The sequence below is a fragment of the Eumetopias jubatus genome, unplaced genomic scaffold (assembly GCF_037043125.1).
Source record: "Eumetopias jubatus isolate StellerSeaLion01/CBP00866 unplaced genomic scaffold, mEumJub1_p1.0 scaffold_10, whole genome shotgun sequence".
In the NCBI taxonomy this organism is placed as follows: Eukaryota; Metazoa; Chordata; class Mammalia; order Carnivora; family Otariidae; genus Eumetopias; species Eumetopias jubatus.
Window position 1 is genome coordinate 75,862,452 of NW_028274816.1, and position 238,981 is coordinate 76,101,432.

Sequence of the window (238,981 nt, forward strand, 5' to 3'; positions counted from 1 at the left end):
ATAGCAGTACGATTCAGAGATTGGTGTCTTAATGGTAAAAACAACCCAACTGTCCATCAACGGATGAAGGCACAAAGAAAATGTGATTGATCCCTACAATGGAATGTCATTCAACACCAAGAATGAAGCACTGATATTGGCCACAACGTGGATGATCCCAGAAAACCCTATGCTAAGTGAAAGAAGCCCGTCATGAAAGATCACATGCTCTATAATTCCCTTTATATGAAATGTCCAGAATGGGCAAATCTGTGGAGACAGACAGATATTACTGGCTACCAGGGGTTGGCAAGAGGAGGAAAGTGGGGGTGACTGCCCTTGGGGACAGATTTTCTTTGGGGGATAAAAACCTTCTAGGGCACCTGGGTGGCTCGGTTGGGTGCCTGCCTTCGGCTCAGGTCATGATCCCAGAGTCCCACATCGGGCTCCCTGCTCAGCAGGGAGTCTGCTTCTCCCTCTGACCCTACCCCCTCTCATGTGCTCTCTCTCTCTCATTCTCTCTCTCAAATAAATAAATAAATAAAATCTTTAAAAAAATACCCTAAATTTAGATGGTGGTGATGGCCACTCACCTCTGTAAATAGACTAAAATTCATTGGATTGTACACTTTAAATGGGTGGATTTGATGGTATATAATGATATCTCAATAAATCTGTTTTTTTAGGGGCACCTGGCTGGCTCAGTTGGTAGAGCACGCGACTCTGGATCTTGGGGTTGTGAGTTCGAGCCCCACGTTGGGGGTAGAGATTACTTAAAAAATAAAATCTTTTTTTTAAATCTGTTTTTTAAAATAGACTAGTAAAAAAACAAAAACAAAAACCTCTCATTTACCAGCTCCAGCTTCAACACTTATTAACTTGAAGCCAGTTTCTTTTCACCTACACCCCCACATGCTCTCCCCTCCCCATATTATTTTGACGCAGATCCCAGACACCTTTAATGCAGAATCTAAAATAGGAAAGTCCTGTGGTGTGGTCATCGGCCGCATGGTTCCTGGCTGTGTGATACCTGTGCGGGGTTCTCCAGCCTTCTTGGACATGTTGCAAATGGCACAGTACCCTGGAGGAAATCTCTTTCTGCTTAAACTTTTCGGCAACTAAGAACCTCAACTGTTGTATCCACAACGGACATTGACCTCTGGTGCATACTCATCCACAGGAGTTCTCATGGAGCTGTGGGTATCTGGGTATCTGAAAAATAGTGTTAGAGATTCTCCCATTTTTTTAAAGATCTTATCTATTTATTTGACATAGAGAGAGAGAGAAAACACAAGTAGGCAGAGGGAGAGAGAGAAGCAGACTCCCCGCTGAGTGGGGAGCCCGATGCGGGGCTCGATCCCAGGACCCTGGGATCATGACCCGAGCCGAAGGCAGATGCTTAACTGATGGAGCCACACAGGCACCCCAGACTCTCCCATCCTTAATGAAAACCTCCCAGGAAGCCCAGAAGCCTTCTGGAGACCAACTGTCAATTTAAATCTGTCCTAGGTAAATATGGATTACAGGAGGAGGCATTCCTTCCCAGGGGAGATCCCAGTGGTAACGAATTAATAAGGTTGACCATGGTTCTCTACTATCTTGGATTCTGAGTCTGATTCCCAAAGGAGAAATGCCTCCTTCCCCGAAAGTTCCTGGGCGGAAACATCCTTCCCCTGACCTTGGGAGTGGGGTCTTGTCATATCTTCTACAATTTGGACTCACCCGCCAGTTCCTCCTTGTACTAAGAGTATGCTAGGTAGGCTCTGGTTAACTTCTCCACTCAACCAGGTTTCTCAGGTAGAACAGGATCCATGGTCTTCACAAAGTCTTGGTCTCAGACCCCAAAGGGTTTGTGTTCAATTCCTGATTCCGACTCTTGTTCACTGCATGACATTTAGCAATATACTTGACCTTTCTGAAGCTCTGTGGCTTCATCTGTGAAATGGGAAAAATAACTCCTATCATTTATTCACTTATCTGGGTTGGGAAGATGGCATGAAGGTAGCTTTATAAGGCACCCACCGCAATGCCGGGCCTGAAATGGCCATGGGACCACTGCCTGCCACCCTTTATTAGTAAATGTGAAACTGGTTTAGATCTCATCTTCTCCACCAGAGATTAGGCTTTTTAAATTGCTGTTGTTTTGATTTTAAGAATTGGACGCAATTTCCCTTCCTAAATATATTACCTTTATATAATAATAACAATAATAAACATTTATTGTTTGCTCTTCAGCAGATACTATACGGGGGTGGGGGGCTTCTAGCATCTCATCTCATTTTCTCAGCCTTACCGTGGGTTAAGTATCATCTTAGAGAAGAGGAAACTCAGGTTTGAGGTCAATTAACTCGCCCAAAGTCCCACAACTGACAAATGGCTGGGCTGGGGCTCTAAGCCCACCTGCCTGGTTCCAGAACCTTCCCCGTGCTGCTTCCCCATCCACTCTGAGCTCTGCCACTACACTGTCCCATTCAAGGGCCCTTCCTAAAAAAGGTTCACTGCTCCCACCTTCAAGCTCTGGACTCACCAGGATCTGGGATCAATCTTTATCAGGGAGACAGTGTGTAAGAGGCTTCCTGGCTCAGAGTGACATTGCCAAGTTTTAAGATTTTTCCCACTGTCTTGACTTATCTCTGCAGCCTGGGCTGCTTGAGCAGGGAGACTTTCAGGGTCCGGGGCATCCTTTCTTACTTGATGCAACACCTGACTCCCCCAGCTGCCTGATTTCGCGGCACCCTCCTGCGTCTGGCCCATGGCATTGCCCTCGTGACAGGTCCCCAGCTGCTGGCCTGATGGCCGAGCATCTACCCTACCTAGACCATCTACGGCCCAACTGTCGTGACCCCTCTGTTCCCTGATTTTAGCTTGCCCACTGCAGTAGGCAGCTTCCAAATTGGTTCCTAAAGAGCCTGCTTCCCGGTACCCACCCAGGGAACAGAGCCTGGCAAAGGTGATGGGAAGTCACTCCTGAGATTAGGTCACAAAGGATGTGACTTCTGTCCTGCTCACATAGTACCTCTCCCTTTCTTCCTCCCGCCCTTTCCTTCTCCCTGTCCCTCTCTGAGGAAGGAAGCCTCCCTGTTCCAAGCTGCCCCGTGGAAGGGTCCATGAAGCAAGGAACCACAGGGGGCCTCCCGACGGTAACCATCAAGGAACTGAGGTCCTTGGTCCAATAGCCTATAAAGAACTCACTCCTGCCAGGGATCAATGAATGAGCTTGGAAACCATCCTTCCCCACCTGAGCCTCAGCTGACTCCAGCCCGGGCCAACATCTCGGTTAAAGCCTGTCGGATGCCCTGAGCCGGAGGACCACACAGCTACGCCCTGCCGGGACTCCTCACCCACAGAAACTAAAAGGTAATGTGTGTCTTGAGTCGCTTAGTTTCAGAGGAATCGTTATGGAGCAACAGGTGCCTGGTAGAACCACGGCCTTATGCACGCCTTCATCTGTGCCTTAAGGTACCAGCACCAGGCGAAAGGGCTCTAATCCCAGAAAAGATTTCCGGGTCTTACAGGAAGGTGCATTAGCTCATAGCCAAGGACGATTATACCTCCAGTCAGTGGAAAATGGACTTCTTCTTTTAGGAAGTACATTCTCAACGGGGGCGATTCTGTGAAAGTCGGGTCTTGGGAGCTGGAAGACTCTCACCCTTTTTTTATGTATCAAGTGCAGGGATATATAATGCCTGTGATAGTAACATTTCATGGGTCGGGGAGGGGGTAATGGAAAAAGGTTAAGAAAACCCTGATTTAGGATGACGCCTCCGGCTGCCCCGTGAGGGTGGGGGTGGGGTGTGCTGAGGGAGGAACGGAATGGAGAAGTATTTAGCAACCAGGGTGGGAGATGAGGGGGAACCCCAGAAGCCCAGAAGCTGGGGGCCTGCCCCTCCCCAGGGCACCTGCACGTCCCCTGACAGGGAACTTAGTGCTCGGTTCTTAGTTTCCTTTTTACCTGTTGGAAATCCGTAGAGGGCACGGGCTGAGCAGGCACAGTGCCTGGCACAGGACAGGAAATCAAAGGGCAGCCGTTGTCCGCAGCTCTGGTGTGCCAGGAGCTTGCTTTTCTCCTCCAGATCGTTTTGGGAAGGAGCTTCCCTCCCCTCCTCGCTGTTCTGCTCCCGGACGGGGGGTCAGGCAGAGTCAGATCCGGCGCTGCACCCAGAACCTTCAGTCCCTGTGACTGCACCCCGTTCCTTGTGCCAAGCGAGATTCTCTCCCCAAGGCCCCAGTGGCCCCCTAGCATGACATCCCCCTCTCTGGAGATAATGTCTTGATCCTCCATGTAAAGGGATGGGTGACAAGCAAGAGCTCAAAGGTGAGCTGAGCATCCTCTGGCACTTGGGATGATGGCTGGTACACAGTAAGTGCTCAATAGATGGTACTTCCATCCAGTAACGGGTCCCATCACGGTAGGCATTCTGACATACATTACAGTGGAGGTCCGGTGTATCTCTCAACCCTAAATCATTCTTCTCCCCCTTCTCCCTTTCTGTTAGAAGTAGCTTCTCATGTTAGCTTTTGGGAGTACTGGATATTCCTTTCCCCGGGTGGCCACCCAGCAAGAGATAGCCATGGCCCAGATCTGGCCCATGAGATATAAAAGGAAATCTGTGGGAGGTATCTGAGAAATGTTTCCTTCTTGGTAAGAGAGATGTTTGAAAAGATTCCTCTCTGTTCGTGTTTTGGTGCTCTGGTGTGAAGACAAGATGCATGGAGCTGGGGCAGCCATCTTGCCACCATGAGAGAAGAGTCCCACAGGCAGCAGAGACTGGGACTCCAGTGCCTTGATATTAGTGATCCCTGACACATGGATCCCACCCTGGAGCCAAGCCACCTCTTGCCTTTCATTAACTCAAATAATTCAATTTCTTTCATTTTAAAGCTACTATAGATCTCTCACTTTCTGTCACTTACAACCAGAAGTATCTTAAATGTCTTAAAAGTAGCTTAAGTAATATCACAAGCTAAAGATTCCTTATAGGGTCACCTGGCTGGCTCAATCTGTGGAGCGTGGGACTGTTGATTTTGGGGTCATGAGTTCAAGCCCCAAATTGGGTGCAGAGCTTACTTACAGAAACAAAGAAACAAACAGAGAAAGAATCCTTGCAAAATAGCAGACCCCATTTCACAGGGGAAGAAGCTGAAAGCAACGTGGCAGGCGTTATGAAGATATATTCCCTATTTTAATCCTCATAAAAGCTCCGTGGGGCAGGTTTTAGCTCTATTTTCAGATTTCTTCACAAGTTTAGAAGGTTAAAGAACAGGTTCCACACAATTAAATGGGGGAGGTGGGACTTGAACCCAGGTCTCTCAAATCTAGATCCAACATCCTTCCCAGTGTTCTTTGATGCCACTGTTCAGCACCAGGATCCTTCTGGAAACATCTCCACGCCGCCAACGTTGAGTCAGTAAAAATGCAATAACCCTAATTCAGGTCATGTCAACCTGAACATAATTATGTTCATCGCTTAGAAAGTGCATTTACGAATGAAACATTAGCCACAATAAAAAAGAGTTGTGGCGACAGCTGGATGAAATTCACAGTCCTAAGACCCGTGTGCCAATGTATATTTCTGTCTGTAGGCTCTCGGAGAATTTATATTCCCGATCTGCACTTCAATTGGTAATTGCCCAGCGTCTGTTCTTTTTAAATCTTTATTATTTTTTATTCTCTCCCAGATGTTGAGTTGAGCTGCCGTGATTTCGGGACTTCAGCGAGAGGTCCAGCTGCTGGGTTTGGGAAGTGTCCATGTTTTGTTTCTTTTCAGCCCTTCAACTTGAATTTATGATGAGGTTTTGATGAATGGTACCCTTCTCCCAGCCCTGCTCCCTTTACATATGTCTGTGTCTGCAATATCTTTGGTCTAATTATGCGGATGTGTCTCTTGGTAGAAAATTTATGTGATGCCTGTTGCCAGGAACCAGGAGCCGGGACCAGGGATTTGTGGTCTAAACAGCCTTGACTCTACTCTCTGCAGTATATCCCAAGTGAAGTTGGGGAGTCCAGGCAGCTCGTTAATTTAGGGCCCCAGCCGGTTGAGGGTTTGGGCACGTGTCAGCCCCGCAGGGAATTGCAGACACAGCATGGGAATCAAGGATTTTGGGGGGGCAATCAAAATTAGGGGAAAGGGGGTGAGGATGGGAACATATGGGATGGGGAAGATGAGATGCGTGGGTGGGGGTATTCACTATGTTCACCTAGATATGAACTTACCTGCTGGTACTGTCTAATAAACGTGGTTAATTCACTCATTTCTTGGCTTTCCAAGTAGATTTTAAGTTCCTTAAAGTCAGTAGCTATTCTAGTAGTCTGTTGCCATGTAACAAGTCACCCCGGTATTCGGTGGCTTAAAGTAACAGTCGTCATCTAATCATCACTCAGTTTCTGGGAGCCTTGGGCTCAATCTAAACCAGTACCACACCGGCAAGGGATGCTCGGACATGATGGGCCAGGCAGACACCCCCTCACCTGGGGTTCCCTCGTGTGGGACCACGGCCATGGCCAGCACCTGGGGCAGTAAGGGAGGCTCCTAGGGTGCAGAATTTAAGGAGCGCCCCCCACCCGAAGCCACACCCACACTTGCACAACCGTGAGAGTAACACCTCCTGAAAGCTTGGGCCCCAACCCCAGTCCTGTGTCAGATGGATGTGTCGCCACTTCCTGATTGGGACAGGCACCCCCAGTAAAGGCTTCTGGCTCAAAGAAGCTCTGGAGAGAGCCATGTGTGAGCTGGGAACAGGCTAGCTGGGAGGAGGGAAGATGTCGTCTAAGAGAATAAAGAGAAGAGTGTATAGAAAACCCCAGAGAGAGAGAGAGAGAGACAGAGAGAGAGAGAGAGCCTGGCTCATTAGCAGGGCTGAGTGATGATGAACAATCCTCAGTCACTCTGGGGTCTGGCATTGGTTCTGTGCACAGCTGGTATTCTTCTGAGTCCTGCTTTGTGACCTCCTGGGAATTGCAGAAACCTGGGCTACCCACCAAGATCTGGGGGAAAGGGGTTAACCCCTCTGTGGAAAAGTTGAGGGAGACCCATCAGCTCCAGTAGATGACAGCTTAGACTTACAGTCGACCGGGGTTGCAACCAGGAATCCTCCGCCCCGGGTGGGAGCAGAAAACCGGGAGAAATTGAGGGGGGCGGGAGAGAAGATGCTTTTGTACATCCTTGGAGGGTTTCATGCTCCGTTCCACCAAGCCGCCTTCCTTCTCCTGGGCTAACACTAGTCCGATTCACCTCCTGCCTGAATTAGAATAGCCTCCTGCTTCTGCCCCCAGCCCTGCAGATGACCCAGCACCCAGGATGCTAGTCGAACGTAAACAGGTCCTGTTCCTCGCCTCCTTAAAACCCTGCGGTGGCTTCGTACCTACTGCGAGCAAAATCCTGTGTCCTCCAAGTGCCCTGGAAGCCTTGCGTGGTACGACCTCCCCTGTCCACCCCACTCCATGCATCATAACTGATTTTAGGAGGCAGCTATCTCTCCTCCCCCACGCGACACCCGCAGCTCCAAGAGGGCAGGGATGTTTGCTAGTTTGGTAAACAGCCCTGACCAGCGCAGGAGCGCTAGCTGCATGCTGCCAGACCTTCCGATGTTTCCAGAGAAATCACATATCTGGGTCTTGAACGCCGCATCTGATGTGTTCAGTATCGGCACGTAATAAAATGGCCCTTTCCCGTGGTGCTGGCCACGAGAGCCACGCGTCTCTACTTTATGGTCTCTGGCCTCGTGTGTGAGGGGCCGTGGCCAGGTTTGGAAAGCAGGCTCAAGGATGGATGCAGGTGGTTGTGGAGGAAGGGACGCGGCAGCCCCTCGAGGCCCTTGACCGCGTGCTTGGCAATGGCCACTAGGGGGAGCTCACGGCTCCTTCCCCTCCCATCACACCTGGTGGTTCTCCACCCCTGGGGAGGGACCGCAGGGGTGGTCCCCAAGGGAGATACACCTGCTGTGATAAGCAAAGTGGTCCACGGCACCGGGCTCTTGAGATTTCTCCTGGAAATTCTCTCAAGCCCTTCCTGTACTGGCATTTTTCTGGTTCCACTGGTTGAATTCCTGCCTCTCAAACCAAAGGTGCCCAGATACACCTGGGCAGTGTCCACCTGCAAGAGCCAGGCAGGAGCAGAGCCAGGTGAGGGATGGAAGGAAGACACGGGGAGGCCTAAGTTGAAATTATGACCAGAAGCTTCGGCTTACACACTGGGGAGCTTGGGTACCTGCCTGTTGTCCTTCGGTCTGGTAATCACCAACCACCTCACGGGGGAGGTGGTATCGCCATTTTCGTAGACGAGGTCAAGACACCGGAGAAGTGACGAACCCAAGGCTACACAGCGGTGAGTGATGGGGTTTGATTCGAAGTCATGGCTAGTGCCAGAGGCCATATTCTGTCCACCCCACAGCTCTGCCCTCAAGGAAGGTAAGGGACCTTTATAGTTACTGAGTCCGTCCCCCCACTGGACTTGAGAGCCTTTTGTTTTTAATATTCTAAGACCGAAAATAAATGTGTTTTATTTAATTGTTGCTTATTATACACACGAGGGTCAGTTTAGGGAACATCTACGAAAAATTTTGAGGCAAATTCTATATGCCGCCTGCATAATTTATAGGAAGATTAATTACCAGTTATCATAGTAAATATAAGTCATGTTCATTTTAAGCTTCTTTTTTTCCTGATTTAATGTTTTGCGACCTTTTTTTCTTGATTTTAACTGTTGGTCACCAGTGAAAGTTCCTGTGACTCAAACCGGCAAGGTGTCCCTCCCCTCATGTTTCTGACCAGCTCTGCTTAGCGCTTTGTTCTGGAACCTGTGACCCCCAGCCTCTGTATGACCTCATCCTCTTGAGAAGTGCTGCTCTGTGTTTGACGAAAGCTCTCCTCTCTTTTCTTTTTTTTTTTAAGATTTTATTTATTTATTTGACACACAGAGAGAGATAGCGAGAGAGAGAGGGAGAGAGCACAAGCAGGGGGAGCGGCAGGCAGAGGGAGAAGCAGGCTTCCTGCATGGGCAGGGAGCCCGATGTGGGGCTCGATCTCAGGACCCTGGGATCATGACCTGAGCTGAAGGCAGCAGTTTAACCAACTGAGCCACCCAGGCGCCCCTCTTCTCTTTTCTAACAATGCATTTTTTACATAAAAGGCCCCCAATGGGGCGCCTGGGTGGTTCAGTGGGTTAAGTGTCTGTCTCGGGCTCAGGTCATGATCTCAGGGTCCTGGGATGGAGCCCCGAGCAGGGAATCCGCTTCTCCCTCTGCCCCTTCCCCTACTTGTGTGCATTCTCTCTCACGCTCTCACAAATAAATAAATAAAATCTTTAAAAAAAAAAGGGACCCCCATTTAGGGAGAAGACCCTGCATTGGGATTTGAACCCAGTTTACTAGGAAGCAGGAGTTAAGCATGAACACGATGGGGATTCGTTGTCGTGGATCTGAGCCAGCATCTCTCCCTCAGCCTAGTGAGGCCCCCAGGAGAGCAGTGTCCAAGAAAGGCTGTCAGGCCACACCTTGGGGCTATGCTTTGAACCAGCTTCCTGCCAAGGCTGTAAGGGTTTTGCTCCAAGAAAGGGCTGACCGGACCTGGGCTTCCTCTTCCTGCCAGCAGCCGATCGATCGGCGTGCCTCTCCCCGAGAGCTTTCTGGCTCCTTTGGTCTGCTCTTGACTGCTTGGCCAAAGGAGACATCACTTGCTGGTGCAAACTAGAGTCAGAGGGATCACAGGCCAGTGCAGATGCGCGGGTGGGCGGTGGGCAGGGGGGTGGGGAGCAGGCGGAGCGGATCAAAGCTGCTGGGGATATAGTCCCCCTTCTCTATCCGCGCCGTGGGCACACTTGAACTTGCTGAATTACATGAGTTGAGCTGATAAACCCTCCTTGCAGAAAGGCTCCCAAGAGAAAGCGCTTGCTGTGAATGCACTAATCAGATTGAGCATGAAGTTGTTAAGGCACCTTTCCCTGAAATGTGATAATCCCGTTTCCAGTTTACTGATTATGCAATAAGAAAACGTCTTCGTTAATTTCGTAAGGAAAGCACCTTATCAGCCTACTTACAGGTCTTGTGCTTCCCTGTGAAATCGTGAATAATACCACTTCCCTTTAATAAATGGAACCCATAAGAAAATCAAGAATAATTACTTTGGGGGCGCCTGGGTGGCTCAGTCATTAAGCGTCTGCCTTTGGCTCAGGTCGTGATCCCAGGGTCCTGGGATTGAGCCCTGCATCGGGCTCCCTGCTCAACGGGAGGCCTGCTTCTCCCTCTCCCACTCCCTCTACTTGTGTTTCCTCTCTTTCTGTCAAAAAAAATAAAATAAAATCTTAAAAAAAAAGAATAATTACTTTGTTTATTAACATTCAATGATTAATGTTTCAAAAGCAATTTAAATAGATACAGCGCAAATCTGAGATGGGGCCCCACGGTAGTGATCTGCATGGAGTTAAAACAAGGCTCATTTGAACCTGGGCAATTTAAATTTCGTGTCTTCTAAGGTGGCTGCCTGTCAGCGGTTTATGCACCAGGGAATCAAACCGTAACCAAGAGTCTCTGGTTATGGTGAATGAATGGGTCCAGGGTCACTCCCAAGTATGTCTTCCGCAAAGGCCTGGAGATAATTGTCCTTCCCTCTCCTCCAGTATATCTTTGGTGAGGAGAAGGTGGGAGCAGAGGGCAAAATCCATTCCACAACAGGGGGTGGTGGCCTCAAGGGTATGAATTCAGCCAGTTATGAGTCTGACTTCCTAACCTGCTCTGTGCTCTCCAAACTTCCCGTGCCCACCGTGATAGGCTGAATAAATCGTCCCCTTCTCCAAAGACAGCCACATCCTAATCATTCCTGGGACTTATGAATATGTTACCTGGTTTGGCCAAAAACAAACAAAGAAACAAGCAAAAAATTGCAGATGTGGGCACCTGGGTGGCTCAGGTCATGATCCCAGGGTCCTGGGATGGAGTCCTGCATTGGGCTCCCTGCTCAGCGGGAAGTCTGCTTCTCCCTCTCCCTCCACCCCTCTCCCCTGCTCGTGCTCTCTCTCCCTTTCTCTCGAATAAATAAATAGAATCTTTAAAAAAAAATGCAGACACGATTCAATTAAGGATTTTGAGGCGGGCAGATCACCCCGGAATGATCTGGGTGGCCCCTAAATGCTATCGCACGTGTCCTCATAAAAGGGAGGCAGAGGAAGATTCTACTATACACAGAGGAGGAGGAAGAAGCCACGTGACCAGAGGGGCACGGATTGGAATGATGTGACCACGAGCCGAGGCAGAGTAACAGCCCCCAAACAGGCGGGAAGATGCAAGCCACGCATTCTCCCCTACAGCCTTTGGAGAAAGCACAGCCCTGCCAACACTTGATTTCAGCCCCGCAAAACTGATTTCGGACTTCTGGCCTCCACCGCTGTAAGAGAATAAAATATGCCTGGCTGGAAGTCGAGCTTGTCATAATTTGTCAATAGCAGCCACAGGAAACTGCCAGAGTCCTGCCCCCCCTCACCCCCCCCCCCCCCGCCCTTCGTGACTCTTTCCAGGTCTGCATACCAATTCCGGAAACTGTTTGCTGACATTTTTCTTTAAATCAATCCTGAGCTAACCGAGTTATTTACCCTCACCTGGTGCCAGCAACGATATTCGTGAAATCCCATGTTCGAGACCCGTCAACATATTCAACTTCGCCTCACTGTAAATGCTCATATCCCCGCGTCCTCTACAATTATCTAATGAACCACGAGGCCCCCAGCGGAAGTGACCCCCACGTTGTGAAACACTGACCCAGCTCCACGCAGCTTGGGAGGCCTCCATCGTGCAGCTGGGCTTTCAAAACTGCTTTGTTAAGTTCAAATTTCACTTGAAAACTATCAGGGGAAAAAAAAAAAAAGGAAAGAATCAGCCCCTTTAAAAATAGAAGCCATTTCTCCTGCACATTTTCACAGAGCCAGATTTTAAAATGCAGAATTTAGCAGAATCTGAAATCGTCGTGGTGGAGTTTACTGACATATAGATAAGGAGCCTTAAAGGGGAAGGAGGGAGCCATGGAGTGTGCTAGCAGGGAGCTGGATCTGGTGGCAGAATCTAGCTAAGAGCCTGAACCAGGATATTGGTGCTGTCTGCATTTTGCTCTCTCTCTCTGCCTCAGGACCGAGGGCCACATAGGTTAAGGAGGGTTTGCTGTACAAGGGAGGGTGCAAGGATTTTTGAGGCTGAGAGTTGGAGAGGTGGTAGAATTGATAAATCCCCCCACCTGGAGAAGAATATGCCTCAAGCAGGGGGATGGGCAAAGCAGCAGACTTTCATCTCAAAAGTTGGACCTCGAAAAATGGGCACAGCGGGGGCGACCTCCAGCTGCAAGAGGAGAGTCAGGCTCGTCCTGCTTAAGCCTGGGAGTAGATACTACCAAGCAAAGGGTACCGACAGTTAAACTCTGAAAGGGGCCAGTCCTGGATCTAGGCTTCTTTACCCCTGTTTGTTTAAGCATTATTTGGTCCTAAGGCATTGTGCATGTGGGCAGAGCTTCCAACACATCTGATGGGGAAAAAAAAAAAAAACCCAATAAATGAATAGATTCTCTCTTTTATTTTTTTTTAAGATTTTATTTATTCATTCGAGAGAGAGAGAGAGAGAGAGAGAGATCATAGAGGCAGAGGGAGAGGGAGAAACAGACTTGCCGCTGGGGCTCGATCTCAGGAGCCCCAGGACCACGACCTGAGCCAAAGGCAGACGCTCAACCGACTGAGCCACCCAGGTGGCCCCAGATTCTCTCTTTTAGTATATATGTTGTTTGTGCTGCTGAGAAAGTATTCTGAAAACAGAATGCGACTTTTTTTAATTCCGAACGGTCTATAGCTTGGATCCCGAGCCTGTGATGGGAGGGTCCACCAGCCAAGCCTGGGGAAAACCAAGCCTCTGACCTCACCTCAGTCAGTGGCCACATGGACCCCCTTTACCTCTGTACCTCGGCGATCTGATTGGGCAGCATCACCCCAAGGCCCCAGGAGGACCTCTCTCCCTGCGGTCAGTGCAATGCTGGCCTGGGGCTGGTGGAATGCTGTGATTTTGACCTGCCCAGCATCACCTCTCTTTTTCTGGTTCCAGTATCCAAGACCTCCCTTTGGTAAAACTTATTCAGTACTGTTGTGCAGAGCTGAGCCAGACCCCTTAGTTTCTAGGGGTGGCCATACATCACAGATTAAGTCAATCAGCATATCCCATCTCCCTGGCCACAGTAAACATTCAAGGGAGGGGTCAGAGAGAGAGAGAGAGAGAGAGAGGGAGGGAGAGTCAGGCTCCCAGATTTATTTCAAATGCTGGAAGAAAGACTCTCCACTTTGGTGCTGCGGGGTGCCAGGGTAATGAGAGAGCTTTCTCTCATTAAGAGTAAAGCTGACACAGAGTTATATCAAATCCAAAGAAAGCGGAATGAAGATAGAGAGAGGTCACAATGTTGTTTGAGACCCTGGATCCAGCTGTGCCTGAAGCTTCATACCACTGCACCCTTCATTTATATGAATCAATATATTATTCTTGTTTTCTTTTTTCTCCCATTTTTTTAAAGTTGGATTTTCTGTTACTTACATTTGAAAGTATTCTGATAAATGAAGGCCGAGGCACAAGCCGCACCTTTGGAGGAATAGTGCATGTACTTCTTCTAGAGAGGCATATTACAATAAGGTGTATCTGCCTGTTTTGGCTGGGGCATGGCCAGACTCTCCGAGTTCAGCCTGGATGGTGGTCTCCACTTGCCCCATTTGCTGGGTTCCCTCGTGTAGGGATTAATCTGCACCACCACATGCGGCAGTCCCATGACTCAGAAAGGGTTTTCTCCTTGTTGTAAGCCAGCCTCCAGCATGGCCTCCAATGATCTTCACCTCCTGCTATTCACACACTTTTAAAGACCCTCCCAGCCCCGTGCAGGGCTGACTGTGTAACCAAGAAGATGTTGTGAAGACCAAAGCTAGGTCATTAAAGATACTGCAGCCCTGCCTTACTGGTTCGTGGACACCTCTCTCTCTGGGGGGAAGCCAGCTGCCATGTCAGGGGGACACCCAAGCACCCCATGCTGAAGAACGGAGGCGTCGAGCCTCCACAGGGCTCACCAGCCGCGTGAGGGAGCCACCTCGGAAGCAGGTCCTCCAGCCCGAGTCAAGCCTTCAGGTGAATCAGGTCCTGCTGACGCTTTGCCTGCAGCCCCAGGAGACAGCCCCAAGCCAGGAGCATCCAATGCACCTGCTCCTGAATTCCTGACCGGCAGACCCTGTGAGGTCTTACTTGGTGTTGGTTCAAGTTGCTACATTTTGCGATCATCTGTTTCCATGACAATGGGTCACTCACACACTCTGCTTCCTCAGTCTTCTCTCCACGCCCCCCTCCCCACCCCCTCCCCAGCTCTTTCCATTTCTTCCTCCTGGCTACCTTCCCTGATTTCTTTATCTGGCTACCCACCCCTGCTCCCCGCAGCCTTCATCTCATCCCCTTTCTTCAACTGCTGTTTTCTCTCTCGAAGAATCTCCCTTTGGCGTGGTCCCCACACTTCCTATCCTTGCCCCCGGTCTGGACCCTCCTCTTCCACCCGGAGAAATGGCCCCTTCTCCTTCACGCGTCCCCAACCCCTTTCCTCTTGACGAACATCACGACAACAATGACTGTTGATCATCCTTGCTGGAAGGGAGGCGATTTCTTTATGTCTTCCAGCAGATGGGGAAATTTGGGGGTTTGTTTGGGGCTGTTGTTCTTGCCCTCACCCCATCTCCCCCGAAGCACAGAGGGGGAAAATCTCCCACATCCCGCTCCTGTGGAGAAGTCCAGGCAGCCGGGGAAGCCTGGGTGAATGCTGATTTTTCACAGGGCTCTTGCAGTGGCAAAAGGGGGCTGGGGAGCTACCATCGTCATGGCAACACGCTCCCTGGTGGGTCCTGGGCTGCACTCCCAGGCTGGGGAAGTGGCTCCCAAGTGTGTGTCCGTCCTGCAGTGGGCCTCGGAAGGCAAGGCTGCCTGGGAAACAGACGGGGCTGAGGCAGCAGGCCCTCGCAGGTGTCCCACCCCCAGAGGCACACAGCCAGCTGGGCAAAGCCAGCGAGTCCGGACTCGGGAATGTGGTGAACTTGACCCAGGACCTACCCAGAGCCACCTGCCTGGTCGGCTCTTTGCCCTCCCCTTGCACTATTTTTGCTCCCTGAGGAGGTGGTCCGTTTCGGGCTACAGGTGACTCCTGCCTTTGAAAATGAAGGTCTGCCAACTCTATCATGCACGGTTCACCGTGTCGGTGGTTCCCAAACTTGGCTGTACCCGGGCATCTTTAAAAGAAGCTTGTTGGGGCGCCTAGGTGGCTCAGTCATTAAGCGTCTGCCTTCGGCTCAGGTCATGATCCCAGGGTCCTGGGATCGAGCCCCGCATCGGGCTCCCTGCTCGGCAGGGAGTCTGCTTCTCCCTCTCCCACTCCCCCTGCTTGTGTTCCCTCTCTCGCTGTGTCTCTCTCTGTCAAATAAATAAAATCTTTAAAAAAATTAAAAAATTAAAAAAAATAAGAGAAGCTTATTGCCTGGCTCCCACCACGTATGGAGTACAATCTGGCCATCGGGATTTTTTTTTTTTTTAAATTTCCAGGTGATTCTAATGGGTAACAAAGGGTAGGAAACATTATCCTCAGCCGGGTCTGTGCATGAGAACCTCCCAGAACTCCTCAGCCTGAATCTCTCCGAGTTGGTCCCTAAGCCTCTGAACTTGTCACAAGCTCCCAGTGATGCTGGTGAGCCACTAATGCAGCATGACCATAATGCTTGTGGAATGCAGGAGGCTTGGGGTGAAGTAGAGACCTCCAAACACCTTGCTTTACCTGTTGCTGGTGGGTCTGGATGGGAGGATGCCTACCTTGAATCTATGGACTTAAAGCTGGTATGTGTAGAGACCGGAAACAATCTGGTGTGATTTTTTTGTGGCTCAGTCTGATACCCACTCACTAGGAGACAGCTGGCTCTGGGCTCAGATACTTTTTATTTTCTGGAGTCTTTTTTAGTGATTCTTCGGGATCTCTATCCCGCCATTGTCAAGCCGGCGCTCTTCCTGCTGTTAAGATACCCTGTTCCACATACTGTAAACTGAATGACTAGATTAAAAAACCTTGCTTGTTAGAATTATCTGAAGACCGTAAATAAATAAAATTTAAAAAAAAGGGGGGGCGCCTGGGTGGCTCAGTCGGTTAAGCGTCTGCCTTCGGCTCAGGTCATGATCTCAGGGTCCTGGGATCGAGCCCCGCATTGGGCTCCCTGCTCTGCGGGGAGTCTGCTTCTCCCTCTCCCTCTGCCTGCCTCTCTGCCTACTTGTGCTTTCTATCTCTCTGTCAAATAAATAAGTAAAATCTTTTAAAAAAATAGAATTATTTGGAGACCGTGAGTGAGTAGGCTCTACAGAGGTTCTGAGGACTTTCGTTAAGAGCCAGGTGCACCGAGGAGGCCTACGCTTCCTGTTTTATTCTGGAAAATGTCAAGCCTCTAAAAAGTAGGGAAAGTAGAATAACGAACCCCCATTGTTGATGTAGCCCGATTTCGATGATTAACAACATCGAGTGCGTTTCTTGCCCTGCCTGTTTCAAAACTCCTTTTGCCTAGTTCTCGCTGAAATTTGGATTCCTGGAGGATCTGGGTCTTGGGCTCTGGGAGAGCAGAGATTGCTGCATCATTACCATCAACCTCGAAGAACCAGAGATGACCCCCTGCCCCCTGCCCTTTTGCTTCCCAGAGGTCACTCAAGGTGTTTGCCAGCAAAGGGCAGCTTTGAAGGGCAGTTTGCTGGAAGGTTCTCTCGTGAAGCACGTTCTGCCCAGTCTCCAGGCTGCCCCCATGGGTCCCCGCGGAGTCCTTCATGCATCTCAGGCTCTGACCTTCAGGTGACCATGAGAAGCGCTTAGAAAAGCCTCCTTTGCTTGATTGGGAGATCGAGCTGGGGAAGTCAAGGGGAATGTAAGCCTGTGTTCGGTTTCCTCACTGATGTTCTGGAAGGCTCCGGCAGGAATTTTTACTAGTCTGGAGAGTAAATAGGCATTCCTTCTACCTCCTGATGATACCAGGCCTGGACGTTTCCGGAGATCACTCTCTGGCTTTAGAAATGGAGTCCCTTCCATTCTGCACCCAGCCCCGTGCACGTTGGTAGAGCTGGACCCTCGAGCAGGAACATCCCCCAGCTGGCCTCCTGTGACGGCTCCTTCCCACGGTCTCATGAAACAGGTGTCACCACCTCTCCTGTGCAGTCAAGAAGATTCTACAGATGGAGGTCTCGAGAGGTGAAGCCACTTGTCCTGGGCGTGTAATTAGTAAGCAAAAATTTGGGACTCGGACGAGCCTAATAATTGGAGCCTTCCTTAATAAATGGAGAGCTAATTATAGTCATCGAAGAGACTGTTCCTTGTCTGTTGTGATTAATTCCGAATTTATTTTTAGTCTTCAGAAGAATAGAGACTCGTGCTGGGCCTTTGTTCTGAGAAAGAAACGTGCGGACTCCTGACAGTCCTCCTGGGCCAGCGACTCCTGTGAGTTTTTGCAAAGCTCAAGGGTCTCCAGGGATTGGGGTCGACCGGAGCGCCTTTGAAAGGAACACTCTAGAACGACTCTTGCACTTTGTTAAGAGGGCGTGCTGTCGCTGTCGGGAGGGGGGTGGTGGTGGAAGAAATTGGGGTCTGTCCCGGGCTTGCCTTTGGGGTAAGAAAAGCAGGCTGGGATACCGTTTAAAAGGTAGCCCAAGCTTTAGATATGTTAATGAAGTCATCAAACTGGAGGTGGGTCCCGGCCCGTCAGACTTTCTCTTCAATGGGGCTTTGCATCTCTCTGCCAGGCTCCTCCTCGGTGGTTATTTTGTTGTTACTCCCGAAGGGGAGGTTCTTTTCCATAATTCCTTGCTTCCTCCAGGAGTGGGAGGGAATGGGGCAGAAAGTTCTTTTGCCTCCCACCCGCCAAGACCCGTAAAAAGATGGACTTCTGTTTCCGAATGTGATTGTGGGTCCCGCACGGTGTCCTTAATGTCTTTTCCCTCTCTCCTTCCCCCCCGGCTTCTTTTTGCAAATGAAGCCCCCAGCTTTCTTGGGGAAGCACGGTGGCGGGGTGGGGGAGTGGGGGTGGGGCTCCGAGCACGTGGGAGGGGGAGGGGGAGGGGGCCTCGGCTGGGAGAAAGATGGGCCTGCTTGTCTCTCCCCCCCACCCTCTCTCTTCCAGCCCCGGTCCTTTTCTTACTCCGTGTCCCCTGTCTCTCTTCCCCACAAATTGTTTCCTACCCGTGTTTATCTATTTATGTGCTCTGCCTCCCACGTTCCGCCGGCGCCTGGCCCTCTCCCGCCCCACCCCTGCCATCCTTCCGAATGGCCAATAGGACACAACTGTGAACCCTTCTTGCTTCTAAATGACGAGGTTCTCTGATGGTACAGGTGACACCTGGAAATGTATGACCACCGTGGTGTTTAAGGACGGTCTGCCCTAGCAGGGTGTCTCTCCCACATACAGGCTGAGGACTCTAGCAGGATAATCTGGGGGGTTGTTAAAAACCCTGGGTTTCCTGAGTCCCATCCCTGACCCACCGGATCAGAATCTCTGGGGGTGAGGCTCAGGAGTAGACATCGTTTTCTGACAAGGTCCTCAAGTGATTCTTAGACGCGATGTCAAAAACCAAAGTCTGCATACTGAATAAAACAAAGCAGAAAGATGAGTTTATTGTAGTGTTTCTGACCGTAAGCTAGGGAGCTCAGGGCTATAGGAGCAATGTGTTCAGAGTTGCTCACGGACTGAGGGATTTTTAGGGGTAAATGCACAAGCTGTTTGGTTTTTTCCAGCTGATCGGTTGCCTGGGAGTCTTCTTTCTTGTTTGGGTGAGGGGAGCAAGGACCCCCAGAGATGGTGTGAACAGACTTGGCATTCCGGGATTGGCTGGCGTTCCAAGCAGAGGTGTGAATCCCTGTAAGGTCAGGTTAAGTTTCTTTTACGTGCCTACATTGACCGTTTCCATTTCATCCCTGACAGAAGTGACTCCATTTTAGTTTGGTTCTACAGCACTGAAGTTTCCAAATCTGTGGCTGGACCTGTCTCAGATTCCAGATTGCGAGAACTGGGGAGAAGATGAACAGATCTTGCAGGCCCAGCGCCAGGTTCCTCTCAGGCTCCAGGAGGAGAACTGGACCCAGTTACTTTCTCCAAAGTCAGGATTCCAAAAAGGCTTATTTCCAGTACACTAAATTTCTTTTCCAGTCCACTGTCTGTCTTCTTGAAGCTGACTCTCACGATCCCTGATTCCAGGATGTACTCAAAACATCCACTATGGTACAGGAAGACAATATATATGAGTCTCTGCTCGGACATAACGTAGATCTTAATGTAACCCTTTTAACATTTTAATTTTGTGTATTATAATATACCTATCTGTTTAGTGGTTCACGTATTTAATTTATAAGTAATAGAAATACATATATTTGGGAGTTTTACTGATGAAGCTCTATACCCAAAGAAGTCTGGAAAGTAGCACTCTAGAATCTAGCATCTAGATTATACGTTCTTTGAGGTCAGGGACTATAATATTTTCTTTTCTTCTTATTTATTTACTTTTTTTAAGTAAGCTCTGCATCCAGAGTAGGGCTTGAATTCAGGACCCCAAGATCAAGAGTCACACGCTCTACTGACTGAGCCAGCCAGGCGCCCCTTATCCACTCTACTGTTGACGGACTTTGGGCAGTTTTCAGCTTCGGGCTATTATGCATATTGCTGCTACGAACATTGTGTACGTCTCTCGGTGAACATATGAACACATCTCAGGTGGACATATACCTACAAGGGGACTTGATGAGTCATAGAGGATGCTATGAATCAGCTTTGCTGAGTATCTCATTTTCCAGCGGGCTCCGGCCAGCAGTGTAGGAGTTTGCTGGGTCCTCCTCAGTGTGTGGCATTTTCTCTTTTGTTTTGATAGTTACCGTACATTTTGTAAATTTCTATTTTTATTTATAAATACAACCATACTTATTACATTTTCTATTTTGTTTTTATATCTACATATATTTTTAAAGATTTTATTTATTTATTTGACAGAGAGAGACACCGCGAGAGAGGGAACACAAGCAGGGGGAGTGGGAGAGGGAGAAGCAGGCTTCCCGCCGAGCAGGGAGCCCGACGCGGGGCTCGATCCCAGGACCCTGGGATCACGACCTGAGCCGAAGGCAGATGCCTAACGACTGAGCCGCCCAGGCGCCCCTTGTTTTTATATTTTCATGGGTGTATATTGCGACCTCCTTAGGATTTTGCTTTGCTTTTCTTGATGATGAACAAGGTCGAGCACCTTTTGAGGTGTTGTTAGTATTGGCCTTTCGGGGATCTTTTTTGTGAAATGTCTGTTCAAGTCTTTTGCCTTTTTTTTTTTTTTCCTAAGGAGTCACCCATATTTTTCCTACTGACCTACAGGGATTCGTTATTTATACGGCTATGTTTGTCTCTATAGCCCCAAGCCCAGCACATTGTCCATCTCCCAGTCTTAACAGTTCTGTTGTTGAGGTTGCTGTTGAACGAATGAGCACGGAAAAGGAGGCAGGGCACCCTTGACGAATGAATGAGGCCTTTATAGATCCTTGTTTACATTTGGTTCATGTAACAGCTTTATTGAGGTATAATTTACATACCAAAGCCTTTCCTTGTTTTAAGCGTGCAATTCAATGATTTCCCGAGTTGTGCAACCATTACCACAATTAAATTTTAGAGCATTGTCCACATCCCAAAAAGAAACCTCGGGACCATTTACTTATTCCCTATTCCTACCCCCAACCCCGGGGCAACCGCTAATCTATTTACCGTCTCTTATAGATTTGCTTTTTCTGAGATTTTCTTCTAAATGCAATCGTACAATATGTAACTTTTTTTTAAATTAATTAATTTATTTTTGGTAATCTCTACACCCAACGTGGGGCTTGAACTCACGACCTGAGATCAAGCGCGGCATGCTCTTCTGACTGAGCCAGCCAGGTGCCCCACAATATGTAGCCTTTTTGTATCTGGCTTTTTTCACTTTGTGTAATGTCTTTGTGGTTCCTGCATGTTGTAGCCTGTGTCAGGACTGCGGTCCTTTCTTGGCTGAGTGAATATTCCATTGTATGGGGGCGCCTGGGTGGCTCAGTTGGTGAAGCGTCTGCCTTCGGCTCAGGTCATGATCTCAGGGTCCTGGGATCGAGTCCCGCATTGGGCTCCCTGCTCAGCGGGGAGTCTGCCTCTCCCTCTCCCTCTCCCCCTCCACCCTGCTCATGCTCTCACTCTCAAATAAATAAATACAATCTTAAAATAAAAAGAATATTCTACTGTATGGGTCTACCACGTCTTGTCAATCTATTCATCAATTGATGGATAGTTGCGTTATTTCCACTTTTTGGCTATTCTAAATAGTGAATACCGCAAGTTTTTGTGTGGCTGTTTGTTTTCATTTCTCTTAGGTAGATACCTAGGAGGGAATTGCTGGGGTCATATGGCAAATTTGTGTTTAACTTAATTTAAGAAATGGAAACCCTGATATTTATTTCTCTGCCATCCATAGGCTGATGATGGAAAGGCATCGAAGACTGTCTTGGATAGAAAAGAAATCCCTGCCAGCCCATAGTTATCAAATAAATGCACAGTGTCGAGAGAGAGCTAAGAAAGAGAGACTAAAGCCTGCTTTTAGGAGTTTATAGTCTAATCCAGATGTTCTAACACATGTGTTTATGGGAGTAACTTGGCAATATGGGAAATCTGAAAATGAGCAGGGGTTCAAACCTGCTCATATTGCAAAATGAATTCAGGAAGTACCAAATGCCTACTTTTTTTTTTTTTTTGCAAGACTCAGTGTTGGTCTTTAAGAGGGGAAGATGCAAATTAAAACAAACGTACTTTCCCTCCCGAGTTACTAAGAGACTACTCAGTAAAATAAGACTTAGTTTCAAAGAAGTAAATAAGTATCTATTTAGTATACTAAATAAGTAAAGATTTCAAATAGAATTTTAAGATAGTAATAGAAGATCGGGGAGGGACCCCTGGGTGGCTCAGTCGGGTAAGTCAGTCATGACTTCGGCTCAGGTCATGATCCCGGGGTCCTGGGATTGAGTCCCGCATCGGGCTCCCTGCTTAGCAGGGAGCTGGCTCCTCCCTCTGCCTGCCACTCCCCCTGCTTGTGCTTGCGCTCTCTTTCTCTCTGACAAATAAATAAAATCTTTAAAAAAAAAAAAGATCAGGGGAGGAGGAAGGCAAGGGAGAGGGGTAATAGATGAGAGAGAAACTCATCTTCCCTTCACGATCTCGTGAGAAAACGGAAACCCAGAGTGTGTTTCTTTAACATTTACGGCATCCCAAAGATAAAAGTTCCCACTTATTATTGCCTTGGAAATCTTAGTGCGAAAAAAGTGTTAGATAATAAACAACCAGGACCATTGGACTAGATCGATAATAACTGCTAATATTTGAGTACTTAATATGCCAGGTATTGGCATAGTTTACATTTTTACTTATTTAATCCTCTTAAAAACAATGATATAGACACTACTACCATCTTCTAATGGTGAGGAAAATGAAGCTCAGAGAGGTTGAGTTAGTTGCCCAAGGGCACACAGCTGGAAAGTGGCAGAGTTGAGGTTTGAGTACAGGGAGGCCAGAGAGGACACACTGAGCTACTAACTGCGTTTAACCATCTCAAGTCCCGTATTCCAGCTACTGGATTCTGGTGTTGTCCAAGTTACTTCATGAATAAGAGATCAGGGACAGCAGTTCCCCTGACTGCTAGGCCAGTCAATTCTGTCCAGACTGACCTTAGGTATCGACCAGAGAGCCATTATCAGTCTTGGTGCTGCAGAATCATCTGGGGCAGGTCACTTGGAGCTGGAGTGTTTGGGATGCCCTGTACGCTGAGATTTCTCAAAAGCCAAACTGGGTCACAGGTGGCTAACAGGCACCATGGCAAATTTGGAGTTGCAAGAAGGCTCTGGACTGGCTGTCCTCAATTGAGTTGGGCCTTATCATCAGGTATGACACCTGGGGTCAGTCTGCTAACAGTCACATATCCTTCCCGATACAAGGACTTTGAGGCCCTTGTCACTGATTAGGTCAGTTACTTTTAGTGACTGATTCCTATGTCAATTTTTTTATTTTAAGATTTTATTTATTTGACAGAGAGAGACACAGCGAGAGAGGGAACACAAGCAGGGGGAGTGGGAGAGGGAGAAGCGCAGGGAGCCCGATGCGGGGCTCGGTCCCAGGACCCTGGGATCACGACCTGAGCTGAAGGCCGAAGCCCAACGACTGAGCCACCCAGGCGCCCCCCTATATCAAGTTTTGCAGCTCTGCTTTAAGCCACGCCCCGTGGTGATGAGTGGCCCAGAGTTTGTTTCCCCCTGTTTCTAGCCAAGCAAGGGTTTGTGCATTTGCAATCGATGGGCTATTATAAGCAATCTGCATTTGTCAGCTCGCCCGTGGCTGGAGGCCAGGCTGAGGCGGTTCAAGGTGAAACGGCTTAAATGCAGACTGTGGCTCAAGGTGGATTTTCCAAAGCTTGGGTGGGCCTGGGCACGAGCATCTAAAAAGTTACTCAGGTGATTCCTATGTGCAGCCAGGATTGAAAACCACTGGAAGAACTTAAGGCTCTTGTAGCCCAGCCCACCCTTAAGGCAAGATCTTAAGGCTCTTGTAGCCCACCCAGCCTGACCGATTTTGTAAGGGGGGTATCCAGGCAAACACCATGAGAGATGAGGCTAGGGGAGGTATTGTTGAGTCTGAAGGGCACAGGCTGAGAAATCGGTACTTAATTTAATAGGCAACGGGGAGCCAAGGAAGATTACTGAGCAGGATCTAAAGGGAGGCCATTTGAAGCATGCAGAGGGATTAAAGGGTCCAGTTTTTACAGCTTAGGAAATAGACTTTAAGTTTTCCTTTAGAGTAGGCTAACGAAGACATCCACTTTCTTTTACTTCTAAAGCCTCGGTTCAAGGTCGTTTCTTCCGCATCCAGGTCCTCTGGTTCCTGGAGAGCAGGCACCTGTCCAGATGATCTTTGCAGGTACCTGGCTCATGGCATGGAAGGTGTGGTAGCCTCCCACGGTCGGTTTGTTGACTGAGTAAATGAGTGCAGACCTCTAGAGACTGGCCGGCCTGGACTGCAGGAGGACTGGTACGCTGGGGGCCGGCCTCCCCTTTGCATGCAAAGCGGTGGGGGCTGTTCCTCTCACCTCCCCCCCCCCCCGCCCCCTTCCTCCATTTATCCTCATCGGCCTGCTCCCAACTCCGTCTCCTCCCCGCTCGGTCCCTCCAGTGTAACGCACAGCCACCCGGACTCCCGGCTCTGGCGCCAGGCTTCAAACCTGTCCTTCACCCATTGTTCAGTTTCCGGTGAGTCAAGTTCAACCTCAGGTTCAACCCCGACAGTGGCGGCCACAGACACATTCCCTCGCAGGCACCCCGGAGGAGGCGCCCGCCGCCCGCTGGCCGCCACCAGACCCACAAAGCCGGCACAGAAGGGCGTTTCTGTTCCAGCGGCTTTCGGAGGCGGGGGTGCGAGCGCCGAGACCCCTCCCCAAGCGACCTGCCCCCTCGGCGAGGGAGCGCCCAGCCCTCGGCGGGCGTGGCCGCCCTGGTCCAGCCCCCGCCCCGCCCCCTCGCCTCCGCGCGAGTCCCCGCTCGGCCACCCGGCCGCCAGCCCCTCTCCGCGGACGCCCGGCCGCTCCCTCGCCGCCGAGCCGGGCCCCCGGCGATGCTCGGGATCCCGCCTCCCCCGGGAGCTGCGCATTTCCGCGCGCCCGGGCGGCCCCGGCTCCGGCCGGCCCTCGCGGCCGCAGCCCGCGCTTCGCGTCCCCGGGAAGTTGTCTCCGGAGCCCGCGGCGCCTGGGTCTCCTCCCCCTGAGCCCCGCCCCCCCCACCCCCCCCCCCGCCCAGAGCTGGATCTGCGAGCTGCCCGGCCCGGGGGCGTCGCCGCTTGCTCCGCGAAGCCTGCGAGTCTTCGCTGCCCCGCGCGGAGCGCGCGTCCCCCGCCTGGCCGGGGACCCCCCGCGCACCCCCGAGACGGCGCGCGCCCAGAGCGCGGGAGCCCGGAGCGCCGGGCGCCTGGGACCCCGCGGAGCCGCTGCCCAGCCCGCGGGGCTCGGCAGGGATGCAGGCTGCACTGTGAGCCCGGGCGCCAAGGCCATGTCCGGCGCCCGCTGCCGGACCCTGTACCCGTTCTCCGGGGAGCGGCACGGCCAGGGGCTGCGCTTCGCCGCGGGCGAGCTGATCACGCTGCTGCAGGTCCCGGACGGCGGCTGGTGGGAAGGCGAGAAGGACGACGGGCTCCGCGGCTGGTTCCCGGCGAGCTACGTGCAGTTGCTGGAGGTAAGGGGCGAGGGCCGGGAGACCCGGGGCCGCGCTGCTCGGCGCGCCCGCGTACCTGTTGCCCGCACCGGGGATGCCGGAGCCGCCCCTGTCCGAGGGGCGCCGCGGGGACGGCGGGGGACAGCCGCTGCGCGCCCGACCCTGCGGGCGGCGGAGGCAGCGGGCGCCCCTCCGGGCTGGGCAGCGCGGGGATCGCCCCCGGAGCGCGCGTCCCCCCCCCCCCCCCCCCGCCCCGTGCCGGGCCTCCCGAGCACATCGTGGCCGCCCCGAGGAACGAGAACTTGTTGCCTGTGTGAGTTCTGGAGCCCGCGGGCGGGCGGGTGGGCGCGCTTCAGGCGGTGGCAGGGGCCGGCCGAGGGCTGCGGAGTCCGGCGGTCTAGGGAAGACGCGCCGAGGATCGGGGTCGGAAAAAAAAGTGGCATCGATCTGGCCCCGGAGCCCGGAGCCTGCCGACCCGGTGGACGGTCGTGCTGCCCCGGGTCAGGCTGCCTGGCCGCCTCGGAGCCGCCCACTTGCTGGTCAGCTGAGTCTGGCTGGCCACCAGCCCGAGACGCCCGCCGGATCCAGGGGTGCCGCAGCGCCCCTCCCCTGCTCCAGCTTCCCCAGGCTAAGGTCCAGAGCCTGAGAGTGGCCTGTTCCTGGGGTTCTGGCCTGCCCCCAGGACTGCGCAGGACCTGCTGAGCCAAGTCGGCTGGCTGTTTATTGTCTGGGTGACAGTTGGGAGGCCTCCCTGTCCTCTAATCGCTGAGCTCATGGTCACAGCCGGAGTGGGCTCCGAAGTTTCAAAAGTCCGGTGGGGGCGGGGGAGGGCGAAGGAGTGACCTCGTAGGACATCCCCTTTCGTAAAAAACTGCCCAACCCCAGGATCGTTGTACAGACTTCAATGGGCGGTTTACCCGCAATTGTGTTAAATATATATCAAACATTCTGCAGAAACACCTCCCAGATCACCGAGGCTGAATTTATTTATAATTTGACCCCTGACCTACTTCACAAAGAACAGAGTAGCAAGTTTCGAGAGAAATTGCTGGGTGGGACTCAAAGAAAAAAAAAAAAGAAAGAAAAAAAATGATGGATGGATGGGGCTGAGTGATTATGGGTGAGTTTGCAGAGAAATATCCTTTGGAAGTAGTACCAGAATGAGAGCCTGGCCTCCAAGAGGTACAAAATCCCCCCTAAATGGGTTAGTAGCATTTGAGCAAAATTTAGGCTGCAAAAGATTTCGTGGCCTGGCGGAAGAGTAGGTTCCAGAACCCTCGTGGTTCTGTGTTTTGAGAAACACGCGAGTGTCGGACGGGCTCAGGTGTGTCCCTCAGCTTCCCAGGTTCCTTTCCCGGGATTCAGATGTGCAAGAAAGCAAGTGTATCGCTTCTTAGGAAGACCTGCAGCCTCCCGGTTTCTGACTCAGGAGCCCTGGGAGAGACTCCTGTTGCAGAGTCTCTGGTGGCCACACTTTTTCCAGGAAATCCTGATGTGGAAATTTGGCAGTTGGATGTCTGTCCGGTGAGGAGCATCCCTGGCTGGACGCAGCCAGCTGTGTTTTGGGCGGGGGCGAGGCTGGTGGGTTCTAGGCTGTGTTCGCAAGAGCGGACCGGCTCTGCTTTTTCCTCTGGGAAAGCGAGGGTGAACCAGACCCAGGAGACAACAAGCAGAGTGATCCTCTGGGACAGTCTTGGGTAGATCAGTCACCGGCCTGTGGCGCGTACAAGCTTAGGAAATCTTTGGTGCTTAGGAAGGGGCTTTCAGACCAACTCCCAAAGGTGACGTGCTCCCGAAGGGCCCATCTGTGGGAGCCCTACCACTGGGAGGGTCTTCCATTTCTTGAGCACCTACTAGGCGCCGCGTCCCCTGACAGCTCTGTGAAGGGGAAGGCACCATCCCCGTTTCTCAGGCAGGCATGAGAACTGAAGGCATGTGCCCCAGGGGTAATGCTTGCATATTGGCTCAGCGGCTCAGATGGCTGCACGTTACCCTCTGTGACTGCATCTGTTTTAAATACGGCAACGTGGGCTCAAGTGCTAAAAGGCAAGTGAGGGAAAGGTCTGGATCTTTGTGGGGAAGGGCCGGTGCGGCCCTCCAGGTCAGCGAGCTGGTGACAGCATCCCTAAGGGGAGGCTGCACACGGGGGCCACGTTGAAAGCCCTGCTCCTTCCCACCTGCAGCATCTCTCCTGCTGACCCTGAAGGTTGCTTTCACAGGGAGGCTGCTGGCTTTCCCGAGGGTGGAGGCCGGCCTGGGCCTGAGCCCTGGGACTTTTCAGAGGCAGGATCGGGAGATCGGAGATCAGGCCCTCTGTGTCTGGGAACCTCGTCGGTGAGCAGGCTGGACCCGCAGGCTGAGGGCCAGAAAATAGGTGGGTGGAGTCCCTTGGAATGGGGTGAGTCCTCAAAGCCAGACTGGGTCAGGCGACAATGCAGAGCTCCCAAGGGAGTCGCGGGTGGTGGGCTGGCCAGTTTATGAAATCGGGAGTTTGGAGAAGCAGCGGCCGGGTGTTCATCAAGGCTGGAAGTTGGTGCAGCACCCAGGAGGCTGAGCAAGGGGCCTGGATGTGGACAAGCTCATGGTTTGTTGGCCAGCAGGTGCCTGGCCCTGAGCCTGCTGGGGGCGTGGAGATCAGAAGGCCAGGGGAGCAGTTGGGGAGACAGGTCCCGACAGAATGGACGGCACCAGCCTCCTGGGGGAGGAGTGCGATGGTGGGGGGCACAGCTGGGTGCTGCGGACCTTTGGCTCCTTGGTGGAAAGAGTGATACCCAGAAGCCCCATCTTGGCGGAAGGGTACTACCGGTCGAGAGCAGGGTATGCAAAATGGACACTCCCCGAGAATTTCTTTTTGTTCGTGTGAAGAAAGGGGAACTGAGAGGCCTTGGCTTTGCCAGAAGCGTACCTCAAGGAGAGGAGCTGGGAGCTAACTCTTGACAGGGTTGAGAGATCTGCCTTGGAGGCCAGCCAACCCCCAGGGAGGGACCGGCTTGGGGAGATTCTGGTTCTGGCTACCCGGGGCGGGGGGGAATCTCTTGGGTCAGTCCTCCAAGGAGATGGTAGAAGGGTACAGCATATCTTTGGCTTCCAGAAAGCGGCCTCCCGGAAACTGTGAGCCCAAGGGGGAGAAGGGGGGTGGGACCCTGGTGTGGCTGCAAGGGTCTGGGCTCCTCAGGGGATGGTGGAGCTTCCCAGAGGAGGAGAGCAGCACCAGGAGGAGGGAACCCCATGGCTGGGCAGGTCCGATGACCTGCTCTTAACCTTGAATGGAGAAAAGAAATTCGGGACCTGGAAGATACTGGAAGGCATCCGCAGAAACGCCCCGGAACTTTTGGGAAATAATAACTCTGGGGGTAAATAGCATTGGAATGCAAACACAGCAGAGCTTTCCTTGACTGAGGTGCTGTTCTTAGGAGCCACCATCTGGCTGTGGGGTGTAGAGCTCAGAGGCGCTAACAGTGGGACCCTGTTTGCCAGCAGAACCAAGAGGCTGCAGGGGGTCACCCTTGAACCCGGTCTCCTTCTCTCCACCTTCTGTTCTCCCATTTTGGGGTCACGTGATGTGCTGCCAGAACCTTCAAGGTGTGGCTGTGAGAGAGAGTTGCGGAGCTGGGGAGCTGGGCTGGGCTGTGGATAATTGAGGAACGATGGTTCATCTATTCCTGTGGAACGGGCCACCCCAAGACTTCATGTTGCAAAACACCCATTTACTATTACCTCACACGTCGCTGCGGGTCGACGGGGCTCTGCTGGGTGGTTCTTCTGTGGGTCTGTCTCGGCGGCTGTCATGCATTTGCAGTCAGATGGTGGAGGGGGCTGGGGTCCCCGAGGCAGAGCTGGCCTGGAACTCCAAAATGGTGTCTTCACTCCCATGTCTGGTGCCTTGGTGTTCTTCCAAGGGGGCCTTTCTCTCTGCATGGCGTCTTATCCTCCAGGGCCCTTCCACATGGCCTTCCTCTTTAGCAGGGAGTTCGAGACTTTCCACAGTGGCTGGCTTCCAGGAACGCAAAGTGCAAATTGCCAGGCCTCCTTAAGGCTTGGGCTCAGAATCGGCACATCCCTTCTGGCCCATTTTATTGGCAAAGTGAGTCACAAGACCAGTCGGGATTCTGTGTGGGAGGGAGGTGCCTACAGGTGTGGATACAGGTGTGGATACAGGTGCATTGCGGGCCCTTTTGCAGAAGGGCAGGGAGAACACATCTGGCACAGCGATCCATTAGAGAGGAAACAGTGCTACCCCAGACTGACGAGAGAGAGAGAGAGAGAGAGAGAGAGAGAGAGAGCGAGCGCCCCCAGAGGGAGGTAAAGTGCAGGGGACTTGGCTCTTGTTCTGCTAGAAAATTCTCCTTTGCCATCCTCAGAGGAGGTTCTCTCTCTCTTTTCTTAAGATGCCAGGGATTTCTTCATAAAGGCCACCTGATCAATGTTGCAGCCGAATTTGAAACCAGATTTTCCTGTCCCTAAAGCCTGGGTCTGTCCACTGGGCCATTGGCATGGCAGGCCAGCCTTTTTGGGTGGGTGGGGGGGGGGCACTTTGGTGCTGGTGATTAATAGACACAGTGTATCCGAGCTGCCTGACACCTAGTAGCTGTTTGCTATGTTGCCCAAATTGATTTTAATCCCGGACCTTTCAGTTCTGGAACTTGAGAATTATCTAAGGTGGTGTGACCTTGTCCCTCACAGCAGGATTTTTTTTTAAGGCAGTTTTCAGCTCTGTTCACAAAGCCGTGATGAGGGAGGGCTGGGGGTGCCCAGAGGATGTGACCGTGACCCAAGGGACCCAACAGGCTTTCTGCCATCGCCACTAAGTCATTGTGCCCTTTGATTTGGGGGCTGCGGTCCCCAACAGCTCCTGCTGTTTGAAAATCTGCCTTCAGCTCACCCTTCTGCCCGCCTCCACTCGGGAGAGCCTCCCCCTCTCGGCTGCTGTGCCCGTCTCTGGTCAAGTGGCCACCCCCCAGGACTTCAAAGCGGCGGGCAGGGCTTACGGATTCTGTGGATTCAGGGCATCTTCACAAAAGTTCCCTTAGCAACAAGTCGGCAGGAATCCCTGACATGTGTTCACCACCACGTGAATCCCTGCTGCCCATTACCACCTACAAACGTGAATGAGATGCTGACCTTCCTGGGCTCTCCCAGCCTGGGAAAAAAGCCAGCTTTCATCCGACGGTCTGATTGACCTCATCGGAGAGCACAGGTGCCGGGGCCCCACTTGCCCCCGAGGAAGGAGAGGGTTGGTAGACCAGGAAGCCCTGTACCCCTGTGTGGCTGCTTCGGGGGACGTGGTTCTCAGCAGTTGGCTCCCTGATTACTCGTGGTGGCGAGGCAGCTTACGACAGGATTTCTAACAGAATGCCAGGACTGATCTGCACCCCCCCGCCTTGTACTTAATTGCAAAATTAGTATATTCCTCTCTTCCTGCAGTGGTGAGACTTGCGGGGTGGTGTTGACACCTGTGGAGGGAAGTAGAAACGGTGGCCGGTGGGGCATCTGGCTTGTGCTTTGCTGGGATCAGAGCACGTGGTGATCGCGTGGAGGGGCTAAGTGCAACAGGGGTATGGACTTGTGAGGGGTTTTTGTGGGTTCCTGAGGACTAACTGCCTCCTCCCTGCACGCTTTGTGTCTCCCCTGCCTACCATCTGATAAAAAAAAAGTATTTTTTTTTTTTTAGATTTTATTTATTTATTTGACAGAGAGAGAGAGAACAAGCAAGGGGAGCTACAGAGGGAGAGGGAGAAGCAGGCTCCCCACGGAGCAGGGAGCCTGATACGGGACTCGAACCAGGACCCTGAGATCAAGACCTGAGCTGAAGGCAGACGCTTCACCGACTGAGCCTCCCAGGTGCCCCTAACCTTCTCTTCGGTTCATTCAGTTAGCGAGGCTTGTCTGCTCTCCCTTAGAAACATTTCTCAGAGACTTCTCCTTCTTCACTTGCGCTGGCGTCCTTTTTCCGTCAAGGGCTAGGAAACATTTTCGGTTTTGTGGGCCAAGAGGCAAAGTGGAGTTAGAGCTGCGTTGCTGGGATTTGCCGAGTGCCAGAGGCAGTGAGAAGCCATGAAAGTGCCCCATATGGGCTCTGTCACAGCTACTCAGCTCTGCCGTTGGAGTGTGAAGCCGCCATAGATGATCTGAGAACCAATGGGTGTGTTGAGTTCCAATAAAACTTTATTTATAGATACCGAGATTTGACTTTGTTACAGTTTTCCTGGGCCCTAGCGGTGTTCTTCTTTGGCTTTGTTTTCAACCCTTTAAAGATGTAAAAGGCATCCTTAGCTTATGGGGGCTATATGTAGTTTAGAAGTTCAGAAGTCGATCACTCATTCATTCAACAAACCCTGAGTGTCTAGGATGGGCTATGAGCTCTTTGGTTAAGTGCTGAGGGGGAGATAGTGACAGACACGGAAGAGAAGCTTACCCTTAGCTGGGGAGAGGGTACATTAGAAAAAATAATTTTTAAGTACTCTGGGGCCAATAAAACAGGGGACTGTGGTGGAGTGGGGTGTGGGGTGCAGGAGGGGGTTTGATAAGACCGTCACGGAAGCTTCTCTGAGGAGGTGATACCTGAGCAGAGATCTGGATGATGCAGAGCCATGTGAGTATCTGGGGAGAAGTGATTTGAGGCAGAGGGTACCATGAATGCAAATAACCCTCCAGGGGAGTATATGTGTGATGTACTTGCAGGAACCAGAATATTCTAGAAAGCAGTGAGCAGGGGCAAGAGAGGTGGAGATGTGACAGAGAGGCAGGATATCTGGATATTTATTCTTGTACCCACCGCCCTCCTTACTAGATATACATATATTTATACATAAAACTTTATTTTTCTATAAGAGTCTATAACATTCTGCACAGTAGAAGAAATGTACTGTGAAATAATTTGGGATTTCTTGCCCTTTCCCCCAGGTTTGCATTTCTGGGGTATCAACACTCCCACCCTGGCTGACTTCAAGCTTCTAAAGGTTTTTAAAAATAGAGCCCATTTGACATATGACCTTGTGTAAGGTTAAGGCGTTCAACATGCTAATCTGATTCATTTCTATATGGCAACATGATTGCCCTCGTAGAGATGTGTTGCGGCACATTGCATAATTATATATCCCTTCTTTTTCGTAGTTGGTGGAGAGTTCTCCAAGTGCCGCAGAAAGCCCGTGGTTTGATGGCAGGGGAGGGCACGCTCTGATTCGTTTCGGAAAGCTCATCTGGGCTGTGGTGTGGAGACTGGCCGTGGCAGGAAGGTGGCAGTGGAGATGGTGAGAAGTGGGTGGATCTGGAGTATATTGTGCAGGTCGAGTCAAAAGCACTTCCTGGTGGGATGACTTGGTGGGGGGGGCTCCCCTCTTGCAGGTTGGTGGTGATACCATTTTCCTGCTGTCTTCTCCTTATCTGTGAATCATCCGTCCATTCTGCCACCAGAGACCTCTTCCTTAAAAACAAGAGGCAAAGGCAAATACAAATCAGGAAAAAGTTAATATCCTTAATGCAGAACGTGCTCTTATAAATTAAGAAAACAAAAACAAAGGATCGCATCCATATGAGAATGGGCAAAGACTTTGGGTGGCCACTTGATAATAAATGATAGGCAAAGTCATCAGCGTATTCAGTCTCCCTAGTAATCAAAGAATGGGAGTCCATACTCAACATGGGGCTCAAACTCATGATCCCGCGATCAAGAGTTGCATGCTCTTCCAGCTGGACCACCCAGGTGCCCCGAAGAGTGGCACATTTTTAAAAAGATACTTGCTTTAATGAAAACTGTCAAAATTAAAAAAGAATGAGCATTGGCAAGGAATGGTATAGGAAAATTGTCCTAGGCTCCCTGGAGGGTGTGTTGTTTTTTTTTTGTTTAAAGATTTTATTTATTTATTTGTCAGAGGGAGAGAGCACAAGAAGGGAGAGCGGCAGGCAGAGGGAGAAGCAGGCTCCCCGCTGAACAAGGAGCCTGATGTGGGACTCAATCCCCGGACCCCAGGATCATGACCTGAGCCGAAGGCAGATGCCCAACCGACTGAGCCACCCAGGCGTCCCTCCCTGGAGGGTAATTGGGCAATATACTTTAAAAGCCTTTACAATATTCATGCCCTCTGGTCTAGCACTTCCATTTCTAGAAATTTGGGCTCAGGAAGCATCTGATAGGCAAGCTGTGGGTGCCAGGAATCCCGCGGCAGCACCGTTTCTAATACTCGAGCATAATTTGGCCACAACATTTCCAACCAGGACGAACTGGTTAAAATAAGGCTCACTTGGCTTCACACGATGTCAGATAGGCAGAAGGGGCTCAATAACTATGTTGAAGCTGGATTTAAAAAAATAAAGAATTTGGTCAATGATGCTAAATGATTCGTGGAGTTAGCATACTTCATATCTCGCCTTATGACAAGGCAAAAAGAGATGGTGTGTCCAGGAGTGAATTGCTTTTTAAAAGCAGGGACTGTGTGTACCATGCATTCTGTAAGTATCCTTTTGTGGTGAGAACAGGTTGAAGGAATACTTGCTGGCTCAGGGCCACATTCTTTTAAATATTCTCAGTGATAGCAAATCTTTGTCTTTTGGGGGAGGAGGGGTGGTTTTGATTTCTTTTCTTTTCTTTCTTTTTTTTTTTTTTTTGGAAACAGCCAAAATTCATTTGGAGCCAAGTCTGGTATATCTGTATGTGTGACTGTCTGTCTATCACCTTGTTGCAAAGAGGATTTAAAGCAGCTTACCAAAAAGCATACAGCACAATAAGATGAAAGCATAAATATACAAGGCAATCTGGAAAGGAGAAAATAAGGGAATTGGCAGAGTGAAGTCTGAAGAGCAAAGAGGGTCGTTGAATTAGGTGATGCTATTCGGGGTTTTTGAGAAGTCCTACCCACTGGTAGGGATGCATCTGAGCGTTTCTCAATGGGGAGTCGCAGAAGTGTTCTGAGAAAAATGTGGGCATCGTGGGCTATGTGCTGTATCAGTCAGGATGGGTTAGGATATGCTTCTGTGACAAACAACCCTCTGCTCTTGGTGAGTCAGACAACCTAGGTTTGCTTCTTTCCTAGGCTGCACGTCTGTTGCAAGTTGGTTTGGGGCCATGAGGCCCCCCCCAGGATCCAGGATGAAGGAGCCACCACTGTCTGGAATCTTGCTGGTGATCATGTCAAACAGCATCTGGTCCCTAAAGCTTCTGCCCAGAAGCGACATATGATACTTGTGCTCATACTTCATTGACCAAAGCACACCTAATGTGGTAGGTCGCCATCCTGCCACGTGCTCAGGAGGAAAGGAGCAAGCTGAATATATGTGGACATGCTCTCATTTGGGGAGGATGTCCTAGTTTCTACACTATCTCAGGCTCAGTATTTTTTGTATTCCTCAAGACTGAATCCAGTGCTTCTAGAGCAAGGTTCTCAAAATGCATTCCCTGGGTCTTGTTGGTTGCAGATCCTGGCTCCGTAGGCCTGCGAGGGGGCCCGAGGTGCTGCGTATCTGACAAGCTCCCACAGCCACAGGGTCTTCATCACATTGCAGACCTTATCAGGTCGCCCTAGCTCCTCAGAGCCAGGATGAACTCTTACTGTTCTTGCAAAGCTGCTGTCGCCTTTTCCAAGCTATCCTGCCATCTAGCACTCTGCTGGGCACAGGAATAGATACTTTATACCTATGCGTTTTGGACAAATGCAATCATTTCCCGACCCCCAGACTTCCTATGATTTCTTTTTTCTTTGTAGTCAATACATCTGTCACAGTTTCTGGTTCACCAAAACCTAAACATTTATATTTGAGCACCTACTATGTGTCAGCTGTCCACAGGGCTCCGTGAGCTACAGCCGAGCCAGGGAGCTGAGGTTAGTGGGTCCTCTTTGGGGAGACCTTAGGGATGTGCTCTCCCCTGCAGGGTGACTCTGACAGGTGACCTAAGAGAGTTAAGCCTCCCACTTGTTCTGTTGGAATGAAAACCCTTCTGGGTGTTTCGCATCCATGGGTCTGTCTCCCATGCCTTAATCCCTCCTCCCTTCTCGTTCGCTTGTCAAATGCACAGAGAACTCCAGGATTAGTCAACAACAGCAACAAAAAACTAATTAGGTTGTAAAAACTCTTTAGAGATGATATTTTAAAAACTCTACAGCAACGAGCCCTTGTCCTAATTTCATCATGACAGAGGATCCTTATTTTAGCAGCGGCTCAGGGAGGAATGTCACTGAGCCCATTTGTTTTTGATTCTTAATGTAATTTAGAAATAGAAAGAGGAAGTTTGAGTCTACTGTTCTCATTTAGCAAAAGAAAAAATAAATTTGTTTTTGATAAATAGCTGTAAGCCTTTGTTGTGCTCAGAGTGAAAAATAAAACTAAGTTGCGTTGTTGATCACCAAGGACACACTCAACATGGGATCCCGCTAATCTGATACTCCAGTCTCATATTTTCACGTATTTATTTATTTTTAGAGATTTTTATTTTTTTAAGCCATTTTGACAGCCAGCGTGGGGCTCGAACTCACAGCCCCGAGATCAAGAGTCGTGCGTGTTCCACTGACTGAGCCAGCCAGGAGCCTCCTCGTATTTTCATATTATAAAGGAGGGTCTGAGTACCTAGAGCTTGTCTTCTGATGTCAGCACATGCTTAGAACCTACCTGTACGACGTCATTTCTGATTCAGTAGGTCTGGGGTCAGGCCTCCAAAGCTAGCATTTTCTAACTAGCTCCCAAGTGATGATGGTGGTTTTGGTGTTGTGGGCCACAATGTGAGTAGCAAAGCATTTTTTTTTTTTAAAGAGTTTATTTATTTGAGAGAGAGAGCACACAAGCAGGGGAGGGAGAGGGAGAAGCAGACTCCCTGACACACAGGGCTCGATCCCAGGACCCTGAGATCACGACCTGAGCCGAAGGTAGATGCTCAACCGACTGAGCCACCCCGGTGTCCCGAGTCGCAAAGCATTTGGGTCACCTAAGGGGTCTTTAAGTTTGCCTGTAAGCGGTGATGAAATCCTGGAATTAGATTGGATTTTGTTTACCTTTGTAAAAGTTTTCTTCTTTTAGTGGATTGTAGGCTGCCCCGGGGTACTAGAAAGAACACAGGCTTGGGAAGGAGACCCGCTCTTTGAGTCTATGTAATCTGAGGACAGAGAGGGAGGTGGTAAAAAGGTGTGATGGGGAGGGTGCTAGCCAGCGTTCCTGTTTGCCCAGAGGGGTCCCTCCATCACACGGTGGAGGGGGCGCCTGGGAACGCTCTGCTGGGACCAGGGCCAGGAGCTGGCTACGGAGGAGGAAAGGCTGGGGAACACTGTGGTGAGTGACATCTCGCAGGGGTGTGGCCTCCCGGTCTTGAAGCAGTGTATCCGTTCCCAGGGGGTGCTGGATGCCTGGTGCGGTTTGGTTTGTGGGCTAGTTAGAAAATGTGTGCCCTGCAGCTACCCCCCAGGTGGACCTCCCAGATCACGTTCCAGGGCCTGGGGTAGGAGCGCAGGGCACCCCCCCTCACCATGGGGGCCCTGCAGAATGCCGGGCAAGAGTGCGGCAGCCCTGGGTTCAAGTCCTGGCTCAGCCCTTGCTGCCTGTGAGACCCCCAGGCAAGCCGCAGGAGCTTTTTCAATCTTGTGGGGGGGCTCCTGTGGGGGTCCAGGAGAGCCTGGGGGAGCCCTGGCACCTCGTATACACTCTGTAAATGGAGTTGACATCCCATGACCTCTGGGCATCATGCCAAGTTGAATGCCGCCTGTTACCTGGGGCTCCTCCTGGGGCCGTAGCCGGGTGGGAGAAGCCTTTTCCCGTGGGCCCCCCGGAGGTCATAGTGCAAGACTGGTTGAAGGAAGTACTGTGGTCAAGGCCTTTGGGCCGCGGGCCCCTGGCGTCTTATTAAATGCAGATTCGCTTTCAGAAGGCCTAGGATGGAGCCTGAGGTTCTGCCTTAGTCACAGGCCCGCAGGAGGAGGCTGCTGCTGCTAGTCTTGGGCACACGCTTTGAGTAGCAAGTCTGTCGAGCCCTTTTTTCGGAAGCGGGGGAGTTTCAGGACACAGGTCCTACGCGTGCAAGCAAGTAAGCCTGTAGCCGAGGGCCATTTGGAGTTGATTTGAAAACCACCTCCTGATGGTTGATGCTGCTGAGGCTGGGCTAATTAGTGGGAATTGCTTCTTGCCTGGGTCTGATGGGTCTCTGGCCGCCGGACGCACAACCCCCTGCCCCCCAAGAGGCCCTTCTTGCAATGTGGGAAAGGCGAATGCAAGAGCTTTTGTAGGTTTCTCATTGCCTTTACGATATAATAGGCCTTAGCTTTGTTTACAAGGTCACTCAGGACTGGCCTTGGCGGTGTTTTTAACCTTTTCTTCCCATGGCGGAATGCTACCACTTAATTCTGGGATGCAACCTTGCTTCCTTTTTTGCTGTGTCCTCGTGCAGGCCGGCAGCCTCCCTACGGTGGGAGCAAGTAACTCCCGAGTACATGAAGTAGGATTGTCACCTTGTATATGAAGGGCAACAAACTTTTATTATTTCCTGCTGGAGAGAGGAAACAGGTGTTGAGGAAATTAACCTCCCTCCAGGCTGATTTGATTCTTGGGGCGCTCCTAGAATCCCAGACTGGGAGTGCCCCCTCAGTTAGTAGTATGTTGGGAGGCAATCCGGTGTCACGCTGTTCAGGGCTGAACAGACCTGGGTTTGGGCGCCTTGATTACCTGACCTTGGACCTCAGTTTCCCTATCTTTGAAATGGGGTTATGAGCATCGTTGCAAGTTAGAACCATCTCCTTTGGCGTAAATGCTACGCAGGTGGCGTGGTGTCCAGACTCCGTATGCTCTGGTGGCCGCCACTGTTTCTCGCTTCCCATCCATCACCCAGAGTGCTGGTCATTACTATTTGCTTTTTCCTAGTGCAAGGAACCTCTTGGTCACATTTCTGGTGGTGACCTTGTCTTTCTGGCTGTGACCTTGTCTTTCTGGCTTTTGGTCACTGTCACTTAACTCATTTTATTAAAAAAATTTATTTTATTTTTTTAAAATTTTTTCTTAAAGATTTTATTTATTTATTTGACAGAGAGAGACACAGCGAGAGAGGGAACACAAGCAGGGGGAGTGGGAGAGGGAGAAGCAGGCTCCCCGCTGAGCAAGGAGCCGGATGCAGGGCTCGATCCCAGGACCCCGGGACCATGACCCGAGCCGAAGGCAGACGCCTAACCATCTGAGCCACCCAGGCCCCCTCCCCCCATTTTTTTTTTTTAATTTATTTATTTGAGAGAGGGAGAGAGAGAAGCAGACTCTCCGCTGAGCAGGGAGCCCGTTGCAGGGCTCGATCCCAGGACCCTGGGATCGTGACCTGAGCCGAAGGCAGACCCTTAACTGTCTGAGCCACCCAGGCGCCCACGGCTGAGTTTATCTCTTAGCTCCTCCAAGTCCCTTTTTGCTAGGCCTAGCATCACCAAAGCTGTGCTTTCCTGAGGAATCGTGACCCTTGTAGGGAAGGATCTTCAGCTTTGTCATGGTGTGTATTTAGGTCACAGACTTAAACAAAAATTCTTATTTTGAAATGTCTTCTAAATCCCCTCCCATGAGGACCCTCCCCGGGTATGGTAAACCTTCCATGGATGTGACCAGGATTGGACTCATACCTACAGGGTCGTAATTAAGGGGAGTCTCATCCTGGAGCATGTGCCAGATTAACCAGTCTGTAAATATGGAAGATTGCATTAACAGGCCCCCTGAGACCTCGCCCCGACTGGGCGGGTTCCTTCCCAGAGTACGGGTAAGTGCCCTCCTCTGGATATGTTTAAAGTCGATGTGTTTTGTGACATGGCAGAGGGGACATGGATTCCTTCTTTCGGCTAGCCAGCTGCAAGGTTTGAGCACTGTTGGGCGTTCCTTGAAGAGGCAGAAGATGACCGCTGTGGTGGGAAACTGCTGTGCCCAGTTCCCGTCTGCCCTGGGCCTAGAATCTGACCCTTCAAGGTGGCCCTTTTGGGACTTTGTGCTCATCCTTGGTCTCTGGGGAACAGAGGAAAAGGCTTCCCTCTGGGCTTGTAGCAGCCCACCCAGGGGAGAGAGAGGGCAGAGTCTTCCTGTGTCTGACCCCCTGCTTTGAAAAGAGGGGGCGATCTTTGGTCTTTAGGACAAAAAAAATATAGCGGTATCCGCTTGGCACTCTGGCCTGATGATGAATGCGTGCTGATTGGGAGTTTGGGATCAGAGCGATGGTGAGCTGGGGTTTGCGGGTGCTCAGGCAGAGAGGAGGCTAGGAGACCTGGTCTGTGTGTGGCCCCAAGGAACCCAGTGGTGGGGGTGGCAGCAGAGATCCTGGTAAAGTTCGGAATTGCAGATGGACCTCCTCGCCCTCGCCCAGGAGAAAGGCGCCAGAATGAGAACAGAGCCAGGTTGCTTCCTCATTCCGTGTGTATTTGGTGGGTGGGGAGCCCAGCCCGCGGGGAGGTGTCAGATATGGGGCTTGACCAAAGCATGGCCAGGCACTCCGGCGGGCCTGGAGAGGCTGCTGTGGCCCGAGTCCTTTGCCCTTGGGCCCGGACCATGGCCCGACAAGACAGCTATGCTCGAGCGTGAATGGGAGGCAGGGGAGCCAGACCTTGTCTGAAAGTCCGTTTCCCAGACCTGGGTTCACTGGTGCTGGCTCCTGGAGGTCTGTATGCCAGGGCTACTGTTCTGGCCATATACCCCCTCAGTGGACTCCATCACTCCCCTTCCTCTTTGGGCGACTCCTCCAGGAAGCCCTCCGGGGTTCTGTGGGACTCCGTTGGAAAAGCCCAGTGTTTTGTGCCGCCAAACGCTCACGTTCCCCTCTGCCCAGCAGCGTTGCTCTAGAGGGTGCTAAACTCAAGTGCAGCTCTGGTTTGATTCCCAGGGGCTTATCGGGGGCCGGTTGGGGTGCTTTGTTGCTCTAGGTGGCTGGTCTGCTTTATTCTTAGTCTTGGGGAAATGATTTCCCTGGGAAGCAAGAGAACGTGTAAATTATGCTTCACTGCAAATCATCGAGACTATATATATATATATATATACATTCAGCCACAGCTGCAAGTCTTGCAAATGAGGACCGATGTGAGATGTGGGGGAGCTGGAGAGGGTTGCCGAGTGGACGCGCGCCACGGGCGTGATTGATAATCACGGAGTCACCTGTCTTTGGGTTTCTCCTGGTTTCTGGGGGGAGGGAGGAGAGGAAGTCGTTCTTGGAGGGGTGGGCGTTCTGGGAGATGAGAAGGTTGGGAGGGAAGCGGTCTGGAGGTGCTGGAACTCCCCCTGGGGCTGTGGCAAGGTTTCCACAAACCGGATCCTTAGTAAATATTTCTGAGCCGGGAAACCCCAGGGCTAGTGTTTGCACGCTCGCACGGCCATCCGTGATGTCCTCGGAAGCCCGAGTGCTGCCGAAGCCCCTCCATCGGCTCCCCATTGCCCCGAGTGCCAAGGCGCCCCGCAGACGGCACCTGATCTCCCTCCCCGGCCTCTTCGTTTGCGCTCCGGGCACGCACCCCTTTGCGCCTGCACCTTTGCAGAGCTGCTGCCTCTGGCCGGAGTCCCTTTGCTCCCAGGCCCGCCCGCGGCTTGAGCATCTTCATCCAGGCCCAGGACAGGGTGGTCATCCTTCCTCTGGCTTCCATGGGGCACGCTGCCCCGCCCTTCACTTACCACATCGGGTCGCACTCCCTTGCCCTCACTGCACCCTGAGCTTCTCTGGGGCAGGACAGTCACTGGATAAGTCTCTGTAACCTCTCCAGCCTGGCGCGGTGCTTGGCCTCGTTGAGGTCTGGCCCAGTAAGTGTTGGATGGCTGGATGCCTGGACAGGTGTCTGAAGAGGATGAAGAGGGAGCTTACCTTAGAGGACTGGGCGCATCTTGCTCTGATTTTGGCTCGTGGCTTAAGCAGTGTTTCTCCAAAAAGGTGTGAATGGCTTTGTCACGAGGTGAGGTTTGGGGTCATGGAAGGCCAAGGTTGGAAGGGCGGGGAGGGTAGCCAGGTGGGCTCAGAATGCTAAACGTCGTAGTAAGGCCTCCGGGTCCTGGCGAACAAGGCATTTTGTTTTTCAAGAGTGAAGGATGGAAGATGAGAAGATGTCCCATGAGCTGGTCTTCTCCCCGCCGCCCCATCCTGCTTAGCTGCGGGGACAGCTGGGTGTAGCCAAGGGGTCCGTGGACAGCCGTCAGGAGCCCTGGAGTCTAATTGGAGGACCCCCTCCCTCCCACGCCTCTTGGCTCTTTGACCTTGCAAGATTCATCTAAAATCTCTGACCAGCTTCTTCATCGATCTGTAGGCGTGGCGATACCCATCCTGCTGGCTCTTAGGTTGCTCGGAAGGGTTTTCCAAGGTGACCGTGGATGTGACCGTGGGAAGACACGGGGGGACGGCCGCCAAGGAGAGAGCCCTCAGGAGAACCCAGCCTTGCCCACACCTCGATCGCCCACTTCTGGCCTCAGAACCGGGATTTCTCTTGTTTACGCCCCTCCTCCTGTGGCCTTTCCTGATCGGAGTCCTGCAGGACATTTCACCTGGATTTGGGTAGGAGACTTCTTTTTTTTTTTTTTTTTTTTTAAAGATTTTATTTTATTTATTTGAGAGAGAGAGAGAGAGCAAGCAGGAGTGGGGCGGGGGTGGCAGGCAGAGGGAGAAGCAGACTCCCCGCTGAGCAGGGAGCCCGATGCGGGGCTCCATCCCAGGACCCTGGGATCATGACCTGAGCCGAAGGCAGACGCTTCACCGACTGAGCCACCCAGGCGCCCCTGGGTAGGAGACATCTTTACGTGGTTCTTTGTGGGATCAAAACCTTGCAGTGACCGGGGGCACTGGGCTTGGCCCGTTTTTCTCCTTCCATATGTCCCTAGTGGGCACACTGTATGTCCCACAATCGCGTGTGTCCTTCATTGGCACGTGAGCCCCACGAGGATGGAGCTGCGTGTCCAGTTTCTTCACGCAGGGTCCCCACGACTGAGCGCAAGTAAAGGCCTATCTAAGCATGGGTTCGTGTCTCCTGGAAGAATTCTCTCAGAAACGGTGGCGTGAAGTTACATTCCTTACTCTGGCCTTAAGTCCAGAATTTTTAATTAAAATAGCTGGTTTTCTGCAGGCAGGTCTCTGCTTAGAGCTCACGCCCTGTGGGGACGAGCTGGTGTTTCTACAGACCGTGTTCCATCTACTCTCTTACTTCCCCTTAGCCACCCCATGGGATTAGCTTACGTGAAAGTCAGAGAAGAAAGCTTCATTTATTCGTTTCTGTTCGCACTCGGTGGACTGAGCCACCGACGACATCCATCTGCCCACGAGGTCGTGGCCAAGCCTCCGGAGGGTTAACTCAGAGAGGCCAGGGGTTTGATCTCTGCGGTGACAGGGGCTGGCCCAGAGTTGGGGACTCAGTCCTATTTGAGGAATGAATGATTCCGTCATTACACAGCACGGAGAAGTAAGTGCTGAGCGTTTCCTGGTGCGTCAGCCCCTACCTTGATGTGCTGTCCTTCTGCCTGCTGCTGTTTTCCTCCCCAGGCTGCCGCGGGTTCCGTCTCTGTCGGCAGCCCCTGATGAAGGCATCCTGTTACCGGTTCCCTATGAGAGGAGAGGCCTTCTTTATCCAGTGGACCCCTGCTCGCCTGACACGCAGAGGGTCCCCGATTTGGGGAAACTCTTTTCTTGCCTAAGGACCTTTGGCTCCTTCCCATTTCTCTTCCTCTGTATCCAATTTTCTCCTGGTTTTTCTCTCTGTCCCCTCCCGTCTTAAGATTTGTGGTAAAGCTCCCATAATAAGACTTAGCAGGGTGACACGCTCAAGTACGCAGCTCGGTGATGTTTAGTACGCGCGCGGTGTTGGGTGATCCGGTTACAGAGCAGTTTCAAACCCCTCCTCCTCCCCAGAAGGGCACCGCAGACCCAAGAAACAGTGCCGCCCCATTCCACTTTCTCCACTGTCCTCCCCCAGCCCCTGCCAGCCACCGATCTGTGCCTGTGGATTTGACTGTTCTGGGCATTTCATGTCCACCGGAGTCCCCCAGCATGTGGCCTTTCGTGTCTGGTTTCTTTCACTCGCTGTAGCGCGTGTCCGGGCTTCGCGCCTTCTTGGGGCTGAGGACCGTCGTGCTGTAGGCACACACCAAGTCTGCGGGCCCCGTTGGCAGCCGGCGGACGTCGGGTTGGCTCCATGTACTTCTCCTGCTTCTCTAGCTCTGTGTCCAAATGCAGACTCGAGTCTGGTGCCGGGGTGCACAGATCGCTGGCCGTGTTTGTTTGGAAAGCAGGTTCACGGTCCATTTCTCCCTCCACGTGTGCTTGGTGTTCATCCAGCCTCGGTTTGCTCATCCATGAAATGGGCATAAAAGCCTTTGCCCTCCTGACTCCGCCCTGCGGGCTGTTCTGGGCGACTGCAGCCTCGAGTGTGAGTGTGAGTCGCTCACCAGCCGCACGTGTCAAGTGGTGGTTCTTCCATTCCTCATTTTTCCTTTGATTTTTCTCACTTTCTCCTCTGCTTCCTTTTCCCCCTCCATTCCTGAATGGCTGCCTTTGAATCTTCTTTCCCTGGCTTCTGCCGTCCTGTCTCTTTAGCTGGGCTGGGGGACACTGCACCAACGGGGTGAGAATGCGTGCATCCTTGCGGAGGCTCTGCGTCGGGCTTGGAATTAGACGAGTTGGAATTCGTTGGCACAGCTTTGAGGCCTTTTGCAGGCCAGGAAGTAGCCAGATTGATGGATACTTGGGCAGATATTAGAATCCAAATAAGCAGACCCAAGGGACACTTGGAGGAAAGTGGCAGATGGAGGCATCTTTTCTGGGTAGGTTGCCTCACCAGGGCTAAATCTTCGGCAGTGGCGGTGGGGGGGGAGGTGCGCGTCGTCCCAGCTGAAGCAGAAACTTCTTGAAGGCAAGAGAGCAACGGCTGAGTTCTGTTTCTCCCGCTTTGTGCTTGCTCGAGGCGCCCTTCCTAGTGTTCCGGACATGTGTGATCACAACTTTGCTTGCTTCGTCTGCTAGTGGCTACAGAGGGCTTTTGGGTAACGTGTCTCATTTATCTTCTCAACAGCCTGGCCAGGTGGAGTCCGCTTCTCACCATAAGCAAACTGAAGGCTCAGAGAGGTTAAGGCACTTGCTCAGGATGCACAGCCAGCCAGAGTTGTGGCCGAGCTCTCTGCTTGGAAACCAGCTCCTCCCACTGCCTCCCTCGTCCCTCGCAGGGGGTTTACAGCAGATAAAATCCATGTGGCGGCACTTCTTTGGGGAGATGGGAAATGCATGCTTGCGCGGTTGGACCTCCTTCATCTTGGCGATTTTTGCTTTTTCACGTCTTAGAATGTTCAAGTCCAGGAACTGTATCGAAGTTGCAGGTGGCCTTCACGATGACTCATTCGGTATGGATTCCTCTTTTCACAGCCAACTTCAGAGAAGCTTTAAGGAAAACTGACTTCCTGCTAAGTTGGTGTGTTCCTCATTTGCTACCAGAGGGTCTGATAGAAGGAACTCTTGTCGTTCGTGGTGACAGGCGCGGAGCCAGCTCAGAACGCTGTTGCCGCTTGGGCTCGGGGCTCTGGGTCACTGCCGCAGCTCTGTGTTGGACGGAGTCACTGAAAAGTCTGGCTCCGACTGGGTCTGGCGGGAGGGGTTGGGGGGGTGTCGGAGGGAGCGAGCCCGGGGAAAGCTTGCCCGGAGGAAATTCAGTCAAGATGTTCAGTTTAGCACCTCTGGTTTTCTTCCAGATCAGAAGAGGAAAAGATTCTGACTTAAGTTTTAGGGTTGCCATGAATGGAGCTCAGAGATGGACCGAGCCTGGGTGCTTTGTGGCTCGCGTGGACTTCCGGAGAGAAAGACGGGTGCCTGGCGGGTAGGAGAGGCTCTTGCCCTTGGCTGGACCCTCAGCAAATCGCTGAGCTTTGGAAACCTATGACACGAGTGGTATTTGCTGGCTCAGCCACGGAAAGTGCCCACTAGCCTTTGAGCTGTTCAGGGACCTATGGTGGCATTTTGTGTGTATGTGTTGGGGGGGAGGCGGGGAGGGAAGTGGTATTTTTTAAGCCTGGAGACTTCTCTGAGGTGAGAGAATTGCTGGGCATTCGCTAGAAGGTTAAAAGGGTGCCTTCCCAAAGCAGAACCCTTTGGCATGTTAACAAGATGAGGAGTTCGTTCAGTGAAAGAAAGCTGAGCCCCTGCAGTGTGCACCCTCCAAAGCCAGAGATCCAGTAGCGGATAGAGTTCACCTTCTACCATGAGGCTACAGAGAGTAAACGAGACTATGTAAGCTGGGTGGCGATTAAAGAGATTTGTCATTTTAAATGGGATGGGCAGGGGAGGACATCTGGGCAAAGCCCGGGAAGATAGGAAGAAACAAGTGTGTGTGGATTTCTGGGGCAAGAGCATTCTAGCCAGAAGGTAGAAGGCAGAGCAAGTGCAAAGGCCCTGTGGCCTGGGCAAACCTGGAGTCCAGGAACAGCAATGAGGTCAGGGTGGCTGGGGAAAAGTGAGTGTGGGTGGGGGGTGGGGAGTGTTGGGGGTGGTGGGAGGAGCCAAGGCAGGAGGACCTTGGAGACTTTTCCTCCACACGCTAGGAGAGTCATCGCAGGGGCCACTGAACAGAGGATTGATGTACCTGACTCAGCACTTCCAGGGATCACTCTGGTTTGCTACGAAGGGATTGGGGGTGATGGCGCCTGGGTGGCTCAGCTGATGAAGCATCTGCCTTTGGCTCAGGTCATGATCCCGGGGTCCTGGGATCGAGCCCTGTGTCTGGCTCCCTGCTCAGGGGGGAGTCTGCTTCTCCCTCTCCCTCTGCCCCTCCCCCCAGCTCCTGTTCTCTCTCGCTCTCAAGCTCGCTGTCGAATAAATAAAAAAAATCTCAAAAAAAGTTAAAAACAACAAATGGGAAAGTGAGGATCGGAAGGTGCGGAAGGTGTGGGTTTTGGGAAGGATATCCAGAGTTTGTTTGGGCATGCAAAGTTTGAGATTCTTCTATCTACTCAAGGAATGATACTGAGTAGGTATTTGGAAAGGTGAGGCTTGAGTCCAGGGAAGTGGGCTGCAGGTATAACTTTGAACTCATCATGGTGATTGGTGTTGGTCTTCAGGCTGCCATATTGGATGAGATCACCTAGGAAGTGGGGTGGGTAGAGAAGAGAAGAGGGCCAGGGATGGGGCCCAGAGGCACCCCGAAGGGGGGTGAGGGGAAAACCAGCTGCAACAGAGACGGTTCAGCCACGAGGTAGGAGGGAAACAGGAGACCAGAACATTCTCATTGGGATCTGAGAAGGCAGCTCACAGTCACTGGGACGTGGGAGCTCTGGAGGCTTAGACACTAGGCACGACGCCCCCAGCAATATAAGGTTTGCAGCCTCAGGGGGATTTGAATTTTCTCCTGCTGTCTGCATCCTTTCAGTACAGATGCAAACACATCAGCGTGGCCCACGTCCATGTTTGCATTTCTGCATGAAGTCCATGTTTGCGTTTCTGCATAATCCCACCCAGGCCTCAGGGGCAGTCCCATCCACAGATAGTTTGGGGCAGGAGATATGGCCTCACTGTCTCATGTGGTGCCGGGAGGCGGGGGGGGGGGAATCTCTTAAATTATTAACTTTTAATCACATAAATAACGTATGAATTAAACAACACATCTGCCATGGGGAGGATGTTGGTTCTTGGACAAAATATCCTAGCTCTGACCAGTGATGGCTGGTGGCCCTCCAGAGGGTCACAATACACAAACAGATCAGCGATTTATCTGTGGTATTAAATTTTCCCGGTGGTCGGGGAGGCATGAGGAAAGCTGAGTCTTCAGAGGCTTCTCAGAGAGTGCTGTCCTGAAAAAAATGTTGAGAAGCCAGAATTAGACTGACCCTTGTTGCCCACCTCCCAAGCCCCTTGTGAAAATATATCCTAAGGATTTGTGGGTTTAATTCTTTTTTTTTTTTAAAGATTTATTTATTTATTTTGAGAGAGTGAGAATGAGAGAGAGAGAGAGCACATGAGAGGGGGTAGGGTTAGAGGGAGAAGCAGGCTCTCCGCCGAGCAGGGAGCCCGATGCGGGACTCGATCCCAGGACTCCAGGATCATGACCTGAGCCGAAGGCAGTCGCTTAACCCACTGAGCCACCCAGGCGCCCTGTGGGTTTAATTCTTCATTGGAATAAATAACAAGAATGTTGTTATTTTAAAAAGATTTAAAGAGAGAGAGTGAGCACGAGCTGGGGGTGGGGCTGAGGGAGAGGGGAGAGAATCTCAAGCAGGCTCCCTGCTGAACGTGGAGCCCTGTGTGGGGCTCGATGCCAGGACCCTGAGATCATGACCTGAGCTGAAATCAAGAGTCAGGTGCTTAGCCGACTGAGCCACCCCGGCGCCCAAATAATGTATTTTTTAAAATTTATTTAATTAATTTATTTTTTCTCCCTGGCTTTGATCAGGTCTTTATTCAAAATTAGCTGTCCAATATAATGTATTTTTTTTAAAGATCTTTATTTTTAAGTCATCTCTATGTGCAACGTGGGGCTCGAACCCACAACCCCAAGATCAAGAGTCGCATGCTCCTCTGAGCCAGCCAGGTGCCCCCCCCAACAATGTATCATGTCTCAGTTTCTTTACTCAGTAACGTATCTTGAAGATAATTTCTTGTTAGCACATGTCCATCTGTGTTTACTTGTAGAAGCCATGTGCTCTCCTGTAGTATGGATTTAACATAGTGCATTTTGTATTTTATATCGATGGATAGAGGATTTCTAAGGTTTTCTTTTGCTCCCCTGCCCCCGTCCTTTGTTGCAATTAAAGATGCCATGTAGTAGTTGTTTTTGCGTACGTGTGTGTGGTGTGTGTGTGGTGTGTGTGTGTGTGTGTGTGTGTGTGAGATGACTGTTTCTCGAGGGTCTCGGCGGGAGGGGGCTCTCTGGGTGATGGGGCCAGTGGTCCGCTGAACAGGCTGCAGTCTTAGAAGTGGGAGATGGGGAGCGGGTCGGCTGGGCGCCCAGCCCGCTTCAGGCTCTGTGACAGGCCCTCGGGCACCTTGTCTCCTTAATCTTTATGACAGCCACAGGGCAGGAGTGTGTTCTATGCTTTACTCTAGCTATGCAGAAGTTGGAGTTTAAAAGTGGTGGAATGACACATGGAAGGCACGCAGCAGGTGGTTGAAGAGGGAGGACGTGGGCCCGGGTCTCTGTCCACGGGGTGCGACCCGGGTCTCTGTCCATGGGGCACGGGGTGGTGAGTGTGAATGATCTTGAGGGTCCTTCCCAACCAACTGAGCCCCAGGGCAGCTGCCGGTCTGAACTCAGGGATGGAGCTCATGGTGAGCCGACTCCTGGCTTTATCCACAGGCTAGTCTTCTTTTATTCAGGGAAGGGTTCCTTATTTTTCGAATATTAGAGTGCATGAAGTTGCTTTTGTTATCCTGTGCTTTCACTCATGAGGCAGAATGGGCAATAATTTTCTTAAAAAAAAAATCAGTTCGTTGTGTATTAAGTAAAAAAGCAAGCTGGAAAACACGCACAATAAAACTTTGAATTTGTGTAAAAATAGATGTGAGTGTGTGCGCCCGTGTGTGCCTCTAAAGGAAGGTCTGAAGGAGCGTGCATTGGAATGCTGATAGGGTAGATCTTGCTGAGTGAAGGGGTTATGGGTGCGTGTAGTTGCTTTTCTGAGCTTTCTGCAGTTAGCCCCTCTCCTCGCTTTCCTTTAGATAACACGTATGAGTATCGTAATTGGAGAAACAAAATACATTGTAAAAGAGAAGCATCAATAAATACTTCATTCAAATGTAAAAGGAAGCACCCTTGTGTTCATTGCAGAATTATTCATAGTAGCCAAGATGTGGAAACAACCTAAGTGCTCGTCAGTGGATAAAGAGGTTGTGATTTATATATATTATAAATGTATACATTTATGTATGTATATAAATATATAAATTTTATATATAAACACACAATGGAATGCTATTTAGCTGTGAGAAAGAAGGAAATCCTGCCATTTGCAACAACATGGATGTCTTTTTTAAAAAAAGATTTTATTTATTTAGTTGAGAGGGAGGGAGCATGAGCTGAGGGAGAGGCAGACTCCCCACTGAGCAGGGGACCCGATGCAGGATTCGATCCCAGGACCCTGGGATCGTGACCTGAGCCAAAGGCAGACGCCCAACCCACTGAGCCACCCAGGCGCCCCTCCTCCTCTGTTGTAGAAGCAAGAGGAAGTCATGGTGCATCTATAGGAAGGGTGAGCTCCACTCGTCTGAGGGCAGCCTCCTCCCAAGAGAAGGACCAGTCTGGGCCAGGCTTGTAAACTTGGCTGCACCTTGGGAAGCGTAACTGGACGTGGGTGCCCAGGCTGTACCCAGGATGGACATCAGACCAGGTGAAGCTCCTCAGAGGCTTCCAATGAGCAGCTGAGGGTGAGAAGCTGAGAAATTAAGGGGTGGGGGAGCAGATGGGTGGTGGTGCTAGGGCACTGTTAATGACATCCATTATGTCCCAAGAATTTTCTTTGCACCAGACCAGGGACTGTGAGAACGCTTTACCCTCATTCTATAATTTAACCCATATAGGCTGTGAGATGAGTGCTTTTCTTTTTCTTTTTTTTAATTTTTTTTAAAGATTTTATTTATTAGAGAGAGAGAGAGAGCACAAGCAGGGGGAATGGCAGGCAGAGGGAGAGGGAGAAGCAGGCTCCTGGCTGAGCAGGGAGCCTGACGCGGGGCTCCATCCCAGGACCCCGAGATCATGACCCGAGCCGGAGGCAGACACTTAACCCACTGAGCCACCCAGGCGCCCCGAGATGAGTGCCTTTCATTTGCTCACTGGGCAGATGAGGAGTGAAGCATCCTGCCCGAGGGCACCTGGCTGGCAAGTGTGGGACTGTGATTTTAACAGGAACTCACAGCCTCAGTGTAAACAGTGGGGACAAGGGGGAGGTAGCGGGATGGGGGGCGGTTTGCTGAGAGGGTGGGAATGCCAAGGATCTCAGGGAGCCCGGGGCTAGGCACCGCCTAGCTAACGTGGGCTGGACGGATTGAGGAGGTGTGAGACACAGAGTGATAAAGAACAATAGTCAGCAGGTGCTAAAATGTGTGAGAAAGCTCTTCTTCCTTTCAGCTTTGTGCCAGTATGTGTCTTGCTCTCTAAAGCATTTTTTTTAAAAAGATTTTATTTATTTGTCAGAGTGAGAGAGAGAACACAAGCAGGGGGGAACGGCAGGCAGAGGGAGAAGCAGACTCCCAGCTGAGCAGGGAGCCCGATGCGGGGCTCGATCCCAGGACCCTGGGATCATGACCTGAGCCGAAGGCAGACGCTTAACTGACTGAGCCACCCAGGCATCTCTCTACAGCATTTTTATAGCTAGATATTATTTCTTTACACCTTGTTCTGATGTTTTCCTATCTAAAACATTTTTACTAGATGAATAACCTAGGCTCTTCTCTTACTACAAGTGGTGGATTCATACAAAAACACGGGTTGATGTGTGTCGCTCTGTTTTCCCTCACATTACACTCAGCTGCAAAAGCATCGTGACAGAAGGTCAGCAATATAAAAAATACGAATTTTTAAAAAAAATGACCCATGGAGGGGCACCTGGGTGGCTCAGGCGTTGGGTGTCTGCCTTCGGCTCGGGTTGTGATCCCAGGGTCCTGGGATCGAGCCCCGCGTCGGGCTCCCTGCTCGGCAGGAAGCCTGCTTCTCCCTCTCCCACTCCCCCTGCTTGTGTTCCCTCTCTCGCTGTGTCTCTCTCTGTCAAATAAATAAAAAGAAATCTTAAAAAAAAAATTAAAAAAAAAATGACCCATGGAAGAAACTGGGCCTTTGGCAATTCCTTGAGTTTTTTTTTTCCCCTTCTTCTTCTTCTTTTTCCTTAAAAAATCAGACGATATGAGCTCCCCCAGAGAGCTTGTCAAGAGTGAGCATGATGGGGGCCCCAGGGTTCTTGAAGGATAAATGAAGTTCTTCGGATACATTCAAGAAGTGACAGCCAGAAACGGTTCACACCATTCATAAAATATGCAACTCCCTACTAGAGAGAGAGAGAGAGAAAGAGAGGATTCATGGGAATTTTTCCCCCCTCTGAAATAAGTCCACCAGCGCTCCGAACACAGGCTATGTGATTCTAACGCTGGGCAGCTCCTACTTGCTCAGGCCTGACTGCTAGAGCCAGGATGGTCCCAAGCCAAGTCCCTGCAGTCAGTTGCACCCCCAGAGGAGCCCAGCCTGTGCTTGGGGATGGTCGCACCTTCAGAGCAAGAGCTCCTGGAAGCATCCCGTGAGGATGCTGGGAAGGCGTTTTAGGAGGCAGATTGGCAAATTTGACATTTTGTCTTTGGCGTCTTCGTTTCTTGCTGGATGTTTCTGGTGGGGACTGGAGGGCATAGTTGATGTACGTGTACTACGTAATCACGGAGTGGGATGACGGAGATCTGTCCAGATGCACTGTTGGGCGGTCAGCTGAAATGTGTGGAATGTGAGCTTTCAGGAAGCTCAAGGTCAAAGTCTGCGACCTTCCTTCCCGGTGATATGGCGGCATTCTGTTGTAATGCAGAAGTTAGGGGACCGGTAAAGAAACCTACTGTGGTAGATGTCTGATGTCTGTTGTCTCTTACTCTCCTTGTTCAGGTAGTAACCCCTCGGTTTTTCTGCAGAGGACCGAAGGTGCAGTGGATTCATAGACTGTGAACGGTTTGGTCGGAGCTGGTGGTACCCCTGAACTCATGCACACATGCCCCAGGCTTGACCTCACCCCCTCCCCGCCATCCGTGCCCTGGCCGCCGTGATTCAGGAACAGTCACGTGACTGCTGCTGGTCCCCCTCCCTGGGACCTTTTGCTGTACATTAGGGAAAGACATGCTGCTCCCCCCTACCCCGACATTGTTAAGCTAGTAGGGTTATAAACTTGGAGCTGCCATGACTGCTTTTGCTAATACTTGGGGAGTGCCTGAGAATGAAGGTAGCATAAAAGAAAGCAGAACTGAGATAATGTTGTTTGAGCACCTAGATCCATCGGTACCTGAAGGCAGTACACTCCTGAGCTCCCAAGTTATGTAGGCCTGTAGGCCAGTAAATACTGCCATTCTTCTATTGTGTGTGTGTGTGTGTGTGTGTGTCTAAAATAGTTTGGTTCTGGGGCACCTGGGTGGCTCAGTCACTTAAGTGTCTGCCTTCTGCTCAGGTCATGCTCCCAGGGATGGAGCCCGCTCAGCGGGGGACCCCCTCTCGCTGCCCTTCCCCCTGTCTCTCTTCTTCTCAAATAAATAAATAAAATCTTAAAAAAAAAACCGTTTAAACAACAATTTGGTTCAGGTTCTGGGGCTTATAACCCCTTGGGTCCTGTCTAAAACAACTACATCATAAACTTTCCACATCGTGGGGTGAATACCATATTGTGAACACTGATGGGCTTTGCCCGGTGGCAAGGATGGACCCATGATGTGCAGTGGAGAAAACACTAGAGAAGCTGGGGTTCACAGGTTCTGGGTTGTCTTTGCCCTCACTAGCTGGGTAACTTGGGTGAGTAGCTCTTAACTTTGCTGAGGCACAGTTCCCAACATCTGCAAAATGGGGCAGTCAGTCAGTTGGTCTTTGAGGTGTCTTTCAGCTCTCTGTATAATCCTGTAACTGTTTTACTTCGTGTCTGTTTTATTTTTTATTCTTTTTTTTTTGAGAGAGAGAGTGCATGAGTGGGGTTGGGGCACAGAGGAAGAGAACCTCAGGCAGCCTCCGTGCTCTGTGCTCCGTGCGGAGCCTGATGCAGGACTTGATCTCACGACCCTGAGATCATGACCTGAGCCTAAATCGAGAGTCGGGCTCTGAACCGACTGAACCACCCAGGTTGCCCCTTAAGGTCTGTTTTAAACAGACAGTGGGTTGCCAAAGAGGAGGTGGGAGGGGGGCAAAATGAGTGAAGGCGGGAGGTGGGAGATACAGGCTTCCATGTATGGAATGAATAAGCCACAGAAGTAAAAGGCACGGGGTAAAGAATACAGTGATACCAGAACATTGATGTAAGGTTGTAATGAGACATACAGGACAAAAAGTAACTACACTCGGGGCAAACATAGTATAATGTATAAACTTATCAAATCACTGAGTCATACTCCTGAAGCTAACGTAGCCTTGTGTGTCAACTATATTTAAAAAAAAAAAGAAAAATGATTCTTAAACCTTGCTCCTGGCAAAAAATAAACAAACAAATAAAAGGACAATTGAAATAAGTTAAAAAAAAACGCCAAAGCAAACCAGTAAAGAATATCCCCAAACTCCAGAACTCTACAGATTGCTGGAAGATCGATTCTTAATTTTTACCGTTTATAGTAATTCCAGTATAGTTAACCTTACAGTGTTAGAGGAGTTTCAGGGGTACAACAGTGACTCAGCATTTATACATCACCCCATGATCCTTTTTTTTTTAAACATGAACTTTGACTTTATTTATTTATTTATTTTTAAGAGAGAGAGGGGAGGGGCAGAGGGTGGGGGAGAATCTTAAGCAGACCGCACGCCCAACGCGGAGCCCGACGATGTGGGGCTTGATCCCACGGCCCCGAGATCATGACCTAAGCTGAAATCAGGGGTCGGATGCTTAACTGACTGAGCCACCCAGGCGCCCCTTGCCCTGTGATTTTAATTTGCATCTTCCTGGTAACCAATGATGCTGAGCATTCGTTTAATATGCTTCTTGGCCCTTTGGGTTTCCTGTCTTTGTAACCTGTCTAAGGATGACATTTAAAATTTTGGGGTGGGGTGGGATGAGGGAAAGGGTCCAGTTGATTGGTGGGGGGACCCAAGAGTGTATTCCTGTGACAATATTACTCCAGGGTGCCTGCCATTAATTGGGGACGTGCACTCACAGCCTGAGAGGGCTTTCCAACAAGGAGGTGCTGTTTTGTCTAGAAGCGCATCGGCAAACTGGGGAGTGCAAGTGAACTTTTGAAGCCTGTTGCTTGCAGCCTTATCTTTTCATCATTGTCACTGAGGACTCAGCACCATTAGCAGATTTATCGGGAGATCTGGCCAGCCCCTGCCAGAAGGCGCGTGACTCCGAGCTCGAGCTCCGGGAGTTCCCCTCAGACTCGTCCTCTTATTGAGGAGCGAGGGGGCCCGAGCAAGGGTGGACGTTCCCAGGGCGGGTGACACATGGATCTTTGAAACGTGACTTCCCTGGTCAGTTACAAGGTTGGTGGGTCTTGAATTTCAGGGCTTTAGGCCCCATCCCCAGCATCTCTGGCGCCGGCGGAGATCTAGCCCTGTGGGGTTGCAAACTGCGAGGATTTCCTCCTCCTCCTTCCCTGGGGTCCTCTCTGTCTCATGCTGTGACCAGGCATGTGTGGCCTTGTCAGGAAGAATGGGCTCGAGGGGAGGCTTGGGGGGGACAGGGTCGCCCATGGCTGCATTGATCTTTCTGTTTCTTATCAGTTGTCATTTTGGGAGGGAGCTACTGGGTAGGGGGAGGCGGTCCCCACGATGCGAGCCGCTGGGCCTCCCAAAGAGCCTATTGGCCAGTGGTGGTTGTGTCTGATCCATAAGGGTCCGGAGGGGAAAGAAACCATTGCCGAGGTGGCTGGGGATTTAAAGAGGGACTGGTTGCAGAGGTGTGGGCGGGATGGGGAAATGGGGAAGCAGGCCTTGGGGGACAAAATACAGAAATGTATTTAGGTTCAAATGAAGAGACAGAGGGAAGCTTTAGAATAATGCTCTGCACAGAGGAACCAGACAACCATTAATATGATTGTTATTTAAAAAATACCCATTGCTCGCGGCCCCAGTTAAACCAGCATGCCTTGGAGGTAGGGCGTAGACATTAGCATATTTTTAAAGCTCACCGGCTGTTTCTAGTGTGTAGTTAAGAGTGGAGAACCACTGCTTTATGGCTCAACCTTCAGTCTCTCTGACACTGGAAAGGACTTAGTGGAGCAGTTTTGGGGTGGGGGGGCGGAATGGAGAGAAGACAGTACCACCAGGGCAGAGAAAATGGGAGGGAAGCCATGATCCAAATTGATTGTTAAGATAGCTGTGGGAAACGAGCCAAGGACATTGGCTTGAGTTCCCTTCTATTTGGAGACTGGCCATTTGTCACAGAGACCGCTATTTGAAAGTTACCGTTTGCACATTAGTATGAATAAGTTTATTAGGACCTGTGCATTCTCATTCAGGCAGAGTTGGACGAGAGCCTGAGGACATGGGTATCTGGGAAGGAAAGGTGTTGTGGGGAGGGGAGTGGAGGGAGAAGAAACCGTTTTATTTCAGTGTTTTGTTTCATCATCTTGATGAGTCAGTGGCTCAGTAGGGCTTTGGGAGTAGTGGGTCGCATGAAGCATCATGTGGGTTCTAGGTGTGTGTTCCTGTGAGCAGCCCAGGGTGGGTTGACGGTGGCTCTACCTTTTATGAAATGTTTCTCCAGGGTGGGTTTTCCTAGAGCAGTGCACTGAGCATCTCTTTTCAACTGTAACGAGGATGTTTTCTAGCCATGTTTTCTAGCCGGCTTGGAGTAGCTCTGAGAGGCAGCCTAATACAGTCATTAAGAACAGGGAACCGAGGGGCTCAGACTGGTTTTGAAATCCGTGCTTGGTCCCTCTCCCCTGCAGCAAGCAACTCACACCTCTCAATGCCTTAGTTGCCTCATCTATAAAATGGGCATAATAATGGGACTTACTTCATGGCATTGTTGGAAGAATTGAAGGAGTTAACACAGGTAAATCATCTAGAACCATGGTTCATGGGCTTTCTTTGTCTTCCTTATAAAACATTATGTGCTCCTTATTTAAAAAAAAATGTTATGTATGTATGTAAGTTGTATGTCCAGTTGTCTTGCAAGGCCTGCCTCTAGGAAGTCCAGCAGGTCAACCAGCTCTTCGAGCCTCTGCTTCCACCGTTGGAGACTTCTGTGAGGCACCTGTTGTATACCGCCCCCAATTGGCAGTTGTAAAGCGTCTTATTTGCTAAGACAGAGAGGTCCTTGAAGGCAGAGATCAAATCTCTCTCTTCTGTGATTCCAGCAATCTTGTACGCTGTGCGGTGAAGTATGAGGCACCAAGGGATGGGGAATGGACCCCAGTTCCTATCTTGGCTGCAGGTCCTTGAATGAGTCACTCCCGTCTGGGTGGGCCTTATTTCATCATATGTAAAATGAAGCTGGTAATCCTGGGAGCTGTAAGGGTTAAGAGATAAGTGTATATGGAATCAATTCTTCACTTGGAAGTGAAGAAGATATTCTAGAAACTCAGGGTACCATTGTTAATCCTCCCACAGTCCGCCAGAATGCCTTAGCCAGTGCCGAGCACATAATAATGAGGGATCGTCGCTGCCTTCCAGGAGGGAAGGGAAAAGGGGCCAGGACTTTAAATTGCAAGTGGCAGAAATCCAATTCACAAGTTTCAGCCAAAAGAAGAGGCGGCGGGGCGGGGGGGGGGGGGCGGAGGGAGGTTAATTTACGAGCTCATATTTCGGGGTGGAGTTCAGGGATGACTGGCTCCCGGGGCTCACATAATGTGCACAGGGCACCATCTCTCACCTCTAATTGGCTCTCCTCTGCAAGTGGACTCTCCCCAATTATGAGACAACTAGTAACTTCCTCCCAGATTAGCAACCTACCTTGGGGGGATCCCCCCCAAAATGAGAGGGTATCTTACGTAGTAGGCACATCAAAAAAAAAAAAAAAGCTACAGCATTTCACTTTAGAAAACAATCAACTCCCCCCAAAGAAACCCCATACCCATGAATAGTCACCCCCATTCTCCCTCCCGTACCCCCAGGGACCACGAAGCTACTACTGTCCGTTGCTATGGATTTACATTCTGGGCATTTTTTATAAATGCAATCCCACCCTGTGCGGCCTTTTGTGCTTGGCTGCTTTCACTTAGCTCTCTTGTCTCCAAGGGTTCATCTGTGGGAGAGCATCCATTGGTACTCCGTTCCTTCTTAGGGCTGAATAATGTTTTATTGTGTGGATGGAACACATTTTAGTTACCATTCATCAGTGGATGGCCATTTGGGTTGTTTTCATTTTTGATTATGATGAATAATGCTGCTGTGAATGTGTACAGGTGTTTCTGTGGACATGCTTTCATTTTGGTGACTCTGTGCTTCACTCTTTGAGGAACTGCCAAACGTGCTAGCTCTTTAATCCCTTATTCCTTTTTTTTTGTTTGTTTAAGATTTATTTATTTGGGAGAGAGTGAGAGAGCATGAGTGGGTGGAGGGACTGAGGGAGAGGCTCCCAAGCGGACTCCCTGCTGAGTGCGGAGCGTACCACGGGGCTCGATCTCAGGACCCTGAGATCATGGCCTGAGCCGAGATCGAGAGTTGGATGCCTAATCGACTGACTGAGCCACCCAGGCGCCTCTAACCCATAATTCTTAAATGTCATTTATGGAAGCTGCAAAACTATACCTTTGTGTCTTCGTTCTTTGGCTGCCGTATCCTAAAATCCCACCAGATGGGATATGGTATGCCCTCAAAAATGGACCCTCTTCTCTCGAACCTTCTGGAGCAGGAAGTTAGCTTGTGGGCTCGTCCAGGCCTCCTGAGGGATGCAGTGCCCTGAGGGAGACCCCCACCCCCCTCCACGGTGATGCTTGACCAGCAGTAAAGGGTCATCAGAGAGGATAGGAGTGAAGCGTCCAGGTTAACTGAAACCAGCAAAGCCACCCCTGTCCCCAACACCAAAACGCAATAAAAAAATTAGTAAACACAAAAACCAAATGATTTTGATTCTCTTTCCCAAGCTCCCCAGTCAAAAACGCCTGTTGTAGGTAATAATCAAGGTTTCATGAGCTCCTGGGCGAAGAGTGATGGGCCCTCACGGCACCTCTGTGAGCTTGGACGGGCACTTTACCCCTTCCGTAATCCTGATTTTATGGCCAAGGACACGGGAGCCTTGGGATTTGTGATTTGCTCCAGTTAGGAAGTGGCCGTTAGCTCAGGACAGATCAAGCATTCAGATCTTTTAACTCGGGAGTTCCGTCCTGTTTTGTTATGAGCTCTTGGCCGTGTTCATTTTAAAATCTAGATAAAGCTACTCTGATTTTTTTTTTTTTAAGGATCACATTAGAGAGTTTGAGCTTGGTTTTGGGATGCTTTGATAAACTCGCAGTTGGATCTTTGGCACGAGAGAAGAATGGCCGTGTGTACAAACACAATTATCCAATATATTTTCAGAAGTCTGTTATTCTGTGTTTGTGCAGATGAGGTTTCATACCCTGCTTGGCTGGTCTTAGAGTCTCACTTTGGGCTGTAAGAGGAAATACAAGGACGTTCCGGTTACTTTTAAATAGCTAGTAAATTCCAAACTGGTGGATAGCCTCGGCTGTGTGATCGAAAATCATTCACAGAAACTTTTGGGATGTTTTCTTCTGTTGGAGTGTTTTTAAAAACCAACTTATTTGAGGTTCTCTGAGAGTTTTTGCAAGTTCGGGGAAGCAGCTGTGTATTTATACTTCACTGGGATTAAACACATGGACACCTACATCTCTCCTCCACCGAGAAAATACACCCAAACCCCAGGGCTGTGGCTTTGCCTGGAAGTATGAAAACAACTATTTATTCATAAGCCAAAACCCAGACGCATCCACCCAGTGGATCTTGTGCAAGTCTGATGAACTGTCCTGATGAAAATACTCTAACATGTTTTCAAGTGAATTGGGTAGGTATGGATATGTTTTTTGGCTTCCTCCGTGCTTATGGAAATTCTTGACTTAATAGGTAAATCTCGGTTTAGCACGCTCAGAGGAGCATGGATTCTGGAAGAGCTAAAGTCCTAAAATAAGGACATTTTATTGTCTTGCTGCAGGAAAACGAGCGCTCTTTTGAGCCGTTGCCCCTCGGCGGTGATGCGTCCAGACTGTTCTATACTGAGGTGATAAGTTTCCAGCCACGGTGCATTGAAGCCCATCGGGCCTCAGAGGCACCTGGAGGGCCTGGGAATCCTCATTTCTGGCACATTCCCAGTGACGCTGGTCTGTGGCCCCCCTCTTTGAGGAGCAAGGCTCTGGAGAATTCACTCCCAGTCTCTTGAGAGGGTTTTTGCTTTGTAAAGAAAGACAGGAAGATCTGTCCCAGTTCTGAAGACGTCCCTGAGGTCCCTTCCGTGATGAATGCCTGCTGCTTCAAAGGGCCTGGGGCTCACGCTCTGGACCCTTCCCAGGAAGACCCCTGGCTTTGAACCAGCAGGGGCAAGTTCTCATCATCGAGATGGTTCTTCTTGCTCTCCCACAGAGATAGAATAATGTGCCTCTCCTCTAAACTGAGCCCCAGGACTTTGCTCTGAGATTTACACCTCTTTGAAAGTGAGGAGATAGCTCTCATTTCTGGGGGGGGGGGCGGGGAGGGTCTCAGAAGGCATGGCCAGGCGTTGCCTCTGGCTGCCAGTCCTGACCCAGCCCCTCCATCTGCTCAGCAAAGGTTGGGGGGGGGGATGCTGTCCATGGCAGGAACAGAGGACCCACAGATGCCCCTCTTCCCCAAGCCAGGAAGATCAGGCCACAATTGGGTTGACATGCCCAGGTGGGAACTGGAGGCCGAGGGCTCTGCTCAGCCTCAGTGCTGACACAGCCCGAGGCCCTTGGGTTCTTGCAAGCCTCTTCTGCCTCCTCCCTTAACTCACTTTATTAGCAGAGGCTCTTACATGCTGCCTGGACCTTCCTGGGCGCCTTTCACTTAGACTAACCTGAGCATGACTTGCTCCGGAGGAGTATGAGGGGGTGGTGGGACTCTTGTTCTTCGCACACAGCCTTCCCAGTGCTTCTTCGATACACAGGCTTCCCAGTGCTTCTTCGATGCACAGGCTTCCCAGTGCTTCTTCGATGCACAGAGCTGGTTTCTTTCTGTCGGCTGCCCACCTGAGCATTCCTTACCACTTCCTGTCCCCGTGCCCTTGGCAGACAGCCCCAGACACCAGCGTGAGTGCAGCCCTGAGCTGAGCGAGGTGCAGCGCCAGTGATGGGCTGTGGGTTTCCTTTCGGTGGTCCACCCTCTGTCTGGGGGATCCGGCTTTTCTTGCAATGTCTCGGTGGAAAATGGCCCAGCCGTGCTCCTTAACGCCCATGATCTTTGGTACCAATTGGCTTCTGTTGTGTACTTTTCCCCCTTCCTCACCCAACTGGCTGTGTCCGTTATGGGGTTTGGTTTCTAGAAGGTTCTGGTCAGGAGGCAGGCAGGAGCGAGCCATCTGGCCGCTCATGTCTGCCCATTCTCTTCTCGCTTCAAGAAAGACCGTATTTTTTCTTAGAAATTTAACACCCATTGCTGTACGTTTACACATTGATTTCCAGATCCTTTCTTATGTGGAATGAGGGGTTCGGCAGAGGTGGGCTGGCTGCTTTGGACCCATCTCCCAACTTGGCATGCTGTTCACTCTGGTCTGATGGACCCAGGCCCCCGGACGCGCATCCTGTGCTTGATCATGCTGTGATCAGAGTCCACCCCCCCACCAACCCGGGGCTGGTTCCCGGGGCGTGGCCCCTAAGACGCGGGGGTCCTCTGTCCTCCTGGGCTCTTTTCGGTGGGCTCCTTGGCCACTGTGGGCAGGACACACTCCTGGCTCTGTTTTAGGAACAGCGAGGAGCGCAGGTGGACAGAGCGGCAGATTTCTCAGCTTCAGACAGGATGCCTAGACGGGACCCGTCACCCCCGCGTCCCCCGTCCCTTGTTTTGTCATTGGTGCTCCAGGAGTCTCCTGAGATCATGGGTCAGGAGGGTGCGGGTCTGCGTCCTCCGTGCTGCTGGGGTGTGGACCTCCTCAGCCCCGGGCCAGGTCAGGGTCGGGATGGGGCTGGCCCTGCCTGAGCCCCCGCTCCGTGGGCGCCTTTTCCCCTCCAGACTCAGCAGCTTGACCTGGGACACTGTGTCCACGGCGCCCGGCCAGAACAAAGTAGCACAGACTGGGGGGTCTTCCACAAGACCCTTATTTCTTCTCCCTTCTGGAGGTTGGAAGTTCAAGGTCAAAGTGTCGGCAGGGCTGATGTCACCTGAGGCTTCTCTCCTTGGCCCAAAAGTGACCGCCTTCTCCTGTGTCTTCCCCTCCGTGCCCCGGGGGTCCTCAGCTCCTCTTCTCGTGAGGACACCAGTCCTATTGAATGAAGTCTCCACTCTGATGACTTCATCTTGACTTAATTACCTCTTGACAATTTATTTATTTATTTGAGAGACAGCAAGAGAATGTGGGGCAGGGAGGGGCAGAGGGAGAGAATCTCAGGCGGACTCTGTGCTGAGCGTGGAGCCCGATGCGAGGCTCGATCCCACAACCCTGAGACCACGACCTGAGCCGAAATCAAGAGTCAGATGCTCAACCAACGGAGCCACCCAGGCGTGCCGACTTAATCCCCTTTATAAAGGCCTGCCTCCAAATAGGGTCCCATCCTGAGGTCCTGGGGGTTAGGACTTTCACATACACGAACTTTGTGGGGTTCACAGTTCAGGTCCTGTTACATACTCCATTTGTTCATCTGCACCTGTGCTTGCATCCAGAACTGTAGGGCTTGATCAAGTTTGCGTGGGATTTTAGAAAATTGTAAAATTTATACATGTTTGGAACGCACGGGGCGGGGGGGGGTGCCTCTGGAAATCGTTTTCTGTAGGAATTACGATTGCTTCAGCGTTTTTATTTTATGTTAGGTTTTCTCGTTTCAACCTTTAAAAATACATAGCTAAGGGGCGCCTGGGTGGCTCAGCCATTGGGGCGTCTGCCTTCGGCTCGGGTGGGGATCCCGGGGTCCTGGGATCGAGCCCCGCATCGGGCTCCCTGCTCCGCGGGAAGCCTGCTTCTCCCTCTCCCCCTCCCCCTGCTTGTGTTCCCTCTCTCGCTGTCTCTCTCTCTGTGTGTCAGATAAATAAATACAATCTTTAAAAAATAAATAAAATAAACAAATAAAAATACATAGTTAACTTGCTGTGTACTTACTATGTAGTCTGTTTTACTGACTTCATTGTATGCGTGTGTTTCTTCCGATGATTTGAAAGGGTTACAACCTGCTTTTAGTTCTAGTAGTTGTCTTGGCGACTCCTGTATGACTTTATAATATGCTCCGTCCCTGGTTCTTTGGGTATACTTGCTCACCTACCACTGTGAGCTGTGAAAAAATTACTCTGAAGAGTGATAATCTTAACAAAAATAATGAATGTTTATTATACCGTATTTAAAACAATTAAAAGAAATTTGTCTCTACAGCCCTGTGTTGGGAGGAATTTATCATATCCATTTTAAAGGGGAGGGATTCACAGAGAGCCTGCCCAAGGCCACTTGGGATAGTACCTTTTTTTTTTTTTAAGATTTTATTTATTTATTTGACAGAGACAGCGAGAGAGGGAACACAAGCAGGGGGAGTGGGAGAGGGAGAAGCAGGCTTCCCGCCGAGCAGGGAGCCCGATGCAGGGCTCGATCCCAGGACCCTGGGACCATGACCTGAGCCGAAGGCAGACGCTTAACGACTGAGCCACCCAGGCGCCCCTTTAAGGAGAGTTTTTAAGGGGAATTGGTCTTTTTTTTTTTTTAAGATTTTATTTATTTATTTGACAGAGAGAGACATAGCGAGAGAGGGAACACAAGCAGGGGGAGTGGGAGAGGGAGAGGCAGGCTTCCCCGCCGAGCAGGGAGCCCGATGCGGGGCTCGATCCCAGGACCCTGAGATCATGACCTGAGCCGAAGGCAGACGCTTAATGACTGAGCCACCCAGGCGCCCTGGGGAATTGGTCTTAGGCTGTTGTCTCCACATCCGATGCTGGAGCTCGAAGCCCACAGGGCAGGCAGAGTGAGGAAGGGAGGATCATGAGCCGGAGACCAGCGGGAATGGATTAAAGTTGCCTCTGACCTTGGTGGTACGGGTGTCCTGAAGAAGCCAAGGCCCTTGGTCACGGAGTGAGCCGCACACACTTGGCCCCTGAGTCAGAGAAGCCGGAGGAGCGTCTGGGGCAGGTCAGCCACAGCATGCGTGAGCTACTTTTGCCCTCCAGAATCCTCCAGAATCTTCCTATGGTGCACCCTGACCCAGAACATTCGAGAAAATGTGCTCTGGCAACTGACGTTCAGTCTGGGCAGGCTGACACCTTAGAAGTCCATCACACTGCCAGGAGGTGGGAAGAGAGCAGCCTGGGGCGTCAGAATGACCTAAATTTAAGGAAACTGATCTGTGCCTCTTCCGTGAAGGGGGGGAATAATGATGCCAATACCCTCTCTGTGGAGGGTTATTAACGGATGCCAAGGGCCCCACTTTGCTTCTGGATGGAGGGTAAGAAATCTCAGACTTCTGTAGTTCTTGACGCTACCCAGGAGCATAATATCTCCAGATAATTAAGTCTCACTTTATCTCCTCAATAAATGGCTTCTCGTGTAGTCCCTGCATCAAGTTCATTCCCAGGAAGTTGATCTTCCTTCTTGTTATTGTGAATAAAATTTAATTATGTTTTAAAATTGGTTATTGATGATCTATGGTTCCAGAAGGATGTTAATAGTCATGTTCCATCTTTAATGGGAATCCCTCTGGGGTTTCCTCCTAGCTCTGATACTGGCTGTTGGTTTTAGATAGCATGGGTATTTTCTATTTTGCATTTTAATATCCTTTTTATGGGTGTTTTTCTGTGTCCTTATGGGGAGTCTAAGACGAAGCTGGTCCTAATACCAAAGAGAGGTATTTTTGAAGCTACAAATAGATGTGGGATTTTATCAAAGGATGCGTTGCCAGCATCTCTCCAGATGATCATGTATAGTTTCAATTTAAAAATAATATGATTACCAATATTAATAGTTTTCCTAGCAGGACAGAGTGTTGACATCAGAGGCAACTTGGTAGAAAGAGCATAGGATGCAGTGTCTGGAAATGTGGATTCTAGTGCTAGCTTGTTTTTTTTTTTTTTTAAGATTTTATTTATTTATTAGAGAGAGAGAGAGCACAAGCAGGGGGAGCAGCAGAGGGAGAGGGAGGAGAAGGCTCCCCACTGAGCAGGGAGCCCGATGTGGGGCTCAATCACAGGACCGTGGGATCATGACCTGAGACGAAGGCAGACGCTTAACCGACTAAGCCACCCAGGCGCCCCTAGCTTGGTTTTTGATTATGAATTTGACCTTGGACAAGGCAGTATGTTTCATTTCCCCCTTAATAGTGTCCCACACCTCTGTTTTCTTACCTGTAAAATGGGCATAGTTATGCTTTCCTTTCCTACCACTGAGTTGGAAGGATAACAATGAATCTGTAGTCCCTTCCCCACATTGATTTAAATGCTTTCCCATCTCTAAAAGAACCATGAGAAAAGTGTAAAAATCGTGATCGCATGGACCACCGTCAACCAACAATTCGTTTTGCATTCACTCATTCGGCCAACAAATATTAATTGAGCAACTGCAGCGTGCTAGGAATTGTTCCAGACACTGGGAACACAGCAGTGAACAAAGTAGACCAATTCCCTGCACAGTAGAGCTTACATTCCAACAAACAGACAAACACTGGAAAGGTCGATAAAGCAGGGAGAGGGAGGGAGTGTGAGGAAGGGTCTGGGGAGGCTTACTTGTAAGTGGGGCGGTCAGAGAAGACCTCACTGAAATGACGTTTGAGCAGAGGAGGGAATGAGCCGGATAGAGGTCTGGGGGAAGGCTGTTCTGTGCAGAGGGATGGCATGTGCAAAGGCCTTGAGGTACAACAGGAATGCCAACGCAGCTTGCATTGGGTGAGCAGGCAGGAGGGGAGGGAAAGTTTGAGGTCTGAGAGGTTGAGGAGGGTCAGGTCATGCAGGACCTCTTTTTCCATCCTAAATCGATCACTCTGGCTGCCTGTGGAGAGTGGATAGAAGCTGGTGATGGGTGGAGACAGGCCGAACCGAGGGCATGGTGGTCCAGTCGGAGATGATAGCAGGATATATGGTGGGAAGTATCGGATATGGGGTCCAGTTTGAAGAAGGGGCTGGTGGAGTGTGCTGATGAGTTGCACGTCTCCTGTAGGAACAGCTACTTGGCTCTTCCTGCCAGAAGAAAATGTGTCTGCCACCCTCATGATAGTTTGGGGCGCTGAGTTGGGGGAAACTGAGGACTCCCAGCATGTCTCCACACCGATGGCTGGGTTTGGATGTCCGCGGGAGAAATTCCGCTCTGGGGCCCGGCCAGGAACGCAGGCCCCACAGAGGGGCAGCTCCCCTCATGCCCCCTGTCCCCGAGGGTCATCGAGCCCTGCACCACCCCCTTAAGAGTCGGTGTTAGTCACGGAATACTTGGCCATGGGTGATACCGTGATTCATTAATAAAAGACAGACAACATTTGGGAGGCATTTGCTTTAATTCAGGGCGTCTCGTCCTCCCTCAGACAGCCCTTTGTGTTCTCATGAGGTGGGACCCACCCACGTGCTCCGGGTGTGTGTGTGTGGTGGGGGGGGCGCAAGTTGCTCATTTATACCCTTGTGCTCTCAACTACTCCAACTCGGATCTGGAAAAAGTCTCTTCTCTCCCTCTTCGGGCTTCGGGTCTTCCCTGCTGTTTCCTGCTACTCTTCTTCCCTTGGATCGAATGCTGAAAATCTAGTTCCTTCCCGGAGCTTCTTTGGCATCTGGCTCCGAGCAGTGCAGATTCCCCACTGGGGCTGGTGGGCATCCCGTCACCATGCTTCCCCCTTCCCCCCACCCCTGCAGCTCTGAGGCCTGCCTGCTTGCAGAGCACAGAGCTCAGAAGGTGGTAGCAGAGCTTGTGGGTGCAAAGGAGAGAAAAAGGCGAGATTGTTTCCTCCACGTGAAGACAGGAAAGCACACGTTAAAAATAACACTAACCAGCGGAATCAGGAGCACAAACAAGCGTAAGCCAAGAGGGCGTGATGGGGTGCTCATAACTACCGCCTCGCCTGCCTTTAGTAGTCCAGGAGAAATCTCTCTGGCTGGCTCAGGGTCTGGGGAGCCTTCCCTTTGGGGAGCCAATCTGAGTAATGGGCAGAGGTTTAAAGTTGGAGCAGTCTGGAAGGCGAGTTTTATTTTTCATTTATTTTTTTTAAAGATTTTATTTATTTATTTATTTGACAGAGAGACACAGTGAGAGAGGGAACACAGGCAGGGGGAGTGGGAGAGGGAGAAGCAGGCTTTCCGCAGAGCAGGGAGCCCGATGTGTGGGACTCCATCCCAGGACCTCAAGATTATGACCTGAGCCGAAGGCAGAGGCTTACTTGACTGAGCCACCCAGGCATCCCTGCCATTTCCCCCCCTTTTAAAAAATTTTTTAACAGTCGTTAAGCGTCTGCCTTTGGCTCAGGTCATGATCCCAGGGTCCTGGGATCGAGCCCCGCATCGGGCTCCCTGCTCCGCGGGAAGCCTGCTTCTCCCTCTCTCTCCCTCTGCTTGTGTTCCTGCTCTTGCTATCTCTTTCTCTGTCAAATAAATAAATAAAATCTTTAAAAAATTTTTTTTAATTTATTTTTATTTTTTAAAGATTTTGCCACCCCCCCTTTTAAAGAGACTTTAAAGATCCAATCCCCTTTGGGCCACCTGGCTGGCTCTTGACCTCAGGGGGTTGTGAGTTGGAGCCCCATGTTGGGTGTAGAGGTGACTTAAAAGTAAAAAATCTTAAAAAAAAAAAACCCAAAAATTTAAATAGCTTTTAAATAATTTTGGGTTGCCCGAGTGATGTTCCTTGGAATGCGATGCCGGGTGGAGTCCGGGCCACGGCTCCGTGGACAGCCTTTGATGACAGGTGGCCATCGTCCGCGTGTGTCCTCGTACGTGTGTATGTGTGCAGAGGGGCTGGGGTTGAAGGTCACGGACTCGGTGGCTGGGTTCTACGGCAACTATGCTTATTAACCTTTGGAGGAACTTTGAGATTTTCCAAAGCTGCTGGCCGCTTTACAACCCCATCTGTGTGAGGGTCTAATTCCTCTGCATCCTTGACAACATTTGCTAGTATCGGTCTTTCCGATCATGGCTATTATCATGGGTGTGACGTGCGACTTCATTGCGGTTTTGATTTGCATTTTCCTGCGTTTTCCTGGAGGCTAATGGTATTAAACATCTCTTCAAGTGCTTACTGGCTTCCTGGGTCTTGGGAGAAAGGTCTTGTCAAAAACCTGTGCCCGTTTTTCGGCAACCGAGTTAAATTACCGATGTCGTTTCATTTTACTGGGTTTGTAAGTGTTCTTTATATATTCCAGATAAAAGTCCCTTATCAGATAGACAATTGGCAGAAATGTCCTTCTGTTCTCTGGGGGTTCTCTTTTCACTTTCTTTATGGTCTCCTTTGAAGCACAAAAGTTTTTAACTTGCGTGATGTCGACTTTATTTTTTATTTCCTTCTCTTGCATGTGGCTTCTGTTGTTATACCTGAGAAACTGGCTAAGTTGAGGTCGTGAAGATTTACACCTGTTTTCTCCTAAGAGTCTTATAGGTTGGGCTCTTACATTTAGGACTTAGACCTGCCTCGCGGTAACGTTTGTAAATGGTGTGAGAAAGGGGTCCGGCTTCATCCTTTCGCTTGTGGCTCTCCTGTTCCAGCACCCCTTTGTTAAAAAGGCTGTCCTCTCTCCATGTTAGGCCTTGGCGCTTTTGCCATCAGGGTTTAACTATGCTATTTATTTTAAGTCTCTGGGTGGGGAAGCGTCTACTGACCCGCAGGGAGAAAGCAAATCAATCAAGGATCACTTACGTTTAAAAAAAAACAAAAATGCTTTTGTTTGGAATTCTAAACAAGATTTCGATGGAAACCTTCACTGGAAATGAAAATCGGCAACAGACAATGCGGTTGAATAGATAGAAGTCAGGAAACACGGAGTTTTATGAAACTGGCCCAGTTGGCGGGGGTGGGGTGGGGGGGGCACTTGGCCACAGCCAGCTCTGGAATTCGATGGTGTGTGGATTGAAAACCAGAGCTGATTGCATCAAGTGTGGGAGCCCAGGCTGCAGGGCTGGGAGCATGGGGAGCCCCGTGTCCCACCCCAGCCCACCCTCCCCCAATGCCTCCTTAGCTCCAGGAGGTCAGTCCCGGGACAGCTGGGCACGGGGAGCAGCAGGCTGTGGGATGCCAGTTCTTCTTTGGCCTTGATTCAGGAAGGGGATTAGGGAATTATTTCTTCTAGAAGCCTCCACCGCAGAACGGAATCCTGGAGCGCCGAGGCCTCTGCCTCCCACACGTGGGTTGGGCGGCCCCGGAACTGTGGGTGTGGGCCGGGAGGATGCACGCACGGCCTCCTTGTGATCCAGGGCCCCAGCCCCGGGCAAGGCCGTGTGCTGGGGTCCCCAGGCCTGGCCCGGCTCCCAGGAAACTGGACCCGCATCTCCCCGCCACCCCCACCCCGGCCAGCCCTGCTCCTCCTGGGCGTCCACCCCAGCTGAACCCCCGAGAGCAGAGGATTAGCTCAGTCCCAGATGTTTAGATCCCTAACTCAGCGTTTGCATGAGATTTGTCGAGAGCCTTTGTGCTCCCCAAGGTGGTCCAGGAGTTGGCTCAGATCTTGGTGTGGTTCTCGTGTCAAATCAGCATTTTTGGGAAGAGGCTTGGGGGTTCCAGGATTTACTCGGAGCTTTTTGCCCTGGGTTCCACTGAACCCGGGTTGGAACCTGCCCAGTCTTGGGGGGCTTAGGGTTGGTGGAGACGGTGGCCCTCTTCTTAGAGGGGAATCCAATCAGGACTTTGGGGGAATTCTCCACCCTGGTTCAGGTTAGTGCTTTTCAAAATCAAGTTCTCAAGTTGTAGCCTCCAGCCCTGAGTCTGTCCCTCTGTGAGTGCCCAGTTGAAATGCTTTCAGGGAAGCTGGGTGGGGCTGGTGGTGGTGAGGGTTCTGGAACCAAGGAAGAGTGAGCATTCCCTGCAGTATTACAGACCCAGGTCTCTTCCAGAGCCTGGAGCCAGCTAGCAAAAGCCCCAGCCCCTGGCCGGCCACCCCCAGGTGGTCTGGCTTCACACTACAGACTGCAGCAGGGGGAGGACCAGGCAGTGACCCCCTGGAACCCAGGAGTCCCCCTGATGGAAGCTGGAGCCGGGTCCAAGGAGGGGCTTGGGGGGGGGGTCCTGCTGCCTCCCCCCCAGGGCTCCCCGAGTCACTGTTGATGAGTTAATTTCAGCATTCAGAGTGAGGCCGGTACCCACAATCTCAGCATGTTGGATCATCTCAGATGGTGGTGATGGGTTCTGATGTCAGTGGCCACGTAGGATTCCCTGAGATCCCAGGAATTACGTGCCATTGGAAATCGTAGGGAATCTTCCAATCGTAGGGAATCGTAGGGAATCAGCCAATCAGCCAATCGTAGGGAATCCTGGCCCAGCTGGAAATCCCAAATCTCCCCATCTTAAAATGTCGGTATTGATTCAAATAGAAAGCAACAGCAGACCACACAGTGCGCTGGCCAAAACCTACCAACAGCCTCCTTGTAATCCTTCTCTCTGCACGGGCAATGGGGTGCTAGGGACAGGTGGTGACTCACCCAAGGTCGCCAATCCAGTAAGTAGCCTGCGCTCACACCCTGGTTTCTAGACTCCCAGGCTCCGGGTCTGTGTCCAGTCAACCTTACCAGTACCCTCCCGTCAAGCAAGGTGAAGGAAGATCATTCAGCTTAGTAAGGGGCCGAGCTGGGATTTGAACCCAGGACTGGCTGGCTCTGTCCATCCGTCCTGGTGTTACTGGGGTGAGAACTGGGCTCTGCTCGATTCTGGAGCATATTTTCTTTCCCAAGCGCCACACCGGGATTGGCTCCTACCCCTCGAAACCCAGACCTGTTGCTTGACCAGTGAGCAGCCTTCCCCGAATTCTGGGGACTTTTCCAGAGTAGGAGGAGATCGTGAGGGCACACGTGTGTGCGTGTGCACATGAATTCTGTCCCTTTTCCTCACACCCATTCATCATTCCTGGTGTTGTCCCTGGAGCTCTGAGGAGTTCCCCAGAAGGAGGAGTCGGAGCAGATGCTTTTCCCGGTTGGAGAAGCAACCCCCGCTTAGCAAGAAGCACCCACCTAACCCGTGCCCTCCCTGAGCCACCGGCTCGGTCGCCGCTGGTGAGTTGGCATCTCCAGGCTCAGCCTGCACTGTGGGGTCCCCTGCGGATTGGGGGGGGCGCCCTGGGAATTTGAGTCAGAACCACAGATTGGCGGCACCCTCAGCGGGCAGATCTGGGGAGCTCCCGGAGCGCACCTTGTCCGGCTCCCCATGGCTCCATGATGGGGGTCCAGTGTGTGTATGTGTGTGTGTGCGCAAGGGTTGGGGGCAGGGGGGCAGGAAGTGTTCATAAATGAAGCAGGGTGGTGGGGCTTCTCAAAGATTCACTAGCTCAATATTTTCTGGATGTTTTCATCGTCCTTTAAGGCTGACCCAGAGGAGGGCTGTTAAACAGGACTTAGCCTGACTTCTCCAGTGGCTCTTACCCTCCACGACCCCTTGACCCTCTACCCTGGCCTCCTTCCCGGCACCACCCCGATGCCACCCCATCACTCTCATACCATTCCCTCCTCCTTTTGTTCTACTGGAAAGAGGACCGTCTTCTCTCCCTCTCTTTAGTTATGTAATCCCTTAATAGTTGTACAACCTGGTTTCTTTCTTTACGCTTAAAATCGACTGAATATCTTTCTGTGTCACTATGTGTTATGTAAAGCATTCTTTTTGGTGTTTGCTATTAGTTCCTTGTTTGGATGAACTGTTTATTATTTATAATCCCCCAGTGATGGACACTGAGGTTGCTTCCTTTTTTTTTTTTTTTTTCTTTTTTGGCTATTAAAATCCCTGGCGCTGACCATCCTCATGGTGACATCTCCTCACGCTGAGATTGATTTGCTCTTTGGAAAGGTTGTACGGATTCACAGCGCTTGGAATGACTAATGCTCCATTTGTTGGCCAAGACTGGGGTGGGCAGGCCTACATAGAGCTCCCCCCCACTTTTTTTAGAGAGAGGAAAACATGAAAAGAGAACACGTAGTGACAGATTCTACCAGTGCCCTTATGGGTCACATTCTTCCCAACGCCTCGCTCCTGCATGTCCTTCCCTGTCCCGTGAACACTGAGTCGGGGGCTGCTATCATGGAAAGAGTGTGCTGGCTTGGAGGCCCAGGTGCCCACCTTGGTTCCTCAGGGGCCTTAGGAAAAGCTCTTGTCTTGGTGCATCTGTTTTCTCATCTTTACCATGGGAATAATCATACTTGTGTCACATCCTTGGCACGTGGCGTGTGAGGAGTAAATATTTATTTATTTATTTATTAAAGATTTTATTTATTTATTAGAGAGCGAGCGAGAGAGAAACAGCATGAGAGGGGAGAGAGTCAGAGCGAGAAGCAGGCTCCCCACTGAGCCGGGAGCCCGATGCGGGACTCAATCCCAGGACCCCGGGATCATGACCTGAGCCGAAGGCAGTCGCTCAACCAACTGAGCCACCCAGGCGCCCTAAATATTTATTTTAAGACCTCTTGCAGTGATTCTGGCTGCCGTAGCTTCTCTTCTGGCCCCCTGCGCCCCCCCCAGAATTCCCTGTTACCCCCACTTGTCATTGAACCCACCACAGAGGGCTTTCATACCGGCAGACTCAAGAGATGCGTGACTTGGATCTTTGGGTATACTGTGGCGACCCAGGTGCTCATGTGGGTCGTTCCTCCGCCCTCGGACGTCTAGAAGTGTTGGATGAATGAATGTCGGGGTCGCGTGGGCCCCTTGTGGGGCAGTATTCCCAGTGCAGATGGTACCGGGGGAGGCAGGTGCGGGGGGGGGGGTGCGTATTTGTCGCACGGCCCTGTGCCTGTGTGTGGGGTGCAGAGCGTACCTGGGCTCCTTCCTTCGGCATTTGGTAGGGAGCTGTGTCATGCAGGCTGCATTTCCTCGAGGTCCCGTCTTGTGGGTCTCACCTGGGAGCCGGGGGTGCGGCCTGTGGCCTGCGGTGTGAGTGAGGGCCAGTGTGCGGTCCGGTTCCTCGCCCCCCGCCGGCCTGGCCTCTCCTCGTTGGAAGCTGTGCAAGGCCCCGCCACGAGGGGCTGGTCGGAGCCGGGAGCCGTGTGGGGAGCCCTCTGGGGCACAGTGACGGCTCTGTTTCCTCCTCTGCCTCGCCAGCGGCCCCCATTCACGGCAAGGAGAGTCACGCATTCCCCCTTGAGATAAGAATAGAGCCCGACTGTGCCCCAGGACAGAGTCCAGCTTCTTCTGCCGGCCCTGCGAGGCCTGGCAAGGGCTCCCAGATGGTACTGGCATGAGTGGGCCCTGGCTGCCTGCCCCGCCGGCCCCTTGTGCATTGTGCGGCTGGGACACTGGGTGCAGTGTGCATGCGTGCCTGCCCGGCGCCCCCCAGGCCCCCGGAGACCGCTGTCTCCAGGCTCTGCTCAGGGAGGCATAGAGCCCTGGCCGGGAGGGTGGGGAGGAGAGTGGGCTGGGTGTTGCTGGCGGCCGCCTGGCAACTCCACGGCCTCCTTCTGCAAGCCCAAGGTAGAGGAGACAGGAAACAGCAGGGGCCACCGATGGTGTGTGATGAACGGGGTGCCTGGACTGGACCAGGCACTCTTAACCCGGCACGGGGCCAGGGGTGTTCCTGGGCTCTCCTTGTGACCACGTGGGCTGATCCCTGGGGTCGTTCTCAGCCTTCAGATGCAGAGGGCAGGGCTTCTCAAAGCGTGGTCCCTGGAACCCGCCACAGGAGCTGCAGTACCCCCTGGGAGCTTGCTGGACATGCACGTCCTCAGGCCCCACCCTGGACCTGCTCAGGCAGAAACTGGCAGCGGGGCCTGGAAATCTGGGTTTGACCCCTTCTCCAGGGGGGGTTCTGATGCACGCAGGTGTTCCAGCACCACGGCTCTAATAAGTGGGTTTTTTGCAAACAGGTTTCAGTGCTCTGCCCGGTCCGTCCGGGGACTCTGGTGAGTGCCGAGGGCCGTGACCTCCTGCTGGGCACACGTTTCCACCGAAAGGCATTCAGACCAAGAGATCTGAAAATATTTGTTTGAAGATGGCGTCTCCCATTCAACCTAAAAAAACCCAAAAAACTAAAAAACTTCCAACTTGCACATTTTCACATGTTCCAGTTGATTCTGCAGCTGGGTGAGGTCACGTTGTGGGGTTTTTGGGTGAAAACACCGAGCCGTGTGTCCATCAGTAACTGGTTGGTGCAGTGGAGGTGTGATAGGATGCCAGGGTTTTCCACCGCTAGCCGAGGGCTTTCCAGGAAGTGTGCAGGCGGCCGTGAGGCCAGTGGGGCCAGGCTGCCCCTTCTGCTGGGGTGGGGGGGAGCTCCTGGCCGGATCTGAGAAAACAGGCATGTTGCCGAGTCTTTGAATAGGGCTGCGCACGTACACGCAAGTGTTTGGGGAAGGTGCCTCGGTATCTGGGTCTGTCTCAACCTGCAAGGGTTCCTGAAAGTCGTTGGCTTGGGCACCAGCTGTTCTTCCAGGAAGAAAGCGTTAGAAGGGCATGTCTCCCGGGGCAGGGCAGGATGCACAGACACAGTGGCTGGACCGTCGGTGAGGCTTTCGGGGTTTCCGCGGCACGGTCCCCTGGGTGGGTGGGGAGAGCGGTGGCACCTCTGTTTGCAGACCAGAAAATGCAGTCCTCTCGGGGGATTCTGATCACACCTCCCGCCCCCCTTGTGTCAGGGGCCCTGCCCCCTCCCCAGGCCTCCCCGGAAGAACCAGTCTCAGTCAGTGGCTTCTGAGACGTGGTTGGACAGAACGGGGTGCAGAAGCATGGGGCAGAGGGTGACAGCGAGGAGCAAGGATGCAGTCTCAGGAGCACCCGATTAGATCTCCAGGATCTCCTTACTTGTGCTCAACCATATCCTCTCAACCGGTAAGCGGGCCCGTGGCCTCTCAGGTGGGTAGCACGTTTCCAGACGGATCTGCCGATTCAGAAATCTGTAGTAATAATCGACAGCGTTTATAGAGCATGCACTTTTAGGCACCGTGCTAAACAGTGTGCCTTTCTTCATTAACTCATTTGATCCTCACAACACACACACACACACACACGAGGGGTGACCAGGCCCATTTTACAGATGGGAAGGCTGGCAGGATTTGTACCCGGACCATCTCTCCCCAGAACCTACAACGGAAGCCGTTGATTGCTTCACCTGTACCCCTTCCGCATCCCCACCCCATAGAGGGGAGTGGGAACCCCTCAGCCCCTCCACTTCCCCGATCCTAAACATAGCTGCACACCCAGTTTAGCAGCTAGGTGTCCCCAGTTTGGGGTCCCAGCAGGCCTTTGCTTTCATGGAGCAGCTGTGAAGGGGAGCAAATGATGAGGAGGGACTGGCGGCGGGGGGCAGGGTGGTATGGGGCAGGGGAGGTGCCTGGGGCCGCCTTCTCTTCGCACCTCGTTCCCCCGCCCCCAGCTGCCGACTCTGGTCCATGTGCTTTTGGGATCTTTCGCTGGCCACCTGGGGATTGAGTCCTGGTTTTGCCGAACCATTTGGGGGATATTCAGTTGTGGGACAGGAAGGAAAAGCCGTGATGTTCCAGCTTTTCAAATCCTCACAACTCTGGGGGGTGATGAGACCCAAAGAGTTTAGGGCAAGGCAGAGGGAGGTGGACGGCGGCCGGAGCAGCTCCTGGTGGCTGTCTCTTCCACTGGAGCCTGGGGCCAGCCCCAGGCCAGCTGGCTCGCAGCTGGATGCATCGTGGGAGGAGATGGGAGGGTCCACAGGCCAAGGCACTGTCAGAGATGTATGCCCGGAGTCAGCCTTGACTTCCCTCCAAACAGGAGAAGCCTGGGTGCTCCGCTCACTTGCATTGCCCCGGTGGTTGGCGCTGCCGGTAAGAGTTCCAAGTTGGGGTCAGAGGCATGAGGACCCTAGGTGGGACCTCCCCTCCTGCCCATCCTTTGCCGCCAGGCTGCCGTGGCCCCAGAAGTGAGCACAGCGTGGCAAGAGCCGTCACCCCGCCTACCAGAGGTGCTCGGATCAGAGGAGATGGTAGCCTGCAGGGCCCCCTCAGTCCTGGGGTGGGCACTGCCCCCGGAGCTGTCGCGACCAGTGAGCTGAGGAGGCCCTAAAACCAGTGGATGCTTTGGGACGGCAGCTGGGCCAGCTGCAAGGACATTCTGTGGGAGGCTTCCAAGAGTCGTGGTTTCTAGTGCTGAGAAGAGCGCAGTTTTCGCTAACCCGGGTCAGGGTGGTTGTGGTGGTGATGGCGGAAGGGGCGGGAGGTGGGAGGAAGGAAGCCGACTAGGGGCCCTGACCAAGAACTGGGCACTCTTGGCAGGGTCCCCCGGGGCTGTCCTCCACCCAGCAGGCTTCACGTTCCGTGACACGATGGGCGCGCTCGCAGGAATCCCATGAGACGACTTTCTGCTCCTTCGCGCCCTTCCGGAATGAGTTGTCTTAACGTCGACCCCCTGAATAAAATGCATGCTTTGTGGGAGCAGCGTGCCTGGGGGCAGGCCTGCGGTGAGCTCCAGGAACTGCTGGGTGAACTGGTGAGGGGCAGAAGGAAGAAAGGGTGCAGAAGAGCTGGAAGGATCTTCCACCTCGAACATCTCGCACTGTTGAAAATTGCCACCCACCCTGCAGCCTACCCCAAACTCCTGGCTCCCCTTTTACCTTGCTCTGTCTCCTTGTCCCCGTGTCACGTTCTCTATAGTTTACTAATCTCTTGTTTTGATTCTCTGCCCCCCCCGCCCCCCATGCTGGAATGAACACTCAGTGAAGGCAGAGGTGTTGTTTTCCTTCCTTTTTTCCCCTTCTCTTTTGTTCACTGATGTGCCCCAAGTGTCCAGAAACAGCACCTGCTCGCTAAGCATTTGTCAGATGAATTGAATGGGTGGAAAGGCCCGGAAAGCGCTTGCCTAGTGTCCAGTGGGAGGGGGAGAGCCGCGTCCCCGGGGAGGTGCCCACACCGTCTGGCCGCCTGCCCTGGGCCCTGCTCTCTGTCCTCGGGTTGTGCGGGTTCCCCGGAGGAGGACCACGCCGCCGGCTCTGAGTTGCAAGAGCCTTCCCGAATCCCCCTGCGGATGGATGATCAGAGCCCCAGGGGCTGACCAGGTAGTGAGTGAGAGGAGCCGGGTCGCTGCTCAGGATTTTGGAGCCTGTTAGGACCGCATTCCTGAATCCCGCTCACCCCCTCCCTGCCCTGCAACTCCGTTCCCGCCCTGTGGGCCGTGGGAAGTGGAAAATGCCGGGTTGAGCAATTGAGGGTGAAGGCGAAATCCCTGTTTACTCAGCCTCTGTCATCTTGCCTTGCAACTAGTTCCCGGCTCACCAGCTTAATCCAGGGTAGTCGTGGCCGCCTCCACACCCTGGGCGCTTCCCATTCCTCGCGGGGTCACGTCCAGACCCGATTCCCAGCCCAGACCTCCAGCTGTGTCCCCTGGCGGAAGCCTGCAGCTCTGGGAGCAGCAAGCCCGCTTCCAGGCTCTGCTCTCGGCCTCCCGCCGCCAAGGCCCGGTCTCCAGACATCACACCTGGTCCTTCCTCCAGGTCCGGGCCCCCTGCAGCCTTTCCGTGTCCTTCCAGCTGCGTAGGTTGCAGCCCTCAAAGGCTTCGACTCTGCGTTGTCCCCCCTCCCCCCCGCCCCTTTTCCCACGTTCAGTTTGCCAGGTAAGCGTGTGGGCTCCTCCTTCCAAATAGATTCTTAGAAAATGCAGCCCCTTCTCGCCACCCCTACCGTCATCCTCTTGGTGAGCCGAAGCCACCGTCCTTGGGCCCCTGGACTCTTGGGGTCACCGCCTGGCCGCTCTGCCAGGGTCCCGTCTGTTCTTAACTGACAAGCCCGATTGTGTCCCACGGCTCCCCGGCACGTGGTGATGGGAGTAGAGCAGAGGCAGCTACCACGGTGGCCGGCAGGGCGCCACGCGACCCCCAGCCTCATCCCGCTCCCCCCTCCCCTGCAGACCTTCTAGGCATGCTTCCTTGTGAGGGCCTTTGCAGCCCACGCGGGTCCCCCAGAGATGTCCAAGCCCAGAGCCCCGGGCTGGGTGCCCACACGGCAGTCTGGTTTTGCAGGTGCAGTGAAGTTAAGGCTGTTGGGATGAGGAGGGGGTCCTGGCTTATGGGGGGGGAGGGGCCCAGCATGGTGACAGGGGTCCTTTATATAAGAGGCAGAAGGCTGCGTCCGGAGGAGACTGGACACCAGAAGCAGGAGGTTAGGTGATGCGAGGAAGGGGCCTCACGCCAAGGGACGACACGGCAGGCTCTGGAAGCTGAGCCACGCGAGGGATCCGTTCTCTCGCGGGGTCTCTGGAAGGGGTCAGCCCTGCTAACACCTCGGCACCAGACCCGCGAGACCCCTTCGGGCTTCTGACCTCCAGAACCCTGAGACCCTAAATCTGTGCTGGCTTGAACCCCTGGTTCGGGGTAATTTGGGACTGCAGCCCCCTCCGGGAAAGGAGTCCGCCAGTTACCCTCAGCATCTTCTCACTCTGCCATGCCCGCTGTGTTTCCTGCTCTCCTTCTTTTTCCCCATCGCTTACCACCTTCCAGCAAATCCAGGCCTCCTGCCCGTGTGCGGGGCTTCTCGTGGCTTGGGTGTCTGCCCTCGTGAGAACGCGGGTCCCGTGAGGACGCGGGATTTTGTTCTGGGACCGGTGCGTCCCAGCACCTGAGACGGTGTCTGGTCTATGAGAGGTGCTCAGGAAGTCATTTGTCGGGTGGGTGAGTGGATGATGTTCCCGGGTCTGGAATGCCCTATTCTACCCTGTCGTCTAATAAGGCCATTCCCGGGTCCCCTCCTCACGAGGCCTCCCCCCCAATCAGGGCTTTTCTGTTGGTTGCTCTTACTGGGCGTCCCGTGGCTGCAGGTGGCCCGGCCGTTTGCCCTGCTCTCTGGGGGAGACCAGGACTAAAACTTTCTTTTAGACTTTTTTTTTAAAGATTTTATTTATTTATTTGACAGAGACACAGCGAGAGAGGGAACACAAGGAGGGGAGTGGGAGAGGGAGAAGCTGGCTCCCCGCCGAGCAGGGAGCCCGATGCGGGGCTCGATCCCAGGACCCTGGGATCATGACCCGAGCCGAAGGCAGGCGCTTAACGACTGAGCCACCCAGGCGTCCAGATTTTTTTTTTTTAATTTAAAGGAGAGAGAGGGAGAGAGAGCATGAGTGGGGGTGGGGAGGGGCAGAGGGAGAGGGAGAAGCAGACTCCTTGCTGAGCAGAGAGCCCAGGGTGGGGCTCGATCCCAGGACCCTGGGATCAGGACCTGAGCCAAAGGCAGATGCATCACCGACGGAGCCACCCGGGCGCCCCCAAAGCGTATGGTGCACGGTTGGGAGGAGCCACGGAGGACAAGGGGCGGCGCGCTCCCGGCGAGGGTGGTTTCCCCAGGAAGCAGCCTCCGGGCCCGTAGGGGGTGACCAGCTGGCTGTTCGGGGAATACTCCTTCCCGCTGTCTTCTCTGGGGAGGACACGTTTTTGAAACACGTCCTGTGTTGGGGAGGGAGGTGATATTTGGCCCCCCTCTCCCCAGACTGTTGATGAAGTGTTCTTAAGCTAGAAACCCACAGCTGTGTTTTAGCACCGCTTCCCCCCCGCCCCCCGCACCCCGCCCCGTCCCACTGGGGGCTCCCCTCCCTGCTGCCTCCTCCCTCCCCGGTCCTCCCCCTGCTGGCTGGTGACTCACTCCGCCCTCGTCCAACAGCAACAGGCTCCCGCTCTCTGAGAAGGGCCGTTTTCCTCCGTGCCACGAGCTCCCCTCCTGATTTATGTCTTTTCATTTGGGCTAATGCTTTCCACATTTAGGTCTGAAGATCAGTGCGTGGCTCATGGCTGCAGCCGCTGAAACCCCAGTGCCCAGCTTGGGTCTGGCACCGAGAGGACAGGCAGCTGGCCAGACAGCCCTCCAGCCAGCCAGGGCCCCCCCTCTGCTCCCCCGCCAGCCTCCCTGCCTCCAAGGGGGAGGCAGAGGGAGGGCGCAGCCTCCACTCCAGGCTTGCCTGGGATGCGTTCTCATGCCTGGTTTTCCCCGTGGAGGGCACACATCTTGGGGGCGTGTAGAGACATAATTGCTCCGAGCCTGGTCGCTTAACACTGAAGAAGCCACGCTGTTCGGAAGTGAGAGGCCCGAGTCATCGGGTGTGGAAAAACGTTATCTTTGTGGTTTTAAAAGCCATCTCATGACACTGTGTGTGTGTGTGGTTTCTTCTTCTTCTTTTTAGAACAATAATATTACCTTTGTTGCTATGGTGTTGTTGTGGGGGTGGCTAATTGGACCCAGACCTGATGCAGCCTGGTGTCTGGTGTCCATAGTGATTATCAGACGGCAGCTGTGGGACTTCTTTTATTTTCTTCCCTGGATTGAGGGGCTGGCGGGGGCAGCGTTGGGCGGTGGCTGTGGGCACCCAGCCCTATCGGGGTCCCTAGGATGTGGCGGCACCCTGGTTGGAAGTGGGACCCTGAAGCCTGGATGGAGGCAGGGAGAGGACACCCCTGGTTGGTCATTTCCAAGGGTGGAGCACAGCCCCGATCTGCCGAGGGCCTGGAGTTTGGGCACCTCCTCGGAGGCCCTGGCCCACAGTGGAGGGGGTGCCCGCTACAGGGAGAGAGGGAACGGAGGTGCCTGTGTGGTACCGTGGGCCCACTCACCTGGCAGGTGCAGAAGGGTGTGTCGGGGTGCATTTTAAACTTTCTGTGGCGTCTACACACCAGAAAGCGTATCTGCCCTTGTGAATTTGATGCTTATCGAATATAGATCAGGTCTGCTCTTTGAAAGGGACTAGAGAATCTGAAGTCCAAACCTGGCCTCCTTCCCACACCTGAGCTCTGCCTGTCGCTTCTCTTCCCCAGAGGCAAACACATTACCAGTTTCCCTCGGGTCCTTCTAGAAACCGTGCAGGTATCTACAAACATGTACTAGCCTGTGCTTTCCCCCACGCAGGGGCTAGCCCCCCGCCCCCTGTACTTGGCACCTTGCTGTTCTTGCTGTGGGTTTTAAAACTGATAACCTCTGTCTTGGAGTTTAGCCAATAGAAAGGGTCCCCGTTCTCTTTCATGCCTTCCTGAACTTGTTCCACTGACGGGCATGTGGATTGCTTCTAGGCTTTTCCTGTTACCTTTACCGGCTGTGGATTGCCTTGGTGTGTCCATCATGCTGCATGTGGATGAGTATCTCTGAAGGATGAATTCCTGAGGTTGAAAGGCTGGAACAAATCAGATAAGCATCTATAATTTTTTTTTTGAGATTTATTTATTAGAGAGAGACAGAGAGCAGGGGGAGGGGCAGAGGGAGAGGGAGAGAGAATCCCAAGCAGACTCCCTGCTGAATGTGGAGCCTGATGTGGGACTTGATCCCATGACCCTGAGATCATGACCTGAGCCGAAATCAAGAGTCAGCTGCTTCACCGACTGCACCACCCAGGTGCCCCCCAGTGTCTGTAATTTTGATGGAAAGTGCCAGATTGCCTCCAAGGGGCAGCTCTGGCTCCCCTCCCCACCCCCGCCTACCAGCAATGTCTAGGAGTGCCCATGTCCCACAGCCTTGCCAGCCCAGGCGTTTTCAAATTTTAAAGATTTCTGTGCAGAGGAATTTTGTGTCTGCTTTCTGTCGATTTCCTCTCCCCGTCTGTTCCCCCGCGCGGTCGCTCTGGCGGGCATGTGAGTGCCTGGGGTTCTCCAGCCTCCCAAGGGCACAGGGAGCAGACCCTCTGCCCTGCAGAGCCTTCTGAGCAGTCGTCTAACACCTCTGCAGGCTGGCGGCTTGCTTTACAAGCTCTCGGGTCTCAAGGGAGGCCTGCCTTCCCCATCTGAATTTTCTGTTCTTGATAACATCACCAGAATCCATTTCTGAGCTGCTCCCCTTGTCTCCCTCTGTTTCTTCCTCTCTAATCTCCGCCTTCCCCCACCTCACCCCTGCATGAGGCAGTTGCCTCACCCTGCTACTTCTTCTTCCTACTTTCCAAAGATAGAGTCTTTGTAATGGGCAGGCAGACCCTGGCTGGGCCAGAAATCTCTAGGCAATGTCTTAAGACACATGCTCAAGAGGGAATTCTGGGGTAGAACGGGGTGCACTGGCTTCATTTTTCTCTCTCTGGGTTTTTCTAGACAGGGGTGAAGCTGGAGCCAAGCATGCTTGGAGAGATGGTCCACGCCAGCACAGTCCAGTAGAACTTTCTATAGTGACGGAAGTGTTCTGTGTTTATGCCACGAAGGACAGTAGCCACCAACACGGGGCACTTGAGATATGGCGAATATCACTGAGGACCTGGGTCTTCAGTTTTATTTTTATTTTTTTAAAGATTTTATTATTTATTTGAGCGCGGGAGAGAGGATGAGCAGAGACAAGGAACAGAGGCAGAGAGAGAAGCAGGCTCCCCGCTGAGCATGGAGCCCGACATGGGACTCGATCCCAGGACCCTGGGATCATGACCTGAGCTGAAGGCAGACGCTGAACCGACTGCGCCACCCAGGTGTCCCTGGAAATGAGTCTTTTAAAGCTAAAATTAAGGTGTCAGGGGCTGGTTCCTTCTGGAGGCTCTGGGAGTCTTTCCTTTTCTGTATTCCAGAGGCTCCTTCCTTGGCTCACATAGTGTTGCCTTTTCTCCTTGACTCTGACCTCACATGGCGTTTTCCCTCTTTGCTGTTCCTGTCTCCCTCTTAGAAAGACCCTTGTGATTGTATTTGGGGCCCACCCGGACAACCCAGCATGACCTCCCCGTCTCAGAATCCTTGACTTCATCACACCCGCCAAGTCCCTATAGTCATAGGAGGTTTCTACTTGCGGGCTGCCAGGATCAGGAAGCACCTGTTTGGGGGACCATCTTCAGTCTGTCACAGGCACTCACTTGTTTCAAGACTCGAAAGAGCAAGTTTGTGTGAGAGGAGGGGGTATGCCCTGAGTCGGTCCCCTCCCAGACGTTCTGAACCGGGGGGAAAGGGCAGAGCTCATGCAACCGTGTTGTAGGTCTGAGGTTCTAAAAAGCGGTGGGTCTCGAATTTGGTGGGTCCCCAAGTCACCTGGGAAATGTGGGGAAAGGACAGAGGCCCAAACCCTGTCCCACCTCCATGAGCCTGGCTCTGTGTGTTCTTACGAACTTTCCAGGCGACTCTGATCCTTGGCGAAGTCTGGAAACCGTGGCCCTTAGGAGTAAATTCCCAGGGATTACCTGTGTGCATGCCTGTGGGAGGTAGAACCTCTTGTCGTCTGTGAGCAGCGTGAGCAAGGCTGCAGACAGGAAGTGCAGGAGAAGCCCAGAGGAGGGGCCGCCGTCTGGATGAGGGGTGTGCCTCACCTGGAAGGCAAGAGAAGGTGTGGCTTCAAGAAGCAGAGACGGGGCTCCAAACGGAGGGAAGGGCCTTACCAGCCACATTGAGGTAGGAACGAGGAGGCTCCCTTTGGGGACACTGAGGCCATTTGGGGCCAGAAGGGGCAGGGGCAGGGAACTGATTGGACAAAGGGAATCCTCAGAAGGTGAGCCTGCCGGTATTTGCGGGGTTGACCGGAGGGCAGAGGCAGGGCTCTGTTTGTGGGGCCATCAGGGGTGGAGTGGATGAAGGCCCGGCCTGGGTGGTGGCAGGAAAAATAGAGACGTGATAATTTCAAGATGGAGTGTTCAAGGAGGGCCTCTCTGAGGAGGTGACGTTTAAGCCAATGTCTAGACCTGCCATGGGAAGAGCTGGGGGGAAAGGCATGGGTGATGGCCAGGGCCAAGGCCACAAGGGAAGGCCGAACCTGCCCTGTCCAAGGAGCCTATTGATCAGCATGGTCCGCAGAGCTTTCTGCAGAGATGGGAATGGAATTGGACATTTCGTTTTCGTTTTAGCCGATTTAAATTTAACTTTCAGTAGCCACGTTGAAGCTGGTGCCTTCTGTACCAAACAGCACGGAGCGAAAGGTCTGTGTGGCCGGTGCAAATCAGGTAAGGCAAGGGGGAGACAAGGTAGACTTTCTTGCTCCGTGAATTAGGCTCAGTAGTCTGGATTTCTCTTTTCTAACGTAGTGGAAAGCCTTTGGGTGGTTTTACCGAAAGGCTGACCTAAGGTGATTAATGTTGTATAAGTTCACTCCGGCTGCCACTTTGTAGAGTGAATTGTAGAGGGTAAGGGTGGACCAGGAGACCAGCGGGGTCCTTGTAACGAGACCAGGAGCGCTGCTGGTACCTTGGGAACAGGGTGGTGGCCATGGACACAGCCATGGATGGATTCCGGAAAACTTTCGGAGGTAGATCCAACAGGAGCGGACAGGGAGGGGATGGGGAAGATGGCAGAAATAAAAAAAAAATTTTTTTTAAAGATTTTATATTTATTTATGTATTTGAGAGAGAGAGAGAGAGAATGAGCAGGGGGAGAGGGACAAGCAGGCTTCCCGCCGAGCAGGGAGCCCGACTCGGGGCTCGATCCCAGGACCCCGGGATCATGACCTGAGCCGAAGGCAGATGCCTAACTGACTGAGCCCCCCAGGCGCCCCAAGATGGGAGAATTTGGTGATCCTTGACTTTGTGCTTAAGGAGCAGGACGGAGCCTCCAAAAGGAGGCCTGGAGAGCAGGTTTTGTGTTAGTTTGCTTTGTCTTTGGAAGTGAAGAATTGGGTTGTTTTGGGGGGTTTGTTAGAGATTTCTCCTGAGGATCCCTGGAGAGACGGCAAGTAGCCAGGGGGGCGTGGGGAAAGGTTGGGGCTAGAGATAAGAATTTGGGGTCATCAGGGAATTGAGGGTGTGTAATGCTGTGGGACAGGGTCAGGCCGCTGAAGAGAGTGAGTATATAAAGAAGAGAGGAAAGGGCAGGAGCTTGCTGCCCCATTTAAGATTGAGCATAGGCAGAAGATCCAGAAAGACGACTTGAGCCACGTGAGATGCCATGGAAGCCAAGACAAGTCATGGTTTCCAGAAGGAGGAAATGTGGTACACTGCTGATGGGCTGAAGACTCGAGAATGTTCCGAGGTAAGCAGCATGATGGTTCTGGGTGGCATTGGGAGAGCGGGCTCAGTGGAGTGAGTAGGAGAGCCTAGGAGCTAAGAAAGTAGAGCTCACGACCACGAGTAACTCTTCCGGTAAAAATATTTGCTGTGACGAGAAGCAGAGGAATCGGCAGGGCTTGAAGGAGTGGGGTCAAAGGATATATTTCTCTCTCTCTCTCTCTTTCTCTTTTTAAAGCTAGGTGTTATGTGCTGCGAGGTAGGAAGCAGGTCGTTTGCCTTTGCTAGGAGGAGGGCCTTTCAGTCACCGTGGTGGGAGAGAAGGCTTTGAACGTGGGCGCTGCAGTGTGGAGGATGGAATTTGGGCCGTGGGTTGATGAACAGTTACTGTCAGATCGCTCCTGACTTTCTCAGTGATGTGTGAGGCAAGACCATTATCTGAGTTGTTCTGAAGTTGGAAAACGGACTTTAGCAGAGTTGCTACATGGCTTGAACTGTGCTTCTCGAAACGGGAATGTGCGAATGAATCACTGGGGATTTGTTACGATGTGGATTCGTTGTGGAGCTCTGATGAGCTCCCAGGTTGTGTTGGTGTTGCTGTCCTTGGAACCCGCTTTGAGTAGCAAGATTCCACAGCGCTAATGTGTCCAGGAGATGCCTAGATTATTAGCCCACGGAGCTTATGGTTAGGGCACATTAGAATCACCAGGGGAGCTTTTAAAAAACAGGGTGCCCTGGGAATCTACACGACATCACTTAATTCGGGGTTTTTTGTTGAGTCCCTAGTTGAGATTCCTGGCCATCCATTTAAAGTAGATCTTCTCAATGTTAGAATGATCTGGGGAATTAAAAAAAAAACAAAACACCAAGACCAAAAACCCAAAAAACAGGGCCTGGGTATTTTGATTTTGATTGAGCTTCTGAATTAAGTGGTGTCATGTAGATTCCCAGGGCACCCTGTTTTTTAAAAGCTCCCCTGGTGATTCTAATGTTGATCTGCACTTGAGCAACAGTGATCTAATATAGCAGGTCAAGGGGATGACCATGGGAGTAGGTGGCCATGGAGGGGGTGGAAGGGAGGATGCCTCTAGGATGTGTGGGCTCTTGTCCATATAAACAATTTGAATCACCCCAAGTCAGCACGCCAAAGGTGTCTCATCTTCCATAGTCGTACAAAAGAATGACCGTGTCAGCCAGCAGGAGCAATGTGCTCACCAGGCTCGCCTTCTGGAATCTTCATAGGATTCTGGGATGCCTCCTCAGGACATCTGGTCTACCTTATGTGTGGGCTTCATTGGTTGGGGGACCCATTTGGGTCTGGGGAGGGAGTTGTTCAGATGGTCCTGCCAGTCCCTACTGGTCCTAGACCCCTCAGACAGTTTCAGAGAAGGCACTCAAACTGAGGGGTCCTCCTGAGCCATGCAACCCGGTCAAGAGCAAAGCTGGTTGAAAAACTGAGAGCCCAACTTGTACGATGAATCGTCTCATCCAGTTGCCCAAAGTGATGACAGGAATCACGATAGAAGCCAGGGACCGGCACATCTCTTCATGTGGCAAAGAACTCATGCCTCCCCAGCCAGCAAGGGCCCGAGGTCTGCCAACAGCCACGTGATCAAACTTGGAAGCAGATTCTCTGCCAGTTGAGCGTTGGGGTGACTCTAGTCGCGGTGGGTACCGTGATCGTGGCCTCGTGAGAAACCCTGAGTGAGGCCCAGGGTTTGGACCCAGAACTCTGACCCCCCAGAAACCAAGATGGCAAATGTTTGTTGTTGGAAGCCGTTTTTGGACGAGTCTGTTACGCAGCTGTAGATAACTAACAGAAGGGGCCCAGGCCACGTCTCCAGAAGGCTCCATCCCTTGGCTTTACATTCCTCTCTGCTGGCTCCATTTTCTACCTTCGCAACCTCCTCAGAAGGATTCTAACTCTTGGTGATTCTTTTTTTTTTTTTTTTTAAGATTTTATTTATTTATTTATAAGAGACAGAGAGAGACAGGCAGAGGGAGAAGCAGGCTCTCCGCTGAGCAGGGAGCCCGATGCGGGACTCGATCCCAGGACCCTGGGATCATGACCTGAGCCGAAGGCAGACGCTTAATGACTGAGCCACCAGGCGCCTGCACACTCTTGGTGATTCTTAAAAAGAATAAAAATAAGAAAGAAGAAGAAAGAAATCCAGCGAGTGGGCAGCTTTCGAACGGAGGATGGGGTGGCGTGGTGGGGAGGTGGCGTCAACCCCATCCCCGCCGTGTGGGCTGACAAAGGAACGAGTGGGACCCAGAGGAAAGCCAAGAGCCAGTTGCTTTCAGAGGAAAGAGAAGGCAAATCTATCCAAAACGATCATTGGCAGGATGTGGATGGAAGTCATGAGATCCTTGGTGTGAGCCTGGGTGGGATTTGGGAACCCGGCTCCAGCTCTGAGCCAGGGAGGGAATCCAAATGGTTAGCATCACAGAAATCAATGGAAAAGCCTCGGGGCGTGAAGGCCAAGGCTTTGAGGAGACCAGGGGGAATGAGGGCTAAGGGGAGGCCCATGCAGAGCGGAGTCCCAGGTTTTTCCCGTGTGCCCGAGCATGCGTGCCTGCATCTGAGCAGAGAAGGTAAGGCAGGAACACGCAAGCCGAGAGGGACCGTTCTTTTGAGCAGTCTGGTGGCGAGGTGTCGATCACGTGCGCTCGTAGGAGACAGGGTTGCTGGCCGGGCTAGACGGACGATGAAGACCTCGATTCAACTATCTGCCAAACCTGCGTAATTCCAGCCAATCTTTTAACCAGAAATTTCCATGGCCTCCTTCCGGGCCTTTACAACTCTCTCAACAAGGAGGTGAATAGATGGATCTCAGCCCCCTCCTGTCTCCTTTTCGTTTCCTTTCTGGGTGTCCTATATAGGCGCTAAGGAGCCAGCCCTAGTAAGCTGAGCGTGTTCCTTAGGCCCAGCAGGAGACAAGAGAAAAGCCTTGGTCCTTCGCTGTCCCCGTCATTGTGTTTCTCAATGTGAAATGGAGGTGGACGGTCTCCAGTGAGTCTGGGACGAAGTGAGCGAATCATGCTCTCAGGCTGGGGGTTTACATTAGGTTTGCGAGTGCCCAGCCTGGGGAGGAGGACCGGGCACAGGCCCCCGTACGCCATTGGCATGGCTTGGCTGGTGCCAAGCGGCGAATCTCGCAGAAGTCACAGACACAAAGCTCTCTTTAAAATGCAGCGTTGTGCGCGTGGGCATGTTTGCACGGTGGCGACGGGCTCTGCCCTGGTGGGATCAGTCTTTCCCACTGTGTTGGGTGGCCCCGATGAGATGGGCACACGGGGTGTTAGAGGGCCCAGCCACGCGCCTGGCCGCCGATGCCCGCGTTTCTGGTGGAAACCTCGCAGGGCTGTGCGGAACCTGCTCTCCGTAGGAGTCGCCAGCTCCCGCTGCATTTCCCATGACTCACACAGCGATGCTGGAAGGGCCCCGGAGACTCATTTCACAAGCGGAAGGAAATGCCTAGAGAAGGTCATGGGCGCACCGTGTGGACAGGTGCGCACCTGGGACCCATCTCTCGCCTCCGCGCCCGTGGCCACGGCTCTGTCCCTCAGCTAACCTTGTTTGATCTTTTGTATTCAGGAGGAGGGGAGTGCCAGGCATGGGGGGCTCCCAGAGCCTTGAGCTGCGCCCTGTGCCTCCTCGAACACCGCCGTATTCTCTGTAGCCTCTTCCTCCACTCGCCTGGACTCTGGGACCAGAAGGCCCGGCCCACTTTAGGCAAACACCCGCTTCCTTTCTGCTTGGGGTCTGGGCCACCTGGTCGCCCTGTCCTCCCATTAGGTCCATTCTGTGCGGTGAGCTCAGGTAATGTCTGAGCCCAAAAGTCACTGCAGGGCAGCATGGGAGAGGGGGCAGCGTAAAGGGCAGCCCTACCTGCCTGGGGCGGAGGGGGAGTGGTGGTTTTCGCGTCCGCCGAGGAGGCCCCTCCTGCCTTCATGGCCAGGATGAAGGTGGGGCGGTCCCTGTGCGTCTCTCTTCTCTGGGTCCCTTCTCCTTCCCGCAGCTCTGGCTGCCGGCCCCCCCCCCCCCCGCCCCGGAGGAGCTCCCCAGGGAGGAGAGGGTGGCACTGTGCACATCCTGATACAGGGGATGGGGACACCCCAGTGTCTCACAGGCAGAAGGAAGTGGGTTCCAACGCACATCTTTACCCGGCCTTCCTTTCTGACCCCAGTGAGAGCTGACGTTGCCCCATGTGGGCCTGCTGGGCCCGCCTGCAAAGGCCTGGAGCCCGTGTGAGTTTTTACAGTTCTGAGGTCATGGGTTTACAAAAACTTGCAAAACAGAGCAGCCTGGAAGGGGAGGGAGCCCATGGAGCTCAGGGGAGGCCATGGCTTGGTGTTTGCACCCGGGCCCCTTGAGATCTTTGTACCCGCTTTGCCTGCCTTCCATGCCCAGCGCGTTCTGGGTGTCCCAGGGAGCGGGGCCTGTGGAAGGTCGAGACGCGCCAGGGACGCTCCCGAGTGTGTGAGCGCCCTGAGATGGGAGAGTGTTCCCTCTGCTCTGCTCTCCTCCTCCCATTCTGTGCAGGAAGCATTTATTGAGCAGCTCCTGGGCAAGATGCAGAGATGACAGTGGGTGGCCCTCGGCGTCAGCTTCCAGTCCTGGGGGGGGGGGCGGGGTTTGGGGGAGGCCAGCTGTAAGCAGGCCTCTGCAGTAAACATGTGCAGAACATCGCAGGGGCTCAGAACAGGGCGAAGAGGACCTCACTGTGAAAGGAGGTGCAGGATTCCCAGAGGCCAGGGAAGGAAGGGCAACTCAGGCCCAGGGATCAGCATAAGCAAAGGCACAGAGGTTCCGGGGGGGGGCGCCAGGCCCAGGGGCCAGCCTAAGCAAAGGCACAGAGGTTCCACGGGGGTGCTCGGGAATCCGATGAGGGAACTTGCTTTAGTAGTGTTTGTTTTGTTTCGGTTTAGAAGGTGTTCGGCCTGGCCTGGCGGAGGGATGGGAGAGCGAGTCGTGTGGCCTTTCAGAGCCAGATACTGTGGCCAGGGAAGGGGATGTACTAAGTGGCTGGTTCGTGGGCCCTTGCCCTGGGTCTGGGGGTGGGTCGTGTTGCCCACCCCTGAGAATGGAGAGGTGTGGCTCCCCATGGGAAAAATGGGGTGTTAGCACTGAAAGAAGGAAACCAGGGGATAGAGAGTTGACGCACTTTCACCACTGGTTCCCCAGGACGTTAAAGAGCCTGGAAGGACTTGTGGGTTTTATTCTGCGCACCACGCAGGGCCTGCCACAGGTGGTTTTGAGTAGATGGACGATGTCCTGGCAAACGGAAGAGGGACAGTGGGGGGGAGGAAGTTCGGAGAGATCCTCGTGATGGAACAGACCAGACTTGGGAAGCCCCTTCCTTGCCCTTCTCCCAGATGTGGTGGTTTCCTTCTCCTGTTCCCTTCCTCTACTCGCCAGCCCTTCACGACACCTGGGGGGTGGCAAGTGAGCTGGAAACGAAACCCCAGGGGTTGCTTCTTAGGGACTTGGTTCCAAGCGAGGGTTAAAATAAACAAGCTGTGTGAAACTCCCGGTCTTTCGAGACCACATCGGAAGTGACGGAGTGTGGGGAATTTGATCAATAGAAACGTTGGAAGAGGTCCGATCTGGGGTTTGGGCTTCTGGGGGGCTAGGAATGGATCCATCCCTCCATACCTATGTATACATAGATGGGAAGGCGGTGGTTTGGGAGTGGAATTTGGTTTTGGACCTGTTGCATTTGAGACATCAGTGGCCTGTGTCTTGGAGGATGAATGTGGTTTAGCCCGTGAATTGGGGCCTGGGACAGGATTGGGGAGTGATCCGCAAGGATGCAGATGAGGGACTGCAAAAGGCTGATCTTGGAGTCACTGCCTTAGTTTGGTGCTTAGCTGCCCGCGGACTAGGGGCCATGTTCTCCTTGGTGTTGTGGACCACCTTCTAAACCTAGAGAGAAAGCCAACAAAGAGTGGTCCTGGATTTGCAGGCTGGGGTGATGATCTCCCATGCTCCTCATTTTGTGGGTTAAGGATGTTTTCCCCTTTCCCTGTGGAGGCAGAGAATAGAGCAGTGGGGCCACAAGCCAATGGATGCCTGTAGCATCGCCATCTTTCTCCATTACCTCCACCTTCGGCCACGGCAAGAACCTACCTGGTCTCCTCCACCAGGAAGTCTGGAAGAGGCAAGGAATGATTATCCCCTAGGACCTGCAGAGTGAGTGCAGGGCTTTGACTCTGCGAAACTGATTTCTGATTCTGGCTTCCAGAATTGTAATACAAAACAAAACAAAACAGGGCGCCTGGGTGGCTCAGTTGGTTAGGCGGCTGCCTTCGGCTCAGGTCATGATCCTGGAGTCCCAGGATCGAGTCCCGCATCGGGCTCCCTGCTCAGTGGGGAGTCTGCTTCTCCCTCTGACCTTCTTCCCTCTCATGCTCTCTCTCTACCATTCTCTCTCTCTCTCAATAAATAAATAAAAATCTTTAAAAAAAAAACAAAAAAACAAAAAACAAAACAAAACAAAGAACAACGTGTGTAGATTGGAGCGACCAAGGTTGTGGTTATTCGTTACAGCAGCTGAAGGAGACGAATACGTGAGCCTATGTCAAAGGCAACACTTGGGTGTCAGGATGCCTCCTGGGAAAAGAGTTTCCCTGGTTAAGTAACTTTGAACTTCGAACACACGGACATTGATTGATTCTTGCACCACGTTTTTGTTGAGCACGTGTTGCAGGGATATTGTTAACAAAGGCCCTGCCCTCACTGCTTAGATTCTCCTGGGGAGGGCTGCCTGGCTAACTCAGTCGGTGAATCGTCTGCCTTTGGCTCAGGTCACTATCCTTGGAGCCCCACGTTGGGTTCCCTGCTTAGCGGGGAGTCTGCTTCTCCCTCTGCCCCTGCCCCTCCCCTGCTCCAGCTCTCTCTCTCACACACTCTCTCTCTCTCAAATAAATAAATAAAATCTTAGAAAGAACAAGATTCTCCCGGGAAAAGTAGACAGTAAACTAATTATATGATGTGATACTGAGCTAATCAGGTCCTATCTGACAGTCCAGACTATCCCACAGAGCAGAGGGCTGCAGGAGGTGCTATTTCTGTTGGGGTTGACGGGGAGGGTCTGTGGTCCCTAATATTTAAACAGACCCGGATAAAATGAAGGCACAAGCCTGTGGCTGTATCTGAGGAATGAATGTTCCGGGGGGAGGGAAAGTCCGCGTATGCGGGCCAAGAGGTGGGCACGCGCTTGGCCCCTCCACTTTGTTTGGAATGGAGGGAGGGAGAGACAGGGCGGCCGTTCAGGCCACTGTGGACATGGGCTTTTACGCTGAGGGAGATGGGGATCCCCTGGAGAGATTTGAAGCAGGTTGTGATTTTTTTTTTTCTAATTGAGATAAAATTCACCCAACATAAAATGAGCCATTTTAAGGTGTATAATTCACTGGCATTTAGCACATTGGCGATAAACATTGTCATCGCCCCTAAAGGAGACCTCCTTGTACCTGTGCAATAGCCCCTGCCTACCCCCTGGCGATCGCCAGTCTGCTCTTGGTCTCTGCGGATCATCTGTTGTGACACGATTGTGGAGAGTTGCTCTGGCTCCTGGATGGGGAGGTGGTGGCCGCCATAGAAACCAGGAGACCAGGTAGGTTCTTGCTGTGGCCGAAGGTGGAGGTAATGGAGAAAGATGGCGAGTAAGGATCTGGATTCAGGATGCATTGCATCATTGCAGTAAGGCCTCTGAGAAGACTTGGCTTCATGCCCATTTGACGGTGGAGACCCCCCCCCTTTTAAGGAGTGTTCTAGAATACATGACGATGATGGTGCAGGAAGAATATTGGTTTCAGAATTCTGGAGAACCGAGTGCTGAGGTCCCCACCTCCTGCTCCTGACCTCAAGTCCTTTCACTTCTGGGCGCCCCACATCTTCATCCCAAACCTGGGGATGTCCATTTAGCTTCAAGATTCCACAAATCCGTGACTTTGTGCCTGAGGGGATATCGCTGTCATTTGTGAAAAGGCTCCCGCCTCTGGGGAAAGGGGGCATCCTCTTCATGGCAGCCCACCTGGGTTTCTCCCCAACCCCCCAGGCTCCGAAAGCCAGGGGGAGGAGGCTGTATACAAGGCTCACATGATCTAGGTGGGACGTGGACTTAGTTTTTAGGCAAACCGAATTTCCACAAAAGTTAGGTGACTCGAGGGCGTCAGGTGTCGGAAGCCTGCATCATTGCCCTCCTCCGAGACTTCAGCGTCTCTGTCGGTGGGGAGGTGTGTCGCCAGAGATCTGTTCTTAAGAATCTGGAAGTTTGCGCAAGATTGACTTTCGTGTATGAACGGGAGTGAACTCAAGGTGATCCCCATCACAGCACGCCCCGCCCTGCATTGCACTCTGTGTGTGCTTCCCTCCGTGCTGTAAACTCAAAAGCCTTGGTTTCAACATGCATGGGATTGAAAACAAATGAAATAGGCACCCAAGGGCTGAGCACCCAGGGCAGCCCTCAGGAGGACAAAACTGATACCTGGGGATGGCTTCTTAGGGACTTGGTTCAAACCAGGAGTTAAAATTAACAGCCCCATGAAAGTCATGGTCCTTGGGGCGCCTGGGTGGCTCAGTCGGTAAAGCAGCTGCCTTCAGCTCAGGTCATGATCCCAGGGTCCTGGGATCGAGTCCTGCGTCGGGTTCCCGGCTCAGCGGGGAGCCTGCTTCTCCCTCTCCCTCTGCTGCTCCCCCTGCTTGTGCTCTCTCTCTCAAACAAATAAATAAAATCTTAAAAAAAAAAAAAAGGTCATGATCTTTAAAAACTTTTTTTCCCTCTTCTCTTTCCATAAACCCATGGGAGCACTTTCTTTTGGTGTGCAGGCACGAACTGTGGTACTTCCCCTGAGCTGGCGGCTTTTTTTAAGGACACCGAGGACCATTTAGCCAAATGCATCCCCCGCTTGCACTGGCTGCAAAGCTCTGCCAAATTTGGGGCCCACCTCGTGTGCTGGAAGATTGGACTAAAGGCCCCTGACTTCTCCCAGACTTTTTTTTTTTTTAAGATTTCTCTCTTTTTCCCCCCTTTTATTGAAGTATAATTGACATATACAATGTGACAACAGTTTCCGGTGTACAACATAGTGATTCAGCAACTCTATACGTTACGTTGTGCTCACCCCAAGCATGGCTACCCACCCCCCTCCCTGGTCAGCGCTGTTAGAACACATTGGACTGTGTTGCCGGTGGTGTTCCTTTCATCCCTGCATCCCTGGGACTTGTTCACTCCGTAACTGGAAGGCTAGACCTCCCACTGCCCTTCACTTTACTTTTCCTGCCCCGTTTTCACTTAATTTGCCAGCCTGGGTGTCCGATCCGGAAAGGTGTAGTTCAGGGACTGTGACTGATTGTCTTCTCTGGTCCTGATGGTCCCTTCCCAGAGAAGCTTCGTTTGGGGTTCCCTGCGTCCTGCCAGCCAGTCCCTGCTCCGGCACGGAATATCCTTTCTCTGGGTTTGGTGCCTCGCACCCCCCCTCACCCCCCCAACATGGGAAGAAGCCGCTGCCCAAGGAGGGCATGGCAGCTTGCCCTGTGTCATTAAGGATGATCGATTTCTCCGGCGGAGACCCTGGCACGTGAAGGTTTACCGTGCGTCCGTTCGGGTCACAGGCTGAACTTGTAAAACAGTGCTGTGCAAATTGGTGCCGCGTGGAGCCTCCCTCTCGCTGGGCATGCCCATGTCCTGGGACGCAGCCAGTGGCCGAGGCACCTGATGCCTTCTTCCTTCCCTCCTTCCACATGGTTCAGCGAAGCTTTGTTGAATGTCTTCAGTGTACAAGGCGGGTCTGGGGGGCTGTGGGCAGTGTAGACACCCAGCGTGGACACTTGGCCGTCTGCGTCCCAGAAGCTTACAAGCTCGCTGCCCAGCTGGGCAGACACGGGCCACATTCCAGCACAATCTGACGGGGTGGTGGTGATGAGGTCCCCTGAAATAGCGTCCTGGTTCAGTTCCTCGTCAGCACTCCCGTCCTCGGGCAGAGGGCTGCCTGCTGAGCAGACATGGGGCAGTCTGTGTACCCAGCCCTCCTGGGGACGCCCGCCGAGCTCACTCTGCCACCCGCGCAGGTGGGACATCCCTCTACTGTGGACTCTCCTTCGATGGATTTTTCCCTTTTGGGTTTTCCCTGTGCACACCCGAACCTCGTGACTGACTCTTGAGAAACTAAGTGGGAACTGCGGCTTTTCTGTTTGCCGAGACGGGGAAAAAACTGTTTCGTGTAACCACTGGGTTTTACGGAACCTTCGCGGGGTACCTACCGGTGTCCCGCGGAGGGCCTTTGTTGGACCAACAGCATCAGCCGGTAGCTTCTGAGCCAATTACGGGTTTCCATGGTGGTGTGCTGCTCCTCGTGCTGGGAACTTCTTGGTGTCCGCGTCATGCCCCTCACTGCCCTGTCCCCTTTTCTCTGTTGCGGTCACTCAGCTGGGCCGTGATGCGTTCCCTGGAACGAGTGGCTACGCAGCATCTTCCAAAGGCTGTTTCTCACTCTCTCTGGACGTGTGTGTGACGGGACCCAGCGCAGCCTGGGAGGATGCCTGGTCCACACCGCAGGATCTCCCAGGATCATTCCTTCCGCGTGCCACCCTTCGGGATCTCTCAACGAGCTCGGGTCTGAAATCAGCAGTTCTTGTTGATTTCAACCGCTAAATGCAGCTCCAGTGGATCCCTTTGCCCGTCCTGTTTCGTTCCCTGCCCTTGGCTTTCACTCACACTCTGTGACCAGCCCCTGTGTTGGTGGAGGCAGGGGGGCCCCCGGGATGAACCCAGCTCCCTTTCGATGGTTTGGTCAGCAGGGACCGTGCCAGGTATGACGAATGGTGTGCAGAAACGAAGCAGACGCGCTCGCGGCTCCCAGAGCCTCAGAGGGACCCCCGAAGACCACGTTTATCTCCCGGATGCGATCAGCACCAGAGCGTGCGAACATTCTAGGCCGATTAGCTAATGACTTTGGACTGGGCGAGTGCGAGTGCCGAAAATGTGACTCACCCAGAGGCAGGTACGGACGGCAGTGGGCATGCTCCGTTGCCATGGGAACGGGAGCACGGATTCATGTCAAAGCAGGAGGAATTCACTTCCACTCCCCTGGGACGAGGATGTTTCTGCTCTCCCCCAGGCTGCGGTGTGCTCCCCGCCCCCCCAATCCACTGTCGCTCCCTCCTGGTGGGCGTCCTGGCCCCCCTCGCTGCCCTGTAGGTGCAGCCACCCTCCATCCAGTCACACCTCCGAAGCCTCCTCAGAAGTCCCGGTGACTGAGCTCTATGGGAGGAGAAGCAGAAATCTGAATGCTTTCTCGGGGCGCGGCCATGTGACAAGGTGACAAGAGCTGGGCTTTATAGTTGGACAGATTTGGCTCGAGTTTCTGCTGTCACTCAGGAGCTCTGTAACCTGGGGAAAATATTTTTCCTCCTCTTCAGTGTCCTCAGAGTTAAACTGGGGCCGGCCCTACTTCACCGGACTGCACAAGGACGAGAGGAAAGCGTATCCCAGTGCTTGGCGTATCGCTCAGTGAGCAATCGCTCACTTTTCCTTCTATCTCCCGACAGCCCGGGGGGCTCGGGATCGACCCTGAGGATCCTGTGAGGTCGGCTAGGAGGCTGACACTCCCAGGGATGCTCATCCAGAATGCAGAACTCTCCAGGCTGTGGACCCTAGCGTCCACCTTGTGCCAGTTGGGTGTTGTGTCACAAACACCGGAGACTGATTCTGGCTGATGTCAGCAAAGTGGAATTCACTGCAGAGATACCGAAGCTCACAGAAGGGGGCAGGAGGCTGGGGAAAGCCGAAAACAGACAGAAACCCAGGTGCTCAGGTGTGTGAGGCCCGGAGGTAGGGCTCACAAGGGGACAGTCTTACAGCAAAGATAGTGTGCTCAGGTTTGCTTAATTGTGACGGATGAAGTCCACCCATCTCCCAGAGTGTCCGCCGAGAGCATCTGGAGGCGAGCATGGGTCACACGCACCTTTTGTCCTGTGAAAGACCCCTTTAGATTTCTGGTGGCAGAGCTGGTCCCAGGATGAATGGTCTCATAGAGAAAGTGCCTGATGGGAGAGAGAGAATTCCCTAAATGGAATGGGGTGCTGTCAAGCAGGGTAGAGGACACCGGGTAGCTTTAGCAACAGATGCCTGTCGCAAGGCTCTTGGACAAAGCTCTTTGGGCTTCTTTCCTGAAGATGAGAGATTTGAATTGCATGATCTCAGTGGAGTTTGCTCCTTCCTTCCTTCCTTCCTTCCTTCCTTCCTTCCTTCCTTCCTCCCTCCCTCACTCCCTCCCTCTCTCTGTTTCTCTTTTTTTTTTTTAAGATTTATTTTTAGAGAGAAAGAGCGAGCACAAGCTGGAGGCAGAGGGAGAGAGAATGTCAAGCAGATTCCCCGCTGAGCACAGGGCCCGATGTGGGGCTCGATCTCACAACCCCAACATCACGGCCTGAGCCGAAACCAAGAGTCGGATGCTCAACTGACTGAGCCACCCAGGCACACCACCCCCTCCTCCCCGCATCTTTGTAAATTCATTTTCCTGAACTATCCTTTGCTGTAAAGTAAAATTCATTCGTTTCATGTGTGCAGGTCAGTGACTTGACCAATGTAAACACCCACCTAACCACCACTCTCATCAGAGCATAGGGCATGTTTCCAGAATGTTCTCCCTTGCCCATTTGCAGTCAGTTTCTCTCCTGTCCTCCCTCATCTCCTCAGGTCACCTCGGATTTCTATCCTGTAGATCAGTTTTGCCCTATTCCGGGATTTCATACAAGCGGATCATGTGTTCTGGAATCTGGCCTCTTTTGTACAGGGTAATATCTGAGATTTACCCGTATTGTTGTATCAATAGTTCGTTCCTTTTGATTGCCTGGTAGAATTCCATTAGTTGAATATGCCATAATTTGCTTCTCCATTTGTCAACTGGTGGGCATTTGTGGCATTTCCAGTGTTGAGCGGTCATGGATAATTCTGCCGTGAACATTTGTGTACGAGTGTTTCAGACGGTTTTCATTCCTCCTGCGTGAATACCTAGGCATGAAGTTGCTGGATCACAGGGTGAGCGTATGTGTGATTTTCTAAGATGTGGCAAAACTATGACTTCCATGCCTTGTGCTTTTTAGGTCTTATTTAAGAAAAACGTTTCATGTGCCGAAGTCCTCAAGGGGTCCAAACGGTTTTCTACAAGTTTTAAAGTTTTGTGTTTGACGTTGAGATCTTTGATGCATCTGTAATTTCTTTGTCCCATTTGCTCTAAGGTAGGGACACATTTGCACTCACGACCCTGCGATCAGGAGTCTCGTACAATATGGACTGAGCCAGCCAGGCACCCCTATACTGTCATTTCTTATCTCCTCCCCAACTCCCTGTCCACTCCCCAATTCCAAATAGTACACATTGCCTTTTGTACTTCTTCTTATAGGAGATTAGACCTGGCCCTTCTACCGCCACTGTACCCCACCCCCTGTCCCCACGTGCACACGTAACCTCTTTCCTTACCCCCCAAATGGTGATACCACGATGTTTGGTTATATCAGAGTCTGCTGTTTACATTAGTATGCCTGCAGAGATTAATTAGAGCTGAACTCCTTCTCAGTGTCGCTTTGATGGGACACTTTTTTATTTTCCCTAGTTAATCAAGGAAATTCAGATAAATAAAAAACAATCATCTTTTCATTGGCTTGGTGTTCTCGGTCTCTTGGGCCAGTTCTTCCCCCAGATTCTTCACCAGAACTGTAAAGTTCCCCGAATACTGTCAACACCATTGGGAGAAACCTCGTAGGTCTGCCTGGTCACCAGGGATAGGTGATGAGTCTGTTGGCTCTGGTTTTGGTCTATTGCTCTTCAGGTCGATGTCACCTGTCATCCTGGGCTGTTCCTTCACCATCATCCCATTACTTCTTCTTGCTTCTCTTCTGCTTTTGAGGTCTCCCGTTTTCCTCGTTCTGGGTTTTCTCCCTTGCTCTCCTCCAGTAGCTTGCTGGAAGAGAAGTGGGTCTGATCTTCAACCCACAGTATGTAAACATTTGCTTAACTTGCCCTATTTTCAGAATGACTCGTCACCCTGCCCGTAGGTGTCCCCGAGTCCAGGAGCTCTGAGCTCATTTCCCTTGAGAATCTTGACATTTCCTGCCCCGGGCAGTCTGCGGAGTCACTTGGCGACCAAGCGTGGGGAGGGATCTAGGGAGTTCTGTCCCTCTCCCTCCTTTTAATATTTCCACCTCATCGATACCTTGTGCCCATGAGTCTTCCTGGGTCTTTTTGAGGCTCTGCATTATAAATTGGTTTGTTTCTTGTTGATGCCTCCCTCCCAAGGCAATAAAGTTTTCGGTTTTCTCCTCTAGGCTAAGTCATGATCATTCATCTGCTTGTATTCCGTTGTCCAAAATGTTGTAGTTGTGTGTCACTGATTGTCAACTCTTACTTCCTTTTTTTTTTTCTCGGTGGCTTTGTCCCTTTTCTTTTTTCCCGTTTTTAGTGGGATTTCAGGAAAGCGTGGGGGATAAACTGCCTGTTTTTGTCCGCCATGTTAACCGTAAGTTTTGTATTGCATGATCATTGCTAATATGTAGGAATACCGTTTGTTTTTATGAATAGATCTTCAGTGGTCTTTTTAAAAAAATTTTTTTATTGTTATGTTAATCACCATACATTACATCATTAGTTTTGGATGTAGTGTTCCATGAGTCATTGTTTGTGCATAACACCCAGTGCTCCATGCAGAACGTGCCCTCTTTAATACCCATCACCAGGCTAACCCATCCCCCCACCTGCCTCCCCTCTGGAACCCCCAGTTTGTTTTTCAGAGTCCATCGTCTCTCATGGTTCGTCTCCCCCTCTGATTTACCCCCCTTCATTCCTCCCCTCCTGCTATCTTCTTCTTCTTTTTTTTTCTTAACATATATTGCATTATTTGTTTCAGAGGTACAGGTCTGTGATTCAACAGTCTTGCACAATTCACAGCGCTCGCCATAGCACATACCCTCCCCAATGTCTGTCACCCAGCCACCCCATCCCTCCCACCCCCCGACCCCTCCAGCAACCCTCAGTTTGTTTCCTGAGATTAAGAATTCCTCATATCAGTGAGGTCATATGATACATGTCTTTCTCTGATGGACTTATTTCACTCAGCATAACACCCTCCAGTTCCATCCACGTCGTTGCAAATGGCAAAGATCTTCAGTGGTCTTAATTAGTTCAGAGAGTTTTTAGAATTTCTTAGATTTTCGTGGTAGACAATGAAATGGTATGAGGGTGTCAGCAGTTTCTTACTTGGCAACCCTTATATTTTTTTCTTTCTTTTTATTGCCTTACTGTGTTGTGGGATCTTCAGTAAAGTGTCGAAAAGAAGCAGTGGTGGTAATTAGCCTTGTCTTGCTCCTGACTTTAAAGGAAAAGCTCCCAGTATGTTCCATTAAACATGAGATTTATTCTAATTTTGGATAGGTAAAATTTATCAGACAGAAAATTTCCTTTCTGGTCCTAGTTTGTAAGGAGTTTTAATGGTCAGGTGCTTTTTCTGCATCTAGATTATCGCACTTTTTTTCTTACAATCTTTTAATGTGATGAGTTTAACTAATGAGTTTTCCAGTGTTTTAATATTCTTCCTTTCTCAGGATTTAGTAATGTTTATTGAGGATTTTTACAGTTATGCCCTGTGAGGTTAGGAGGTAGGCTTTTAATTAATTCTTACATTATTTTTCTTTGAAGGTTGGTACGCAGTAGTATAAAAGGAACTGAGTGTTTTTCTCTCTGTACTTTTTGGAAGAGAGCATAGAAGACAAATGTTGTCCTTTCTTTCAAGGGTTGCCAAAACTTATCAGTAGAACCACATAGACCTGCTGTAGCTTTTTAAGGTAGATTTTAGACCGCTGGATCAGTTCCTTTGAAGGTTATAGATCTATTCAGGGTTTCTATTTCTTCTTGAGTCAATTTGGAATTTGTCATTTTTCTGAAAAACAATCAGTGGCGGGAGATAGGAAATGACCAGTCCGCTCCAAGACTTGTGGGAAGATAACATCTTCAGCGATTCATGCTACCAGCACCTGGGAGGTGGGAGGGGGGATATCAAAGTGAATGCTTCCCAGGGTTTTGTATCATTCAGGAGGAAAAGAGAGCTATTGATCGTCTTTATGCTTGGAGTCGGGAATACATGTTAAAAATGTCAGTGCAACCACCTAAGTCACCTAAGTAGTGTAAATAGATTATAAATGCCAAGTTTCCAGGGGCGGGAGGGAGCTTAAAGAGAATGCAGTCAACCTGAGAGAAAGCCAGACAGAAGGAAGCAGAAAGAGCAAAGACAAAAGTCTGGTAAAGAGAAAGCATGTGATGCCTGTCTGCTCTTTCTCTCTCTCTCTCTCTCTCTCTCTCTCTCTCTCTCTCTCTCTCTCTGGAGGCAGACTTTTCCCAGGACCAGGCTGGGTCACTCATCTGCGTATTCTCAGTGCCTGATATACAGTAGGTGTCCAGTAAACGTTTGGATGAGCATGACCAACAAATAAATACGTGAACAGGTGGAGGTAGAGCTTGTAAATAGAACTACTCTAGCGGCTTCTGTGGCCCCAGGGAGACATCTTAATCTGCACTTGGCCTTGCTTGATCCAGGTGTTAGGGACTGAGGAAGGAACTGCAGCCTTGGATTTGATGGGGGTGGGGCGGGGGGGGGCGTAGAAAAGTCAGTGTGGGTTGTCCAGACTGAAAGCAGCAATAAATTCCTCGGCTGTGGAGCTGTTACATGCTTGGTCTGGACGAGGGTGACCTGTAGGCTGCAAACAGTGCTTCTCAAGTATTAACACACTCATGGTTCCCCGGGAGGACACTTGTTATGGTGCACATTCTGATGCAGGAGGTCTGGGGAGGGGCCGGGACGCTGCATTTCTGACAAGCTCCATGGACCGTGCTTTGGAGCAAGGCTTCAGGCTGGTACCCACGCTGAGGCTTTCCCTGGATGCTTGGGGACAACACGGTGGCCCGGTGCTCGGAGCATAGGCTCAAATGGAAACCGCTCTAACTTCTGGGGCTGTTTGAAAGAGAAGGCTCCAAGCCCTCGCTGGCCCGGGAGGGGTGCCCCTGGGCCTCCACGTGTGCGTGGGGGATGGGGCCCGACTCCAGCTGGGCCCGGGGCCCGGGGCCCGGGGCCCCGGGCGGAAGGAGTTTGCCGACCTCCCTGTGCAGTGAGCACACTTGTGCTCATTTTCCGGTTTCTCAGGCTGAGCCACATGGCTTGTTCAGACACGTCGCATCCTGGGAAGCTCTTGTCTCTGTGATTCACATGTCACTTGTCACCATTCTCCGGCACCTGCACGCTTTATCTGTGCAATCAAAATCCCATTTCCTTGCCTCATTCCTGCGAGGCTGCTCCTTGCTGTCACTCTCATCCCCAGGTAGGGAGGGCCTCCTCTTGGGTTCCTGTTGAGCTGGCTGCCTTGGGCAAGACAGGCAGCCTCGCTCCTGACTCTCAGAATCCCCATATGGGCTGGAGACAGTGATGTCCCGACACCCACTTTTTCCCTTCCTTTTCGATCTCCCTGTGTTTAGGGAAATGGCACCAAACCAGTGGGCAATGCCCCAGATTGCAGCTAAGCCACTAATGCATTGATCCTGGGGCTAGACAGAGCACAGGCGCCAGCCCAGGCTCAGGTCTCTTTCCCCGCTGTCCTCATCACGTCTCAGAAGGGGTGCAGACAAGCTGTCCGTTCTCTGCATATCGACTCCTGTGCATCGGAGTCTGGGAGGCTTGTGGACAGAACGATCTTCCAACAGTAAGTGACGGAACCTGGGGTTTCTATGGGTGTGGTCTTGCTTCAGGGTTTTTTTTTTTTTTTAAGATTTTATTTATTTATTTGAGAGAGAGATAGAGAGAGCCAGAGAGCACAAGCAGGGGGAGCAACAGAGGGAGAGGGAGAGAAGCAGACTCCCCGCTGAGCAGGGAGCCCGATGCGGGACTCAATCCCAGGACCCTGGGATCATGACCTGAGCCGAAGGCAGGTGCTTCACCAACTGAGCCACCCAGGCGCCCCTGGCCTCTGGGTTTTACAGAAAGCATATTTTTAAGCCAGAGGAACCTCTGACACAGCGGGATAATATGAAACTGGGATGCCTTCAGGTCTGTCCCGAGCCCCTGGGCAGGGGAAGCCTGCCCGTGTGCTGTCTTGGACCTCGGCAAGCTTTGTCCTTTTGCTTTTCCTAGGATGGGCAGAGGTGTTGCAGCCCGAAGGGATGGGGCTCATCACCCCTGGCTTGGCTGCTGTGACGTGGACTGTGGGTAAAGCAGGGGGCCGCCGGTGGGGGTCTGCATGCCAGCTTTGGTGTATGGGGCCCCAGCCTTCCCTTTTCTCTGCACCTCGGCTGAATAAGCTGTCTGCCCGAGGCAGGTGCGGATGCCAGAGCAGCCCTGTTAAGTCAGCTGCACGTTAGGATCACCCCCAGCAAGCTTGAAAGATAGCCATCTCCAGGTCTCTCCGCTAGGGAGCTGTTGGAGGGGTCGAGGGACTTCTGGGCATCAGGGCGATTTTAAAGCTTCCAGAGGATTCTCACGGGCAGCCGTGGTTGAAAGCCACCTCCGCAGAGGATGGCGGAGAAGGCAGCCACGGTTCTCGTGATCCTATCAGATGCAACTTTGGTAGGTCCTTCCAGATTTTTCGGGACACGATTGAAATCTTAATTTTTTTCATGGGAAACTTCCGGGTTTTATAGGTAGGCTCCTGGTCTCCAACACGTACTCTGAGGGGCTGGGCTCCACCTGTCTGTCCCTTGGCTGCGCGCGTGGCCGAGTACGCGTGCTTCTCACACCCTGTGTCTGCGGGGTTTTCTGTTCTTGTTCTTGGCCCCACGCTCAATAAGAATAACGCTACCCCGTGCACACCTGTGTGATGCTGTTCTCTGTTCTTCGGTGCCCTCTGGCTTGCTGCCTGGGAACACTGCACCGATGGCCCCCGCAGGGGACCCCCTGACTGGCTGAGTGACTCTGTGGTTGGGTCGGACCGGAGGGTGGTGAGGTGTCCGGTGGGGATGGGGAAGTGGGAATTCCGAGTCTAGTCCCCGTGTTAGAGAAATGGCACGTCTTGTACATTCTTCTCCCACTTCCCATGAGGGAGCCTCTGCCCCTCCCTCCCCAGCAGCCTCTTGATTTGGGAATCGGGCCAGAGGGATGGCCTTTTCGCTGGTATTCTCTCTCTCTGGGATCAGGCCCGAAGCCTGGCCAGCTGGGTGCAGCCTGTGGAAGGCAGAGACTGGGAATTGAGGACGGAGCAAGGAGCCAGGCTGGGAGCAGAAGGGGCAGCTGATCTGGGCTGGTGTCTGGGAGTGTGACTCTTGGGGTGGAGGGAGCTGTGCCCTTTATGTCCTCATTACCTGGTGTTTCCTAACTGACCTTAATGAATCTGCACCTGTCTAGAAATCAGCCTCTGAGAACGCCCGGGTCATCTTGTCTACCACCGGAGAGACTGTCTTGGGGGCCACCAGCGTTAGGGGAATGTCTGGGCTTTGAGGGAGTCCTGTGTCGCTGCAGTGTTCCGCGACACAGGTCTGCAAACCTCAGCGGAAAGCTTCCGAGTATGGTTTTGGTCACCGTGTTTCCCTAGAGCTGCCGGCCCTGCGTTGTGCATGTGTCCTGACACAGCGTTTCCATGGGGCTGACTCTCAGGTTGCGGTCAGAGCAGGCGGGGACTGTCTCCCTGCCGCTCCATTCTCTTTGGGGTGGTCTAGGGCCAGGGCCGGGTCTCCCTGACAACCTTTGGCTGACCAGACTCCTTCTCTTCTCTGTAATAAACTCTCCCTTGGCCTCGCTCTCATAGGGACACTTGGGATTGGGGTCCCTGGGGGGCTCAGTCGGTGAAGCGTCTGCCTTTGGCTTGGGTCATGATCCCAGGGTCCTAGAATTGAGCCCCGCGTCGGGCTCCTTGCTCAGCAGGGAGCCTGCTTCTCCCTCTCCTGCTGCGCGCGCCACCCCCCCCCCCCGCCCCGGCTTGTGCTCTTGTTTTCTCTCTGGCAAATAAATTAATTAATTAAAAAAAAAAAGGACTCTTGGGATTACATTTAGGGCCTGCCTGGATAATCCAGGATCACCTCCTCATTTCAGAATCCTTTTCTGTGAAGACCCCCCTTTTTCCAGATAACAGAACGGTCACGTCTGGCTGTGGTTCCTAAGACTGGCAGGACCCTCCTTGGGAGCCCACGTGGTTTCTAGGCCACCGGCTCGGCCACGGCATGGTTGGAAATGCCAATGCACGCCACTGAGGTTCGCCTTGTGCCCCAGCCTCGGCCACAAGGATCCCAAGCGTGACCACCAGACTCACAGCCCCCACCCCACCCCAGGACACAGAGAAGCTGACCCCGGAGGCCCCAGAAGGTGGAGATGGAGTGAGAGGGCCGAGATGTCACACTAGCAACAGCTACCATCGGCCCCTTGTCCTTGAAAATCCCATTATCTGAACATCTTTGAACTTTTGCTGGCATTTACGTGACTCATGTGGATCTGGTGAAAGCTGTGTTTGAGAAATGAGAAAGGAAGTGAGGATGAGCACCCCCGCGAGAGTGGGGCTCTCTCTGGCATTGTCTTGGGAGGGAGGTGACTCACTGGGGTCTGAGCAACACAGGGTCTGCTGTGGCTACAGGACCAAAAAAAAAAAAAAAAGCCCTTCTTCTGTCCCCTGGCTGCCCCTCGGAAGCGGGAGCCCTGGGCTGGGTGTCCTTTAGGAGGCGTTTGGCCAGTCCTGGTGCTGCCATTTATGAGCTGTAAATGCCTGCACACATCTGGGGCACGCGGCTGACCATTTGAAACTCGGTTTCCTCCCCTGTGAAGTGGGTGTAATTCTAGAACCCACCTCGCAGGGTGGGAGTGAAGAGTGAGTGGATACACGTCTGGAAACCGACGAGAACAGTCAGGCCCGTGCTGGGTGTCACACGTAAGTGTTTCCTGCTGTGGTTGCAATGATCTGAAAGCAGAGATGATTTAAGGTCACCTGTCCCCCTCGTTGGCATGGGTGTTAAATGACATAGCGCACGTCCATGCTTAGAGTGGGGCCTTCCCGTTCTCCCCGCGTTGGATTCAAGCTCCCTGTGGGCAAGGCCTTCTGTGTCCCCGGTCTCGAAGGGTGTGTGGCTCATTGTAAACGTGCAGTGAGCATTTGCCGGATGGACGATGAAATAAGTCCGCGTGCTCTGCAGGTGGCTTCTTTTTTTTTTTAAAATTTTTTATTGTTACATTAATCACCATACATTACATCATTAGTTTTTGATGTAATGTTTTACATTTGATGTAGTGTTCCATGATTCATTGTTTGTGCATAACACCCAGTGCTCCGTGCAGTACGTGCCCTCTTTAATACCCATCACCAGGCTAACCCATCCCCCCACCCCCTCCCCTCTAGAACCCTCAGTTTGTTTTTCAGAGTCCATCGTCTCTCATGGTTCTTCTCCCCCTCAGACTTACTCCCCTTCATTCTTCCCCTCCTGCTATCTTCTTCTTCTTCTTTTTTTTTTTCTTAACATATATTCTGCAGGTGGCTTCTTGAGGCCGGTGGCCCCAGGCCCCAGAGTATCTCAGGCATCAGATTGTCAGGCTTCCTGAGACCATTGCTTCCCTGCTTTGGGGCAGATACATGGCTTTGGCAGAGAATGCTGGACTGTTGCAGCAGAGGACTTAAATAACCACTTTGCTGTGTCAAGCAGAGAATAGAATCGCAGGGGCTCGCCTGGGGTACGGGGCACAGGGAATGCAGGTGGGGTGACACATAATCACGCCAGATGCCACCGGACCTCTGCTCATCATTTTGATGGGGGTGGGAGGGAGTGGGGACTCCTTTTGTCAGAGTGACGTGGAAGTGGAGTAAGGAGGCCCTGTCTACCTGTCCCTTCAGGGGAATCCCCAGGAAACCACTACGGAGTCACCCCCTGGGAAACCCAGCCAGCAGATGGTACCTCGGGGTGATGCGGAGGTTGCCCTTGCTCTGGGGGACCAACCTCAGGGGAAGGGGGGCCAATCCCCTGCTGTCGGCAGGGCTGGGCAGGGCCTCCTTAGCAGCCCTTCCCGTCTTCCCCTTCTCCAGGCTCCCCGGCTGCTCTAGGCTTCACCCCAAGAGCTCAGGACTGCCCAAAACGGAGGTCTGCAGGGTCTTGGGGAATTCTCATCAGCTCGTGGTGGCTCACTTCCCCCCGGGGAAGGGAAGAGCCTGGATGGGGACCTGAGCGGCCACGCTGGCTTGCTGGCTCAGCGATTTCTGAGACCTGAAAGCAACCCAACAGCAAAGCAGAATTAGTCATGTTATTTGAAGTTATTCACATAAAGAGATTTATTAATTTTTTTTTATCGAACGATAAGCGACGTGCAGCATTACGCGTCGGGCATACAGCATAACGCTCTGATATTTTTACATGTCACGGAACGATCCCTGCAATAGATCTAGTCACCGTCTGTCATCATACGAAGTTATCACGGTATTAGTGACTGTGTTCCCTAGGCCGTCCTTTACATCCCCCTGACTTATCTATTTTATAACTGGAAGTTTGTACCTGTTAATCCTCTTCGCGTAAAGAGATTCAGATGATCTGTGCCCACTGCGTTTATGTGCCTTCCGGAAGCAAGATGCACGTCGTTACGTGTTTTTAAAGTCTTGTGTATATGTTCTGTATATCAAACGAGAAGCATTTGAGGATGACTCTGGGTTAGAGGATCCACGTGAAAGCATTTAATAGGATGGTAAAAAACATTCCTCCTTAATTGTGGGTCACAGCTTCTTTCTACAGTTGACCTCTCTGTGGGAAATGGACTTGAGTCAGGGTCACTGGGACCAACCGAAGTCTGGTCAGCATTAGGCTGTACAGGGGTCTCTCAACCTTGGTACGACTGACATTTGGGGCTGGGTCATTCTTTGTTGCGGGCGAGTGGTGTGTGGCATCATCGGAGTTTAATGGCATCCCTGCCCTCTGCTTATCAGATGCTGGGAGCTCCCTGTGGTGGGCATAATCATGACCACCCCAACCCCCAGCCCCATACACACACATCCAAGATATCCCCGTCTTGGTCCCTGCAGCCCATGAGTGTGTGCGGTGATGTGGCAAGAGAGTTGGCATTGCCGATCAGATGACTGTGAGATGGGGAAATTATCCTGCATTATCCATACGGGCCCAGTATAACCAGAAGGGGCCGCGTGGAGAGAACTGGACAGACCATCGCTGGCTTTGAAGGTGGAGGAAGGGGGCCGGCCACAAGGGAGTGCAGGCTGCCTCTAGGAGCTGACAAAGACAAGGGAACAGATTCTTCCCTGGCACCTCCACAAGGAGCACAGCTCCGCTACCACCTTGGTTTTAGCCCACTGAGACCCATTACGGAGCCCTAGAACTCTTCAGGTGATACCTCTGTGTTGCGTCAAGCCACCAAGTTTTTGGTTACTTGTTACAGCAGCAGGAGGGGACTGAGACATCGCCCACCGCTCCCACCCCCATGGTGGCCACTAGGAAATGTCTCTGGAATTGCCTCTGGTTCTGAAACATGGGCTCTGTGGAGCGCCATATTGTTGCCCCCAGAAGCCGTGAGAGGAGTGGGTTTCTGTGTTGTGCAATGGGAATGAGGCTGGGCGTGAGTATGCCCAGCCCAGCAGGGTTGGCTCGGGGAGGAACCGGTGGTATAAAAGGGGGTGGGTGCCACAGCCCCTCCCTGAGGCTCCTGGAGCTGTGAGTCTCTCCTTAATGGCGTAGTGTTCCTGTTAGTGCTTGTGCGTATTTGGACAGGACTCGAAGAGAAGCTGAGCTATCTTCAGCTACACCATAAAAGAGAATATAAAAACTCCATAAAACACTGAAATGTGAGCCGAAGCAGCATCGCTCGCGGAGGCCTCGGCTTGGAGGGCCAGCACACTGGGCGCCCTTGGCACCATTTGTGGGAGTCGTGGGCGGGGAGGAGAGGCCGGGGAGCCCAGCCCATGCTGGGGGCCACCAAGCCCGGGCTCTGGGCCAAATACGCAGCCCCCTGGACCCAGCCCTGATGCTGTGATTCTGTTTATTTTGCTGAATGTGACATTCCTATCGTTCTGTGATTTCTTCCCTGTGATCTGTCATCTGTGTGCCTTTGGAACCGGAAACCAAGCCAGGTGGCTCTGAAGTTGTTGTTCTGGGGTAAGTAGGGAGTCGTGCTTGTCCAGGGTTCGTTGGGACAAGCACGAGGTGCCCTTTGATTTGAGATGCGCTCCAGGAGTTGAGCGGGAAGCGGACTGGCTGGCGAGGTGGGTTCCGGTCCTGGCCCGGGAGCTGGGCCGGGTCAGAAAGGAGGGATGGATCCGAGCAGCCGTGGGCCCCTCCCTGGTCCTCAGTTTGTGGCGACCACTCTTCCCCCCACTGTCACGGTCGAAACAACAGTTGGTTCCATGTTTTACCTGCTGCTTGCTGCTTCAGGTGCTCAGACGGAGCTGTGGCCCGGGACTTCTCGCAGGTGCCTGGGGACAGACCAGAAGCAGAAGTCAGAAGAGAAATAAATAAAAAAGAGGAAGGGTCCAGCAAAAAGTAGGATATGGAGAAAGACACGGTCTCTTTCCATAGTGTTTTGAAATTGAAGGGACATGGGCCAGACCATTCCGTGATGGGCTGGATCCAACCCATAGATGGAGGCTGGTGGTTCCCAAATTTCAGGGTGCGCCACAGTCACTGTCCAGGCGGCCTTGTTAAAACACACTGCGGGGCCCCACCCCCAGAGTTTCTGGTTCGGGAGGGCTAGGTTGAGACCCACGGGTTTGTACTTTCCAACAAATTCCCCGGTGTGGCTGAGGCAGCTGGCCCAAGGTTGAGAACATGGGCCTAGGACAAGAAGAGGGTCTTTGTAATGAAAAATGGTACTGATAATGAACGGTTCTCAGAACTCTACAGTTTATGCATGGGGACCCCGTGTTTGATCCAAACACTGCTGTGACGAGACTGTGCCATCCTCTGATTGTTTTTCCCCCAAGGTGAAAAATTATTTTTTTTCAAGATTGTATTTATTTATTTGAGAGAGAGAGAGAGCGTGCACATGCGTGCGCGAGGGGGGGTGGGGAGGGAGGGGAGAGGCAGAGGGAGAAGCAGACTCCCCGCTGAGCAGGGAGCCCGATGTGGGACTCGATCCCAGGACCCTGAGATCATGACCTGAGCCGAAGGCAGACGCTTAACTGACAGAGCCACCCAGGCGCCCCCAAATGGACTTTTTGGGGGTGTATAGTTGTACATATATATAGTCGTGTGGCCTCAACCAGGATATAGAATAATTCCGTCACCCCAAGAGCCTCCCTCATGCTCCTCCTCTGCTCTCACACCTTCCCCCGCCCCCCATGAGCCATCCATCCCTATAGTGGTGTCCTTTTGAGCACGCCATGTAAATACGATCGTATGGTATGTAACCTTTGGAGCCTGGCTTCCACACCTGTGAGATGCTCCAAGTCACTACAGTGACTTCGTTGGATCCATAGTTGGCTCCTTTGTTTTGGGAGTCTTGACCACCCCCACCCCCCATGGATGTACCGTGGTTTGCCCTGCATCCCCTGTGGATGGTCTTTGATTGCTTCCAGTGTGGGGTTATGGTGAGTACAGCTGCTATGCACATTCGTGCCTAAGACTTTGTGTGGACGTTTTTTTCCCGTTCTCTCTGGTACATACCTGGGAGACGGACGGTTGGCTCGTATGGTGAGTGTATATGTCCACTTTCTAGGAAACCACCAGGCTGCTCTCCAGAGGGGCTGCTCCGTTTTGCATTCCCACAGCAGTGTACGGGATTTCCAGGGGCTCTGCGCCCTCGCGGACACTTGGGGTTGGCATTCTTTTTATTAAGTTTCATCCTTCTAGATCAGGGCTGATTTTAAAATGTGTGAATAAATCGCAGAAAGGCTCGGAGTTGTCCAAAGCCCCCCAGCCTCTTGGTGGCTCCTTGGATCCAGACCTTTCGCCTCGAAGGCTGGGAACATTCTGGGTGGTGGCTGTGTTGATCAGGAGCTCGGAAGCTGGAGCTGGAGCTTCGGAGTGTGAATGGAGCTCAAGCAACATCCCGGGCCCGCGTGGCCGAGTAAGGCGCATGCCCAGGGACTAGGGAAACAAGAAGAAAGCAGAACAAAGAGGTGACCCAGAAGGAAAGACACACATCCTAGCATCACAGAGGTGGAAGGCACTAGGCTGCCTCTCCGTCCCTTAGCCCCCCGCCCCCCCACCTCTTATTTTTAGGCTGAGGCTCAGGCAAAGCCGCCGGCCAGATGTACTCACTGTGTCTCTTGACTCCATGCCACGAGCCACCTTTGTTTCCAGAAGCATCCTCGGTGATAGCAAATTGAGGTACCTGCTCAAGATCAACATACTCCCTCGGTGCCTTGGCCTTGGGGCCGCTTCAGGCGGGAGTTGGCTTTAGGAAGGGGCTCATGCGGGGGGGGGCCGGGGGGGGCGGCTGTGGTCATAGCTGCAACCAGAGCCAGTGACTTAATGGGAAGGAGGGAGGTTCACTGAGGGGAGGGTCCTTTCTCCGGAGGCCGTCCCTCCCACCCTCCAGGGGACCAGGCGGACTGCCCTGGAAGGCTGTGGACATGCTTTCCCGATTGCAGAATACTTCTCTTTCATTTTGAATATCATTTGTTTGGTTGCTACGGCAACGCCAAGTCTCTATTTTAATGCTAACCTGCGTGGCTGCAACTTTCTATATATAAGTGCTGCTTTGCACAGTGAATTAGCTGATGCCATGGAAAGCAGCGGATGTAGAGACAGTGGCAGAAAATGACCAGCGTGGCAGCTTTGCAAGAGGAGGGACTGCAGGGCTGAGGTGAGTCAGGGCCCTGGGCAGGTGCTCGAAGCTCACTGGAGCCCAGCAAGAGCCAGGTGGCCGGCCGGCTGGGGGCCGGGGGGGACCTGCCCTGAGGGCCTCTGTGGGCAGGTGCCTGGCTCTGTGATGGAGGGACCCAGGCTGATGCTTCTGTTTGCCCACCTGCCTGCCCTCTGCATTCCATCACTGAGTCCGGGTCGCATGGGGACCCCAAGGCTTGGGAAAGCGCAAGCCACTTGGGCAGGGGGAGGGGGCTATCTGAGGTGGTGAGCTCAATGGGAAACGAGTTTTTCTGGCTGCCTTCAACTTATGCTCTCTTCTGAATCTTCACCTCTTCTGTTTTGCTTTTTTCTTAATTCCTGAGTGTGGCCATGCCTTCTCAAGGCCACAGGGTTCCAAATGGTACAGGTAGAGTACTCAGGAAAAGCCTAGAAGGGGCTTTCGGGAATCAGCAGGGTCCGCTCCCTCAGGCTCTGGGTGAGGGACAAGCCCAGAGAGGTGCTGTGTTCTGCTAGATGTCACACAGCCGGTCAGGGACAGAGTGGGACAGCAACCAGATCCACGGGCATCTTCTCACTGGGACACCTGTGCCTTGTGAGGGCGCCTGCTGTCGGGTCAGGGCGGCCCTGGCTGTACATACCAGAGCTATGGGGGCTGTAGAGAGGGAGGCACAAGTTGGGGGGTAGATAACAAACACAGGATTATGTAACAGCATCTGAAGCCACTTAAGGCTTTTGGGAAGTGCATGCAAGTGGGAGTCTGCGAAACTCAGATTCGTGTGGATTCAGCCCCTTCCCGTGCAACAGTTGTGTTCGCTTCTCTCGATTTCCCCGCCTGAGCACGGGGTGCACAGAATCTCCTTTCTTCCCCAGCTCTGTTGCGGTAAGTCAGTGTCACGGCCCGTGTGAACCTGTTGGGGTCTGTGTTCGGGCCCTGAGTGGGATGTGATGCATCTGTGCACAGAGCAGTTTGGAAACCACACAGCTCCTTCTCCCCCCGGGGCAGGGAAGGGGGATGCCGCCAGGAGCAGCGTTCTCCAAAGATTGGGCTTTGTGGCGTGAAGCAAAATGCAGTGCAATTTTATCATGATTAGAAAGTCTCACTCAGGGCTTCCTCTTCTTTGAACATCAAGCATTCGACAGAGATTTTAAGTGCACTGGATCCAGAGACTTGGACCCTTTTTTTTTTGAAAAGAGAAGACCCGAGGATGCTAAGCACCTGTGAGTGGTACACAGTCCTCGGAGGCTGGGAGAAGCGGGAGCATTTATCTCTGCCTGGGTGGGTCCAGAAAAGCGAAGCGAAGGAAACCTTTATAGGAATTTCTGATGCAGAGGGGGGTCAAGGAGAGGACCCTCATAAAAGGAGGTCGGGACGAGGTAAAGCAGGGTTTCTTGGAACCATGAGTCTCGAGCCACGCAGTGTATATGATCAGTGTCAATCAGCCTAAAAGGTCAAATGGGAAAAGCTCAGCGTGCATTGCATGCCATAGGGTACACATTGTGACACGAAATCTGTGCTGCGCGTGTGTGTCCGCTGGGTCGTGAAGTAAAATGGGCTCTGACTTCGAAAGACAGAGTTGGGCGAACTGCTGGCTTTGGGTGGTTCCCTGAGTGAGCCAGAATTTTCTCCTGCAGAGAGATGGCTGTGGATCTCCTTTTCAGGGAAAAGCCGGAAGGAGAAAGGAGGGCTTCTCAGGGGGAGCCCTGTGAAAGCATCATTTCGAGACGCTGATGCGGTGCTGTGTGCATTGAGGAAGGGACGGCAGGACAGTTGGGAAGTGTGAGTTCTGGGGACCGGGAGGTGGCTACCCTTCTTCCCAGGGTCTGAGGTCAGGAGGAGAGCCCCCCGTAGGCAGATTGAGAAGGACACTGTGATTCTTGCAGCGACTGCCCTGATCACCCTGCATTTGTCCCAGCGGCCCCAGAATACACATTCCCAGGCTCCAGAGCCCTTTGGGTTTGGGTTGTGCACTCCTCCCATGAGCACAGGTCCAGCCTTCCTTCCCACCAGGCACTCACTCTGGTGTAAGGGTGCTGGCTTCCAGCCACTTGGTCTTGCTACCCCAAGGGAAGCTCTGCTCACGGGGGCAACCGCATCATGTTGTCTTTGGACGCATGGATGCACGTCTGTCCTTCCCAAGGCTGCTGTGCCTGGCTTGCTCGCTCAGTTCTCAAATCTCTGATCTTCTATAAGATTGCTCAGTGCACGGCTTTGCCACTGACCACCTTCTCTGCGCCGCTCCCCAGCTGGTGGGGTGTGCCTCACTCCTTAGGCTGTTTTGCTTCTTCATGCATCTCCTCCCCTTCCAAACCTTCTGATCAGCTGATGGGGTGCCGCTTTCCCATCAACAGAGTAGGACGGCCTTTCAGAGTCCCTCGTACCCCAGAAATCTTGTCCTGTGCTTCCCTTCCAAGGAAGGTGAGACCCAAGCCGGGGCGCCTAGCTCTGGGGCAAGAGGAAGTTGGCCACACATTTGCAGCCCTTAGAATCCCTGGACACTGGAGTTCAGCTGCACCCCACCGCACCCAGCAGGTGGTGGTGGTGGTAAGAGGTCTCCGCGAAGGGATGGTTAGCATAGGGTGGCAGCAACTAATTCATACTCTTAGTCTAGGATGGTGGTATTCAATTCTTTAAAAACCAGGGAGCCCTCTCTCGAAACAACTGCTTATGCAGATACCCAGCAATTTCTCGAGGAGCTGCACACTGGTGGCCACCAGGCAGAATCGAGTTCAGGACCGTGGGAGGTTTTGTTGTCGTTTTCGCCCATGGTTTCATTTTAAAATTGTTGAGTCGGTTTGCCAACATCTAAAAATCATCAGATTTCACATTAGAAATTAAGATACCCAGTGTCTCTTGCAAAAAAAACAAACAAAAAAAATGAGTAACTTTCGTGACGCCAAGCTTTGGCATCCTGCATGGCAACAACACGCTGATGCCGAGGGGTAGGTTTTCCAGTTTGCCGTATCCCCCACCCATCTCTGCTGTTCACCAGCCCGGAGACCAATAATGGAACAGTGGCCATCATTCCTTTTTTTACATTGGGGTAAAATTGGTATATAACATTCATAAGTGTCGGTGTGCAGCGTTGTACTTCAAATCTGTCTGTGCTACAAAGTGATCACCCCCAAAAGTCTATGCCTCACCGGACAACTCACCCCTCCACCCATTTTGCCCCTACCCCCGCCAAGCCCCCTTCCCCTCTGGTCAACATCACTGGGTCTTCTGTATCTGTGATTGCACATATGAGTGAAATCATGTGGTATTTGTCTTTCTTCTTCTGCCTTATTCCAATTAGCCTGATACTTCTCTAGATCTGTCTATTAGTTCTGCTCTGTTCTTTATTATTTCTTTCCTTCTGCTAACTTTAGGCTTCATTTGTTCTTCTTTTTCTCGTTCCTTTAGGCGGAACGTTAGATTGCGATTTTTCTTGTTTATTGGGTATGCCTGGATCACTATGAATTTTCCTCTTAGGACTGCTTTTGCTGCATCCCATGGATTTTGTTACATTGTGTTTCTGTTTTGTTTGTTTGTTTGTTTGTTTTGGTCTTTAGGCATTATTTGATTTCTTCATTTCTCCGATGACCCACTGGTCATGCAGAGGCATGTTGTTTCATTTCCCCATGTTTTTGTAGTTTTTCCAGTTTTCTCCTTGTAATTGATTTTTGGTTTCATACCATTGTGGTCGGATAGGATGCTTGATAGGATTTCCGTCGTCTTGAATTTTTTGTTTTGTGGCCTAACATTTGATCTCTCCTGGAATATGTTCCATGTGCACTTGAGAAGAATGTGTGCTCTGTTGCCTTTGGATGGAATGTTCTGCATATCTGCGGCTCAGAGCATGGATAGAGGGCCTACACCTGGTACTGTCATGTTGCATCCTTTGAAGACCAAGAGGGGAGGAAAGACGGGGATCCTTGGCCAAAGAAAAGGAGTTGAGGGTTTCACCTCACATCACTCCTGGCAGGGTCCCATGCATGCTTCGAGGGCTGGAGGAGTATTTCTGTTTGTGGGATCCCAGCACATCCTAAGAATCCCTTTTTATCCAGCCATCAGCTATTCAGCACTTCTGTCTGTGGGTCTTACCAGTGCAATAGTAGTGAGCAAACCCCTGTGCCTTTGAATGTCCTAGAGAGAAAGATAGTCACTGGGCTCTCTTCTTATGGGAGAAGGGTTGTGTGACCCTGGCAGACAAGGCCAGTGGATTGAAGGATGTCAAGAGAGATCAGGTTGGCTGCTCAAGCATATCAGAGGTAACTATGCATTCATGGGCTGGGAGTCCTTGGGTGAAAATAATATACCAGTTCTTTAAAAAGTATGGGTAAGAGCCAACCACATGTGTACATTTCACATCAAGCATTGGTCGCTCAGACTGGTTTCGTCATAGATGATCACCTCTGGCCTCTATCCACTTTCTCTCTGGCTAAAAAACTTCAGTTACGTTTTTGGACAATTTAGGTGACAGAGAGAGTGAGTCTTTCCTGAATGTATTTGCTTGGAGGGCCCTAGGCCCATGAGAGGCTTGTTTCGAGACCCAGCCAAGCTACTGATGACCCTTCCCCAAGCCTGCCTGGTTCATTTGTGATTTGGGGACCCCTGACAGGATTTCAATATGGAAGTAGGCTCCACGCCCTTCGTGGAGCCCAGTGCGGGGCTTGAACTCATGACCCTGAGATCAAAACCTGAGCTGAGATCAAAGGTTGGACACTTAACCACCTGAGCCACCCAGGCGCCTCTGCCTCTACCTTTTTGTCTCCTGCTCTTCCTGTACCCCTCACATAGGTGGCCAGGTGACCCCAGAAAGATAAGACCCCCACTTTCTAGGGGGGACTGACAAATCCTACTGAGAGACTTGGGGGGATCTCCATCGATTCCCCATATGTTCATTGGGTGTGTTTTCTGTGTCTGGGGAAACATTTGAGGGGGACACTGTGCTTGCTCTTGGGGAGTGAGGACCACTCATCGTAGGCCACGCAAACGAGCAGTCATGAAAGTAGGAGTGGACCAGCTCACGTGGGAGGGAAGGTAGGACTGCATCTCCCAGGGGAGAGTGAGAAGCGAGGCGCCAGGCCCACCAGACAAAGCAAGGCGGGCCCCCATCCCAGCTGGAGCTTTGCATGCAGGCCAAACCTTCATGCTGCCTCTGCTTCTTCGTGTGGATGGACAGGGGGCGCTGCCAGCATGCACGGAAAGCTACTCACAGTGACTCAGTTTGTGGGGCTCAGTCAGTATCTCTCTCGGGTGTCATTGCACCCCGGCTGCTGGTCAGGGCTCTGTTCTGTGGGGCTCTTTGTCTTAGCACGTCACTTCCCTCCTCTGGCTCCTTTCCCTCCAGTTAGCACGCGAGGCCTCCCGCTGCAGTCAGCCACCACCTTCTACCGCAGAGAGCTGGTAGTTAGGGGCTTGGCCGGTCTTGGCCTCACTTACCGTAACTTCTCCCTGGAGTATTTGCCCTTGGAGAGAGGATTCGTGGCACCGCAGAGGAGCCTCGAGTGTTTTGGGGGTGGCCTGCATTGAGGGGGGTGGAATTGCATTGTTCTTGGAGCCAGGACACCGGGGTCAGACTGGTTCTGTGTCTTGTGAGTCGTTAAGACCTTGGGGACGACCCCCATTTTTACTCGATTATGGAAGGAAAATAAGAATACTTCTCTCCAGCGTTCTCATGAGGGTCAACTAGGCTACGAGATGTAAAAGTGGCCCCTGCAGACATGGCGGGTGCTGGGCTTCCTGGGTTTTACTGTTCCCTTCCAATGGGCCTCTAAACCCTAATCTTGTCCGCCGAGCATAAGAATCCCATTTCACCTGCTGTTCCTCGCAACACCTTTGATGAGCTTGGTCTGTGTCAGGAACGGTAGAAGGTGTCCATCGGCACAGATGAGCCCCGGCTGTTGGGAAAACCCAGTGGGTGCCATGGGAGTGACTCAGCACCGTGACCTGAGTTGTTGATGGCTTTTCCCAAGGGTTACTCAGTGACTTAACAAGGATGGGAAGGTATGGGGAAAGTTAACATGTATGGAATTGCTCCCATTGGTTTTGGCCCTCAGATCTTTGCAAGAGTTCTGTGAAGGAGATGGTGGTATTTCCATTTTTGCATGCAGGAAAGAGAAAAGATGAGTTTCAAAAGAGGTTGAAGTGACTTGCCTGAGGTTACATGGCTGGAAAGCCGCGGAAGGCATACTTGAACTTCCTCTGTGCCTGGCTGAAGGTTAGAAGCTGGGGTTGGGGGCAAGCCAGTGGATGCCTGTGGCTGGTTTCTGGGGGTAGTGTCTGCTATTTATCCTTTCCCACAGCCCCAACACATCCACGCGCACCTTGTTTTGGGAATCCCTGTTGCGGAGTGGGGGTTGTGGTTTCTAGAAGTTTCTGGAATCTTGCAGACCTCCTCATTGGAATGGGGCTTTGCATTTCAGGGGGTGGAAAAAGGCCAAAGAGGGTTTGCCAAAGGGAGAATCAAGTGCGTTTATTCACTCCCCTTCACTCCCCTTGTGTGCACAGATGTTTCCTCTCTGGGCCCCGTCCCTACATGGGGCGGCGGGGGGAGGGGGCTCACTGGCCACAAACGGATGGGAAATGGCTGGTGTTTGAGCAGAGAGCTGGACTCCTTGGAGGTCGGCTCGCACAGAGTAGTGTTGGTGTCAGCTTGGGGGCCGTCTTACGTGGGGCTTTGGCTCTTGCCGCGCTGTGTGACCAGAACTAGTCCTTTAGTCATGCCAGCAACATCAGTACCAAGATTTAGGGCGGCCAGAGAGCAAGAAGGAGGGGGCTCTGGGCTGGGCTGGGGGAGACTTGGCATCCAGTTCCCATCTGTCTGTGGGCTCAGTTTCCCAATCTGTAAAATGGTAGCATGGTCAAACGATCTCTGGGGTCCTTTCCATCTCTAATTTTTGTGTCCGCCTTGCATTGGACCGGAAAGCTCCTTACTATTGCCCATTTCATCTTAATTCATTTTCTTATAAATAACCCCCCCAAGTCTCCTTATCACTTGAAAGATAGTATGATGAACCCTTCATTTTACGGGATGGCAACTGTGAAGGGAGATATCAAGGGGGATTTTATTAGCAAATAGTCTCTAAATATTTTAAATAGGGCTGTATTCATACGTTACTTCATAATGGAATAAAGTAAATATTTTTTTAAAAAATGCATTAAAGTTGGGGCACCTGGGTGGCTCAGTCAGTTAAGCATCTGACTCTTGATTTTGGCTCAGATCATGATCTTGGGGTTGTGAGCTCAAGCCTCGCCTGAGGCTCTGCATTGCGTTTGGAGCCGGCTTAAGATTTTCTCACTTCCTTTCCCTCTGCCCCTTCTCTCCTCAAAAAAAAAAAAGCGTTAAAATTAATATGCTCGTTATAGAAAATGGAAAAATACAGAAAAGCAAAAATAAGAAAAAATATTTTGCATTCTTTTCATCCCCCCCCTTTTTTTGGCTGTATGTGTTTGTCTACATAATTGGGATCATATGGTATATGTTAGAATTGGATATGCTGATTTTGGGGGAAGGCGGTGTTTTCCTGATCGTAAAAGTAATTTTATAACACGTTTAAAAAAAGGAGAAAAATTTTGATTTGTACAATTAAAAATAAATAAACATTTTAAATGTGATCAAATGAAAACAATTAAAACAGCCTGAGAAATCCCAAAATACAAAGATGACCGGCGTTCACATTTTCCTGTGTTCCCTCAGTGTTTCATTGGTGGGGGTGGGGGAAGGAGTGTGGGGCGCATTGTTTTCCACCTTTGACACTGTGCTGCAGACTCTGGTTCTTTTTTTTTTTTAAGGTTATTTTTTAAAGATTTTATTTATTTATTTGAGAGAAAGAATGAGAGAGAGAGAGAGCACATGAGAGGGGAGAGGGTCAGAGGGAGAAGCAGACTCCCCGCCGAGCAGGGAGCCCGACGCGGGACTCGATCCCGGGACTCCAGGATCATGACCTGAGCCGAAGGCAGTCGCTTAACCAACTGAGCCACCCAGGCGCCCGCGGACTCTGGTTCTTAAAGTGGGAACAGCTCTTAGAAGGTGATAGGAAAGGGGGTTTTGGTGAACAAAAAGCATTGGCCGCTGGGTGGCTGATTGGTCTTTCCTGCTCTGGGGAGGAGGGAAGGCTTTGTTCATTCAAGGGCAGTTTTAAATATGCAAAAGTCATTCTTCCTGTTCCTTAGCAAACAGAGTGGTGCTCTACACAGTGCAGGTAGCTTGGGGGCTTAGGTGGAGGAGTGACAGAGACTTTGTCTAGTGATGCTCCCAGTGCAGTGTCCCCAAGGGTCCAGTGACTAATAGACTTTTTTTCCACTGGACAGTCTTTCCTCCTTTTTCGAAGTTTAGTTGACCATAGAGTTGAGGGTCCATTTCTGGGCTCTCGATTCTGTTCCATTGATCTATGTGTCTGTTTTTGTGCCAGTACCATACTGTCTTGATGATGACAGCTTTGTAATAGAGCTGGAAGTCCGGAATTGTGATGCCGCCAGCTTTGCTTTTCTTTTTCAGTATTCCTCTGGCTATTCGGAGTCTTTTCTGGTTCCATACAAATTTTAGGATTATTTGTTCCATTTCTTTGAAAAAAGTGGATGGTAGTTTGATGGGGATTGCATTAAATGTGTAGATTGCTCTAGGTAGCACTGACATCTTCACAATGTTGGTTCTTCCAATCCATGAGCATGGAACGTTTTTCCATTTCTTTGTGGCTTCCTCAGTTTCTTTCATGAGTATTCTATAGTTTTTTGAGTACAGATTCTTTGCCTCTTTGGTTAGATTTATTCCTAGGTATCTTATGGTTTTGGGTGCAATTGTAAATGGATCCACTCCTTAATTTCTCTTTTTTTCTGTCTTGGTGGTGGTGTATAGAAATGCAACTGATTTCTGTGGATTGATTTTACATCCTGACACTTTACTGAATTCCTGTGTGAGTTCTAGTAGTTTTGGGATGGAATCTTTTAGGTTTTCCACATACAGTATCATATCATCTGCAAAGAGTGAGAGTTTGACTTCCTCTTTGCCGATTTGGATGCCTTTGATTTCTTTTTGTTGTCTGATTGCTGTGGCTAGGACTTCTAATACTATGTTGAATAGCAGTGGTGAGAGTGGACATCCCTGCCGCGTTCCTGACCTTAGGGGGAAAGCTCTCAGCTTTTCCCCATTGAGAATGATCTTCGCTGTGGGTTTTTCATAGATGGCTTTTATGATATTGAGGTATGTACCCTCTATCCCTACACTCTGAAGAGTTTTAATCAAGAAAGGATGCTGTACTTTGTCAAATGCTTTTTCTGCGTCTAGTAAGAGTATCATATGGGTCTTGTTCTTTTTTTATTAATGTAGTGTTTCACATTGATTGATTTGCGGATGTTGAACCTTGCAGCCCAGGAATAAGTACCACTGGTCGTGGTGAATAATCCTTTTAATGTACTGTTGGATCCTATTGGCTAGTAGTTTGGTGAGAATTTTTGCATCTGTGTTCACCAGGGATATTGGTCTGCCAAAGGTCCAGTAGCTACCCCAGTGCCAGCCCATGCTGGGGCAGAAAAGACAGCATTGGTGAACAGTGCTCCCCACACATGGCTGGAGGCTTCCTCTGTCCTGGCACTGAAGGATGTTGCAGGAAACACGGGTAGCCTGATTCCAGGATGCATGCAAAGCAGAGGAGGAGGGCCAAGGGAGACACCGGTCACCGGGCTTCGCCCCCGAGCCGGATGGTCCGTTGGCTGGATTTCTGAGCTGGGGATCTACACTGTGTAAGAAATGCCTCACAGATGCATTTATATGACGATGCCCCATTGTCCTCATTCTCATGTTGGTCTCTCTCTCAGTGCCTGGAGAGTACATGGGTGGTTTCTTCACCTGCGTGCTTCGAGAGCCCTTTCTGTCTCTTTCAATGTGAAATATTAATACAGCTTGGCTGGATGTATACGTCTTGAATCTCAGACGTTCGGCGCCATGCTAATCTCTGTATTGTTCCAATGTTAGTATATGTGCTGCCGAAGTGAGCACGAATCTCAGACGTTCGGAACGAAAACTCCTATTTGCTGCTCAGTTTGGTCCACCCTTCAGCAAATGCTTATTGAACTCCCACAGTGATGAATGAGACCATGACCACACCTCAACAGAGCTTTGACTTGGTGGGATATGTCTTCTAGCACTTTCCAGCACTTTCCGAGGGCTGACGCCCAGCCCCTTGGTGAGTCCCTGCCTTGTGGAGCTTTGGTTCCTGTGGGAAGTGCTCATAGTAGGAGCAGAAGAAAAGTCTGAGGAAAAACCGATTTCCCAGGCAATCTTTCTCTTTGCCTCTTGGTGGGCATGATTCTGAAAATTCTCTTTTGTTACTTTTGCAGTCGATTATTGATTTTCGTCTACATGGTCCGGTCTTTTCTAATTAAACATGCATTACTTTGTCATTTCCTTGCCTTTTTTTTTTTTAAACCTTTGCAGTTTGGGGAGATCCTTTGAAGGGTAGCCTGCATTTTATTAATTTAACTTTTTAAAAAATCTTTATTTACCCGCAACCACTAATGTGGATTTAAGTGAGCAATTTTGGTATAATCCTTACCTCATCTGTTTTTTTTCTTTGTGTCATCCTTCTTATTTTTACCCTCTTTTTCCGTGACAATTTTCTGTTCCTCTTTCAAAGAGGACTTCTTGCTTTCTAGCAGTTTCCTGACTTTGTCTTCTGAGAGGTGCTCTTCCCTTGAGCCCTTAGCATGGTGCTTCCTCACCCTTTCCCTGCCTTCCCGTGCCCCTCTCTTTCCTCCTTCTCCAACAAGGCAACACCTGTGTACACGTTGCGTGTACCATCGGACGCAATATGCGTTGTGTGTCATTGGCCTTGGCACCGTGTGCTCACGGAGGAAGGTTGAATCCCCTTCACAGTTGCCTACCTGTAGGTTTGGTGATGCACACACCTCGCAGCCAGGGCTGTCCCATGGCCCTCACCGTGAGAAGTCCTCTGTTTCTCCCTTGACTCCCCTCCTGGGCCTCCCAGCGGTGACTCGGGCACACACTGGCAACCTTGCTCCTGCAGTTAGGGGTATGTGGTCAGTGGAGAATTCGAGCTTGGTTTCATAGGTTTCCAAAAAAACCCTCCCTAGACCATTTCACAGCTGCTCTATGGTAATTTTACACATAGCCTGAAACTGTGTTTCTTAAAGTGGGCCGAGGTTACCACTAAGGATATTGTTAAGATCCTCATAGACCGTGTTGTGATGACTGGTTTTTTTTATACTTTAAATTTTTTATTGTTATGTTAATCACATACATTACGTCATTAGTTTTTGATGTAGTGTTCCATGATTCATTGTTTGTGCATAACACCCAGTGCTGCACGCAGAATGTGCCCTCTTTAATACCCATCACCAGGCTAACCCATCCCCCACCCCCCATGATGACTGTTTTTTAGTTACGTTTATTTAAGTGTGTAACAGGGAAGACAAACAACCACATCAAATCCATGTTTCATAGCTATTCCTGCTTAGGGTCAGGCTAAATTCAAGCTCATTATAAGAGAGTTAAAAAAAATATCCGGGTAAATAGTAGGGCAGCTGACGTGTACCAGTGGCAGAGTTGGGACGGGGGAACGTGAATGGCTGGAGTTTGGGAGATGTTGAGCCGAGGCATCCCTTGGGTCCGGAACCGAGCCTGTTACAGTGGGTGCCATTTCTGATATGTTCACTTGATCTTGGGAATCTTTTATGGAGAGGGACACCTGGGAACCTTATGAGGGGCCTCGGACCCCCCCCCCCATGCCGAGGGCAAGAAGGTAGCTGTCAGGCCCCTCATAGGAGCCATCCATAGGCCCAGTGGGCCCAGGCCAGCCACTGCCTACTCACGGTCTTGTCCTTTCTCTCCACGCTCTACTATCTCAGTGTCTTACCTCCCGTCCCTGTGTGTCCTCAGGCTCCCCAACTCCTCAAATGCTCAGGACCAGATTCCCACGCCCACCTCACTCCCTTGCTCCCCTTTCTGTGATTGGCGGGGGGAGCATCCCCTCCGTCATCGGTGAGCGTCTTTTTCCGTCTCTCTCGTGGACACTGCTTCCTATTCTTACGATTCCATCCTTCTTTGTTTTCTGTGACTCATTCCCAGAACTTGAGTCCATTCCTTGCCCATCGTGGAGCCAGCCCCCGAGTGTGAGGCAGGGCGCTGCATCAGAAGGGAGAAGGACAGAAACCTGGTTCTTGCCTTTGAGGGTCTCGGAGAGGGGTGCGAGGTGTGCTGCAGGCAATCATGGGGGGCTCGCGGGAGGGAGGGATTGGGTCCAAGGAGGGTCAGGGGGAAAGTGAGAGCACGTCTTGGGGCTCAGCTCTCCATTCTTTCTTCATAAACTGAGTCCACCTGTAGGATTGCACCCCCATCTCCGGGCAGATACCCCAGCTCCATGGGTCAAGGGCCACACTCAGCCCGCTGCACCCTGATCAAGCACTTGGACCTTGAGTGTGGAGCTCGTGAACTCTACCGTATATCCCTAAACTGGCTTCTCCCGTGGCCGGATCTCCCTGAGTACTGGGTCCGTCTTCCCTCGTCCCCTTCAGGATCGACTTTTACTTCCTCCCACTTCTCCTACATCTGCTCAGTCACCGAGGCCTATTCTACTTGTCACTTACTGTCCCTCCGTTCTGGTCAAGCCCTTCCTTTTCATCGCTGCTGTCAGGCATATGCTGTATCTTCTGAGAAGCCTTCTCTGACCTCCCCAGCCGCACATGATCTGGCCCTTCTCTGGCTTCTGAAAGCTCTTACTGTCTGCCGACTTATTCCTTGACACTTATGATAGACTCCCTTGTGTAGTTGTTTCTGCTTTTTTACTTGTGTGTCTGTGCCTTATCTTCCAAATTGTCGAAGCCAGGTCCCTTGGTGTTACACTTGCCTGCGTCTTCCACAGCATTTGGGAAGAGGTTGCTGGTAACCATAGTTGCTTGACTAATCCTATAGCCAAGGGGCTGCCTGTGAGGGGGTTGGGAGTGTCTTCGAGACCCTGCCCCCAGATTGCACGGTCTGGTGAATAATTTTTCCCTTCACGATTATGAAGCATTTAGAAAAAGTGAGTCGTCCCCATACGCTGTCTTTCTTACTAATTATCATTATAAGACAACATGACTCATGGTTCTCCTTTGGTTGTAGAACGTGGCCTCTTTTGGTTGGCAGTTTTCAACTCAACCGAGACAACGGATAATAGCAAGAAGGTTGGCCATCGGACTCCATGAAACTCCGGGGAAAATGGAGCTCCATGGAAATGATTGTTGGTCTTTTTTGTGTTTGGTTTCCTACTGTCCTTCGTTTGTCTATGTGACCTCTGGTGTAGGAACCTACCTATTTGCAAAAACCAGAATGAGAGCAATTTGTGCTTTTTTGCAGCCAACTCAAATGATAGAAGACTATCCATAAAGCAAAACTCAAGGGATGTCTGGTTTGAGACACCGGGATCACCCCAAACCATAAACCCCTGAGAGTGTCTTCATGAGTTTTTACACACCCTGAGATATCCGTGTTGGTGAATCCTAAGGGATAAAACGTTTGCGGGCCTCTGGTTTGTTCTGCTTAGCTCAGGTCAGAGCAGATTAGCCTCCTCGTTCATAAAGGCCCAGAAAGGTCTCTTGCCATTGGCTGCAGGCCATCCCGGGAACCGTGATGACAATCTGTGTGTTGCCCTATAGGGGTGTGTTATTGTCTCTGATTGTATCTATTCATGAGTGTGATGCAGTGTCAGAGTGGTGCCAAGGCTGAATAGCCTTAAAACTCTCCCCTCTTTGCTGCCATAAAACCAAAAAATTATGGGCTGTGAGAGCTTCCATGGGTATTTTAATTCCATGAAACCTGAAGGACCCAAGGTGAAGGTCTTGGCTGTCCGGGTGCGGATGGAGTTCTGCGTTTACCTTCTTGTGGGTGGGAGCCTGTGTTTACTCCTCTGTTAAATGGGAACGATACTAGAAACCTCCTCGTTGGCTTGTTGGGCGAGTTACATTGACACAAGGCACATGACGCACTTAGGACGGCGTCTGGCCCAGAGTGAGAGCTCAGGGAGAGCTCATTGTCCCCCCCTGCAGCAGATCGGAGCCTGACAAGCAGAGAGGGGAAGTAGAGCCCCTCGAGCAGCCCACCCCAGGCTTTGAGAAGGAAGAGATGAGCTCTGCCTCTGGGGGTAGAAGGAAAAAGACCAGAAAGGTGGGAGTTGATGTGTCCAGGGGGAGGCATGTTGCCATTGGCCCTCTGAGTGCACGCCCCCATCAGCAGACAAGCCCGTGGTTGACATTAGGATGCCGGTTGTGCTGCCTCAGTTTCCCCAAGATTGAACACCAAATGGACCACAGTGAGCCATCTGAGCTGCCCCAGACTTGTCTTATAGGCTTCACCAGCAGGCTGGGGAGGCTTCTCTCTGGGTGCACACTTCGCATCTCCGGAGGTTCTGTCCCTGGGTATCTCATGATGTGGCTTATGTCACCCTGGCCAGGGTCCCTTGATCTAAGCTACCTCTGTGCGTCCCGGACGTGTGTGTGTGTTAAAACAGACATGACACCCTTTTAACCATTTTGAAGTTTACAAGATCTGTGGCATCAAGTGCCTTCACAGTGTTGTGCATCCATCACCATCCACCTCCAGACTTTGTCATCTTGCTAACGGACACTCAGTCTGTCTCCATTAAACACTAACACCACACCCCTGCCCCCCCCCCCATCTTCCCCTGGCCCTTGGCAATCGCCATTCTATTTTTTTTTTTTTTTTTGGTCTCTCTGAATTTTTTCTGTTCTAGGCCCCTCCTAAAGTAGGATCCCACAATATCTGCCTTTTCATGACTGGGTTATTTTGTTTTGCCTAATGTCTTTAGGTTCATCTGCACCGTAGTCTGGGTCAGAATCTCCTTTCTAAGGTTGAACACCGTGCCGCTGTATACATGCCACATTTTGTTTATCCGCTCATCCATGAATGCACCCTCTTGGGTTGTTTCTAAATTCTTTGGCCGTCACGAAGAATGCTGCAGTACAACAGTATGGACAGCTGAGTCCCTACTTTTCTGTTCTCTTGGGTGTATACCTAGAAGTGGAAATGCTGGACCTATGGTAATTCTGTGTGTAACTTTTTGAGGAGCCGCCATATTGTTTTCCATGTTGCCTACAGCCTCGCCAATGCCTGTTCTTCTCTGACCTTTCTGGTTTTATTCATTCGTTTGTTGATAGTGGCCATCCCCATGGGTGGGAGGTGACTCTTCATTTGGGTTTTAATGTGTTTTCCCTAGTGATGAGTGGTAAGGAGCACTTTTCCGTGTGCCCATTGGCCATTTGTATATCTTCTTGGGAGAAATGCCCTTTGCCCATTTTTTGTGTGTGTCCAGGGAAACTTCGGCTCCTACTCTTTCAGCCACAAAAACAACTGCCTTTATTGGGTACTTGGGTCCCTTTTGCTCTATGCTCAGTGTTTATGTGGATGTCCCCCCTGACACGGGGGAAGGTTCGGGGCCCCACGCTAGGTGTCACAGCTAGTAGGTAGTGAACCCACAAGGGCTCCAGAGCCCTCTGACTCTGTCCCTAGGGATCGTTCTGATTTCCTAGCCCAACCCAAGGATCTGGCGCTGAACCCTCTTCATAAATACACGGTTCATCCATACATTTGAGAGAATGCTATTTATAGGAAACCATCCAGACCTCGAGACTTTGCGGTCCCTTGGGAAAGCCATATTTACTTCGATATCAAGCCTCATTTCCTAAAATCACAAAGGGTTACATTGAAAGCAGACATAGAAATGTGTGGATTTGAAGTGCTAACCCTTCAACTGCTCCAAAAAGCTGTCCGAGTGGAGTGATTTGATACATTCACGCAGGATCCAAGTCTCTTGTCTGAACTCATTCAGTTGGTGGGTGCCATATTGAGCTCAGGGTCCAAGCCTTCCTCCACTTGCAACTAACAGCTTTGTGATCCTAAAGCCCTTTTCCTCTGAGACGCATGGCATCGTCCCCCTGGTCACCCACTGTCTGTCCAGGTTTGGAGGCGGCAAGGGCAGAGCGAAGGCAGGGGACCCTCGTCTTGCCCTTCTGGGGCTTTTCAGCCCTGGATGGGTCTAACACAATGGTTCTTTGGGGGAGCATTCCCCATTCTTTGTAGGTTGGTTTTTATCTGGCCTTGGGTTCACACAGCTGGGGCTGGGGCCGAGGCCAGAGCCGTGACTTAGGGTTGGGAAGAAGTTGGCGGAACATTCCCCAGCAGGGCTTGGGCAGGCCCAGGGAGTCCCGCCTAAAATATAGTGGACAAAGGAGCTCTTGTCCCCGGGCCTGGGGGTGGGAGGCATCTGGTCAGTGACACAAGCTTGGCCATTGTGTGTCGTGACCTCGGCCAACTTTTTTTTAGCTGAGAAAGGGGAAAAAAGAGAGAGTGAAGGAAAAAAAAAAAAAGCCTCCAGAAACTTCGCAACTGGGAAGTCCAGAATGCGTCGTTGATTTCCTCACAGGACCTGGGGCAGATTTGGAAGGAACTGTGCAATGTAGGGTGTTCTTTGTGAAAGAAGAGCAGCGTGCAAAGCCGCAGGAACGCCCTCCAGGGTGTCCCCGGCACTGACCCTTGGCACGATTGCTTGCATCAGCCCCATTTCCCGCAGAGGGTGCCGTGGAGAGGAAGTTGGCAGGGGCCTGGCCCTGGGTCTGGGGACTCCACGCGGGGCCCAGGACTCTCCTCTGAGTTATTAGCAGCCCCGTGAGGAAGACTAGCTCTTCTCTGATGGTAAGAATCGATCCGATGGGCTCAGCTTTTTCTGCGTGTTTCTGAACTAACTTGGGTATTTTAGAAAGTGGTTCTGAGAACCTCTGAGATGGGGAGCTGAGAAGCCCTGGGCCGGGGGGGGGGGGTGCCCAGTGTGCTGGGCAGGGGGCGCTCCTGTGAAGCATAAAGAGCTGGGAGAAAAGAGGACTTGTGTGAGAATCGAGAAGGGGGAAGGAATGAGATGTGATGTCAAAAGGGGGTTGTTGGTGGAGGGGGTGGGCAGCTCCCCGGTTACCTGGGCAGCGGTTCCGTGGAGGCGTGCGACCATGTGGTGGCAGTGTGGCTTGTGGCGACTGGCGGCCACATCTCGCGTCCCTCACTTCTCCCGAATCTGAAGCTTGGCTTCTGCCTGTCTACCCACCTGCCGTCTCTGTGGCCCGGTTCTAGCTGGGACCGTCTACAAGGGAAAGCCTGTTGGGGGTTCCCCCGGGGAGTCGAGGATCTGCCCCGGGAGTCTGGTGTCTATACTGTGGTTCCAGGCTGGGCTGGGTGCTTCTGTCCAGTTTGGTGGTGGCAGGGGTGGGCTGTGTTAAGGGGCATGCATGGATGCTCTCTGGAGACTTAAGGGTAGGATAGCCTTACCGTGCCCACCTTCCTACCTCTGGAAGTTAGACACCCCCCCTTTCTTGGAAAGAGGGACCTCCCATCAGCCAAGACTCTAGTGACCACTCTCTGGAGGCTCTGGACAGCCGAGGCGGGGGGTCCAGTTCATATGGGAAGGCTCGTCTGTGTCTGCACATAGCCTTCTTCCAGGATGCTGTCTCCCGCCCACGGGGTCAGACAGCATCTCTAATTTTGGTGTGGCTTCTCATGGAGGCCTGAGCCTGTGCTCGTCACCCAGAGGCACCTGGAAAGTTCACAGCAGAGCTTCTCGGAGGTTAAAGCTCATCTGAATTGCCCAGGGACCTTTAAAATACAGAGCTGGGTGCTCGGGTGGAGCCTGGGACTCTGCATTTCTAGCCAGCTCCCAGGGGACAGCCCAGCGGCTGGTACACTTGTGGAAAGATGGGTGTGTAAAGAACCTAGATGGATCAGTCACGTTCTGATGGAGTGCTAGGGAGCGCTGGTGGGTTCTGGTGGGTCTGGCCTTGGCTGTGGGGTGTGGCAGGGAGGTTCACAGAGAAGACGGGATCCGCAAAGAAGCTTTACCTGGAGGAGGGTGAGAGCCCAGGGGAGCCTCTTGGCGGAGATGGAGGCATGCTGTGCCCAAGCCGAGGTGGAGTGTGTGTTCAGGTCCCGGCGTGCGTGCGTGGTGAACAGCTTATCTCTAGCAGGCTCAGAACAAGCCTGTGTTGCGGGGGCGGGGGGGGGGTGCCTGTGTGGCTCAGTCGGTGAAGCATCTGCCTTCTGGCTCAGGTCATGATCCTGGGGTCCTGGGATCGAGTCCCACATTGGGCTCCCTGCTCAGCGGGGAGACTGCTTCTCCCTCTGCCTCTGTCCCTCCCCCTGCTTGTGCTCTCTTTCCCTCTCTCTCTCAAATAAATAAATATAATCTTAAACAAACAAAAAGAACAAGGCTGTGTTGGGTGTGGGGTGAGTTCCAGCTTCGGACACAGGGAAGCCCGGGGTCGCTGGGCAGATAGAGCTCAAGTGCATGTGGCTCTAGGAATGACGGGGAAGGGGCTGACAATAGGCTATTCGGGGCAGAAGAACTCCCTGGAACTCACCGTGTTGAGAGGAAGAAGCCCAGTGTTCGGGGGCCCAGTCTGCTGCCTGTGAACCCATGTCTACACTTGAATGAGACTTTTCCCCCCTCACGAAACAGCATGTCTTTACAAAGCAGGGTGGACTGAGACCAACATCCAGAATCCTCGAGTTGTAGAAAAGAGAGCAAGAGAAACCAGAGAAAACCCTAGGAGACCATCGGGTCCGATTTCTGTATTTTCGAGATAAGGAAATCGAGGCCTCCCCGCAGAGATGAAGGGGTTTCTCAAGGCCGGCCCTCCCCGCTCACATCCCGCGTGTTCTCTGCGCGATGGGGGGCCCCCAGAGCAGTGGTGGGTCCCCGCTCTCGGCAGTGGTGTCCCCCGGCTATCACCCTCTGTCTGGTTTTCTCTGCACCAGACGCAGACCTGCAGAAAGGTCCGCTGCCTTGGGTTGATTGGAATTGCACCCCTTGCTGTGCCTCATGCTGGCGGTTCCAGCCTCGATTAGCCTTACCCTCCCTCCAGTGCCCGTGGTTCCAAAGCAGTTAGGATGCACGGGGAGCCAGCTCTCAGAGCCCGAGGTCTTTGATTGGCGTCACTTGGAGCTCGGGCCACCAGCGCCACACAGTCACTGAGATGCGTCTCCTCGGTGAGAACACTTGCTGCCCCTGGGTCTCTGGTGCCTGGGGACCCGCTTCTAGCGGCCACCAAGCTGGGCCGGCCCGATGGCAGCCATAGGCGGGCGTCCGACGCCCACCTTGGCACCCTGATGAGCCCCAGTCCTCTGTTCTTTAGAGGGGTGCCGACCCCTCGAGGACGCAGCGTGCGCCACCTGCCCTGGGAGCCCCTTTCTGGCGGGCAGGCTGCTTGGTGGGAGGTTCCAAGCGTGTGACCTCACCTGAGCGAGCGACTTTCAGTTCCGTTCATCTCCTCTGAACTTGCAGGGTCTGTTCTGAATGGAACAGAATGCTCGGTAAATGTGGGTAGGGGGTTTTCTTCAGGGGCCTGAGAAAGTGCTAGAAACCCTGGCATGAGGCATTCTGGGATTTTTGTACCTTAATACGGGTACAAAGGGGGGGCTTCATTAGGATTTCCTCTTCTCCCTGCTCCCTCCACCCCCAAACCCCCCCTTCCCCCCAATACCAAGTGTTGGCAAAATTCGCTTATTCCCCAGCTCTCTCCTCTGCAAAGGGAAATTGGATCAGGAATCACGTGGAGGGGTCCGCACCCTACCAGGAGCTGCCTAGGGGAGCATGCTGCCGGTGCATGAGCCTCAGCATGTCCTTCGGAAGCATCTCCTAGGGCAGGGTAATTGATATCTCTACCGATACATACTAGTGTAGAAAATCCAGGGTGCAGGTGTTTTTTTTTTTTTAAGATTTTTAAAATTTGTATCTTACTTATTTGTCAGAGAGAGACAGCGAGAGAGGGAACACAAGCAGGGGGAGTGGGAGAGGGAGAGGCAGGCTCCCCGCTGAGCAGAGAGCCCGATGCGGGACTCGATCCCAGGACCCTGGGATCATGATCCAAGCCGAGGGCAGATGCTTAACGACCGAGCCACCCACGCGTCCCTCCAGGGTGCATTTTGAGATCCTTCAGGACGAAGGGAAGTGCTACCCCCCCCCCCGCCCACCTCCTTCTTCTGACAGATAGGGACATTGGAGCCCTAAAGAGGCCGGGACAGTGACTTGCGGCCCAAGGGGAAGAGAAGTCCGTGTTCAGCCTCCCCGTATGGGTTTGCGGTAACGCTCACAACTTTGCGAATCCTGGTTGGGGCATACGTTTTAATGACTTCCAAGTTCCGTTAAATCGCTTCGCTTCCCTGGGGTTTCAGACGCATATCCTTCCCATCCATTCCAAGTCGGGTTTGGCTGAGGAAGTTTTCGCTCTCTGGACCATGCTGGGGGGAAGAGGTAATGTGACATGAACGTTCCTGTTCTGGCTCGGAACAGGGGTAGCTGCTTTTGCAAGCGTGAAATGTCCCTTGTGTTGGTTTTGGGCCCCTTTATGTGACGTGTTCCTCAGGTCATAGAACCCCGGTGTCGGAGGGCTGGCAAGCCCCTGGTTTTACAGATGAGGAGACAGAGGCCCCGAGAGGCCCAGGGAACTGCATGAGTTATAGCTTGCTGTCTGGGAACACGGTCTCCTTGCGCCTAGGCCTGTGTGCTTTCTGCAGATGCTTCTGGGGTCCTGAGGTTGGAGGTATGATATCAGAATGGCCCACGCTATTTTTATCCGCCGGAGAAAGGGTAGGAGGAAAGGAGCCAACATTCCTCGAAGTGGAGAGTTTGAATAAAATGTCTCAATTAATCACGAGCTGGTGAGCAGACTCATTCAGGTTTTCCTGCTCAGAGGCCAGAAGCCCAGACAGCCTGCGAGGAGCTCACCGCCTCGCCCTTTATACCTTTGAAACATCAGGGCCGGACAGATCTTAGAAGTGGGACCAAAGTTACAGGCTCTCTGTGGGGTTTCTCAAGCCCCTCTGGGCTCCAAGATGGGGTGGCAGGTGCAACTTCCCATCTTATTCCTAGAGCTGTTCTCCATGTTTCCGGAGCGCCTGTGGGAACCACCTTCCCCCACATGAGCCTGAACGTGGCCATGAGGCCGTCGGGTACCTGCCCTAAAGCTCAGTATGGAGCAGGACCGACACAGTTGTGTTGTTCGGTCAACGCGGAGATTCTCTCAAGAGACGCTGAAAGGCGGGCATCTCTCAGTTCCCTGTCATGCCGTATGGGGTTGCTGGGCGGAATGCCACCCGCAAAAGCACAAGCCATCTCAAATAGGAGATGTCTGCTGACATCCAGAGGTCCTCATTTTGTGCACTGTCTCCTTTGGAACCCTGTTCATCGGCCCCTCTGTCTTCTATCTGGACGGCAGGTGCACCAGTAATAGCAGAGTGTCTTTCTCTGGTGTCCGTGGAATAAGGGCTCTCGTGGGAATGTGTGTAAGGCCCTAATAGAAGTCACTTCCTACAGGATGGATTCCTTCCCGCCCTCCACTGCTTGACCCACAGACACGTCAGGGCTGTGAAATGGCTTCTGACATGGTGGGGGTTGCGGGGGGTGGGGGTGGGGGCGTCCAGCTCATCCTTGCACTTTGCGGTATTGTTCGCAAGATTGTTTGTCCGCCCTTGCCCCACTGGAGACCCTGTGTTTTCCGGCTTAGCCAAGTTTCCCTGTGAGGGTTGACTTCCTGTGCCCTCGCAGAGACTACATTGTAATTGTGTTCATCAAAATTCCTGGTTAACCAGATCACTCCATTCCTTTTTAGGATCAGAAAATAAGAGTTTATTGTCCTGTGGCCTCTTCCCTGCCCCGGCCTGAAAAACAGGCCACAGTGAGTCGATTGGTCCCGGCGAGGCACTGGGGGCTTACAGATGGTTTTTCAGGGTGGCTGGGACCCTTGCCAAGCCCTTCAGGAGCTAGACAGGTGTGGAGTGCTCGCAGCGGATTGGGCGGCGGGCACGTGGCTGGCAGCTCTGTGGGTGCTGGGAGAACACCCCCCCCAAGCATTGATGTCCACCAGTGGCTGCCAGGTGTAAAGCTTCCTCTAGCAGTTTCGTGGATGGAGGACAGTCGTGGGGGGGTGATGGGGGTGTCGGGGAAGATAGCTGATGCCGGCAAGTGTGAGTGTGGCAGACGTTCCCTGGGGGCTGGAGCTGGGGACCCCGAGTGCGTCACCCTCTGGGGACTTGTCAGTATGATCCATGAGGACTTGTCATGGGGGCCGAGGTCTGGCATGAGTGAGTGACTGATGCCAGCCACTGTGATGTGGATTATTGCTGCAAGCATGACCCCTTCCAGCCATTCACCCTGAGCGGGAGGCCTGAGAACACGTGGGTTGTATTGGGTTCGCAAGAGTCCTGGGGACGTTTGCATTTAAGTGAGTAAAGCCCGCTTTGGAAAGTTCCTTTAAGGGACTCAGAGAAGCCATGCCAAAGGGCTTTCTACTAAGAGCAGTTTGAATATACACGTGAGGAGTTCTGGCAAAACCTCTCATGAGTCGGTCCCATTTCCTGAGAAATCTTGCACTTGGAGGAGTGGAAGGAAGAAAAGCATCCCGCCTGGCTCTCTCTCTGGCTTCTTGTTGGTAAAAGCTGGAGGTGGGCCTTACGTGCCTGACCCCTCTTCGTGCAGGGGTCCAACCAGAGTGGCCCAAGGGATGCAGAGATGCTCGGGTCAGGAATCCCTGTGGAAGCCAACTGCCCGTGGGGTCCATGAAACGTGGCTGGAGATTAGACTCACAGAACCCCCGGATTCAAGAAAGGTCTGTGGTCCCCAAGGACCCTTCCCTTCTGTCACGGTCCCTCCGGCTGGAAACCTGTCATTCCCCAGGAAAGTGGTGAGAGCAGATACTCGATGCCGGAGGTCGGGAGCAAATTGGCAAGGCCATCTGGGCCAAGAGGAAGAAGGGACGGCCCCTTGTTGGGGTTGGGAGAGAGGTGTTCTCTACCTTGTTCTACCTCTTGATCTTTTCTAGTAGTTTCTGGAATTTGTGATCCAAGCTCTTTCCTCGTTTCATACCGTTTACGGAGAGTAGTGATAGGTACACAGACTCGGCAACTAGATCGATGATGATGATTTGCACATTTTTAAAGCTGCTCTCAGTGGTCAGCCCGGGACCTTTTTACCTTAGTTCTTCACCTTCATTTCTCGTCATCTCCCCCGCAGCTGTGGTGCATCTTCTAAAGCACTTCTGAGGAGGACACACAAGTCCCTGGACCCACTGTCTGCAGACCTTTATTCCCTGAACCACTGTCCATAGAGAAACACCTTCCTTCCTCCCTCCCTCCTTCCCTCCGTCCTTCCTTGATTTTATCCATTTTTTTGAGAGAGAGAGAGAGAGAGAGAGCGAGGGAGGGGGAGAAGCAGACTCCCCGCCGAGCAGGAAGCCCGATGTGGGACTCGATCCCAGCACCCCTGGGACCATGACCTGAGCCAAAGGCAGACGCTCAACCGACTGAGCCACCCAGGTGCCACGAGGAACGAATTTTGATGGAAGACTGCTCGGACACATAGCAGGGTCTCGGCATTTCCCATAGGACAATCCAGAGGTATCTTTTGAAATGCAGTTACAGAGAAACCTGTGACCAACTTGAGTTATTTATTTTTTTGCTCATTTATTGGGGACACCCTTCTCCTTATCTCTGCCGTGTAAATACATCATTCACGGTGTGCCTGCCGTGGGCTTATAAAATCCATTTTGCGTGCGGCAGTGTGGGACCAGCCACGCTGCACATACGCGTCTCCTTTTAGCTGAGGAAAGCACCCCGCCCCCCATATCAACCACGGTTTATCATTTCTTTTCTCATCCTCAGGAGCACCTAGCATCTGTATCTTGCCTTGTTTTTCTGGTCCTCTGTTTTCATTATTTTGTGCATTTCCTTTGCATTCCAGGAAAAATTCTTACATTGGCTTTGTACATAACCAGTGCTTTCCTTTTTATTTTTTTTTTCCTTTTTGCAAGACTAATTCCACATTCTCTTGCAGCCCAGTGGACTTCCTCTGTTGCTACCTCGTAAATTTTCCTACAATTTTGTTAATTTCCTGTCCCCTTTTTATAGTATGTGTTTCCTTTTTCCAGGCCACTTGCCTTGTTTGCATTAGTTTGTCCGATCCTTATGATTTTTTTGCTGTTGTATCATAGATGCTCTATCTTCCTACCTTCTATCGAGGTTGCGGAACACTTTTCTGGAATTTTCCGTCCAGATACCATATGAGGTCATGGTTAGAAGTTTGTGCCTCCCCGGAGGCTTCTGGATACTGTTCCCCGATTTATTTTCTGCAGTGAAAGAGATTATGTTATCTTGTCTTGCCCCACCTCCCTGTGCGCAAGGTCGAAGAGTCCATCCATTGGGATCCATTAAGAGCTGGGATTCGTTACAGGTAGGGCACACGTCGCTTGGATTGTCATTCTGTCTACTTGTTTGGTGAAAACCTCAGATCTCTTTGGAGCCAGTTTCTGACGATTGCAAGTTTCCATTGGTCCCTCCTTCCCTCCATCCCTCCAGCCGGTGTTCTGGGCCCCGGGCCGAGACTAATGCTAGGGACAGCATGGACGTAGCCACGTCTTCCTGAACCTTACAGCCTGTTTCTCTGTTGTGTGGTCTCTCCTCCTCTTCCTCCCACCGGCCAGGTCTTCAAATCTTTCCCTGCCAGCCTAGAAAACTCCCTGTGAGGACTTCACTTCCCAGGGTGCACTGAGCTGTCGCCGGTGTCCCTTACTTCCTCCCCAGCTCTCCTCTGTGAGTCGCTCTCAGACTGGATAGAAAGGCTGCCAGAGCTGGAGAGATGGGGACTTTCTTACCTGTGAGACAGAGGAAAGGTGCCCCATACTCTTAGAGGCACAGATCCTGAGGCTGGCGGCATCACCGTGGGAGCTGGGGCCCTGCTTCCTGCTTTGTGTCTTAAAACCCATGGCCAGGGGAGATGACCTTGCCTTTGGTAGCCATTCCCAGCTTTGTGTCGGGGTCTCTCCACCCTGAACAGGTGTCTGCAGCAAGGTGTGGAGCGGACGTGACTCTCCAGTCCCCGGCGCATCTGGGTGGCTCGTTTGCAGCCCCCGTCACTACTGCGGATTGGCTGACCCCCTGCTGAGGGACAGCGAGGCCAGCCCTGGCCCCTGGGGGCCTGGACTGCTCAGGGCGCAGCAGTACCAGAGCCGTTCCCGGGGACTGGTGCTTCCCAGGCACACCTGGCCGAGGCCTGGCTGCTTCCGGGTGTCCCCGGCTGGCTGTGCGTTTGGGAAGAGAGAACTTGCTGGAGAGTTCTTTGTGGAGGAGCCTTCAAGCAGTGCCAATCACGGCACCCGGCTCATTAGCAGTAATTGCCATGGCAACGGGTCTGCCAGAAAGTGGCTCGTTAGGCTGACAACCTCAGAGATGTTATATATAGATCTGGGTTGGGGGGGGGGAGTGGGGGTGTGGGGCCCTGTGGCTATGCCTTTCTCTGGAGCTCCTATTGCTCCTGGGCTTGGGGTGTGAGAAGACGCAGAATGGGGGGACCTTAAAACCGGCTGATCTGGCTGCCAAAGCATTTGATGACCGCCCGTGACCGTGTCAAGTAGCGTTGGTTCACATCTGCAGAAGGTAAGGCTCAGGTGTTCCCAGAAGCCTCCTGAGGGGGAAGGAGTCCCCAGCTGAACTTGACAAGGGGCGGGGGCCGGTGGGGGGCTGAGTGTGGGGGTTGGTAGTGCCTGGAGACTCTGCAGAGACCAGATGGAATCCCTCTTAAAAGAAGTCTCCTCTGAAGGGCTTGGGGATGGCCACCTTTTCCTTAATAAATAAGTGGCCATGCAGCTAAGCACTGTCTTTCTATAAATTGTGCTTATTATAATTTTATGTTCCCAGTTTTGATTTCAGAAGCACGCTTTCTGTCGAGTGCTTCTCTAAAGCTGCACGCCAGCCTGTTGTGAGTTCAATGGGCATGAGCCTCCCCTAGGATGCATGTTGAAAGGCCGCTTCCCAGGCTCCAGGTTGATCTGATGTTTGGAGCAGGGCTCTGGGATCCGCATTTTTAACGCACATCCCAGGGGACCGAGGAGGGAATGGGTTTCCAGGGACCGCACTTTGAGAAATACTGCTATAAGCGGGAAGGGGGATTTTGTTTTCAATCTCTGGGTGACTTTCCTTTGGTGCCTGCTCTTTTTTCTTCCCCATTAGCCATCATTAAGAGGAAAATTTCTTTGGTGGTGTTGTTTTAAATAAGGAGACAAGGAAGTTAGCCTGCAGCCAGGAACGTGACTGCTGGGGTGTGGGTGGTGGTATTTCTGCTCCTCTCCCGGGAAGGCATATGCTCATTTGGAGACTGTGAGACAGGCAGGAGAAGCAGGCCTGAGTTGTCACCCTCCTTGGTGGGAACTGGGGTATCAGGTGGTCTAGGTGAAGACATAGAGCCTCCCCTGGCCAGCTGGGGAGAGATGGACAGGGAGGGTAGCCTGGATGTAGGTAACTGGACAGAAGTCTCCAGGACAAGGTAGTATTTCAGAGTTTGGGCTAATCGTTTGTTTAGCTGTGCAGCATTGGACAAGTTATTACATTCTCTGAGTCTCAGATTCATTTATAAATTTATAATGGGAACATGTCAGGTTTAAATTGTCAAAGCTAGAGATAAGTGTGTAAAGCATCTGGCCCCGTCCTTGGAGCACTCTCAACATTTGGTGCATGATAAAAGTCATTATCGATGGACGCAAATGGGATCTGAGCACGTATGTTTCCTGATTACCGGCTAGATTAGGGCTCTGAGTCGTCTAGAAGCCTCCTGATACTCTGTAGGAAATAGGGTGAGGGTGTACATGCACAAATGACTCCATTTTGGAGGGCAGGAGATCCATAGTTATCTTCAGATTCTCAGAGGATGAGTCTCTGTAAACAGTTGAGCAGGTTGTTGACTGAACAAGGGGACCCAAGGGAGGCCGAAATCCAGGCTTGCGCTCAGGGTGATGGATGGCCCATCTGGGGGAAGATGCAGCGTTTTAGGATTCCCACAAAGCCATGATATGCATCAGGTTAAGAATTTCTGAGTTGGAGAAAACTGCCCTCACCCTCCCCGCTCCCTCCCACTCCCTCCGATCTTGTTCATTGTAGGTAGGGCCCCCATCTCTGGGCCCTTGTCACCTCTGCTTCTCGTTCCTCTTCCCATGGGAAGGAGCTGCCAAAATGGAAAGGGAGAAGCCACGGGACTAGGGAAGGGAAGGGTTTAACTTGAAGGAAACGAGTTAGACGAATAAGTTTGACAGAGATCGTAATTACCGGGTCGTAAGTCATGCTGCATCGTCTTAATGGCTGGGGGGCAGCTCTCCTAGGAGGTCTGCCCCCCCACCCATGACCATGAGCGATGAGGTAATGTGGGTGCTTTGGGCCTTTTCAATGAGAGAGAGCCTGCAGGTGGGGGGTCCAACTTTTGCCCCCTCCGCAGCTTAAAAAGGATTTGTTTTTAAATGGTAAAATACACCCGACATAAAATTTATCCCGAGTGGTATTTATACATTCGTAGTATGGTGCAACATTTATATCACCCCAAAGAGGAAACCCTGTACCCCCTCTCCCCCAGCCCCCGGTGACCCCACTCATCTGCTTTCTGTTTCTATGGATTTCCCTCTTCTGGGCATTTCGTATAAATGGAATCGCACGCGTGGCTTCAGGGCTCATCCCTGTGGTAGCGTGGAGCGGAGCCTCCTTCCTTTTGATGGCTGGGTATTTCTTCGGATGCACCGTGTTCTGTTGACCTGCTCCTCAGTTGATGGACCCGTTGGGTCCTGCCTGCCCTTGTCATTGTGGGTAAGGCTACTGCGAACATGGCTTTACAAGTGTTTGAGCGCCCTTTTCAGGTCCCTTGGATACGTCCCCAGGTGTCTCCGCGTCTTTTGACTCCTGATGTGTTTCAGGCCACCAACTGGGGGAGCTTCTTTCTGGGAGAGAGCAAAGGCAAGAGGACTGTGGTGGCCTCGGGGCGATGGGGGCAGAGCACAGTCAGGTGACAGGCAGAGCGGGGAGCTCTGGTCATGCTGGAGGGGGATGTGGGGACGGCCTTGGCAGCGTTGGCTAAATTAGGAAGTAGGCTGAGTTGGCCCTGGTGTTCTCCTGTCCACCCCTTCTCCTCCAGTGCCTCTTGGCCCTTCCTGGCTCAGTAGCAGAAGTGCTTGCCCCCACAGGCACCTTCTATAGGTTCGGGCATAGAAGGTCCAGCATTTCCTAGATGCATGAGACCTCAGGGTGGCCGGTCATAGTGCCTCCTTGGTCATCAGTGTCCTCCAGGGGAAGCCAGAGCTTGTTGTGAGCCCACAGAGTCAGATAAATCCCCTGGAGTCCTTCTCAAGAGAAAAAGCACCGTGCAGCCTTGGAGACGGGGCAGGTGGCCTTGTTTGCTGTCTGCCAGGAAGGGGCATGGAGGGTCGGAAGTTTGCTCCACTCATCCAACCAGCCCCGCTTGGGAGCGGTCTCCTTGCACCCACCCATCCTTCTCCGAAGATCCAGCTGGTCAACCTCTGAACGCATGCCCTCCCCAGCAGGTGTGTGCTTGCCTGCTGAGTTGCAGTCTTGGAAACAGAGGGCTGGGGAGAAGTGACTGTTGCTGGTGACATTATCAGGCGCGGTGGGGCAGGCTGAGGTGTGGGCACCTGAACTTCACCGCTCAGGGGGCAGAGGCCGTGTGAAGCTTGGTCTCTCTGGGCACTTAAACACACACCCTCCCGCTGGGACCCCTCTGTCATGGAGCGTTCCTGGTGACATGCACCCTTCTAGGTGCCCTCCACAACAGAACTCCTGTCCTCCTCTGTTGTGTAGATGTGTAGATAAATGCAGTGGCTGAGTCACTTTCCTATCATGCGGCTGCTCAGGGGCTGAGTCAGGATTGAGGCCCAGGCTGGAGGGCTGTTTCCACGGTGCTTCTGGGTCCCTCTCCCTTCTGTACCCTATTTCTGGCCATGTCTGTTTCTGGTCCTTGCTTAATACCCTTTAACAATTTCCCATTCCCTCCCAGGCTGCTGGGAGAAACACCAACATAGCCTTCCCATCTTGGATACTCGAAGACTCCAGCAGAAGCAGCCTGGCATCGTACCCTCTGGTTCTAGAATATTTCTCTCTTAAAGAGTTAAGTCTCCTCACCTCCCTATTCCTGTGTGACCCCCAGCCCCACTCAGCCAAGATGCACATCTCCTGTGTGGGATATTTTATACATGCGCGCGTGGCATGCACACGCACACTACTCATCCTGAGACTCTGTGTGCGTGTATTTGGACCACCTTGCAATCCGGGAGAGGCCAGAGCAGGTGTCTGGAGGCCCAGGTAAACACGCTCAGTGGACGTGCTCTGTTGGTGAGATCTCCTGGCTGGTGCTTGGTGCCTGGTAGTTTAAAAACCTCCTTCCAGGGGCGCCTGGGTGGCTCATGGGTTAAGTGTCTGCCTTCGGCTCAGGTCATGATCCCGGGGTCCTGGGATCAAGCCCCTCATCGGGCTCCCTGCTCAGTGGGAAACGTGCTTCTCCTTCTCCCTCTGCTTCTGCTCTCTCTCTCTCTCTGCCAAATAAATAAATAAAATCTTAAAAAACCAAACCAAAAAAAAAACAACAACAACAACAAAAAACCCAACGCCTTCCATACTGAATCCGAGGCACTGCAGGTTGACAGCCTTTAACCATGTTGGCCATGGGGAGGCCGTGGTTACTCAGGGTCCCAGGACCGTCTAGGATGGACCTGGTCCCTGGTGAGGGCGTGCCACAGGCAGAACTAGCTGGTTTTGCAATCTTCAGACAATAGGGGAGCAGGGCGGGCAGGGAGCCGCGGGTCCCTGTTGCTTGCCTTGGATCTGTTAGCTGTTTTTCCTAAGTAGCCGTCATTAGTGACCAAAACTGCCTCGGTGGGCATGGCGGAGAGCTGCCGAGGACATTCAGGAGCGGAGTAGTTTTTAATACATCTGAACAGGGCACCTGGGTGGCTCAGATGGTTAAGCGTCTGCCTTCGGCTCAGGTCATGATCCCAGGGTCCTGGGATCGAGTCCCGCATCGGGCTCCCTGCCCAGCGGGGAGCCTGCGTCTCCCTCTGCTTCTCTCTCTCTCTCTCTCTGTCTCTCATGGATAAATAAATAAAATCTTTAAAAAAAAATACATCTGAACAGAGTCCAGCTTTGCTGAGAAATTCACGGCCCCTCTCCCTGTGTGGTTGAATCCACTTAGCTATCTTCAGAAGGTACAGCCATTGTGTGGGCTACTTTGGACCCTCTTTCTTTATTTTTAAATGTTCTCTAGCTCACCGCTTATTTTTGTTGTTTGAGGGACATTTCGACGCAAGAGATAAGTAAAAAGGAGAGGAGAAAATTTGCGCATCATGCCACCGCCGGAAGTCACCTCTCTTGTAGGTTCTGTGGGTTCACCTGCTTTCTCTCTCTTACACACATATACATATTTTTTTCTCTCATTTGTATTTTTAAGAAGAAGACTGCTCTTCATGGTCAAAAGATTAAACCAGGGCGCCTGGGTGGCTCAGTCGGTTAAGCGTCTGCCTTCGGCTCAGGTCCTGGGATCGAGTCCCGCGTCGGGCTCCCTGCTCAGCTGGAAGTCTGCGTCTCCCTCTGTCCTTCCCCCTGCTTGTGCTCTCTTTTTCTCATGCTCTCTCTCTCAAATAAATAAATAAAAATCTTTAAGGAAGAAAAGATTAAACCACACATAAGTGCACAAAGTACACGTGATGGAAAGGGAGCTGTGGTTTGGGCGTGGGTCCTGGCTCTCTCCAGATCCCCCAGAGAGATTTGGACACTGGAGCAGAAAAGCCCCCCCCCCCCCCCCCGCCACAGCCCTTCACCCGTTCTCGGCGTGGTTATAGAAGGCTTCAGATCTCGCTCTGCTGAGACTTAGGTTAATTAACTTCTGGTGGGTTCGCACAGCAGGCCCTGGGCCTCGCCTGCTGCTATACGTGGGGGTCCTGGGGGTCCAGGCTTTGGTTTCCACAGTGGGCGTGCGCAGAGGACAGGGGGCTGCCGGGGAGAGGGCCCAGCTCTGCTGACTCTCCTCTGTGGGAAGCTGTCCCTTCCGTAGTGGCTCTGAAGCAGCAAGCACTCCTCACAGCTCACGCTTGGGCAAGCCCCCAAATCCCACGTGTAGGGCCTGTGACCTCCTCCCCCCAGGGATGCCAGCAGGCCACCTCCCGTCCCCACACCCCCAACCCCATCCCTAGCATCGGCTCTTCCACAGTGACTTCAGCTGCCTCCGACGGCGTGGTCCCAAACTGGTTGCAACCCAGTCACCGAAATGCCCGGCGTGTGTGACCTTTTCTCTCCTCTTCCGCAGAAGCCTGGAATGGTCCCCCCTCCTCTCGGAGAGGAAAGCCAGACTGTTGTCCTTCCACCTGGCTGGCAGAGCTACCTGTCTCCTCAGGGCCGCCGTTACTATGTCAACACGGCCACCAATGGTGAGTCCCGCGCTGGGGAGCATCCTGCACCGGCCCCCGCGTTTCTGTCCGCCTCTCGCCTCTCCCAGTGGTTAGACTTTTTCCTCGGAAACCGGCCTCAGAGGCTGCGGTGGGTTCTCGCTTTCCTCCCACGGTGCTGGGCGTCGGGGGTCTGCGCTGGATTGGGAAGTCCATCCTTCGGGGTCGGGGGAGGGGGGTCCTCCCTGGAAACTCACAGCCGCCCCTGGGCATCTCTGTTGAACCCAGCCTCATGGTCTAGGGCTGTTTTCCGAATCTCCAAAGGTTTTTCTCTGGTCAACAGCTGGTTTGAGTCAAGTTAACCAGGTTTAGCTATTGCGTGATTATCTTGGAACATGGAATGGGCTGATGAGAGACAGAAACTCCCAAAAGAGGGTTGCAAGCGAGGGATTTCCCTAACTTCACCACACATTGCTTACTCTTCCCCGTAGTAGCTCACTGGCTGGCATTTCTTGGAATGTTCTTTGGGAAATGTTGGGGCTACTTAGGGATTATTTATTCTAATAGATAACACAGGTCCCGTGTGCATTTCTGAGCTGAGTTAGGACCACACCTCCTTGTCCCCAGTGATTGTGGGCTTCCTGGGCCTTCAGAGGGACTCCAGGACCCCAGCAGGAGGGCTCTCGAGTGGGCTGCAAGAAGGCTGGAGAAGGTTTATAGAAGGAGGAGCGGCAGGTTCTCTAGCAAGGTGGTCTTGGGCAGGGTAGGCCAGTGCAGCTAAGAGCTCTGTCTCTTGACCTCATGCCTCCCCGGAGGATGGAAACACACAAGGTTAGACGTGGGGGGCATCACAGATCTGTGTGCCAAGGCAGGATGTGAAATCTAATCCCTGTCCACGTGTTGGCTCGGCCTTCGCCCCTCACTTCCCTTGTCTGCACCCACCTGACTTTAACTGGAGGACCAGCTGCTCTTTAGAGGGAGTAGCAGAGAAAGCAGATCTCGTCCCTGGGCAACCGGCCTTCTGCAGGCTCGAGGGGTGCGTTCCAGCTGAAGAGGTAACTGTGGTTTCTAGGAAAAGGGAAGTAGAACTATTTCTGGTCATTCTAATCTTAAGCTTCCTCAAAACAAACACATGAGTAGCTTTGCACTGTTCCCGGCCTTTGAAGTTTCGGAGGAAAGTGTATATATGCACAGCTCCCATCTGTGAAATGCAGAAATTGGACCATATGATCCTGAGATCAGCAAGGCTTTGGGCCCGTTCTCATCCGGAATTAGCCACGCTGTTGCAAAGGGGCTGGAGGTGGGTGAGTGGTAAAAGAGGCTTTCTAAAAATCTGCATTTTTTTTTTTTTTAATTAGAGAGTGGTATATTCTTGGTTAAAAAAAACTCAATGGGTACCAAAAAAAAAAAAAAAAAGTAAAAATCCCCGGTTCCACTCCCTAAAGCTATTTATCATGCATATAGCCCTCCAGATATTTGTATATTCTCTAACCGTCCAAGCATTTGCATGCTTATGCTTTATAATACATTGGAAACATGATCCATGTTCTAGAAATTGCTCGGACAGCATACTGTGGCCATCTCTGTATACATGTACCTGCTAGTCCGGCTCATTTTGTAACCTGCCGTGGGATAGCCTGTTGCAAGGGTATGCTACTGTTAATTTAACTCTCCCCTCTTTATTCACCCGATATTAGAATCCCATGTTACAGTAACTGACAGGATGTGGCAGCTTTTTTTTTTTTTCTGAGGCCCAGACTTTAGCACGGGCTTGGGGGCAGGGTCCGGGGATATAGCGATCCCAAGAGGTTCTAGGTCAAAGGCTGGTAAACTTGGTTCTGTAGAGAGCCAGGTACTACGTTGGTTTTGTCCTTGAGGTTTCTGTGGTCTCTGCCACCACTCCTCAGCTCTGTGTTTATGCAAAAGCAAAGCCACGAGTGTAGCTGTGTTCCAATAAAACTTTATTTACGGACACTGGAACGTGAATTTCAATAACTTTTGCATGTTATGAAACACTTTTGATTCTTTTTCGAGCAGCTTTTTTTTAAAGACTTTATTTATTTGAGAAAGAGAGAGCACAAGGCGGGAGGGGTAGGGGCAGAGGGAGAGGGAGAAACAGACTCCCCGTTGAGCAGGGAGCCTGACAACAGGGCTCGATCCCAGGATCCTGGGACCATGACCCGAGCCCAAGGCAGATGCTTAACTGACTGAGCCACCAGGGCACCCCCCACCCCCTTTTTCAAGCGCTTAGATGATCTTAGTTCAGGAGTTCACGGGCTGTATGGTAAGGGGTGGGGTGGGCCCTCACGCTATGACTCCGGCTCTAGGCTCTCTGTTATTTCTGATAGGACCCTCCTTACCTTTCCCCACCTTCTCTGAAATGTTCACAGTCATCCTGCCTTCCTGGTCTTGCGTTCTAGATACATGCTACTTTTATGCACTATTTAATTCATCCTTATCTGTTGGATTGATTGATTCATTCATTCAGCAGACACTGGGCCTCACCCAAGTCCCAGGCCAACTGTTGGATGCTGGGGATATAATAATAATAATAAAAGAAGCATCCCTCCCCTCAAAGAGCTCATCTTCCTAACATTGGAAGCAGATTTGAAATGAAGATGTACTTGATGACCCTTATGAGCAGGGCTGTGAAGGAGAAGTCCAGGGTGTTTTGAGAGTGCGTTCCAGAGAGACCCTAGAGAGATCAGGGGAGGCTTCTTGGAGGAGGGGACGCCCTGCAGCTAAGATGCAGGAGGGCTGAGGGCTGAGGAAGGGGTTGGGGGTGGGAAATGCCTTTCTGAAGGCAAAACCATAGTCAGTGCTGGGAGGGATCGTGTGCAGACCCTGAATAGCATATTAAGGATTTTGTTCCTTAGCCCAAGGGCTGTCTTTCTGATTCTCCCTTGGATGACTCAGGGGACACTTGGCTAGAGATGAGAATCTGGGGAGCCATGTGGGTGCTTGGCTTGGCACATAGAGAGCAGAATGGATTTCACTCCTACTTGCCCCCTTGGCCTGGCATCATTGTGCAGTGGCCAACCCATACAAACACACATGGTGGCCCAGAATTTTCGTTCAACCAGCAGAGAAAGAAGGCCGTGAAATGCAGGAAATCACCCAGGGCAAACATCTAGGAGAGAGCCCTGCAGAAAAACATTTAAGGGAGGGGCGAAGGAGACTTTGAAATAATTGTCAGATATAAGAAGAATCCGGGAGAAGTAAGGCAATATCATGAAAGGCAGAGGAAAAAAGATTAAGAAGGGACATTCAGAGGCAGACTGAAATATAGATCAGGCTTATGGTAGAGGTGATATTTTAAATCACTGGGGGAAGCACAGATTATTTAACAAATAGCGTTGGGCCAGATGGCTAACGGGAAGTTTCAGTGGGTAAGTTCATGCAATAGTATAAACTCAGCAAGGCCATCAAAGCATGCTTTAGGAGACTCTGGGAAGTCCCCAGCTTTCCTTATCTCCCCATGGTTATATCTCTCCAGGGTGTGTTGTCATGCAAAGGGGCCCTGAGCTTGGGCCCCAGGAACCCTAGGGGTTCTGGTATCAGGACAGGCTTGTGCTATATTCCCACCAGAATTTGACTATTGCCAAAAATGGGGTTGTGTTTAGTTTCCAGATATTGAGCTATTCTAATATCCTATCCTTTCCAGGGACCTAAGTTAGTGTGAAGGGGGACCTCTTATTTGTACAACAGGTATTTGCATTTCAAGAGACAGAGAGCTCAGTGTTGTCTAGTTCTCTTAGTAACTGGAAGGCCGGAAATGCCTTCCAGTTATTAACCACTTGGCAGTGATATGGTCATAGCTGTTCAGGTCCTCTTTTTGGAGATGTGCTGACTTTAGATACCGTTTAGGATATATTTTACCGTTTGGACGTTGAAGGGGTATTTCAAGCCAGTAATGAAGGCCAAGATTAGTTTTGTGTAATGTATGAGTCAATATTTCATCTCTTATGTATTAGTCTTTGTACACTGTAAATCCAATAGCTTCATTTATTTATGTTTTTCATTTCTAAAGGAAGAAGATCACTTGAGGGGGATGTCTTAGCTCTCCTTGTCTAGAAAGCAGAGCCTGAGGCAAGGATTAAGTATTAACACTTCATTTAGGCTGTATAAGCCCAGAGCAGTGAAGAGTGGGTGAGAGAGGGAAGATGTCACATGATGCTGGCTAGTGTTGATAGTGAACTGCAGAGAGATCCAACAGGTCTGTTCAGGTCTCACCCAGCAGGTGTGTTCACTTCTCTGGAAGGGTTACAGAGAAGAGCCATGCCTTTGAGTAGTCCATGGGAAAGCAGAGGTGTCTGATCTGCTCACCTCCCTCTCATCTCCTATTTCCTATTGGTCAAACTTCTGCCCCTTAGAGAGCTATTTCCTCCACCCTTTTGGGTTGTATCATCTGGCCCCCAGAAAGCCTGACTCCAGCTCCACAGAGTGATGCTTCATCCAAGCCCTAGGTGGATGGCCAGTGGAACATAGGTGAGGTATCACCCAAAATAGAAGGAGGCAATGGATGGAAACTTTAGAAAGAGCCCAAGGTCTGTGTCCCAGTACATGGACTCTAAAGCACTGAGTTTGCAGTGGACATCTAACTCTTGTGTCAGATTTTGATGATGTGAGTGTTTCCAGAGTTTCACCGGCCAATGAGTTTTACTCCACAGTCACCCTAAGGAGGACCTTCCAAGTCATCTCGGCAAACTAGGGCCCTTGGGCCAAATTCAGCTTGCAGCCTATTTTTGTCAATAAAGTTTTATTGAACACAACCATGCTCTTTTGTTTGCCTGTTGTCGAAGGCGGCTTTCACACACACTATGATGGCAGAGCAGAGACCAGACATGGTGTGGTGACAAAGCCAGAAATATTTACCGTCTGGCCCTTGAAAGAAAAAGTTGGATGATCTCTGGTTTAATAAATAGAACCCATCCATTTTACACATGAGGAAGTGGAGCGCCAACCTCCCCCCCCCCCCCACCAAGTGGTACAGGAACTTGATCCAGATTACCTGGCCATTCATAAGCCAGGCTATGCCTGGATCCCATCTTTCCATCCTTTATTTTTTTTTTAATTGCCTCAGTATTCAGGAGAATGGGCATAGGGGGTGGTGACTTAATGTGCAATAAGGATAACTGAATTCACGAATTAGAAGGGAAAAAAATCTGAAATGACATTTATTTTTAAGAGAAACACAAGTATCTTCTTTGAGCATCACCTGAGACCCAGGGGAACTAGGAGTTGTTTTTTAAGCTCTTTTGGTAAAGCATCCCTATGTATAAATGTTTTATTATGTTTGTGAGTGAGGCTTGGAGGAATATACTAGGATCTGAGCTTTTGGAGTCATTTGCCAAATAGCCAGTGCTTTTCTTGATTTCTTGTTTTAATTTTTCTTTAAATGAGTAGATTCCCACTTAACTTTATTACACCAGGAGCTATTGTGAGTTTCTGGATAAGTCTTCTAGTAGAACACTTTCCAAAGCATTCTTTGAGCTTTTCTTTGTTACAAATAATTGGATACTTTTCTGGTTCCCCGGATAGAACAGCCCTAATAATTCCCTGTCAGTAAAGGTTGCCCTGAGAAACTTCTACACCCAGAAGCATCTGTCTGTTTTCTTCTGTCCATCTGCATTGAACAAATGTGAGACGAGAACTGTTTACTGTTTATTGTATTCTAGGAAGTTGAGTTACTCTGAAAAGGCTGCTTATTGGTCAACAGTGTAAGAACCGTCCCATTGGCTGGTTGGTGGGGTCGCTGATGAGCGGCAAATTGTTCAGAAAGGGAAGTGAAACAAAAAGGGAGTGTGTGGGTTATGACCCAGCAATTCCACTTCTAGATACGTACCCAAGAGAATTTGAAAAAACATGAGCCCACGAAAATCTATACATGAGTGTTCATAGCGGCATTCTTCACAGTGGCCAGAAACAACCCAAATGTCTATCACTTCATAAATAGATAAACAAAATACGCCATATCCCAACAGTGGGAGATTATTCAGGCATAAACAGGAACAAAATACTAGTAGACACCTGCCACGACATGGATAACTTTGAAAACATCATGCTAAGTGCAAGAAGCCAGACACACAAAACCATATACAGTATGATTCCATTTACACGAGAGACCCAGAATAGCCAAAACCATAAACACGGAAAGTAGATTCGTGGTTTCCAGGAACCGGGAGGGGGGAGAATGGGAGTGACTCCTGATGGGCATAGGGTTTCATTTTGAGATGATGAAAGTGTTCTAAAATTAGATAGTTTTGGTAATATTTGCACAAGTCTGTGAATATACTAAAAACCACTCTATTATGTGCTTTTAGGGAGAATTTTATGGGATGTAAATTACATCACAGTAAAAAGAGTCATGTGATGTCTCTGTTGGGGATTCCTTCTGCCTGATTCCCAAACTTTGGTGGGCATTAGAAGCACCTAGGGAGTTTGTTAAAAAATACCACAGACCTACTGGACCCAGTTCTGTTGTTTGGAGAGAATAAGAAGGTCTGCTTTCTATTTTTACACGTTTTCTAATGGTTGCCTATTTCTGACTTGCAAGGAGACAATAAGATTGATGAAGGTATTGTTAGTGGATCAAATATTATGAAGTTGAAGAGTAAATTTACATCCAATTTCCTTTTACCGAGATCAAGTGAAAGAATACGGTGTTCTTCGAACAAGTAAACACGTATTACAGTCTCAAGGTTAGAGACCGTATCACTACCACTTCTATTGCTCTAGTTAAGGTAGAATCTAGAGGAAGAACTCCTTAAAAACAGATCTGTCATTTTTACGGTGATAAGATATAGATTGAGCATAAAACTGCGGAGGAAGACCCTTCAGCCTGGCTAACGTTCATATTCTTCCGTGTTGTCAAGGTAACTGATTCGTGGATATTTTCTCATCTTTCTTCTGATCCTGTTATAAAACAGGATATCGTGGCAGATCTTTTAATTTCAAAGCTTTTGAGTGAAAAGCTCAAAAAAAGTTTTTTAAATCTCAGCATTTTTGCCTTTTTATTTTTTTTAAGATTTTATTTATTTATTTGACAGAGAGAGCGCGAGCACATGAGCAGGGGGAGGGGCAGAGGGAGAGGGAGAAGCAGACTCCCCTGCTGAGCAGAGAGCCTGAGGCGGGCACCCCAGGATCCTGACCTGAGCCGGAGGCAGATGCTTAACCGCCTGAGCCACCCAGGTGCCCCAGCGTTTTTGCCATTTAAAAAAGAAAACCTATGGACTGTCGTTTTCAACTTTGCTCCTAGGTACGGTTCAGTCAGCGTTTCGGGCTTACACTCTTTTCATTTTCCCATTCTGTAGAGCACTCAGACATCTGGATGGAATGAATGCCATCCTTGTCTTCGGGGAACTTAGAGTCCAGTGAAATAGTTCAAGCCTTTGATACGGCGAGAAGTCACTTTCATATTGTTCTTCTCTGGAGGTTGGTAGACTGGGGCTTTCAGACTTGCCTCCACTTTGGTTAGGAAGTGAGTGCCAGTATAGAGTTACTGTCCCCTCCCCATGCCCTGTGACCTAGCAGGGTTCGGTGGCTAATCCATCCAAACCAGGTCAACCCAACCATATCAGTTGGCGGGATCTCTACCAGTCATTTGCTTGACCAATTTTCTTTCATTAAAGGCCAAAAAAAAAAAAGTACAAGATGGCTGTGAGTTGTGTCCTCATAAGGCATGATGTTTGCTTGGCTTGAACTCTTTAAAATGCAGTGCTGAAATGTCCACAATAGCCAAACTGTGGAAAGAGCCAAGATGTCCATCGACAGATGAATGGATAAAGAAGAGGTGGTATATATACACAATGGAATATTATGCAGCCATCAAAAGGAATGAGATCTTGCCATTTGCAACGACGTGGATGGAACTGGAGGGTGTTATGCTGAGTGAAATAAGTCAATCAGAGAAAGACATGTATCATATGACCTCGCTGATATGAGGAATTCTTAATCTCAGGAAACAAACTGAGGGTTGTTGGAGTGCTGGGGGGTGGGAGGGATGGGGTGGCTGGGTGATAGACTTTGGGGAGGGTATGTGCTATGGCGAGCGCTGTGAATTGTGCAAGACTGTTGAATCACAGGTCTGTACTTCTGAAACAAATAATGCAACATATGCTAAGAAAAAAGAAAAAGAAGAAGATAGCAGGAGGGGAAGAATGAAGGGGAGTGAGTCAGAGGGGGAGACGAACCATGAGAGACAATGGACTCTGAAAAACAAACTGAGGGTTCTAGAAGGGAGGGGGTGGGGGGATGGGTCAGCCTGGTGATGGGTATTGAGGAGGGCACGTTCTGCGTGGAGCCCTGGGTGTTATGCACAAACAATGAATCACGGAACACTACATCCAAAACGAACGTTGTAATGTATGGTGATTAACATAACAATAAAAAATTTAAAGGAATTAAAAAAAAATACAGTGCTGATCCATGATGACTGAATTTGGAGGATCCGCGATGACTGAATTTGGAGCGGCATTATCGTGCCTCTGTGTGTGCTGGTCAGGGCAGGGTCAGAACCTTCCAGATCCTGCTGAGCTGTCCTGAAGAGATGCAGGCATAGTGGAGGTCACCTGCTGGCCGGAAATCAGAAAGCCTTTCCATGAACATCCAGTGACTTGTCTTCTCTTGGAGAATCATGAGGTGTGGCCACGTCGGACCCACCTCCCTGCCTGAACACAACCGGATGTGATGCTGAGAAGGTTGCCATTGCCCCTCACTTTTCGTATACCCCATTAGCTTCACGTGTGCATTTTACACGCCCGGTTCCTGTGGGTTTTTGGGAGTTTTGACCTGTGTTCAGACAGCCTCGTGGTTTTGCACCCAAGTACTGCTGAAGAGAGATGGCATGAGGCACCGAGTTGGGAAGATGGGTTATGAAAATGCTCTTGGGAATCAGAGATTAAGAAAGGGGACCGGGGAAGAGAATCAGGAATCCAAGGAGAAATGCCTGGCTGGTATACAGTGATGGAGCATCTGTTTCAGGGAGGACCTACCAGCCCATCTCATGCTCTGCCTTATTCCTGGAGGTTTTCTGTGCACCTGACTATCGAGGCAGGAAGCATTGCCTTTCTGGGGCTGCTGTAAGGCCGGTGTGTGTGTCGGCGGCCATGGGAGCCCGTGGCTGCAGCAGCAAGGTGGGGTCTGGACCGTGGCAAACAGGTAGCTGTTTAAAGGGTGAGGGCCCATTCGGTCCGCGGGTGGAACTCTGCAAAAATGTAAAGTATCTGCAGGATGCATTCTGATCAGTGAGTGGGCCAGGATGGCGTGAATTGATTATCAAGCAACAAGTGTTTGCTAAATGCCTTCTCTGTGCTCAGCTCTAATTATCCACTGGGATGGCTTCTGGCAGGGGTGGTGTGGGCGAACACAATGCAAATGGCTACATGTTTGCAAAGACCGAATGCTTCCTGAAATGGAGAGGAGATTGTTAGAGGGGACTTTCCTTGTGGATTGGAGTCAGTTTTCTTTTCCTGCTCGAATAGACCTCTCCGAAGGTCCCTTCCAGCTCTAAGATTCTATGAAACCAGGAGTCACAGCACCAAATGCTCATCGCCCACCACTGTTTGGGAACGCGCCTCCGTATGTAAAACTGGCGTGGTTTCCTGGTGATCAGATCTGTATTATCGGAGGGAGATCTTGGAGTGGGCTAACAGCTTTTTTTGTTATTTCAGTCCGAGTCGGATTCCAAAGTAGGCAGTGCTCATCCAAGAGGCGTGGGAGAACAGGGTGAGAAGTTAGTCATGCAAGACACATGTGTTTACTGCATGCCGCTCCCTGGGAGCAGCGTGCTGGGCTGTGCACGGGGGCACTGAGACCCCGCACTGGGAGGATCTTGTCCTCGCATGTGGCAGCCCCCCCCCCCCCAATCTCATTGCTCTTGGATGAATCTCCTGCTGTCTTGGCAGCTGTAGCTAATTCCTGTCTGCATGCCCAGAGATACCATCAGCCTGAGAAGCCCTAGCGCCAATAGTAGGGGAGAGTGGAAATGATCTTGCGGTCTAGAACCACCACCACCCCCAGGCATTAACCCTTTAGGGGTTTGCGGGGACCTAGCGTAGGGGTGTCTGGTGACTGGGGGCACTTGGGTTGGGGAGGTCGGAGCAGGAGTCGATTTTTTTGGACCCAGAGACAAACGCACAAAGGGAAGGTGATGTGAAGACCCAAGGAGGACGCCGTCTGTGAGCCCAGGGATGACCGAGGGGACGGACTGTGGAACAGACTCTCCCTCACGGCCCTCAGAAGGAACCCACCCTGGATCTCGGACTTCTGGCCCCCGCCAGAACTGGGACACCACACAATTCTGTTCTTTAAGCCCCTAGCTGGTCGTGTTTTTTGTTGGGGCAGCCCCAGAAAACCAACACATTTCCCAGGCCCCCGGCATAACAGGCCACCAGGTGGTGTCGTGTCCTCCGTGAGGCCCTGGAGAGGTGCCATCTGTCCCCTCCGTTTCTGACACCTGCCTGGCCTGAGGGTAAAGTTGCACCAGCCGCAGAAAGGTAGCCTGCTTTTCCTGTTGCCTCGCCAGCCTCTTGGTGAACACAGGACGTGGGCTCCGGCTTAAAATAGCTCCCTGGGTCCCAGAATTCTAGTAGCTCCAAGAGAAGGAAGGGCAGAAAAGCCTTTATGTAAGCTGCAGGAAAGAGACACGTAAAGCAGTTGATTTCCAGATACTGTAGATTCTTCTCGTCACTGTGCTCGAGTGTACCAGAGAGGACCGGGCTGGCGGTCACGGCCACAGCTCTGCCCCTTCCTGGTTCGGTCGTCCTTGGAGCATCCCCAGCATCCTCGAGTCTGGATTCCCCATCTCTACAAGAGCGGGTTAGGCTGGTTTTGGAAGCCCTCTCAAGCTCTGTGTTTCCCCCCCGCTGAGGGACAGACCCCATTCGCCAGGCAGGTGGCCCCCGCTCCCTGCCACCACCCCCCTTCTGTCCCTGATCCCTGCTGGTTGGGGTGCCCCCTTGCTCCCCTGGCACACCTTGGGGGAGGTGTCGGTCCACGGTGGTTCTTTCCCAGTGATGGATCAGGGACGACTTTTGTTTTCTCTTTTGACGTTGCCACGTTTTCCGGCCTCTCTTCCCGGGACCTGTACTATTCTTATGAATAGGATAAAAATAATCCCTCTGAGATGCAGAAGGGGACGGGGGCTGCACCCAGGGGTGCTGGGCCGTGTGCTCTCTGCCTCAAAGGGAGGAGGGTGCCAGGCTGGGAGTCAAGGAGGGACTCCTCCCTCCTCCTCTTCGCCCCCCCATCCTCCCTCTCTCCAGGTAAAGAGTTTCAGTTGCTTTGTGCTGCTGGTAGAGAAACACGATACGTGTTAATGGGGGGGAGGGTGAATACGGGAACGGGTGCCCAGCAGACAGCAGGGGCAGAGCTTGGGAAGCAGAAGAGAACGGGCCAGCGAGCACACAGTGCTTTGGACACCAGGTCCCCGCCCTATAAAGAGTACCTGCCCTTGAACTTCAGCTCCCGTGACCAGGTGTGCAAATGCAAAATCTTCTTGGCTGGTGGACTTTAGAAGCAGAGAGGAGGCCTGAATGTGGGTGGTCCTGCTGGTCCTGGTGGATTTCTCCTTTGCTCTCGGAGCATTGGCCCTGCTGGGGTCACTTTTCTTTTTCTGGATCTCTTGGGCCACATTGACGATTCGCTGCAGTTTTTAACAGTGCCATCTGTTTGGGGGGAAACACCGTGCACAGTAGGGGTTGTTTTGATGGTTGCATCTTTAAAAAATTTATTTTTGTTTTTATTTTTACTTGTTTTTTTTTTTTTTTAATGGCCTTCCCTCCAACACCTGGAGACAGGAGACGTGCTATTGCAGAGAGACTTCTGCCCTTCCTCAGCTGCCCCCAGGCTTGTGCTTCTCACAGTGGGGTTCCTGCCCAGCAGCATCAGTACCACCTGGGGACTTACTAGAAATGCAGTTTCTCAGGCCCCACCCCGGACCTCCTGATTCAGAAACTCTGGGAGTGGGGTCCTGTGGACTGTGCTTTCACCAGCCCTCCAGGTGATGGAGAAACACTACTGTACTTTCAGCCCACCTTGAAGGCTGGCCCTGTTGGTAGCATTCTAGAATTTTCCTTAGTGGAAAAGACTGGCAGGCCTCTTGGTGGAGAGGTTTTTCCCCCACCCTGCTCGTGCTGGTTCTCAGAGAATCTTATTTCGTCAACTCTAAAATGCTACCCATGTCTTCCCCCATTTCATGCGCTCCTCTCTGTCCTGTATGCCCTTTCTTGATGTTGGAGAAGAGCTTGTTTTGTCGAGAATTTCCGTCCGTGTTTTGTAGGGTTGGTTCCTGATAAGGACCTCCCCACAGAGGGGGCCCTTTGTGCTTGGTCGGGGGCCCGATGGTCTTCCTCGGGAATCCAGCGAGGCTTGGAAGGTGCCTTGGGCGGCCTCACCTCACAAAAAGGATGGCTTATTTCTACTCCCCAAAATAACCATGGCTCTTTCTGACGGTTTCCTCTGTCTTGTGAAAAGCAACACTCTCCACGATTTCAAGCATTATTTATAAACGTACAGTCACACCTTTTACTGGAAAGTCTTCTAAATCGGGATTAGCGATGCAGTGCAGTTGAGGTTCGCAAATGCCGAGTTTCTCAGAAACAGATCCCAAAAGTGGTGTGTGAGTGGAAGGTACCACGTAGTGGGAAGAGAAGCTTCTGGACAGTTGAGTGGTGTGATTTTTCCATGGAGAGCTTATGGGAGTCCTCCTTGGGGTATGTTAAGAAGCCACCATTCAGCGTGGACACAGAAGAATATTCCAGAAGAATATTCCAGGTCACAGGAGAACATTCCAGAAGAAGATTCCAGGATCTAAGGGCCACAGGGCTGCTGTTGGCTGTTCATGGGGCAGTGCAGTTTGGTGGTTATCTGTGGGCAGAAACAGAAGCCTACTCAAACTAGCTTGTGGGGGAAAAAGGGGTATTTATTAGAAGGTTATAGGGCATCTCATAGAAGCCCCCACTAAAGGACAGAAATCGGGTGCTGAGCTGTTGGTCCGGTTTCTGGGACCTCGTGATGTCTTAGGCCCACTTGTTTCTCTGTATTTAGTTCATACCTCTTTTTCTCTGCAGACTTGCTTTTTTTCTTTAGCAGCCATTTAGCAGAAACTGGCCTCCGACGGTCGATGATGTCCTTCCAAGTCCTGCTCTGTGCCCCGCTCGCTGGTGCAAACAGTAGGGGCCAAGTAGGCACGCTCCAGGTGTGGGTCTGCAAGAAAGAACTCTGGCGTTTGGACTCTTCTTAGAGAAGGGTCTCGATTAGATGTAACAAGTAGTTCTGTTTTTTAAAAATGATGTTTTAAGGGGCGCCTGGGTGGCTCAGTCGTTAAGCGTCTGCCTTCGGTTCGGGTCATGATCCCGGGGTCCTGGGATCGAACCCCGCGTCCGGCTCCCTGCTCGGCGGGAAGCCTGCTTCTCCCTCTCCCACTCCCCCTGCTTGTGTTCCCTCTGTCAAATAAATAAAATCTTTTTTAAAAAATGATGTTTTAGGATTCTGATGGTCATTTTTTATAGTCTAGTCAGTCTTTAGCTTTTTTGATTCCTCCCTTTTGAGGTCACACTTAGAAAGGCCTTTGCCAGCGAAAAGAGGGGGGACTATGTGCTTCTAGTACTCTCGTGGACTGTTTTATCCCCCCTTACAATTTTTTAAGCCAGAAAAAACTGAATTTCAGAAAATGTGTGAGGAATGGATCGACTTCAATGTTTTTCAGATCGGCCTCATGTTCTCCCAGCATTTATTCACTGGTTCAGCCTTTCACTGTTGCCCTGAAAAGCCCCGCTTGACCCTACGCTAACCTAGTCTGCTTGGGTCTGTTTCTTGTTTTCTTTTCCTATCTGTCTTTAAGTTTATTCCTGCACCAACACGACACAGTGTTGTCTCTCTTTCGTGGGAAGTTATCGTGTACTTGGTAAAGCATTCAAACTGTAAAAATACAGTCGTCTTAACTTTGGTTTGACTTTTATTTATTTATTTTAGAGAGAGTGAGCGAGCTCGAGCTGGGGGAGGGGCAGAGGGAGAGGGAGGGTCTCGAAGCGGACTCCCCACTGAGTGCAGAGCCCGATGCAGGGCTCGATCCCAGGACCCCGAGATCATGACCTGAGCTGAAACCAAGAGTCAGACGTTTCACCAGCTGAACCACACGGCTGCCCCACTTTGATTTTTAAGAACCAGCATCAGGTGCTGCTTGTGTACCCTTCTGGTGATTTTCTGTGCACCTCCGTTTGACTTATGCACTTTCTAAAATGCATCTGAGAACCTTTTGTACACTGATGACTTAGCAGTGTGTGTTGGACACGCCCTCCACATCAGCACTCCCAGATCCCCAGTGGAATGCCATCCTGCCAACGCAGCGTGTGCCCCCTGGGCATTTACAGCGTTTCTCTGGAGATTTCCCCCCTCTAACAAAAGAGGCCCCCAACCACCTCTTTACACTTACATCATTGCACACCCGAGACTGTTGTTAGGTCGAAGGGTCTGTGTGTTTGGAATTTTGATCACAATCTCCTGCTCCTTTTCCAAGACATTCCCCAGCCTGTTTTTCCAGATCCTTCCAGATAATGAGGGGTTATCAGTCTGATGTTGTATGTCCATTGAGTAAGAAAAGAGTGTCTTGTCATCCTAGGCTGGGTTCCTCCAACTTTGAGCGAGAATGAACATCTTTTCCTCTTGGTTATTTGTAATTGTATTTCTTTAAACCACCCGTATATGTTGCCTTTTGGATTGGACTGCTTGTGTAATTTGTAATTCATGCTATGTGAGGGGACTCGGTACTCTGTCTCTTCTCTCTGGTCTGTCTTTCCATCAGTCTGCTTTCCTTTTTATGTACGCACACACACTCATTTTTAAAAAGCAGCCCTTGGCCGGCCGTATAACCTAACCAAACTGTTCTCACGGTCGTACTTTGACCCGAGTCAGCATTCATTCATCAAACACCAACTTCTTACTATACGCAGTATCTGGGAGACAGGGATGCATTGATTTGACACAGCCCCAGAGTTTTCAGGAGCCAGCTCTGGGAATCTGTATTTTTACCAAGTAGTTCCAGTGATTCTGATGAGTAACCAAGTTTGGGAAACAAGATCGGAGCTTTGGCAGGTTCCTATGTTTAGGTCCTGGATCCCGAGGGTCCAGGCTTTGGTTTTGACAAAATCTCTTTCTTGGGACCCACCTACATTTTCTCCCCTGTAAGATGGGGGGGGGGTCATAGTATCCGTGAGCAGCCGCCACCTGGTGGCTCATGACAAGACACCTGTTCCTACGTTGCGATCAACGCTCATTACCCCTCAACCCAAGTTCAGGGATTCCTGGTGTGTTGGCCTGGATCTGTACTCTGTAAGGAGCTTGGTACACCAGGGATCCTAAAGGGTTTGAAGGATAGGCTCAGAGAGTTCCAGGCGCTCGACTCCCCATGTCCCCACTAGAATTCCTCTGGACACTGCTGGTCCTGCCTTTGGCTACCTCTTTAACCCATTGGTATCACCAGCCTCGGTGAACCGGCTGTGAGGACCCGTGCCCTGCCTGGATCCCAGGCTTGCTGAAAGGATCCTTGGAACTGCTGGTAGACCGCCACTAGTGATGTTTTCCCGGTTAACTGAGGGACACGCCTACAGCTCAGAGATGCTAAAGAAGGCATTCTAGGACCCTCTTCTCCTGCAGCACCAGAGAGGGGGCCCTTCCCTCCCTCTCCCTTTGGGGGATGTGTTCTAAGGGGTGGACTTGGGATTGCGGTGTCTCTGACACCAATTCCTGAGCTCCTAGGCACCTAACAGCAGATCTGGGCTGAGGGGTGTTTCAAGCACCTGGGGCAGGGGTGCAATCCAGTTCTTTCTCTTTCCAGAACAGCGGAGTCCTGGTGTCACCCTTCCTCAGAGCAGGAGGGCTCTCAGTGCTCAGGGCGGGGGGCAGTCTGGGCGCCGTCAGGGTTATGTGTGTGCTGCCTGTGACTCTTAGACCTTGGGAATCGGGGGCTATTAGGTAGCACCTCCCCACCTCTGCTCCCACGCCCCCAGGCTTGACTCCTGCCTGCAGTTCTGACTGGAGCTCAGGACGCAGACCCCGGGGTCCAGCGACCACGGTGAAGTCTTCCCATGCTGCCTGAAAGTAGAGGTGTCGCCCAGGCTCAGTAGCCCTCCTGCTGGTAGATCAGACCTAGGGGAGCCCACGGAACGTAGTTCTGCTGCTTGACGGCCTGCAGATGGCTGTTTGCAAAAAGCCTGTGTCCCTGTTTGCTGAGAGGCTCCCTGCTCTGTCCTTGCCGCTGGGGATCCGAGCTGTGTGAACAGGGCTTGAGGTGGTAATGGAAACCCCCCCATGGGAGGTGGATCAGCATAAAGCTTCCCAAGCGAGAATCTCTTCCGTCAAGCTGTCCGTCCTGGGTGTCACTTCACGGTTTAGGAATTGTCTCTCCCAGCCCACGGGGTCTGAAACCAACACGGAGGGGTCTGGTTCTAGAGCTGAGGGCAGGGGGCAAGGCTCATCACCTGGTGCCTTCTTCCCTGAGCCTTCCTGGGTGAGACATCCCTGGATCCCACCGGTGTCCCAGCTCTCAGGGGTGGGGGTGGGGGTGGCATCCTCACCTAGACGGACCCTGCCCCACTCAGGCCACGCTCCCCAGTCCTGCTGCTCCTTCTGGAGGGAGCTCTCGGAGGGCCCAAGCTTGTCTCTGTCTCTGGAGGACTGACAGGGTGGACGGGAGAGGCAGCATTCACAGATGACGCATCTAGGGCACCAGACATGCCAAGGGGACGCGTGGTGGCCGAGTCCAGGAAGCCTGCTCGGACGCAGGGCCTGGTACAGTGGCCACCATTGGATCATGCCACCTCTCTGCTTCAGACCCTGCATTGGCTGCCCCCACATCGAAGGGCCGCACCCCCAGAGTGGCTGATTCCCGAGGACTTGCCTTTCTAGTGATGCTGGTGCTGCTGGTCCAGGACCCCACCGTGAGAGATCCCTCCACGTTCTATCAGCACTGGGCTGTGTGATCTGGCACTTGTGATGGAGAGTCACTCCTAAGGCAGGCTGATAAAAGGCATCGTGGCTGCCCCCTGTTCTATTGGTGCACACATTTTGGTGGGGGGGACATCAGTGCCACAGCGTGAGCCGCCCCATGGCGAGGAACTTTGGCTCCTGCCCACATCCATGTGAGTGAGGTGTCTTGGAAATGGCTCCTCCAGCCCCACTCAAGCCTTCAGATTGAGATGCAGCCCCAGCTAAGACCCTGACTGTGACCTCATGGGAGAGCCTGAGCTGGGACCACCCCACTGAGCTCCTCCTGGATTCCTGACCCCTGCAACTGTGTGACATCCTAAATGCTTGTTCATTCAGGCTGCTGAGTTTGGGGTGATTTCCGATGCAGCAAGAGATACTTAGTATCTCTTCTGAACTGGACTGAAATGTGCCTTTCTCGGGGAGGCCTTCCTCGGCCACCCTTTCTAAAATTACATCCCTTTGAAATACTATTTTGTATTCCCCTTCTCTACTTTATTCTTTGGCATGTACCTCCATCTAACCTTATCTGCTTTTCTTAACTTATTTACCTTTCTCCTGCGTGATTCCCTCCCTTCACTCCCATCAGATATTTTTAAATTTTCATTCATGGAAAATTTTATGTGCTGGTATTTCCAAACTAGACAGAATTGCATCATGCCTGTAAGCCGAGGGAGGAGGGTTTTCGATCCGTTCTATTTCTTACAGTGCCCACAGGGCACAGAACACTGCCAGACACAGAGTAGTCCTTCGAGTGTAGCACTGTTGTATTCGATAATAAGGTTTATTACATTATATCAAATATTTACCTTGTCATAAATATTTCTGATATTGATGTGAAATTAATATAGTAATACTTGTGATTTTGAGGATGATTCTCACACAGAGAGTGGTGTATAGACTAAAACAGCGCTGTTTTGCGGCAGCTCCTGGAGCCCCAGCACAAAACTTGGGGGTGTTGGTGTTGCTGGCACGGGGTGGTGGGGGGTCCCTGCTGACAGATCGAGTCACAGCTTTTCAGCTTCTCACCGAGGCCTCAGCTTCTTCCTTTAGAAAAGAAATGGGGGCGCCTGGGTAGCTCAGTCGGCGAAGCGTCTGCCTTTGGCTCAGGTCATAATCCTGGGGTCCTGGGATCGAGTCCTGCTTAGGGCTCCCTGCTCAGTGGGGAGCCTGCTTCTCCCTCTCCCTCTGCCCCTCACCACGGCTTGTGCTCTCCCTCTCAAATAAATAAATAAGATCTTAAAAGGAAATGGAAATGATAGCACCCATTTCGTAGTGATTTGGGGACCCCTGAAGGAGATCCCCGGTGTGGAGGTGCTTGGGGTAGACCAGGCAGGAATGGATGTTCAAAGAGCAGTGGTTCATTTCCTGCAGAGAATCTGTGGTCGGAGGTCAGGTTTCATTTAACTCTAAGATGGGGCTGGAATGTCCTGCCGCCAGAGACTCCTAATTGCTGTGATTGCAAAGCCCAGGGGCAGGGGAAACACTGGGACATGGGAGGGAACCAGAGCGTCTGCTGCCGAGTTCCCCAAGGGAGAGATGAACAGGACCTTCTGGGCCCTGACCTGGGCTCTGTGGGGTGCTGCACCTTCCCTTGGTGGAGGCTGGACTGATTGCAGAGTTTGCATGTGCAGCCTATGGCAGGACCAAGGCACAGGGGGTAAGGGTGTCTCCTGATTCTCCGGGGACCTGCCTTCCTGGTTGGGGTGCGGGACGTGGCCAAGGAGAGCGGGAGAGCCCTGGGTGGCGGGGGGACTAGTTTCCAGGATAGGAGGGGCAGGGGCTGGAGAACGGAGCAGCAGGGCTGCTATCAGGCTAGGAAAACCTGAGCACAGCCCAGCAGCCCCTCCCGATGAGGAAAATAGGGGGGGTGGCGGGGTAGGAAAGAAGCCACAGTTGGGGCCACCCCCAAACAAGGGAAAGGAAGAGACAGGAAGTAGCAGAGAGGAGAGAGATGAAGAAGCACAATTACAGAGATTAAGAAGGAAGAATCTTTTTCAGCAGGTAAGGACGAGGGGACTGCCGGAATCTCAGAGGAATCTCAGAGCCAGGACCCCAAAGGGTCCAATTCCCCCTGAGCTGGTATCTCTGGTAATTTCACCTGGTAGCCACTGGGGGCAGCAGAGAGCCAGCACACAGCGAAGGATGCAGACCAATCAAGAACGGGAGTCCATGGGGGGCGGGCAGGGCGGGGAGTAGGGGGTGGGGGGGGTGGGGGGTCAGGGCGGGACAGGGAGGGGCAGAGCTGACACATTGCCCAAGGCAAATAACCAGGATCAGTGGCCGAGATCCAGGGGATCCTTGTGGCTTCCCACTGGAAGCTGCTATTTCTTTTTTTTTTTAATTTTTTATTGTTATGTTAATCACCATACATTACATCATTAGTTTTGGATGTAGTGTTCCATGATTCATTGTTTGTGCATAACACCCAGGGCTCCACGCAGAACGTGCCCTCTTTAATACCCATCACCAGGCTAACCCATCCCCCCACCCCCCTCCCCTCTAGAACCCTCAGTTTGTTTTTCAGAGCCCATCGTCTCTCCTGGTTCGTCTCCCCCTCCGACTTACTCCCCTTCATTCTTCCTCTCCTGCTATCTTCTTCTTTTTCTTTTTCTTAACATATATTGCATTATTTGTTTCAGAAGTACAGATCTGTGATTCAACAGTCTTGCACAATTCACAGCGCTCACCATAGCACATACCCTCCCCAATGTCTATCACCCAGCCACCCCATCCCTCCCACCCCCCACCACTCCAGCAACCCTCAGTTTGTTTCCTGAGGTTAAAAATTCCTCATATCAGTGAGGTCATATGATACATGTCTTTCTCTGATTGACTTATTTCACTCAGCATAACACCCTCCAGTTCCATCCACGTCGTTGAACATGGCAAGATCTCATTCCTTTTGATGGCTGCATAATATTCCATTGTGTATATATACCACTCTTCTTTATCCATTCGTCTGTCGATGGACATCTTGGCTCTTTCCACAGTTTGGCTATTGTGGACATTGCTGCTATAAACATTGGGGTGCACGTACCCCTTCGGGTCCCTACATTTGTATCTTTGGGGTAAATACCCAGTAGTGCAATTGCTGGATCGTAGGGTAGCTCTATTTTCAACTGTTTGAGGAACCTCCATACTGTTTTCCAGAGTGGCTGCACCAGCTTGCATTCCCACCAACAGTGTAGGAGGGTTCCCCTTTCTCCGCATCCCCGCCAACATCTGTCGTTTCCCGACTTGTTAATTTTAGCCATTCTGACGGGTGTGAGGTGGGATCTCGTTGAGGTTTCGATTTGGATTTCCCTGATGCCGAGCGATGTGGAGCACTTTTTCTGTGTCTGTTGGCCATTTGGATGTCTTCTTTGGAGAAATGTCTGTTCATGTCTTCTGCCCATTTCTTGATTGGATTATTTGTTCTTTGGGTGTGGAGTTTGATAAGTTCTTTATAGATTTTGGAAACTAGCCCTTTATCTGATATGTCATTTGCAAATATTTTCTCCCATTCTGTCGGTTGTCTTTTGGTTTTGTGGACTGTTTCTTTGGAAGCCGCTATTTCTAATGCAAGCAGGATATAGTCTTAACAAGGGCAATGAAGTCCAGAAGTAACCGTGTAAACGGTTGATAACTGCTGTCTCACTTCCTGGTTTATTATTAGCATTATTATCCTGATCATTATTATTAGAAGGAGGGGCCGTCTGTGCTTTGAATCCCAGGCTTACATCTCTGTCCGCCTTTCCACTATACTTTCTCCGAGAGTTTTATTCTCCATGGCAGTCATTGTTGTCCACTGATGGGGAAATTAAAAATCTCTGGCCCAGAGTGTCGACGGCTAGGAGAGCAACCTCCCTGGGCCAGTTGATTTGTGTGTGTGTGCTTTTTCTGGTTTCAGTCGAAGGGGTCCGAACGAGTTGGGGTTGCCATTGGGGAAAAAATGTGTTTTTCGTGGATTGAGTTGGATGGGCAGTCTCTCCAAGAACACGTCTCACTTCCGCTCTGACCTCGCCAAGCTGCGCCCCCCCCCCCCCCCGCCGGCCCAGCCTTTGGGGCATGCCTGGCAACGCCTCTTGTAGGAGGAGTCTGGGTGTTTCTGAAACCACCTGAAACCCCAGGGTTAGAACCCAGGGTCCGTCAGGCCCCAAGCTGCTGTTTCAGCTTTGCTTGGTCAAGGAGCCTGGTGTGCTGTAAACAGATTAGGGAATCTTTTATTGGAAGAAGCCTAGAAATGGCTTCCTCCCTGTGGGTGGTACGGTCATCTGGGGTGATGTTTCCTGCTGCTGGTGAGGTCACTCAGCCAGAGTCCCCGTGGCTCGCTCCAGGCACCTGCCTGGCCTGGCCCGGCTGCCTTCCTGCCTCAGGCTTGCGGTGGCTCTGTGTTTTGGGTTGGCCCGGGTTGGCCAGGATGAGGAGGTGCGCTGGGCTGACTCCTTCAGGCCGTTCTCTCGCCCTAATGAAGTTTGGCCTGAGAGTTGTGGTTCTCGTGGGAGGGAGGGGCTCCAGCTTCTGGGGGGGCCTGTAAGTGACCCCGGCCAGCCAGTGAGACAGAAGGGGCCTTCTTGACTGCAAGCCTGCATCTCCCTGTGATTTCAGACCCTCGTCTTGCAGCCCCCTGGGCGCACGATGCCACATTGACTCTCCTACTCTGTCATTAGGATTCACAGTGGGGAGGTGAAGGGGCCCTACAGGGGCAGCTGAGCCACGCCACTGTTCACGTCCTGCGAGTCACCTCCTTCCGCAGCCTTCCGGGGTTACTCCATTTGCTGCCAGGAGTCACTGTGGTGTTCTTTTCTTTAGACCCACGAGTGCAGGTCCTGCCCACATAGAATTCAGTTTCATCTGGGCTAGGAAGAGCTGGTGGTCCCTCAGAGACCCCATGTATCGCCCAGCCTTGCAGGCGTTTGCCGCCGTGCTCCCAGCCGACTGTCCCAGGCTCCGATGGGGCAGAACTCTGAAATCAGGTCGGTGGCCTCAGCCACCAAAGGGGTGGAAGCAGCAACACAGAGTGGACGTTTCCCTGGGGACCTTTCCCACGTGTAGGAGAACGGGGCTGTTTGTCCTTGAAGACTGGAGGGGGATTGGTGGGCTTTTTACCCTCCCCGCCCCCGTGTTGACCAGCTATTGGGTGGGCAGCACTCCCCACCCCCCACCCCAGGCAGAGCCTTGGGCAAGACACCTAGCTCCCTTTGGCCACAGGCAGTGCGCCCCGAGAGGGACTCAACTGGGAGCCTCTGCAGCTGGAGACATCCTGGCATGACTCTAGAAAGTTGGGGCATTTGGCAGCAGGGGAGAAACGCAGTCTGGGAAGGCTGCATGGTGGAAGAGGCCTTTTGGTTCAGACTTGACTAATGAATACGATTCTGCCATCCAGGGATGGTGGTGGGGCTGAGGGGGCGAGTATAGCAAAGGCGTGTTCTGAGACCAGCAAATGTGCTGGAGTGAAGTGAGTGGGAAGTCACTCCGGACAGATGCGGGGGCTATGAGGTTTGGACATTATTCTGTGTGCTGGGTTCAGGAGGAGCCAGCAAAGGATTGTCCCTGTGTGTGTGTGACCTGTAGGGAGAGCAGGGCTCTGGGGTGAGCCCGCCGGTTCCTCCTCCCACCGGAAGCCACTGAGCCTGCTCTTCTGGTCATTCCTGGAGTCCTAAGACCACCGATCGATGCTGGAGGGCTGGAGTGTTGGGACCAAAAAGACCAGTGAGCCCAACCCTTTCATTTCGGATGAAGAATCAGAGGACCAGAGACGCCGTGTGAGTTGCCCAGGGCTGCACAGCAAATGACAGGCAGAGCTGAGGCAGGAACCCAGTTCTCTTGAGTGCTAGTTGAGAGAGGCCATTGAAAAGTTGTGCTTATTTTTGTTTTCTGAGTATCTGAGACCATCGAGATTTTAGTAATAGAATTTTTGATTAAATAATGTTATGTCCACATAATGGACTCACTAAAAATAACTGTATGTGGGTGTTTGGCACAAATACAGTGATCGTCTTGAGTGGATACCATTATCGATCTCCTCTTTTTTTTTTTAAGATTTTATTTATTTGACAGAGAGAGACACAGTGAGAGCAGGAACACAAGCAGGGGGAGTGGGTGAGGGAGAAGCAGGCTTCCCGCGGAGCAGGGAGCCCGATGTGGGGCTCGATCCCAGGACCCCGGGACCATGACCTGAGCCGAAGGCAGACACTTAATGACTGAGCCACCCAGGCGCCCAGTGCAGTATGATTTTAAAGATGTATACATGCCTCAAAAATACATCGCTGAAGATACCGAAGTGTTGATAGTGAGGACTTCTGAGCTGTGGGACTATGGATGGTACCCTTCCTTCCTTCCTAAGATTTTATTTATTTATTTGAGTGAGAGGGAGAGTGAAAGAGAGCGAGCGAGAGCACACACTCACGAGCAGGGGTAGAGGGGAAGGGAGAAGCAGGCTCCCCACTGAGCAGGGAGCCCGATGCGGGACTCGATCTCAGGACCCCGGGACCAAGACCTGAGCCAAAGGCAGGCGCTCAACCGACTGAGCCACCCAGGCGCCCCAGATGCCGCTCTTTTCTCTGTGTCTTTCTACATTGTCAAATTGTATAGAGTGAGAAAGGATCGTTTTTATCACCGGATAACTTTATAAGAAGTCTCTGCTTGCAGGGATGACATTGCTAACAACGCGTTCGGGGGCGAGCACGTGGCTGCAGGTATTAGTTTTTTCCCTGGCCAGCAGGTGTAGCTGGGCATCTGGGGAGGGAGAGGCAGCTGGTCTGATGCAGCAGTTGTAATTCAGACAAGACGTGGGCCTGGAGAGCCGGGAAGGACTTGGGAAATCACCCCCATTTGACAGAGGACCCCCACCCCCTCTTGTCTCTGTATAGATCCCAGGCCCGGGCTCCTTCCTCTGGCTTGGGGGTTTCAGGTGAGAGTGGGCACGTGGGAGAAATGGCCAGTTGGCAGGCTGGGGGGGTTCAGGGGCACGGGACAGACGTGGAGGTGTGTGAGTTGGCAGCCTTGGGGGATTGGAGGGGGTGATGGGGGACGTTTCCAAGGATCCCAGCCCCAAGGCCACCTCCTCCTGCTCACAGCTGTATGGAGAAGGGTCCCCAGTAAAGAGAAACCGTGTGGTCATGGGGTGGGGGGAATGATGTGGGGGCAGAAAGCCATCTCCTGCTTCCCGGGGTTGGGCAGGGAGGTGGCCGGCCAGCTCTCTACGTTTCCTGGTTCTGCCCTATGAGCGTCTCCAAGTGATTGTGTTTCTTTCTTTGACCAGAGACCACCTGGGAACGTCCCAGCAGTTCTGGGATTCCAGCCAGCCCCGGCCCTCACAGGAGCTCTCTGCCTCCAACAGGTATGGTCTACTCACTCCTTCGGGGCACCCGGGAGGGACCACACACCCACCTTCCCTGGAAAGGCCAAGACTCTGGGTTCTGGGGTCTGGAACGTGGCTGGGGATCTGGCCAAACCCAGGCAGGGAGCAGTTTAGAGGGCTAGGAGGGTGGGCTCTCCCTGGCAGTGTGGACAGCAACCTGATGGCTCACCCTCACTCCCTTCAGGGGCTTAGGGAGCGAAGATGCCCGGGTGAGGTGAGGCCTCAGGGCCGTAACCTGTCTGCTGGTGTGGGTACCCAAAGTGGGGGCAGAACTTCTCTGCGAAGTCCCGGAATGCATCAAAGAGTAAAGTTAAAGGAGGCAGATTTTTATGGGGCAGCTTTCAAGTAGAATGTTCTAGAAGGCACTTGGGATTTGTTGTCAGGGCGTAAGTTCTCCATCTGCAAAGGCAATCAAGTGGAGGTGGTTGAGGTCGACATTCCTATCCTGGGTGGGGGTTTTATTCTGAGACCCCAGGAGGCAGGCTGATGTAGAGCCCTCACCCATCGGTCCGGATCCCAGCCCTCAGAGCACATCCCCGCCCCCCCCCCATTGGTTGTGGCTCTCCCACACTAGACTGCACGCTCCCTGAGGGTGGATACTTCCTCTCCGTCTGACTTCTATGGAATCCTCAGTCCCCAGACACGGGCTGGCTTCAGTGTTGAGGGAACTCACGAATGGTCTCCACAATCGCAGGGGGCGTGAACCCCATTTGTTGGTCTTTGGACTTTATGCATCAGCCGGGTGGCAAAGCCCGGAAGTCGTGGTTCTGGTGGCGGCCTGGAATTTGCACGTTGGTGGCCCGGTGTAGCTGGACTGAGGCGGGGAGGCACCCAGGAGGGGAGGGGTGGGGAGGGGAGGGGAGAAGCAGCAGCTTACGTGGAGGGCGGTGAGGGCCTGCACAACCTTCACGGGGCCCCAAGTCATCGGAGGTCTACGGAGCTTACCTAACCCATCCCAGGTGACCAAGGGAAGAGCCAAAATGATGACCGAGTGAGGGGCTGCGTGAATGCATGAGCACGTGTGCAGACGGGTGTAGGAAGGACAAGCAGCCTTTAACCCTTGGATCAGAGGAAGGGTCTCGGGTGCAGAGAGTGGGCTGCCTTTCATAGAGAAGAGTCTTCAGACATTCTCTACCGCTGATACATTGAGAACTCAACGTGTATTATATGGTCCATATAATATAAAGCTGTATGATCCAAGTATATGATTTTGGGAAATGAGAATTGCCAGAGCAGAAGAATTCAAAAAGCAACATGGTAGGAAAATAGAGAAACAGAGCTCTGGAGAATCAATCAGCCGAGGCACGGGAGAGGGGGTGAGCAGGTGTTCTAGGCTTTTTAAATGTTTTTATTTACATCTTGTGTGTGTGTGTGTGTGTGTGTGTGTGTGTGTAATTTTTTTACTTAAATTAAAAAAAAAAATTCAAACAGAGAGGAACCCTCTGGGGAGGGAGGGAAATGGGGCATTTGCTCGTGATGCCCTAGGGACAGGGTGAGCCCTGCATTGCGAGAACCGAGCCCATTCAGCCTTCCTGCCTGTTGTATGGACGACAGGCCGTTCAGGGCACACTGCCTTCCCTGTTGTCGTCCTTGGGTTTTTGTTTTTGTTCTTTTTAGCAACCGAGATGCCAGCATGAATAAAGCGAGGCGTGGCCCTCTATCCTGGCTGGCTCCGGGCCAGCCAGACACCAGAAAGGAGACAACCCAGCTGTTTGGGGCCAGAGCGGTTGGTCTGCAAAGGCCGGAGGAGGCGTGTGCAGGTGTCAGGCGTGAGCTGCCACGGCCTGTCGCAGCCTGCCACGTGCACCGGGCTGGTGGGGCTGGGGGAGCTGGGTGCGGAACTCGCCTTTGCGACATTGGGGTCACCTCCCAAAGCCCGCTCTCCCTGGTGCAGTCCCTCCCCAGCAGCAGCCTGTCCCCTCTGTGCTGTGTGGGGGCCGTCCCCCCAGAATGGGGGCTAGGAGGAGTTGGTTCAGGGCTAGTGGGACAGATTCCTGCCTTCACCCGAGCAGCACAACGGGACGCCTGTCCACCAAGCACTGAGCTGGGTGCTGGGGCTCTGAGGGGGGCTGAGAAGGGCGGGGAGATGGGCGGGGAGGGTCAGACCCACCGACGAGGATTGTCAAGAGGGCCAAGGCGTTGGACCGAGCATGTGGTCACCGACCTGCCCTCCTCTGCCTCCAGCTGTGGGGGGCTGGGACACCTGTCCCCAAGTCTGCGGGAACCTAGGTCTGTCAAGTTCTCTGCCAAAAAGGGCCTTGCAGCCTCGTGCAGTTGGAAGTTCTGCCTACCCTTTGGCCCTTTGGAGATGCCGCAGACACATCAGCATTCTGATGAAGACCCTGTTTGATTCGGTGCTTCCTGCCGCCCTTTTGTTGGTCGGCAGCATCCGTACGTACTAGTTAGGTTTTCCTGCCCCTGGCACAGTGGTTCTCACCCCTGGGGGTGATTTTGCCAGGGATGCATTGCCCCGGACAGCATACCCCCCCCAACAAAGTAGCTCTGTCCTGGGGTGACTCAGAACGTCCGTTCAGCACCGTTCAAGGGATGGGTGACAGACCACATGGCCCATAGAAATGAGAAGCAGCAACATGATCCACAGAAGCCTCGTTCCCCGGCTCAGAGACCCACCTTTCATGGATTCCTTGGAAGTCAGATACATCCCGCAGTCAGCATGTACCCCTCATTCAAGGAGAGGCTTCTTTGTTTTCTTCCCCCGTGGCACCGAACATCAGGGTGCCTCTCCCGGTTGTGGCTTCTTAGACTGAGATTTAGAAATGATGGCTGGTCAGACTGGGTCGTCGGGCACCCCGCGTCTTCTCGCCAGGCCTTGTTTGGCCCCATTCACACAGCGCGAGGGACTGGAGAAAGGCCGTGGCTCAGGTCCTGTCCAGCCCTCCGTGGCTCACGGTTCTTGATTCTCTCCACCCTGGCGCACGGACACGCTCTGTGTCCACGCTCGGGGATGGAAGGGAAGAAACCTTATCCGTGAGGCTGTAGGAGCCTCCGTGATGTTTTGACATCTTCTTTTCTAGCCTTTGAACAAAACTTCTCTGGAGAATGAAATAGGAGGCACATGGGCAGTTCTCTCTATGGGGAGCGCTAGGTTTTTTCCAGATACTCTCTCATTCAGTTTTGCAGGCAGCTTTCAGGAGGTTGAAAGACTCGGCGGGGACATGAGGTTGCTGGAGCTTAACCGTCCCCCCCCCACCCCATGCTCCTGGGGTTGTCAACTCCCCTCCTGGGGACCACCCCCAAGGCCCCCGATCTCAGCCCCTCTCGTACTCGGGCTTCTGCAAATGCAGCAGTGGTGGGGTTTCAAGCCTTGCCTTCAAAGACTATGCCGGATGCTGTTCTCGGGGCCTGGGATCGCACCACAGACAAGCCACACCTGTGTTTGGAACTGCTCCCAGGAACCCACATTCTAGCAGGGGACTTGGGCAAACAAGCAAACCTGAAATATGTCAGATTGTCCTTGCAAGGCATTAAAGTCGGATAGAGTGGGACTGGGAAGTCAGGGATGGCCGCAGTGAGAAGATGGGTATGTGTGGAGGGCGGTGGTGAAGTATACTGGGCCAGGGAGCAGCCAGTGCAAAGGCCCTGGGGCAGGAGTGATGCTGGCATGGCCATTGTGGCTGGAGGGTGGGTGGGGGGCGAGGGGGAGAGTGGTAGGTGTTGAGGGGAGAGCAGTCAACAGGGATAGAACCTGCCGGGCCCCCCAAGCTATAGGAAGATGGTGGGATTTCATCCTGAGCTCAGTGGTTGGAAGGCAGAAAGCAGCCGGGCACTACTTGGCTGAGTCAGGATTGCTCTTGGTTAAGCAGCAACGGGCATTGCGGTGGGATTGTGGCGGGGGGGGGGGGCGGGGTATAGGGGGTGAGAGCAGCGTGGAAAACACCTCATTCATTGACCACAAACATCCCGTATGGTCGTTTCTGAAGAAGAACATGGAAAAGCAGGTCAGGAAGGATCTCTGCAGGAACCCCAAAGGAACCCAGCCAAGGTCAGCCCAAGCAGCCGCCCCTTCGTGGAGGCAGAAGGCTGAGGAAGTCCACGGGACTGTTTTACTCCTGAGTTGTAGCTTGTGGAGAGGGTTTGAAAAACCACGTGTGGACAGTGGCCGTTTTTAATTCTTAGTGCAGGTTGGTCGGAAGCATAGCCCAGCCAGGTTACCAGCTGGAGAGCGAGATCTGGGAACACACCCAGTGCCCCCCACAAAGGGGATTCCGCTCTTTGAATGCTGGCTGCTGCTTAAGTGTCAGCACTGGGCTGGGGACTTCTCCTCCACTTTCTCCTTTAAGACCACCAGCGTCGGGTGCTGTGTTTATCCCATAAGCTTGACTAGAGGCGTTTCACGCCAGGTCTTCTGGGTGAGGTCCGTGTAACCCAAACAGAACAGCAAAGACTCTATTCAGTAACTGCTGCAAATATTAAAAATGATCCTTGGGCTGGTTTAATATGCAGTGCGGACGCAATGATTTATGGGCAGAGTGAAAAACAAGGTTCTGGGAGTTTCGTGGATGCGTCACTGGGTAAAACAAAGGACACTGCAGAGCAGTGTGGTCCAGTAGAACTTTCTGGGATAACAGAAATGTGCTGTATCTACGCTGTCCACTGTGGTAACGTCAGGCACATGGCTAATGGACGCGTGGAATGTGTCCAGTGCAGCCGAGGAGCTGAATTCTTAACTTAATTTTACTTTATTTAATACATATATATTTTTTTATTTTGGAGTAATTTTGGGTTTACGGAGGAATTACGAAGCCGGTACAGAGAGTTCTTATATACCCTGGTCTCAGTTTCCCCGACGGTTAATGTCCTACATAACTGGGGTGTGCCTGTCAAGAGTAAGAAATGAACGTTTTATGTCACCGTTAACTAAATTTTACGCAGATGTCACCAGTTTTTCCACTAGTGTCCTCTTTCTGTTCTGGGATCCAGTTCTGGGTACCACATGGCATTTATATTTTATTTAAATTTAATTGGTTAGAGGGACTCCTGGGTGGCTCAGTCAGTTAAGCATCCAACTCTTGATTTTGGCTCAGGTCATGATCTCAGGGTCCTGGGATCGAGCCCCGCATCGGGCTCTCTGCTCAGCGGGGAGTCTGCTTCTCCCTCTCACTGTCTCTCTTTGTGTTCTCTCTCTCTCTCTCAAATAAATAAAATCTTTAGAAGAAAAAAAAAATCTTTAAAATACATAAATAAATAAATGTAATTGGTTAGGATTTAAATAGCTACCTCTGCCTAGTGGCTCAGTTATCAGCCGGGGCAGGTGTGGAGAGTGAATTCCTTTCTGAGCTTCCAGGCCTGGGATGTGCATTGAGCGTTCGTTTGTGTGTTTGTTTCTTAAAGGCTGGAGGAAATCCATCTCTTTCTGAGTCATCCTGCTGGTGAGGGAGTGGGAGTTATCAGGAGACCTGGGTTCACATTCTGGCTTTGCCCGGCCTGAGGGCTTGAGCCCACTGAGGGATCATCCTTAGGTGAAGGGCCTGCCTCCAGATCACAGGACACCTCCCACTGGAAGGGGGCTTGTGTGTTCCTTACTGGATCTCGTCAGCTGAGGCCCCGGAGGACCTCACCGAAGCCTATTTAACATCGATGCTGTGGACCTTAGCTACAGGCTTGCAACCATGTACAACCACATGGGCAGATGTATTGTGGGTTCTATTTTGGGGAATCCAGTTTACATTTTAGACAGTCAGGGAAGACCGTGAAAACCAGGTGGCCAGACAGGTGTTTCCAGACCGGAAGATTCTAATGTAACACTGCTCCCCCCCCCAACACAGAGCAAGTGGGTAGACACGCAAACTTCCTTGACTACACAGGGTGTGGTGAGGGTGTGAGGCAGGGATTGTGCCCATAGTAGCTTCCGAGGTGCTGAGCACAATGCTGGCCCCGATGTGTGCCTTGGTTCACCCGACTTCAAAACCCGCCTTCTTACAGCCACAGCTGTTCCCAAAATGGGTTCTGTGGTATGATGCTAAGTCTACTCTGCCTTTGCTCTATCAATGGAACAACAAAGCCTGCTTGACAGCATATCTGTTTATGACATAGTTAACTGTAGAGGCCCACTGCTCAGAAAAAAAGGGTTCTTTTCAAAATATGACTGCTCGTTGACCATGCACCTGGTCTCCCCAGAGCTCTGGTGGAGATGGGCAGTGAGATGCGTGTTGTTTGCATGCCTGCCAACGCGACAGTCATCTGTAGCCCTTGGGTCAAGGAGTCACTTTGACCTTCAAGTTTTATTATGTGAGAAATCTATTTTGTAAGGCTCTAGCTGCCAAAGGTAGTGGTTCCTCTGATGGATCTGGGCAGAGTAAATTGAAAACCTTCTGGAAAGGATTCTCCCTTCTACATGCCATTAAGAACATTCATGATTCATGAGGTCAAAATAGCAACACAAACAAGAGTGTGGAGGCAGTCATTTCCAACCGTCAAGGATGACTCTGAGGGGGGTCAAGACTCGAGTGGAGGAGGTCACTGCAGATGTGGTAGAAATAGCAGGAGACCTAGAATCAGGCGGAGCCAAGAAATGGGGTGGAATGGCTGCGATCTCATGATCAAACTTGAATGGATGAGGAGTGGCTTCTTGTGGATGAGCAAAGAACGTGGCTTCTTGAGGTGGAATCTACTGCTGGTGAAGATGCTGTGAAGATTGTTGAAACAACAACAAAGGGTTGAGAATATTCCATGAACTTCGTTGATAAAGCAGCAGCAGGGTTTGAGGGGGCCAACTCTGATTTTGAAGGAAGTTCTCCTGTGGGTCAAATGCTGTCAAACAGCATCACCTGCTACAGAGAAATCGTTCGTGAAAGGAAGAGTCAATCGATGCAGCAAATTTCACTGTTGTCTTATTTTAAGAAATTGCCAGTCACCCCAACCTTTAGCGGCCACCACCCTGAGCATCCGGCAGCCATCAACACTGAGGCAAGACCCTCCACCAGCCAAAAGATGAGGACTCCCTGAAAGCTCAGATGATGGCTAATGGTTTCTTTTAAGCTATAAAGGATTTTTAAATTAAGTATGTACATTTTTTTAGATATAACGTCATTGCACACTTTAATAGAGTGTAGCTTAAACATAACTTTTATGTGCACTGAGAAATCAAAACATTCATTTGACTGTCCTTATTATGACGTTCGCTTTATTGTGGTGGTCTGGAACCCAACCTGCAATATCTCTGAGGTGTGCCTGTATTTAAAAAGACCTCCTGTAATAAAGCAATTTATATCTGAATAATGGGGGCACCTGTCCCAAAGTCTTTGGATCATAGGACTCTACCCTTTACCTTCACTGCTTTGCACTTAGAATGAACATCCTGCCACATTGGTGTCATGTGTCGCATGCCCGGGGAAACTCTGCATTCTGCCGTGTTGAATGTGTGAATGGGTGGGTCTCTCAAGCCCTCCTTCTGTCTGACTGCCCGCAAAGAGGAATGAAATGTGTGCGTGTGTGTGTTTATATTTGTGTTTGAAATTATGAAAGTTACTACATAAGGGCTTTCTGTTCCCTTTTTCTTATTTTAAAAACAGCTGAATTTGGCATTTTACTTTTTATTTTTTTTAATATCCCCAGACTGAATTATGTTCCTTATGGTTATGAGCAGTCCTTGACCAATTTTATTTTAATCCCACTCCCACCCACTGGAGGCTGGAGGCTTCAGAAGCACCCACTTCTGGCCTTACTTGTTTTGCATCTAACCCCTGGTAAGCTGAGAGGACTGGAAATAATCAGGGACGCTCGTGGGTGAGCCATCACTTTTCAGATCTCCACCGATCGCTTTTCTGAGTGTGCCTGGGACTGGTAGAGTGAAACACAGCAAGACCAGGCAGGGGAGAGCTGCTGGGTGGGGAGAAATGGTTGGATGGGAAATTATTTTTTCTTTCCCAGTAATTGTTTTGACATGGAAAGTAATTAGCCAGCAGCTGACAGCTCAGAACTGAAGTGAGAACAAGAGAATGGATTAGGGGCAGAATGCCCCTGCATTTGCCAGTTCCTGGCCGCCGTTCATGTGGCGGGCGGGGCGCCTGGGGGATGCTGGAAGCAAAGACAGACAGCGGTGTACTGAGGGTGCACTTTTAGGTGCTATGAGGGGAGGTGGTGGGGGTCGGAAGGGGCTGGGCACGGCCCAATATCATCAAAGGTAGTGACTCCTTCCTAGCTAAGACCTGCTCGGGTAAGAGTTGACATATTTCGTGTTTGTAGTCACACGGAACTGTGGTTCGGTTCTTCTGTGGTCTTTGGTAGATTTTCAGGATCAGGGTAATGCTGATTTTTGTATAATCAACTGGGAAATTTACCACGTTTCCACTTGGTATATTTTGGTATAGTTTGTGTCTAGGTGTTTCTTCATTGAGCGTTTAAGCCAAGTTGCCCGTAAAACCGTCTGGGTCCAGTGCCTTTTGGAGGGAGGTCATTTTTCAAAGGTTTTATTCATTTTGGTGTTTCTAGTGTCCTTTGAAACCGTTTTTGATCATTTGATTCTTATGGAAGGCTATGTTTTTATTAGCATGTAGTTATAAATCCTATGTGCTTGCATTTTAAAAAAATCCCTCATGAGATCTGCTTATGTTTTCTTTCTAACTCTACATTCTGAGCATTCATGTGCTCTCTCAGTCTCAGATTAGATGGGCTGACCTGCTTTTTTATTGTTGTGATTTCCCCCCGCCGAAAGCCACCCCCACACAAAGAGAACTCGCCTGAGTTGTGAATGTCATCCTGTTTCCTAACTGGTTCGTTTCTAGTGCCATATTTATATCCCCTTCTCATGTTTTCCTTTGGTTTACTCTGTTGGCTTTTAAAGGTTTTTCTGAATTCTTAATTTGAATGTTTAGTCCATTTATTTGTATTTCCTTGGTTTTGGTAATGGACTAATGAAGGCTATGGGTTTTCCTCCAAATATAATTCAAGCCTTATCCCATCTGTTTTGATATGTTCTTCCTGATTATTTTCTAAATATTGTGTAATTCCGGCTTTTAAATTCTTCTTTGACCTGACATTAGGAGGGCATTTTCTGAAATTTCCAAGTGTTTGGTTGTTGGAGGGATGGGGATCTTGTGTATTTGTTCTTTCATTACTAATATCTGCTTTTATTGCGTTCTGGTCAAAGAATGTGGCCTGTGTTCTTAATGCCTTTTGCAATTTAGCAACACCTTATTTGTGGCTTCAGTATGCCCAGGCCTTTTACAATGTTCCGTGGCTTGTTGGCAAAAGATGTTATCTTGGGCATCTGGGTGGCTCAGTCAGTTAAGCATCTGCCTTCAGCTTGGGTCTTGATCTCGGGGTCCTGGGATCGAGCCCTGCATCGGGCTCCCTGCTCAGCAGGGAGTCTGCTTCTCCCTCTGCCCCTCCCTGCACTCATCTCTCTCTCTCTCTCTCAAATAAATAAATAAAATCTTTAAAAAAAAGATGTTATCTTTGTTCGTAGCCCATGATGTTTAGTATCTAGTTCATTCAGGCTTCTAAATGAAATTACTGAGATATTCTACATCCTCACTTTTGTCTACTCAGTCATCGACTGAAAGCGGTGTAACTAAGGTTTTCTCCTGTCGTCTTGAGATTCTCCGGCATATGTCTTTTATCCATTTCAGTGCTATGCTGTTTGATAAATGACAGTTCTCGAATGCTATGCCTTCATTGTGGGTTGTATTTATCATCAGCCTAGTGCCCTTCCTGGCATAGCTGATGCTGACCTGAGTAGCTTCTCCTCGATCCCCTCAACATTCCATGATGCTCTTCGAATCACACCCCCAGCTCCCCTTACACCAGCGTGCTCATGGGTATAGTATCAGCATGTAACCGGCTGCCGAGGGGCCTGAGTGCAGACCAGGGCTGTAACTGGCCATGCGGGTTAATTTCTTGGTGGTTGTTGCTTCCCCAAGCCGCTGCACTGGGGGCCAGCCACATGCCCAGTTTTCTGTCGCCTTCCTGTGTCTGTGCCCACCCACTTCCAAGGTATCAGGCCAGCCCTGCAGATCAGGGAGAAGCCCATCTGCCCAGAGGGGTCTGCTGAGGGGGGCGTCTGTGTTTCTGCTCGCAGGGGGCACTGCATTTTTCACTGCAAATGGCAGAGAGTGGGGGACATCCCCCAGCATGAAAACGGTTCCCACATGGGGTGGCCTTCATCACCCCCATTGCTTCATCACCCCATTGTTTGCCTGCAGCAGATCAGTAGATGTTAGTGACTTTCAGCCAACCTCTCCCCTTGTTTCCTGCCACACTGCAGCATGCTCCCAACAAGAGCCATGCATGCGTTGGACCTCAGTTTGGGTCATGATCTTGGGGTCCTGGGTTCGACCTGTGCAGTCTGTATGTTCCAGCAATTCCTCCAAGCCTGGGGCATGCGGAAAGCATGCTTCCCTGGTGTCTACTAGAGCTCACGCAGGCTTGGGGCTCAAGGCGATTGGATGCAGGAGCAGAAGAAGTGGTCTTCCCTCCCTCCATCTGTCCCTCGCCCCTTTTCATGAATTACTTAATGACTAAAGCCCCCTTTCGCAAGTATACTGCCCCCATTGGATTTTCATGCCAACTGAGTAGGTTTGGAGACTGGGGAGGATTATCCCCATTTCACAGATCCAGAAGCTGAGGCTCACAGAGGAGGAACTGCTCCCTAAGCTCACGTAACCATGTCTGCGAGGGGGCAGAGAGCAGTGTCCCCTCTGGGACCCGAGATTGCACGGGTCGCATGTATACTTGTGGCATCAGGAGCCTGTGGGGGTGTTCGGAGCTTTGAATTGGCAGTTTCCCAGTGGAACCTGGGAAATGCTACAAGCCAGCCCTGCCCCCGCCCCCCCCCCCCCCCCCGCCTCCATAAGAGAGCAGGTTGATCAGCTCACCTTGGGAGCATGAGTGAGTGTCATGGGGGTAGAATTTTGCAGCCTTGAATATTTTTCCTTTTTTTTTTTTTAACTTTAGGAAAACTGAGACTCAATTAATCAGCAAAGCCAAATTTCACAGAAACCAGTAAACCCTGTGCTCTTTCCATTCTATACTGGTATTACAGTGCTGTGAGGGCGAGGGTGGGGGCGTTCCTCTGGGGAGATGCCACCAGGTGGTGGAGGGGCCGCCTGCCTCCGTGGCGTCAGCACCAGTGGCCACAACTGATGTGGCATTTTCAAGTGATGGCTGTGGACTGCGGTGACCCCACCTCCTGTCACGGAAGCATGTCCGTCTCTGGTTCAGAAAGAAACGCGGTCCCCCCAGAGCTGCACAGTTGGGAGCTGGGGATTAGAGAGATGCTTGCGGACCATCTCCAGCTCCGCGAACCCTGGTCAGATCCCAAGAGATGGTCCTGGCCGAGCGAGACATCTCAGAGGCTGGCAGACAGTGACGTGGGGGAAGGGACCGCGGTTGCAGGCAGTTGGTGTTGCCTGTGTGTGGCTGGCATGGCATCTGAGCAGTGTTTCTTTCCCGCAGTGAATGGATACCACGTGGCAGGGACCCCAGCGCACCCTCCCGAGACTGCCCACATGAGTGTCCGAAAATCCACCGGTGATTCCCAGGTAAGGGGTCGTGTTATGGGAGGTAGGGGTCACCAGGGAGGTGTCGTGAAGACAGCACCACATGGGGCTCCAGGTGACCACAGCCCGGGTGTGCCCCAAGTAGAAAGTGGCTGGTATATCTGGGTCGTTCCTGTGTACCGTGACTGGGGGAGAGGGGGCGATTGGGGTTTGTTGGTTTTCTCTAGAAGTTGAGGGTGGTTGGAGTGGGGTGATGGTGGGGGATTGTAACCATCGCTGGGGCAGAGGGGTCCATCCTGCCGTCTGGATTCCTGTTAAATACCGTCTCGGTTTCTGTCACTTTAAGGATATGGATGGGGCCAGGCCACTTTCCTTCTTCTACACACCCCCTTTCCCCGCCCCAAACTTCACTCAGAACGGAATTCTATAAAATGTTTTCTCACCTTTAATAGCAGCAAGACCTTGATGGGATGGGAGGAAACGGGAGAATGGTTTAAGATTCATTTCCATCCTGTTTTCTCTTTTTTTTTAAAGATTTTATTTATTTATTTATTTGAGAGAGCGAGAATGAGAGAGAGAGAGAGAGAGCACATGAGAGGGGGGAGGGTCGGAGGGAGAAGCAGACTCCCCGCCGAGCAGGGAGCCCGATGCGGGACTCGATCCCGGGACTCCAGGATCATGACCTGAGCCAAAGGCAGTCGCTTGACCAACTGAGCCACCCAGGCGCCCTCCATCCTGTTTTCTCATTCATCCTATCCGTTGACACCTGTGCAGACAGCTGTCTGTACCTTTCCCGTCTTAAAGGCGAGGCCACCGAGTCTCAGGCTGCTTAAGCGACTCGTGCAAGTGACATGAATCCTGAGTGGTCAGTCTGGACCTCAATGCTGAGCCCCTTGGTGTTTTGAGTTGTGTAAAGCTGTGTCTAAGGACGTGAGGATTGGCTTATTTATTCTGTCCATCAGTTATATCCAGGAGATGTTCTTAATGAGGGCTGCAGACTCTGTCAGCCCTTTCCAGGCCCCAGGGATGATGATGGTGATTGTAATAGTTGCCGGTGCTCAGGATGAGAGTAGCTGCTTGTTACCCCCAACGGTGGGTCCTGTGCACCAGAAAGAAAGGCCTCATGATCTGTTGCTGCAGTCGGCTAAAACGTAACACTCAGCTTTAATGCAGGCAAGAGCATTCCTTTCTGGAAGCTTCATGAAGTGGTCTTAGGAGGCTGAGCATTGGGCTCAGGTTCGGTTCGGCTAGTGCTCTGGAAAAGAATCTGGACGTCCGTGTGGGCGGAAACTTCTTACATTCTGATGGACTCAATCATCACCCAGGCCTCTTGTTAAAATGTAGATTCTGATTCGGAGGTCTAGGAAAGATCCTGAGGTTCTGTTTCCAAGCAGTTCCCGGATGATGCTTAATGATGCTGGTGATGCTGATGATGCTGGGGATGCTGATGACGCTGGGGATGCCGGTGATGCTGGTCAGAAGACCGTGCCTTGAGCGAGGAGGATCTGGGCCTGGTCGATAGTGCACAGCGCACATGTGTGTGTGTGTGTGTGCGCGCGCACGCCCCCTTCACGCCCCTGCTCATGGCACACATCACACACAGCCCCGGTATTGTGTGTTTTCTGCCAAGCCCTCCGCCGCAGGCCTTTGCAACACAGCCTCTATCAATCTATTTGGCATGAAGCTGATTTACCACCTGACTGTGGACTGTTTTCTGAAGACACCAGCCTAAATTCTGCTGTGTTATCACATAACCTGACCAAGCTGGCGCTACCCCCCAGCCCCAAAATACTGTGAAGTTGTTCCCGAACTTTTTTGTTTTTTTTTTAACGTTTATTGCTATAACCTTCTCTGCTTGGACCCAGGAACATCGCCCTTCAGCATCTGTTCTTGGAATACATTCAGGGATTCTGATTTGTTTGGGAAGCGTTTTCCTCGAGCGTTATTTACGGCTCTGCAGCAGTGGACCCAACCGAACTGTCCAGCAACAGGGGAGATGGGTACAGTGGATTTTGGCCCCGCATAGCCAGCCTGTTCTTTGATGCAGGCAGGAGAAAGCCCATTTCTGAAGAAAATGTCATGAATTTAGGAAAAGACTGAGAACCTAATATTGAGTGGGAAAAGCAGCACGCACACTCCATACACAGCCAGTCTTACTTGCGAGGAGGAAATCCACATGTTCGTGAAGACAAAGGAGTAGAAGAAAAAGAAATCAGGACGGTGATGTTGGTCCTATCTGCGTCTAAGACTGATTCTCCATAGGGGACATTTGTTTGGAGACATTTCGGTTGTCACGGCTGGGGAGGGGGTACTCCTGGCTGGCAGCTAGTGAGGAGGGTCCTGGAATATGACCAGTCATCCCATACAGCACAGGACCGCCCCCGCAGCAAAGAATTATCCAGTTCGAAAATACAGTGGTATTGAGGTTGAGAAACCTTGGTCTAAAGTACTTTCTATTTTCTTTATACTTTGCAGGATCTTGCACGTTTCTTAGAAGGAACACATTTTACTTGAGTAGAAGGCAGGTACCGTGCACATTATGAGAAGCAGGGTGCTGGTACTTGGGGATGCGGGGTAGGCCAGCTGTGGAGACCCAGGAGAGGGCAGGGAGCAACTGCTTTAAGGAGCAGGTGGAGTGGATTCTTTCCGGATGATAACGTGGAGAGTTGAGATATCATCAAAGTAACAAAAATAACGCAGCGTGCGGGCCAATCGCAGAAATAGGATGAGAGGTTTTTTTTTTTTTTTAGAAAGATTTTATTTCTTCATTTGACAGAGGGAGAGTGAGCACAAGCCGGGGGGGGGGGGGGGGGGCAGAGGGAGAGGGAGAAGCAGGCTTCCCGCGGAGCAGGGAGCCCGTTGCGGGGCTTGATCCCGGGACCCTGGGATCATGACCTGAGATGAAGGCAGACGCTTTACCGACTGAGCCACCCAGGCCCCCCCAGGATGAGAAGTTTTAGTGTTTCAGGGAGTGCCGCCAACAAATGATCCCCAAAAGTATATACAGTGCTCTTTGGCGAGTGTAGTGTTTACTCACACGGTCCCAGGCTGCCAGTTACAATGGATAACAATTATGGCGTAGTAGTACCTGAAGAATGAACGAATGAGCAAATGAACACAGGGCCATTTGAGATACAGGGTTGGAGGTGGGTTAAGCGGCTTGCCCAGGGTTTGCTCAAAGCCCTGTGTGTTCTTTTTTCTGTGAGCTGTTCCCCCTTAAGCAGACTCATCAGGGAAATTAGAATGTTGGTGGCGGGAGGAACGTGTCCCTACTGTGCCCTGTCATGGGCAGGACTGCCGGCTGGGTGCCCTGCAGCCCAGGGGGTGCCTACCTGCTCCTACCTTAGTCCTGGGAGACCAGATGGCTGGGCACAGGTGGTGGTGATCTGGTGCCACCCAGTGGAGGTTTCTGGCTTGCAACCCTGGGGCGGGCTGCCCCAATCCTGGATAAATGGGGCCCACCAGCCTGGGAGGCTGGGACATCAGAGGCTGAGTTTTGCTGGCCTCCTTGGCAGAAGCATGTCCTGGCCTGTCCCCTGCCTGCCCGCCGGTGGTGGGATCCCTCTGATCCCTGTGCATGTGGAGTGGGTACGGGGCTGGGTAAGTGACCTACCCTACCCGGGCCCTTTTGTGACCAACCTTTCCGTTGTTCTGGCTTCCTACGTGGGAGAGGAGAGAGGGGGTGGGACCGAGGGCTTGGAAAGTTCAGGGTCCCGTTGGAGAAGGGAGCTTGAGGTGGAGGTAAGATGCTGAGACTCACCCACCTAACGGGGACCCTCCTCAGTCCAGCGACACGTGTTCCTTTGAGCGTCTCCTTCGTGGCCAGGCTCTGAGTCACAGGCAGTCAGAGCCCCTGCCTTGGTGGAGGCTTGTAACTGGTGCCGGAGGAGACAGGAGATAAATGATCATTTCGTGTCGGCCGTGGTAAGTGCTGGAGGAAGTCTGTGCTCTGGGTACTTGCTCGGGTGGCCACAGGGGGTGCTGGAAATGTCAGTGACGGGCTCCAGAAGAAGCGAGAGTAAGCTAAGACTGGACAGGTGGCTGAGGGGTTAGCTTGGCCCAGGGTGGTGGTGGTGGGGACTAGCCTTCCAGGTGGAGGGAACAGCACATGTGGATGCCCAGCGGAGGCGAAGGAAAGCAGCGGTTTCGACGAACTCACAGAGGCTGAGTGGGGCTGTGATTTCCTGAATCAGCAGTGCAGGGAGGGCGGAAGGGGGGCAGGGGCTGGAGGAGTCTGCCCTGGCCTATTGTGAGGAGCTTGGGTTTGTTCCAGCCGTACCGGGAAGTCGTGGAGAGGTTTCATCCTGGGTCCCGCCTGCCGAGGAGGTGGGACCCAGGCTATTCACGGGGCTGGGAGACAGGGTCAAAAGACCTGCTTCTCCCTCTCCCTCTGCCCCCCCCCCCCCCCCCCCCCCCCCCGCCGCTTGTGCCCAGCCCAGGCTCGTGGGTCTACCCAGCACCGCTTTGTAGCTCACCACCCCCCGGGGCTCTCACCTCCCAGTAATGGCAGAGTGACCCAGGCAAGAGGAGGAGACCAGGCTGGGGAGGGACTTTTAAAAAAGGGAAGGAGAAAAACTTTCTAGAATCATAGGCAAAAGACATTAAAAAAAAAAAAACTTTTGTTATGCACATTGGCAAACATTTAGAAAAGTAGACGGCATATGCTATAATAAAGTCCTAGGGACTAATCATTTAACCGCAACGATTATTCGGCCAATTGTGTTTCATTTATACCCCCATTCTTTCCTTCCCTGGGATTATTCTAAAGCGAAGTCTAACATACTGTTTTATTTTATTTTACTTTCTTTAAAAAAAATTTTTATTATGTTAATCACCATACATTACATCATTAGTTTTTGATATAGTGTATTTTATTTTACTTTTTAAAAGATTTTATTTATTTGACAGAGAGAGAGAGAGAGAGCACAAGCAGGGGGAGTGGCAGAGGGAGAGGCAGGCTCCCTGCTGAGCAGAGGCCTCGATCCCAGGACCTGAGATCAAGACCTGAGCCAAAGGCAGACCCTCAACCAACTGAGCCACCCAGGAACCCCCTGACATTTGTTTTAATTGGGCACATTTCAGAGCATATCTCTCCAGGGGAAAACATGAACGGGTAGGTTAGCCCACATGAGAAGACATTAATTGGGTATTTTCATCTAGTATCTATACTTCCTACTCAAACTCCCCGTTTGTCCTCAGTATGTCTTTTATAGCTGCTTTTCTCCCCAGTCCAGGGTCCATTCCGGTTTCTCACGTGGATACATTGTTGGCTGGATCTCTTTAGTTTCCGTTTTGGGGGCTTTATTGAGATATAATTCCCACAGCCTACAATTCAGCCATTTAAAATGCACAGCGTGGTGGTCACAGAGTTACACGATCATCATCATGATCAGTGTTGGAGCGTTTTCATCACCCCAGAAAGAATCCCCAGAAGCCTTTGGCACCCACTAATCTACTTTCTGTCTCCATGGATTTGCCTCTCTTCTGGACAGCTCATATACGTGGAATCGCACCCCATGTGGTCTTTTGGGTCTGGCTTCTTGCACTTACAACCATGTTTCAAGGTCCGGGAATGTTGCAGGTGTATTAGCACCATGTTCCTTTTTTATGGCCAAATAGTATTCCATTTACGATTTACGATTTCATCTCATTTCTGGATTTTAGCTTCTTTTAATCTAGACTGTATTCGCCATACATTTGGTCTTTTGTCTTAACCCCTGGTGACTCTATTTGGGAAGAGACCAGCTCAGTTTAGAATAACCCACATGCTTAGTCTAATTGTTTTCTTATGCTTAGACTCGGGGCTAACATCTCTGGCACGAATATCTACCACCTGGGGCCTCCCAGGTTAGCACCCTACCAGCGATGCTAACCGGGAGTTTGAGCTCCCGGTTAATGCGATGATCCCTTTGCAAGGGTACATTTTCCCTTTTTAATTAGCCAGCAATCGGGGGGACGATCGTGTGAGACCATGGGCATCTCCTGTTCCTTCACAGGCTTTTCACTCAATGCTTTGAGCATCCTTGGTGACCGTGGCCTGAATCCATTTTGACGTTGGGGTTTGCAAATGGTGATTTTGTGATGCTTTATCCATTTTTATGGGCATTCTTCCATAAAGAAATACTCCCCCCCTCTCTCTCACTGCCTTTTGAAGTTACTCATTTGTAGTCATTATCCATAACCATGCTCAAATTGTCCCAAATTTGGCTTGTTGGAACTTCTCTCTGCAGGCGCCTGGGTCCTTTTGCGAGATCACATCATTCTTTGCACGGTCTCTAACCTCCCAGAATAATAAGATGTTCCAGATCGACCTGACATCTCATCTAGAATGAGCTATTTCTCCAAGGAGCCCGGTTCCTCTTAGTACGGAATAATATTTAGAAACCAACTTCTAGCTAGTAGGTAGTCTCCCTGTGATGGAGGAGTCATTCCTTTGGGGCCCTTTCGTGAAGTGCTACTGGGATGTGTGTGTGTGTGTGTGTGTGTGTGTGTGTCTGTGTGTGTGTGTGTGTGATGTAGGGACATATAGTGCATATATATGACATAGATTTATGTGGATGATGTCGGAACAATAGCCACGGGCCATTGGCAGCAAGCACAGAGCCCAAGGTGCCTGGAGGAGCCTGGGGTCACCCCCTGCCCAGCCCTGGCTGAGACTGCATCACCAGGAGGGCAGAGAGTGGGAAGGTGCCAACACCCACACGGTGAACGTGCCCTTACAATGCCATTACTCGCACTCCCGTCCTGGCCCGAGTTACAGGGAGAAGGACAACCTCTATGTCCGGCTTCATTCCATAGAGCCTCGGACACAGTGGTCCCCAAATCCAGGTTTGTGGATGATGGAGATCTCTCTCCACCCCTGCAGAGACACTTGGAAAACAGCCAGCCTCAAAGTGGAGAGCTGGAAGAATATAGACAAAAGAGATATTCCGCCCGGGGCTCTAATTTCCTCCACTGACCACACCAGAGGCTCCCCTCCCTCATCCCCCTTCCTGGCATGGATGAGCCGGCAAGAGAGCCCTGCACCTGTCACAGGATAGCGGAGCTTGAGCCCCTACCACGCGGACTCCATCGTCCTCCCAGGTTGGCCCAGTTTGGGCAAATGCCCTGGCGTACCACTTGAGAGCTCGGGAGGGTCCAGGGTAGGCGAAGCTGGATGCGTTGATGCTTTGAAAATGTCTGTCAAAGCTGTGGTTGGTCACAAGCTTGAAGTCGCCCCAGAGCCTGCTGGGGTTGCTATACCAGCTACCGGAAGTAGGGGAGCCTTGATGAATGACGGAACGTAGACCAGTGTGTCCCCAAGGGAGGCCCCCAGACTCTGCTTCAGAGGCGCTGCCCCCTCCCGCCTCCCCCCCCCCCCCCGCCCAGAGAGCTGCTGGGTCAGCTCTGGGAGGTGCAGCTGGGACCTGATTTGGGGTCCTGTTTTGTGTGGTGAGCAGAGGGGGTCCTGAGGCCGGGCTGACCCCCACACCCAGATGCTCATCCTGCGAGTGGTCCGGGGCTGTGCCAACCCCAAATCGGGTCCCCTGAGGCTGGCTGGAGAAGCCTCTCTGACAACCACGTCCTGAGGTTCTATCAGAGAAAGAAGGCTGTGGGTCCCAGGACAGGCCTATAATGGCCCCCGACTGTGCCTTGGGGTGAGCCTGCTTCCCCACTCATTGAGTGGCTCAGGGTGGGAGTGGCCATCACATGCCCTGCTCGGAGAGCCTCTTGAATCACTAATGTAACTGCTAATAATGGGGCAACGAAGACCCAGAATTGGCCCTCCTCCCCTTTAGGGTCACAGGCTCCTGTGACCAATGTGGTGTTTCTAGCCTAAGCCTTAATGTTCTGTACCAGAATCATCCTGGGACTGGGGCAAGCTGCCTAGCACCCGTGGGTTTGGAGGTATTTGGGACAGTGGTTTATTTGCTGGCAGCGGGAAGACATAAAAAGGCAATCCAAAGGCTGAATGAATGAAAGCGGAGAGGCGGCTGTGCTGAGAGATCCCCCCTGCCTCTCCGGGTCGGAGAGCAGCACGTCCCGGAGGTGGCCGGGCGCCCCTGTGCACGGTGCACGGATTGAAGGTTAGATACGTCAGACCCCGGGGGATTCAGATCAGAAGTCCTGTTCTGAGTCCCCGGTGCCTGGAGGTGGTGGCCTACTTTAACTCTCCGCTCCCCCAGGCAGCTTCTGTAGGTTGAGGATGCAGGCGGCACGCCGAACGGTTTACCAGCAGAGGGCAGCTGAGGGGTTAACTCCCCAAATCAGGGACTGGGAGAAGAGGAGGGAGACCTGGTTTGGAGCAGTTCCCTCAGAGCCTGTGCTGGAGGCTTCCTCCCATTCGCCTGCAAGCCCGGCCACCCCCCCCCCCCCCCCGGGAGCAGCGTGGGGTCAGGGGCACTCCCGCCTGCCCTCTTCCAGAATATGGTGACATAAGGGTTAATGGGAGCACGCACTCGCGTCCCCGAACTACCCCAGCACGGGGGCTTTCGGGGAGCCTGAATAGAAGACCGAAATGTCCAGTATGGAGAACAGCTTCGATGATGTCTTTTGCCTCTCTCCCCAGAACCTGGGATCCTCATCACCAAGCAAAAAGCAGAGCAAGGAAAACACCATCACGGTAAGCGACTTCTGCTGGGTGCCCACAGGTTGGGGCAAGCTGGGGCTCTTCTACCATGCTGGGTGGTTGCCATGGCAATGTGGACCGCCGAGTGCAAGCCCAAAGCCTGGCATCTGGGAAGTTTCCAAGCTTGGATGTTGTGGAAATTCCCCCTGCCTCCCACCCCCACCCCTGCTCCTACCCCCACCCCCTCCCCATGCCTTCTGTTAATTTCACCTTTCACTTTTTTCCCTCCGGGTGACCGAGTGCAGGCGGGGTGGGAATGATGCAGAAGTCAGGGCAGGCGGTGGGGGTGGGGGGTACATATGCCCAGGCGGGTTGGAGGGGGTGGACCGTGCTCGGCACCAGCGGCGTGACATGTAAATTATAGCCACGGCGGGGTTGTTTTCGTGCGGGGTGACTTGTGGAAGGTGTCAAAGTTAAAAACAAGAGAAAGCACCCTAAGAATAGAGTTCCGGACAGAAGCAGGCAGTTCTTGCCAGCCCGCCTCCTGGGGCTCTTCCAGAAGCCCACCGAGCCCTCATGGGCAAGCCAAGCTGAGGAGGGCCCCCTGAACACACACACATACTCCAGCCCTGTGTTGGGGAAAGGGGGCAAATGCCTTGCTCCAGCTGCAAGAACTAGAGATGTGAGAAGTGTGGTTCTGGGTGTGCCGCTTGGTTGCGAGTGCAGGGGAGCTGGAAATGGGGGACCTGCTCCCCCAGGCTCCAGTAGGGGCCGTTCTGAGCCACTCTGACCACCCCCATGGACATGAGACCGAGAATGGGTATGCTTCCCTGGCTCATGCAGGCTGAAAATCCTGCTCTGGAAGAAGAGAGAGGGTTGGGTACGCAGTGACATCAGCAATAATTGTTGCCCCTTTGGTGTGCATTGAGTATGCACCGGTAGTGTTCTGAGTGGCTCATTGAGCTCTCCACTCGCTGTGTGCGGTGGAGGTGACAGGGCCAACCTCACGTGGTGGCTGTGAACAAGGGCTCTGGAGCCAGAGGGTCTGTTAAAACACCTCCTAGCAGCACAGAAGCCCGGGGCGAGTTTCTCTGCCCCGTTGTGCCTCAGTGTCCACATCTGTACAATGGGGAGACGGTGGGTGTCTATGCCCTGGGGGTGGGGTGAGGACTAAATGAGTCTGTATGGCGGAAGCACTTAGAACAGAGCCTGGCATGTAGTAAGCGCTCAGTGCTCACTCATCTTCTCGACCCTGTTTACAGATGGCAAAACTGAGGCAGGCAGCCATGCCTCGCCTGGCTGGGGTGCATCAGGATTCAAGACCTGTGCTCTCCCCGCCTGTGGAGGTTGCCTGTGGAGGAGCACAGGGCCTGGGGCAGGGCGTGAGCCGGCACCAGGGGCAGACCTCCCGGGGGCATCATCCTCATTTCCAAAGGGCCACAAAACGCCCCAGAGGCAAAGTGGGAGCCCCCTAAAATTCCCAGAAACAGGGCAGAAGGAGGGAGAAGAAGGGGAGGGCGGTATATTCGAATTGTAGAAGAAAAGTGAAAAGAACAAATGTAAAGTGGAAGGCACTTGGCTGATGGGGATGGTCCTGGGGGCCCCGGGGGGGGGGGGGGCGAGTCACCTGCTGTGCCCTGGCTTTGGGCCAGAGCTTGGCGCTTGGTCAGAGTCTCCTCTCCAGTTCATTGTCTGTCCCCGCCTCTCATCTTCCCTCTGCCTTCCCATCGACCTAAATCCGAGCTTCTCAGAGCGAGCCTGTGAAGTGGAGTCCGCAGCCAAAGCCTCTGGGACACGTGTTTAAAATGCAAGTTCCTCGATGGGTTCCTTCCTACCTAGACCGACACTTAGTTGATCTGGGGTCCAGCCGGGACATTTGCATTATCATCAACAACCCCAGGGGTTTTAAATAAACACTTAAGCCTCCGGGAATTTTTGCTGGCGAAACCACAGGCAGGAGGGCCTGGCCAGAGGGTACGGAGCAGGCGAGGAGCAGAGCCCAGGCCTTGAGCTGGGTTTGCCCGGCTGCCCACCCAGGGGGCCCCAGACACCCCTCACATGTCCGAGCTGAGATGGGTGAAGGCCTGCGTCTAAGCTGCTGTTCTTTCCTGTCCACAGAGCACTCGACATCCACCCCCCCGCCCCCCTGCCCCCCTGCCCCCGCTGCCGCCCTGTTCCCAGCCCTCCTTCTGGGCTCTGATCCTCCAGAGCTCATAGTTTCCCAGGGAGCAGACCCTGCAGGGCCACTGGAAGGGGTTGGGGGATGGAGGAGTGCCCAGCTCCCGGGGCACAGGTGAGTGGGGATGGGGTGAGCAGTCTCCCGTGTTGTCAGATCCCACGGAGCAGACGTTTTCAGGCATTTGCTCAGATGCTTGCTGAGCAGCAAAGGACGGTGCTTCCAGGTGGGGCTGAGGAGCCAGGATTGAACTTAATTCTGACATTCCAGTTTCCCCTCCCGGCGCTGGCCTGGAGCAAGCTTCGGGCAGGGCCGGCCGTGGGGTGGGTTGAAATCTAGAGGATTCCCAAGGAGATGACGACAAAGCCACACTCCTCTCCTGGAAGGAGAAATCTGGGGGCCTCTAGCCTCCGCTTCCCGCTGTGGTGCATGGGACGCCCTGGATCGCGGCGGGGTGGGGGGAGCCGGTGGGCTAGAGGTGAGCCCTTGGGGTCTTTTCTGCTTCCGCAGACCCTGTTGCTCTGACTTCTCCTCTTCCACACCCTCCCACATCAGCAAATTAAGAGCCAGCTGCCAGATAGGTGGGTGAAGGACCCAGCTCTGCGCTGGGCCAGGACTGGGGGCCACGGGGGATGCGCTCAGGACTCCCCACGTCAGCCCCCTCGAGTGGGTCGCAGGTGTGTTCAGCGGCTGTGATGTTATGGCCAGGGCCTTAAGTGGCGGTTGCAGCCCCCTTAGAACACCCCGGAGAGTTTCAGTGGGGGGGGGGGCTGGGCTTCCCCTGTGCAGGGCGGCCCTGGCAGAGCCTCAGGGAAGAGAGGGGCTTACTCTGCGTATCTAAGGGTTGGAGAAAACAGTTGATGTCAGCGTGAAGATGTTACTGGTCGCGGACGGTGATCTCAGGAGGAGCGAGGGTGGGGGTGGCTCCGGAACTTCTCCCAAACAGTAGTCATTGAGAGGCATACCCCCTCTCCTGCTCCCTGTAGAGCACTCCTTCCTACCCGAGCCCCTGCCTTGGGTGGGGTGTGGAAGGTAGCGTGACAAGGGTTAACAACAGCCGGATTGCCTGACTTCAGACACGGACTCTCCCGTGACACACAAGCTGTGTGATCTTGCAGAACTTACTTAACCTCTCTGTGCCTTAGTTTGCTCCTCTGTAGAACGGGGATAATAATGGCACCTGCCTGGCGGGTAAAGCACTTAGGGCAATGGCTGGTATGTCATTAGCTCTTCTCGGAGCAGAAGGCAGTTCCTTAGCATGTCCCCCGTGTTTTCGGGGAGGAGAATGCCATCGAGGCTCGTGCTTTGCCCAGGGAGGCTTTGGGAAGAGGGCAGGCTTTGTCCTGGAGGTGGTGTTAACCTGGAAAATGTCCCCCAGGGGGGCACGGGAGTCCACACCTGGAGGTTTCCATGGGGAAAGCTTCCCCTCTCGCTCATCTTTTCGGTTGGCTACTCTTCATGGTGGGGGGCGGTCCTGCACATGGTGGGATGCTTACCTCTACCTGCCAGGGGCTATTAGCAGTGCCCTCTCCATTTTGTAACAAGCACAAATGTCTCCCGTTGGCCGTGCCAGATGCCCCCGGGTGGGGGTGGGGTGGTGAGAGAGCAAAATCGCCCCCAGGTCGACAGTAACTGAGCTCACTTCTTGGTGCTGGGAGGTCTCCCTGCACACTCTCTCCTGTTCCTCTGCTTATCCTTTCTGCTGCGTGGTTCGGAGCCACCATCACGACTCCCAGTCCCTGGGGAGGCTCCCTGGTGGCCGAGGTCCGTGTTCTTCCTCCAGAGAGCTCACCCCACCAGCAGCCCAGTAAGGTCACTGTCCTGTTGGACATTTCTGGGGCTCCCGTGCCTGCAAGGTCCCCCTCCAGCCTCAGTTTAACTGCGTTCCCTTGCTGTGGGTGCATCCTCAGACCCCGGGCCCTTTTCCTCCCTGCAACCCTCTGTACCTCCCACCCGCTGTCTGCCTAACCCTCACCTGAAACTCGCTCAGATTCCTTTCCCCAAGCCCCAGGCCTTCCTGCGGTCCCAGCACCCGTGCTTACCCCAGTGGTAGATTCATCCCAAAGTCGTGCAATCAACTTCTGTACTTGTTTGCCTGCCTTGAGAGGCTACAAAACCGTTGAGGACAGAGACCATTCCGTCCGCCTCTGGCCTTTAGTCATTGCACCAAGAAACACTTTCAGGGCACTCCTCGGGGGCCTGTGCTTGCCAGGGAATAGGGAAACAGCAGGGAAAGGGTCTCCCTCCCCTCATGGAGCAGACAGTCTGGCCGATTAAACGGTCGTGAGAAGTGTAATTATAAATGTATGTGTGCAAAGTGCTGGAAAGATCTAGCATCGCGAGGGGCACGTGAGAAATGTCTGCATGTGTTCGGCGGACGAGCAAGCGTTCCTCTGAATAGCAGTGCGGTTGAGGTTTGAGCTCTGCTGTCAGCCCAGCCCGGATTCAGAGTCTAAGCTTCTGTGATCTTCCGTTTCCTCCTGTCAAATGAGGCCCAGGGTACCCAGCTCGTGGGGCTGCTGGGATGCTGACTGGGAATGTGCAAGGCTCCTGGTGGGGTGCCTGAGGGAAGGGCTCCCCAGGGATTCCCAGTGGTTACAGCTGCCTCCCCACCAGGGGGCTGGCGGGCGTGTAGTTCTCGGGCTGCCCACCAGGGGGTGCAGAGCTCGGAGGAGCACTGGGGAAGTCCCTGTGGGCCCTCTGGGAGCAGACATCCCCAAACCAGAGCTGGTGGAGGCAGGGGGCAGGCACCCGGGGGTCCCTGGCCAGGCCATCCAAGGACCGGTGTCCCCTACAAAGTGGTAGATGCAATGACAAAGTGGTAGAGGATGGGTCTTTATCCTCCCCATCCCCCTCACCTCTAACCCCTGGTCTTTCCTACCCCTCCCTGCTTCCCTCTGCAGTGGGCATCTCGGCCCTTCCCGCCACCAGGCGTGTGTATCCCAGAGGAGGGGGCTCCTGTCCTGGGCTGGGACTTCTCCCGTGCTGTCCTTCCGGGACTGTAAGCGAGACCCGGGCCCCTGGCAGCCGGGGCAGGATGGGGGCCGATGCGTGTGCTACATATACTCAGCCGCCTGTGAGCCCCTGAACCCCAAGGTCAAGGCTGGGGGCCCCTGGGCCTGACTCCGCTTTGCCTTACACAGTGCTGTCATTCATTGACGTTGTCCTCGCTATTATTCCCATTAGCTTTGAATTACGTGCCAACATTTAAACATGGAGACGCTTCACACACTCATCCCAATTTTCAGCCTCTCTCGGGTTGTGTCACCTGACGGGCGACCCGCTGGACTCCTCCTGCTGGCTTGCCAACAGCTAGCAGGAGCCCAGAGGAATCTGCTCGTTGCACAGATCTCCGCAGACCCCACCCCTTCCCAAAGCGGAGGCCGGTCACCCTCACCCCAAACTGCAATTTCTGGGCAGGCGGGAATCTCACCCGTTTGCACGGCTGCCTCACATGAGAGTCTGAGGCCTCTGTCCAGAACCCCAGGGTTTTCTGCACAGTTCCCGCCTCGAACATCAGGCGGCTCCGCGGTGCGGCTTACGGACAAAGAACTCCAATGGACAGGCTCCGCAGGAGCGGTTCCTGGGCTTGAAGCGACACCAGCAAGAGCAGTGGTAAAACCATTTCCACCTGGCAGGGAAAGTTGGGACACCGTGAACATGCTTGGGCAGGAAAGTCTGAGACAGGCCCCAGGAATGTCTGCACTGCCCTCTCCTGGGCAAGGGCCAGCCCCAAGCACACACCCTGCGTGATCGCTTTCAACTCTCTTTGTAGAATACATATGGTGATTAAAACGCACATGGTAACGTCTCGGCCGAGTAGTTCCTTTCTCTGGAAGGAGGTGAGGTTATCAGCTTCCAGAAGTATTCTATAGATAAATAACCAAATGTGTACATATTTTCTCCTCTTCCTCTCTTTCTACACAGATGGAGGCATACTGTAAATACCATTCTACATCTTGTTTTTTTTTCTTCCCCACTTAATAATAGGACGTGCTGCACCTTCCATATTAACACATAAGAACTTTCTCCCGGTGTCTTCTGCTGCCCATGCAAATCCCAGAGGTGCCCCCCTTCCCCGTCTCGTGCTCTGTTTAACCACTCCCCTGCTCATGGACAGTGGGGTTGTGTTTTTGCTGCTACAGATGGGTCTGAAAGACCGTGTGTGTGCCTCATTGCACGCACACGCAGATACATCCGTGGGGCGTGCTTTTTGAATTGCAGTCACTGGTTTGGGGGCTCAGGTCGTGTGCGGTTTTGACAGATCTGTTACACTGCCCTTCAGAGTGTTGGGACCGGTTCCAGCCCCTCTGGGGTGGGTGTGAGTACTGTTGCTCCTCATTTGAAATGCGGGCCCCTGGAGCATCCCAGGACTTCAGTGCGCATTCTGGTCAACCTCAGTAATGCTGTGTTCCAGGGGCAGAGCCCTCCCAGCTGCTCCCAACCCCCCAGACAAGGCGTTTCCTTTCTTGTTCTGTGCCCTGCAGATAAACTGCGTGACGTTTCCACACCCAGACACGATGCTGGAACAGCAGCTATTGAAACCCACCGAGTGGAGCTATTGTGACTATTTCTGGGTAAGTGTGCCTCAGTTTCCCCCACCGTGTGACCATCCCCAACCCCGCCCTCCCCCCCTGAGGATCAGGAGTGGACACCCAGAAGGGCATGAAGGGTCTGGAGCTCAAAAAAGAGGGTCCTCTCCTGTTGAAACCTGGTGGTGGATTTAGGATCCAAGGCAGGAATTTAAGACCCTCTTTGGAGTCCAGATCATTCTCTAAATCTCAGAGAATCAACAGGATTTTCATTCAGGGCAACACGGAAACCCCGGACAGGATGCAGATAAGCAAAAGGGTCACTTCTTGGCTGCTCGGTAAGGGCAAGAGCCTAAAGCCAACTTCAGTGGAGGTGCCTGGGCAGGCTCAGTTGGTTAAGCGTCCCAACTCTGATCTCCACTCAGGTCTCGATCTCAGGCTCGTGAGTTCAAGCCTCGCATTGGATTCCAGGCTGGGGGTGGAGCCTACTTAAAAAGAAACAAACAAACGGATAAGATGGTACATTTTATCTTATGTGTATTTTCCCACAATTAAATAAGTATCTTTTGACAAATGCACAGCCCACCTGCGCAGAAACTCTAGGAATAGCCCTTGGCGTGCGCATTTAAAGTCAGCAATGACTTTAAAAGTGAGATCACCTCATTCTGGATTCACATAGTGCTGATGGTTGCTCAACCTTGTGAACATACTAAAAACCACTGACTTGTACACTTTAGGAGAAAAACAACAACTTTTGCAGGGACCCCGAGGAACAATAAATAAACAGAATAAAAGCTGTTTGTTTCCCCACCGTGCAGAATGGATTGCTACCCGTTTTTAGATTTGCTAGCCAAGCACCAGACAGAAGTGCTGTGTTCTGTTGACAAGTCACTTGCGTCCTCGAAGATACCCAGCGATTCCTGTTGGCCCTGCTGGTATTTCTTCCTGGTCTTGGGGGGATCTGTGCAGGGAGCAAACATCGTGAGGAAGGTTCTCTCGGGCGGCAGAGGTCAGAGTGTACGAGACCCTGTAGGCCCTGTGAGTACACTGGGGTTCCCTCTGTTTGCAGTAGAAAGCTGTTGGAATAGGATGTGATGTGGTTCAGAAGCATCATGCGGGGAGGGCTGTGAGCGGGTGGGGGTGGACATCAGCAGCAGGTGCAGGAGTTAAAGAAGGATGGTGGCCGCCACAGAGATGAGAAGTGGCTGAGATTACAGATGTCATTCCTAAAGAGGGGTGCGGGAAGCAGAGCATTCAGGGGAGACTAGCTGGTGCCCTGGGAATGCACACCCCAGGAGCTGGAGGTCAGGGTGCATGGGATTTCACGAGGGGGCATTGGGGAGCCTTTGGGCCCCGCCACTGGTCGGCATCTAAGAGAGCGATGTTTGTGCACCCCTGTCCTCATTCAGGCTCTGCCGGGATCTGCTACTTACTCTGGGTTTTATTTTCCTGACCACCACCTCTTCCTCTGACAGAATCTCCCTGCTGACACAGTCATTCAAGCCCACCGTTTCTGGCTGGTTTTCCTGAGTGTGGATACATGACTCGGCACATCCATCCTTTGTGGGAGGCAGACTGGGGCTCCGTATTCTGGGGGATTTTTCTTTTGCTTTTATCAAGATTGTAGCATTTACGTGATGAAGTGCACAGATCTTAAAAATACCTGGAGAAGCTTTTAATTGGCCAGAGCAGCTGTGCCATGACTTGGTGTGTCCCGTGGGGTAGTGATCTCCCTGTCACAAGAGGTATTAGCAGCGTGGCCCAGTGGGCTTTGTGTCAGGACAGCTGAGGAAAGGGAATCCCTTGTTGGGGTGGGGGGAGTTGGCGGGGGAAGTCCGTAAACTTTTCAAATGCTTGATGATAGGAAGTGGGGTTCTTTCTAGACATCACCTGCCCCTTTCTGAAATTTCCAAAATTCGCTTTTCCTAAAACGTCTGCTCTAGAAGTGTTCTTAGAGAGGCAACCCAGTCCTATTGCAAAGGGGGGAGCTAGGGGGGCCACAGCCTAGGATTGGAAAGGCCTGACTGTGTCACCCGGGGCTGAGCCGAGACAAGGATTAGGTCTTTTGGACCCTGGGACAGGGTCCTCACCGATGCACCTGTCTGAAATCAAAGGATGCATTTTTAACTCCCTCCATTAAGTACCAAAGCATCTGACTCTGGATTCTTGGTGGGGAAGGGCTGTAATGGGGGAGAACATAGCTTTAGGTGGGGTACCGGCCTGGGGCTGCGAAGTCTCTGAGAGCCGTGTGGGCAGACGCCGGGATGAATGTCCTGCAGGGAAGGCTGAACCTAGGGCTGCCGGGCAGGGAAGAGGTATTCAGATGTCCTGGAGGAAGTGCAGGCAAAACAAAAGAAAACATTCAATTTTGAAATTTTGAGAGTATTTGCTTGCAAAATGGATCCAGTACTGAGCTCCCATTTCATTGACTTGGCCATCTTCCCCGAGTCCTGATTTATTTAAAAGTTGACTAATATCAGATACCACTTACCGAGCATTTAGTGTCTGGCCAGCACTGTGCTAAGCCGTTTCCAGAGGCCGCTTATCCTGAAATGACCATAGGAGGTGGGCGCCAGTATTCCCCAGCTTCACAGATGAAGCTGCTCAGGCTTGGACCAAGTGGAGAACTTGCCCGAGGCTTCCCAGCTGGGATGTCAACCCTGGCACCCTGCCCTTTTCCAGAACTCTGGCCTCCCTTCAGTCTGGTCTCGCCCGGACGCCCCCGTGGTCTTATGTGAATGTGTGTGAGAGGACACCACGGCCTGGCTGGTGCAGGGGGCTGCCAGGCGACGGGAGGGCTTACGGCTAGGGTCACCTGCCCCCAAGGCCACAGACTGTCCCAGCTCAGTGTCAGGCCACCAAGACTCCCTGGAGCTTCCAACCAGCCTCAGCAGCTACCTGGCTGGAAGTAGGAGGTGTTGGGCATCGGCAGCCTATACTCCTGGCCACTTGCCCTTTCTCCTCTTCTTTCCCAGGTTGGGAGAATCGAGGGCCATGGACGTGGGCGGGGGGCCGGTGTCAGTGGCTGCAGGGCTCAAGCGTCAGCACACATGTGAAGGTGGGGGGCAGCCGGAGACACGAGGTGGGACAGTGGCCACGGCCTAGCTCTTGGACCGAGGTCCGCTCGCCAGGGGCGCACCCGGGTCCCTTCGGGGACCGCCTTCCCCACGCTCCGTTCCCTGCGGCTCTGGACACCCCTGTCTCCTAACCTCTCGTGCTTCTGTGTCCCTTCTAGGCTGATAAGAAGGACCCCCAAGGCAATGGCACGGTGGCTGGGTTTGAGCTCCTGCTTCAGAAGCAACTGAAGGGCAAGCAGATGCAGAAGGAAATGTCAGAATTCATCCGGGAGAGGTGAGGCCTGGGCCCCTCCCCGCTCCCTTGGCCGCAGACCGCCCCCCCCTTTGGCCCCTGAGCCTGAGGTTGGGGCGCGGCCGGGATCAGCACTGGGCCTGGTTAGCACCATGGGGAGTGTGAGGCTGGGGGCCCCAGCTGTGGTTCTCGGGACAAATCTAACCTGCAGATGTGTTGCTTTGACCTCTGTGGTACGTTTAAGGTTCGGTAGATTTTCCATTAAAAGCTGGCTCTCTGGCTTGTCTTGAGAAGGCCGAAAGTCTAGCAAGAAAGGCTCGCAGAACAATGGGCCGGAGCCAAGTGGCGGCCACCCCATAGAAGTAGCACGAGGTCTGGTTTGCCACAGTCTCCGCCACTCCCTGCTGTCTCCCCACATAGACTGCTTAGCTCCTTGACTTACCTGCATGGCCCTCATTGGAAGCCCTGTCCCCATCATAACAAAAGAGGACAATGTTCATAAGGTAGTAATAATTCTTTGGCATTTTAAAACACCTCCTCTTTTCCTTCGGAGGTCCATTTTTCTGTTTGTGTAATCAGATCTCTATCTAATGAGCCATTTACGCTGGTAGGGAGTGGAGAGGATGCGTAGCTCAGGTGCGTGCTAATAGTGGTATAAAGCAGGTGGGTAGGAAAAATGGCCATAGAGTCAGAGTTTGAACACACGTATGGTGTTGTCCTTTCATAAAAATGTCGTGTGAGCAGATAAATGGGATCTGCCACCTGAGAACACATTGGCCTTCCGTGGGCCACGCAGACTCTTCTCGGGAGGCCTTCGCGAGCCGGGACAGGTGAGAGCGGAGGTGGAGTGTGCTGGGGCCGGGGTGTTCGCCGTGGCCCCTGTGTAGGGCAGCTGGGCAGGGCCCGGAGGGGATGCCGGTGCTCTCTCCAGAGACAGGCCGGCCGTGTGCCTGGCGTGTGCGGTTGGCATCAAGGAGTTTTGGAGGTGTGAAGCTAGGAGCGCTTGGATCTGCTTTCCAGAGAGACGTGTTGGCCGCGGGCTGGGGGCTGCACACTGGCCGCCCAGGTCACCCTGGGGAGGGCGGAGCAGTGGCAAGGGGGTGACGGAGGGACCCGGCCAGAGGTGGCGATGAGGGCAGAGCCGTGAGAGAGGGAACGTGGCCGTGGGTCTCTCAGGGCAAAGCAGAAAATAAATCTTAGAACGATGCCAGGGGGCTCCGTCAGGCCCCCCGTTCCGTATCACTGCACCCGTGGGCCATCAGCTTCCCAGCGGCCAGGAACAGGTGCTGCAGCCCCCGGAGTATCTCTAGGGCCTTCCCGTTTGCTGAGTGATGGGCCCGGGGCTTCAAAGTGGTGGCCCTGGGTGTCCCAGCATGCCCCAAGAGGACCAGGAAGGCGGTGAGCATTGCCTTTGACAAGACTCGAACATGATGTGCCAGATAATACAGAACACTCCCCCAGAGGGTTGCCTGGAAAGTGTGTCAAGGGCCCGCCTGCTGGAGGCAAAATCCAAGGCCACTTCCCTCTCTAGGGAAATGGAATCAGTCCCAGCTCTGGGCACTGCCTGGTTTCCATGGAAATACTTGTGTCCTGCTGGCTTGACAGTTGGAGGCATGGGGAGGGGGGAGGGAGGCGGGGAGGCCGCGGGGGAGGTGTTTTTCCTGCTTCCCAGGGGCTGTCACCACGTTGGAGGGTTGAGGCCCCGAGTGCTGGGGCCGGAAGGGAGGCAGCCCCGGGTGTCCCGATGGTCCATCATGAGTTACGTCTTGGTCTACAGGCCTCCCGTGTGTCCAGCCCTGGACTAGGAGCTGAGTGTGAATGAGAGCACTTCTTCCCGGCCCTGGGAGACAGGTGGAAATACCCCTTTACAGGTGAAAAGACAGAGATTCACATAAGTTCGTCCAACCAACGAAGACTTTTTAAGCACCTGCTGTGTGTTGGGTGCACAGACAAGGGCCTCGACCTCTAAGGGCGTGTGGTCTAGTAGGTTCCTTTTCCACGATCCGTAAGCGCTAGGACTGCAGGTCAGACCCACGGCCTGGCGCTGGAGAGCTGACGTGTGGGGTTTTCTCCCTTTGCAGGATAAAGATCGAAGAGGACTACGCCAAAAACCTAGCTAAGCTCTCTCAGAACTCTCTGGCTGCTCAGGAGGAAGGGTGAGTGCAGAGGACGGTGACAGAAATGGGGAGGAACCGCAGGTGGGAAGGGCGGGGTTCCTCCTCACTGATCCCTGATGGCTGCTGTGGTCCGCTGAAATGGGGAAGTCTGCATAGGCCTGGCTCCAAGTGGGCACATCCACATTATTTTCTCTCTAGTGACCAAGGGCCTCCCACCCCCTCTGCCCTGTGCCCTGGTAGCTAGACACTGGCCCCCAGACACTCACCCAGTGCCCCTCTCTCTGAGAGCAGGCTGGTGGGACACTGGGTGGGAGAGGATTCTGGACCCAGGCCCTTGTTTAGAATCCTCTCCCATGGGCCCGAAGCCCAGGCTCCCCTCCCTCTCCAGCTGCAGTGGCCCAGACCTCCTTGGGTCTAGCCTGGGCTGGGGGAGGCTCAGCCCCACCCTCCCAACCACAGAGGGGTCCCTAGTGGTGGAAGACTTAAGGCTTCTCTGTTCATCTCTTGACAAAGACTTGCAGCCTGCCGTGGGAATGTAAAATGGTGCGGCCACCGTGGAAAACAATTTGGCAGTGCCTCAGAACACTAACCGGGATTACCGAACGGCCCAGCAATTCCGCTCGTAGGTTTAGACCCAGAAGAATTGAAAACAGATACTCAGACAAATACATGTGCCCACGTGTTCATAACAACACGATCCATGGTATCCAAAACGTGCCAACAACCCAAATGTCCATCAAGGGATGGGTGGATGAACAAATTGTGTCCGTCTGCACTGATACATGGATATGTGATGGAATATTATTTCGCCATAAATAGGGATCCGGTCCTGATCCAGGCTGCTATGTGGATGAACCTCAGAAACATTATCCTAAGTGGAAAAAGTGAGATGAAAAGGTTGCACTTGATAGGGTTCCATTTATATGAAATGTGCAGATAGGCAAACCCACGGAGGCAGAATGAGGTGGGTGGTTGGCCAGGGGAGCAGGCAATGGAGGGTAACAGCTTCATGGGCTCGGGGTTTCCTTTTTGGGGTGTATATTCATCTGCTTGGGCTGCTGCAACAGAATCCCATAGACCGGGCGGCTTCAACAACACGAATGTAATTTATCCTGGTTCTGGAGGCTGGGAGGTCCACGATCCCAGTGTCCAGACAGCACGGTTGAGGTCTGGCAAGAGCGCTCCTCTTGATTTTGCAGGTGGCCGCCTTCTCCCTATGGTCTTCCCTCGGTGTGGAGAGAGAGCAGACTCTCTGGAGTCTCTTCTTACAAGGACGTGAATCCTACTGGATCAGGGCCTCACCCCATTTGACCACATTTGACCTTAATTACTTCCTTAGAGGCCCTATCTCCAAATAACAGCCACACTGAGGTGGGGGGCTTAGGGCTTCAACATGTAACTTTGGGGGGACACCACCATATGAATTTGGGGTGGGGGGCTTAGGGCTTCAACATGCGAATTTGGGAAGGACACATCATATGAATTTGGGGTGGGGGCTTAGGGCTTCAACATATGAATTTGGGGGCCCACACTGGGGTACAGGGCTTAGGGCTTCCACGTATGAATTTGGGGGGTCCATAACGGGAATACAAATGTTTTGGACCGGGATAGAGGTGGTGGTTGCACAATATGGTGAATGTACTAAACGCCGTGGGGTCGTTCTCTTTAAAACAATTAATTTTACATAACCTGAGTTTTGCCTCTGTCATAAAGATGACCAGACTCGGGAGGGGAGAGTTGAAAGGTCCCCCGAGGTCTTCTCCCCAGTGCCTCCCTCCCTCCGGGGCAGGCTGTGTTGGAACCCCTCCTGCAAGGGGAAATGAGCCCCGAGGATGGTGGATGTCCTGTCGTGGGTGGTTGTGTTCGTCGGAGGGCGGCGATGTTAAGTCCAAATCCCCCTGCGCGGCTTGAAGCCTTCAGGGGACAGGCCGTGCCAGCCCAGGGTGGCTTTGATTCAGGCCTCTCTGCGTGGGCTCGCCGTGCAGCCAAGAGGCCGCCCCTCTGTGGTTTGCCACTGACCCGGTGGCCCTTTTCTGCCCTGCACACTGGGCCCCAAGACAGCGGGTAGGAAGTGGGGGACATGGCCGGGGGGAGGTCACCCCTCCGCCCTGGCATGGAGGCTTTCCTGGACATCCCCCCGCCCTGCAAATGCAGTGTTGCTCTCGGATCTTCCGGTTTCCACCTCCTCGGCCTGGACTGCTGCCAGGGACACTGCATCCTGCCAACAGGCTCAGCATATGCTCCCAGCTGCACGAGCCAGGCCTGTGCCACCACGCCATATACACACATGCACTTAACAGATCTGGGCAGCCCAGCACACGCTCGCCTCGCATGCATGGACGCCGTGCCCCTGCAACACGGTCGTGAACGTGCACCCCGTCGCGGCTGCATGCACACACTCGTCCCAGCAGGCTCCCTTGGGGTTTGTGAACGCGGATGCCACACCCCCCCCCGACGTGCGGCCGTGCTGTTTTGCATTTGCACACAGCTTTGGACCTTAGCGGGGTGCACCTTGCAGGTTTCAAGCGCAGTGCTAGAGCCTAGAACCTCGGGGCAGCCTGGGAAGATGCTGGTGGCACGGGGCGGGGCATCGGGCGCTGCGCCCAAATTCCATTCGGGAGGGTATGTGCACTGCTTATTTATTCCATCTTCCATTTCTCTCGCCTGCGTGGAAAGGAAATGGGATTTGGGCCCTTTTGAGCCCTTTTTTCGTTGGTAATGGTGACAGGGCGTGCATTTCGATTTGGCATGCCTCAGACCGCGTATTGCGATGGAAATATATCTCAGGTTTTATTTCTTTCATTAACCTCTCGCCAGATGAAAAAAATCTGTCTTCAAGTGAGAGAATTTCTAAATTGCTTTTTCTTCCCTAAGTTGCTTTTTTTTTTTTCTTTTCTAAATTGCCTTTTTTTTTCCCCCTAAATTCCAGGGGGCCTGGAGTTCTGGGGTTGGGGGAGCAGGGGCGGACGGGGGAGTGTGCTCGCTCAGATGCACCCATGGGAGTGTTTGGAGCGGGGTCCGCCCACTTGTGAATGCCCAGCCTGGGGGCGGGGCCTTGGACCTTGTCCTGAGCCTGACACTGGGCTTCCTCTTTCCCCACGGCGGCACCCAGGTGACATTCTCAGGCCACTAAAGCTGCCCGGGACCAGTTACTGACCATGGCCCTGCTGACCGTAGCCTCACAGACTCAGCACCCCCCGGGGCCTTTTTGGCTTCCGAGCTCTGGATTGTAGGCTCGTGTGTAGCTTGGCTGCAGGGACAGACCTTCTCTGTTGGCCTTTTTTCGAGTTCCCCACCCCTGCTGGGCCTGCTTTTGCGTGGTGCCCGCTCTCACTGTAGATCTGTGATCCATCTTGAGATAATCCACGTGTATGGCATCAGGTTAGGGTCGAGGGTTCTTTCTTTTCCCCTGTGGGTATACTGACCATTTGTTGAGAAGACCATCCTCCGTCCCCCGCGGAGGTGCTTGGCAGGGGGCAGGGCTATGTGGCACCTTCTGTTTGCGAAGGGCTTCTCCCTGAAAAGGTGGCTGGCCTTCTTCCTCGATAGACCAGCAAGCCCTTGCACTGCCCATCTATGAACAGGGATGGGCGCCAGGGAGCATGGGGACAGTAACAGGCAGGTGTCCGGGCCCACCCTCCAGCTGCACCCCACCTTCCTCTCGCATCTCTCCCGGTTCTCTGAGTTTCCAAATGTTTCCCCAGCCTCTGCTACCACCGCCCCCCTCAGCTCCTGAGATCCTCAGCTCGGTTTGGGATGGCTCACGTGGAGACCCGCTGTCCGCCCAGGGAGGGGCCGAGATCTCCGATCTGGGTCTGACATTCTCCCTCGTATTGCAGCTCCTTGGGAGAAGCGTGGGCCCAGGTGAAGAAGAGCCTCGCGGATGAGGCAGAAGTCCATCTCAAGTTCTCCGCCAAGGTAAGCCGGCCCCGCTGCCTCTCTGGGTTGGCCCTGCACAGCCGTGTGCCGCTGAGCGGCTCGAGGTGGTCTCTCTGGTGTGTCCCGTCAGCCTCTTTCCGTGGTCCATGGTGTAGATTTCCAGTGCGGGGAAGAGAGGCACAAAAGCAGCCATCAGCCAGGGCGCCCACCGTCCCCACAAAGTAGCCTAAGGAGGTGTAAAAGTCCCTCAGCCGCTCGGAGAATCATAAAAGGTTCATAAGTGCTAGTAGTTATAAGTTTTTATTACCTTTGTTTTTAATATAATTTTACTAAGGGTAGATCATTGCATTTTCCACACTGGCCATCTTTAACAACCAACTCACAAAATTCCTACAAATTTATCATTCGGCTCTTCCTAGCCGCCCCGGCACACGTCTGTGAGGCCCCCACTGTCCTTCACTGGGCTTTCAGAGGACCTTGCGGGCATGTTCTATTTCTTCATGCTGTCGGGAGAGGCTAGACTGGGCCACAGGGAGAATCTGTTGGTTTGGTTTGGTCTGTGACCTTGAGGACAGCATGGTTTCTGTCCTGTTCACTCTGCCCTTAGTACTCAGGGCAGTGTCTGGGGCACAGTAGATGCTCGATAAATGTTTTCCAAAGTAGTAAATGAACAGGGACAACTGAGTAGCTCCTTCCAACACCCCCGTCTTCTTAAGCCTACTTTTTCTCAGGATTTCTCCATGTTTCCAAATGACCCTCTCTTCCCCACTCCCTAGATGGTATCTCCAAATTCCATCTCAGGCTCTCACCTACTCTTCAGGGGGAAAAAATAAACCCAGTGTCTAAATGAAATAATTCATACTAAAGTGTGCATGACTGATAGGGCTACCTTTTAAAGGAAGAGAGACCCCTTGAGAGTAGCACCATTCTCAGGGACCTTTGTCTCCTGGGTCCACGCTCTCCCCACTGTCCCCAGTCAGACACAGCAGTCCAACAGGGCACTTGGGCAAAGCACTTAAACTCTGAGCCCCTGTTTTGAAATTGGAGGGCACCCTGCCTCCTTAATTACCGTAGGAAGGTAGCATCTCCCAAAGGCGGCTGCTCCTCCCTGACTCCCACACTCTGAGCTCATGGTTCCATCTGTTCTCCAGAGCCTTCCTCACCTGAATCGCCGTTCTGGGCTTTGGGGTCCCCATGGCATGTGCGCTGTTGGAGGACAGGAATCCAGCTTTGTACAAGTCTCACCACCCCGTCCCGTGATGGGCCCCCCCACCCTGCACACACAGGGCCCAAATGATTGGGACCCACGGAGCAGCTCTATAAAGATCTGGGGTGGGAGGAAGAAACAGTGCTGTTAGGAGCTCCCCGCTTCCGAAGGATGTTGGTGCCCCAAGATTGGGTTGACTGATGACTCAGCCATGAGTGAGACTTTCAGGGTTCACAGCGGGACCGTAACCCAGCCACCGAGCACTTTGCGGGAAACTTGCCGGTTGCGCGTGGGGAGGGGGCTCCATGAGGCGTTTTCTTCCTGCCTTGTGCAACGCAGTGAGTTATTTTCAAGCCGCCGATCGGAGAGTGTTCCCTTCAGGCCTCCCTTCTCACGTCCTGACTCTGCCCTCTGTGGAGGCAGAAGCCTCCATTGATGGGGGAGGGGGACGGGGGAGGCTGCCCGTGTGCAGTAGAGCTGAGTCTGCAACCTCTGAAAGATCACCTGCTGGGTCCCCATGAAGCCTGGTGGCACCTGCTGCTCATCAGCATGACCCCCCGGTCTTGATTGTTTCCAGGGTGCTCAGCAGGTGCAGCTCAGGTCCCACTAATGAAGGGCTCCATCCCACAGGATGTCCGTTGCAAGTAGTGGGTTCTGAGGTTACCCACGCTTCTGTCTGATGTAGCTGCAAATCAGGAGCTCCCACGACACCCTCCTTCCATTTGATAATTTGCTGAATGGCTCACAGAACTTAGGAAGACATGTACTTAGATTTAACCAGTTTATTCTACATTAAAGGACATCATTAAGGATACAGATGAACAGCCGGATGAAGGAGTACATAGGGCGAGGTCCAGAAGAGTCCTGAGCGCAAGAGCTGCTGTCCCCATGGAGTTGGGGTGCTCACCAACCCAAAAGCTCTCCAAACCCGATAATTTATAGATTTTTGTAGATCTTCATCACGTGGGCATGATTGCTTATTAACTCAATCTCCGGGTCCCCTTCCTTCCCCAGGGGATGGAGGAGAGGCGGAAAGTTTCAAGCTTCTAATCATGACTTGGGCTTTCTGGTGACCAGCCCCCATCCTGAAATTCTCCAGGAGACCACCAAGGTCACCTCATTAGAACCAAAGATGCTCCTGTCATCCTGGAAATGCCAAGGGATTGATTTAGGAGTTCTGTGTCAGGGACCGGGGTCAGAGACCAAATATTGGCACAACAGATGCTCCTAGCCCCCCTACCACTTGGGAGATTACAACGTTTTCTGGAGTTCTGGCCGGGAGCCAGGGACAAAGGCCAAGGTACATATTTGTTGTATCAGGGTCTCCCAGTGTGTAAGCGTTCTAGAAGGTTCTGTGCAAGGAGTAACTCCTTTGCCTTGGTTTTATCAGTCACCTTGCCAGTCAGCATCTGCATTTCACAAATGAGCCTCACAAAGAGGCTCCATCGCAGCTCATGGTCATGTAGCCTCAGGCTTTTGCTCCGGAGGAAGCAAAGGGCAAGAATCAGTCAAGTGGCAACTTGCCCCCCAGCCCAGACTTCTCTCTGGGCAGACCAGTGGCCTTTAAAGCACAGAGGACTTCACCATGTGGCTGATGGGGAGGACTTGTGACAAATGTTCAGAGCTTCTGATGCCCCCAACCTGTCGTCAGTGTTGGCGGCCTTAGGGAACGAGAGTAGCAGCCCCGTGGGAGGACAGTGATTCCTCGAAGGCGAAGGGGCGCCGAGGATTTATTCATCTGCTGTGATTACATGGCTCCATATGCCTGAAACCCATTTTAGCGTCTGCTTCCAGAGGGCTCGTTGAAATCCCACTCTGAATGTTCTGTGTCGGGGGTGAGAGCTCCTTAAGAAATGCAATTTCGTCAGGGCAATCTTTCAGGCTTTGCTCATCTCCTGGTTCCAGCCGCCGTTCGTGGCGACAGGCTGTTAAAGAAATAAGATTTTGCTGTATGCAAAGGAAGTGAGACCTGGCTTCAGCTGGGGAAGGGAAAATAGAAAATTTCTTTCTGGTGGAAGAGAAATCTCATCATGCAGGAGAGGCCGTGCATGCAGACGGAAGATTTTAGGGAGACCGTGGGAGTCAAGAGACGTGAGTTTTCTATCAGTGCTCATTCCCTAAGAAGCTTTGTGACCTGGGGCGAGTCTTAGCATCTCTCGGCTTCCTTTTTTTTTTTTTTTTTTTCTTTTCCATGTGTAAAGTGAAGCGTTTGGACCAGATCAGTGGCTTGAAACTTCTTCGGCTGGGACCCCCGGTCACACATTTTCCATGGGTAGCCAGAACACGCAGGTGCCCGCACCCACGTAGCCACGTACAGATACGTACATGCATTGCCAAGACAAATGTTTCCCGAAGCCGCCCTTGTCCTTTTACCTAAAATGCACTCTGGTACTCTCTATTTCTCATCCAAAAGGGGGTCCTGACCCTACATTGACACTAAGCTGATTATACTACTCTCGGGCCCGCTCAGGAGGTCACAAGGACAAGCATCTGGGATGCCTTCTGTCCCTGGGCAAAGATGCTCAGCCATGAAGAACACGTAGAAAAAGACACCCAGCCCGTGTTCTTAAAGAAACAATTAGTCTTGGGGCGCCTGGGTGGCTCAGTCTTTAAGCGTGTGCCTTTGGCTCAGGTCGTGATCCCAGGGTCCTGGTGGCTCAGTCTTTTAAGGGTCTGCCTTTGGCTCAGGTCGTGATCCCAGGGTCCTGGTGGCTCAGTCTTTTAAGCGTCTGCCTTTGGCTCAGGTCGTGATCCCAGGGTCCTGGGATCGAGTCCTGCATCAGGCTCCCTGCTCGGCGGGAAGCCTGCTTCTCCCCCTCACACTCCCCCTGCTTGTGTTCCCTCTCTCGCTGTCTGTCTCTGTCAAATGAATAAAATAAAATCTTAAAAAGAAAAAAAAAAAGAAACAATTAGTCTTTTAAAGACACTTAAGATACAGGAGAACCCATGTGTCTCTATCTATAGGATTGCATGCCTGTGACAACGAGTAGCATTATGTTTCCAGAAAGTCATCTGGAATCTGGGGGACACATTTTGGTGTATTGGCAGGTTCTTGGGCCCTTCCCCAGACCACAGAACCTGGGACTGGGGCCCAGGAATCCTGAATGTTGAAAAGACCCTCTGGGTAGCTCCCGGGCACATGGAAGTCTGGAAATCAACTCAGTTCCTAGGAGGCCCTCGGGAAGCAGCCCCCGAGTTACCGAGTCAACAGGCTGAGTTCACCCTCATTAACCCCCCGATCAGGAGCAGTTTTCCACAGCAGCTAAGTGATGCGGCTTCTCCACCAACATCTGACCTATATGGGAAAGGGACCTGCGTGCTCTGGCAGCTCCCAAGTGTGTAGCATCCTGCAGGTTGCCACCAGGTGGGGGTGTTTTCCTATGCAAGGCACTTCTAGGGGCTCGGAAAATAGGAGGCATTAACAACTCACATCAGGGGGAGGGGGGTGTTGGTTGGCTTGCGCTCTATTAGCCTTTGAAGGTCATCCAACAACAAAAGGTGTCCACTTCTCTCCCAGGCATCGGACACTGAAGATTTTGTCATTCACCCAGGTAGTCAAAGGGGCACCCACCCCGCACCGGCTCTGACCAATGCTGTGGACACGGCAGGGCAAAGCCAGAGGGGCCTCTGCCCTCTCGGAGAGCAGGAGCTCACAGTCACTTGTATTTGGTGGTTTAGAACTACAAACACTGAAGTCCTGGGGTCTCCAGAGAAAAAGATAAATGTAGCAAGAGCCTAGTGAGGAGGAAGAGAGAGAAGTCCTAGAACCCGTGTTGGGAGGTCCTGTGTTCAGGAAAGTTCAGGTGTGTTTCCCAAAGGCGCTTTGGGGACAAGTGCGGGCCGAGGGGCCCTGGAAGGCTGTCAGGGGGTCCATAGGCTGAGTTGGGGGGCTCCGGGAGGCTGAGTCGGGGGGCTGCAGGAGGCAGAGTCGGGGGGCTCCGGGAGGCTGAGTCGGGGGGCTGCAGGAGGCAGAGTCGGGGGGCTCCGGGAGGCTGAGTCTGAGAGCCCAAGTCAGCTGGGCTCTGGGCTGCTCATCTGGCTCTGACCTCAGCAGGTCCACACTGATCTGTAAAAACTCTCCTTCAAAAGGGAGTGGAGTAGGGAAAAGAGAAAGCATACAAGAGAAGGAAAGAGCTTGAAAAACCAGCGCCTCTCTGGCTCTCAGAGTACAAGACCGGTTCCCTCGGGGCGGAGGGAAGGTGTACCTGCTTCTCCCGGCCTCGGCGGTTCCCTCCATGGCTTCCTCGAGCTTTGGGCCATGTCCAGACCATCCTTGTAGCCTCGGGCGCTGGCCCATAGCAGATGGGCAGCGAATAGAACTGACCTGAGCTCATCTAATGAAATGGCAAGCCTGTGGCAGTCACTGTGCTCAGTGCTTGGGGATCGTGGAGATGGTGGCTTGGTTTCTGCCCCCAGAAAAATCCCAGTTTGGGGAAAGTAAGCAACGTCAGCTTGGGACGTGAGTAAAGTCCTGTGAGCGGCTACGGGCGCCTGGGGGAGGCAGGAGGGCAGCCGACGGAGGGCTCAGAAAGGCTTGGGCACCAAGCCCTCAGTCCGTTGCTGCGAATCCTGGGGTCTAGCCAGCTAAGGTGACCCCCCCCAGCCTGAGACCTGACGTGTGGCCGCTTGTGACTTCCCTCCTGTCGGCTGGGCCAGGCCTCTGCCCCCCGCCCCATGCTCACCCGTGGAGTGGGGGGCAATGCCCCTCCCTCCTCTCGCCGCCAACGCCCCGGGGTCCTGAGCATGTCCCCCCCCCCGCCCAACAGCTGCACAGCGAGGTGGAGAAGCCCCTGATGAATTTCCGAGAAAACTTCAAGAAAGACATGAAGAAGTGTGACCACCACATCGCGGACCTCCGCAAGCAGCTGGTCAGCCGCTACGCCGCGGTGGAGAAGGTGAGGGCCCTGGGAGGCCGGGCCTGCTGGCGTGGGGTGGGCCGGGCCCCAGCAGGGCTCCGGTGCCAGGGCAGAGGCCTCTGTCCCTGTGTGGCTGGGTTGGGCTGGGGGGGCTGCATGCCAGCCTCCAGCCCACACCGGAAGACCCCCCCCCGCCAGCCCCGGCCCCCCGGCCCCCCGGCCCCGGCCCCGGGCGAAGGGCAGGTAGCAGCTGCTTCCCCAGGGCACTCGGGTCACTGCCGGAGGGCCAGTGGGAGATAGAGTGGGGCCCCCGGGTGGGAGATGAGGTATACCACGCTTCTGTGGGTTCTGTGGGACGGCCTGCCGGCCCATGTGCTGGTCCACACGTGGCCCTTGATCCGGACCCCACTGGGCAGATTCCCTCCTGACGGAGTCACCCCCCTGCCAGAGGCCTGGGAGGTCCGACCTGGCTGGGAGCTGTTGCTGACCCCAGTGCCGTGGGGAGGGGTACAGGACGGGGGGGGGGGGCGCATACAGCACCTGGCCCGCTGCTGCCACCGAGGGCCCCTCTGGCCCTGGAATGGGGTGGCTGGTGCCGCCATCTGCTCAGCACTGCTGGGGAAAAAGATCCACGAACACGGGGAGAAGAGAGGCCTCTTACCCAGTAAAGGGGAGGCCGGGCCACATAACTCGCAGGGCCCTCCCGGCTCGGAGCCGCGTGAGCAGCTTCCCTGTGTCGTTGGACCCCAGGCCCGGAAGGCCCTCACGGAACGGCAGAGAGACCTGGAGATGAAGACCCAGCAGCTGGAGATCAAGCTGAGCAACAAGACGGAGGAGGACATCAAGAAGGCGCGGAGGAAGTCCACACAGGCTGGTGAGTGTGGTCATGGGCGCCCTGCTTCTCTCCTCCTCACCCGGGCCTCGGAGGCACAGAACGGGGAGGCCTGCGAGGTGGGGTGCCCAGGGAGGTGCATCCCAAGGACCAGGCTGGGGTGGGGGGCTGTGGTGCTGTGTCCAGGCCCTACTGGGGGGCGGGGTGGGGGGGGGCGCTGCCCTGGACCTCGGGTCAGGAGGTGGACAAACTCCTCTACGTGCCCAGGACTCAGGGCTCTGTCCCTGCGAGGAGCCCGTAGGAGAAGTGCAGGCCCCACCTGCCCACCCAGCGGTGCCACCACCCCACCACGTGATGCTCCCAGGGCGGCCTCTGGTGATCTGGGGCCCCTGCCACCTCCCCCCGCCCCCGAGTCCGACATTTTGTTCTGTGAAAGAACCAGATTTCAGATTCTCTCACAAAGATTTCCCCCCCAGTGAGTTGGTTTCTGCTTCCACCTTGTGGTGAAAATTAGCCGATGCACAAGGAGGGGGAGAAAGGCCCGTTAGAACCAGTACAAAAACTTAGTCCTATTTCTTCAGAAGGTCCCAATTTGAAGGGCACGCTATTTATTGCTTTCTGGGATTAAAGCATGTGCTGTCATTAGGCTTTGGATCAGGTGGTCTCCTGAGTCCTTCTCACCTGAATTTCTGGTGAACCTGGCACAGTTAAACTCGTTACAGAACAAAAGAGCCACCGTCCGGATGTGACGATACAGTGGTGTAGAAATACTCAGAAAACAGTGTAACACAAACGCAACATTTGATTGAAAGACCTTATGATGCATGGTGATAACCAGATCCAGCAATAGAAGGCATAATACACTTACCCGGGGACTGGGAAGGCAAACCCAGGACGGGGAGAGCCTGTTTATGTTCGTTCAATTTATTTATTTTAAAAATAAAGTTATATTGCTGCTTGGCAAAAAAAAATTGTAACCAGCACGTAAGAATATAAAATTTGATTCACTGGATCATAATCGCCATCAACATTTCCTAGTGTTTGAATTCTTAAAAACGTTTCTTAATATTTAAATGTATACACATTAGATCATCTTCTATTTTATGTCCTGAATGTATATTTTTACTGATAGATCTTCGAGATAGCTCTGATCCGTCACCTATACGTTGGTTTGCCCATCTATTCCCGCGCATAAGGTTTTTTAAATGGTTGAATGGCGTCCACGTGTGCGATTGGACCCGAATTTATTTCTTGATCCCCCTGATTGACTTTTTGTAGGACTTTGAGATTGTCGGTGGGTGTTCAGCGATGTTGTCACCGTAACTGTGTGTATATGAGGTTCAGTCTGCGGGGGGAGAGAACGTAGATGTGAGTTTCTGGGTCTGAGCGTTGTGCTGGTTTGGATGGCTGCTTCCAAACTGCTCTCCAGAGAGGCGTGTCCACCAGGGGCACATAAGGATGCCCGTTCCCTAAACTCTGGTCAGCACTGCGTGAGATCAGACTTTGACATCCTAGCTGTCTGATGAGAAACACTATTTTGTTGGCAATTCACGTTTCTTTTTTGAGTGAATTTGAGCTTTTTAAAAATAGACCTCTGTATGTCCTCTGTGACTTTTTTCTGTGAACTGAGGAACTCCTGTCCGCTCCCCTGGTTTCTCTTATTCTGATGGATTGATGGGCAAAGATTAATTATATGTCAGGAAAATTAACCTTCTATGGTTTGAACTGAAAATAATTTTCCTAGGTTGCCGTTTATCATTTAACTTTTTTTTTCTTTCTATTTCTTTTCTCTCTCTCTGGCTTGTTTTCTTCTTGAGGTTTTTTGTTTTTTTGTTTTTTTATTTTTTTGTAGAACCATCTTTTCCCCTTAGAAGTTCTGGGTTTTGTGGCTGGCTTAGAAAGACTTTTCCTTTCTCGATAGATATTTTTTAAATCCCTTTTTTCTTTGGCCCCAGATTTAAGAAATAAACACATACATATTTGACCCACCGGGTGTTTATTTGAACTCACACCACCGCTTTTTACCATGTTCCTCAAGTTCTGACTTTTTTTGTGTTTTCATTTCTCTCATGTTGTAGATACTTTTTCAAATATTCTGTTTTTTTCACATTCTTGATAATCTTGCTATTTGCAGTTTCTAGCCAATTTCAGCCAAATTCAGAAGAATGTTACATTTTCACCAGCTAGAGCTCTACCACCTTTGCTTTCTGGTCTTGCTGTTTGTGTCTCAGTTTGTTGCGTGGCCATCAAATAATACGGTCTCTTATCCCTGCAGTTTGGATACAGTGATGGAAGTGACTCGTCCTTGTCGTTGGACCTAACCGTGAAAAATTCTACCTTTCCCAAACCCTTTCTGTGTGTCGGGCACCCGGCCCCATGCCTCAGAGTGTCCACGTCCAAGCCCCCAGTCCTCCTGCAGGGGGGTATTTCTGTACCTTTCAGGGGTAAGGAAGCAGATGAATGACAGATGGTGACAGACAGGTGTCAGAGAGTCCCGGAGCGCTGGGGCCCAGAATTCCATTGTCTCTTCTTCCAAAGACACTGCTTGTCCCCATGTTGCTGGATGGCCCGTTACCCAGAAGATGCCCGCTCTCTTTCCCTCGCTCTGTCCCTCCCTCCCTTTTCCTCCCTCATCTTTCCCAAAATCGCTAGAAGGGAGCGCCTCTGGATCCTTCAGGGGGCTTGATCACAAGCACTAGGCACGTAGGGACTTACTTAATCTTCCCCATGACTCCAAGAAGATTCCGTTGCTCTCCCATTGTATAGGTGATGAGCCTGAGGCACAGGCAGGTTAACTGACTTGTCCACGATCGCACAGCTCCTAGACTGTGGAGCTGGTGGGACAGCCCAGATATTCTGGGTCCAGAACCCACGTCCTTAATTCGTTCTTTTCAGAAAGGTACCCTCGGGCTGGCTCCATGGAGAGAAGACACCGTCTCCTTCAGCTACCCGATTTTCTGATGTGGCAGGAGATCCCAAAGCACGTTCTCAAGATCGGGAGATCAGGATCGACAAAGAGGGCTGTGGGAGTTTGAGTATCGTAGGTTTGTAGGGTGACATGCTGACTGCCCCCCTCATTGGTCAGGCACAGGCTCCTGGTGGGAATGTGTTTGCAGGGAGGTAGGTACTTTCTTCAGGTCATTCCTTCTTGGGGTCAGGGACCCATTCGCTGGTGATGGATCTGGAGCCCTTGGTTGGGTTCTGTTCCTCAGGCTCATCTCCCGGCTAGCGGTGTAGTTCAGTGGAGGGGGTTGCTGAGCCGAGCCCTGGGCCACGTGGACATGAGTCTCCCCGATTTCTTCATTTCCATTTCAGAATACACATGAGCCAAGGGATGTGGTTAGAGGAATAATTTGGAGTCCGCTGGAATTACTAGGTTTACAGTGAATCGGTTAGCTTGGGGGGTTGGCTCATGAGTTTTTCCCATCCAGAACACAGACCATGATTCCTTCCTGTCTCTGGAACCCTGTGGTGATCAGAAAACCAAGGTTCTTGGTGCTGGTACACTTTAGTAATGCTTGCAGCTGTTGTATGGTTTGTTTTCTTTCTAATTACAAAATGTTTCAAATGTCCCTGCCATTCCTGAAAATAACATACCAGGCATCATGATTGAAAAGTTAGGTTTGCTTCACATCTCTCTTTTGTGAAATTAAATCCTTTGGGAAGAGCTCATGCCCTCCCCCCGCCCATCGTCTGTTTTCCAAAGTGGCCACTGTCCGGGATTGGTGTGCAGCGCACCAGTGTGTGTGAGTGAGCCACAAACCATCAGACACACTATTTTGTGTTTCGGAATTACGTTCTGGCACGTGCGCACACACATGCAACTTGCAGACTTCTCTTCCTTAACTCTTAACCACTTCTAGGTTGCTTATAACACGTGTTTTAATGGAGAAGGACTCTCCAGTGTCAAATGAAACTGCTATCTTTAGAGAGGGAAGCATTTCTTGGGCTCATGGTAGGATTGGGGGGTTCCTAGGAGCACCCCCCCCACACACACACTGAGAAACCCTCATCCTGACTTCTTGGTATCTGGGGTCAAGCTCAGACGGACACTCATGATGAGGGGTTGCCCCCTTTCCTTCACTCAGCTCCCACTCCCTCCGCTTCCCAGTGGCTTCCACGACCCAGGAAGAGGAGAGGGCACGGGGCACAGATAGGGCAGGGCAGCCATAGTGACGACAGGACAGAGTGCGATGGTGGCCGGTGGTCTTTTCCAGGAGATGACCTCATGCGCTGTGTGGACCTCTACAACCAAGCCCAGTCCAAGTGGTTTGAAGAGATGGTGACCACCACACTGGTGAGGAAGCTTGTCAACCCAGGGGCCCGTGCTCAGGAAGCCCTTGGGGGGGATGCTGGTGGGCATGCGGGTGATGGCATGGAGTGGCCATAGAGATGGTCATTAGATCCTCTCTACCGCTGAGGTCAAGACCTTGACTCTGGGCCAGTCTGTGTGGATTCAGATCCTGCTTTGGCACTTTGTAGCTGTGTGAACACAGGCAAGGGTTGGGTCTTACTCTGTCCTCTTTGGCTGTCCCCGGAGGGGTCAGGGTCAACCAGGAATGCCCTCAACCAGATGTACAGGGGAGCCTTTAGGACAAATAGCCAAGTTATAGGAAGCGTGACCCTCCCCACCCCCAGAAGGGTTGCCCATCCTAGATAGAGGATACATACGGAGTGAGGTTGGCGTAGCTGTTTAGAAGGAATGGGAGTGGAGGCCTCTGACCAAGGGGTGCAGGGAATAGGCATCAGACCTCCCCTTTTTTTTGTCTTCCTGGGTATTTTTTTTTAAGATTGATTTATTTTAGAGAGAGAGTGCTGTGGGGAGGGGCAGAAGGAGAGAGAGCCTGACTTGGGGCTCAATCCCACGACCCTGAGATCCAGACCCGAGCCGAAACCGAGAGTTGGAACTGACTGGGCCCCCCGGGCGCCTCCCGAGTATCTTATGAAGGGACAACATCTCCTCCTCAGTGAGCACCCGTTGGGTTGGACAGTGAAGTATGCTTGACACTTGGGCCGTTGGGTTGGATGAGAAAGGAGGCCCGGTGCCAGGTCCTGACTGCATTGTCCCACTGCCCAAAGCTCCCCTCGTGCATCCGGCACAGGACAGACTAACTCTCTGCGTGCCCAGGTGTCAGCCCACCAGAGCAGATTAGAGGCCTCCCCCAGGGACAGTGACCCAGTCTTCCTCCTGGTTAATCTCCTAATTAAGCTCCTGCTTTACCCTTCTTCCCAGTTAATCACCTGGGCAGTGACCTAGTTGTGCACAGAATAGCAGTCTGATCCTCTAAATTCCAAAGATGCAGAACCATCTAGAAACCAAAGGACAAGCCCTTTTGCTTCCATTTGACCGTGGCCATCTGACTCCTACCCTTACCCCCCACCCCCTGCCCCAAGTCTCCTGGCCTGGTCTCTGTTCTGCGCTTCAGCATTAGATGGACAGAGGAGAGGAGGCTGCTTGGCAGAGGCCCAGGGACAAAGCCCCAAGAGTCCAAGGCACAGAATCTCGACATGTGACCCATGCGTCCACCTGGTCTGGGAACTGGGGCTGGGGCTGCCCTGGGACAGAATCCCGACCCTGGTTTTAACCCTGCTCCTCCCATAATGCCCTGGGCTTTGGGCAAGTGATGTTACAGATAAGAACCCCTCTCTTAAAACGACCGAGGACAATTAAGTAACGCGTGCGAAGCTCTTAGCACCCACCGCACCCGCCCGGCAGAGCAGGAGTCAGGAGACACCAACTGCCAAGTCATCCCCTCCCCCCACCCCATGCTGGGCAAGTTCAGCCCCTGGGGGTCCGCGGGGACCCACACCAAGTGGGCAGTGACTTGTGTCTTGTGGGTAGGGTGGGCTGGGACCTGCGTGGCGGGAGGGTCCCCAGGTTGGGGGCACGTGCTCAGGGATGTCTGTGTGCGCGCCCCCACCAGGAGCTGGAGCGGCTGGAGGTAGAGAGGGTGGAGATGATCCGGCAGCACCTATGTCAGTACACACAGCTGCGGCACGAGACAGACATGTTCAACCAAAGCGTGAGTCGCCTGCCCTGGGCCGAGGACCCCTGCGGAGGGTGGGGGGGGCGGTGGGGGGACCCGGGGCCAGAGGAGCGCCACCTGGCGCTGGGTGGTGGCAGGTGCTTGCGCCTGGGAGCCCCGTCTTGGGGTGGGCTTGCAGAGCTTCCCTGGACGTCCTCGTGAATCCATCCCAGGCGATAGAGACATGCGTGAGCTGTCAGCCCGAGGAGAAACAAGGTCAGGGCAGTTTAAAATAGCTGAGGCTTTATCACCTCCTGTGGCAAGTTTCTTACCAAAAAATAAATAATCCAGAAAAATTCAAATTCCCTAAAGCGAGCGTTCCGTTGGCCCTGTTCTGGGATGGTAAAGGTGCGGACAAAGGAAGGAGGAGGCCCCGGATCTGGAGCTGGGCCACCCGGCCCTGTCATGCAGGCCTGCAGGCTGGGGCCAGAGCGCACTGAGCGGGACGCAGAGTGGGGCGAGAGCCCCGGGCTCCCGCTTTTGCAGCGCTGCGCACGGCTGCCCCTCACGGGGGCCTCTGTTGTCCCTGGGGCAGCCACCAGCTCTGACTGCGTCCCCTTCGTCCCTTGCAGACAGTCGAGCCTGTGGACCAACTGCTTCGAAAAGTGGACCCAGCCAAAGACAGGGAGCTGTGGGTCAGAGAGCACAAGACGGGCAACATCCGCCCCGTGGACATGGAGATTTAGACGGGCACGCACGGCCCCGGGGGTCCTGCGGAGGCGAGGGGCTGGGGGTCCCATGGAGAGGAGGTGGCCGCGCCCGCCACGGGGCCCGCTGCCGAGTTCAGCTGCCCTCCCACCCCCTGTCCTGGGCCTGGTCCACTGAGCTGGGGCGGTTCCAGAAGGGCGGCCTTGCTGGGAGCTGCCAGTGTGCCCAGGCCAAGAAGACGGATCCACAGCCCTACCCTCGTCTCCGAGGCTGAAGCCCCCCCGAAGCCCCCACCCCTGACTCCTGCACCGTGCTTGCAGCTCCAAGGACAAACTGAGGCTGGAGCTTTGTGGTCCCTGCTGAGCACCGGAGGGGTCGCCTCCCCACCCAGAACCACCTGTGTCACATACTTACGCCCCTGGAAGCCCCAAGGCCCTCTGTCTAGCTGGCTCCCTGTGTCCCGGGCTTTTGGAGGGTCACGGGAGAAAGGTCCCTGTCTCCAGCCACGTATCAGGATCAGAATCGTGGATCCAAGGCACCGTTCAGCTCGGCAGCCCGCACCCAGAATTCTTTGCAGCCCACCCTCTTTATTGTCTTCCCATTGCATTCTGGGAGCCCGCATCCTGGCTCTTCTGGGCCCCTTTTCCACCATCTGGGGTCTTGGGAATAAGGCCTCCTCTCTACCCAGACTGACCCTGCCTGGAGAGGTCAGGGTGGAACTACCTCATTCAGCACATCAGCCCCAAGTCAGAGTGTTGAGTCGCGTTTCATATTAGGTCAGGCATCTTCTGTAAAGTCTCCAGGCTGGAAACCCCAATCCATCCAACCCTCAGTTGCTTCCTCAGGGAAGCTGCCTCCGGGCCCCCCCCCGTCCCCCCTTCCCAGACTCTTCGCGGGGCTGGCTCAGTCCCCTGTGGGAGGTGGGTGGGGATGGGTCTTCGTCCCCACCCCCCACCCCCCGCCCCTGCAGAGGGCTCCACCTGCTAGTGCATGGTGGGCGTGGGACCCCGTGTGGCTTTCTCTCCTTAGTGGGCACTGCACAGGCATGGCAGACTCTCATGGTCACAGCGGGGTGTCCCCTTCCTGGCAGTGTTCTGCCACCCTGGCCTCAGCTCGTCCCGCACATTCCAGAGCCCTGCATGGAGCCCTGCTTGGTGCCGGTACCACCTTCCCCTTTCCCCACTTCCCGATTCCTGGGAAAGCCGGGTCTGAGCATGACGCGGGAGGCATTCAGCACACCGCTCATCATTCCCTCCCTTTATAGAAACACAGCAAACCCGTTGTCCACCATGTCAAACCCTGAGAATCCGCACCAGGCGACTGGAAGATGAAATGACACCCCCGCCCCCCGAAGGTGGTCACGCGGCCAGCCGGGGGCAGATTCTAGCCCAGAAGCCACGTCCTGGGAACCCATCTTTCTTAGCTCATCTTTCAAACCTTGATTACTTCTGGCGTGCAGGACCCACACGCGCCCTACAAGGGCAGGGTCCTAAGAGCACAACTCCCCGGTCGCTCGGTCTTCATGCTGGGAACTGAGGACTTAACGCATCTTGAGTCTTTTGGCACCTCTTTCGCTGAGTCAGAGTTCTGTGCTCGCAGTTTAGAATAGAAAGATGCCCAATGTCCTAGAGTAAGCCACGCTCTGTCCCACTTGTCCTATTGAACCATCTCAACCAAAAAGGTCAGCGTGGAGGATGGATCTGTCCCTGGCAGGGAGGACCACTGCTTCCGGATCAGGGGTTGTGCCGGGACACCAGTGACTGATTTTAGGATATTACGTCTTGGTTTCTCTATGAAAAATGGGTGCTGGTAGTAATTGCCTTGTGGCTTTAGCGGACTACTTTGTGGGTGATTTTCAAATGTCCAAAGCCAATAGCCTTGTTACTAACACAGACATTTGGAGTGTGAGATGGCTCATCGGTTTTTGTTTTCTCCCTCCCTCCTGAGGGTTCCTGAGTCTTCTGGTCCTCCCCGGGACAGGGCGCGGGGGGCTCCCTTGCCTCTTCCAGGGGAGCCCAAGTGGGCCCAGTGTGGGTTTTCTGCAGCCATTCTTCCCCCTCCCCCCACTCGCACTTCTCAGCTCACTCATTAGCTTCTTCACATGCTTTCCCTTTTTCTCCATGCTCCTTCATTCCTCAAAGAGCTTAGTCAGGGCTGAGCAATGTGCTAAGTTCTGGGGACAAGACAGGGCAGGGGAAAGACCACCGTCTCTTCTGCGTAGACTTAGGTTTTCTCTGGGGTCTTGCAGGTCCTTAACCTTGGCCTTCACATACAAGCACTCTTTGCAGAGTTGTGGTTTCCAGAGATACTCTCTTTCACGCTGGCACAACTGCATTCATTCGTTCGTTCACCGGGCAGACACTCGGGACGAGCCAGGCATCGTGCAGGGCGCCAGAAATGCAGCCGTATGCAAGATACGCGCTCTGTCCCGGTCTTCTCTGTTGTTCTCCATGTAGACGGGAGGCTCTTTAAACCTCTCCGGAGAATGACAGCATGGCACCTCTTCCACATTTAACCGACTCAGAGCCTAACATGAACATGTCATCCTAACATGAACTGCTGTGTAGTAGCTCCCCGCTGGGTGGAAGGTGGACAGCAACAAGGGTATATAATCACCGGGCCCTCAGCGCATGCAGCCCGGATGCAAGTCAGACCTCAGAGATTTCTCTCGTTTCTTTTAAATAACTCTCCTCACTTGACGGAGAAGAAGAACGAAGCCCAAGGATGGCCAGTGAGTCCAGGGAGTGAGGATCGGGGTCTGTTAACAGGGCTCCCGCCCTGGGTGAGCCAAGATGAGGCTGAAGTCTAGAACATCCCAAAGCGCCCTCTGGAGTAGTGCTCTATCCGGTTGTTGCTGTTTTACTTTATTCTTGTAAATTCGGTGTTGAAGTTATAAGAGTGTATGGCCGGGCTTATTCAGAGAGTGTCTGGGATGTACCTGGGCACATCCGTTGTTCTCTAAGAACAAGTGAGCCCCTTCTACCTGCCCTCCTACAAGACATGGATGCACTTAGTTTTGTCTGTGAAAACCTGATTTTTTTGGGGGGGCGGGAATCTCCAATATAAATGGCATTCAAAATGAGTTGGTTGCCACAGCAACCTCCAGGAAAAGCCACTTATTCCTTCCTTCTATTGCTTTTGATCAGTATTGCAAAGCCTTGGCCAACCAGACCACAGGGCTAGCTGCCCGTGGGACCACCTTGGGCCTTCTTTCTACCCACCCACCCAGCGCCTGTCGGGCCGGGAGGATTTCTGCACCAGGAGGCGCTTCTCACTGGGGCTGGTTAATGACCGAAGCGAACAGGAACAGTGTCCACACTCACAGACCAGGGAGAGAAGGGGGGTGTTTCTCTTCCCTTTGTGAAAACCAATCAATTACTAGATTAGTGGATGGGTACCTAAGAATCTTGGCGAAGCCAAAGTCCCTTCTGGGAAACACTAGCCATAAACTTCAAAGGACGTCAAAGACTGGCTTGTTGAAGTGATTTGACTTCCAGACGCGTTGAAGTGATTTGACTTCCTTCCTTGAGAGGGAGAGTTTAAACAGGATTCTTCAGACCCACTGGTGGTTATGTAGGTAGGGGAAGCACTTCAGGCGTGTTAAGTGGGGTACAGATCAGCGTAGACCCCGAATCCTCCAACCCCCTCCCAGACCTACTGCCTTGTTTTTTTTTTAAGATTTGTTGAGGTGTTTGACATACCTATTGGGCTTTATTGACCTACAGTGAAATGCACCCTTTTGAAGGATAGGGTTCCGTGAATTTCGACAAACCTACAGTCTTATAACCACCACCAAAATCATCATATTTCTATCACTCCTGAAAATTCCCTCCAGCTCCCTTAGAGCCGATCACCCACACCTGCTCCCCATCCCGCCCCCTGGCGACCGCCGATGGATCATCGGACCCTATGGTATTGCCTTTTCTAGACTGTCCCATAAGAGGAGCCACTGATGTAGCCATCAAGTCCGACTGCTTTCCCAAGGCTTCGTGCTTGGGGTCACCCACGTTGTGTGCGTCCCTGGCTCGTCCCCACGTCTCGTGGAATCCCGCTCTGTTGCATGGGTGAACCACGCGCTTCCTTGCTTGTGAAATGCGTTGTTTGCCCTGGAGGCTCCTGGCCCAGGGTCCTCAGCTTGTTTGCACGGCTGCTTCCTGTGCCTCCCAAGCCTCCTCCAAGTGCCAGCCTTGCCCACAGTGGTTCTTGGGGCTCACACTCCTTGTGGTTCATTTCAGGTTTTTGTGCAGAAAGGGGCCGGGGATTGGGGGAGGGGTGCCTCCCACTTCTGCTGCACCCTGAAGCTTGCACCTCAGCTCGGAGATCCACACACTCCTGGGGGGCCCTCGCTTGAGTTCACACAGCCTTTGGCTTCTGAGCATGAGGGGGCATGGAAGGCGAACGGATGAATTGCAGGTGAAGACACAGGGGGCGACCTTGGGCTGGCCATGACCTTTCCCTGGATCTCTGTTGCTCTGTCTGTAGGTTGCAGGTGTACCTTCTGGTCTCCCCAGGCTCCTCTAGCTACTGCACTCCCTCAGCCCCTTCTCGTTTTTCGGGGTCTGTACCCGACACCATCATGCTTGACCTGGGCCCCATCGGCGCGGGTTGAGCGTGATGGTGTCTGAAATCCTCCTGAGAGGGATACCCTGGCAATTCTCTTATTTAGACACGAATGGAGCTAAAATCAAGAGTTTCCCAAGCTGTTGAGAATGAGGTAGTTCCTCCTAGGGCCCTGAAGGGAGCACTTATACATCATTACCTTTGGGGGTCTCGCCCCCTGATCTTTGATCTCATGTCCTGAGGTCTATTTCCAAGGAGCCAGGCAGGCATGGTGGAGACAGAGCCTCTTCCCGTGAGCTGCTTGGCACTGCTGGAGGCTCGCTCAGCTGGTGGTCACACTGAGCCAAGCCTGTGTCTGCAGCCCCCTGTCGGGGGGGGGGCGGGGGGGCAGATGGTGGCAGAGATGGGACCAAACCCCGTCAGCGCCGGGCAGGCTAGGGGCATGACCCCCAAGGTGATGACTCCGCCAAGCCGTGTCTCGGTGCCCTGCTGTGAGCCCTTGGAGGCAACCGGGCAGCCCTCTGAGCAAACGCAAGATGTTCCTGGGGCCAGGCCAGGGGGAGGGCGTGGGCCATGGAGCCCAAGTCTGCAGGATCCCATTCTTCTTGGGCGCATCCGGGTTGAGTTTTGCCAGGGAGGACTCTTGGCATCTCCCCCCACTCCCCCGCCCCCCGGCTCCTACGGGAGTATTACTTCTGTCTGGCCTTTCCTGAAGGTGAAGGACCCACTGCTGTTGCAGCAGGTCTGGGTGAGAATAAGGTGACAGGAACCGATGTTTTGTTCTCTAACCCTTTTGATGCCGGGGCGTGAAAAGGAGCCTTTGTTGGGAGGCGTCTCTGAGGGAGCTGGATTGGTGATGAGCTTTGGGTCTCTCCCTGTGTGCTGTTCAGGGGACACTGACCCCTTGTGTTGGAGGGACATTTCTAACAGGATTGCAGTGGTGGAGGGCAAAGGGTCTGGGCACACGGGTGCCGTCATGGGGATGGAGAGGGAAAGCGTTCGGTGCCAGGGCAGGAGTAGTGGACTGACCCCGCTCTGCCGCCTCGTGTGTCCTGTAACCCGAAGTGAAGTCACATCCCCTCCTGGGACCTCCATACTCCCTCATTTGTCAAGCAAGCGGAGACACGCCCTTTCCAGTAGCATCACACGCAGCAGACCAGCTCTTGGGAGCTGTGGCCTCCAGGCGGCCGTGTGGACCCAGGAACAGACATTCAGAGGGACACCAGCCATCCCTTGGTGACAGGGGTCCCAAACTTGCATCTCTTCCCTTTCCTGGGGACTGAGATCATGGTGGGGGGTGGGGGGGTGGGGGGTTGGGAGGGGGGGCAGCCCCTTCACAGATGAGCACATCAGCAAACCCTATGACAGTGGGATTTTCTAACAGAATAAACTTGCTTATTTGGTCTGTTTTCTGTAACTTTTGCTAAATACTTTATACATTTTTAATGTTAAAAAAAAGCTGTGTCTCCTGCCAGCATTCTTCATCCCGGTATGAATGTGTTTACGCCGCATTGTATACCTTCCATCCTCTGGCTGCTTAGATCAGTAAATAAAATTGATGTACTATAATTTATAAGTAACACTGTTGAAACTCTGATCCCTATGGAGGCTGTAACCTGCCCTTCCCGCCCCCGTCCCTGACCCCCCCGTAATAGCACTTGTGTGTATTAATGCTAAAGAATTAAATGTTTAAAGGGTTTAAATTTTGAAGGCGTTCGCTATATATAATTGTTCTGCATTATTACAAAGCATTTTTAGGACGTGAAATGCTCTCTCATCCCCTTCCCCCCCCCCCACTTTGGCTCTGTGTGTACACTTAAGATGCTTAGATTCATCCCATGTAAAATAAACTGTCCAGAGACACTGGGTCCTGCTGGATGACCCTCCTTCCTGGAGGGTCTGTCACCCTCTCCTTTGTATAAACGATCTCAGCAGTCCCTCCAGGATCCCAAGGTTGGCGATAATCTTGTGCCCGATGTCTTAGCAGAGGGCACCTGGGTGAGGACCCCCCCACACAGATGGGCACCGTGCTGCTGGACCCACGCACCTGGCCCTTCTCGCCCCCCTCCCCTGGCGACTTCTGTCCCTGTGGACAGAAGGGGTTCCTGGCTGTTATTTCTTTCCCCATCCATCCATCCATCCATCCATCCATCCATTTATCCATTCATTCATGCAATAATTATGGAGCACCTACTATATGCCAGACACCACTTTAGGTAGTGGGAACACATCGGTGAGTGGAACAGATGAAGAGCCCCACTCTCCTGGAGCTGGCTTTCTAGCAGGGAGAGAGACAACAACAGTCCGCAGAATAACTAATCCCACGTAGGTGCAGAAGGTGTGAAGTGTTAGGGAGAACGAAGGACTGGGCAGAGTGTGAGGATGGGTCATTTCAGGGTTGACCCGGGGTTAATTGCAGTATTAAATAGGGCAGGTGGGGGCAGCCTCTTTGGGAAGGTGACATTAAATCAAAGGCAAGGAGACCCCGGGTGGGGGGGTGGGGGGAGCCCAGGAGGTAGCTGGGGGAAGAACGTTCCAGGCAGGAGATGGCCTGGTTATAGGCGGTGGGGGTGGGGGAGGGACGCCTGCTGGGTTGGGGCCAGCAGGGCTGGAGCAGAGAGGGATGGTGGGCGGGGGCAGCGGACGCTTGAAGGACTTTCACGCTGGGGGGTCCAAGCCAAGGAGCGTGCGGCCTGACTCTGTGGCTGTAGGGTTGTGTACAAGACTGTTGGGAACAGGGGCGAAAGCAGGGAGGCAAAGAAGCTGGACCGGGAGGGGACAAAGGTGCCTGCAGTATGTGGTCACGGTCACGGGGAATTGGGGGGAAGGGGTCAGGGAAGGCGGCTCCCATGCGATTCCCGACAGATTGGGATGGGGTGTGACAGAGAGGTGCTGAGGGTGATTCCAAGGGTGTCGGTCCAAGCCACCAAAAGGATGGACTGCCATTTCTCGCAATGGGAGGGCCGTGGAAGGAGTGTGCCGTTCCATTCTCTGCCACCCGCCCACCCTCTCTGTACCCCCTTTCTCGGCTCAGTGCAGACTGGGGGGCAGGCTCCAGTTCCAGGCCATGGGAGGAAGGGCCATCTTGTCCTTCAGCTCAGAGCAGGGGAAGGTAGGGGAGTCAGGGTGAGTGCTGGGGGCTCCTGGCTTGGAGTGGGTGTGACAGGGCCAGCCTCGGAAGAGAGCGCATCTCTCCGCGGCCAGGCCAAGATGGGGAGTCACAAACTGAGGTCCTCTGCTTGGAGGGCGGGCCTTCTCCCCAGCGGTCTCTGGGTTTTGAGGAGAGTTTATGGCCCCGGCTCAGACTTAACAAATCCATTCACAATACATCATCTCCAACAACTTGTTTGGTTAAGGAGCATAAGCATAAACTCTCCCTCTGATAGAAGATGTTTATGCAGGTTTTCAAACAAACCCCCAGGTCGCGACCTTCTCTCAGCAGCATCAACACAGATGCCTGTGGTCCCATCCCAAGGCCCGGCCCCTCCTGGGCACAGCGGCCTGAGGAATGCGGACCTCAAGTACCAGGCTGCTTCCCACCTGGGTCTGGCTCCTTCCTCCTTGCTCTCAGCCAGGGCAGAAGGGCCTGGGGGCCTCTGGCTGCCTCCTGCATTAACCCAGGACGCATCCCCCAGCTCCTTGCCCACCGGCTCTTCCAAGGTCATGGCGAAGCCAGCCCCTCACTGACAGCCCGGTTGCTCAGGCTGCCTTGGGAAAGGAGTTGCTGTAATGTAATGAAAAGATCCCAAACGGGGAGCCTGGCCGCCCAGAGCTTTTCTTTTGGCTTTGCTGTTTAGCAGCCATTATGACCCTGGCAGGCTGCACGCCTTTTGGGGCTCCGTGCCTGTAACATTGGCCTCCCCTGATCTGCAGGCTCGGTGTGGACAGGCTTGGCACCAAGAGGCACTTCTCTCTCTTTTTTTTTTTTTTAAGATTATTTATTTATTTAGAGCTTGCAGTGGGGGAGGAGCAGAGGGAGAGAATCTCCAGCAGACTCCACACTGTGTGCGGAGCCTGATGCAGGGCTCAACCCCACGACCCTGAGCTCATGACCTGAGCCGAAACCAAGAGTTGGATGCTTAACCGACTGAACCACCCAGGCGTCCCGTCAGGAGGCACTTCTAATCACCTCCCACACCTGGTTCGGAGACAAGGGGTGAAGCCTCTGGCCTCACTTTCATGAGCTGGGGTGGGTTGGTTGGTTGGTTGGTTGGTTTCTGAGTGTGGTGACTGTTCTATTTCCACCTGCTCTTGAGAACAAACACCTTGCTCCAGGATAGTGAAAGTCTAGGGAAAAAAGAAAGGTCTTCTATTAAGAAATAATATGCTCTCACAAACTGATGGGAAAAAATAGTAAGTACACACACATTCCCCTACCATTAAGGCCTCCTGAGAAATACTCTGGAACCACAGGGGTCAGGACTGAAAAATCTAGAACCACTGGGCCATAATCCTGAATGACCACATTTAAATGGCATTGAACATGGGCAGCCCCTTCCAGTGGGTGGCACAGGCCTTACCACTCCCCGTTGTCCCTGATTCACCTGCTTTGCTCACTCACTCCACCTGCTGGCTCCTGCGGGCAGTTTAGGTTTTGATTTGTGTCCAGGATGAGTAATACCAAAAACTAATGCGTATTTAGCACTGACTGTGTGCCTGGCTCTGTTCTAAGTGCGCTGCACATATTTACTCAGTTTAGCCTCAAAATAACAATGAGGTAGATGCTATTATTATACCCGTTCACTCAAGGAATATTCACTGAGGGCCCCAACCTGCCGGGCACCCTGTCGGCAATGGAGATGTGGCCGGGAACAAAACAGACAGAATCCCTGCCTTCTCGGAGCTTTTGTTCTGATGTGGACCCGCCAAGCACACGGGGTAATTCAAAGTGAGTCAGAAGGCGTACCCACAAGGAAGAAAAATAAAGCGGGCTTTGGGGCGTGCGGATGGTTGGGGGCGGGGGTGTGCTCTTGTAAACAGAGTGGTCAGTCCAGGCCTTGCCAAGGAAGGTGAAGGATTAGAAGAATATCCGAGGCAGAGAGAGGTTAAGAAACACGTCTAGGGTCACACAGTAGGCTGCAAAGCTGGGATTTAAACCCGGGCTGGGCTCCAGAGCCTGGCTTTCAACGACTGCAGTGCAGAGCTCAATGCGAAACGCCACTCCTGCCCTGGGGACCCTTAGAGTTTGGGGGGAAGACAGGCCATGAGCGTCATGGTTCCTGGAGAGCTGGAGTAGGGGAGGAGGAGGGAGGGACAAGGGGCTGCTGTGAAGGCCAAGGCTTTGGCTCTGCTTCTGACCTACCCTGTCCTCCCAGAAGGCCAAGATGGATTGGCCACCTGCTGTCAGCTTTTTCTTTTAATCTCAGGGCAGGGGTGGGGGTGGGGGGGCGGGTCTGGGAGCCTGCCCCCCCCCATCCCGGCCCCTCCTCCCTCCAAGGACTGGGGTGAACTCGCCACAAATCCTCTAATCCACCAGCACCTCCGAGTCCGTGTCCCGCAGCAGTGCCCGGCCCTCGGCGGCCAGGACAGCGCATCGCTTGCACCCGCTGGTCCAGCCACCGCGGCCCGGCCGGGCACACACGGCCTCACCCATGGGGAACAGCAAGAGCGGGGCCCTGTCCAAGGAGATCCTGGAGGACCTGCAGCTGAACACCAAGTTCACAGAGGAGATGCTGTGCTCCTGGTACCAGTCCTTCCTGAAGGAGTGCCCCAGCGGCCGCATCACGCGGCAGGAGTTCCAGAGCATCTACGCCAAGTTCTTCCCCGAGGCCGACCCCAAGGCCTACGCGCAGCATGTGTTCCGCAGCTTCGACGCCAACAGCGACGGCTCGCTGGACTTCAGGGAGTATGTCATCGCCCTGCACATGACCTCGGAGGGCAAGACCAACCAGAAGCTGGAGTGGGCCTTCTCGCTCTACGACGTGGACGGTAACGGGACCATCAGCAAGAACGAAGTGCTGGAGATCGTCACGGTCAGTCTCGGCTGGCCTCCCCATGGCGGGCCTGGGCTCACCCGGGGTCCGGGGTCCGGGGTCCTGCGGTGGCTTCTCCTGCTGCCGCCGCAGCCACCAGGGATTCAGGGGGACACAGCGGGGGTGGGGCTGGCTGGGCAGAGCCGGGGGTCCGGGCGCTGGGGCTCAGGGGCTCCGAGAGCATGGGAGGAGGGGTCTCCAGGACACTGACTTTAATAGAGGCTGGCCACTTCCCTGCAGCTTCCTCTTCCTCCTGAAGAAGAATCTGGGTATTTCCTGTTAATTACCTATTGTTTCCTTCCATCCTTCCTTCTAATCTTCATTAAAGTGTCCTTCCAAACCTTCCAGGGCACGTATTCAGATTGTTCCACAATTAAAGTATGTAACATGTTTCGAATACTTAGTAGAAAGAGGCCAGCTTTGAGGGACATGAAATGTGGGTTCCAGTCCTCATGGTCTTCATCGCTTGAGGCAGGCCACTTCACCCCCCGGGCGGTGGTGCGGGGCGGGGGGCGGGGGGGCTCGGCTTTCTCACCCCTCCTGTGCTCTGGACTGAGCCGCCGGCCCCTCGCTGGCCTGCACTTCCAAACCACGCTCTCCTCCCCGCCCACACTGGCCCCTCATCAGATCATTTGTTGTGAAGGTTTTAGGTGTCTTCGGAATAGTTTTATTTATTAAGTAAGGAATTTGTGAAATGTGGAAGCATATGCTGAAGACAATGGAAATTGCCTTTAACTCCATCATCCGGAGGGAGCTACTGTCAATATATTGGTGTATACCTTCCCGGCCCTTTATCTGTATATATATATTTAAAAATAATTTTGGAGCAGTGACATATCAGACCCTTTTTCAGTTACTATTTCATTATATTTTCCCTATCAAGGTATCTTCTTCAAAACCATTTTGTACAGCTGCTTAGAATTCCGTCTTACGGAAAGACCTTGACATTATTTAACCAGGGCTATAGTTTTGGACAATTGGGGTGTTTCTATTTTTTTCTTCTGATGTCGTTTGTATTTCACTTGGTATCTTTTCCTGGCATTTTTGAACCCTCCACCCATGTCCTTGCTTTATTCCCCTAATTCTGGCCCTGATAAGAGGGAGAATGTCTTTTGTATTTTATCTCATCTTTTGGTACCTTTGTAATCCTGCTTGCGTTTGCACGGCTCTCCGCCTGATTAGGAGAGACCATAAACCAAGTGGCCAAGCAGGCAGCCTGTGGGCAGCGGACTCGGCCTGGGCCTCCGATTAAGGGCGGGAAGTCACTGGCATCCGGGCACGCTCTCCTGGATTGGCAGGTGGCCCGGGACAGGGAGCACGACCTCAGAACCATCTATAGGATGCCAGGCCCTGCGGTGGCCTCCAAGTTGGTGCTCCTTGAGGAAAAGGAAGAGGGAAGGGCATGGGAGGGAGGAGTAGATTTATAGGACCCGTGGCTGAGGCAGTGCAACGTGATGCCAGGGCTCTGCAGTTCACTAGATCACATGGTCACTGCCCCGGGGGTCCAAGGTTATAGGTTCTAATCCCAATACTGCTGCCAACTAGCTACATGGCCTTGGAAAAACCTCTGGGAACCAGGGTGAGGACCGACGGCTCTGACAGTCTGTCCTTGGAGTTAGAAGCCGGGCAGGGCAGGCAGGCACTCCCAGGGTTTAGCGCTCCAGCTGGGACGTGGTTCCCCTGGTTCAGGACCGAGCCAGGGGTGTTAAGGGAGCAACCCCCCTACACTTGGGTTGCTGGGCACCCCCGGGCTCTGAGTGCTGCCAGCCAAGACTGCTCCCTGGAGCTTCTGGGTTTGCTCCTCTGGCTGTAGCATGATGGGGGAGGGTTCTAATTTCTTCTTCTTCTTTTTTTTTTTTTAAGATTTTATTTATTTATTTGACAGAGAGAGAGATAGTGAGAGCAGGGACACAAGCAGGGGGAGTGAGAGAGGGAGAAGCAGGCTTCCCGCCGAGCAGGGAGCCCGATGTGGGACTCGATCCCAGGACCCTGGGATCATGACCTGAGCCGAAGGCAGACGCTTAACGACTGAGCCACCCAGGCGCCCGAGGGTGCTAATTTCACAGGCATTACCACCCCTGCCTGAGTGTCTGCAAAGTGCCCCCCAACTCCCACGCAACTCGCCTGCCTGCACCCCAAGCTTGCCCCAACGCTGAGTGCGCAGGCAGGCACGGGCTCGGGACCACCATCGGAGTGTCCACTCTGGCCTGGCCAGGCCTGGAGTTACTGAGCTCGTGGGGTCCTCGTAACCCGGAGCTGGGAGAGCACGCGGAGACCCCACCTTGTCCCTCTCCCTTCCCCAGCCCCTAGGATGCCCACCAAGCAGTGTGGTGTGAGGATGAAGGTTCTAGAACCAAACTGCCTGGGTTAGAATCTCTGCTCTTCTGCTTCTAGCCCAGGAGACTTCCAGCAAGCTGGTGTACCTCAGTTTCTTCATCTGTAAAATGGGGCCCACAATACCCACGTCATAAGGTTGCTGTGGAGGTTGCAGGTACAAATACTTAGAGGTGTGGTGTATGTTAAGCGTTCGACAAAGGTTAGCCGTTATTACTGTAGGCGGACCCAGCTGGGCAACCAAGGTACCACATGGACCCCGAAGAAGCCGGTTGATATTCTACGACTTCAGGGTTATAGGGTTCAAAGTAGCAGTTCCCAAAGTGCCACCTTGGGGGCTGCTGTGGGATGATCACCAGAAAGCTTTTTGTTTCTTATTCTCATTTTTTTAATAAAATGAAAGTAATGTGTCTACATGGTCAGGAAATCCAAAAATTCAAATGCAGAAAGGGACAAAAGGCCTGAAAGCTGCCTTCACTCCTTCACCCCGTTCCCTGTCCCTTCTAAGGATCTCAAAAATACAGATGCCCCGACCCCACTCCCCCACACTTTGGTTCAGCAGGGCAGGCTGAGGCCTGGGCATCTGCATTTTAACCTCTGCCACAGGGGACGCCTGGGCCCGGGGGTCATCAGCCCCTGCTGCTCCTTCTGATGGGACCTTCCTCTTTATTTGGTGCAGGCTATTTTCAAAATGATCAGTCCTGAGGATGTGAAGCACCTTCCAGAAGATGAAAACACGCCTGAGAAGAGAGCCGAGAAGATCTGGGGGTTCTTTGGAAAGCAGGATGATGGTGAATTCCTTCCCCTTTCATAGCCTTTGGTTTTATAGTCACGGGCTGTTTCCCAGAGACCCCCGATGAGACTGGTCCTCCGAGGGCCCTTGTCCAGGCAGGACCGGGGACACTTCATCCCAGCATGCGCTGCAGGGCTGTATGAGGGCCTGGGGCACAGGGGAGGGGGGGTGAATGGTGAGGGGGTGGTAAGCAGACTGGTCAGCAGGGTCCAGCTCTGCTGCTGATGGGGACCAATGTCACATCCCCTTTGCACCTCCAACCCCATCACCACTTGAGCTCTCCGGGGCAGAGGGAAGCCTCTGAATTCTGGAGTGCTGGTGAAGGAACTTAGCAACTTAGCAACTTAGAACAGCCTTAGCACCCAGGGAAGGAAACGGTCAAAAGTCAAGACAGCAGCTCCTTAGCCGTGTATAAGGCTGGCCTGGCAGGTTAGAAGCACGGGCCAAGCACTTTCTGTTTAAACGGATTGCTCTTTACTTGGGTGCGCTTTACCTGGTTTCAAGAATGCTTTCTGCACAGTGGGACAGAGCAACTTCAGCTCAGTCTACGTCTGAGTTAGCATCGAGTCCCAAAGAAGTAGGATCACAATTTACCTGCTTTTACTCCAGGGAGTTAGTTTGGGTCTCCCCCCCCCCCGCCAAGAAGCACCACCAGACAGAATTGGATTTAGATTAGATTGGGAGAGATTTTTTTTTTCACTATGTTCTTTTTTTTTTAATTTTATTATGTTAGTCACCATATAATACATCATTAGTTTTTGATGCGGTGATCCACGATTCATTGTTTTCATATAACACCCAGTGCTCCATGCAGTACGTGCCCTCTTTAATACCCATCACAGGGCTAAGACGGGCCTGGGAGGGAAAACAGGGAGGGAGCTGGAGGAGGCTGGGAATACCCAGACTGCAGAGCAGGTAAGGCCCTGTGCACAGAGAGGCAAGGACAGAAGACTTGAGGCCTTAGTACCACCGTTTTTTGGGGAAAGCTTTGGCAAATCCCCCTGGGGGCATTCTCAAGCCCCCTTCTTCCAGGCCGGCCAGTCTCAGTCTGCTGCACTGCTCCCTCCGTCTTGGGCTGGGAGCAGGCCGTGGAGAGATGGTCTCTCACTGAAACCAGCGATAGATTCCAGAACAGGGCAGCTGGTCTGCTGTGGCATGATGCTCATGGCCAAGGCAGGGAGGATACGGTAGAGGGGGGTGGTGTCGGGCAGGGGGGGCAGGCGGGGCAGGCTGCAAGCTCACGTGGCCTTGGGGGCCCGGAGGGTGAAGGGAGAGAAGCGGAAAGGAGCCCTACGACGTAGCAGGGACTGGCCAGTTGTGGTCTGGGGACATCTGGTCCGGTGGTTTCCAGCTGGTTGCTGCCATGTGGGAGATACCCAGCCCACTGGGGCCTCATCATCTGATTCTCTAAAAGGGAGGCGGGCATGGGAGATTTTGAACGTCCGAAGTGTCTCACTTGAGGACCTACAGTAGGACCCGAGCGCCTCTGCGGGGCCAGCACTGTCTCCTTTTGTAATCTTTTGTAATCGTGGATCACCGCATCAAAAACTAATGATGTATTATATGGTGACTAACATAATAAAATTAAAAAAAAAAAAAGAACATGGTGAAAAAAAAAATCTCTCCCAGGCCTAAGCGGGACGTTACATAAGGGCAGGTGCAGATGGCCCTGGCCCCACTAACCTGCAGTCCAGGAAGAAGACTCAGAAGCAAGGAGTGGGCCAGAAGCAGGGGGAGGCAGGCAACATCTGGGCATAATATTTAAGGAGGCACTCATTCTCAGCTGCTAGCCCTGTGCTCGCACCACCCTGAAAGCGAGCGCCTCCTTAAACTTTGCTGGGTAGCTATAGTAGTCCCAGCCCTGACGTCACCTCCCCCTTGAGCACCTTCCCCTCCTCCTCCAGGGCACACTGTGGTGCCTCCCCCACCGGCTCTGTAACCCAGGTCTGGCAGGTGCCGAGTCCCCTGTTCTACTTGCTAACCTGAAACCCGACCCGTGGGAAGGTCATAGCTTCCGCCGGCGGGCAGGCGGTGGTATGTGGGGGCTGCCGTTTTCAGAGGGTCCCTCTGCAGACGGTGCCTCACTCCACAACTGGGCTCCGACCGTGGGCATTTCAAGCTCTGTGTGAGGCTGATAGGGCAGCTGGGACTTTAAAACCCAAATTTTACTGCCCAGACCTGTGCCTAAGCCAGGAGGGATTAAGGATGTCCAAGTGGAAATCCAGGTTGGTTCAGCCAAGCTGTGTTGAGCCCCCTCTACGTGCAGGTACTGTGAGCCTCAGCATAAGCAGAAAGGAGCACCTGTCTTTTTCCAGAGTTATTTAGACATGCGACTGTCTTCCCCATCAGACCAAGAGCTTCCTGGGGCAAGGGCTTTCTCTCCCTCCTTCCTGGGCCACCCCCTGCGGTGGCCTCAGCTCCCTGCGCAGTGGCTCTGGGACAGAGGAGTTGTCAGCCCGCGAGCTAGGAGGGAGGCAGAGAGACGGGTCCACAAGCCAGGCTCTCCCTGGCACCACGCTGGACCCCTCACTTTTCAGTCCCTACTCCCTGGGTGGAGCGACAGAGATTCTGTTTGCTCTGCTCCGTCCCCCGGAAGCTCCCCCAGAACTCCAAGCTTGGGCGCTAGGGTAATAGTCAAAATATTTAAGAACCAGCAGGGCAGAGGCACTCACCAATCAGAAGAGGCCCTCACAGGGCCCGCCATTAACCCTCTGGCTGCTGGTTCACAGGGAGGTCCAGGGGTCCCGGGAAGGAGCTGGGTATCGGGGCGGGGGAGGTATCCCCCGGGATGGCACCGAGACTCAGTGATTTCATAACAGATACCTCCCCACGGGGCATGCTGGCCAGCGTTAGCCTCGCCGCCGCTTGAAACAGCCGATCCTGACTGCGGCCTTTTTCCCCCCATGCACAGATAAACTCACAGAGGAAGAGTTCATCGAGGGGACCCTGGCCAATAAGGAAATTCTGCGACTGATCCAATTTGAGCCTCAAAAAGTGAAGGAAAAACTGAAGGAAAGGAAACCCTAATGTCCACCCACCGCTCGGCCCTGCCCCCTCTCCTCCCCAGGCACAGAAACCCATGGGGTGAGCATGCGCATATGCCCCAGGGGCCAAGGGGGCTTCCTTGGCCTTAGCTGCCCTTCCATTCTACCTGCCACCTCCTCTCCCCTGCCCGAGGCCCATGCCTCCATGATAATCCCAGGATTAGGTCACCGGAGTCCTCAATATCACCCCCCCCCCCCCCCCCCCCGCCGAGTAAGCTCCTTTGTGGGTTGCTGGGTAAGCAGGTTCCAATAAATGCGAGAGGGGCTGGGCGCCCAGCTGACCGGTCGTTCTTGAACTGGAAAAGGAAATGTTTTCTGTTGGCTCAGCCTCAGAGACAAGGACGAATTGCCCCTGCAGTCGTGGGCCAGGGTGCTGGGACCGTGGTGGAGATTGGAGGCTGCATGGGGTGGGGGTGGGGGGGGCACTGTAGACCTAGAAGAAACCATTCCAGGCAGTGAGGTGACCCTGGAGACATGTCGAGCGCTGCGGGAGGGGCTGGCTCCTCCAGAGGGTCAGGGAAGGTGTTGCCAGATAGACACATTTAAATTAAGGCCCAGTGGGCTGCGGGTGGGGGACCGGAGGTGGGTTGGGGGGCAGGGAAGGAAGCTCGGTGTCCCAGAGGGCAGCCCACACAGGGACCCTGAAGCAGAAATGAACATACCAAGTTCCAGGGTAGGAGAAGGCCAGTGTAGCCAGAGAGCCCAGGGAGGAGCCCAGGAGGAGGGAGAACCAGTTGTGAGTTATACCTACAGGTAGGCAGGGACCAGACCACGCCAGCCTTTTCGGCAGCCCATGGAAAGACGGGGGTTCGCAGTGGGGGTAGTGGGTACCATTGTGGGGTTTGAAGTAGGAGGGACTTATGTTTGTGGTAGAAATAAGTCAGAGGGGCAAGACTGGGGACAGGGAGCCTGGAGATTACACTTATATAGTCACCCCAGGGGTCCTCGGCTGCAGGGGACCGGCCTGGAGAGAGTGGGAGGCTCTGGAGATACCCAGGAGGTAGCATCTTCCTGAATGGCTGCAGGGGGGAAGAGGGAGGAGCAGGGATGGCAGCCAGGTGTGTGGCCTGGGTGCCGGGTGAATAGTGATGTCGTCTACCAAGATGGGAAACTCAGGGAGGGTCCCTGGTTTCAGGGGATAATGGCAAGTTCAGATTTGATAGGGTGAGAGAGGTGGGGGCCCTCATTTTAGAGACAAGGAAAAGGAGGCCCAGAGACAGCAAGCAGCTTGCCCAGTGTCAACCAGCTAATGAGCAAAGGTGGGCCAGGGCTGCCCACTGGCCTACATCACCTTGTCAGAGCTCCAGGGCCTGGGACACCTTGGAACTCCACCAATGAGCTCTCAATATCCTTGTTCTCATTGTTGTGAAGGCCCATCTACTCTCTAGCCTTAAGTTCCAAAATGAGGTCGGAAAAATATACGGAGGTCCCAGACACTTGACCGACCTGTATGGGACCCCGCCGAGGCAGGGGGGTCTTCACGTGTGGGTGTTGGGGGTGAGCCCCCTCTCTCCTCCCTGCTGGCTTGAGTTTAAAAGCAGAGACACTGCATAATAACCTTGTCGGTCTGTGGTTCAATGAGAGGCACAAAGGGGCTACTGGATCTTCTAGGGCCAGTGGAGAACTCAGCAGGGCTAACGTAACTAGCACATCTTCTGTTAGCGTGGGGTGGCAGGGCCGCCACTCTGGCTGGGTCCTGTACAGCTTCAGGATACTCTGTTGGGAAAATGCTGAGAGAATCCAGAAGCAGTGCAAAATCCAACTAGACTGAAGAGAAGGGAAAGAGGTGGGGGTGATGTTGAGCCACATTATCAAGATCCAAGGGATAGAAGGACCCAACATGGATCGCTGTGGCACAGATAGGAGTTTATTGACTCATGGAACAGAAATCCCAGGAGTAGCACGAACTTTAGGTCTGGCTTAATCCAGGGGGCTCCAACAATGTCTCAGGGCTCTTCTCCATCTCCTGGTCCTACTCTCTGCCGTGGTGTCTCCTTCTCAGGCAGGCTTTTCCCGTTCTGGCAAGATGGCCACCAGCAGATGCAGGCTTACTTCTTCACGGTTCCAATATCAGCAAAAAAGAAAAAAAAAATTGGCTTTCGGCTGAGAGTCCCAGCCTGAGTCCCAGGACCATCTCTCATTGGCTCTCATTGGTGATATGCCCATCCCTGACCCAGGATCTGGTGCCAGGGGGAGGTCCTGCTGGGACTGGCTAAGCAGATTTTGTGGCCAGCCTTGGGGCTGAGGGTGGAGTTGAGACAGCTCAAACATCATGGGCTGGGAGTGGGGAGAGGTATGGTTCCCAAGGGTCATATTAGTATAAGAGGAATAAATTGTAAAAATAGATGTCCATTCTAGGGACCTTGGGGAAAGTCACTTCACGTCTGAATTTCTGCTTCCTCACATACATGTAAGTTCAAGGGCAGAAATGGGTCTTCTCAAGAGCAGTAATCCAAACTGCTCTTATAGGCTCCAGCCTCTTGTGCAATGCCCCTTGGCTATGTCTTAGCATCCCTAGCTGGTGTCCCTGACAGATTCACCAGTAGATTCGTCAGAGCCAGGTGCCATTGCTACACCAGACACAACATTCTCACCACAACCAAGGCTACATTACTTCTGATGTGCCCGGCCTATGTGCTGGGCTGCTGGTGAACCTTCTGGGTTATGGAATATTATGCAGCCATCAAAAGGAATGAGATCTTGCCATTTGCAATGACGTGGATGGAACTGGAGGGTGTTATGCGGAGTGAAACAAGTCAATCAGAGAAAGACATGTATCATATGACCTCACTGATATGAGGAATTCTTAATCTCAGGAAACCAACTGAGGGTTGCTGGACGGGTCGGGGGGTGGGAGGGATGGGGTGGCCGGGTGACAGACATTGGGGAGGGTATGTGCTATGGTGAGCACTGTGAATTGTGCAAGACTGTTGAATCACAGCTCTGTACCTCTGAAACAAATAATGCAACATATGTTAAGAAAAAAAAGAAGAAGAAGATAGCAGGAGGGGAAGAATGAAGGGGCGTAAATTGGAGGGGGAGACGAACCATGAGAGAGGATGGACTCTGAGAAACAGACTGAGGGTTCTAGAGGGGAGGGGGTGGGGGATGGGTTAGCCTGGTGAATGGGTATTAAAGAGGGCACGTTCTGCGTGGAGCACTGGGTGTTATGCGCAAACAATGAATCATGGAACACTGCATCAAAAACTAATGATGTAATGTATGGGGATTAACATAACAATAAAAAAATTAAAGAAAAAAATATGGTTTGGGCCACGGGGAGTGGCATGTGTCACGGAAACAGTTCTTGTCACTGTCTCCTGGCAACGGCTCTCTTAGACGTCATGTGTGGCTTCCCTTTGCTCACCACAGCTCAGACCCTGTCCACGGAGCCAGATGGGGACACAGACACCACACTGCCCACTCTACCTCCATTTCTGTCCCTTGGAGGCTACACAAATTTATCAGATGAGGCCAGGTAAGGCTCAGCTGGTATGCCCACCCTTCAAAAAACAAAACAAAACAAAACAAAAAACCTCTACAAAACTGGACCAACCACACCTATATCAATTATCACTCAGAGTTCTGAGAATCAGTTAAATCTGTTCTTAGGGAGGAATTTCTGAGCTGTACATGTCACAGGTGGAAAGACCCGATTATTTGGACTTCAGCAGAGCACTGTGAGTTTTGGGGGGAGGTTTCACCTTGAAACCTTGTCCAATGTCTTCAACCTTGGTCACATATTAAAACCAGGCTCTGGCCCCCAAAACACAGGCAACAGAAGAAAATAAACAGATAAACTGGACCTCATCATGACTGAAAGCTTTTGTCTATCAAGGGACACCATCAAGAGCGTGAAGAGACAACTTACACTATGGAAGGAAATATTTGCAAATTATATAACCGATAAGGGATTAAAATCCAGAATAAGCAAAGAAATTCAACAATTCAACAACAGAAAAACCCAACACGTCCTGATTTTTAAAAACCGGGCAAAGGGTTTGAAGAGACATTTCTCCAGAGAAAATAGGCCAGTGGTCCATATTATCACATGAAAAGGTGCTCAGTATCTTTAGTTACCAAAGAAACGCAAATTAAAACTACCCTAGCTATCACGTCATACCCCTTAGGAGGTGATTATCAAAAAAAAGTAGAAAGTAAGTGTTGGCAAGGACATTATTCACAGTAGCTAAAATGGGGAAGCAACCCAAGTGTCCGTCAACTGATGAATGGGCTGGAAGATTTCTCCATACAATGGAATATTATTCTGCCACAAAATGGAAGGAAATTCGAGTACGTGCTACAACATGGATGAAACTTGAGAGCAGTTGAAACTTGAGAGGGAGATAAGCCAGTCACAAAAAGACAAATACTGTGTGATTCCACTTATGTAATGTATCTAGAGTCGTCACAGGCAGAGACAGGAAGTACAATGGTGGTGGCCAGGGGCTGGGGTAGAGCCATGGAGGGTTGGTGTTTAATGCGGACAAAGTTTTGGTTCGGGAAGGTAAAAAAGTTCTGGAGATGGTTGGGCAACAGTGTGAATGCCCTTGAAGCCGCTGAACTGTAGACTTAAAAGTGGTTAAAATGGGGAATTTTATGTTATCTGTATATTACCACAGTAAGAAGGAAAAAAAATTACTCAAGAATTTCTAACGATACCTACGCCCAGGCTCATTCGGACCAATTGCATCAGAATCTCTGGCTCAGGCCTAGCCGTCAGTGTTTCTAGAAAGTTCCTCAGGTGATTGTCATGCCAGGATTGAGACCCACTAGGCCAGATCTTCAAAGCAACAGGCGGGTGGTTGAGATGGGGGGAGACACTTGCCTCCCGCCCTTTTGACCTCTGACCTCTGTCCCCTACCCCTCTGCCCACTCCTCTCGGTCCCTGAGGAGGCTGAGTGCCTTTTCTTCCAATCCTGTCCGGGAACAGCACACCAGATTCTCCAGGGCACGAGAAACCCTTAGCACCCGTGCGAAACACGTGTCAAAGAATTGACCCAATACAAACCAAATTCAATAAACTTGTTACTTTAATCTTTAGCAAGACAAGAGCAAGCGCGGTGTGTGTGTATGTGTGCGTGTGTGTGTGCGCGTGCCACCCATTTATGGAGTGACAAGGGGGGAGGATATATTTACAGATGCTTTGGGGGGAAAAAAATTTCCGTCTCCTATTCGAGGCTGGGTCCTGCATAACGGATCCTGGACAGCATCCGATGCTCCCAAAGACATCTCTGTCCTCTGTCATCGACGGGTGTGTGCTGGGTACCAACTCTGAACCCGCTATGCTGGGTGCAGACTGGGAACAAAGCATGCCCCAGCTCTCTAGAAGCTAATGGACCTGACCAGGAAAGGCAGGGACACTGAGATCAAGGAGAAATTAGAAGGACGTGTACTTTAATGATTGAACGACGGATAATCTGGGTACCCAAAAATAAACCTTTGCTTTGTTGTGCACTTGCCTAATGCCTCTGCTCCAGTTTCTCCTTTTGGAAAGCAGAGCTGGGACTCGGGGTGGGTAGAGGGCCAAAACACGCAATCAACCAAGATAAATAATATTTTGAGGCAATCGTTGGAAAAATAGAAATTCATAGCGCTGTGAATTGCATAAGACTGATGAATCACAGACCTGTACCTCTGAAACAAATAATACATTATATGTTTAAAAGAAGAAGAAGAAGAAGATAGTAGGAAGGGAAAAATGAAGGGGGGGAAACCGGAGGGGGAGACGAACTATGAGAGACTACGGACTCTGAGAAACAAACTGAGGGTTTGGGGGCGGTGGGGGATGGGTTAGCCCGGTGATGGGTATTAAGGAGGGTGCGTACTGCATGGAGAACTGGGTGTTTTACGCAAACAATAAATCATGGAACACTACATCAAAAACTAATGATGTAATGTATGGTGACTAACATAATAAAATAAAATTAATAAAGAAAAAAAGAAAAATAGAAATTCATGCCCAAAAGTCCACGACGGGCGAAATATCAACATTTTCAATAAAGTCAGGATCAGACTCTGCATTTGCATGAGCTGGCCTCACTTGTCTTACCGTAATCTTGGCCTTGTTATAATAAAAAGTTGTCTTTAGAAATGGCCCATCCACTGTAGCTTGTGGATTTTAGTTTTTAAAATGTCGTGTTAAAATATTACTTATCTCGACAATGGTTTATTTTTTTTTCAGTGCTGTCTTAAATCTTGTACCCAAGCTAAGTTCCTCACCTGCCTCACCCTAGTCCCCGCCCTGCAGCGCAGTGTCCTTGACAATGGAGTTGCCAGGTGAAATTCCAGACGTGCAACTTAATTTGAATTACAGATAATGTATACCCCACGGGAAGTACTTACACAATAAGATTATTTATGTATCTGCAATGCAAATCTAATTGAGCATTAAGACTTTTAACTGCTAAATCTGGCAACCGGACTTGATGAGTACCCTACTGTAGGCCCCCCTGCTAATGGAAGGCAGGATCTAGTCCCTGGCACGTACCCGCCCACCTACACATGCATTTTGCACACTCTAAAAGCCACACTCCTGGGCGTTAACGCGTGTTTCCCTGGA

General features: G+C 52.4%; 2 protein-coding genes across 7 annotated transcripts; both read left to right on the forward strand.

The window, feature by feature from the left end:
• The first annotated feature begins 24,893 nt into the window (after positions 1–24,893).
• On the forward strand, positions 24,894–217,624 carry GAS7 (growth arrest specific 7). Of its 6 annotated transcripts, XM_028125079.2 has the most exons (15): positions 80,021–82,277; positions 82,749–82,822; positions 141,721–141,841; positions 166,029–166,106; positions 177,543–177,628; positions 186,135–186,188; positions 192,798–192,887; positions 196,078–196,193; positions 198,233–198,307; positions 202,108–202,186; positions 208,121–208,249; positions 208,961–209,084; positions 213,260–213,339; positions 214,967–215,065; positions 215,641–217,624. In XM_028125079.2, the coding sequence occupies exons 3-15, from the start codon at positions 141,730–141,732 to the stop codon at positions 215,752–215,754; spliced, it is 1,236 nt and encodes a 411-aa protein (XP_027980880.1). In that variant the 5' UTR covers positions 80,021–82,277; positions 82,749–82,822; positions 141,721–141,729; the 3' UTR covers positions 215,755–217,624. The 6 variants fall into 6 exon arrangements, with proteins under 6 accessions (XP_087884096.1, XP_027980875.1, XP_027980877.1 ...); XM_028125074.2 differs by lacking the exons at positions 80,021–82,277; positions 82,749–82,822 and adding an exon at positions 24,895–25,285; XM_028125076.2 differs by lacking the exons at positions 80,021–82,277; positions 82,749–82,822 and adding an exon at positions 73,680–73,828.
• Positions 217,625–225,677: 8,053 nt separating this feature from the next.
• On the forward strand, positions 225,678–232,604 carry RCVRN (recoverin). The gene is made up of 3 exons (XM_028125080.2): positions 225,678–226,248; positions 229,262–229,373; positions 232,287–232,604. Exons 1-3 carry the CDS (start codon positions 225,868–225,870, stop codon positions 232,400–232,402), a joined length of 609 nt encoding a protein of 202 aa, XP_027980881.1. The 5' UTR covers positions 225,678–225,867; the 3' UTR covers positions 232,403–232,604.
• Positions 232,605–238,981: the final 6,377 nt, after the last annotated feature.

Bases quoted from the DNA above. Each gene is read 5' to 3' on its own strand.
- GAS7 (XM_028125074.2), top strand. From the start codon at position 25,103: ATGTCCGGCGCCCGCTGCCGGACCCTGTACCCGTTCTCCGGGGAGCGG. The intron at 213,340-214,966 runs GTGAGGAAGCTT...CGCCCCCACCAG, and splicing joins AGATGGTGACCACCACACTG to GAGCTGGAGCGGCTGGAGGT. The intron at 215,066-215,640 runs GTGAGTCGCCTG...CGTCCCTTGCAG, and splicing joins CAGACATGTTCAACCAAAGC to ACAGTCGAGCCTGTGGACCA.
- RCVRN (XM_028125080.2), top strand. From the start codon at position 225,868: ATGGGGAACAGCAAGAGCGGGGCCCTGTCCAAGGAGATCCTGGAGGAC. The intron at 226,249-229,261 runs GTCAGTCTCGGC...TATTTGGTGCAG, and splicing joins AAGTGCTGGAGATCGTCACG to GCTATTTTCAAAATGATCAG. The intron at 229,374-232,286 runs GTGAATTCCTTC...CCCCATGCACAG, and splicing joins CTTTGGAAAGCAGGATGATG to ATAAACTCACAGAGGAAGAG.